The sequence below is a fragment of the Oxyura jamaicensis genome, chromosome 4 (genome assembly GCF_011077185.1).
Source record: "Oxyura jamaicensis isolate SHBP4307 breed ruddy duck chromosome 4, BPBGC_Ojam_1.0, whole genome shotgun sequence".
In the NCBI taxonomy this organism is placed as follows: Eukaryota; Metazoa; Chordata; class Aves; order Anseriformes; family Anatidae; genus Oxyura; species Oxyura jamaicensis.
In genome coordinates this window covers 47,048,147-47,294,140 of record NC_048896.1, presented here as the reverse complement: position 1 = coordinate 47,294,140, position 245,994 = coordinate 47,048,147, and the positions used below count along the sequence as shown (strand labels likewise).

The window sequence follows — 245,994 nt, the reverse complement described above, 5'->3', positions numbered from 1 at the left end:
GTAAAATAAAAGACAAAAATCTCTAGAAAGTCAGCACAAAGAGGGCATAATTAAAAAGCAACTATAGTTTGTCAAAGCCTGGTTGCTTTAGACCCAAGCTCTACCTGATCCAAGAATCTTTTTGCCAACACTGAAGCAAAATATGCCACAGACACCAGAGTGTATCTGGAGCATCCACATGGCTTGGGATCTCCTCAGAGCTCCTCATCTGGAGGCAGGTGTGCCAGATACAGAGGCCTGGGCTCTCAGCCCACCTCCAAGCTGACCACTGACCTCACCACGTCCCTCCCAGGCCAGCAGCCCTTAGATGTGTTCATTTACAACCAGCTGGTCACTCTGCCCACCAGCTGATGCTGCTTTGGCTCCTTGGGATGGACAGAGCTTAGAGAAGGACCTACCTGGTGCCTCGTGCCGTGCGGTTGGAGGTGGCGGTCCTCCACGGTCATTTTCCCATGCTGTTGTACCATCTTGTCTGGTTCACTCCCAGAGTAAGCACATCTGGATTGCTTACTTCTCACAGACTGTAGGGGTGGCTCAAAGTGGATAATCCTGGAGTCCCTTGGTGGCCCCATGTAACAGCCCCATGGCTTCTGCATCGCTCTGGCCCATTTGGTTCAGGATGCAGGCAGTGGCCTGGGGGCCTGCACCTAACAATGTCATCATGCCCCACAAGAGGCACTGCCAGCTCCAAGCAGTGACAGCCCCCAGTGCTCAGCAGCAAATAAAGCCTGCTCAGGGATAAGCTTCCCATTAATTGTTTCTTTGAAGTCCTATCTGGGGAGACTGCCATGAAATCCAGCAAGAGAATAAGACGATTGCTCTCATGCCACCTTGCGTTTGACTCACTAGAGAGACAGGAGCACAGCGGTGTGGAGAAGATAATTCCTCTTTTGTGAGTATGTGCCTGGCTTCCGTTTGTTTAAGTGTCTAGTTCTTGGCCGTTGTATTCAATCTGATTTTTATTAGGGTCTTAAAATTGTACGGCACGGAGAAGTTTGTACCTCAATGGGAGCTTTCATAATGCAGTAAAACACCATCATCAACAGCAGAAGTGCAGGTTGCTCCCTGGCATTTACATATAGCGCTCTTCTCTTGCCTCATTAATTTTGTAAGCATTTGGGGTTGCTAGAAATCAGCATAATTTATACTAAAGCAGTAAAGCGAGCAAGCCGAAACACAAACATACCAGAGCCACTCTCGCTGCTGCATTGCGCGTTGCCGCAGACAGAAAATGGGCTGCTTGAGGCAGAGCGAGGGAGGCCTCCAAGGCTCTGTGGTTTTGGTGACAAACATCCCGCTGGACACGTGCTGAGGTGTCACAGGAAGGGATGTGGCTGCAAAACAGGGACAGAGAGGTGACACAAGGCAGGGGTGGGCACCAGCACCACTACACACAGCACGGGACACACTCTGTCCTCTCTGCAGAAGAGCTGCTGCTCCAGCCATTGAACGGCGGAGTGCAACACCCTCTCTCTAGATCAGTTTCCTTTGCCTGTATCCTTTTCTTTTCCCAGTGGGTCAAATCTGAGGAAGGAAAATGGCCAGTCTGTTCTGCTCTGAGGGCTGTATTCCTATGGGATGCTGCTCCTTAAAGAACACAGCTGCATGGCTGTGAGGCAGACGATCCCACCCACCAGGACCGGTGTTTGTTCTCTATGGGTGGCCAGATTATATTCTCTAAAACACACAAAAACCCCTAACCTCACAGATAAATTATCAGCAGGCATGTAGCCCTTCCACACACTCCCCTTCTTAGCTCTGCATAAACATCAAAATTTCATTTTTCTCTCTCATTGCCGTATGCATTTTTAACCAGCTGTGTATCATGCCTGCCACAGAAAATGCTTGGGGAAAAAAAAAAAAAAAAAGGCAAAAGCAAAGGAGTGTGCAAAGAGACTTCACTTTTACTGCAGGACACATTATGAGGTGTGATGCACAGGCCCAGTCCCTTTGGTTCTCTAAAGAGGACCACTTGGAGCACATCACAGCTCCTTCCCTGCCTGTGTTTCTTTGCCTTCTCCAGAGTAAGATGGTGTGGTTTGCCTGTTTGTGGAGTGAGACCGCAGGTGGAGCAGGGGCTGAGTGCCAGGGCCGTGGGTTACAGCTGGCTGCTAAATGGATGCAACAGCTTGCCCCGAAAACATGGAGCCCAGATTTTGACCCTTGCTGTTTGGAAGAGGAAAATCTGTCTGCAGGGAGAGCAGTGGGTGCTGCTCACAAATGCACACTGCTCCAACCCTGCTCTGGTTCTGGGTTCATACAGGCCATTCAATGCTTGGAGGTGCAGGCAGGTAGCCAGGCACTGTCCATTACATAGAAAATAGAAATCCATTACATAGAAATAGAAGCACATTTCCAGTCTTTGCAGATTTGTTTTCATGTTTCCTTTGACCAAAGAAGTCACTAAGAACACTATGTGTTCATGAAGTCCACCCAGCCCACTACCCTGCCCCTGTGAAGGACAGTAATGAAGGAAAAGACCTTCAGGAAATAAGAAATAGGACCCTAGTGAGCAACCCTGCCTGGTCAGCTTCCTCACCTGCTGGTTGCTGTTCAGACGGCTGTGTTTTCTTCCAATGGTCAGCTAATGCAATAGGTTTTTTGAGCAGGAAAACTCGATTTTAGAAAGAAATCTGGATGAATCAGTTAGGATTTATGAATGGATTTAATGAATTCTTGATAGCTACCGCTCAGCTGACAGCATCTTCAGCTCTGCTGGCTGAAGGTTGCAAGTGGACGCTATACCACTGGTCAGACCTGCTCAGTAGAGACGAGAGGACCTCCAGAAAACTGATGGACATTGCAAGTCAGTTGTCTCTGTGTTGCTCTCTGCGAATCCTTATCTTTCCCATTTCTAAAGGCAGGAAGGAATAACAATGCCATAATTTCCTTGGAAGGGCATCAGAAAGCTTAATGAAACAACGTTTGTCAAGCACGTTAAAGTCCTCAGGTGCTCCAAGTGGTTTTTGTCTTATTACTCCATTCCAGCACTTGTCCTTCACAAAAAGACAGAAGCAAAGGGCAGTGACTAGAAATGGTTATTTCCACAGCCCTCGGTGTTCAGTCTGTGTGGGCTGCAGCACAAGGGCACCCCCAAGCCTGCTTGTTCTGGTCTGTCCCGAGGTAGTTAATGTTTGCCAGGTGTTGAAATGCACAGACACATTTCACCCTGAGGTTATTTAGAGCTGAAATCCACGGAGGCAAATGAGAGCAGTGTACTAGGAAACATATTTGAGTTCTTCCTGAGATCTTGTGATTCTGTCCCTTGACGTTTTTGCACAGTTTCAAGCCAATGATTAACTTTCCATTAGCAAAATAAGGGCCATAAACCACCGAGAGAACTTGCTAGGCGTGCTCTTGAAATAACGTTTCAGGCTGAGCTGGCTCCAGAACTGATGCATAGAGGGAGAGCAGGGGTTATAAAGCATGCTACTGCTTCGGTTAAAAGCCAGACAAAACTTCAGCTCAAGGGAGCACAGGGACTGCTTTTTCCCCTGGGGTGGCTGATAAGCCAGGTTAGGTAGCATCCCTTGAAAGCTGAGCAAGGAGGAGGAACCTCGGGTGGAAGAGGAGGGAATTTAGCAGAACAACCCCCAGAGCCCAATGAGAAAACCTGCCAAAAATAAAACGAACAAACAAACAAAAAAAAGCACAAACAGGAAGATAAGAGCTGCTGAGGGTCCCGAGACAGTGGTGGCTGTGGTTGACCACCATGGAGGGGAACAGCATGAGTCAGAGGCACGTGGGGAGCATCCTCTGCTGAGGCTGACCAGGGTGGCCCTGGCAGCCCCTGCAATGGAGCAGCATGGAGAGATGACCCAGGCAGTGTCTCCACCACACACCGTGGCTTGGTGACTGACTGATCTCAGCTTTCATTAGCGGCTAAGAATACGGGGGCCACCAGTCCATCTGTATGGCAAAGCCCAGTGTTTTTCCACTTGGGTTCAGTCACGTAGATGCCCAGCTTCTGAGCCACGGCCCTGTATACAATGGGTAGCACTTAAATAAAATTGTTCACATGAGCAAATGCCAGTAGGTGAGGATAAGGATGGCAGAATCGGGTTCTTAACGATCTTGAGAGATGCTGTAAGCAGCCTAAAGAGAAGCCTAATTCAGATGCCTCGGTATGCAGCCTTTTTTATTACACCCACAAACCACCCACAACCTCCAAATTGCTATTCTTTAGAAACACCCTGCAGCACTTTCTGGTTTCCAATATACAGCAGTGCTGTAGGCTTAGCTGCTGGATTTGTGCATGCACATGCAAAAATAACTAATGGCGAGCTTGATCAGACAGCAGGATTTTTTCTCAAATGATACATTTTGATATTAAAGTAAATGTATTCTGTTATCCTGCTAGCATGGAATAATGAAACCAGAGCTTTTCCTTCCCAGCTTTTTTTTTTTTTTTTTTTTCCTCTCTTCTGAGCCTTGCAAAGCAGCAACGCTCCTTGGCTCGTAGGCTGCAGCAGCCCACAGAAGCTTTGAGAATAGTGTCAGAAACCCACAAACCCGCACCGTTAATTGGGGACCGGATTGCTGGTGACGCTCTGGAGCGCCGGGCTGTCATTTCAAAGCAGCAAGGTGCTCTGCAGATGCCAACGCCTGACATTTAGCAGTGGAGGGCGGACGGGCCTGTACTGCTGAGAAATGTTCGTTTTGCAGCTTTTTTTCTGCGAGATCAAATCCCTCCTCCTGCGGGGCCCTGCCAGCAAACCCTGGCCCCACGCGCCTCCGAGGGGGTGAGCGGCCATCGTGAGAAACGGTGACCATGACATGGCCGAGGTTTCATTTCAAGACGTGCATGCTGCTTCTCAAATCTGCTGCTCGACACTGCTGCACTCACTGTCCAATCGCTGTAATACTCGAGGGGAAAGACTAGAGGAAAACAAGAAGAAGCTGATATTTAGGCCACCCCGTGAATTTCTGTTTGGTTTCTTGGGCAACTGGGCTTTTTTAATTGTGGTTTCGGTTTAAGGCACAGGAGGGAAGAAGACTGAGGAGGAAAAAAAAAAGCCTGGATTTTCTTCCATTTCACACTATTGGGTGTGGCTGAAGAACAAAATCTTCCCAGAGAGCATAAATGCATCTATAAGGAAAAGAAAAGAAAAAGAGAAAAACCCTGCTCCCGGCTTTTAAACAGACTTTGAAAAGATGTCGGTGTTCCTCTGGCCTCCCTGCTCAGTTTAGACCTCCATCGGGCTCCCTGCAGCTTGGTGGTGCCCTCCCCAGCTCTTCCTGCAGGTGCCCCTCTCTCCATCCATTGCCCATGCAGCATGCTGCTCCGAACCCACATGGCGCCAGAAAACACATACTCTGAGCAACGTATAATGTCTATCAAAACCAGCAGTTTTCCTTACTGGAAGAAGAAGAATGGATGTTTCTGTGGAGCCATTTCTGCAATGTAATTTTAAGAAAACAAATACCTAATGGGGAAGTTAGGGGTCAGACAAAAAAAAAAAAAAAACATAAATCCTTTTATAAAGCACTGAAATCAGCAGCTCTTCCCTTATGCCACTGCCCTTGGTCTCAGGGAGAGGTTCCTCTCCCTCCATCCTTGTATCCTCTGTCTCAGCACTGCCTCCTGCAGCAGAGAAATGCCCCTTATTGTACCCTAAATAGCACCCCCTCCATTCCTGCAGTGCCCTGTGGTTGTAAAGCAGTCGCCCCACGGCTTATTTCCATCTTTGCTCTGTGTGTATTAGATTATTCTGTGGACAGAAGCGCAGTTTAGGGACTGGGAATTGCTTTATGCTGTCGTGTTAGAAAAGACTTCAGTTATAACCCCACATTTATTAGCACCTCCACCGAAGGAATCTGATAGTAAGAAACACAACTTGTACTCTGTCGCACAGAAATACCATCGCCTCATCAAAACGAGAGCACCAGAGGATCCTCAGCTCAAGCCACCTCTCAACTAACTCTGCCTCTACAGCTGCCCCCAAACTACGGCATCCTCATGTCCCAGCTCTCCTCCTCCAGCAGCCGCCTCTGCCAGCCCTGCAGCGGCAGCAGAACAGCCCAGCCACCCTCGTGCTGAGTTTTCCCAGCGCAACACACTCCTACGTTTGTAATTAGGTTCCTTGCCTCGCTAATGATTACATAAGCTGCCTCGGAGGCCAGAAACAAGAAGCTAATGCCTCTGCAAAGTGAGAATTGTTTCAGGCACGCAAAAAGGTGCTGTGCTCTCCTAGCAACCGGAGTTGTAAAATAATGTAATCACAGCCAAAATAATGTGATAAAAGATGATGCGATGCTTGTACCAGGTTGTTATGGCAACTGAAATAAGCTTAAATGCATGTATCTAGAATTTCAAGCAAATAACCTGATTGTATGCAAAGTTGCATTTCTAATTAATCCCATTCAGTTTACCTTCATCTCCATTCATGCTTACTCCAGGTCTGCTGTTAGGTCTTATTTTACTGGCCTTTGCCCTCTTCCTGCCTGAACCCAGTCCTTATTTTGTTTTCAACTTTCTGTTCTTTGACCCTGGAGATGTACAATTGTTATTTTGTCACCGAGAGCCTGGTAAGACAAGAGATTTGCATTTCAATGCATCGTCTGTAACCTGACCTTATTTCATTTTCTTTTCAAAACAACTTCCTCGCTTGGGGAAACGTTGCCATAAGGTGTCAGGGCTTCCTCAGCCCCCCCCCCACCACACACACACACACATTTCTCCCACACCAGCACTCATCTAGAGAAGAGCCCACCCCAGGGAGATGCAGGAGCCTGGTCCACAACTGTCTCTGGTCAAATCAGCTGCCTTGCTCTTGAATTCTGGATTCTCATCAGGAGACACACTTTAAAAACAAACAAACAAATAACAACGAAAAAACTCGTTTTCCACATCTCTTGATTCCTCCCCTTCTAGACTGAATAAAACTCTAATTTCCATAGAGTGCCATCCTGAAATCACCCCATCTCCTGTAACGGTCCCAGCTGAGTTATGTGGGTTAGAAAAACTGATTGTTTTCTGGATCCGGGTTCTGTTTTCCCGTTTCATTTCTGAACTGTTATTTTTGAATTGAATCAAAGAGATACACTATTTTAACCACTACCTCCATTAAAATTTCAAGGTGAACTTCCAGCAGTAGCTTTTTCAAGACATGAAGGCAAGGACTTCATTCATGCTGTGCTGCCTTCCCCATCACCCCAAAAGCTGTGTTTGACAGATATAACCTCATGAAGGAGGCTCAGCAGGCGCAGGCCAGTCCCAAAATCTGGTCAGGCACATCTGGGGCTGGCCATTTCCCTGCTGCTGGCTCCCAGAGCAAAGCAGCATGTGTGGCCAGGGACTGCTGCGGAGAGGGATGTAAAGCACCAGTAATGCAGCTCAGCTCCATATGGCCTTCCAAAAATCACCCTGTCATCCCTCCCCAGCGCTAAACTCAGCTTTTACTACTACTTTTTTTGCATGATAATGAAAATAAGACTGGTAACATACAGTCTTTGAAGGCATGAGTAGCTCTTCTGATGCACTAAAAATGCTTCTGTGAAAGAGTTAGTGCCATAAGGGTTTTTTAAATAGTATGCCCTATCACCAAATCCCAGTAGCAGCATGTGTAATGTTCCTAGCATTTACCTTCCATCTACCAGCACAATTTGGGGAACAGAAAAACTGGCTTAATTTCACTCTGATACTGTACTAAGACCCCGAGAAACACCTGGCTGCATGATGTTGCATACATATGGTTCACACCACTCACATCATCCTTTGGTACTCACTGTCTCACCAATTAACTCCAGGCCGTGACACCTCTCCTCCATCTCAGCATTACCCCAGGGGCGATCCCGCTAGACTCAACGGGAGCACCCAACAGATTACTTTCACATTTAAATACATAAAATATAACACAGGGTAGGCATTGCACAGGTATGTTTTTAAACCAAAGATCAGAAGCTCTAATTCCCTGAACACATGCTCATGCTTGAAGGACAGCTATGGTATGTGCAGTAGGTGACATTTCCTTTATTTACATCTTCTCTGAGTGCCTCTAAACAGGACATATGCTTGACAAAGGGTTATGCCATTTTATTTTGCCTCAGTATGCTACCTCAAAATCAATTACCTTTGTGGATTACATAAAATAAGCAATTTCTTTGTAAAATTACAAGTCATCCCTAGGAGGCTAGCACCTCCTTTTACCCTTCGGTTTCTGTTTTTACAGAGACATCTTTAACTGATTTCCCTTCTGTCCCACTGATGTCCCTAGAAGTTAAATGCACTCCTGAGGAATCATGCGCTCAGACACAGCCATCACCCCAGGGTCGGCAGTTTCACTCTTACTGCACCCAACCTAAGGCACCCTGCCAATCCCCATCAGGACATTATTATATATCTATCCCATTCCCAGCCAGATAACACGGCAGACAGGTCTGGGTTACAGCCCCAACTACCACTCCTTGCATGTTGTCAATCAGGATGGGGTGGGGAAAGCCACAAAATACTGGGGAGCAGCTCCCTGCATCTCATCTCACTTTGATGGGGCCATCACAGGGAAGATGGGGGAGGCTTGCTGGCTGTGGTTGAGCTCTTCTAGTGGTGGCTCTTCAAACAGTACAGCAGAATAGGCTTGAGGAATGAGCACTCGGCAGCCATGAGAGTTGAGCTCATGAAAGGTCATGGTAGAACCTGACATCTGTATGGGCTGGGCAAGAAGGTGAAAGGGGATCTGTGGCTTCCATTGTGAAGGGGTCTGAAGTTGGCTCCCAGAAAAAGAAAAACCAAATTCCACATGTTAGGAGAAATAACTTTACAACATTTTTAATTTTTAATGTCACTACTTTCAGACAAAATGTCAAGTTCATATTTATCTGGAATTTAACTAAAAAGGGAAACTTGCATGTGAATTTGATTTTTGATTGGTATGTTCTGCAGCCAAGAAAACATCAAAACCAGCCTATAATTTGGTTTGCTCGTGTATAAACACTAAAGTGAAAAAGGAAAAAAAAAAAAAAAAAAAAAAAAAAGATCATTTATCTTTGCATCCCCAGGGCTCTCAAACTTTGTTTGAAAGCCCAAAGTCTCCAAGCACTTCCTAATAATCCTAGTGGTGATATGTAAATTGTTGGAGAAGTTTCATGCAAAAACATCTTGTGCTAGTTGGTTATCCCTTTGAGGCTCTTTGCGTGGCTTCATTGAAGCAACTTATACCAGCAGTATCAGAGTGGGTCATTTATAAAGTGCTCATAAATGATGCATTTGGAAAGCGTTTCTTTTTCTAGTTGATAAAAGTTAATTGTATGCAAAATTGCATACAGCAACTCATCCCATATCTTCCTTGCAAGGTAGTAATCACCATCCAGGTAGGAAGACCAATTATTTGGATATTTCCAAGCTAGTCTTAAAAGCATTTTAAGCACTTTCTTTAAGAAATTAGCAAAGTACTATTTGTCCAGTTGCTATAAAAATTAATAAAAGATGCAAATCGAGTCGTTGGCATGCAGGAAATTGGAAGCTATCAAAGATTGTTTCTAGAGTCCCTCTGCAGCAGCAAGGAAATTATTATCTCTGTTCTCAGCCCCAGCTTTCCCCCTAAAGTGCTAATGCTAATTATACCTGCTTCGCAGAGGTTTTGTAACAAACAGCCTGTGTGTGAAAACTACTTCGATGCAAGCAAGTGCCAAGTTTCAGTAATAAACATATGGTGAATGACATTTTGTCTGGATTTATACACAGTAAGAGCTTATTTAAATCAGATTTGGAAACCAATAGTGAATCAGAGGAACACTGGGTTGTTTCTCAATCAATAAATAAATACTTCCTTGTATCCCTTGCTCCAAATACCAGAAGCCGTGGCTCTGCTATAGGCATTAGGCAGATGGTGTGCCCGATTTTTTTTGCACATATCTTCAGTTATTTGCTGTGTAACATTTTTTTTCAAAATCAATCTTTTTTTTTTTTCTTTTTTCTTTCTTTCTTTTTTTTTTTTTTTTTCCCAAAGGGCCTTCATCCTATTCTTTTCCCCCCATTCAATTAGAAGTGCTTGAAGGGAAGAAGCTACTGTAATCTATGGCCACCATATTTGTAGCCTATATCCAGGCTGTATGCACTTGAAGTGCAGCTATCACTTAAGCCTCTAAATGCTAATTCTGGCTATATTATGAGCATTTCACTAAAGACTTCGAGGACTCAGATCTGGTGAAGGCAGAGCGGGAAACGGGACAGAACAAAATAGCTGTCCTCTCTGACACAAGAAGCCACCACTAGCTCAGCAGAGGTGGAAGTCTGCTTTGGTAACTTTTCCAGCAGGCAGGCTACTCTGGCCAGAAACGTCCTGAAATAAAATAATAACTGGTATCTGCTGAGTTACATTAGTGCACTTAAAGACTCTTTGTCTTAAAAGGCAGTTACTGACTTGGACAATCTACAAAGCTGAATTATTTACAACATCTATTCCTCAGAGCAGCAGGAGTAGGAAGTGAGGAGGCTGAATCCTGACACAGACGTAACTCTGTGATGGCTGTGTGCAAAATCATAAGTGCACGGAGATTTTCACCAGCACAAAGAGCTCAACCCCAAAATGCTTTGTTTTAATTACAAACTTCTGAGGAGACAGGCCAGCTTTCTATCATTCTTTGCTCTGGAACCGATTTTTAATTTCCACCTTGCTTGGGACAGGTTGAATTCACGGCTGAGGTCTTAGCCCTGCTGAATGGAGTAGCAAATGCCTGATTGCCTCCAACCGGGCCAGGATGCTCCTGCCCTGCAAACGCCTTCCTGACTGCTTCACAGGCGCACTATGAACACTCAGCAGAAATTGCCTTTGTTCTTTTGTTAATATTTAATGCGAAATTTTAGTCTCTGAGGAGAACAACCTCTTGATTCTGAGGCAAATCTAAAACGATTATCGTATTAAGGCTCTCAATTATTTCTTCCCAAATAAGCATTTCCATATGGGCAGTTGTATGACAAGTGGGATAGAGCTGTTTCTGCCTCCTTCAGCTGCAGCTGTTGACAATTTTCATCACTCAGGATGGATTCCTGCACTTCAGCCCCAAATTAACGATCCAAGATTTGCACATCTTCTCCTACCCCACATCTTAAATTACCAACACCACAGTCCCACTGGAGAACTGGGAAGCCGAGGTTATAAAAATGTTTAATATTTCTAATAGCTTTAATTACCATGTATTTTTAAAAACCTGTGATTTCTCATGTCCCTGTGGGATAACTGTTCTAATTTGAGTGGTGACAATGTATGTGGGTATGGAATTAAATTTAAATCTTTCATGGTTGCTAACAGCTATATAGCTAAGCTCTTCTGGCACAGTAAAGCACCCATACCATCCCAACACCATGGTAATTGGACATGTTAAGATGTCCGTGCCGATGGTTATCCATATCCCAACAGGCATGGGTAAGAACCCGCTAAACCTCACAGCAGGCAAGGCCTGCAGGAGGTGAGGCCTGCATGGAGAACCACCAGGTCCAGCATCACCGACCACTGGGCCATCCAGAGCTGTTTTCATATCTGAAATGATTTTGAAGGTGCAGCCAACCAAAGTCACTCACCTGCGTGTGCTTTTCTGCAGGCTTCCCCTCACTGCAGGACAGGACCCATCCATCCTCGTGCTGCAGTGAATGCTGTTTAGGCAGTGCTCGTGGTGGTTATGCGCCAGCGCAGCAGCAACCAGGTCTTCACTGGCACCCTTACAGCCCCTCTGGTCCACAACATAGTGTGTTATCTGTACCCCTTGAAATACAAGGGAGAAGGAAGACTTCGTATTTCTTGGGTGCTTGCTTTTACTTATCCCTTATTGTACATACTTTTGGGGATCAGAAGTCATGTTGCTTAGAGTAGAGTTGTGCTGCTTCCCAGGCAGAGCCTCTTCCCAATCTGCCCATGCTACCAAGCTTTCACCACTCACACCCCACACAGAATAACCTTACACTTTGCCTTGGGGCCTCCCTTTCCATGGTTAGTTGTTCCCATCTCGATATTTAAAAGGGATCCTAGTGCCTGAATCTCACCAGTTCTTCTGTCCAGGCCATGGATACCACACTCACCCACATAATGCTCTGGGACCTTTTTATCTGGCCATGGGGCTGCTCTTGATTAGAAGATCAGAGGTAAGAGGCCGACCAAGACACACCATAGGCCTTTTTGATGTTTTTCTGTTGTATTTCCCTCTTCAAACCTATTATCTGTGGTTTGAGACATGCAGACACGAGAGGTGAGCTCAAAGTTACTCAGAATGGGGCATGTCCTGGAGGACACCTCTCCCCTATTAGATATAGAGGGGGAATCAAACAACCAGCAGCCTGTCTTGGATGCTGATACTGCATGGCTTCATAATGGCACATTGTATGTAAAACCATTCAACCACAGAGTTCAGATGACAGCCATGCTATTTGTCTGAAGCTCACAAGAAACCACTTCCAAGGCATAACTACTCATCCACTGTAACTCCCAGTCCTCCCAAGGCCAGGGAGGACATTACGTATTCCCCAATGGCTTGGATCAGCATTTTCCCACCTGTGTGCACAGTCATCCTGCTGTGCTCGTCAGACAGGTGTCGACTGCCTACCAGCTTTCTACAAAGGCCTTTCCCTGAGCTTCATGAGACCAAACCAAAAGGAGGTGGTGGCAAATTTGTTGCTTCTTAATGTGTCGAAATTTTAATGCCCAGTGATTTCAGACAGGACTTGAGAATGACAATTTTTTTGGTGGTAGGAGGAGTGTCCCTCATAAAAAGCCAGACCAGCAGAATGGCTTCACTCCTTATTTACTGCAGTCTAAAATCACTTGAAAGAACAAAGCCAAACAGTTTTCCTTCAGTAAACACAATGATTGCGCTGCCCATTCCTTTTTTTTTTTTTTTTTTTTGTCTGCTCTTAATATTTACAAATGCACCAAAGCCTACAGGGACTGTGGGCCCCAAAGCCATCATCCCCATAGCACAGATGAGGCTATCCCACCCAGGTGAACTAGAGCATGGACACTGCTGATAGTGACAGTCCTAATCCAAGGTCCCCAGGCTTCCAGAAACCGTTACCTTCCCAGGTGATCTTTCCCAATGGCTTGAGTTGCAACCTAATACTGAACACCTGCACTGGATTTTGCCTGTGCTGCAAAAGACATGGTGAACGTGCTCATTACAGCAACTCCTCATAGCCCTCTTCCTGGTGTGCACCGACCTCTTGGGCACACAGCAGAATAAGTTTCCTTTGCATCGAAGACTAACAAGGAAAAATAAAAGCTAAACAATAACAACAACAAGAGGAGCAAAGTAACATCATAAATTACAATGTAATATAAACATATCTATAAATTACAGGTATAATATCTTTTAAATTATCACTTTATAGCTGATCTATTACTGCATTAGAGACAGTATTTTATACCCAATAGGAATTGCACTGCTTTACAAATATTGACTTTTCTAATGCCCCATCAGAAAATTAAAATGCTGATCCAGATGACACAGCTGGTTAGAATAAGCATTGTATTCACAGATTTCCAAGAAGACCGTCAGGATGACTTGAAAAAATATTTGGTTTATTATTTATAAGAAATACTAGCTTTCCAATGCCAGCTAATTCACTTAAGATGCTGTACCAATGTGCTAGGTTCAGCTGAGCAAGGGATTTCCAGTTTTGCACTATTATAGTTTTGGCAGCTAATACTGCTTGCAGCAGGGTTTTCAGGGGTTTGTTCTTTTTTTATTATTATTTGTATTTATTTATTTATTTATTTTAATGCGAGTAGCTAAATCCCTGAGTTTCTTCACATGCCCCAGAATATAAATCTGCCTTTTTCAAGGCCAATTTGTTTCCTTTTAAATCATATCAATTCTCTCTTGAACATAAAAAAAAACAGGAATACTTAACTTTTTGGAAATACTCTGAGCTTGCTGCCCTGGGTGGTGTTTCCCAACTCAGCTCAGATGCTGAGGTGAGAGTACCTGGACAGCAGCAGAGCCTGCACTAGGAAAAGGCAGTCCCTATGCTGACGCCAAGGTTGGAAGAAGGGTTTTGGGGTAGAGAACAGTAGATGCCTCGCATACAGGATATTTTGGCAATGCTCAGCCTTGGTTGCCTTCATTTTGGTGTCTAATCAGGGCATTGCAAGTACACTCACAGCAGGAGGTGTGCACACAGCTGTCCTGCGCGGTGAGGCCTGCTGGACCCAAAGTGGGGAGGTGGAGAAGGAAGGCAGCAGGAGAAGAGAGTTGGGGCTTGTAGTGTGTGACCACATGGAAACCCTTCAAACAGGACACTGTAATGGCACAGCTGATGCAAGGGCAACCTGAGGTGTTGGGCAATGGAAAAAAGCAGGGTCCTGGTCAGTGGGAAGGGATGTTGCCTTGTGCTGGACACCACACAAGGTGGAACCATAACCGCATTTTCAGCACCTGATGGAAGACAAGTAATTAGTAACAAAGTTAATGACCATAAATGCTAGTATTTTAAAGACTCTGAGATTTTCTGTGGAAAAGAGCAGGCCTTTGTGTGCGCAAAAGTCAGAGGAATGTAAGCTCTTAGCTCCTCCAGCTGAAAATCCAAGCACCTACTCCCATTCCTTTGGTTAACGCCTTTTCCTCTAAATGAAGCAAAGGCTGACTATGAAGTAAAGATCCAATACTTCCAGGTGGACACTGAACCAGGAAATATAGCTTCGTTTTCAAACACAGGCCAAACTTTTCTGCCTCTTCATGTTTTGCTCTTTGAACTTTGTGACTTCCTGCTCTGCCTGCCAACATCGGAGAGGTGCAGGCCTGCAGCCAGGCCTGGGCCTGCGGGCCATGATGGTGGCTGCAGAAGCCACGGTCTGGGGGACAAGCTGACACGGGAAGAGATCAAACAGGGAAATGCTGTTGTGGTGAACCACATGGATCAATGAAAGGCAGCAGGCCCCCTGCCCAAGCACACTCTTTGCAGCTGGTGTGGATTCAGAGGTGGAAATGTGCACCAGACCGCCCCAAAGGTGCCCCAGATCCTGAAGCTACTGCGTGTGGCCAAGCTTTTGTACACCTCCTCACTGAAGGAACAGGCCACTCCCACAGGAGCTATTGGGCAGAGGGAGAAAATAACCCATCAGCCACAAAAGCCTTGTGAGGGGCTGGCTCTGCTCCCTGCACATGGAGGAGCAGGCAGCATCCTGCAGACACCATGCCAGGAGCACTTCTCCCCTCATCCACCGGCCGCTGGTGCCGACTCTCCGTTTAGCACAAGCGCTGCAAGCAGTCTCTGGGGCTCCGTCTCAGAAGTTGGATTAAATTAATGTAAATTAAATTAATTAATCCTTAGCTATGTCTCTGGTTACTGCGCTAGGCCTTCGCCAGCCAAATGGAGGAGACAGAAGAGGCAAGTGTGGCGTGACGAGGGCCAGTGAGCTGAAAAATTCCACACAAAGTTCTGCAGAAATTAACTCCAGCTGGAAAAGGCATCCTGACAAAGCTCTGCTGTCTTGTTCATAAACCGTCGTCTTCACTGACGTGAGGCTTACCTGCTCAGCAACTGAAGGAAGTCAAGCCAAATGACCCTACAGAGACCAAGCACGTTGACTGGTGCACTGCCCAACTCCAAATCGCCCTTTCAGCCACATCCCCGAGGTCTTGGGATTAACCCCACCTCTCAACTCCATCTCTGCGTGTCCCCCAGGCTGTGCGACCACACCAAAGTGTTTGCCTAGGACACAGCCCTGCTGAAGAGGAGGATGAGAAAAGCTGCCACCAGCCATTTGCTGCTTCCTATTTGGGGCTGGTTCAGAGGGGGTCTTCTCTTATTTAAGCCCTGAATAACCTGGGGGTAGCCTTGGCCCCATCGAGTTCTTCCCACAAGCCCCTCTTCAGCTGATGCTTTGTTGCAAAGCCCATGTGAGAGAGGACCTCTCCCTGCATGGAGGCATCTCCCAGCCCCAGGAGGTGCCTACAGGTTTCCCCTACCGGTGCTAGTGCCTCTTCTGTGGGCACCTGAAGCACAGAGGGTCCTGGCAAGCTCCCCGCGGTGTTCCCAGTTAGCACACACTCTTGATCGGCTTCTAGCTCAGGGATGACTGTTCTGTCAGCATGGGCTTGTTCTTTTAAAAAACTGTTTCTTACAACACAGACTAGAGCATTATTTAACCCTGTCCAAAATTACATGAGCCTGCTGCTCTTGTAATTTCAGTGCACCCCCCACATCCTATATTAAGAAACCATCAAGACAAAGCAGATACCTTGAGCATGCTTTGCTGGTTTTGGCTTTGGGGTCACAGAAGAGTGGAGAGGACAACACAATGAAAGCAGCACATGCAGGTTACTTTGCAGAGACAGGATGAGGCTGCCGAGCAGCACTCCTTGTGCTTTCTTACAAGAGCCCTGCAAATGTCTTGCACCACTTGTCCCCATCAAAGCAAAATGGATGCCCCCACAAGAGGTCACTACCTCCTGTGTATCTTCTAGGAGGTGGGTGCCAGTGCAGCTTGCTCCCCTGAGGGCTCAGCTACCTTCTGGCTGGCCAACCACGTCTCGCCAAAATCAACCCAGCACATCGCCATGGGCACTAACTTCCCTTCTGTCTCATTTGGATTTTTATTATTATTATTATTTATTTTTTTAACCACAGGGAAGGTTCTCTTGCTGTAACAATCTGTGTGGACCCTGTAAACAGGCTTGAGGGCAGAAGGCATCGGGTGATAGTCTGTTTGACTACAGCTTGAAATAGTCACCAACAGCTGCAACAACACAATAATTAACACCTCCCTGTTTGAGGGATTAACAGTTCCCTATTCAACAAGGACAGACAACAAGTTTCTCAAGGTCCAAGGCCTCAAATCTGTTGTGTAAGGGCACCTGGGAAGGCGAGTCTGTTAGGGAGCGGGGTTCCCTGCAATGCTGAGCAGGGACCTGTTTCCATTCCTCCTCATCTCCTAGGTCCCCTCCCTCTGCCCAGCAGCGACAGGGCAGGGGGACCACCAGTGTCTGGGGTGTCTCACCCCGGTGCCTTTCTTTCAGGCCTGGCAGGGAGTTGCTCCACCGGTCTTTCTCCTGCTCACACTCCCTGATAGCCCTTAACCGCTGCACAACGCATCTGTCCTGGAGCTGATCACCTCAGTGAATGAAATTAAGACACTCAGAACACTGTAAAAAAGCACCATTTTCCCCTTACTTGGCTTGTTGCAAGTGCCAGAAATATCAGGTGCCTTTAAGCAGAAGGATTTGAAGCTGTGATCAGACAAAAGTGATCATTTGGGTGCTGAGGGGTGACTGAACACCCTCATAATGCTCTTTTTTGCCAGACTATGTGGCAGACCTGGAAGAGTGTCTAAAACCTTGTGTTTCTGTAGTGATATGGGGAAGATGCTAAAACTTATCCGAATTAATATGTAGCTATAAATATGGTAAAATATCCTAATTATCAGGGATGTAGATGAGAACCTTATGAGAAGCAGATGTAAAAAGGAAGATATTGCTGAAGGCCAACGGATGAGGGAAGGACGAACAACTTGTTGGCAGGAAACAAGGCAAAGATAAGCAAAAAAGGCCTAAATACTGTCCAACAGAAGGTCAAAGTCCAGAAAGGTAAAAAGTTTAACTTCCTCTTCCTTGTTGCCTTCATCCCAAAAGACCCCTGCCCACGACCACCAGCCTACATTGCGCAGGCGCAACCGGGATGAGCTAAGGGCGGGGAGTATGGAAATAAGTACTTGGAAGAGGTCCACCTTTTTGGGGAAAACGAAGAATATGTATTAGAGCTCATGTAATATGTAACAGTATTCATGTATAAAACTGTGAGAGACAACCGGGCAGATGCGCACTTCTTGAGGGAAGCTATACCCAGTGCGCCCGGTGCACCGAAATGAAGTATAACTACTTTACAACCCTATGGTTGTGGAGTCATTTCCGCGTATCAATACTACGCTCAGTGTTCTTTCTGGGATGTAATTATGAGATTAGAACAAATTCAAGTCAGATGTAGGTGTGCCACCTGCATAGTAAAGTTGACACCCTTCCGTAAAATAAAAGACAAAAATCTCTAGAAAGTCAGCACAAAGAGGGCATAATTAAAAAGCAACTATAGTTTGTCAAAGCCTGGTTGCTTTAGACCCAAGCTCTACCTGATCCAAGAATCTTTTTGCCAACACTGAAGCAAAATATGAAGAGCTGTCTTGGGCCTGGTGGATGCCTGAGTTGGACATTGCGGCGCCACAGACACCAGAGTGTATCAGGAGCATCCACATGGCTTGGGATCTCCTCAGAGCTCCTCGTCTGGAGGCAGGTGTGCCAGATACAGAGGCCACCTCCAAGCTGACCACTGACCTCACCACGTCCCTCCCAGGCCAGCAGCCCTTAGATGTGCTCATTTACAACCAGCTGGTCACTCTGCCCACCAGCTGATGCTGCTTTGGCTCCTTGGGATGGACAGAGCTTAGAGAAGGACCTACCTGGTGCCTCGTGCCATGCGGTTGGAGGTGGCGGTCCTCCACGGTCATTTTCCCATGCTGTTGTACCATCTTGTCTGGTTCACTCCCAGAGTAAGCACATCTGGATTGCTTACTTCTCACGGACTGCAGGGGTGGCTCAAAGTGGATAATCCTGGAGTCCCTTGGTGGCCCCATGTAACAGCCCCATGGCTTCTGCATCGCTCTGGCCCATTTGGTTCAGGATGCAGGCAGTGGCCTGGGGGCCTGCACCTAACAATGTCATCATGCCCCACAAGAGGCACTGCCAGCTCCAAGCAGTGACAGCCCCCAGTGCTCAGCAGCAAATAAAGCCTGCTCAGGGATAAGCTTCCCATTAATTGTTTCTTTGAAGTCCTATCTGGGGAGACTGCCATGAAATCCAGCAAGAGAATAAGACGATTGCTCTCATGCCACCTTGCGTTTGACTCACTAGAGAGACAGGAGCACAGCGGTGTGGAGAAGATAATTCCTCTTTTGTGAGTATGTGCCTGGCTTCCGTTTGTTTAAGTGTCTAGTTCTTGGCCGTTGTATTCAATCTGATTTTTATTAGGGTCTTAAAATTGTACGGCACGGAGAAGTTTGTACCTCAATGGGAGCTTTCATAATGCAGTAAAACACCATCATCAACAGCAGAAGTGCAGGTTGCTCCCTGGCATTTACATATAGCGCTCTTCTCTTGCCTCATTAATTTTGTAAGCATTTGGGGTTGCTAGAAATCAGCATAATTTATACTAAAGCAGTAAAGCGAGCAAGCCGAAACACAAACATACCAGAGCCACTCTCGCTGCTGCATTGCGCGTTGCCGCAGACAGAAAATGGGCTGCTTGAGGCAGAGCGAGGGAGGCCTCCAAGGCTCTGTGGTTTTGGTGACAAACATCCCACTGGACACGTGCTGAGGTGTCACAGGAAGGGATGTGGCTGCAAAACAGGGACAGAGAGGTGACACAAGGCAGGGGTGGGCACCAGCACCACTACACACAGCACGGGACACACTCTGTCCTCTCTGCAGAAGAGCTGCTGCTCCAGCCATTGAACGGCGGAGTGCAACACCCTCTCTCTAGATCAGTTTCCTTTGCCTGTATCCTTTTCTTTTCCCAGTGGGTCAAATCTGAGGAAGGAAAATGGCCAGTCTGTTCTGCTCTGAGGGCTGTATTCCTATGGGATGCTGCTCCTTAAAGAACACAGCTGCATGGCTGTGAGGCAGACGATCCCACCCACCAGGACCGGTGTTTGTTCTCTATGGGTGGCCAGATTATATTCTCTAAAACACACAAAAACCCCTAACCTCACAGATAAATTATCAGCAGGCATGTAGCCCTTCCACACACTCCCCTTCTTAGCTCTGCATAAACATCAAAATTTCATTTTTCTCTCTCATTGCCGTATGCATTTTTAACCAGCTGTGTATCATGCCTGCCACAGAAAATGCTTGGGGAAAAAAAAAAAAAAAAGGCAAAAGCAAAGGAGTGTGCAAAGAGACTTCACTTTTACTGCAGGACACATTATGAGGTGTGATGCACAGGCCCAGTCCCCTTGGTTCTCTAAAGAGGACCACTTGGAGCACATCACAGCTCCTTCCCTGCCTGTGTTTCATTGCCTTCTCCAGAGTAAGATGGTGTGGTTTGCCTGTTTGTGGAGGCAGGGGAAACACCTGTGCCTCTGTTTTGTGCATATTTTGCATTATTTTTCACTGGACCTTTAGAGCTTTCCACCTCTGCTGGACTGAGGCAGCCTGGAGGGAATAAAACCAGTCACAGATGACTACATGCTGCAGGGAGAACAAACCGACAGAATTGGTGGATGAGGTAAGAAACGGGGAAGCTCTGTTAATTACTTAACTGGCATAGGAACTGGGCTGGCAGCCCCTGACCCACAGGTGAGCCACTGCAGCTCACCAAGCCCTAAACCAGCTGGGCTTCTAGGGGTCACCACCTGCGACTTGAAACCTCCCTGGAAATGTGCCGGCAGCCTTTGGAAAAAGAGTGGGGCCCAGATTTACTACGACAATGGGGTTTCCTATTAATTTGCATATGTATAATTTTTAACCTCCCTCCATGGCTGCATGTCCAAACAGCCCTGGGTGGTAAAACCAGGGTGTCGCTTTCACACAGCTTTACAAAAGCACTGAGAAAATCAGAACATAGTGGGCAGGAAAACGCAAATGGGATTAAATACCAACCTAAATAATTCTGAGGGTGTAGGACTGAGAGCATTTCATTTTGCACATTTCACACAAAAAGCCCAACCACCTCCAAGCTCCACATGACACCTCCTCACCTCTGTTTTGAAATGGAAATGAGGGCGACACGAGGGGAGCACAGCAGTCCCAATGCCATCCTTGAGCCTCCCTCATACTGAATTACATGCAGTCATCTCCTTTTTGCCCCTTGGATGTCACTGGCTACAGATCAGCCCCGGTCACGCGTGTTTGGCCATGTGCCTTGGATCAACCCAGAGACAAGACCCAGTGCTGAATCCTCCCAGGGAGGATATCCCCAGTCTCCTTTTAGTCTTAAAAAAATGCCTGTTGCTGTCCTCTCTCTTGTATGCATGTTTCTTTTTTCATCTGACAAATTCATGGTCCCCCTTTTCTGTCCCTTTGCTTCTCCAGCGAGCAGCTGCACCAGTCCAGGACTGCCCTACAGGCTTAATTCCTCCCCTCTCTGGCTTTGCTTCTGGTTTTATTATTTATTAGCTGCAATGGCCTGTGGAAGGTTCATGGCATCGTATTTCTAACTCCCCCCCCACCCCCCCGCCATGCCTCATACCTCAAATATGAGCTATTTGTCCTTTTGCAGGAAATCTGACATTTATGAAGGTTTTGGCTGCTCTGAGAAGCTGGGAAGCTCTGAGAGGCAGATCAAGCAGAAGCTGTGACTTCTGCCATACTCCGTCCTCCTCCTCTTGTGGCAATGCCAAGGGGTCTCCTCGCGTTGTGCCCTCTCCCATTGCTTTCCACCTCCATCTCACCCCACAAACCATCTTGTATTGCTTGCAAAGACCTGCACATGCCTCCTGCTGAACTTCTTGTCCTAGCTTTTTGTCGGTCAGGGCCAGTTCCTGATGACCTGGCCCACACTGAGGACAGCCTGGCACTAAAATAAGCTTTAGTGGGGGACCCCAGAATACTTTACCCTGAGGAAAGGGGTCTTAGGAACTCTGCAGAATATTTTTTTGTCTATACAACCTGCAGAGCAGAGCCTGTCGCTCATGGTGACAATGCACCAGGCTCAGATCTTGTGCCGGGATCTGAGCTTGTCAAAGACGAGAAGTATTCTATAAATGTCTCTGGCGATTACATAAAGCTATGATTTCTGCCCCAGAAACACAGCTCCAGTGCTTGAGGGGTGGCTGGGCACACACAGACAGCACTCACACCTTGCAAGGTGGTTTCTCACCCTCGGGCACGTGACAGCAGGACGCCAGCTGGTACAGACAGACAGAAATGTGCAAGGCAGGCGCTGCTGCTTCAAACACGTCGTGGCATTTGGCATTGCAGCTCTTACTGAAAGGTGTACGCAGAGGTTGGGCAGACACGTTTCACTAACACTCCCGTGCCTGACTCTTGGTGGATTCAGATGCTCATTCTAGGGCTTTTTTTGCATGCAATTATACAGCTGATAACTGTACCAGGTGCAATCTTTCCTTACCTCCATGCAGTCCCGAACAGACAAGCATTTAAGCAGCGACGTTGCTTTAAGTGAGAGGAGGAACCCAGCAACATCAGTTACTCAGAACAGCGCAAATGCCCGTGTGTATCTGTAAGATAAATGCGGTGTAGCTCCTCATCACCTCAGCGTGCAGGGCCCCGCAGCTATCGCCTCCGTGTCCCGTTCTGGAGAGCACCTGCTGCGTTGTGGGAGATGGGAATTGAGAACCCATGGCTAACACCAGTTCAGCACGTTCACACGCCAGTGCCAACACTTTCCTTCCCGACAAGCCCCGAAAGAAGGCCTCCGATGGCTCAAAGGGCTCTACATGCACCTCAACAGTTAACGCGAAGGGGATTTTGGACATCACATGCCGAATTTAGAAAGCCCCTGGTTGCCATGGAAACAGGTTTCTCTTACACATAGCGATGGGAGCAGGGGCTGTGACGAACCCTGGGAGGAAGGAGACGACAGCGGAGCCCATGGCAAAGCTGCTGCAGCACAGTCAAGGTCCACGATCATGAACGGCTTGGCCTTTCTGGGTGTTTTTGCTGGATGTTCAAATGAGTTGCCTGGCCTTGGCAGCATCGTCGGCGTGAATATAGGTGGGCACAAGCCCCTCACCCTTTGCAGCCCTTAGGACTGTATTAAAATTGACATGAAAAGCCCATAGGACTGATAGCTCCAGCTGGACTTGGTTTTCCTTCATGTTGTTACCATCTAGGTCAGCTCTCCTTTGGCTTCTCCAAGCCCTCCCAGCCTTGGCCACTCATCTGCCCGTAGAAGGACCTGAGCGCTTCGCAAGGAAATACTTGCTTTCCAGCCTTCTCAGCAGCACCAATTGCGTGGAGGGAGCAGAGTTTTAGCACTACTGTTTTTTTTTTATTATTATTATTATTATTATTTATTTTTTTTAAACTCTTTAAGATGTGACTGAGCTTGACAAAATTGGGAAGCCCCAAGTGACCACGTTCCAACTGAAGCCAGATCCTGGCTGGGGATGGAGGAGGGCAGGACTTTGGGGCCTTCAAATATGAAGCCTGGCCACCTTAGCTCATCTACACATGCGCAGCACTTCCAGCATTAATGGGCAGGTCCCTGTAGATGGCCAGAGCCCATCACGCTGCCACAAATGGCCCTGCTCATCCCCAGGGATCACAAGGTCCTCCTGATGGCCTTGAAGGCTGAGGCACCAGCAGAAGACATCAAATTGGTTGGAAATAAGTAGGGATGAATTTAGAGTACATCTAAAAATATATATTATTCCCAGTGTCTTCTGCCTGTTGGTGTCACACTGTGCAACGCCACGTAGCTTTACAGAATGAAAAGACGGGTGACACATTTCATGCTGTGGCTTTTCCACTTGTTTTCTTTGCATTTGGGAGGCTCGTGTCCTGCTTGTGAGCCCACTGGAGAGAAGGGAAGGCAAAATTGCTCCCTGGAAAAGTGGCAAGGTCCCCAGGCAGGTGGTGTCCAGCAGCAGCATGAGCTTTTCATCTGTAATACTCACACCATCGCATCCCCGACAGTCGTGAAGGACGGAGCTGCTGGCAGAACAGCAGCCAGCGCACAACCAGGCAAGTCCACCCCATAACAGCCATCCCAAAGGGTTCTGCATGCAAGCCAATTACAAAACCCAAGGGTTTTATTCAAACAACATACAACTGCTCACATGAGCATAACTTAATTTAATTTTCAGTACTCAGCAGAATGTATTTTTCACTGCACCTCAGCTGTGGCATAGAGATAAATGATGTATTTAGTCTTCTGACAATTTTGCTAAAGCTTCATTCCCAGCTGATCTCTTTTCAAATGATCCATATTTCATGGATTTTTATCCTTAATTAATCTTGGTGATAAAAGAAACAAAAAATGAAATGGGGATTTGGAAAAATGTTTTCTGCTGTTAAAATCTTATTTTTTTTCCATTCCTCTTTTGTTAAGCATCCCCAACCTTAGCCTTTCGCTGCCCTTGCAGCTATGCAATACACAAGACCTCTCCAGTACATGTGATACTGCAGGAGACTGGAAATATTTCTGAGCCAGGAAACAATGACAGTTGTTCCATTAGATACAAAGGTTTTCCTCCGCAAGCTTTGCTAAAAAGGCATTATACAGTTAATAATATTACCTAAACCTCACTACCAGCTCTGAAATGGCCCAGATATCCTTTTGTCCTGCTGCTCCGTGCTCTATCGTTCTCTTCTTCCAATAACGCTTTGGCAAAAGAGTATTTTCACAGTAATAAACATGCTCTCATAAGCTTGATGTAAATCCCAGCCACTGCGCAGGCAGCTCTGCTGGGTTCCTGCAGGTCCAGGATTTTTGGAAATATCTGCAGCGCACTCCACACAGGCAAGCTCCTGGCCTGCCTGTTGGCTTGGGCTCCTCTGTAGCACATAGCCACGTACACAGGGTAATTTATAGCACATTGCTCCAGCTGCATTCAGTGGAATACAGGCAGGAAGCGCCTGCGTGGCCACTGCAGTGGAACAGCAAGAAAAATAATATTACAGAGACATGCGCTTTTCAGCCCCAAAGCTCTGTTTGCTGGGCTGTGGTCTGGTTCCCAAGAAATTTTTAGCTTAGGGAGGTCCAATCTAAAGAGCTAAAAAGATACCGTATTCTCTCTCTCTCTAAAACATCAGTGTTTTATATACATATGTGTGTATATATATATATATATCTCCAACCTTGCAGCTCCTTGTGCTGACGCTAAATTCACACTCCTGATTAAGCTGTGAGGAGCCTTAGCTGGGAGTAATTCCTACACTGTAGGTACAAAGGTTAAGTCGGGTTAACTGTGTTTAAAAACAACAATAAAAGCACAACCCATAGGAAGAAGGCAAAAAAAATAAATTCCATGGATAGTTTTGCCCAAATCTTTGTATTCCGGGACCAGCAGAGGCACAACAATGCCAAAGACCAACCCAGCAAGGAATCCCCAGCGGTGCACAGCACTTGCATGCTCTGTAAGTAGTGCGTGGGTATCTGTGTTGTAATGGATATCCATGCCTTAATAGAATAATGTGTCAGACCGAGTAGCACATGTTCTCGCTCGTCATGGAAGACCAGCACAGGCGGAGCTCTTTCACAAGGGCGAACCCCCTCAAGCCTTGGAGAAGCCACCCCTGACCCAGGCGGTTTAACAGAAAACGCATCACTTGGCAGCCACCAGCCCCGCCACGGCAGGCATGGGAGCCGGGAAGCTGCATGAGTCACAGCTGTGATTACACAAATCTTTCCCCCTTTGGGAAAGCTCTTGCCCAAAGCTCCTGGCAGGCGTTTTGCAGACCCATGTCCTTGCCCTTGCCCAGGCATGGGAAAGGATCCTCATCTCTGAAGCAGAAAAGTCTGCCCTGAGGGCAACTGGGACGTGTTCTCCAGTCTTGGAGGAGAAAAGGTATGTTTAGCACGCAGGATTGCTTCAGACTGTCCTCAGCTCCCATCCCTCACTGCCCATCTCCTCTAAATCTTGGTCCCTGCAGATGCCATTTGCTCTGACAGCTCTGCGGCATTTCAGCTGCCACCTCCCTGCGGCTGGGCTTTCTGGGGACGGGAATCCCCCTGCCCTCCCCAAAGCACCCGTGAGTCATGGAGGAGGTTATTTCTAGATGGAGCTTTCTGGACTTGAGGAATCGCTGCCATGCCAGCGCCCAGCTGCGCTTTCAAGAGGTGCATTGTTTGGCCAGCCTCACAAATCTATTTCCATATGAAAGCACCAGCATGAATCACTCCTCCCAAGGAAAAGCTGTGGAAGTGAAATGGGCAAGAAAAATGGTTTGCTGGGAGATAAGGAAGGGAAAACTAACAGTTACTTTTTCTTCTCTGTAACTAAATAGCCACGTGGACGCAGAAAAGACCACAAGAAGCCCCCCCTTTCTCCCTTCCTGACCCGATCCCTTTTGTGCTTCCCCCCACCAGCTCCTCGGGAAGGATCTGCACTACCACTTGCTAACGCCAACCTACTTCTGGGGCAATGTCAGCACTTCTCACTACGTATATGGAAACTTTTGTTACCAATATTATTTTCTCATCTCAGGAGGAAAAATAATAAAATACTTTCCTGCAACTCATCCTCTCCCTGCAAATATCAGTGTTTTCCAACCACCACGTATTCCAAAGGAGCACAAATTGTTAATAGGAATAAAAAACTGGAGCTGATCAGCCACTAGTGTTGCTCCTAAAGTTTGGACCAGTCTTTGTGGAATTCACCAAGCTGTTTTTTTTGTTTGTTTTCCTCACCTCTGAGATCACGTGAAGGGTTCCTGCACACTAGCGTATTGCTACTGCAAGGCATCACCGTAACGTCCTTATGACAATTCCCACTGTCCCTAACTTACTTCTGATGCCCATGTGGCACTGTAGCAAATAGCCATCCCCTCGCACATTTTGGTCAGCAGTTCCCCTCAAAATTTTCTTTAAAGCTTTGCATACGATTACACTCAGACCAATGAGCCTGCAGTTGCTCCTTATTTATATACACTTCTGTACTTACATGCTCTCCAAGTATATTTTCAAAATACACCACCCACTCAGAGAAGTGTTAAAGAACGCTGCCATTTGACCAGTAAGCATATGTGGTATTTCTGTTGCAGCTTTAGGAGAGAAACTATTGCATTTTCCTGGAAAAAAGAGCATTAAACGCTGAATTTGCCCGTGCCTTGATTCTGGTAGTTCTTGTTTCCATATCCTAAATCTCACTGTTGGCTCTTCTTCCATGGTCCTTTAGCCAATACATTTACTTTAAATCTTTCCCTTACCCTTATTGCATCATTTCCCTTCTTCCTTATACCTTGCTCTTCCTATTTAAGGGTCTGGAAAAGTTCTGTGCTGCTTTTTGACCACGATCAGCAAAGAAGCTTAGCTGGACTCATGCTGATTTTCACTGTATTCTTAGACTTTTCTGGCAACCCACAGCTTGCTTGGCTGCCAGGTCATTTTTCCAAACACAAAACAGTGCCACCTCTTACAGATCCTGTGACTACAATTTGAAGACTTTTGTCTGCTGTTTAATCTGAGATTAACAGCGTCCAAATATTGCTAACCAATGCCTACCCATCAGTTCTTGTGCTAGGAATTAGCTTTCCAGAGAGAAAGAACTTCTGGTGGTACTTTCTAACATCACGACAGGCGTGATGTGATGGATTTGGCTATGGCTTGTAAAGTTGCCATTCTATTTTCTTTTCCCTTCTGATTCTGCTTGTTCCTTCTCTTCTGTCTCCCCAGCAGTGAGATGGTCCCTGCTCTCACCATCCAGCCCTTATCCAGTGTCCTCTGCCTTTGCCATGGCCCTGTCTCTGGCTCCATGGTCCGAGGTTACAGGGCTTCCTCGGACTTCTGCCTAAATGTCAGCTCTGCAGCCGTATTTCAGCTCAGCTGGAGTGTCAGCCTGATATTCCCTTCAGAATGCACTTTCTTCTCATTTCAGAAAAATGCAGTCCAAGTGCAAAGCTTATTAAATACGCACAGAAAGCAATAAACCACCAACTGGCAGATGAACAAATTACCTTCTCCTCAGGCAACCTCCTCGGAAGGTTACTTCTCCGTCCCCAGGGAGGCACAAGATCTCTCATTTATCTCATATCCTGATAATACTCACAAATCTGCACTGTAATAATGACTGTATACAAATCACGTGCTTCAGGGCTTCATCCATTTGCCTGCTGAATCCAAGAAGGGACTGCTTACCTCAATAAAGCATTGGCCAGACTTCACCTTCTGAAGCCCTGAGGACCAGCAGTAGGTGGGACACAACGCATGACAGAACTGTACTGAGATGGTGAAGTGGATCCCTTTGCACTGATACCTATCTGGACGATCTGTGATCTAATTTATTATCAGATTTGTCAATAAATACTATTCCTGGTCTTCCACTGTTCTCTCAGACCAGTGAGGCCTTCATTTTCTCTTACCTTCTCCAGTCTGTATCTCAGTACATCCCTGCTCTGCTCCTGCAGCATACCTCTGCTTTCCCCGGTCTCTGATACACAGCTCTCCTCTTTCTGACTTCCAAAGCTGGAAATGTCTTTTCCTGTCTTAAATTACTGGCACTGACATACGTTATCAGCATTTAATAGTATACAATGGAAACCAGGCAGGCAATTTAACTTTACCATGAAGGTGATTAAGGGACTGGAGCCTCTGACTTGTGAGGAGAGATGGAACTATTCAGTCTAGAGCAAAGGAGGCTCAGCGTGGACTCAATGTGTATGAATACCTGATGCCAGGAGTGAAGAAGGGGGAGCCGGGCTCTGCTCAGTGGGACCCCATGACAGGACAAGAGGCAATGGGCACAAACTCAAGTACAGGGTATTAGATGCAAGACAAAGCTTTTTGTTGTTGTTTTGTTTCCCTGAGAGGTTGTGGAGTTTCCCTTCTCAGAGATGCCCAGAACCCAATCAGACACAGCCCCGAGCAGCCCGCTCCAGCACTGCGTGAGTGGTTGGGTTGGTCTGGACCCCCTCATCTCTTCTGACCTAGAACTGTGAAATTATTCTGAGTCGCAATGTTCAGCTGCTCACACAAAGCAGAAATAGACTATTAAATACCCAGATGCTGAGAAAAACAGGTGTGCTTGATTGCACAATGGATGTCTGCATTGACCATGTCTGAAATGACCACCTCTTGCTCAAGTTTTTCTGCCGTAAAAATGGCCCAGCTGGGAACACAGACCCAAACCTCCAGCAAACAGGCACACAAGACTCCATCCAAACGGGAGGGGGAGGCCTCGGTGAGCCCCGGCACAGCTAGTGACGGCCTGTGACAAAGGAGTAGACGTTGTCACCTCTGCCACCGTGCTTGTAGACTTGTCACTGGCGGCAAAGCCAGCCCTTTAGCACGTTCTTTGCCAAGTTGTGTTACCAAAAACAAGCTTTTGACAAAGATGACAGAGCCGAGCCAGCCCCTCCTCCCTTTGCAGGCTTGTGTCAGAGCAGAGTACTGCCCGGAGCACGCAGTTATCCTTCAGCTTGATAAAACATGATGTCCCGTATAAAACTGAAACTGCCCCCAAGTTATTTAAAAAAAAATAAAAATAAATCAAAGCCTCATAAACCATATATTTGAAAATTCTTAGCGGGCTTCATACTGCAAAGTCAGCTCAGCAAGACTAATAAAACCCAATCTCTAGCTCCATCAATCCTTCTCCTTTGTGTCCCCCATGGGGACGAGTGCAGTCCTCTGTATTTTCACACATATGTGACCAGACACATATGAACACATGCAAACTGGCACATTTTTTCTAAACCTTTCAAGGTCTCATCCTTTTGCACTTTTTTTTTTTTTTTTTTAAGAAATTAAACACCATCCCAAAAGCAACTGAGAAAGCGATCTGCAAACTGTTTTCAAAACAGCTGCTTTGGTACTTTTTAAAAAATTATTATTATTATTATTATTTAAAAAAAAACAACAAACAACAACCAAACAAAAACAGAAAACAAAACAACAACAAAAAACACATTTGAAATAGCTGATTCTCACATCCCTCTCTTTGTGGAAAAGTGGGAAGGTTCATGGATCTGACTAATCTGAGCAACAGTACCTTGAAAAAGATGGGAAACAGATTTCAAAGAAGTAGAAGTATAAATTCAGTTTGAACCTAAAAAGCGTCCCTGAAGTTTTACTGTGAACTCCACTGTCTCACCAAAAACAAATCTGAAGCTATGGAAGACAGAGATCAAGCCTATACTATCAAGCAGCATCTTTCTGACCTCGATTTAGCTGGCCAGGTTCTGAGGAGAATTATGCCTGAACTGCTCTGGAGGTTGCAGACAGATCTCTGTCGCCAATAAAAAAGGGAGTAAAAGAAAACACTGAAAGAGTTTGTGTCTGTGTGTGACAGCTGGCAGTTATGATACAAGCTTAAGCAGGGTTAACTCTAGCACAATCTGGGGGAAACCCTGGACAATAATCAAGATTGTCTCCTTCAAAGGACATATACTAAAAGCTTACACACGTGATAGCTGTTGAAAAGGAAAATTATCATCATGCAGAAAATATAATACATGTATCCAATATACCATACCCCACCGTGGAAACCTAGAAGTTAAAACAATAATAATCCAGTAAATCCTGATGTAGGCACCAATGATGCAAAGAAACCTGTAAGGGGAGATGTGTGGCATTTCACTGAGTAAGACCATCCAAAATTCAGCCTTCAGTGGCACCACGGTTTTTCTTCAAATTCATCTATGGCTCTTTCTGTAGCAGGAAAAAGCACAGCTGGAAGAAATGGAATGCCCTGGAAAGAGATGACCTTTGAAAAATGGTTTTATCCTTTTAGAACATTTAATTATAGAATAGAATACCCCTCAGAGCTCACCCAGAACCTGCCCCACGTTAGGACAGTGGGACCCGGTCCTGCAGAGCTGGGCCATCTTACCTGGACCCATGGGAAACTGCTATTTGATATGCTCAGGACATTTTCTATTCTTCCAAGACAGAAAAAGTTAAATAAATTTATGTATATCCTTACTGACCACACAGAATTTGTACATTTCCTGATGCAGGATGCAAATGTACCTTGCTTACTCTTAAGCTCTTGAGAACTGCAGCAGGCATTTGCAAACCCATGTGCTGATTTTTAGCTTTGATAGTTTGGGTTAAGCTTACTGATTGAGGGTCTAAGCAACGCCACCACTGCTGATGGAAAAGCTCCTTTCTTCCTGTTAAATCGAGTCAGGCAACTGCCAGGGCCCGAGTTAAACAAATGCAGACATTTTGCACTGACAAACAACTTGGCTCTAGGTTGTACAAACTAGCTGCTGAGTGCTAGCTCAGACATCTCTACAGAAAAACTCACACGAGGTAACCTACAGTTGTTCAGCTGGCACGTCCCTAGGACTGATTTGACAAAATAACCACTCAGAGTTTTACCATTACTTTTTCCAGAGACCATTTTCATTCATCAGATGAGCAGTTCCACTGATCAGATGAATAGTTAGACCCTGCATGTCTCCCCTTTGTGTTTTATTTCTATATAAGCCTAAATAAAACTTTAAATCTAAAATTAATCCAACTTTATAGCCATGGATATTATGAATTCACTGTATTTTTGCCACCATTCCTATCTTGCCAAAAATAACAAGACAGAGCTAAAGTGGGAAGAACAGGTAAGAAAACAGGCACCAGGCCAACATTTAATAATGCTACCTGAAAGAAAGACTAAAGCAATACCCACGTTGTCACACCGTTTGGCATTTTCCATCACTTCTTCACAGGATGATGGACTGTGGAAGGATGCTGAGCACAGTCAGGGAGAAAATGAGAAAAAATCCACAGCGCTTTGACAATTCATCTCTGACTAAAAGACAGCATTTGAAATCTGATACTGAAAAGCATCGATTATTTTTTTTTCTTTTCCTAAAGGAACATTGCAAATCATACTAATTCACCTTTTCAAATACAGGAAGAGAGCTGGCTAGGAACATTTGTGAGGTCTGTCCATACCATTTCCTTGTTTCCACAGAGGGTGGGATGCTAGTCACATACCGTAATTACATCTTCATAATTCACAAGTCACTATGTAAAAAGAGGAAGCTGTATTTGAACTGGAATTTTCTCTCTGCCGTGAGAGCCTAAGACGAGCCTTTCTGCTACCAATTCCAAGCTGTTTCTGTAAGTTTAGATTTCCAGGTATGAATAATCTAATATTTATTTCTAATAAAAAAGTCTGCAACAACACTGGCGGGATAGAAAAGCAAATTACAATCACAGGGCACTGTAGATGAGAGAGCAAAGCACACAGAAAGCACGCAATTTCTTGTGCACTCTATTAGTGGGATACACTCTACTCATTTCAGAGAAAAAAAACACCTTTTTAACTAGAACATTTGGGGAAAAAATCAGACATACAGGGAATTTGCAGAAGCAGCATTCAGTAGCTTAGTACAGCTAGGTAATAAATGCATTTTTCTTAGTAAAGAACTGACCTTGAACTGTGAAACGTGTCCTTCTTCTTTTACACAGATGGTCTCCAGTTGTTCAAAAGCAAAAGAGAGCAACAAACGCACGTACGTGTGCGCACACTGCTGTGATTTAGTCAGCAAGAAAGGGAAGAGCACTTACGTTCATGCACATTTTTATTGAGTAGTAATATAAAATGCTTCTTTCATTGTTACAAGTGCATGCTTTTGATTGCCAACATTTCGAAGTCAAATTACAAAGGCAAGGCTGTAGGCTGTAGTGAATTACTTGGGCACTTATACAATTGTTAAAAAATATCAATGGACTGTTTTGTTTCTTTTTCTTTTTTAGAATGAACCAGTCGAAACCCGTAACTGATATACAAAGGGAAAAAAGTGAAAAAATTACACATTTTGTGGCACATGACAGAACATAACAAAATGACTAAACCATTATGACATTAACAGTTATCATGCATTTAGAATTTCACATGTAACTACAAACTTATTTAAATTTCACAAGGTTTGCTAAACATGCTACCCATCTATATGTGCACTGACAAGCTTATGTTAAAAACTTTAAGAATACTCTCCCCTTAGATTTTTCAAAGCTTTTTTTTTTCGATTACAAAATTTCAAAGGCATTAAGCATTTTTTTTTTTAGAGAATATAAAGTACGCCAGTATACATACATTTCCAGTATAAGTCAGACCACTAAGCGCATTACAGTCCCATACAGGCCTATACAGCCATTTTTTTCTTAAAAAACATGCATAGGCAGATTTTTACAGAATATAGATGCTTTTCACTGCACTTAATATGGTGTCTTGTTCACTATACTTAAAAATGCACCACTCATAAATATTTAAATTCAGCAAGCCACAACCAAGACTTGATTGACCAAAAAAAAAAAAAAAAAAAGAAAACCCCCCAAACCAAACCCCCCCTAAATATAAACAGCAAAAAAAGATAAATGTTATCATTATTCCAGTTTGTTTTTTTTTTTTAACAAAGAAAAGGATAATCGCTGCCAAATTAGTAAGATAAGTGTTATATTTAAAGAAGGGCATTGAAGCACACTAAAGAAACCTGAGGTAAGCATAATCTGTACAAAATTAAACTGTCTCTCTCTCACTCTCTCTCTCTTTCTCTCTCTCTTTTTTGGCATTTTAAACAAATTTCCAACATTCTTTTTTTTTATTATTTTTTTCTTTTTTTTCTATATTTTTAAGACTGCCTAATTTATTTCATAGCCATTGTCTGACAAGAGTAGCAAAACATTATCAATAAATAGTCCTTATTTAGTTTGTACATTTTGTTAAAAATGTTTTGATGTTGTCCATGTTTAGTGCTGCAACTGTAAACGTACAATAGTTAGTAAGAAATTAAACAAAGTTTTCATGTCCAGTAACATAACAAAAGGCCTTTCAGTAACATATCTAGAAGTTCCCAATGCAGTAGGAAAACATGTTCATTCCCCTAACTTTGCAATATATACCAGCATTAGCTTTCATTTTTCTACAAGCATTTTAAAGGCATATCCAAAGGAGGTGTCTATCCCCCACCCCCCTCCCACCAAATTAAAGTTTACGATCTCTTCGTAGATGATTTTGTAAACTGAATCCAACACCTGGCCCCCAGAGCAAGTAAGCTATTATCAGAGGCAAGAACATCCAACTGCTGATGTGCAGCAACCCCATCGCGCCCTGCAGCTCAACCCCCCGCCCAGGAAGTGGTCACTGAATATTGCTGCTATTACTGCCGTTGCTGTCAGTGCCATTAGTCTCTGTGGAGATTGCCTTGTTGATGGAGTTAAGGTTGGCATCAGATGGCACATCTCTGCGTGGAGGCATTCGCTCATTAATTCGATCTAAGCCTTTGGCCTCTTCGAAGCTAGTGATCTTATGCTGGGGTGAAAATCCTTTGATAGCTAAATAAAGGATTATTAAAAAGTACAATTAGCAACGTAGAACTCTTGGCAGTTTTCCCCCAACTTAGCAACGTCCTTCTTTGCGAAGGAGGCAATGAGAAGATCTGACAACACGACGGACTCCTTACCGTATGCAGAAAGAGCTGGGGGCGAGCCACCAACATCTCTTGCAACCCAACTGTGTTTTTCAAACAAGATCACCTTCCACTACTTTGCTGACCTCTGGGGCTCAGCTTAAAATACTAAGAGGCTGCTGTGAAGCTACGGTCTGTAAGTCGGGACAATGCTTAGGGCAAGCAGAGACCCAGTGAGGTGGCTTTGGTTGTCACGGCCTACAGCCTGAACACCGTTAGGCCTCTCCGTAACATCCGTACTCAGGGAAAACTCCCCTTTGATTTTCAAAGCCCACACAAAATCTGGAAGCACTGGCCAGTTACAAACAGTGATGATGAGACGTGGCCAGTCTTCACGTTAAAGCTGTAGGGCGTTTGGGCTGACCCTGTAACAGCTTGTCCTAGGGTCTCAGTGCAGGCGAGCCACTTGCTGGTCGGTCACTCCCCGACCTCCCTGGACTCTAAAAAGCAGTTTGAGTTGAACAGCAGTAATGCCGTGCAACGCAGATGAGGGCTATCATTATTTTGGCATATTGGCACAACTGAACTTTGAGAATATATTCACAAAGGACCAAAGTTCCAACTGGATCTGAGGACTTTTGAACGGCCTTTTAGCAGCAGCTCTGATGAGGCCGCATTGACCTCAGAAGGCAGCCGCAGGCTCAGGAATGTATTCACAGACTGTGATTTATTTATTTATTTATTTGTTTATTTTCTTTGATTGATGAGTTTAAGATATTTAGATTTAAAGCAAAAGAGAAAAAAGCACTGTAGGCAAACAGCAGCTCACAGCTCCATAGTAAATTTGTAATAGCCTTCTGTGTGCTTTTCTCTTATCTACACCAAATCCGTGTGCTGTACTTCCAGAATGCTGGTTGCACTTTTGTTATGCTTCTATCTTAACATGCCATATAGCAGAAATGGTGTGTTAGTACCAGGAAACTGCAAACTCCCTGGGCAGAAAAGTGGTAGGGGAGTTTCAAAGATCAAATTCAATATTCTTTCCCACCTTTTACCTTCTCCCCTCTCTTCCCTAAAGCACCCCTCATCTCCTTCCAATATGAAGTCCCAATTCTGTACAAGCTTGTACTTCTGCTAACAAAAAAAAAAAAAAAAAAAAAAAAAAGGCAAACAAAACAAAAACCCCCAGACCTCCAAACATCCCTGGTACCAATCTACCACTCCTTGCATTTTGTGGGGAGTGAGAAAAGCATTTTCATGCTGATATTTTTGCCAACCATTCCTGTGAAAATGGATAGATCCTGTTTGCCTCAGGATTTAGTTCCACAACCAGTTTCACAAATGTTATATTGGAACTTTGAAGTGCATGGTTTTAACATGTATCATACTTTAACTTAGAAAAAACAACAACGACATAATGGTGATTAGTCAAGTGAGCAGGGATGGAGCAGTGAAAACAGAACAGACCCTATGGTAAGTATTTTCAAGTACTTTTTCTTTATCATCTACCACAAAAATGAAGATGTCTAACAAGCATCCAGGCCAATCCCTTAAAGCAACAGTTTAATGGATGGCTGTGTTGAAGCTGAAACAGTTGCTGTGTTCTGGAGCTTGCACGTAGCACAGCCCAGTTGGAATTACAGGTATGGAGCACCTGGTGTCATCAGGCCCTGAATCAAACTGCAGAGGGACAATTAGAGAAGGACAAAACATTTTCTCCATCGTTAGCTTCGTCTGTGTAGACTAGTCATTATGACTATGGTTACGTGCCTAACTAGCGAGGATGGCAAATCAAGAATTAACTTGAAGAGTGCGCATTCCTGGAACAGGATCACATTCAACCAATTGTATTTCAAGCAGACACATTATTATCATCTGTAATACTGAAGAAGGTGCTCTGCTGTAGTTGCTGGTCAGACAACGAGTATTAGCAGTTTACATTGAGAGTATACTAAACACAACACATAGTCACAGAAAATCACAGAAAACAGCCAAACTGTCAACGAGAATGCACACTGCAGATTAGAGATTGCCGATAGGAATAGATAATTCCAACATAAATAGCAGCTTACTCACTGCTATTTAGAAAGCAGTTGTATTTTCTCTTACTTATTTGTTCTAGAATCTTATTCACTGCTTTACAAAAATCAAAAACAAATTCAGCTGGCCAAAAGGGCACATCTCACCAACGGACAGCAATCATCAGATTTTATTTTATTTTTTAAATTAACGAAAAAAATACCCGCAGAAAATTTGAGAGGGGCAAGAACAAAATACAACTGAAGAATTTTGTTTTAAAGGGGAATTATGAAAATTCTTCTTCCAAAACTTTATAATGCGGAATGAATATTGTACATCTGTATTGCAATATGTAATTACTTAGGTCTTAGCTGTGTAGTTAAAAATTGCTTAGGGGTTAAATTAGAGGTCTGTCAATAAAGCACCATAGCTTTTGATACTAAATACTCAGAAACCTTCTGAGGCAGCCATTCTCTTTATGTTTGTAGCTAAAATGGTGCTAGTGTTAATGGTTGCTCTAATGTAAATATCCAGTGTGTAAACTGCCACTACCAGAGGAAACAGACGTCTTACAGACAAATGTGTCATGTTGTTTTACTTAAAGAGAAACAAACATGCTGAACTTTAACAAAAGACCAATAAAAAATTTTCACTACTGACCTAAAAGTAAAAGAAAAAACAAACTAAGAAATAATAATAATAATAATAATAATAAAAAAAACACAACAAAAAAATATTTAAAAAAAGCTGTGTGTTTTCCTTGACCAGAGATTGCTGAGAATGATTAGAGGCAGAGCCAGCCTTTAGCGTACAGCTTTGGAGCTATGTGTCACAGAGTATTTATGAGCTGCTGCCGAGTTATGTCCCTTGAGATCCAAGTCCCCTGATCTCCTACTGTGGCATTACTCAGTGCTTGGTTCAACATACAGGGAGAATTCCAACATGATTGTAACTTTCAGAAAGAAAAACAGACAACAACAACAACAAAAAATACATTTTCCCCTTTAAAGCAATTACATTTTGGTTAATACCGAGCCACAATTGTTAGCCCAACACCCACACAATCTGTACAAGCTACAGCAAAATGAATACACCCAGCAGAGCCCTTATCTGTTGTAGCACCAACAGAAAGGGGACTGGCCAATTTACCTTCATCAGCCTCAATAGCCTCAACAGTAGCTGAAGAGAAGAAAGGGGTAGCAAAACGAATGAGAAAAATGAGCAGAGGATTTCAACTCTAAGAACAAGTCAGTGAATAGCAAAGGAGCTAACACACTAATGTTACTGTAAGTGCTGGATTTTGGCAAAACAGACATACACAGAAATGCTACACAAAAACAATAAATTGCAGATTGAATTAAGCTACAGTTTGTTTTGAAGCAGAAAGATCCACGAAGTTCATAAAGGCATATTTGAATAGTTTTCTTTTGACTCAAAAAAAAACCACCTTACAAAATGAAAATGTCTTCCATATCGTATATCTGACCTGCACTGTTTATTGTATAATTCTCACAGTTTTAAATAAGAGTGGTTTGATTTGCTCTGTCAAAAGAAAAAAAAAATGGCATAAAGCCATCACACAAAATGTATACCACTTACAAAGTCAGCTTGAAAAGTATTCACTGCTGGTACAGGGCAAAAGAACCACATCTGCAACTTCTAAGAAAGTTTTTTCTCTCTCCTGACTAAAAGAAACCTCCCCACAACATGGGAAAGAGTTTGCACAGAGAGCTTTTTTCTTTGCTTGCAATCTCACTCAGTCTGCTCCATCTGTAAGCATCCTTTATGGCAACCTAATCTTTGGAAAGAAAATTCTTTTAATGTTTTCAATTGATGGACATGGATACCATATTGAAAACCCTTGGGCCCCCAGAATTACAAAGCTTGGTCAGAGAGAGAAAATTTTGTAATCAGGAGATTGCTGCAGTGTTATGAATACACCGTATGTTACCACTGTTTTGAAAACTTCATTGTTCTTAAAAAAAAAAAAAAAAAAAAAAAACAAACTTCATTTGAATTCTAACCATCAGTTCTGGTTTCAATTTGTTTCTACAGTAGTCTGAGATTTAGAAGCTGAAGCAGATCAGCAAATGTGATCTAATACAGCACTGCTATTGTTAAATATTTAAAGAAATGTTGATTTTCAAGAACTTTGCTGGTGTAGAGAATAGCTCATTAAGCAGTTTATTTTTTTTTATTTTTTTTTGAATTTCTCTTATCTTATTTTTCTCCACAGAGAAGCTTTTTTGTCCTCCAATGGATTGAGATCAATATTAAAAGATACATACCATTATCTTGCTGCATGGGGAAATTAGAGAATGCTAATCCACATGCAGCAAGGTAATCTTATGCCTCTCAAGCTATAGAGCGAGAGAGATGGCAAAAATCAAGGAACTAAACCAATACAAGCATAAAAGTAAAGGAAACATGACAACTACGATGAGAAATTAAAATGAATAACCAGATCCAAACCAGCACTGACACATTAGGGAAAAAAAATAGACAGCTAAGATGTATTACTTCCACAGAACATACTACTCATATTTTCTGTTGAAACACACAACAATGTGCGCTTAACAGAAACTATGTATACTTCAGCTCTAGTGAATGAGGTACTACGTGTTAACCAATGCAGGAGCTTGTGTATAGTAATGTTTTACTAAACTAGAATACTGCAGTATGAGGAGATTTTACTTTTAGTCATGGTAAACAAGAAGTGTAGGCAATTTTCTCCAATTCATTTCAGTTCCTAATATTTTGCTAGGGCAACAATAGCAGTTTTCCTGGAAAAAAAATTTCTGACAAACATAAAGCAACTATACAGGGAAAAGCCTAGATAACAAGCGTGACGCTGTGGAATCATATTGCAGCATTTTCAAAGCAGAACGTTACTATGTCTGTAACACACAAGTTGTCAAAAAAAGAAAAAAGGGAAGGAAAAAAAGGGGAAATGAAAGTTTACCACAGAATACCTGAGTCTTCTAGGTAAGAAAAGAGACAGTAAAGGGGAAAAAAATACAGAGAAAGAATGCTCCAGAAAGGAAACAAGAAAATCAGAGGCTGAGACTGTGTTAAGATTATAAAATATTTCTATTTCTAACATCTACTGCCAATAGAACCTCAGTAAGTGAGAGACATTCTTGTGTGCCCGGTATATACTGTACAGTAATACACACAGAAAAAAGGAGAGCTTATGGTAGTAAATTAAATACTTTGCAGCTCCTTATCCCACAAGGAATATTTCATCAAAGGCAGACTTACAGATTTCCTGTAACAAAAAGCACTTGGTATAAAACTGAACTGACAATCTGTATTGTGGTTGTGTACAAGGCAAACACAGTGTTTGTAAGAGCCTCCCTTCACTTTGGCTTAAATCAGAATGTGAAATTGTTCTCATGCTGTCACCTAGAATTGCTAGAAGATAAAATCTACTTCTAGAACTATTTTCATTGGTGATTCTCTGTGAGGAAGAACAAATCAGATAAAATAAGTTTGAGTGTCATTATCTAAGCTGAATCTTCTGTACTCAGTGTATCAAAAGCTGCTCCTGAGAAAAATAAAAGACGACTCTATAAACTGTGTAAAGAGTGCACTTCACAGGTGATGCTGATCTACCATTCTGAACAGTTGATTCTCAGGGACTTTTTTCTCTCTCCTTTGAAAATCAGTGGTACGTAATAAGTCTTGAGAAATGGCCTTACATGAACTGCTCCAAATGCTCCAGTACAGCAAGCCATCTGTTTTATTCTGTCCTTTAGTTATTTATTTCTGAGAAGAGTGTGGTTATTTTCCTTGGGTTCTCCAGTTAAAAATCAATTGTTTCTTTTACACATAATGACACAGAGAGGCAAACATGCTTACCGCTTTGCAGTGTTTGTTTTCCTCCAGAGAGCACACCACTGGGCAGCATTCCTGTTGGAGTCAGACCTTTCAGCGTCAGCACACTTTCACTCTCTTCTCTGCAGAAGAGAAAATATAGCAAAATCATTGTTTTTTGTCTTTATTTATTCCCCCCCTCCCAAAAAAAAAAATATACAGAAAGTGTTCTAGCTACACCATATGCTACACCTGTCCTGCAACAATTTGTTTATCTCCTATCTCCTTACCGGGAAAGAGAGAATCTGCTGTTGGTGCAGTTCCAGCATTGATGCAGTTTCTCCTCACAACATCTGGGATTTCTCCTTTATATATATAAGTATTTCACCTTTGCAGCACACAATACACAGACTCCCCCTATAGCAACAGTATAACCTGCATCTATCAAGCAGCGTATGCAAATACCCACATTGGAATACAGTGCTGAAACCACAGACTTGAAAGGAGGAAGACCAAAGGAGCAGTTACTGCCAATAGTATATTTAAATCTGTCTCAGGAGTTGATTCTTGGATCACACAATAAGTTGTTGTTTTGTTTTTGTCTACACTAGCACTAGGATGCATTATTTATTATTGATCATCAGCCACTTAAAAAAAAAAAAAAAAAAGGAGCTAGAAACTCATTAAAATTAATGAACACTTTCAACCTTGCTAGTACTCTTATAGTTTTGCATGCTGAAAATGATACAGGATTTAAGAAAAATTTTTTAGGAAATCTAAATATGTTTTACAGGTCCCCAAATACATATAGCTTTCAATATATGCCAGGAGGAATACAACAGCTCTATCCAGACAAAGTTACATACAGCCTTCTGCAAGTACTACAATGCTGATGACATACTTTCTCAGCAGCAAAATTGACCCCAATTCTCTAAGAGAAGAATATTTTGAAATGTTTTACTTTGAAATATATAATGACATTAAACTGGAGGAAGCAAACACAAAGGCAGAATTTAGGTCCGCATTCACTCGAGGATAATGTGGTTTTGTCTATCAAAACTGTCTCTCAAACAATTCTAGCACATACAATTTTCTTTAGACCTCTACATGGCCTGAATTAATCATGTATTTCAAACGACTCTTGTTTATCTATGACATATACTCTTCAAGTTCCATTTTTAGTTTGAAAATGTTTCTTCTTGTACATACTTTTCCTAGTGTAAAAGTCAAAATTAGACTGTGACTGTCTTCAAGCTGCCCAGGCAATTAGTACTAAAGCAATAGCTCGGTATTGCCTGAACTAACAGGGTATTGTAATGCCACTACAGAGTATGACACATTAAAAGATTTGCTTGCTCTTGATTATTTGCCTCTACAAGGAAATGTCTAATCTGCATTTTCTATCCAGTCAATTTATTCTCTTTTTTGAATTAAACTGCATTATCACTTTTAGATTCACCTTCAAAGGAAATGTTTATCCATTGTATTTTTTATTATCTTTAAAATACACGTCCCTGGCAAATCTCTGATTTGATCTCAACAAACTTTAAAGACTTTTAGCTAGCCTTCAGTGTTCTTAATTTTGTATTTCACCCCCTTTATTTATTATTCTTTTTAAATAAAAATGAACTGATTTTATTTACCTCCCTCCTGTCTAGATACATCCAAAGAAAAGCTAGACTGGAAAATACAAAGTTAAAGAGAGGCAATGACAGAGAATCACAAGGTCTTCCACTGAGCTTAAGTCTTACGGCTTTCTTCTTATGGCTTTTCCTTGCAAAACTCATTTACAACCTTTGAAACTGAATATAGTGCTTTTTTGATACCTAATTTTGAGATGGAAATGGCTGAAATGATCTCAGATATGAGCTTTACATTCAGGTTACATTTAAAACACATCTCAAGGGAGGGGCCACTCTGGCTCAGAGAAGAGAGTCCTTTGAATGTGGTCAGATCAGGTGAAGATTATTTGGAAAAGCTTTTCAACAATTAGTGAAACAGGTTTCACAGAACAGCAATGACAAACAGGAACGTCAAAGATTTCTGGAATATGTTGTTTTAGATGGCAGTGTTACCTCAGTCTTTGTAGCGTTATACACCGTTATCAAACACTCGTGTGTTCAATGTGGACTGTGCTGGCAAGACTGAAAAAAGAATCCAGGCTATTCTGTAGGAATAGTACTGGAGGACTATGTAATCTTATCTGTGTCTAGCATGAACTTGAGGAGAATCAACCTTTACCAGGCAAGAGAATAGGTACACCCAGTGGTGGCTGGGATGAAATGGCACTCATCTACCTGGAAGACTGGTCAGCAAAATTGCTCATTTGATGTACCTGTTTATCTGCCTATTACACCTGACCACAGTGAGGGTGTGCTATATTTGCTGGTTAAAGTTAAAGGAGAAGAAATATACTCTTTGTCTTCACTCCATCCTGCAAAGTTTTAAGGCCCATCAGTATCAAAAAAAAAAAAAAAAAATGTATCCAAGACTCAGCAGCTTCAGTGAGTGAACCACTGGCTTCTCTACCAGACACAGTCCATTCTGGCCTTCTGGAGATGTCAGGATGCATGTAGTAGTGGTAAGAAAAAAAAAAAAAAAGCCTCATAAAACACTGAGATAAATCAGGCTGATTTTCAGGAAAAGACAAAGCCTGATTTCCATTAGAACCTCAAAACATTACACTGATTTTTATTAAATAATTTAAGAGAGCTCCAGGCTTCAAACGGTGCCAAAACTCTGAGCTATGAGGCTCGTGCATGTCGCTTAAAACAGGGCACAAACAAGAATTACGCTGTATTCTTACTCCATGCTTGAAATGATTCCTGCCCCATGGTTCCTTCTGAAAGTCTTTGACATGTAGGTTATGAGAATCATTGGCAAATTAACAAAAACAACAACAACAACAAAAAACCATCAGCTGACCATCAAATTCCAGACCTTTCTGTTTCTGCATATTTACGTCCAGGTTTCTGTTAAATTCATCCTATATTTCAAAATGCAATCCAAAACAAAATACAGTGGGGATCCAAAAGCTACAGTTCAAGGGCATGGGGAAAGCCAGGTTTCCCAAACTTTGCTCAACTATCACCAGAGAAAAATAATTGTGCTGTTTTATGAAGGTGGTGACAATGTCAGCTCCACGCTCTCTGCCAGATTTAATACAGAGGAGCACGTGGAAACATTTGATGGCTCCCCCATCTTGTTTAGGGAAAAGGCATTATGGCAACTTTAAAAAAAATATTTATTTCTATTTTTTATGGGTACCACTGAACTGATAGTTCACATGTAACAGTTTTGGAACCCCAGGTATAAGGTTCTCCATCTCAGTATGCAATTTAAAGCTGTGCTGCTGTGCTCCGCAATGCACAGGTGAACTGCTGTGTCCATAAGAAGCCCCAGTGAAAACCTGCCCAAGGTGCATGCTGCAGGAGAGTCTTAAAACAAGAAAATTTTTAAGTTTCATCTGAAATCAAGAACGTATTATTGAAGTAGCTGTTTTTATTCCCTTCTCTTATATCAATCATAACTATCATACCAATACATTAAAAAAATTAACCCCCCGAAAAACCCAAACCTCAGTTTTATACCAACTGTAGAAGCCATAAACTGACTACAGCAGAGCAACATACAATTTCCTGGAAAAATTCCCTCTGCTGAAAGGGAGGAAGAACTGTATTTTCTATATTTAGACCTCAGCACAGTACAGCATGTTTTCTATTCTACTCAGAGACATCAAATGGAAAGTTCTAAACATTGGCTAGCAATTAGTTACTCATGTTCATGTGTTTGCGGGAGTGCAGCTGAAGGTAATGAGTTGCTGTTGTTTGCGCTAACTTCCCGGATTTTTAGTTAAATGGCCCTAATGCTTTCATATTTAATCATCTTTACTCGTGGCTGTAGCAGTAACTATAGGTGACAGTGGTTCAGTTGGCTTCCTTGTTAATGAGATGTTATGTGGAAGATGCTCTTTCTCTTCATTTAACTCTTGCCTCACAGTTAGAAGCTAAAAGAGTTAACTTGCACACCTGGACAGAAAAGGACTTTAGAAAAGGGTAATTGCGATTTTCTTTGTTGATGTCTTTTGTCTGCCTGTTGGTTTCAAGTTCAGCAAAAACCCTGAGGAAGATTTTTCAGAGCCATAATAAACAGCAGCACTGTCTAAATAAAACAGTCTTTAAAAGGTTCCAGCAAAGCTCAGTTGGGTGGTAGATTAAAATATTAAGTTTGCTGTTTGATGAACAGTAGAGAGCTCTAAGTAATCATTAAAAGCTGTCCTTTAACAGAAAATAAATCAACAACAAAAAAACCTTACCTTAGCACTGAGAAAACTCTAGCCATTTTTCCTATTGCTCTTATCTTGTTCCTTATAACCTCCTTTCGAGCAGCAGCTGTTGCTCCTATGGAAAATACATTAAAAATAGTTACAGAGACTTGTAAATAATACATCACTGTTCTGAACTCTAAGTAAAAGAAACATCATTTTTATACTTCAGTTTGCCAAACTAAGCCGTATCTGCTCTCCGAGCCAAAAATATTTTTAATTACTTACAGCTCAAGACTAATCACTTCTGAACAATCTAGTTATTAGCATCTTTAGAGTTGTGATCCTTTTCCTGCTACACGTTAAACCAGCATGTTTTTCATCAATATATTCTAATTTTCCATTTAAAAAACATTTCAGAGATCAAACTCTTTTGAAAACAAGTTACTTTGAAAATTGTCAAAATGTCAAAAGATATTCAACATGAACAGTGTTCAAACCATAAAGTTTAAAAAAAAGTGGGATTTTAAAAACTATTTCTTAAACTTGCAATTTTAAGTGAAAAATAATCATGTTTCACTTAATTTTCTACAAAAGGGATTGGGGTACATTTAAGACCACGGGTATCCTAATATGTCTTTCACATCCCTAGCTGAAAAGCTTTTAAAAAGTTATGAAACCTAAAAGACAAGAGTCCTGAAAACCAGAATGATAATGTAAGGATAGTGTTGGCTGGTAGTAATTGACAGATTTCTTTAGATAAAACTTTCTTTTCATCATGCTATAGTCTGCTCAAACTTACAATTACTCTCAAATTTATGAACTCACAAAATACATTGCCTTAAAAACATCATACAGTGTAACAGTGACTGTAGTTCAGCTGATTTTGCATGTGTAATTGCTACCAAGAATATTATGTATCTATAAAAAAAAAAACACCTTAATGGGGAATAACCTATAATTGTAGAACTAAGTTGTCAGAACTAGCCATTTCTTTTAACAAGGAAAAGTAAAACACTCTACAAGAAAATGCCACAAGTATACTAAGTAAACAGCTTTACTTAATTATCAAAATCATAACCACGTACATCCAAAAGTTCTCCCCAAAGCATTATGAACAAAAGGTGACCTTGGCTCATACGGATGCTGACAACTCCGACCTCAGAGGTTCAAGAGTGCAACTAGAAAAATTCCACACCAAGATACTGCTTCCTTCTTTGCTGTGCCAGAATTCAAGGGCAAAATGAAAATTCCTATCTTCAGTTCCTAGGAAAGCCCTCCATTTTATTAAGCAGAATCCATTGTAGAAGCTAAAATAGCAGAAAGAGCCCAAAATCAGGGAGCCAGAGCAGCAGCAGAGATGTGCCTCAGAGGAGCAAGGTGCTGCTGAATGCCAGTGATGGATGGAGTAGGTGAAAAGCAGCAGAAAACATGGGGCCTTCCATGCAGGCCTTCTTTCACTATATTTAAAACACGAAGTGACCTCAGACAGAAGGGGTCGGAAGGAAACAGTGGCTCCAGCCATTTGGCAGAGCGCAGGAGAGGTCCGATAGTGCAATGCAGGAGATTTGTTGGGTACTTCTCAGGGCCAACTGTGAGATAATTCTCATCGTTGTGGTTTTCTCCACACTTCTCTGCTGATGGCAGCCCCATGGTTCCACTATCAAGTGCTGTTACTTCCCCTACTGCAAAGCTCTCAATTACAATTACAGTCGTAACAGCTTGAGACAACTCCTGGAAACACAAGGATTGCCTAATGCTATTTACCAGCTGACTACATGGTCTGGCTGATACTCTGGCATTTTAGAAGAGGTGAAAAGGATGTACCTTTTTTTTTGTATTATTTTTTTTTCTGTGCTTGGATTTCGAAACAAATAACAATCCTTGGCAAAACTTTCAAAACTGAAAATAACTCATAAACTCTAGAGCTGTTCAAAAGAAGGCTAAATAACCTGAGGAACAAATATCACAGGTAACAACACAATATCTTGGGATGAATCACACTGCAACTCTTAATATCATGGTGGAGAGCAAGTTCAACCCCTTAACAGGGCAAGGGATGTTTTATAAAATGGGAGCTTGATAGATGCACAGAGAATTGTGCAGAGCTCTTTGTACAGTTGCACGTCCCCAACCAGCCTGCGTACAAATGGGAACACATGAACTACCTTGCATGCACCCGCAGCCACCACACGCTGCATGCTGAAATGCTGGTAACTCTATGCTTACACACTGGTATATCTTCATCCATGTGTCAAGGAGCACAAACTAGCTGTCTTATAATCATGCATGCTACTTTTGCCTTTCCATCTCTTGGGGCGGCTATTAAATGTGTTATTTCCAGACATTTCTAACTGTCGTTCTAACCTGCCTGAATTAAGAGTCCGTTTCTTGAAGTTCAAAATGAAGGAAACTATGCTTAGAACAATGTCTTTTAAATAGAAGGCTAGTTTGGGGCATAAATGTATCATTCTCGATCATAAAGAGTGGGAGAAAGGGCTGTAATTCAGCCGTAACTGAATTATAGCTAAACGTATTAGTAAGAGCTTAATGAAAAATTTAATTTCAACAGCAACAGGTTCATCAGGAAATAGGGGGCATCCATTCCTACCTCCATTTCTAGAATCTCAGGAGGCCACTGAAACCACAAGGTACGTAAGACAAGGTTTTCATCCTTTTTTTTTTTCCCCACAAAAGCAGTAAAACACAATTTGTACTTTCTTTCGGGTCTTGCTACTCCTCTATTACAAGCCCACACTGTTCTAGTTGATCTTTTAAGTACTTTTGACCTTTTTCCAACCAGCGTTTAATTTCCAGAACAGTTGAGAACTGGAAACCAGGAATATAATTTATTACTGAAGTAAAATACAATGCTCTACCCACAAATGAAAAATACGAAATAAAACCACCCTCAATCATAGAACAGAACAGGCTCAGAACGTCTATTTTATTTCTCATCAATACATATACTTTACCAAAAGATACACTAAACAATTTCTGTCTCTACTGAATTCCCTAATTTATAATAGATCTGTGAAAATGATTTTTTTTTTTTTACTGTTCACGGCACAATTATTGGTAATGATTTTATTTATCCTTATTTTTTAAAAAAACTTTATTTGCTAAATAATGCACCTACTATTGCCACGTGACATTGCCCTGCTAGTTTTAACTCAATGCTGCTAACCTGACAATATCCGGGTTCCCTGATTATGTATACATAAAACTTAGACTCATGTTTCAAGTGCTCCATTTTCATATTCTGAAATTCTCCATTATGGAAAATCTTTATGAATTACTTCAGCTACACTTAAACATACACCTATACGAAAGTTAATAGGTCATAACTTGAGAGCTGACTATGGGTAAAATGGTTAATTTTCATGTCGGCAAACATTGTCTATAATCCCCATATATACTTTTAAAAACAAACTATTCTTTCAATACCTTAAACCCTATTTCCATGAAGAGAACTAAAATAAACAAACCAAAAAAGCGTTATGAACACAACCAAGGTTAACATTGGACAAATATGGGGGGATGTAGAATAAAAGCTTTGAACCTTACTTCAGAAATTTAACAAGTTCTATTGGAGCTCAGATTTGTAGCATCTAAGCAAGTATTTTGCAAGCTGGATATGTAGGACTTAGGTAAAATGTAATTTAGACCTTCAGATTAAGAAGTAGAACAATGAAAAAAGACGGTAAACTCTGAAAATATTCTGAGAGGTAGGATTGAATAGATAGATAATACTGATTAAAAAACAACAAAAAATAAATCTCTCCATGATATCCTAATATATTATGTATGATCTAATTAAGCATTAGGAAAATGATATGAAAGCAAATTAATTAAACTTAAGCCTTCCAATTTAATACCTTTCTTCTGTGCATAAATGGGATCTTCTTATGAATTCCAAAGGGGGGGAAAGAAAAAGATCAGTGATGTTTGCAGAATGAAAACAAAAAATAATAAAGAACATTTGACAACATCAATGGAAACGCAATGTTTAAGTAAAGTCTGAAAAACAGAAAAGAAACAAATTAGGCAGGGAACATCCAAAAGGAAAGAAACAGATTGAGAACTATGGGGAAAAGAAAAAAAAATAAAAAACAACCGTTTTCAGGTTAAAGACTTGTTAGTAGATTTGTAGGAAACTAACATGCAGGCAGATCAGCAGGTAAGCTTAGCCTTGGTGCTACGATCTCCTGAATGCATATTTATGCATTATTGCAGCTGCTTTGATAAGGCTCAATCACTTCTCAAAAACAGCAGATATTAAAAGATGTCCATCCCTCATCCCACACCCCATTTGGGGGTGTGCCTGCCTGATAACACCTCTTTTTCTTAGAGTGATCAAGCCGATTCTTCCAGTTTATTTACATCTGATATCCGAAAGAATAGCTTACTATCACAGACGTGTGCTGCCTCTACCAAAATCAGTGTTATCTAGGGTACCCATGCATTTGTCAGAATCATCCAGCAGCTTCCAGTCAGCAAATCCAAGCGGCTACAAGGTACTGCATTTTAAAATCAGCTATTTTTGAGAGCAAGATGAGAGCAACCCTCAGAGCCCTGGCACAATTCCACCATATGAAATGTTTTGGGGATGTGGGTGTCTAGTGCATACTACTAGGCTGGTTCAAATGCAGAGCGCACCGATGTGCTGTATTGGATCTTGTGAAAAAGATTTTGGGTATGGAACAACTAGACCCAACCAGGAAAAAATAAAAATGCCATTCAAATGCCCCTCTGCTACTAATTCATAGAGGGGAGGTATGCATTGCTGCCCAACGTTGCTGCTTTGCAGGAAGAACAAGAGTAGAACAGTGAAAAATAACCTCCCTGTCTTTCCTAGTTAAAAATTAACTTACTCCAAAGCTAAGTCTGTCCTGTCTGCCTAGCTAGCATCATGAACGCTCTGATCAAGGCATTGTGTAAGTGACCGTGACCTAAAGACAAAGGCTTGACTTTTACTTGATCGGTCTCCGTGTTAGTTGCTGCAGAGCTTTCCTGGGTGTAGTTTATTGCACTGAAGACCTGTGGCAAATCTCACATGCTGCTGTTGATATTGGAACCAGGTTATGACCAACAGCACGCGTTTGACATGGTGATTCAGTTTAGTCTCAGACTACAGCACTTTGCTGCCGAAGCTGTGTTCCAACTGAGGAATAAATGCTGCACCTAGCGTTATGCCAGCAGCTTTTTCCACAAGAAGGCTGTGAGCTACGATGTTGAAGGCGATAGAGAAATTAACGCAGGTAATTTAGAAGTGCCTTTATGCCAAATCATGATAGCGATGCATACAAAGCAAGGAGAGCATTTGTGTCAAGTTGTCTATTACATTATTGCACACTTTTAATTAGCAGCTTCGTTTTTCAATCAAATGCATGAGGCCAGAAATGTTACTAATTAAAATAAACCAGGATTCTGACTACATGCTGGCTGGATACAAGTATTTGTAGCTCCTGTTGCTAAGCAATACGTTTGATGCACAAACCACTAGCTAATGTTCACCTAAGACATTTTTTACTGGATCCGATTATGTTGCAACCACCCTAGTGAACAGGAAAGAAAAGGTACAGCAAGAGGAAGCTATCAGAGATGAGAAAATTTAACGTACCATAACCTCTCATTTTTAAAGCAAGTGAAACCAAAAGGCCCATGCAGGCCACCAGGGAGATATGGTCTAAAGGGCACTGCAAACACTATTTAGGTTCTCTTCTACTAAGCATACACTGAAACCACCTCTAACAAATTGATCACTTCCCCACGATATATCTCCTTAAGCAAAAAAATAAAAATAAAAAATGGGGAAAAAGAAAGGAATACATGCTGTTGGGCATCCTGCTCATGGCTAGATGCAACATGCATGACTTGGAACAAAAAGATATATATAAAAAAAAGGCTCACAAACACCATGCAGTGAGGTCAGGCAGTACTGATGGGGCTTTGTATTGAAAGGGAAAGTGGGTGAGAGGGGAGGACAGAGGGCAAGGAAGTGTAAGAGAAGATAACAAATGAATGATCAGTGCAAACCATAGCGATGGATCATTCTCACTACATGTGGGAACCCAGGTCAGGGCATGTTCAAACTGCAAGGAGAGAAAGGAAATCAGCAGCGAGCCCTGAAAGCTACAGATGATGCAAAAATACTCATTGATTTTAACTCATTCCATCAAACAAAATGCGTCTGCTGTTGCAAGTGTCAGGCATTTCCTTCTATGGGAAATACTGCTAAAGAAAAATGTCAGTGGTGAGCAGGACTGTGCTGCTGCAGTCCTCCGAGGAAGCTGGACAGAAATTGTGAAAGAATAGTGGAAATGGTGAACCACTACAAGACTGTCAACACACCGCCCTTACAGGAAGGGTTTTAAACCAATAACCATTCCAGTTTGCTTCACCAAGAACACAAATAAAACACCTTGTACTTTCTCCCCCTATGCCCTATGCAATGCTCTAAGAATAAATAAATAAAGAAATAAATAAAAAAAATTTTAAAAAAGAGGAAACAACTACCTCTGAGAGAAAGATAATTTTCCTTTGTTGTACAGACAATAAATCAGAACGCACCGGGAAGTCACTACAGATATCAGCCTCTATTTAAATTTAAATCAACTCTCAGATTTACTTTTATGCCTGAATCCTTCAGTCTCTCCCATGTGTATATTCCCCACAGGCCCAGTGCTCCCAGTGGGCTGGAGGAACAAGAGTACCCGCTCTGCAAGCTGCGGCACCGCTGCCACAGATTTCACTTTAGAGCTCTGAGGGGATTATCTGGGGAAACAGACTCGAGTGTACACCAACTGTGGTTTTAGCTGCACATCCTAAAGACGAAGACACTGCTAATACCTTTCTTAAAATTATATTTTTCACAGAGAAAGCATTCATACCAAAAAATTGTGAAGTAGATTTAGACAACGGTATTAGCTTTACAGTACCAGGAACGGTTTAATTATTCCTCATCTAGAAATTTTAACACTGCTGGATATAATTATGCAGTATACACACATGCAAGCCAAGGGGATTTCAGCCTGCACTCCTGCTTAGGCACCTGTAATGCTGCAAACTCCACGCCTGGAAGCGTGCCATGGCAAAACTCCCTGGGAGACAGCTGGTTCACACTCCTCACAACACACAGCAAGGAAAATACGCAGGAAACACAGAGCCCTCCTGCAGCTGGGGAGAGCTCCTCTCATCGTCACCGCAGAATTATCCGCCACGAGAGCATCTGTCCTGAAAGACCCCTAATGCCTCTTCGTTTGTGGCCATGGGTTTGAAAACCTGCTGCTGAGCTGTAACCTAGGCATAGGAACGATGAGGCAGTAAAATTTCAGAAAAGGACTACCACCACTGGCCTACCTATGCTCTGTTTAGTGTCAATGGAAGTTTATAGTACAACTTAGAGAAAATATTAGGCCAATGCTGAACTGATTTAAAAATCCTTCCCATAAAACCTTTGCTTTGGCAACGAATTCAGTGAAATTTCAGGCCGTGCTTAAGTGCTTTCTTGAGCCAAGGATTTTAAGCACATGGTTTTCCTGCTACTGTATTTAATTTGACACAGTTTTTACTCATTGTATGCCTCTGTGCTGTTTCACACACTGCTTTAATTACACAGTAGCTACTTATTTAAATTTCATGAGAAAAAATTCAGGCACAATGTTCAAACAGGTGTTTTCTTCTTTGCACTGATTACTGGTTTCAGTAAATCCAGTCTTTGTCCCAGGTCCTGCAAGATAATTGTTCACGTCCACACTGTGGCGGCTACAGAACTGGGGAATCCAATTGGCTTTTCAGAGTAAATGCAAAGTGCTGTAATCCATATCCTTCTTTCCCATCATAAAGGAAATATGTCAAAATCCATGATTTAACTTCCTCTTCTAAAGATTAAGAATAAAGGCTCTGAGAGAGAACTTTAATTATTAATTATAATTTCATTAAATATTTGTCTTACTTGATAGCTCTTCATTCTCCCCATTCTGTCATTCTACCTACAGTCATCATGAGAATATTTCTAGTGGATGCTTGGTAGTCCTATTTTTCCGTATTAAAACCTAAATAAATTCCTGTTCTCTATATTTTTATTTTTTAGATATTGAAAGCATCCATAGTAAGAACAGCAGCAATGCATGTTTTTTTTTTTTTTTTTTTTTTTTTTTTTTTTTTTTTTTTTTCCAGTTTTGCTCAATTGAAAAGGAATATGCTGGAGAGCTGCAATTTTCTGTTAAGCTGTGCAAGAGTAAGTAATGGCTAATGAAATAAATTTACTTCCAAGAAATTCCAAATTGCAAGATATAAAGTGTCCTTTACCATCAAACCAACAGGAACATGGCAACTTATCATCATATAAATTCCAGCCCAAGTGATAACATTCCTTTCTTCGTAGCAGAAATGTCAGGTCAGAATATTCTCTGCATCTGTACAGGTTGATTAATCTGTACAGGTTGATTTATTGATTAAATTGATTCTTAAAGCCTTTTAAATACACAAGTGCATTAAAAGATGTGACGAACAAAATATTTCAAGTACAATTTCTCCAAAGTTACAGCATCTACATTTTGGAATGAGCTCTGCAAGAAGCTGATTTTATTGTAAGAAGTTAATTTCATTGATATAATTATACTTTCTATAGGAATTGCTGGTATATTATGCATAAAATCAACACCATATCCCTCATGACATCACAACCGAGATTTAATGGAGGGAAAATTTTTATTTTATTTTATTTTTTAAAATCAAAACCAAAGGAGTGAGACCAAGGAAAGATTTGTAGTTTTGGCTAGGGTTAGAACAGGGCAAGATTTCCATTAATTCTTTCCAACACATGCAGTAAGCAAATCCATTGGAGTCTAGCACAACAGTTGCTTTCAGCAGCACAGAACTTAAATGGGACCCAGAAAATTATCCCAGGGTTAGTAAATAAACCTTTTAAAGTAGTTTCAAGGCAAACAATCTCAACCAAGGGCAAGAGGCTCTTACCATCAAAACCATCTTCCTCTGTCCCTAATTCATCATCTGAGCAGATGTTCAGCACATTTACCAGCATCTCTGTCACTGAAATGGAAAACAAAATGCAAGATGTTGATGTCAGGCTTCCCTGGTCAGCCAGAGAGAGCAAACTCTAGCTGTAGTAACATTAATGAAAATTCAGTACACAAATGGCACTCGCTTTTGTAAACAAGGACCTTATTTTATGCATGCAGTAATATAAGCATGAACAGTCTGTATAATTTTACACAAAAATTGTTCCAAATATACCAATCACTGCAAGAAATAATTTTTTTTTTCTAAAAAAATGTTTACAATCTCTCTTTTTGCAACTGCCAACCAAGTACCTAACTTTTGTTTTCTCCCCCCCCTTGTCAATTTTTGATTTTCAGTCAAGTTAGAATTGACTGCTCTTCTCTTGCTGCTACAGTGCAGTAGGATTTGAATTCCCTGCATAGCAAATGGAGTATCAATCCAAATCAAAAAGGTGCATGCAGCAAGAAGGATGTCCAGAACCTTTCATTTCTACAGAGGTTTTAGACACTGTAGTTTTAGTTCAAAAAATAGTATATCTTTTGAGATACCTATAAAGGGACAGCATCCCTATAAATCTAGGACAAATAACACCAATACAAATGTCATTATTGGTAAATTCAGAGTATGTTCAGTTTGCTTACTTTGCAACTTAGGCATGCAAAGGTCAGCATCAGGCTACCCCTAATCCCAGCCCATTTGGAAATGGCAAGAGTGAGACATGAACCAGAGAGGACACAGTGAGAACAGCAGGGGAAAAAAATCACAACCAAATAAATGGAATTCAGGGATCAAAGGCCAAAGTTATGAGGTAAAATGTAAAATCATTAGCAAATTGATAAAAACTTCACTACATCTACATGTAGTAAGCACCATTAAAGCTGTTACCCGGCATGTCTAGACTTGCACTAGCTACACAGGCTCAAAGTTTAATTTTTTTAATCAAGTGTTTGTTAAAATTCTCTTCTGTGACTACTATGATGTTTGCAACATTAGAAGGGCAGGGCAAAGCCATATTTTTCCTAAATTAGTGAAAGATTTAACATTTTCCTTTGACAGTATTAGTGGAAAGACTTTCCACACTAACATCGACCAGTGTAACTAACTGCTTCCTACCTTGGTTGGCCTTTGAGGAATAAAAAAAATCTATAAAAGAAGAAATAAATAAAAAGCTGTGTAGAACATCGACTCTTACACCCACTGAGTTTTGTTTTGCAGAAAAAGGGAAAACACTACTTTTACTTCCTCTTTCCCTTCTATGGGCTTCAAAGTTTCCAGGCAATTGGTAAGAATGACCACTGAGAAGACGTGGAAAAAAAAATGAAAAAAAAAAAAGACCAAAAAGGAGTGTTCATAGCCTCGGGATCTCACTGAGTCTTGACTACCCATTCTGCAGCCTCAGCTGAGGAGGCCACCTATGGGAAACGATCTTACAGAACATCTCACAGAACTGCAGTGTGTCAGGAGAACAGGCTTGTCAAAAGTACAGGGCATGACTGAATTTATGGCCAAACGAAATGAAAGTGTTTTATCTGCCTCACAAGTCTGAAACATGCATCAGCATGGATTATGTAATGTCTCCATTAGTGGAAACAGCTGTCTCTTCTCTGTTAATCCCCGCTTTATTGTCTATCTGTTCTGTTCACAGAGGCCTCAGGCACGTCACCAGCAGCTTTCCTAGTACAAAAGAGTAGCTGCAAACAAAGCTGGTCATGACTGCAGGTAAGAGCCATAACTGGCTGTACTTCCAGTTGCTTATTAAGAGAGAACTGTTTTTCCAAGCAGCTTTTATGAGTTTATTATAGTTTTCTGGCAGTAATTGCTGTTGCAGCAACATACTATAATGGATGGATCAAAGCAAGTCTCATCTCAGCCCTCGAATAAAATGACTTGGGGTTTAAGCAGTTTGCACTATGCATTCATTTAATATGTTAGACTAAAGCTTTTTTCATGCCTTTTATGTGCTTGCCATTCATAGCATGAAGTTGTCTTCAGGCAAGATTAGGAGCATCATGTTTCAATAAAACATCAACTATGTTTTAGGGCGAGTCTTCTGAGGCACCATACACTCTGGGTGGAGACAGGGCTCAGAAGCAGATTTTCCTTCCGGACATCTCTCTGCTCTCAAGGAACAGTAAACCAGAACAGGTCTTAGCATCACCAGCTCTGTATTTACTGATGAAAAAGCAACCCAACATCATCTTATCGAGACAGGTCAGCGAGCTAAGGCTGTAACCATGATGTAGTGAAGTCTGATGTGCTGTCCTTCAAGCAGTGAACAACATCCAGGGGAATTCCCAAAAGCTTATAAAGTAACAAGCAGTAAGAATTTTATTCAGCGAATTCACCTCTGGCCTGCAATGCCATAACAATCTATTTCCACTGCAAAAACAATATCATAGCCTGGAAAAAGTGGAAATCAAAAACATGACAACTGTGATTAACCATTAGTAATTGCTTGTCCCTATGGCCTGTTTCTTTCAATTTGTCCTCAAAAGCAAATGATCTGTCTTCAAATTATTATTCTCAGTTCAAATAAACTAGGCCACATGCACAGTGACTTGCAAACCATTCTGCAGCTTCTATGAACACAGCAAATTTACATACCTTTCTCACCCACAAATGGCAAGGACCAGGTAAACACATCCATGAAATTTGGAAGCCAGTACGGATGTGGGGAGCAGTTGAACTGTCTGATATTCATAACGTTGTTTTCGTATTTCAATACTGCAGCTAAAATGGGGAAAAGGAACAAAAGAGATGTCAGCAACATGTACAACTCACTACCAGACCAGTAGCACTGGTAGTGTTCACAGCCTTCGGGCTGCAAGACTGGCTTTCAACCACTTGACCCAGCAGCAGCACTTGACCACTAGTTATGATAGGATACAGCCTAAAAGAAGTCACAAGTCATTTCCAAGCTGAAAGCAGTGTTGTCAGCTTTTCCTTGTACTCAGATGCATTGTTAAGTGAGTTAATAACTCTTTGAAGAGATGCAAACCCAGGCTCTAGCATCTGCCACCACAAGGGAATCAGGCAGACTTCCATTCCACAGTTATCTGAGCTCCTCACTACCACACTGGAGATAATAAATGAAAATGTTTATCATTCAGATTTTGAATGCTGCTCTTTCAGTGAACATTTTCCACATACTTCATTCATGGTTAATGTATAACACATGATACTTTCTTCTCATATTATTTAAGCTATAAACACATGAGACTATGTCCCCTACAGTACAAATGCATAATAATATGAATTTTAAATGCTACAAGACAAATCCTATCATTCTTGTCAACAACTGTCAACAGAAAAAGGAAAAAAAAGACTACACCTGCTAATGGGCAGAAATATACGTATTTATGGCATAGCTACATATAAGCTTCTTAAAGCACCTTGTCAAGTTCAGTGCTAACTATTGATAATGGACTCAGGTTCATACCTGAAACAGGACCTGACTGACTTTAAGTTGTTTATCCAATACTCAGAACAAAGTAAAACAAAGTGTCACAAAGGACATCAGTAAAAAAAACAGCTAATTGTTTCCAGAAGAGACCATGCGGTACCCAGGCCCAGTGCAGCTGAAAAGTCTGATGAAGGAGGAAAGGCATGAACAGTGCTTGGGTATTATTAAGACGGCCAAGAGTGCAAGCAGGAGAGAAAGGGGAAATATCAGTTTGGCTAGAAAGGGGCAAAGTAATAACAATGAAAAAGCAACAGATGACATAAAACGAAATCTACAATAAACCTAGATAACTGACCTTATCAAAGCTCATTTTCTGAAGCATAAAGTTTGCCCAACATTATGCTAATACCATGTTCCACAGCATTTGTAGACTTCTATGCACTTTGAAATTATTATTATTATTTTTAAATAGCTGTAATTATTAGGTTGCTGTTGATGACTAAAATTTCAGGTAATTTATTGAGACCACCTGGAAGAACACAGAATGGGGATGGGTGCAACAGGTGTTTGGATCACAGGTCTATTTGTTGGCTTTAAAAGACTATATTGAGGGAGAGCTTTCAATAAGATGGTGTTTCAATAAAAATCACCAAGTGCTGGATTTCTATTGTTTGCTTTATGGGCTATCTGCCCCCATTTGGGAAAGAGTAAAGCAGTAAATCTTATCCTTTCCTTCTCCACTCCCTCAGTTTTTATTTTTTTTATTTTTTTTTTTATTTTTTGTCTTCTCACAAAAATCTTGATAATCTTCTTGTAAAAACTTAATAGTGTGGTTGAAGACTCAACCTGGTAACATCTCTAACATAATTAGCGTATAATTTAATTTACGGATTGTGCTTTTTAGAAGTCAGTAGTTTCTAGAAGTATGCACATGCACAGAATAAATGCTCTGTATGGATGTGAACAGAGCCATTTATGAACAGAAGAGAAAATATTTCTTCGCTCATGGAGAGAAAGGTAATTTTGAGACGACCATCTAAAACCAAAGGGACTCGTAACTATCTCCCACACAAATAAAAGTTCCTAAATAATACAGGTACAGGACTGCAGACAAGATTTTTGATCAACATGGGACTAAGTCAATACATCTGAAGGTTACATCCATTGTAAAAGGTGCTAGTGCCTTACATTTTTATTACTGGAAAAAAAAAAAAAAGGCGGGGGGGGGTCAGTTTAAAAGACAGCTCAATGGACTTAAAATCAAGTTTGCTGGTCAACTCACTACTAGCATTTACATATAGCTGTGAACATAATTCCCATACATGTGCTGAACCTCACATAAATATTACCTCACTGTGTTCTGCTGTTAATGACCCGATCATGTCACAATTCTAGTTCTGTAGCTGTAGACAAACTGTCATCAAATACTGTTTATGCTGGAGAAAACATGTTGCATGTATTGGACAACACATACGTAACTTTATGTAAATAGGCTTCAATTTGCCTTTTGAGGCTCTGAATTAAGCCATTCTAATGAAAACTAGGAACCTGTGACCCTGGGAATGATCCTCCTCAGCTTTAGTCAAAGAAAAATGACTCAGAGAAGGAGAACGCATGATAATACCATCATAAATGAAACAGCAAGAATCAAAAGTATGTCAGAAATACACCACATCAAAGATACAGATTAGAAGATATATCATGCCTTGTTTTCCCCTTTCCACCTGCCTTTGCATTTGTGCCTCACCTAGGAGGAATGCAGTTCTGCAGCTAGTTATTCCGTAACAACCAGTACTGGCAATGAAGTTGTATGACTGCAATATGTCAAATAATATAGGAGACGCCATGTATCACACACAACATTGGCTGAAGGGGGTGAACAATCAATTTAATTATTCATCTCTTTCCATTGACTAAAGAGTGTTTCAATTGGACAATAAACTTTTTTTTGTTGTTGTTTTTTGTAATGCACTACATTGTCGGTTAGTACAAAAATTCAATAGCTTGCTAAAGGTCTTCCATTTTGTGGCTGATTTGCTAACATTTACATGAACTTTTGCCAAACACCCTTCATTTAAATAAACCACATTTGACTCTTGCCCATTCAATCTCTTTTGGCAGCCATTCTGCTTTTCAGTAAAAATGGTTTAATACTGGTATTAGCAAAAATGAGAGAACTAGTATCAATGCTCTTAATATTTCCATCATTTTTTGGCTGAAATTACCTAGGGCAGATCAAAAATCATTCTCCTTCCATTACAGTGACACAATTGCATAATAAAAATAAATAGCTTGTGGCTTTATAGTAAAAATGAATCAAAACCACACAAAAAGGACTGATTAATGGATGTGAAGATTCATTTCGGAATAAAATTTCAACTTCATCATCTTAGTGAGCTGAGGTAGAGTTTTTTTTTCCTTTCCACTATTTCTTCAATTTATCATCAAGTTTATTTCTAAATTATGTGGAAGTTGAATAATTCAATTCTGTAAGATTTTTTTAAAAATTATCTAGCCTCTAAAAAGGACCAATCTGTAAACAGAACAGTTGGCAAAAATCAGATTAAATGGTTTTAGGGCTTTTATTTGATTGGTTGGTTTGTTTTGATGGAAGATAATTTAAGATTACTGTCCAAAAAAATCTTCACACCATCTTATTAATTTATATACCTGAATATCTTACTAAAGCAAGTTCCAACAACAGTATTTCAGAAACTTTTCTCTCTGCAAATGACCTGTACAGGTCCTCCAATTACTTCAAGAGCCACTTGAAGGAAAATAACACTGTACAATAGAGCAGTGTAATAACAAAGAAGGAAGTCTTCTAAAATAACTCTATTCTTAAGAGAATAAAATAAGGTAGGTTAGTTACCAGTGTCACAAATGCTTTTATGAATTTGTAATATAAAATTTTTACTCTATATGTACAATGTAGACAAAATATTTTTTTTATTAAGTAACTAGTATGATGCCTTGTAGTCAGAAGAAGAAAATGTTAGCGTGGTCAAGAAAAAAATCCTTCTCTGGTATAGCAGCAGTTTCTCTAAGGTTTTCTGGCCCCTTGCTTTCTTCTGGTCATAGCTCTGTTCTTTCTTTGTTGGCTCAGAAAAGGTTTGGGCATTTCACCTCTTCTTCATTCTGAAGTCCACATGAATCCAATGCCTAAGTAGCTACAGGAGACCTCAACGGCCCTGAAGGAGGAGGAATTGTTTGAGGATTATATGACTATGGGCCACATGGTTGCTGGTTGAGAAGATAAAGTGAGATGGGTTTCTTTGATTATGAAACTGGTAACCGAGGAAAACCCAACTCTCTCAAACATTAATTTCCAAATTTAGTTGCTCGTTATCCAGTCCCTAAACTTCTCTTTGTAAAGCTGTACTCAGACAGATGCTAGCAGACTAAGCCACCAGTAACAGTTTTATAGTCTATAATCACAAACCAGAGCAAGAACCTTATTTTATTATTCCTAAACAGCCACACACATTTTAATGTAATTTTGGTACTTGCTCTTGTAAATGAGTTTTAGAAGCCAATGTTTTGTTAAGTGAAGATGTGCAGATATCCCAAATGACATTATACCTCTTTCCAATGCTTGTAAACTGAGATATCAGATGCTGAAATCACATTAGAATGAAATGAAACACTAATGCAGCAGACAAGGGGCATTCATACTGTTTAGCTTTAAGCATTTTACCTTGGTACCTATGGCTGGATATACAGGTGGTGAAAAACAGGCAGGTGAGAAGCCTCCTTTCTTCAGCTAGGAACAGAGGCAGCTCTTCTAACCTTCTCAGGGTCAGATATAAGCATCTGGTGCCACCTGAGATCCCCTGGGGGATCTCCTTGGCCTCCCTCTGTTAAAGATGAGCCTAGATCACTCATCTCGTGTCATACCTGTCAAATCTGAGTGGATGTCAGATCCTTCTGGCATCTCAAATGGCACTTTAAAAGCCTATATGTTGGGAGCTTTGCCTCAGGCAAAGTTAACAATGTTAAACTGTATGACCTGTAGTTCAGAGTTACTCAAATACATTACACAACCTGGTTCAAGTCCTCCTGCATAATTGTTCAGTAATTGAAAAAATGTCTGTCAGAAGAAAACAGTTGAGCACAGCAGAAATATTAGCCTAGGATGAACTATATGTTTTTAGGTAAACAACCTCAAAGTAATTTTTACAAGCAAGTTAACTAATTTTCCCATCATTTTCTCAGAACACCCATCCTGCATTTAGGAAATAAAAGCAGTGAAAGGTCTCAACTTCTTCACGTTTAATGAAGAATTGCAATTTCTGATTTAGTGCCAGGTTAACTCCAGCACTAGCTGCGTACTGGGGAGCCGCGCTCTCTCCTCCAGCAGAGTTGCCAAGTAACCACTGTGTTTTCTGCCGGAGACAGGTCGGGGAGAAGGGTTAGCGAAATGCTTAACGGAGTTTAAACATTGTCAAAGGCAAATAAAAAGAAAAAAAAAAGCCTTACAATGCCAAGGTAATGGTGTAAATAACACAATACATACACAATACCCTTACAAGTAGGGGTAATAGCAGTTGGAAAATCTTCCCTTACAGAAATCAGAAGGTTTTTATTTTACACGTACAATTGTGTCTTCAAAAGAAATAGTGCCACTGTGTTCAAGATTTTACCAATTGTCCACAAAAAAATCACTTGTAACAAACATTTCTGTTGGCAATGAGATTGCCAAGATAGCCCAGCAGGTTCCCTTTAAAAGGTTTTGTTTCCACGAGAAGGCCTCGTCACAAAAGCAGTGATAAAGCATTCAAGAAAACTGATAGGGCCAACAAAAGGTTGCACAGCTTTTCATTCTCCTGAAGTACTGTTATTTCTCAAAGATCATCCTTGCCTTCCAGGTACCTTGCTCTGCCTTTTTCCAAAACGAAAATAACTTTCCCATCAGATTCGTTTGCATCAGGTGTATTTCTTAACATATATCTACAGTGTACCACATGCTGATACTTTACACGCGCTTCACTGATATGTTACTTATTGGATTTGTTAACAAGCACACCGAGGTACAACTGTTCTTGATTATTGTAGTCTTCCAACCCCCCCTCTCCCCTGCATATTTCCTTTGTTTTTTTCCATCATCTGCATCCTTTCAGCAGCAGCACATGTACTTTGAAGAATGTTGGAAGAGACACCACGTTATTTTTTTCAATAGCTTTGGATTCTCTGGTGGTTATCTCGTCACTGTGAAACCTAATCTTTTTAAAATGTTCAAAAGATAATAGTCTGTGTCTTTAGACAGCTAGTTAAAATTGTTCACTCAGCCAAAAAGCATGCACATACATGCATGACACTGACATGACAGCCAGACACTGAAATATTAAGTACTGGCAATAATTTACAAATAAATTGCCTGACTCTCTAGCTCCTCTCTAAAATCGTTTTGTTGTTGTTGCGGCACAAAGAGCATTACAGAAAGCCCTAATTAAGGCAGTAAGAGACACTAAAAGTTGAAATGTGGGAATGAATGTTTAAAAACTGTACAAGGCCAATATATCACACAATGCAGTACGTTCTGGCAACCTCTTGCTCTGTTGCTATACAGAATTCCTCCTCATGATGGGCGCCCTAGAGGTAAATCTGTACTTATGCAGCTTTCTCAAAGTTTCTTGACCAGTACAGCCTTAATCTGAGGCTTCAAAGTCACCAATAACTATCACAAAATCAACTACCACAATCAGCAGGAAGATTTTGATCCCCTCCAACAACAGTAGTATTAGAAGATAATCAGTGTACCTGTATTTCTTGTAAAAAGTTTTAATAATTATCTTAAAGTATCGTTTCCTTTATGACTTCTAATAATATAATGCACAGAGGTTTGAGAAAGCAATGAGACAATGAACAGAAGCTCAGAAGTTGCCAAAAACATACGTATACATTCCTCACCTTTGCCAATGTTCTTCGTTATAATGAATATGGAAGGCATTAATAACAATAATGCAGAAGGATTGTGCTGGAAAGAGGAGATGCACTAGACTCCACGTATCTAGGTCGTTTCTGAGTCTTTAAATACTCTGAAAGCATCTGTCTCCAGTAACTACAATAGGAACCCCGACAGTAGCCTCCTAATTGAAAAACCTAACTTTGGCACCTGAAGTCATGTATGTGGGTGGGCTGGGGCTGCGGCAGGACCAGCAGCCACGTGACAGATGAATTACTCATGCAGCCTTCAAGACGCCATGGCCAGTAACCAAAAAGTAGAAATACAGAAAACTCCCTTCAGTGCCAGAATCCAAGCGGTCCCAGCCAAAAGACATTCCCATGGCCGATTGGTACTGCATGACAGCATTTGCAAAGGGTCCATAACAGCATTATTAACAGCAGATATGCTGAACGTGGTCTTCTTTGGGTACCTTATCTCAAGCTACTCCTGCTGAATCTCCTTTTGCTCTAGTAATGTTCCCTATCTACTACTCTCTGAGTGATTATCTGAATCCAGTGACTGCCCTCCAGGGAGGATTGAATAAACCCTTAAAGCTGGCGGCCAAGCTCAGTCCTTGAAGTGCTCTGAAGACATACAGAAAAGTGTATGTGCTTTAATAGGTAAAAGAACTATCAACCTAGGATAGAAAATGAAATAAAATTTCATTTTATTTTTTAAGCAACACCATATTTAAAAATGACCCTGGAACACATCATTCTTAGCAGTGGGAGATGGAGCCTCTCATGAATTTATGTAGGGTTATTTTACTAGCTAAAGTGACAACCAGAAGTGTACTAAGAATGTATTCTAGAAATGCCAGGCACTTACTAGTAGGACAGTAACTACCTTTCCAAAAACTGGCAGTAACTGAAAATCCAATGATTTGGTTTAAAAATCAATCAAGTTCTGCACCAATGCACAATGAGTCAGCTACAGCAATTGTTCTGTAACACCTCTGCACGGACAAGCCTTCCTTCACTTACTGAAATCAGTCTGCCTGTCAGGAGCTGTGTTCTTTGCTAGTTCATTTGCTGCAAATCAAGGAAGTCAACAAGTGGCCGTTCTTTGTTTTGGTTTGGTTTTAGCTGATTTAGGATGACAGTGTTTTTCTTTCTTCAATGGGGAAGCAAGCACCCAAATGCTATCCAGATGAAGATGCATGAGTAAGATGCAGCATGAAAAAACATGCATGATGTACTTTATAAGCCAAGAGACACTGCAATCAGTCTCATGAAATAACACATCTAAAATTTCTAATGAGAGAAAAGGAGGCAGGTAAACTGAACAGAAGCGCATTAGAAATCCAGTAAAGGTCAGCCTCTACATTTACAAAAACTGATACATTAAAGTGGCACATCAGCACTGCTCTCACTCTGCTGCAATCTCGCCTGAGCTTACTCAGACCAGATATGCCCAGCAGTGCATCCAAACTTCACTTGTGACCACAGATAGTCATTACCTCTCAGAAGCTGGCCTTGAGCCTCTTACCAGAAAAGACTTTCCACAACTTTTAAAGCCTGCCCACCACAGCAGAAAACCTGAGACAAGTGAAATGACTCTGCACTGAAGCAGAGATAACAGAAAGGCAGCTCTTTTTACCACCCAAACTTTGTGGTTTAACATTCAAGATTTTGAATATTATAAATCATTAGTTTACAATTAACATTTGCTGGCATGACAAAATCTCATGTTGTTCACCCATTGCCTTCAAGTGCATAGAACTGCCTTCACGTATTATGAAACAAGGGGCAAATGCTTTATGCCAGATTACTTCTACAAAACTGTCATCGGTCTATGCTCTACCCAAAGCAGCCAACTCAGAAAGTAAACACACTTTTCCACCAAGAACAATGATGCTGCCAAGAAAGTTAACACATTCCTTGTCTCATTCTGCTCTTCTTGTGTTGCTAACAAGTCCCTATACTATTTACTTTTACAAAAATAGCTACTGAAAGCTCTAGTTGGATGGTGGTTTTTTTTTTGTTTTGTTTTTGGTTTTTGTGTTTGTGTTTGTTTGTTTTTACAGAATGCTGTCATTAATTTTTCCGCAAGTTAACATACATTTTGAGAACTGAGCGTACAGAACCCGTTACCTAACAGTGAACTATCTGAACTGTTTTCTCCCCATGCACACAGTTCATGGAGTAACACCTTTTAGGTTAAAAGTTTTATAATACAAAATGATGCCTGAGGAAGCTTTCCTCTGTGAGGGGAGAAAAAAAAAAAAAAAAAAAAAAAAAGCCTATTCCCTTTGCAGGCAAGTATTCAAATTAAAAATGTCTCTGTTCAAGAAAGATTGATGTTTCTGCAATGAAACTGCTTTCAATAATACCACTGGGAAAAAAATATTTTCCTTTTCTCACAAACACAATAACGTTACCTTTACTAGGAACAGGAGAAAGGAGATATTATTGCTCATTTCAAGATATAGGAGGACAGATTTATTAGAAAGCTTTATTTTTAGAAACATGATTTTTTTTCCAGTTCGTTAGAGAAGATTTTGAGAGAAGCTGCAAGCACTTGTATTTAATGGAGTCTTTATAGGGTGACCAGTGACTGCTAATTCGTGCAACAACTTATTTTTGGCTAATGATATTTTATTTCCTACATAATAGTTTTCAAATGATTAATAAACAAAACACAGATATACCACTCCTTATCCACTGATGCTCTGTCAATGTTTGTTAGCTGGGTAGAGGGTTTGTGTGTACAAACCCCATTAATTTTAAGAGGAGAAGCAAAGGGATAAACAATTAATTATAAGGAGCACTGGTCTCCAAACACCTCAACCACAGCATTTCATAATATACTTCTCTTAGTTAATAGAGCTGTTTTTAGTTTTGTTTCCTGTATAACGTTTACTTAATAACTTGCTGTCAAAATACAGAAATATCCTAAGGCATATTAGAATCTACAGTATATTCAGAGGCGTACATCTGCCTGTAATAAATTTAATTAGATTTGCATTATGTAATAAATTGAATGGGCATGAACTAATAAATAGAGGAAAGAAATGGACATGAACTAATAAAGAGAGAAAGAAAAGGGAAAACAATGTAAAACATTTGAGTAAAGAGAAGTACAGTCTACTGTATATTAACAGAAATTAAATCTTACCTTTGTTATTGTATACATCTAGATAGTTTGGTGCTGAAAAAATTGTGATTAGTGAAGGGAAGCCTGTTGTTTGGCTTTTCCTGTACATACGATACCTAAAGGAAAGAGAAGGTATTAGTGTCCTGTGTTGAAAGTGCACTTGTCACTGACCAAAAGCAGTGCAAAAAAAAGCTAGTAAATTACTGCACTGGGTTTTACAAATGCCAAGACAGAAAGCATGCATATATGCTTTTTAAAATCACAAGAAGAGATTCTTCCTGCAGATTTATTCATTATTTCCACTTGGAGTGGCGAGGGAACCACACCATACTCAAAAGTACACCTCCGTCTGCAATTTAGCATGGCAGAGGTTGTTTTTTTGTTATGGATTTGCTCAGTGCCCATCTCCAGAGTCAGGTGGCCTGCACATGTGCACACCCTGGGATGCTCCCAGCACTTTGCCTTCCACAGGACTGCGAGTAAAGGCTAGCACCAGCATGTGCCTCGGAGGTGGATGTACTGAAGGGAAGGGCATGTCCTCCCATGACCTCCCAGCTGCTTGCATGTGCAACTGAAGGCAAGGCCAGGGTAGAAAGCATGAGAAAGGAAGGGGAAACAAAGGGTCAGATATTTTCGGTGCTATGTCTAATCTAACTTTGTCTATTAGCCACCTTATTAATGCTTGCATATTTTCATTACTTAACCTTGCTGCCTTTTGTAAAATAAAAGGCTTACTGGTCCAACAGAGCAACATACAATCGGTCAAGCATTAAACCTGCAAATAACTGGAGGCAAACCAACTAAGAAGTGCTTTTGTCTTACTTAGAGACAAGTAACACTAAATACTTCTCTTTAGTCCTCAGCGACAAGAAACTGAAGAGTCTGGCAACCATCCACAATAGTTGCACTGAAACCATTGTACAGTCTCAGTGCAATCCCTTCTGAAAATTTTTATTTTTCACCATTTATTGGAAAGCAATACAATAAAAATGTAATTTCATTACCCTTGGGTATTTCATGCCAGTTATTTTTGGCAGAGTAATAGATTGCTTTTAATTGCATTGAGGTTTTTAAGTATGTGATAATTCAAGCATTCAGAACAGCTTTTTATATGCGCAGTGAGTATCGACCTCATTCCTATAATCTTGTTACTTTATCTTTCATTACTCTTCTGATTCGGTAAAGTTTCTACCTCCAAATAAACACATTAATAATTTATTCAAAATATGCAAAACTATTTATTCAGGGACCAATCCTTCATTACAATCTCACAAGTATGGTAGATTTCCCCAAAGAGATAATTTTTTTGATTTTTTTTTTTTTTAAGTGGCAGAAAAAAATGCTGGCAATAGTTCCATGACCAAGCTATCAATAATACCCAGTAGCTGACCTGGATTGTTTTTGCACACAGTACCTTTAATAAGACTCCTTAAATTCATTACTGATTCTCCTGCACAAAAATAATTGGTGGCCATTTTGAGTTCCCTTAGATTATTTTCTTGCTAAAATGTAAAATCAGTAGGCCCAGAAGTTTCGTTCATGTACGTATTAAGAGAAAACAGTTCTGGCCATCAGAAACCAAATCTCTTCCTAGGCATTGCGGCAGTCTGTGTGTCAGAAGTCTCAGCCACACTTGCAAAATTTCTTTTGCTGAGCTGAATTAGTTTTCCCTCCAACACTTGGCAACCAGATCACTTTGGGTCACTGTATGCCACTTAAAATCGCTAAGGCTAAGTGGGATATATGAGGATTCATTAAATCCTGTAACTTGGTAGCAATCATGTAAAAGACTGCACATTCTAATGCCAGTGTATGCTTTTGTATCTTTAATGAAAAACAAGAGCTGTTGCAAATTAAAATTGTTTCCCAGTTCACTCTCACTCAGTTATTCTTTCTTTCCTTGCCATGTCTGACAACAACGAGCCATTATTCATTATTAGTGCCCCCTCTCCCTCTCCACATGCACTTACCCAGCATCCTGGGCTTCGTGAGCTCGAAGTATAGATAACAAGTTATTGTGCTGGAGGAATTCACATACAGCAGGGTAACTGTTGGAAGAAAATAGCACCTGTTACGGTATTATCAGAAGCACCACATTTAGCTCTAGCTTTCAAAAAATGTTTCATCCAAAATGCATCATTCATGAAATCAGCCCCTGCTCTGCTGGCAGATTTCTGTAGAGACAACACTAGAAGCAGTACTTTTTTTCCCCCACCCCATAATTGCATGGAGAGGAATACTGTAAAGTTGCAATTCATTACAGTAATCACCTTGTAGCTTGCGGGAAATTTCTTCCACTGTGCTTTACGATTCAATGGGCTCAGAAAAAGAAAATACAATGGTTGCTTGCAACAAACAACCTTGCACAGCACTAACTGCAGCATACACTGGCTGCTTACGGACACCAGATAATGTGGTATGTGAGAAGAGTAGGAGAAAGAAAGAAGAAAGGCAGAACTGCTTCCAAATTACAGATTTGTGATCTTCTGAACATCATCTCCCTGGTAAACAAGAATCATCTTTCCCCTTAGCAACTTCAAATGTAAATTGCATGACATCTGAAAACCCCCAAAGCATGCCCATCAAATACATCCTCACAAGGCCTGCTCTACTGCATGAATGTAAACAAAATCATTAGATGAAACTGGTACAAATTCCTGTCATGATAATTGTCACTGCACATGAACAGTGTTGCTTTCAAAGAAAAATTAGGAGCCTTTTGTCACCACCTCTGCACCATGAAACCCATTTGTACCATTAAAGACACTGACCATGAGTGAAGAGCACATGCAACAAGAACACAAAACAATCTGTATGCAGTTTTGACAGCACAAGTGTGAAATATCATTTAGATATTTATTTAAAATTATACCTAAATAAATGTTACAGAACTTGAAATTACTCCACATTGCTGCTTTCTAAAATAAGTTGTTTACTTCTGTAATGACTGTTTTCTTCTTGCTTTTAAATCACCGATGACTTTCCATGTTCAAGGACAACATGCATGATGGCCATCTATCACCTCAAGCCAGGAAGCAAAACATCTCCTATCAGTAGTAATTTAATGCAGAACTGTCCTGGCTTCCCCTGTCAAAAGCCAACTATAGCAAGAACAAAACAGGACTAAGAACATGCTTGTAAATGTGTAAAGTAGAAGTAGCAATGGAATAAAAAAATGCTTCACAGATCTGACAAATCCTTATCAGGCCTCTTAAAGGCATCTAGGATGGGAAAGACTTTATCCAGGTGACATCTAGAGGCTCTTCTCTTTTTTCCCCCCTTTAGGTCAATTCTATGCAATTTGTTTTGCTTTATGCAGATTTATTTGCCACCCTGGAAACCCAGCAATCATTAAGTTAAAATGCTGTATTCATCACGATCGTTCATCCTGGCAGGGAAGTGGGCACCCCACGAGGTAGCAGACAGCCTCATTCCAAATCCCAGCACCTGGTGACCCTACGTCTGAAAGGCACTTCTGAATTTAGCCTTCCTCATTGGCAAAGATCCAGCACAGTACTGGCCCCATGCTCACAGGAGCCTAACGAAGTCGCATTTAAAACATTAATCCTGGGGAGACGGCAAGTGTTACCACCTCCTGTCACTTGCTCCTGTTTGATTAATGCTCACAAAAGACAAAATTCCATAATAACCAGATAAGAGTTCTAGTGTGCTGTGTTGTCCTGCCCTCAGCAGTGCTTCTCAGCACCAGCAGACGAGCCATTTGTGGAATCAAGGCCAGAGATTCTTCCAGCTTGCCATTGTCAGGCAGCAGATTTATCCAGGGGACGTATTTTCCTGGAATGGAGGCCCAGGATATGGCACACAGATGTTACAATTCCCTCATCTCACTGCTGGACAAGCTTGAGAGCAAAAACCAAACCTGCTAAAAAAACTGATGACAAATGGTGTAAACTTCACAAAACAGCTCTGAAATTTCACCTGATGGTTGAAGAAAAAGCAGAACAGACCCTGCATTAACATCCATTCACCATGTTATTTTCCAGTATTGATTCAACATCTCCTGTAGTTCAAATAATAGAACAGGCGGAAAGGTTTAAAAGAGGAAATACAAGGTGTTGGGGAAGACACCAAGGCATCTCCGCGATCACTTCTGTGCTGGCGCTGCAGCACAATGGGCTCACGGCATGCCTGTAAGTAACACAAACCAACCTGCAGAGTCTCTGAATCTCTACGTGTAACTCACACACAGGTATTATGTTATGGGGCTGTACGTGGTATCAAAGAGACTGGTATGAGTACACTGTTTTGCAGTACCTTATGGGCAAGATGCAGTCATACAGTAGTAGCACGGTTAAGCAAAATATATAAGTAAAAACTGTTGTTAAATACACTGACCAAGTTTTTTAAAAAATATCTCAAGCAAACATTATAAAAAAGACCTGCTGTCCCAGCCATGATTTCATGGGGCACCTTCAGAGCCTACTTACAAGCATATAACAGTTCCATCCATTTCTCGCTACATGCATGAAAGAGATGAAAATTCATGAGAAGCAAACAACAACAACAAAACAAAAACAAACAAAAAACAATCTAATGCATCATCTTTCTTTGGTTTATCCAGTGGAAATGCTACTGTTCACTTCCAACCTTCCTGCACATTTTGAAGCTGAAATGTTCTCTGCAGCTAGAGCCTACAAACCCACTCAAAGGCTATTTTGCTGGTTCCAGATATGGCCCACCTCCAGTATATTCTCAGATACAGGTATGGTATATGGAACTGTCTAAAAAGATTGGAAGTTATAAAATAACTTAAATTCCCAGATTAGATAGGGTATAGTGTTGGCAACTGCAGTGATCTCAAATGCTGACAGGCTGCCATTCAAACCACTGGCAAATGTGATCTAATTTGCATACATTTCTCTTCATAATTAATTGTGACTAAATGTAGACTTATGGTACATTTTGTTTAGAAATTTTTACATTAACTTCTGAAAACTGGGGTCTAATGAAAAATCTGATAGACAGTTGATTATGTTCATTATCAGTGCAGCTGCTCAAAATGTCTAGACTATTATTTTTTTCCTATGGTATTCTTTTCATCCAGTGTTAAGTACTGCTTTTAAAGAAGATATAATGAAGTAGTAAAAAAAAATGCTTCTAAATAGGTTCTTCTTTCCATTTCAAAGTAGAAAAGTTGTTGTTTTTTTTTTTTTTTTTAAAAAAAAGAATCTTTAATTATCTTATTCTTTATACAACCATAGAAAATAGACTTCTTTTATCAGGATTTGGCTCTTTTTCAGATTCTATAGGGTCCACTACCTAGAAGGACAGAGAGGCCAAATAGTGCTCCATGCACACAGAGGAAAATTGGGCTGCCATCTTTTCCTGCGAGTGAAGCATGATTAATACTCCTGTTACCAAACCTCAGCCCCATGAGCAGCCTATCTGAATATTTTAGTTAAAAAAATGCAAAGCAAGTCTCAGACTTTATTTTTTTTTCTTTAGCTGCTTGCTGAAGTGAGGGCTGGGGAGAAGCAAAGTTTTCAGCTGTATGCAGCTGTTACATCTGCTTTATCAGTTTGACAAATACAGGACTTTAATTTTCAGCACTTTGTAAATATGAGTTTGCTCCTGCCTAAATGTGATTTCATGTTAGATAATATCCTTCAACACAAAATACAGAAAAACATTCTACAGTAATCTAGAGAAGCAAATCCAGAGATATAAAATAGGAAATCCTGAAGTTCTGGGCCATGGGAGGACAGGATCTCACAGCCTTCAGACAAACAGCAGCAAGCCCTGGAAACTGCCAAACAACCAAAGATTATGGCAAAAGTTAATAGAAACAAGCTTCTACAGAAGAGAATTTCCACGTGGATTCTTGATTTTTTTTTTTTTAATTAAAATTGCTAGAGTTTCAAATCTTTCTTATCAAAATGGTCCTCCTGTAAGCAAATTCCCACTTTTTTTCATGATTGCTACCCTTCCAGAAAGCCTCTCCTCCTTGCCCTGCTTTGCAGAGCCCAGGCTGTAATTCAGCTGAGCCAGAAATAAAACAGTTGGCCAAGAGAGAAAACAAACAAACAGACCCCCCCCCCCCCCACGCAACAGGCTTTTCCAGAACAACCTACTGCTCAGCCTGCGCTTCATGTGTCATGCTGAATCACAGAAGAGCAGTGACTCACAGAGAAAACAAAATACCCCAGTGCTAAACTAGAGATGTTATTCTCCATGGACCATGTGTGTTATTCCCTCCTTCTGCACCCCTTCTTCATTAAAATTTCTCATGCGTGTTTTACTAGTTCAGAGGTATCTTTTGCATGATCAATTTCTCTGTACAATTGTGAAACAGAAACAATACTTTGCTAACATGAACCAAAATGTTAGATACTGTCAAGCTGGTCTTCCAACAGCTGGAAAAACTCAATGGACTGCACAGCAACCACACTCAGCTACATGTATATCTCGATAATTTCTACTTGTGGGCTTTGTGTTGTATTTTGTCAAGGAACACCCAGCTCTTCTCACAGAAATCATGTGCATGAATACAAATGCATATATAAGAGTAGAAAAATAAATGTTTGCAATAATACAGCAAAAAAACTAAACTATTTTGAAAATTAATGACAGTAGACAGTGAGGTAGGTTGAGAACTGTCTGGCTGGCAGAGCTCAGAGGGTTGTGTTCAGTGGCGCAGTCTAGTTGGAAGCCTGTAGCTAGTGGTGTCCTCAGGGGTCACTACTGGGCCCAGCCCTGTTCAGCTTCTTCATCAGTCACCTGGCTGAAGGACAGAGCGCACCCTCAGCAAGGCCGCTGTTGACACAAAACCAGGAGGAGTGGCTGATCCACCACAAGGCTGTGCTGCCATTCAGAAAGACCTGGACAGGCTGGAGAGTTGGGCAGAGAGGAACCTCATGAAGCTCAGCAGTGGCAAATGCAGGGTCCTGCACCTAGGGATGAATCACGGCATGCACCAGGGCAGGTTGGGGGCTGGCCTGCTGGAAAGCAGCCCTGTGGAGAAGGAACTGTAAATCCTGGTAGACAACAGGTTAACCGTGAGTCAGCAATGGGCCCCTGTGGCCGAGAAGGCCAGTGGGATCTTGCACCTCTTCTTAGTCCTGGAGAGGCCACATCTGGAGTGTCGTGTCCAGTGCTAGGCTCCCCAGTACAACAGAGACCTGGAGCTCCTGGAGAGAGTCCAGCAGAGGGCTACAAAGATGGTTAGGGGAGTGGAGCATGTCTCTTATGAGGAAAGGCTGAGGGAGTTGAGCTTGTTTAGCCTGGAGAAGAGAAGGCTGAGAGGGGATCTTATCCCTCTGTATAAATATCTGAAGGGAGGGTGTCAACAGGACGAAGACAGACTCTTTTCAGTGGTGCCCAGCAACAGAACAAGAGGCAATTGGCGCAAACTGCAACACAGGAAGTTCCACTTGAATATGAGAGGGCACTTCTTCACTGTGAGGGTAACAGAGCACTGGAACAGGTTGCCCCAAGAGGTTGTGGAGTCTCCTTCTCTGGAGATATTCAGAACCCCCCTGGATGTGATCCTGTGCAATGTGCTCTAGGTGACCCTGCTTGACAGGGGGGTTGGACTAGATGATCTCCAGAGATCCCTTCCAATCTTAACCATTCTGTGATTCTGTATTATTATTTGAACAAAGTTTATTTTGCATCCAAAAATGTTCTTACGCTTTAAGACAACAGGCACAGGCACATTGGGAGCATGGTTCTCCTTCATTCTGCATCAACACCATATCCTGAAGGCACTAACTCTTCAGCAAGGCTTTCAAAGCTACAAAAATACCAACAGTACATAAGAATAACAGCTTCCATCTCAGCCTCTTTTAGATCTCCCCAAATTACAGTGAATGATCCTACGCTCCAAGAGCCCAGTGATCTCCACCTCCCACATGGCCTGATGGGTCAGCTCCTAGCATGCATAATTTAAAGGTTTCAGCCAAGCACAACTAGAGCCCTCAGCTAGATCTAGGATTAGAGGAAATGTGAAGATAGAGCTAGGCAACCTATCTGACATGGACAGGACAGAAAATGAGTCATACATTCGATAACAACGCTTTAAATATATTTTGAAATGTTTGTAACATAAAACAAACCAATGAGGGTATCTACACATTCTGGTTTTCTAGAAGGTAAGAGGAAAAAATGACAAAGATCTACCAAGACAGTTGGCTTTCTTCCCCCCACATTCGCCCCCTGATGACTTTTTGGAAGCTGTAGAAACAGACATAGGAGGACAACAGCAGAACGTTCTGGCAACCTTTCTGCTGTTCACTAACCTGCCTTTAACCCTGCCATGTGCACCTGCCTAAATGCAACTTGGACAGGTGACTAGTGTCATAGTAGTAACTTCAGAGTTTGATAATATATAATAACATATTCACAAATTGTTCTTTTGATTAAATGTTTAATCATGAAAGCTCTTTTTGATATATGAGACAGAATTAATTTTTTAAAGGAATGATAATGACAAAATTCCCCATCCTAATTAAGATAATCTTGTTTCTCCCTTTTATACTCATGACATCCAGCAGATTTTTACTACTGATCACCCAAATAACTGTGTGTGCAGTTTTAACAGTTACAAATAATTACAAAGTTGTACACCATTTACATTATTTTTTCTTTTAGTGTTACACAATAATAACTGAAAAGAGATAAATCTTTGCCAAGCACAAGAAACTTTAAAAGCCTCAAAGGAAAAGATGAGTAAGTAGTAAATCAAGTATTTCTTAGGAACACATTGCCTTGGAAATAGGCTTGATCTCCCACTGTGAACCAGTACCAAAAAAAAATTAATTTTGGTTCATATCCTTCACCATACCAATAATAAGGAGATGTAAACATTTCCTTAAAAAGAAGGCATTCAAATTTAGCCCAACGGCTTCATAAGATTAGATGCAGGTTTTCGTCAAAACTGATTGACCTTGCACTTCAGTCATCAAAGGCCAAAGTCAAAAACAAATGCTTTTGCTACTCCACAGTCCTAGGCAGCTGCTATCACAGGTCTTTCTGCCTGTTTTCTCTTGCCCTTCATTGTGCTGTCTGCACTGAGAAATGGACTAGGGAGCTGCACTGGATTAGAACACATAAATACATTTTTATTTTTTTTTCTGCAAAGTCATTCTTTTTAAGACTGGATGTGTTCCCAGATCTGATGGAGTACATGAGCAATCCTACTAATACAGCTGATTGCATAATATGAAGGCAGCATAAGACTTCTGGCCTTGGAGATGGCAGAAAGAAAAGGTGGGCAAAATAATCTGTTCAAAATGCTGCTACAGCTCAAAAACATTCATGTAACTATGCCTCACTCCCTAAGGTGAAAGGTGCTACCATCTTCAAAAGCTTTTTAGCACACATTTATCTAGCGCTTGCATACTCACAAACTTAAAATGTGTAAAGTAAGCCACTGAAATAATGTGCTGGCAGGGCTAGAATTATTATTCTAGCCCATAGCATCTGTAAGGCCACGTCATTTCACTTTTGCCCAAGGCTAGCAAATGAAGAACTTTCAGGAGTCTGCAATGCTGGCCACTCTCTGCTACCATTAAAGATCTCTGCCTTCATTTTTTATTGCTTTTTAAAAATATCACAATGTAGTCAACAGCCAAACACCTTTATATATCTCAGCATTCCCTAAGAACTAATATGAAGCTCACTAACAAGACCCATGAACCTAGAGTGCAATACCTGCAGAAAATTTCCAAGTGGTTGCTCTAGTTCTAAGTCCATCCGTTGGCTTGGGCTGGGCTTGTGCCACTCCTGTGCTCTTGTTAACAGTTATTAATTAACCAAGTCTCATACACATAATCGATCCCAGAAAGCGAGTGTTAAGCTTGTGCATGTGCTTACTCCTGATAGGAAGCCCTTTCCATAGGACAAGACAGTTAATTACCCTCAGTGGCGTAACCAAACTCCTGAAATTCTTTACCAGAGCTTTGACACAAAGGAAATTAAACAAGCTGGGCTCGGATCCAATTGCAATTTTCACGGTTAGGACTACATATGCTCATAGTAACTTTGTCTAAATGTGATGAAAGAACATTTTAATTCTTCATCCATCCCATAAATCTCCTGGGAACAATGACATTCATGATCCTAGTATGGTTTGGAAAGAAGAGTTTTCCCTCCTGCCTCACAATTGCCTAAACCCAATTACTGGCTGTCTCTCCTTAAGTTAGTATTATTTTTCTGAGGGGAAAAAAAGTCTAGCTGACTTCTTCAAGCTTTCCGTTCAGTGAAAGAAGCCATTCTCAATATAAGTAGCAGTATACCTTGTCACGTTCGATGCATTTCTCACAGAAATGCTCAAGTTACTGTAACCCTTCTCCATGAAATAAGTGCAATAGGTCATTGGCAAGATCAGTGCAACCAGCCAAGCACAAATACATATATGCTAAATAAATACAAAGCAAAACTACATACTCTGATAAACAAAGAGGAAACAGCTTTACTGACAATCGGTTGAAAAATCTGTTAAAAAAAAAAAAAAAAAAAACGAAAACAACACACTCAAGGAAAAAATACTTCCTTTGTTTGTAACATTTCCTGAATACAAAGTAATTTTCTATGGGTTAGGATGGAAGAAAAGTTTTGCTTTAATAATTAAAAACTAATTTACACAACTAGCACTCCATTAATTATTATTTACTCCTTCAAGAAATTGCATCAACTAACATGACCAAAACTGTAAAGGTCATATGAGCTTTTATTTCAGAAAAGGGAAATGAAATCTCATCACTGTTGTTCTTTGTTTACTTCAAGGTACAAAGAAATTAAATACATTTCCAAAAATCACTTTTTTTCCTCTAGCATTGTGTTACTGCTATTTCCCAGGATGCACAGATTTTGGCAATCTACAGTGTGAATTGTTGCTGGATACAAAAGACATTTATTAAGTGCTCCCTCTTAGCACCCTTGAAAATTAAGCTATTCTTTACTTCTCTAAATGACAGGTTAGGTCTGTAATTTCCAGAACTGAGATTTTACAGTGCTAGCCATACTAGCTTCAAGGACTGTTATACAAAAGGAAATTTCTTGAAGAAAACCTTGATCTGTTTGAAATTCAATAGACTGTGAGCGATCACCTAAAAAAGTAGTGAAAAGATTGTCAGATTAATATAAACTACATTCTTTATAATTTCTCATATATATTTAGCTCATACAAATGGCTCAACAGTTCACAAATGAGTTGTGGATGAATAGAGAAGACTGAATGTACTACTGAGCTGGAAAGCCCAATTAACACATTGCATGTACACAGTTGGAAAGCTGCATTACTGTTGAACGCATCTTTCTCATAGCATTTTGTTAATAACTCTAAAATCACTTTAAAAGTCACTTGGAATTTGCCATGATCATGAACATGTCTGATAAAATGACAACCATTTATTACGAAAACTTTATGTAAGTAAGAGATCTTTATCATCTAGAAATCATTTTTCTGGCTCATGTGTCAGTGAAATCTTTCTGACCTTCCTACAAAATGCCCACTGCTATCTTTTAACTTTCCATTATGGAAATGCCTAAGAACTTTTATTTATCAAAGAATAAACAAAGTTCATTCTATCAACAGACAGCCTTGAGGAAGGACTGCCTAATTAAGTCATTTCTTTATAAGCTGAGCTGCTGTTTAGGAAAACATGCTCCTTTTCTTAGGAGCTAACTAGAAAAGGCGAGCAAAACTAGATGCTGCACAATGTAATCATGGCTTTATTATTATTATTATTATTATTATTTTCTGCCATGAATTATCATTAGGTAAGCAATTAGTGAACTTAAAAACAATTAGGTACTTCTTTTTAGAGTAACACTTACTTTTATATAAACTCAGATTAAGTTGGCACCAAGCTAGGCATCTGGTAGTGAGTGTATTATGCAGTTATGCATTTCCCCTCACATGTTACCTCACAACTAGGCATCTTGCAAATATTTCATCTTTTCCTGAATATGAAACTGAATACAGACTAGATCTGATATCTTGCATGTTCAGGAGAAAAATGGATATATATTTTAGGGGAATTTTGAGAAACAACCCTGGAAAGCAACCCTAAAATCTGAAGAAGTACATAACGAGCATCTGAGCATAAGGCATGTCTGCAAGGCCTTTCACATTTCAAGAGGGGTTCATGAGAGGAAACTGCTATTACTCATTGTTTGTAGTGAACAGTGCCTGGGAGTCCTAGGCATGCGTCAAGCACAGTGTTCAGTGTTATTCAAAGGAAGAGGAATGATTTTAGCCCTCGGAGTCATAAGCCCATTTCTCCACAGATCAATTGTTCGCAACAGTTTGACACCTTCTTTCATAATGAGACCAAACACATTTATTGAGCACATTCCAGGCTTTATTGATCTGAGCGCTGTGGTATTACTTATCCACAAAAGGTGCGTGTGGACAGCACAGGCTGTGGTATGAACTGCTTTGTTCTCAGCCCATCCCATGCTGGAGCAATTACGGCTCAGAGAAAGGAGAAGGTAAACTAATTTCTATAGGTCAACCCATTAGTTACCTTTCTGCTAACGTTACCAACAAGGGGGCCAATTCTAGCAGCTCTGTCTCCTGGTTACTGGTGGAAGTCATTGATTTCTTTCTATGTGTTACTAAACAGCTAAGGGTCAGCTACGTTACAGCTGAGGTCTTCTGAGATCACTAAAAAAAGCTGGATTCCTCATTTCTGCTGACGTCTTTTGGAAAACTTAGACCTGCACATCGCTAGCATGGACTGAAGTAGAACTGCTCCCTCAGAAGGTTCAACAACCTCTTAACATTTTGACTGACCTCCCCCCCCCCCCTTTTTTTTTTAAAAAAAAATAAAGATTTCACTGAATACATTTCTCATTCTGCCACTAAACCTCCCCCTCTGTCAGTTCCATTCCACTCTTTTCCTTGCAAGCTTGCCTGAACTACCATAACAATGACAAAAAAACTCTCAAAATCCCTACAGTGTACACCTCAAAATCACCACTGCCATTCATAAGGTAACACACACTCTTCCTATGATGAAGAGAGAATGGAATCACAGAATCATCTAGGTTGGAAGAGACCTCCAAGATCACCGAGTCCAACCTCTGACCTAATGCTAACAAGTCCTCCACTAAACCATATCCCTAAGCTCTACATCTAAACGTCTTTTAAAGACCTCCAGGGATGGTGGCTCAACCACTTCCCTGGGCAGCCTATTCCAGTGACTAACAACCCTTTCAGTAAAGAAGCAGCACTTGAGTAGTTCTTCACCAGCAGCTCGAGCACACCTGCAGGGTTTCTACTGCCTGGTGTCCACAGGACTCTAGAAACCAAGAAACCTACCACTGGGAATGGAAAAAGGCAACAGCCAGCTTCCCATCAGACCAAACTGAGAAAAGGGAACTGGTTGATTGCTTTGGTTTCCCTGTGCGCTGACAAGGGCACATTCCCAAGCACCCAAAGAAAGGCACTGCTTCAATGAACAGTAGAGTCTCCTGACTCTTTACACTGATAGAAACACATAAAAACCATGCTTAAAGGATAGAATTTTATGGTAACTGCTAAGCAGAAAAGAAACAGAAAGCTTCCTTTAAACATTCAGAAACTGACACAAGATTTCTTTTAGATTTGCTTCTATACCCACTACTATTACTTTTTGGTAATATTCTCAGGTTTATTTTTAACACATATAAAAAGAAATCACTTAATTATAATTTTATGTCCTTGCATTTAAATCCATACATGTTTCTGCAAGAACATTACAGGCAACTTGTCTACATTTCAGCTCTTAGCAAGTCCAATTTAACCAGTACTGTTCAAATACTAAATTTCATGGGAAGAACTAGTCCCAAATTTAAGGAGAAATTCAATAGACCTGGAAAAAACATTTCTCCTGTGTGGAGAAATCAGTTTTTACCTACCCTGCAGAGCAATAAGTAGTGAGTCTTCCAACACTAGCATTTTTCATTCAAAATTAACTTCTCAGTTTCAAACTAGAAAGGTAGTTACCTACCCCTTTTTAAAAAAGTCAAGTTAATTCCCTACTTACAAGGAGAAAAATAAATGAAATACACGAGCTTTGGTGAATAAAATTAAGTCATTTAAGTTTTTACAGTTGTGTGAAGAAGGCAAGACACAAATAAAAGATGAATTTACCTGAAAGTAAGCCCAGCCTGCAGGGAAAAAAAAGGGCCAGACCTCTTCACAACCCAATTATCTAAGAAGCACTGTAAACTTCAAGCAAACATTTATACCAAACCAGAACAAGTTAACACAGAGAAATCCATTAAATCAAAGAAGTAATGTTCACCTGTAGAAGTACGAGCACCCCCTGACTGTGTTGTGAGTAAAGTGTTCCTGAGTCTTCTCATTTCCAAAGTCCTCTAATGGATCTGACCACAGGATGTCACACATAGGTCCGTATGCAGGTGGTTCCTTGAATCGATCTAACTAAGAAAAACAGGAGACAAAGAAATACTAACTTCTTTCAATAGAAACACTGAAGCAAAGTATTATTTTTTTCATTCCATAGCTTGCCAAATAATAACACCCAAAGCAAACTACTTTTCAGCTTTGGGTTACTCTCAGATTTAAAGCACTGGATTTTGAATAACAGTAAAATGTTCCTTGCTAACACTGACGAAGAGAAGCAGTAATAAATATAGATAAAAAATGAAGAGTACAAGGGATTCCCATTCGATGTGATTTTTTTTAATGTTCTTTGCGAATATGGAAAAGAAAAAAGATAGTAATTCTGTATTTTGTGATTTTTCAATTATCATTGCACTTGATTAATGTGACTGAGACAATTTAAGAAAAAATACAATAGTTATTTCAAAGCTAGTTCTCTTTTAATTTCAATACATTCATATATATATATATATGTATATAATTATGTATATAAACATTTTTGTATTACAGCATCTTGCCATGGTATTCCTGTTGCTCCCATAACACTAGCTCTAATTAAGCAGCTAAAAATTACTGTTTCTGCCTGGTATTAAAAGACCACTGGCATTAAAAATTTAAATGATATAGAATCACACTGCATATAAGAGTATAACAAAATATGAAAATATTAAAAAGCAGTATTCCTCTGTAAGCATCCTTTAATACAAAAACAGTCCTTGTTAAGATGGCTGTAAGGGTGAAGCCAGCAGTCCAAAACATTCTCTAGAAAGAAAAAGGATCTTTCTCTCCAGAAAGGTCAAGTGATATGTTAATTGTTTTTAAAAAAATAATAATTTTAAACCAGAAAGAAGTGGTCTTATCTGTTTGCAACACCAAGTTAAAAAGTCTTAACGAGACTGCCACAATTTTACCTTTGCATCCTCATTATGAAATATAGCATACCTACACTTCTAACTTCTTTCAACTCTCTAAGCAATTAATGCTTTTGTAACTGTAACTCATTTAATTTAAATAACAATTCATAAATATGCAAAAACAATTCCTACTGATTGCCAAAGACGAATAAACCTGCTGGGGAAAGGGGGGGGTGATGGGTTGAAGTGAAGATGTTAATGATCCTAATCTAGAATCTAAGCACTAAACAATTTTGCTCTGCTATTACACCGTTGCAAAGCCAGCTAATTTTCAGGCAGAGAATATTTTAGCTTAACGAGATAGTGAACCTTTAACTCAGAAACCAAACTTTGTATTCAGTAATTTTTGAAAGTGCTGTTAATATCTTAATCTAGTTGCATTTAAATCAGAATATGTAATTACTGGTTTAAGAATTACATTTTTAAACCATATTTATTTCTTAGTAGGCTAAAAATTAACCTTAGAATACAATTCATCTTTCAGAATCTGTAAGTTTCAGAAGTGTATGCCCACATTTACAAGTTTCAAACTGCGTGCAAGAAATACGAAATCTTTACTGCTAGAAACACTAAAAACGAATGGGTTAAATATCTCTTTTACCAAAACACATGAAAAGAATTAATCCTTGATAGCATGAACAACACTGGAGTGCATAAAGATACTGTTTGATACTGTCTAAGTGAGGCTCAGTAAATTGCAGTACTATTAAAACCAAGTGCAGTACTATTAAAACCATGGCAGAAAATTTTGACCATGAAGTTCTTGACTTTTTTTTTTAAAAATACTAATGTTTTGACTATAATTATTGCTATCATATCACAACTTTTATTATATTCTTTAGGTATTGCGAGATTTTTCTATAACTATATATTTTTATTTTTTTTAAACTTTTCTCCAAGAGTGCAGAATGCCTAACAAGGTGCAAAGAGTCATCAGGTGGTACGCTCACAATGTGCCAGTAGATTTTACTTACAAGAAATTAATGCTGTGTTCATTTGTTCCTAAATACTGATTTCCCTAATGCAATTTTTTTTTTAGAACACAAAGATGATAAATCCCGCGTTATACTGGATTCTGGTGATTTCTTCACCTCAATAAAGCACCACTAATTGCAGCAATTCCTTTTACATTCTATTTAAAAAGACCTTTAAAAGGCAATAATGTCAATGTGAATGTCAAAATGACATACAAGCATCTTACACAAATGAAAGTGAGAAAGGATTCCATTTCTAGTTATCGGTGATTAACCGTTCTCTCATTAGACCTGAGCACTACTCAGACTTACTTTTCTGATGTCATCTAAGGTGTTGATCTCTGGAGACAAGCCACCATGTACACACAGGAATTGTTGGTTCATCAGAGCAGCCAAGGGAAGGCAGTCAAAGGCATCCATGCAGGCGTCGTATACTCGTTCTGAATATTTGATTTTACCTTTTAAAGATTAAAATGGTATCAAAAAGTGCAACCAAAGCTTAAGAAGAAAACAGCAATAGAATTAATTAATCCTAATCTTGCTGTCACTGCTCTCTCTTGCACTGAGAACTACAGTGAAGCTTGCTTCATGCAAAAAAAACCTTTAAGGCTGTTATTCATTGGTGGAAAAATTCTTCATTTACTACCTGAGGTGAAACTAACAGAAGTTCTGCAAAGTTCATTCAATTTTTCTTAAAAACTGTAAATAACCAATTTAATATGCCATTGTTGTCTCCCATGAAACCTATACAGCAAGGCTTAAAAAGTCTGCTGAATGGTAATCAGCTACTGCATTTTCACTCCAAGCTCTCTACAAAGTAATCAGAACTTTAGCCCAGTCCTTTACAATTAATTATCTACTGAAAGACCATTATGAAATGAATGAGGTGGTACAATGAAGCTGAAATGTTAATTTACCAATGTGCATATTAAAGTCAGAAAACCATGAAGCCTTTGAGCCAATTAACATTTCCTTTATACCCGCTGCTAAAAAGGCAGCAGAGGAGTATGGCAACAGCTTCAGTTTACAGTGCCACAGAAAAAAGTTTCATTGTGCAAGCAAAGGTCTACACCTAATGAGCTTTTGTGTGTCACTGCATCCTTTCTTGCAATACAGAAAGGAATTCCTATAAAAACAGCATACCAAGAAGTGTAAGCCAACTTACAGGGCAAGAGTGAATTGCACTTCTGATCAGAAGTTAGCTCAGAGACTAATCCCCTCCTTTCTCCACCACTGAGACACCCTCCCCAACCCCTGCAGGACGACGGCCCGCTCGGGGAACAGGGATGACAATTGAAAATGGCTCAGAGTAAACATTAGGAGTACCTTAAAAATTACTGATAGTCAAAGCACGTATCAAATACAAAATAACAAAACAAAGCTGTTGAACAGGGATTAAAGACGAGACAGGTACACTTACATTCTTGCTTAAATGTGAAATACTCTGTTAAATGTCTACATTCATGATTCCCACGAAGTAAAAACAGTGTTTTGGGGTAAAGGATTTTCAAGGCCCACAAGTACAGCACACACTGCAAAGCAGAAACGAGAAAGAGAATCATAATTTATAATTCATTACGAAATTCAACCACTATGCTCCCCCCCAACACTAAAAAGAAGCAGCAGCAGAAAAAGTACTCTGCATGAAACATGTTTTCAACACTTAAACTTCATCATTCATGTATTTATTACGTGCAAACATCTCTCTGTCCTGAAACCCGGACTAGCAGAAGCTAGTCTCAGTGTTCTCTGATATCAAAGTCTCTGACTTTGGCTAAATAAATCCCTGCTCAGCCTTCAGTTGTTACAGCTATCGAGAATGCCATGCACCTCCAGAACAAAATGCGTACACTCCACCTGGAAGGCCAGGCAGAAATCTGCTGTGGAAACCATTTCACCGGAAGATCTGCATATCCTGCCTGAAGAAAGACTGTTGCCCTAGAACAATTTAACCCGCACTTCAGGAAATACCTTAGCTTCCAGTATTACAGAATTTCTACAGGAATACTTGTAAGAAACACTTGCTTGTTATTTATGCTGTTCTGCACAAATGGACGAGAAAGAAAAATCCACAAAACTCTTGCATTAAATGCAGTTACTACAAAGCTTCAGATAAAGCCTTTTGTCTTTCCAGACTTCCATTTGAGATGACACTTCTTGTAGACATGTTTTTAAAAGGTAGAAAAGAAGACTTGGAGGGGCAGTCTGTGCTGAGACCTCTCGAGAACATCTGAACAAAATAGTTGTTTTGAAACAAAATTGACATGGCGCCAACGTCAAAGCATTAAGAAACCCCTGACAGATGAATAAATTTGCAACCTTCACAGAATATTTATCCCTTGCATGGTGGCCCTGGCCAGGCACCTGGCTGACAAGCTGGCAGCTCCAGGGAAGCCAATGGAAATGAGGCATGTCCCATTTCATCCCGCGAGACTGCTGGATACACTCAGCCTTCCCACTGCTGCCAAGCTGACGAGCCCACAGTTCAGAAGAACGTGGCGAGGACCACGATGGCCTGGGGAAAAGTGAGCTACAAAACTGTCTGAGCGATTTCTCCTCCAGCCCTTCCTTTCGTAAATACCCACCAACTGCACGACTGTTGCACAAGAAACAAAAGGTGTCAAAATTCAACACTTTCATGTGCAACCATCCCCTAATTACCTCCCTTCATTCTGTTGGGGAGTTTAGTTACCTTAATAACCAACAGCCTGGAATCTGGAAATGTACTTCTGATAGTGGTTTCTGCCTAGGGGAAACCCAGCATTTTGTCAGTTCCATGCCTCTAAATATGAACAGTATGAATTCCCTTCTATGATTCAGAATGTCTTCATAAAAAGAAATAGAAGATTTATGTTAATCATATCTGAACATTTTGATCTCTGCTCTCATTTGCTTTACAGTCATCATCTTAAAGAAAACATAATGCCACTTTTCCATTTGTGCTAAAACTCACGCTATCTATAGATAATTACACAGCAGCAGGGGTTTTACAATGCTGCACTTTGTCTTGAATTTATTGTGCGTAAACATCTAGATGCTCTGTCTGGACTCCGTAATTTGTTTATTCAGAGGCTTTAGAGGTAGGTTAAAAAGTAGAGAAGATACAGGCAGCAACCTCCAGTACTTAAAAAAATATATAAATAAATAAAAAGCAATCCTCCCACTTGGGAAGGTAAGGAAGGGCTCCCAGGCTCACGTTGCATGTTGCCTCGTCCACCTACCCGGCGCTACTGCCACCCCAGGTTGCAAGATGAAATGTCCAAACGCTATGCGCATCATGTTGACCTAGTGGGAAATTACGCTGTTGGGCTGCAGGCTTTAACGGCCTCCAGTTGTACCAGGGGAGGTTTAGATTGGTATTAGGAGGAGTTTCTTCATGGAGAAGGCGGTCAAGCCTTGGAACGGGCTGCCCACAGAAGTGGTGGAGTCCCCATCCCTGGAGGTACTTAAGAGAGGTGTGGACATGGCTCTGAGGTCCATGTGTTTGCGATGGGACGCGGCAGGTCAGGCTGATGGTTGGACTTGATGAACTTGAAGGGCATTTCCAACCTAGATGAGTTTATGAATTACGTGCTGTGGCTCAAAACAACCATGAGGGGTGTGCTTAGGGAAGGCTGCATAGACAGCGAAGACTTGGCTTGGAGGATTTCACTTCAATAGACAAGAAAGCCTGGACTCTCCACGTTACCAGCAAAATTCTCCAAATCTGACAATGACTGCTCAGTTTCATCATTTTTCCAAGAACTCAATTCTTTTAACTTATAGTTTAATGCAAAAATTTGTTTCTAAGGCCTAATTTACATTCCTGGGGGGGAAATGTCAATCCTGAGTATGTTATTCCCTGGAGAAGAATGTTTAGGAGGGGAATGATTTGCCTGGCAGCTATGCAAAAATGGGAAAGAACTAACCCCCCCCAGACTGAGAGTAATTCCGATATAGCAGAAATATCTGCTTATCTAGCTGTGATAATAGCACCCCACAACATAGAAATCCTATGAGAGACATGGGATCACAATTAGAAAGTACTCGGGAATTAATCCTCACGACCCAGTAGCCCAAGGCCTCTTTAAAGTTCATTTTATGATTAAAGCCTGGCCAGATATGCAGAAAAAGCTCCAGAAGGTGGGAGGATGGAGTGAACAGCACGGGTAGTATGAAGGTGTATGCCAGGAGGGGGGATGAGAAGGAAAAGCAGAGAGCAAAACAAATGGTATACACAGAGTACTGGGTAGTAAGGCAGAGCGGGAGACAGAGGGACCAGGACAGAAAGGAGAGGAAGAGAGACAGAGGCATAGCAGACAAGGAAAGCTACCTGTGTTGCAGCCTAAATCCTAGCAGGGACAGGCTTTGAGAAGATGTTTTAAGTGTGGCCAGGTTGGCCACTTCAAATAGGAGTATCCAAAGTGGAAGGAGGAGGAGAGATTGCTGTTACAAATTCAGAATAGGGGAGTTGTGGCTTCTCAGAAAGCTAGTTCCCTGATAAATGAAAAAGTGTACCTCATGGGGATTACTCTACAATTATCGTTACGGGCAAAACAGACAGCATAGGAAGATTCATAAAATTTATTACCTATTGCTGACAGGCTGGAGCGGTGAGAAATGAAGAAACAAGCTGGGGGTCACCTTCCTCCATCCACTCTCTGAGTGGCACGGGGGGTGCCGGGAGTGGGGGCTGCTATCAGTCTGTGGCGCTTCGTTTCTACTGCTTCTTCACGGTCACTCTTCCCCCTGCTCTGCTGTGGGGTGCTGACCTTCCTGGGCCGGTCCTGTGTGGGTTTCTCCACAGGCAGCAAAAAAAACGGGCTCTTTGGGAGCTGCTCTGGTGTGGGGTCCCTCTCATGGAGTGCCGACCCTCCTGGGCTGCTCCCGAATGGGCTGCAGCGTGGAGATCTGCTCCACTGTGGTACACCATGGGCTGTGGGGGGGTCTGCCTTCCCCACCAGGGGCCTCTCTGTGAGCCATGGGGGTCTTCGGCTCAGGCACCTGGAGCACCTCTGCACTGCATTCCCCCTCCTCTGCACTGACCTTGGTGTCTGCAGGGAGGTTTCTCACTCCTCACTCTCCCAGCTGCTGTTGTGCAGCATTTTTTTTCCTTTTCTTAGGTGTGCTCTCATGGAGATTTAAACTGCGTTGCTCATGGCTTGGCTCTGGGCAGTGGTGGGCCCCTTTGGAGCCGGCTGAAACTGGCCCTTATCTAGCAAGGGGCAGCTGCTGGATTCTTCTCACAGGGGCTACCTCTGCAGCCCCCTCCACGACCAGAACCTTGCCATGTGAACCCAATACACTGGGGCAGCTAGGTCATTACTGGCCTGTAAAGTATCAAGGCTTAAATTAACTAATGAGACCCTGTGATGGGGGTAGAAGGGACTGGGATAACAGTGCCACTTTTTGGGGACACCACGCTGAGACTAGGGACAGAACAATCACTGGGCAATTATTGTATGCACCTGAGGCAGGGACTAACTTGTTGGGAAAGGATTTTATGATTAAATTGGGCATTCAAATAGTAAATTGTTAGACTGGAATAACAGTGTTATTAATGGGGTGCTCTCAGACCATGAGAGCAAAGATACATTTGCCTTTGAGTGGGAAGACCCTGAAATGGGGTGGAAGCAGCGATACAGACGGACAATTTTATCTCAGGGGTTTACAGGGCCACCCATTTATTTGGGCAAGTTCTAGAACAAATTTTGGAGTAGTTCCAACCTCCAGAGGAGGTGTCACTGTTACAATATGTGGATGATCTTTTATTGTTAGGACAGGAGAAAACAGTTGTGAAGGAAGCCACTAACAAACTATTCTACTTTCTGGGAAAACAGGGCTTGAAAGCATTGGAAAACAAAATAAAATTCATAGAAAGAGAAGTCAAACATTTAGGGCATCTTGTGTCTGAGAGAGAATGAAGAATAAATCCAGAGAGGATTCAGGGAATTGTTGAGCTACCCCTACCCAAACCAAAAAGAAGTAAAAGTTTTAAAAGAAAGAGGTTTTTAAGGAATTAGGAGCCACGAAGTCCAAAGGAAAACAGATACTCCCTGATGGGAGAGAAATGCTGAATAAAGTGCTAATGAAGCAAATATTTTACATGAAGAGGGTCATTGAGGAATTCAAGCAATGTGTGACGCTGTGCTATGGAAATATGTATGTGTAGGAATACATATACTCCGGCTGAACAAGTATGCAGGAGTTGTGTAGTATGTCAAAAGGTAAACAGGAAAATTATCTGCAGTCAGAACAAGGGGTTTAAGAACCAGGAATTCAATGCTTCCAAAATGTACAGGTAGATTTTACAGATCTCCTTAGAGTAGGTAGATTTAAATACTTGCTAGTCTTGGTAGATCATTTGTCAGGGTGGGTGGAAGCTTCCCCTTCAGTATCTGCTACTGCAAACATAGTCACTGAATTCTAGAACAAGTAACTCCCAGGTATGGAATTGTTGAAAATACTGACTCTGATCAAGGAAATCACTTTATGTCAGAAATATTGCAAGGGCTAATGTGGACTCTAGGAATTACTAGGAAATTTCACACTCCTTTGCATCCTTCATCTTCTGGAAGGGTGGAGAGGATCAGACAGTAAAGAAGTAATTGACTAAGTTCTGGAAACTCAGCTTCCCCAGACGAAGTGCTTACCTTTGGCACTTCCCCAAATTCAAACTGCACCAAGAAAAGATGTGGGAGTTTCACCATATGAAACATTATTTGGATTGCTGTACATGGACAAAGGGAATGAGCTACGCAGTTCAAAACAAAAGATGCTTTTCTTAAGAACTATATACTTAGCCACCTATAATTGCTCACACACTACCATTTTCACCCCTCAGTCTATTTTCACAAGTGTTAAAGGTGCATGGTGGCCCTCGGGGACCACTCCGGCAGCCCAAAGGGAGCTGTGTCCTCTCTCGTGCTCTTCCTCGAGGCTCTGTGCAGGAGATGCCACCTGTCACACAAGGGCTGGGGGATGGGAAAGAAGCACTCACACAACCCCTGAGAACTGGCAAGAGTTGTTTATTGCCAGGACATCTTGCAGGCAAGCCTGCAGGATGTCCGTGAGATTTGGGGGCTCCAAGCTAATGCTTGGGATGGGGCCTGAGCCTGAGCAATGAGTAGGGAGCTGGCCGGGCACTCCTGTGATGCAGTTTGTGCTTCCTGATGCCACAGAGTGAAGATGTGCCGGGGTAGTCCCAAGTCTGTTCTGGCTGTGGTGGATCCACTTCAGTTGCCTCCTCTGGTGGATCCAGCCCACCGTGCTGGGCAGGAGGATGAGCCAGTCTTTGCCTGGGACTGCCCAAATGGGACGCCTTCGATTTGGCATGTTTTCTGGCCAGGGTGCCGCACCAGGGGGTCGACCTGTTCCACCCTGAGGTCCCATGCCGCTGTCGGCTTGATGTTCACGCCTGCGGCGCCAGTGATATTGCTGGTATGTGTCTGTGGGCTGCGCACCAGATGTCCCTCAAGCACTGCTCCTGGTCAGCTCCTTCCTTCTTGGTGCTGCTCTGGATGGCATGGCTGTCCTCGCAAACCAGGCAGAGCCGCTTCTCGCCTTGCTGCCTCCAGTCTCCTAGTAGCTGAGCGAGTGGCGGGCCAGCAGCAGGGGCCCTGTTTTATAGGGCCCACGAGGCAGTGGTGGCCACTGTGACCTCAGCAAGCCTCTGTGATGGAGTGGCCCACGCGTGGCCAAAGGCGGCTGTGTTGGGAACAGCCTGGGAGATGTCCTCACGTGGGGGAAGGAGGAGGGTTGGGGGGGCTGAGGGACCCTTTTCTGGGGCTGGCTCCCCCGGGCCATTTCGCTTGCCTGAGAGGAAGGCAGCTCCTTGACCACAGGGACTGCCCTGCACCTCCAGTGTTCCACACGACATTCTCCAGCTCAGGCTCTTGCCTCTCATCAGTGTAACACAGAATCACAGAAACATTAAGGTTGGAAAACACCTCCAGGATCACCTGGTCCAACCACCCCCCCCTACCACCAATGTCACCATATATGTCACCAATAACCCATGTCCCCAGGCACCCCGTCCAACCTTTCCTTGACCATCCCCAAGGATGGTGACTCCACCACCTCCCTGGGCAACCTATTCTGGAGCCTGACTGCTCTTTCTTGTCTATATTATTAATATTATCTATAATATATTATATGTTATTAATATTATTAATTTAATAAATATTTTTAATATTTAATGTATTTTCTAAATATCTGTTTTCTAATATCCAACTGACATCATTGAGATTTACTACTTCAAAAATGATAATTGTGCTTTATGTAGATCCTTGAAAAAATAGTAAACATGGGGGAAAATAAATGAATGGTGAGTGAATTAGAAAACGCTATTGTAAATATCTCAGCTATAATTGAAGAACTAGAAAATAAGTTTGATAAGCTTGCAAAAATAGTACTCCAGAATCAAATAGTATTAGATTTATTAATATAACCTCTTAAGGAGGAGCGTGCACTGTAATTAATACTAGTTGCTGTATATATGAGATCAAATGGGACAAATTTGACTGATCTCAAAAATATTTGGGGAAAAAAAATACAGAAGGTCCTACACAGAGTAGCTCAAGATGACAATTCCTGGGGATTTAGAAACATTTGGGAGAAACTAACTTCATGCTTACCTGAACAGTACTGGCTCAAACAACTATTTGTTGGTATTGTAATAATAATGGCATCGTATACCTGTCATCCCCCGTGACATCCAAAGAAGAATATTGCACCTTAATGTTGGAAAACTCAAGAATGCGGTATGTGAAGAGGTACAAAAACAACAATGGGATTAAGAAAAGAAGAGGGGGGAATTGTGAGAAACAAAGTTGTGTTTTTGCAGTAGATAATTATTTTTCTTTATTCCAAGGCAGCTGTGTAGTCATCATAAGGAGAAATGCTAAGTAGATAAGTGGACAGTAGAAGGCCTCACTGCTCCAAAATAAGGGAGAAGCTTGAGAAAAAGAGGATGAGCAGTGTGAGAACAGTAAAACAAAGATCACCAGTTCTCAAAAGAAGAAATGAGAAATTAAAGGGCTGAAAAAAAAAGAAAAATTGTACATATATGGTATAGAGGAGTGTCGAGTAGCTTGTGAACCTGTAGTACTCAGCCAATGAGGAAACAGGGGAGGCGATCAGGCATCAGGTAATAGGGAATAAAAGGTTATGATTTGTTTACTAAAATGCGCTCCTGATTGACAGGACGCCTGCCATTGCAATCGCGAATAAAATAGCTTCACAGAAGATCCTGTCTGAAGAAAATTATTTGAGATTTTTCTCACATAAGCAAACTTGTTTAAAACAAACAAAAAAATGAACATTTACTGAAGTCAATTTGCTGTTGAAAATCTGAGTTTATAACCTCTGATTCTTTGGTAGTGTTGCTTCCCAGTAGCAAAACTTCAAAATCTCTTCATTTCTCCAAGTTCTGTTATTATTAATAATACACTACACGTCATCTTTGCTGTGGCTCTCCATAAAATGTACAGGAGTGACTTTGCAATCCAGATGTCCCTAAGGTCAGAACAAAGAGGTGATCTGCCCAGCTCCCACAGTAGTCAAGCTGTTTTCCTGCTGAGGCTCTGGCAGCCTCACCACCAGGAAAAAAAGGTCTATGCAATTAAGTGCTATGTAAGCCTAAGAAGCATATTTTCAAAATGGACTAGGGATTTAACTCCATTGTTGCATGCTGAATTGGAGCCTTCTCACAATTTTAAGTCTCAGCTCCTTCTGAAAAGGGAAAACAAGAGTCCCAGACCTCCTTCCACAAATCTCACATTAAGAGCTCAAAGCAAGTAACCTTGAAAAAGTTACCCTTTCCACTAGACTGCAACCACAGCAACACAGCCCTCTGCCTCCTGTGTGCTCTTTCACTGATGATGCCAAGAAGAAAAAGCTGTAGCTTATTGCTAGCTCCACAGCTTTGTACGTGTAACAAAAGATAAACTTCCTCCAAATGACCGATGCCATTGGGCACTCCCCCGGCACACGAAGTTCAATGTGAAGAAACACAAAGCAATTCATACTCAAAAAGATAATTTGAGCCATACGTTACTAAGGTCTCTACTGACGCTCTCTGAATAGTGTTTTAGCACAGCTCCTTCACTCTACCTAACACACATCTCATCTAAATATAAAAATTGCATTATTTTAACTGCACTGCAGTAACTGTATCATTGCAGTACCTAGCACAGATGCAGCTTTCTAAAATGGAATAGTAATCCCGAAGGAAACTGTGCCTTTTTACACACATCTGCACTCACACTACTAGTAGCACTCATTGTGGCATTATTTCAGAGACAAAGACAGGTTGCATCTGTAACCAAAACACATGCCACTGATGCAAATACTTTTCTGAACTACCTACATCAACCACACCTTCAGCGACAACTTACAGTTCTTGCCACAAGTCTTCTTTGCCAACGTGCTCTTATTTTGCCTGTTCTTTGTGTTTCAAAAAGAAGTGCTCACATATGTAGAGGTTGCATGTTTAAAAAATAAAAAGGCTACTGCTGTGGAAATCTACTTCTCATGGACTAACAGTGAAACCGTTCCTTGCGGTCGTGGTCTCAGCTGGTTCCAAAATGTTGCTGAAGAATTCAGTTCTGATCATTCAACCTTTGTTTAATTTATTGTTTTTAAACATCTGCTGAATATTCCCAAGCTGCTTTGGGAGCTTGTTTTGACACTTGCACAGTACTTTAGCACCTCTAGATTTTCATTACTGAAACACACTCTTCTTGCTGGTCTCCCTTATGGTTTTATTAAAAACGATCACATGCAAAACATCGCTACTTGCCTTGTACTCTTTTCTAGTGTTTAAAACACATTACACCCATTTCAGCCCTTGGAAGGATCTCAGTTTATATCAAAAAGGTGAGAAGATATATATATATATATTTAATGTTCCACTCATTCTCATTAGTACTTTCTAAACAAAAATCTAAGTGCTGGCTCCTAGCTCTCTTTATTGGACCTTGTGTCTTGGCCCCAGCTGTTTTCTATGGAAAAAAGTCCCAGAGAGACGTGGAAGGAGTGAAGGGAAAACAGTGCAAGTGACCTTCACACCGTCCTGTGCTCTCTCCCTGCATCCCAAATGTGTTCTTGGTATGCTGGTGGCTCACTCTGGAAGAGCTGATGCAGGCTGCTAGCTGGGCGGACAGTACTGACACAAGCAGGTGTTCTAATCTGGGAATCTGATATAGAGAAAAATAACTTGAATTTGCTGAATTACTGAATATTCAAGGTTCTGAGAATTATTGCCCAGCAAAAATAAGATCTTACAAGATGCAAACTCTTAATACACAGAAACATATCCGGTACTGCCACAAAAAAAAAAAAAAAAAAAAAAAAAGGGGCAAGAAAATTTAGGATAATGAAGTTCCTAGGACTTTATTTGCTCTGAAAGAAGTAAACAAAACAATTGACTTCAATGAACTCCTGACTGACCAAAAATATTTCAAGCTTTTTATTACAAAACATTCATATTCTAGAGTTATGGAGAAAAAGGTGCTTATTCCTCCAATAAAGCCCTCAAAAGTGCACGAAGACTTGAGAGATGGTAAACACATGACTTCACCAGCGTTCACTTCACCCACAGCTTACTAACATGAATTTATTATATGCAGCTCTTTTCTTGGGAGAGATCAGTCAAATTCTAAAAGCTCAGCGTTCGTTAGCATCTGAAGTGCCAGGTGCTTTTTTAAACTGAAGTAAGGTCGGATGGTCAAATTCCTGATCTTCAGACTTACTCCAAACACCTCACTTTGTTCTTGCCAGAAACACCACAAAAGCAGCTTCTGTTTTTGGAATGTCAGTCTTTGTATTTGGGAAGTGAACAAGTGATACAAGTGATACATATTTTGAACCTTAATTAAGCACATTTCCACTTTTGTTCATTTTGAACTTTTGTTTAATTCTACATATCTCAACTGTCTGCTCTGTCAAAAGTGATCAGAAGGGTATGCAATTAAAATTTAAGCCTGTGTGTTTTTATGTGGGATTGAGCAGGAAGAGAATTCTAACAGTTCCTTTACGTGATATTAATGCATTACATTTGGCATTTACTGTGATTGTCATTTTTCAAACGCTGATGAAAAGCAGTCTACATGCATACTCCTTTGCACTGCATTGCATTTATGTCTGACTTTCAAAAGAGTTTTCAGACTCAGGTATAGACCAGTTGTTCTTCCTTACAATCCATTCCTGCAGAAACACTTACAATCTAACTGTTCTTTGGATTTAAAAATAGCCCTCTGTTATGATCATTTGGATTTCTTTTATCCATGACCATAAACTTGTTTTAAAGGGAGAAGTGAGGGGTTTTTCACTCTGGAGTCAAAACCCTGGAACAGTGCACAAGCACAGCCTGGAAATGTTATCAGTTACAGAGCTGAGGAAACAAGTGCACCACATCAGATACTGCAAGTTGCAGAAGTCTGTTTTTCTAAGAGAAGAAACGCTCAGGCTCTGCCAAAAGGTCAAATGGAAAAGAGTGCAGCTAAGGGATAAAGATTTGGTCTGTGCCAAGAAAGCTTGTCTCATTGTATCTACAATTTTGCATTTATTTATTTATTTAGCTATTGTAGTTTCTTTACTAGTCTCTCATCCTGCAACACGGTGCTTAGAAGTAATTTTACAGGCATAAAACACCCTCTACAAGCAACGGAGCTAACACTGCCTGGTAAAAATGGAGCACACACGTGAAGGATCGAGCCCTTAGATCAAAAGCTCTGCAGGGCAAGGACTGTCATTTCTGCTGAGCACCTTATACAAATACTTTTCTCTTTTCCCCTTTGCATTATCAAATGCCTTCCACCTACCTTATGCAATTTCTTCTTCTGTTCTTAGTGATAATAGCTTACATTATATAGTACCTTTCATCCAGAAGAATCCCAAATGCTTTGCAGCCCACAGACGGGGATTATCTCGCCCACTGCCAGAACTCAGCTAGGTTTAGGCTCAATGGTGTCACTTTTACGCTAGATAGCACACGGCAATTGAAGGGATTTTTAAAAAGCTCATATTACTCGTGATTAGTACCTTGGACCACCTACTTAATTCTTTTGGAAAGACCCCAAAACTGTGATTGTGGCACGTCTACATTGGCAGAAAGAGGAGCCAATAGCTAGATGGAATAAAGATCACGGGGTGACTGGCATGGTGGAAATACGTACTGAGGCCAGGCTGGGTTGTTTTCCACCATGACTTCTAAACCAGCACAAAGTCCTGGCAAGAGCTGGTGCCTGCTAGACGTGCTCAGGACCCCTTCTCCACCAAAAGCATCCCCCCAGCCTGCCAAAGTGCATTCCTCTCCATTTTCCTCTCCTTGTCACTACTTATTCTGCTGAGTTCATGCCTGAATGCACAGCTGTAAATCCAAATACAGTTATGAAATAGAAACCTTCCTCTTCTTTCAAAGGCATTGCTTAATCAAGGTGACAGGTGGGGACAATCAGTTATGCACCAGAGAAGTAGTACTTCGAGAATCCTACATACAAAAAGGAATAATATAAGGGACAGTTCAGGTATTTCCTTTGCTCTAGAAGCCAGCACAGCTTCCAGTGAAAAAGCAGTGTTCCAGAATGGAAAATCTAAATGCAGAATATAACTTGCTAAATGTGCATGTGAAGATTGCAAAATAAATTATTTTAAGGGGCTTGTTCCCCACCCATAAGCTATTTTGCCATGTTATATGGCTTGCTCTTGTCTGTAACCAGTAATAACCCTAAAGCAGATTTTGGCAAACTGTCAGACAGGCACTTGAAAGCTGAAGCAAATCACTTGTTCAGTCTCTTCTAATAAGAAGTATAGAGAAATGGAGACAAAACTCTAATCTTCCAGATACAACTTGGTTCAGTCAAAGTCTTCAGGAGATAAAAATTAGGCTATCGCAACTGAAAAATGGTAAAGCAAGATTCAGTCACACAACAACGTAAGCCTGCAAAGGCATCTTCCACACTCCCACCCTTCTTCCAGCAGTCCAGTACGGCAATCCACGCAGTGATGATTTAGCCCGCAGCTCACCAAAGGCCAGAGAAGGGAGAAAGCAGACGCATGGTACAACAAAAAGCCTGATCGCAGCATTGACTTCAGAGTAAGATTAAAACCTGACTATATTAAACATTTATGGTATGTGGGCTAAAGAACCTTGCAATTTTGCACTTGAAACAGTGTATTTCTACTTGTAGAATGTATCACCTCCCAAAGATGCTGTTAACACTTAAAAGTTTTTAAAAAAATCAGCCAATAAAGCAGAAGTAGTTTTATAGAATCTTATTTATAAGAATCTTCTGTGCATAGTATAAATATAGAACTGGCAAGATAATGCACTGATCCATTTTACAAACACATTGCAAGTAACTCGGCTGTTTGGGACTACATGTTTTTAGATCAATATGACAGAAGTGTACTAAGATATCGTTTGTAAAACGAAACAGCAGTGTATGCTGCCATCTTAACTAGTCACTGCTACACAACCGTGTATGGTAGGACCTATGTTGTATCTAACGTAACTCCCTTGGCTTAGAGGGAGTTCAAGTCTGAACTCTTCAAAGGAAAGACACAAACTGTAGCTCAAAAGCTGCTGCAAGGATTTCTGATGGACCATTGAGTGGTCAATCGGATTTGATCCAGATCAGCTATGATCTGGATGAACAAATCTAGATTAGATTTATTTGGTAACTGTGCACCTCAATTGTCAGTTTGCAAAACCAAGCAACAAAACAAATAAAAAAAACATTTTTTTTATGAGCACTCTAACAATGCATTTGTGCCCGGTATTTGACTTTCTTCTAGTCAAAGGTATGTACGTAGGACAGGACAGTTTTCTTCATAGATTTTCCTTCACAAGCCAGCTAAAGATGCTACCATTTGACCTCCACATTCTACATCTTGATGCTGGTGTCTGCACCGGGTCTCAGCACTTTCAACAGGGCACATGTCCATCACTGCTCTGTGGATTCAGGTGCCAGAGATCACACACTGCTGCAACCCAGATTTAAACAGAACTCATTAATTCTCTCCAGCACAGCATGCTATGTTGCTGGCTTTTTTGTTATCTCTCTACCTCGTCCTTCCATTTCATAAAAACTTTGCATACAGGAGGCTCAGAACAACTACGTCAGTGAGTCAGATTGTGTGTCACTTTATTCCTCTACATCTCTTTTCTAATAGCTCATGTCTATTAATCCTATTTAACTTGTTTAAGCTGCAGAGCAGACTGCCTTCTGCGCTATATGTGGATGGTCGCTGTAAGTTCCTAGGACTGTTCTCCATCAGCTCTACTGCATAGATGTAGCAGGATTTGGCTGGATACCAAACAGCCTTTATGAAAACCCCAACAGTGACATTTGACACGGACCTCTTTTGCTCACAGTGGTATCCACAAAGAGTTCTATTCCTGAATTGGTTAAATTACTATGTCAAATACACACAATAGGCTGCAAACAGTTTCACTGCCAAAAAAAGAAATAAGAAACTTACTTCAATGCTGAAGTACCCTCTGTCCACATAGTCCCCCAGGAAGAGGTACCGCGTGTTGGCAGGAGAACCTCCCACTTCAAATAGTTTCATCAAGTCAAAGAATTGGCCATGGATGTCTCCACAAACTGGAAGAAAAAGAAAGGAAAGAGCTGTATTCAGTTTCACCATGCTGCAATCATCTTAGGCACCCACATTCTGAAGTCAGCCTCTCTTATAACAAACACGTTATGGAAATTTGTGCATCGTCCTTTAGATAAATGATCAGTGAGAGCTGGCAGATGTACAGCAGAAGCAGTTTTTCTATGACGTGCACCCACCTAAGTGTGCAAGATGCTACCAACTAATCGGAGGACAGCTATCAATCAAGCAAACCTGACCAGTATTTATTTCCACAGGTATCTATCCACACCTTCTGCTGCCCAGCAGAGCACACAATCCTGGCAATGCGAATAAGATGAGCCAAGGAAGGCCTGAAAAGAGAAAATGCTGAAGTAAATTTACTCTTCCTTTCACCATCATGTCTCTGTTTGTCTCAGCCCCAGACGAACAAGGCCAGGCTTTCTGGGAAAGACGAAACATGCCAGTCTTGTGTATGCTACTGCTTCATAACCGACAGATTTTGGACTTCAGGTTCCTTTAGAACTGGGAGGAACCATAGAAAAAAATGGCCTGCTTGCTCCTCTAAAGCATGTCTTAGACAAGACGACACATATTTTTCACGCTTTAACCTTTACCACTTTATGTAACCTTGCATAATTATGATTTGTTTCACTTCGTTACAATGAGGTCAACCTAACCTGCAGCACCTCTAAGAGCAGCTCCCAGGACGCCAGGCAGAGCACAAACGATGTGCAGCCAGGGCTAAGCAGAGATGCCTCTTTTTGTGCCTCAGACTCAACAGATTGGCTCTGCTATCTTGTGCAATTTCATACTCACTGGTGGGTGATTTCAAACATCTGCAGGAAGGAAGGCAAGGCCTCTGCAGTCCCCCATGGAAGCTTAACTAAAAATGCTGTGTCAAAACCTGGTTTGTTTTGTTTCCTCGACCCAAGGGAAGGGGAGAAAAAAAAAAAACAACAAAACTTGGCCCCAGTTTAGGGCCAAGCCCAGGCCTTTTCAAGCAACAAGCTGTAACAAAGAAAAATGTTAACAGCCTTAAGGCCTGAAACTGAAAGAGATAAGGGATGGAAGGAGAAGCACTGCAGCTTGGTCCCCCAGTAGACTGGATGCAAAGGAGTTTAGCCTAAGACCGTCTGTCAAACACCAGTCTTAGGTATGGCAATATCCAGACCAATTTTGGGCTGCTCCTGATTAAGTCTTTCCACCAATGCTGTTCTATTTCTAAAGTGAACAACATGTCATGGTTTAACAAAACTGGTTTGTTACCATTGGCTTCTGGGGATTTTCACAAGCTTCTGAAGCAAAGTGGTTTCCCTTTCTCCAGGCCTTTTTGGTAAGCACAAAAAAACCTGCATGAATCTCATTCCTCCCACTTTTAGACTGGGTCTCCCTTCAGTGAATCTACATATTCTGATTTGCCAACTGGGAGGGTGTGTTACAAAGAGACTGAATAAAGCAAGGGTCAGAGATGGACCTTATCTTGCAACAGCAATACAACTAGTTTACTGCTAACTATAAATTCAGAAGACTTGAGATGCTTTCTTTGATTTTTTTTTTTTTTTTTTTTGTATTCAAGCAGTACTCGTATTTGAGCTTTTATTTGGAAGTCAATACTGAGGTCTCGTACCACCACAGATGAATAAACCTCAAATTTATTTAATGCCATGGAGAAGCTGAAGTCACATCTCCACATGGATACAATAGAACAGTATAGACGTTACAGGACTACAGTTGTAACACCAAATACAACAGACTGGCAGTGCAGGGCAGTCTCCATGCTTTGCCTTTCACTGCAGTTCATTTTTGCATTATATTGTTAACTTCCATCACTTTTCTCTGAATGTCTACATCAACAATAGGACTGATGTAACATTGTCATACTATCCCAAACCTAACTAAATAAAATCAACAAAACAGAAAAAAAAACATAGATCTTGCAGTCGCTGTTTTCATGAATATTTATGTGAAATGGGTGACAATTCACAACTGCTGGCTGGCTGAGCAGTTTTCTGTGAGAGCAACAGGGTATTTTCAAAATGCTCTTATCACCACTGAATTACATTGCATAATCTTTTTTTCCAAGTCGATTTTTCCCCCATGAGTTTTAGATGACAGCCTTCAAGTTGAAGCCATCAACAGCTAGAATTTCTAGCTAAGAATAATAACTGCTATCATTTATGCAACATAAATACTATTTAAATCCTCAAGCAGTACAAAACCACTCGTATTTCTTTAAAAATAAAAAATAAAATAAAATGTGTACCCCAAAATGAAACATATTTTTATCATGTCTTCATTTGAACATGTTCATCCACAAAACCGAAGCACAGTGCCTGACTGTACTCCTCTGCATGGACACTGTGGGAAGATTACGAACACGTGTCGCGCATCGATGGCCAGGCAATCTGCTCTCCTAACTTCCAACAGAAAAGCTTTTAGTTATATAACTGTACAGTTCTCCCAATTATCGCCCGCCCCCATTTGCTCCAACCATAAAAAAAATGAAGTTGAACGAGACTGAAAGATTTTAGATGGATTCAACTTTTGCTCTTTCCCAAAACCACCAAGAAAGAAGCTGGTTATTTATTTATCGCTCTCTACGTGGACAGGTAAGTACACCGAGGCCATTACAGAGAAATCAGCAAGGTTAAAAAGCTTTCTCCAAGTAGCTACACGTCCACGAGCTTGTCACGAGTCAGAAAAGCAGAGAGCAAACCGGTGAAGAGGACAGAAATAAAAACCGCAGAGCCTTGCAACCCCACAGCTTGCAAAAATTCTGAATCGGACTGGAGAATCAATAGCTGATGGGAACTCCAGACGTTTTACACACAGCAGCCTATTCTTTCCAGGCTTGACAACAGATCCAGAAATACATCCAAGAAAAAAAAAAAAAAAAAAAAAGAGAAAGCTAAAAAGCCCTCGAGCTCAGTCTTGCCAAGCAATTGCAGTAGTTCCAAAATAGAAGCATAACATCAGTAGGTAAAAGCAGTGGGAGCAAGAGAAGATGCTCAAAATTAAGAGTTAACACAGATTTAATTTTCAGTGAGATCCCAGAATTCCTACTGAAAGACCACAGTGTTATTTACAGGCAACCCGAGCTTTGGAACAGCGTGAAGAACTTTAAGGATCTTACACTTTCCAGGTCTGAACGCACAGACCTGAAACGTCCTTTGACTATGAAGCCTGGGTACCCACGTTCTGATGGGTGGTCTTATTTGGAAATAAATTTAAGAGGGATTTCTTAAGAACTGTATGTAGTTTGAAATCAACTGCTTTAAAGCTGTAGTTCTGCCTTCTTTCTTTTCCAACTCTAAACCCATACAAATCTCCTATCTGGAAGATTTCCCAGGCAGCTGAATCGATACTTTATCTTTCCTTAGGTGGGGACAGAAGAGATCCAGCATTGTATTTCCATTCATAAAGGCAGAAACATCCATCAGCCACAGCTCTGCTGTGTCCCTTCAGGTCTCTGAGCTTCTGACCGCTCACACTCTTGCAGCACAGTCCAACTAACAGCCTGCAGCAGAGGTCCACATCCACACCACCTTCCCCCTTCATGTTACAGACAAAAATTTTGAAAGCCCAGTGATTGCTGGGGGTCTGTGTTTATTCTTGGACAAGCATTACCACTGGATCTCTGCTTCCTTTCAGTTTTGCTGAAAACTTCCCTTTGTATACTCTTTCGGTATTGGAACACTAGCTATCGAACAACCTATTCTGCAAAATAGGAACGTTTTTTCCATTAAATGATAACAAAATAAAACCACTCCACTCCAACAGCACAGTGAAGCAGGAAATTCAATTCTTAATGAAAATCTCCAGGATCAATGTACGTATGGATTTAAAGTATGAACACGGGGGACATAAAACACCGTTTGTGTGTGTGTGTGTGGAATTAACATGAAAAGCAGCTGTGTTTATACAAAAACAAATTCCTCAAAAGGAGGAATACTGTATATGGTATGTCTTCTATCAGGACGGCCCACGTTTTCCTGTATTACAGGATTCCTGAGAGTGCCATCGTGTCATGACACTAGACCGATTTTTATGTTCAGCAGTTTGTAACTAAATATTCTGAGTGCTTTTTTATTTTTTAACCCTCTCCCCAAAAGGGACTTTTTCATTTATCCAGTGCTTTCCAACCTTCTTTGTGCCCTTCCATTGCCAGCTGCATAACAGCAAGTTTTCGTTTCCTCCAATTTACCATTCTCAGCACCAAGCTTCCGTTCTGGCCCCAAGCTTGTTAACCATGAATTTGTGTATCTGGATAATCTGATAGTGTCTACCTACCTAAGCTCTCGCGGCACCAAGCCCACAAGTGCACTACAAGCTACGTGAAGAAAGCTAATTCTAAACAGTTTTAAGGTCATCTACTGTCTTCACTGAGGCAATAAAAAGGTTTAAGAAATACTGTTTATTCAGGGACTCATTAGAAATTTACCTTTGTTGAGGAAGTTTTCACAGATAAAATGGGCCCCTCCAAAGGATCCCGGGTTACAGGACTGTCCATGCTATTACTGGCACCGTCTCCTACTTGTTGGAACGAGTCCTTTAATACACTACACCTTCTTGCACTATATCACCAGAACCTATCCAATGAAACGGTGGGTAAAATACCATTTAATATAAAAATAGGGATTGGACACAAGGGAGAGAATGGATTCTCTTTTTTTCTTGTCAGAAATTGTCATCCTTATACAAATTAATTTATGTTTTGGTTGGCTTCACAGAGAGGATGTCCGTCTGAATTATGTCAAAGGAACAACAATAGCGAACAGAAACCAGTGAGTTAAAGCTGCACTAGCAGTGAAGGAAGACCAAAGCTCAGCAGTTGTATTGCCACACTATTTATAGAAGAAAGTGGCAGAGTAGCAATTTAGATTGCATTATTATTGGAACAAATAAAAAAGTCTGCAAATGCTCTTCAGATGTCTTAGTTCACAGAAATAATGCTCTTCACTACATACAATCTCAGTCCAGAGACAATTACGTGCAGTTTCCCACTGCAGTTGAAAATTAAGAACAGAATGTATATTCATAGTACATTGAACACGTTCAATTCAAAATTTTTCTGTATGTACGAGCTTGGATATACTGCACTTATTTTCACATTTATCATGTAATTATTTAATTGGTATGAATTATAGTCCAATAGTAAGACACTATTAGTATTTCAAATGAATTCACATTCCATGTACCACAAGATTATGTTGCCTCTTCAAATAACACCAGGGATTAGCAGCAGATACATAACACTCCATCATCAGTGTCAGAAGCAACATCTGCAAATTCATATTGTTATAACAATTAAGAATAATGAAACAAAGCTACCTTTTAAATTTGAAACTAGCACTGTGTAGGGAGTATTATGCATTGCTTGAAAACTTGTTATTTTCGTTCACTAAGCCAGGAATGTCTTTGCACAGAGCTCAAAGAGATTGTGCTTCAGCAAAGAAGCATGCAATTCTTTAAATCTAGAGGGAGAAAACCACCCTATTGAGTTACGCTGCAGAATGCAGACTGCAAAAGGGTTTTCTTCATACACTGCCCAAGGACTGTGCAGCTACTTATGGTTCCACTACTCAGTACATGCTTCCAAGAGCTTTCCATTTTCCAAGGACCTACAAAGCCTTACCGACAAAGGGACAAGCACACTGTAAACCTGCACATCTCTGAGGTGACTCTGGATGTTCTGAAAACCTACTGCATTCAGCCAGGGCTGCTGGATAACATGGTAAAGAGGCTGCACACCCCAGTGAGGAGTATACCCCCATCCACTACGCCAGGGAAGCGGTCTGTAGCAATAAAAAGTTACTGAAGGCTGAATGGAAAAGCCAAGTGAGAAAGGAGCAAGTACGAGCAAGAGTGGACACAAAATGAAAGCAAAAACAAATAGATGAAGAGAGAGAAGTGAAAGACTGAGCTTAGCCGACTTAAAAGGAAAAACACCTGCAAGAGCTATATGCATTAAGTTGTCAAAAACTGTGCTTCAAGGAAAAGTACTGCATTACTGCTGATGGGTTCAACTGCTAACCAGAAAGCTCTCATTCTTTCCAAGACTTAAGAACAAAGACTTCTATAGAAGTCACGTGTCCTTAATAATGCAATCTTTGAGCTTGAAAGAACTTCATTTCCAAATGTACCTACTTCAGAGAAACATTATATGTTGCCACAGCAGCATGAAATGTTTTAAATGCCACAGATTTGTTCCACGCAATTTTCTTATTGCTAAAGACTGAGAGATTTTCTTTACTTTTTGGAGAATGAGGAAAAGTACAAAATAAAGGAAATAACTCCAAAAATTGTGATCAGTAGCTGCTCATCGTAACACTTCTCCAGACAGGCCCAGTGGTTCCGTTGTATGTATTGCTTTACAGTCACCCACTTTTATTTCTCTTAATGTGTAAGTAATGAAGTCTGCAAGTTCTTTAATTTGAGTCAGAAGCATTTAGACAGCTCACTAGGTAACATATCATCCTAAGAAAACATCTACTAGACTTGACACAATGGTCTTTCATATGAATGTTTGTTATACTAAGTGTATTTAACAGCATAGCTCTGTATTTCCAAAGGAACCATGATTTCATTCATATCCCTATCTGCTTATCCTACATGGTTATAAGAGGCTTTCGTGCATCTTTTTCTTTCACTTCATGCAAACTGATGAGTTGATCCTGCTAGGCAGAATTGGCGTTAATAAAAAAACTGCAATTAAATATTTTTATAAAGAGGCCTGCCTTATCGAAGATAATGCCGGAAACCATTAGACCCTACAGTGCAGCAAAGGAAACCGCAAATGGACCATCGATGTCGCAGTTGACAACAATGTTTGGTGCCATCTTTCCTTCTTCATACCGAGCAAAAACCAAGTGTCTTGGGAAAAGCTGTTTTCTTTGCAACAGAGGAAGATGCTGTACCACATTCTGCTCTGTGAATAACTGAAATGCTAGTGCCTATAAAGATCAACCCACACTCACTCTTGGTAATAGGAGTTAGTTTTCTCCCACCATCCCCTGAAGGCTAGAACAAATTAATAACACTTGATTTGGGAAGGTAGAGAGAAAGAGAGTCGGGAAGGGAAAACATTGCATCAGAAGAGGCCTTCAGGACAGCAGCCGGTAACGTTCTCTAGGGAAGGAGAAAGCAAAAGCCCAAGACACGCTGCAAGCTCTTCAGATATTAAGGCTACAAAAATATCTTCAGCAAGAAGTTTTTAAAAATAGCTCTGCAAAACTACTTTCCCATTTGCATCATAAAATTACTTGCAATGTCCCAAAACAACGACAACAAAGGTACACAAACCTGGCAAGCAGAGAAGCTCCTTTCTATACACAGGAGATCACCAGAAACAGCAGCTCTCAATAAACAGCCTCCACCTTTAACTGCTGTAAAACCTACACCAGCAGAGAAGAATCCCCTCAGCCCCCACTGCTACCCCACCTGCATTTTTCAGGACAGCAAGCAGGTATCACAGCAGTGAGGTGGCAAACAGAGACTTTCAATTTCCAGACAAAGCAATGTAGCAGTAGGAATGGGATGTCGGTCTAGTGAATTCCCCCAGCCCACACCCAACTTCTGTAAAATCAGTGGGGAAAGGTCCTCTCATCACTCACACACCAGAAGATGCTGGATCAGGCTGCGGGGAGAGGAACAAAACGAGGTGGGAGCAAACAGCATTCACGCCCATGTGCATCAAAAACTCCTCCAAGGTCAGCACTTCCCCTGGGCATCTTCCACAGCAAATGGAAAAGCGAGCACGCTGTCATCGTCTCTTGTTAATGCATCCTCAGTATCAGCGAGCAATAACCTCAATACCCCCGAATAACCTCATCAGAAGGATTACTTGCGAGGAAAGTGCTTCACTGGTGTATGGGCTAGGATTCCCAGTTCATATCTTTAGACCAAGGTTACTTAGAGCAGTAGGGAAATTCTCTTATCACCAGTTTTACAGATGTGAAAAGCAAAGGCCTGAAGAAGCTTAATAATTTAGAAGGTCACAAGCTCCGTGAGTGGAAGAGCAGGGATAGCCAGAGAGGGAACAATGCATCCTCAGAGTGCTTCATCCAGTCTCACCAGAGCAATGGAGACCTTTCTATAGAGGAGGAAGGTCCTGCACAAGAAGCAGGCACAGACTGGCCTTGCACAGTGCTCCAAATGAAATGGAGGGGAAGGCAGAATAGGGGAAAGGGCTTTTGAAAAAGAAATGCTCTGATATGCTTGTTTGATCTTCTTAAAGCAAAATTTCAGAGCATTATTTCCCTAGCAGATTGCAATCTAATTACCTTCCAAGCACCCAAGTATTTACAAGATTTTAAAGGTAGCAGCATTAGCATGTCAAGCTTCAACAAATCAATGCCTGGCATCTAAAAACCTATCCACAAAAAAAAAAAAAGTGACGTTCACATTGGCTTGTAATAAGTATTTTCCATTTTTACCAGAGAATATCATGTTATCACAGTCTCTTCATTCTAAACCATAACAAATTTGCTTTATACTCCAACCCACCCCCAACCTGGTGTTTCATTAAGAATCAGAAGCAGTATTCTGTGACAAAAAGCACCCTTCTTCCTTCAGCACGACAGTTTGTCTTATCAATGGGAGGTGAACATTTGCTCGACATGAACCAATGCATTTGTTTATTACCTTTAGATCTGTAGCACCCTGCCTCCATTTCGCAGAAACAGCCGTTAAAGGAAAATAAAAACAGTCTCTCTCAAATTCCTGGGCTTTTAACAAGCAACTGGCAGTTATCAATATGATACTTGCACGCTGACTGGTAGGAGACAGCACGATTAATTTCTAAGGAACGCCGTGAAATTCAGCATTCGGTTTTAATGACCTGTACTGAGAGCCATGGGAGAAAAGAACAGGCAGTGAAGCCCTACGAGCTTTAACCTCAGCTTGTGCGCCCATGTCTTTAATGGGCTCCAACTATTATTTCATTCCAACAGTTCTCTACTACAGGTGTTCATAAGCTAAGAGGCTACCTCCAGGACAGTGACTGTATAGGGTTAAGGAAAGCAAGTATTTTCACATTTTTAACTCAAGCCACATAGGATGACCTTTTCAAATTACAGAACCCAAATAACCCAACTAAAATCTTATACAAAACTCAAGTAAAATTAACCATTTGTTAAAGATTATAGAGTACTTATGTTATCCAGGAAGTACTGATGTTGTACTATGCTGAGAAAATGTAATTCTCTGTGAAAAAAAGATTAAATTCTGAGAAAAGAGAAAGCTCTCCACAGTAATTTCTATCCTGGTAAAAGCTCATCTTACAATTATTGAAAAGAAGAATTGACCACAGTAATTTCTTCTTGCTGAAAACACATGCCTAAACATGATCTTGAGTAGGTGGTAAAATTCATATGCTGATTCTAATTCAACATGACTATGTTAAAAAGGTTGTTTGTTTCCAAAAAGCTAACACTGATTAAGGAAAGACATGTCACGCTTTATGGCAGACTGGTATCAGCATGGACAAAATTGTGCAAATGGATTTGAAACTGATGAACAGAATTATGTAATAGCTGGATTTTTCAGCTTTCCTGAAAGGATCTTTAAAAACAAATGATATAGTAAATATATATCATCTTAAATATAGCACTGAAAAATTAGCCCATAAAAAAACTTATTACTTAATGACAATTATGAAAATGAGCGCCTCCAAAAAAGCGAGGCTGATGAACAAATGAGCCACCTTAACTACAATTCTTCCTATAACCTTGCTATTAAGGATATAAAAGAGCTGACACAATCTCAGCAGCACTCCGTAGTATTTGGGGTGGCAACCAGGCAGATTTGGGCTAGGTCTTGTGCCTTGCTCCTCAAGCAAACTAGGCAGTCTCTCCCACTATATCAAACTGGCTGAGGAAGAAAAAATAAATATGTATATATGTATGTCAGAGGGAAGAAGTATTATTATTATTTTTTTTTTGCAAATAGCAGCCAACCACACCCTATACAGTAAGCTGTTCTGGGAGGGAGCAGAGTACTGCTATTCGTAAACAGAGGAAAGACAACGTCACCATCAACAATACTTTGCAAAGAGAATATCGGGTGAAAAATATTATTATACTGAGTTGGTCTTTGTGGCCTGTAGTCTTATCAATAATTTCAAATGTGAGATCTTTTCAGGTTTCTGATGTAGAGTTATCAGATGCATTTTTAATAATTACAGACCAAGCATTCCAAATAGAGGTAAATGCTCAAATATCTTAGCAATCAGTCAAACAGGATTTGGTTAGGATAAACACTGCATGCAAATCAAGTGTATGCAAATTAAGCATCTCTGTCCAAGGATCTCCATCATCTTACTCTTTGCACTTGCAGGATCAAGGCCTGCTTCAATTAGCCTCATGTGAACAGATCACATGTACGTAAACAGGCTATAACAACACATATGGCCTGAAAACGTCCCCAAACACAGCGCCACATAAGAAAAATCATCTCACAGACTTGGTATTTTAATAAAAAAATGTATGTACGGAGAGAAAACTCCTGAGTCAGCTTTTGTAATGTCGTATATTGCAACAACGTGATTTTCAGGCAGTTCAGAGTTTATTAATTCTGATAGGAGCTACGTGATTATTTCTTCCATAGCACTTCCCAGACTATCCAGTTACAACGAACAAAATCCCGGACACGTATAGTCTAAATATGAAACAGTATGAAACTATTTATTTATAGTCTAAATATGAAACACGACCTTATGATTTTTTCCCAATATCACGTATAACCATATGAATGAAGCCTTTACAGTACAGGAAGTATATGATAATACAATGCTTTTCTTCTTAAAGCAACATTCAGAAGCACATGCTTTTAGCAGAAAATACAAAAGAAAATGCAAGAGACCAGCAACCGATTCCTTCAGACACCAGCCCTTTTCTGACAGCAATTCCAACAGTAAATGTGAAAGAAGCAGAAACTAGCTGCACTATGCATCATAAGAAACAATTACCATCCTTTAATGCAAAAATATTCAAAGTTGCTGACAAAAATAATGCATAAACCCCCTCAAGTATAGATTTTTGCAAACTAAAACTGCACTGCAATCGTAGGTGCGTGTTCCTGATGGCAGTGGCCAGACCCGTATGGCCATACCAAAAGGCTGCCACAGCAATACAAAATAAAGCCTTTTATTGATGTCACATTACAGAGAAGTGCCTAGCACTGCATACTGCTGCTCTTCTGACTGCTGTAATACCCAAACCAGAAAGTATTTGGGCCAACTTAATGCTACAAAATGCCCATTTTCTTGCTGCTTTCTTAGCTTTGAGAGCAGACTTCAGGGATGTGAAGACAGCTTCACCCTGCACACACTGGCATTGATTTCCAACAGCTGCACAGGCCAAATTAGTTTCTGCTCCACTTGATCAATACAATCCTGTCATCTGTTACAGGGCTTTCTAAACTACATCAGAGTAGATACACAACTTACTTCCTAAATTTTCATTTTGTCAAGTCATATCGACCAAGGGAAAGCTTGCCAAGAGAAGGATTGCCATTAAAGTTGCTTGGCTGCTTCCAAAAGTTTGGGAATTACCTATTGCCCTGTCTTTTTCCAGATGTACCGGTCAGTATTAGTGCCATAAGTCACACTGTCCTCTCACCACTGTGACAGTATAAACAAGCTAAACCTTAGTTCAACTCTTCCCAGTGCAGGGACAAGTTCCAATCTCTTACACCTGTTGGTTTTAATAATGAAATTACAGATAAACTTTAAATATGTCAGCCAAGGAAGACTTTTTTTTTTGGACTTACTGAAAACATTTCTGAATGTGTCCCTTGTACTTGTTCTTCTTGGAGGATGGTGCATGTCCTGATACTCCAGCTCTTGTAAGATATTACGAGTGCAGTACTGCTACAAGACTGTTACTCCCAGTGCAATAAGACAAATCCGTATTTTAGCAGGAGATTCGCACTGTTCAGAACCTTGCTGGGTTAATATCTGCTGTATTTCCACAACACACTAGGATAACTAAAGCTAAGTGTGCTCTGTGATCATTATTTCAGACCACAACGCATATACTCCTTGAACATTTCATGTAACACTATTCTATCACAGCATACAAGAAAACAAGGTCTTAATGGGGCAATAAAAAGATGACCATTTTCCTGCTTCTACTCCATGCAAGTTAGGTACTGGTCATTTGTTAACCCAACATAATGCAGAGACTGAAGAAGTCGAGCCCTTCTTTCATTAGAATTTTCTTCTTTTTATTTTTATTTTTATTTATTATTATTATTTTATATATATATCAAACTCTGATCCTCTGTAGAGTGACTCATTTTTCAGAAAAAAACCTTGTCTGCTTCTGGCTAAGATAAAACATAATATTACCAGTTTAGTTCATTCCAAAAATGTTCTTTTCAACTACAACTACTACAATACTAACCCAAACCCTGCTTATAATTTGCTTCACTTTTGTCCTGCACACATACACAGACAAATAAAAAATGATTAAAAAAAAAATCAAGCTGTGCTAACCTGGTCAACTCCAAGCAAAACCACAAAAAAGTGCACCCTTCATTCAGGCTATGATATCACTCACTAGAACAGTGAATTATCATGGGGAGCTGGAAGTTCATTAGGAAACAAAAACTACCAGCAAAAAAAAAAAAAAAGCCAAATGAAGAGAGCCAACTTTCTCATGCATTCAGGAAAAATATACTTATACCTCATCCATACCATTTCTCGTGCAACAAAACTCCCATCACTAGCAAGGAAAGCAGTCGACAAACAAAGCTCCATCATCTTTTCAAGAAATAATGCTTTTGTTCACCCCCCCACCTACCTCACGTTTATAAGCCTTTCTTGGTATGAGCTCAATAGACTTTCACTACAAAAATTAGGTCCAACCAAATTTCCTTTGTTTACTCATTTATTCTTTAGTTCCTTTATCTGCCGTGTTTATTTTCTACAACGCATATGTACCTTAACTAACCTGCTCCCTTACTGGAAAAAAAAAAAAGCTGACCTGCTATCTTCTATATTGACAACACATTTTTAGGATGGAAATTGTCTGTGCTCATCTTTTACGTAGATTTCTAGCTACTGCAGTCCTAGATGTAATAAGCAAGCAAGAGATTTTATTCCCAAGAACATGCTGTCTTGATTTTATGCAATCTTTTGCCCACATTATACATTCCTCTATGAAGCACAGTTTCTGCTGCTGCTTCTCCGCTGTATTAGTTAGCACGACTGATTGGTCAAATTTGGCTCTCAGCAGTCCAGCAATTCAAGGGAAACCATTCTCTCGTGGATTTGTTACTGTCAAGTGAAAAATGTGTGCTAAGAAAAAAATGCACTATTTGCACTTCAGTGGCTTTTCAGACTACTCTCCCTGGATTGTGATAGCAAGGTTATTGGAAGCGACTGCAAAGCAGAAACCTTACAGGCACATAAAAATAATAAAATTCTAATGTATTCGTATGTTTGTTAAGGATTGTCTGCACTTAACTGAAACTTTAGATATTGCTCGGCAGTCTCGTTTTTAGCCTCTTATCCGGCCAGGTAATAAAAAAATAATACCTCCTGGATCATAAACCTGTATTTATTACACCCAAATGTTTTCACGGACTCCAAAGGTTTTACAACCTATACTTTCATTGAAATTTTAATGATTTTCCTGTATATACATTTTGAATTGAAATATTTGTTACCAAATTTTGTACACAAAAATTGTTAAAGACCTTAGACTGACAACATTTGATCTGCTGCTGCACATAGGTTGCTAGAAAGCTCAAGAGCATGTGGGTCAGGAGGAGAAAAAAAAAGCCACCAAAACAAAAACTTATATATTATATATATATATATATATAAAAGCAGGATGCATAGTCATGTTTAAAAACATGAGCCAGTACAGATAGGATCTTATCTTCAGAAAACATGCAGGTAAAGGTAATTGGGTCTCAGAAGATCATCACCCACTGAAGAATGTAACTGCGGGTGCGTCTTTCTGGTGTGTGAGAGAACACAGGAGTGTCTAATCACAGGAAGCTCAGCTGATAAATCTGCTATGAAAAAATACAATTCAAGAAGAACAGGCTTTCAATCCTTTTTTTTTTTCCCCTTCCTTTTTATGCAGTCTCAGACAATACATGATTTCTAAATACAATCCAAAAATTAACTCAAAAGAAAGCGTGTAGATCTAGGAAATACTTGAGTTTTTCCATCAAAGTAAAAAGCTATATAACAGAGAGCCAGTTAAGTATGAAAATATCAATATGGAAGATGAGTGCACATTCCTTGGTATAGCATTTTATCAAGACTACAAACGAATCTCCACAACCACTGCTAAGAAGAAGAGACAGTGCCACCTTTCATAAATGTTAGTACTTTGTTTAAGAATTATTTAAGTGTAAAACACTAAGATCTAAAAACATTTAAAAAGTCCTCTTGGTTCATGTCAAGCACATCTTCAGCTTCGATTAAACTCTTATTTAAAAGACACTGTGAAATGGACCAAACGACAAATCTAAAACTCTAGAGCTGTTTAGACAACTTCTCTAAGAGGACAGAGGATTAGAAACCTCCTGTGGACTACTTTGCTATAAACCATTCCATCAAGGACTGAGAAAGCAAACAGAGCTGGAAGGATCTCATGATCTGGACAGTCTAGAAGATCCTCCTCCAACATACAGAGAGCCTGAGTTGTCCCTCCCAAGCTGAACAAGGAATCACGGGATCGTAAGGGTTAGAAAAGACCTCCAATCTCATCTGGTCCAACCATCACCCTACTATCAATGTCACCCACTAAAAGGAGCAGCTTCTAGTCCTGAGATTCCTTTCAACCCCTGTTGTCCACTGATCCTTACAAGCCAACAGCAGCAATAAGGCAATGAAAGGCCAAAGCCTGAAACTTTGTCCAGAGGGCTTCTGCTGTCTAGCAAGTCTTCAGTACCAGACATTAAACAACTCTTGCAGAAGTCAAGAAAGCAGTTTTCACTTGTTCTCCTGTAGAAATGAAATTCTGCTGCAGCTATTCATTATATCTCAGCTAAAACCAAACTGTTTAAATTGCATGTTATTAGCAAGCCATCAGTAACACTGGTACACAGTACGGAACAAATGTGATTTGCATTGGATCAGTGATTGTTAATATTCACTGAACTTGTCTCAAGATTGTTTGCTGCCCGGCCCGCTGTAGATAGCTGCATACAAATAAAACTGTCTCAACTAAAGAACATATTTTTTGTCATTTAAAAAAAATTACTGTGCAGTTTATACACCAGAAACTAAATAGGGTTCAGCATTCCCTTCAAAGGAAAATCTTTATCCACTGACAAAAATATCTGACTCACACAGGTCTCGCTTAGACTACTGTCAGTTCAGAAAAAATCTCCAGAAATACTTGCCAAAGAGGGAAAAAAAAAAAAAAAAAAAACACACCAAAACAAACATTTACTGCTTATTTTCTGTTTTGCTTGGTTGGCTTGTTGCTTTTGGTAGTTACAGCTAATAAATATGATCAACTTACTTGCCTCTCTTTAAATCACAGTGTCCCTTAGGCATAAAAGACAAGGTTGTGAAACTTCAAGAGTCTAGCACCACTAAAGAAGCACTGCAAGATGCAGGCATGAACTGGACTAGCCCTGCCTTCTTTCTGTAGAGCACTCATAGTTACGATTTGTTCTCTCATTTCATACCTGAGTAGCCAAAATACTTCTTCAAACTGAGGTTCTGTCACTGCCAGAGGTTTTATTTGCCACCTACAAATCACACAATTTCTGGGCAGTTTCTTTTAGGTAAGAGGGTAAGGAGCCATCATTTAAGATAACTTTTTGAATGGGCTGTACAACAGCTGCACTTTTCTAGGCAGCCATTAAACATGGATGCACTAACGACCTGGGTTCATTAACTGCAAAGATATAAATCATTATTACAACAGGAAATAGACTGCAACATTTAAAATTCAATTAGTGACAACGCAAGTACATGGTAAAACTCGTCTTTTCTGCTGAATCAGGAATGCAACAGAAGAATCCACACCAGTCTGGTTTTCTACTTTAGTTTACCAGTTAATCAAGAAATATTTCTACATTGAAAATTGCAATAGTAGAAGAGTTTATTTGGTGCCTTAAAAGACCATTTCTGTTAGAGAATATAATATTTCACTCCCTGTATGCTCATTTTAAGTTTCTCATCATTCTTACATACTGTATTCTAACATTCATTACTGACTGACACAGTTTTTGAGTTGCTAGCCAGCATGAAGTCATTTTGTTAGCCATTGTAAGGAGCAGAGAGTGATTTCACACAAGACTGCATATTGCCTTTTTTTAAATGTTTTAATTTAGCAAAGCTCTAGAAACTGAAAATTCATATTTTGGATTCGCTGAAGGACATGTTCGTCAAAACAGAGAAACGGTGAAAGTACTGGGAGAAGGGATGCAGGAGGTCATGCTGCCTGTCCCCTAAACTTCTGGGATGAAGTCTTCAGTTCCTTGGAAACACACCCACTTGGGGTGAGAGATCAGAACTCACCAGGTTTACAGGGATTCTTCCTTTTTTTTTTTTTAAAAAAAAAAAAAAAAAAAAAAAAAAAAAACAGCCTAATTTGATGCTCCTCAGGTTGCCAAAATTATGCAAAGCACAAGCTTTTCAGAGTGCGACTGAATTCTAAATCAGTACAAGGAATATGGATTTTTCTACAAATAATCATTTTCTTATCATCAGTGCCTGTGTATGTCTCATACCACTACCTTTATCACCACAAAATCAGGTTGTTAGATTATTATTTTTTAAACAAAATACATCAAAAGAAAAGTAAAAATAATTTTAAAAAATCTCAGTTCATTGTTGCATCTGAGAACCTCACACAGAAGTTACTGTAAGAAACCTGCTTTGCAAATGTGAAGTCTTCTGAACTGTATATAAGATGATTTCGTTCAACACGAGTACAAATTATGAGCTGGCAGCGGTCAGAAAGGTCTCTTTCCAACTTACTGCCCTTAGAAAGGGTGACTTGTTTAAAGTATTGCCCGCTTCCAGAGTACTTTAAACATACTGGCCTGGCCAGAACAAAAAGAGAGTAATGAATAAGGGAGGTACATGAGACATATCTTCCTTATTAAATTATTGGGCAAAATGATCTTGCAATGTACAAGTGTTGCTTTGTCCACACAATCTGAGAACTAGGTATCTCCTAATTAGATAGTCTGGAATTATTAAAGGAAACTACACCACCAATTACGCACTTCATTTTCATATTGTGCCACTGTAGCTTGGCAAACTAAATAAGGTAGAGAAAAAGAACAAAGACTGGTCATTTTCTGCATCCAGGGGAAAAAAAAAAAATAAATAGAAAGCAAAATGATATTTTTCTCTCAAGACCATGTGTATCCTGAATAAAATATATATAAATATAACACAAGGAAGGAAAAAATGTTTTCTTCTGCTACTTCGATAATCATTACAGGACAAAAATGCTGCCTAAAAACAGCTGAGGGGAAAAATTCAGCGATTTCATCACACAGGTTAGCTATCTGATGCTGACTTTACTCTTCAGTAATAAAGATAGTGAGTGGTTTCAAGTGGCAGATGCAGACCTTGCCAGAAATTACAGCAAGAGCAATACTAAGAAAAATAAATATATATGGTCATGCAAAAGTATTGATACACTTCCAAAATGAAGTACAAGCACAATGTTAAAATTGATCTAAAGACAGGGCTTTACAATTGTTTTAATTCCCACTCTTATTATTTTGTTCTTTCCCTTGTGCCTTTTTTTTTTTTTTCCCTATTTTTCAACTCATCTGGACAACGATGAAAGTGCTACTGCAGGAGGGAAGGAAAAGAGTGCACCTTCAAGGCTCCTGTTTGCACTGAAACTTGGACTGCATCAAAATCTGGGTCAACCGGAATCGATTCGCATCATCTCAGGACAGGAACAGGTCCATACTTAAGTGGAAGGCCAAGAGTAAGTGAAGCACAGAAGTGAAAAAAATGGTTTTCTGAAAAAAAAAGCCTGAGACAACAACCATTATCTAATAATCCACTACTCTGCACTACCATTATTTTTTTAAAACGTTGTCAGCCAGGAAGAAATACTTTACTCTGAAAGGAACTGAGCAAACAAAATAAGTATATATTCAAGCTATATTCAATATCAAGTTTCATGCTTAGTTCAATGCATTTTTAGAGAAAATATGCAATCAACAGTCTAATGCTACCCGTAGGCATGAGTCATACACAGATCTTGCATCCCAGATAAAACCAGTTCTCCCTCATGGCTTTCCTCTTATTATTAGACAGAAGCTTATTTCAGCAGAAAACAATACCAAAGAAGGATTTCATTGTTTCCCTTGAAAACCATCAAGGAAACAAAGTGGAAATTAGCAGCTTCAAAATACAGAAATGCAGATGAGGCTGCAAAACATCATTAAAGTTTTATCATCTCTTCAGGCCTTTAAGCTCTGCTGGGGTCCTCTAATTTCCATAAGTTTACCTATCACAAATAGCTGCATCAGCTTAGAGTCTGGTTTGGTAGTCGTCAAACTTCCTAAGTAAGATTCAGTATGAAGGCCTCGTCACCACAAAGACATCACCCCCACTTCCACATCCATTTAGACTGCAGCCTCGTTCTGCAAAAGTAGCATCACAAGTGATAAATGAACCGTGGCACTGCACCACGTGGTGTGGTACCAGAGCATCCTGCTTCGTGCTGCCAGGCCAAGCAAGGAAAGGAGGCTCAGGTTGGTGGCATTCCTTCCCAGGAATCATCTGCACCCTCCTTAGTTTTTGTTTGAGAAAATAAAAGCACTTCTGGAGAAGTGCTTCTTTGGAAAGATTTTGTGCAGTTAGTTTCTCAGTGCACAGCACTCAGTGCAGAACAGCTGTGGCAGATTAGGCGGATAGCCTACAATAAAGTCAGGTAATATCTGCTGGCAGCACTTCAAATTCATTTTTAAGGACTGTAAAGGACAATGTCAATAGAGTGCAGGGGTAGGCACCATGCTATGCTGAGTAGCCGCAGTTACATTAGTCACTGCATTAAGCAGTTTTACAGCCTACAATACAATACACTCAACCCTCACCTCAGAAATTCATGCGATTTCTTTCTCTCTCCTTTTCAATTCTGCTTTATTTGATTTTCCATTCAAACCTAATTCTGTTTCTCTGCACCTTCAGGGGAAACAGTTTCTGTTTTATTAAGTGTACAAAGGGTGTGCCTGATGTTGATACTACAGGCATGGGAACACATTTGATAGTCAGATGCATTATTTGAAAAGGCTTTATAGGACTCCCAGTTGAAAAGAAACAATATAAACCAGAAATCACAAAATCCAAACAAAACCTGTTTTTAAACTGCCTAGACATGAACAGGAATTAAGGAAGACATCCAGAGTACACCCTCTTTTTACAACTAATTTTCAACAAGTATCATTATATCCTTATCCCTCACCTCACCTATTCATCTCAGGGGGTTACATTTGGCAGAGCGACAGCACAAGGAAACAAATCCGAGCTTATAGTCGCTTAAGTCAACTTTTGTTTAAAGAGCAGAAATCCACAGCTCAAAATAAAATCTACTGCGTGACATAATAAACTAACCTTAGAGCAGCGGTTTGTTTTGCTTGGTCTAGTAACTCTTACCCTTGGGATGACTAAAACTCCAGAAAGGAGACACCAAGTAACAGCACCAATAGATTTAAAATAAAGGAAATGAAAGACCCATAAGGTAAGGCTGCATTTTCAAACACGGCAAGTAGAGCCGTAACATCATCACCGGCCACATTGGATTAAGTACTAACCAACACGAGCTGTTAGAAGCTGGAGAGGGACCATGAGACTACAACTAAACGGAGAGTTCACAGGGAGCAACCTCGCCTGCCTTAGGTGTCCATCCAATCCCAGTATAGCACCAGCTTTATGGAAGTCTGGATACTGTTACTGAATGGTGTATCACCGTTTGCAGCTTATGTTCCTCTTACACAAAAGCTCTCCACATATTTTGCATGATGGAGAAGTCCATTAGCATCTCTATTAAAAGGTTTTGAAATCAAATCCTGGAGTTAACAACCATGAAACATCAACCACAAAACAAGTCTAAAAAGCTTTTGATTTTCCAATAAGGGTTGTTTGTTATTTTTTGTTTTTCTTTTTACTTCTTTTTTCTTTCTATTTTCCTTATCAGCAAATGAAACAATAACAAATGGTTCTGATAATTAAATGCCTCCATATGTTCTGGACATTTACAGAGAAGTAGAGTAACTGTATGGTATGTTGCAGCAGAGTTTTTTCTTTCAGAGTGTTTATGTCCTCTCTCAGGAAAGGAAACGATTAAAATCACCGGATGCTACAGATATTGACATCTCTGTATCATGCGGATCACGCCAAAACTTAAGCAGACATTCACACAATACAAATTATAATTTGCCTTCATTTCTCTTTAGAAACCTGTATTAAAAAAAAAAAAAAGGCAGCAGAAGCTATTCCTCCCTGATAGAAATTTCAGCAGTTCCTTGTTAAGCTGCATGACTTATCCCAAGTCTTTGTGGAACAAATGACTTCTGGATGGATTTGTAGAGAAGACTGGGTAGGTTCTGCCTGCCTTCCAAAACGCAAGCCAGAACATGCACTGCAAGGTCACAAAAGATGGTATGTGGCCTTGTGACTCCAAACAGATGACTAGACAGGCCACTATAAGCAAGCAGAAAAATACAAGCACCAAAGAAAATCTGTTTCCATAATGTTAGTGTAAAAAAGTCTCTGTGACCGTATGATGCTGATAATCACAGGAAGAAAAAATAACTTAAAAAATATTTTCAATAACTTTCAGAGAGCCTAAAAACATGCATGATATTAAATTCATGAAAAGGCAGAAATATCAGTGTCCCTCTTCTTACTTCCCTCCTCAATAATTTAAGGTAAGCAATCTCATAACAGAATCTGTCCCCTATTTTCCATCTTACTGAACTCAACTCACTGAATTAGCTACCAGAAGTGTAATTTACTCCTTGCGTAACGCTACATGACTTGCAAAAAGCTGTCTGCCTTGCCAGCTATGACAACTTTGCATCTTTTTGGTCATACCAGACATTTGGTGCTAAAATAAATAAGAGCGCAGTACAGTTTTGCAGAAATGAATCTACATCTCCTCCAAATTGGCTCCCTGCAATCCTGTCCTCCAACACGTAATAGCAAGGTTTATATCCTCAGCAGGAGGCTGTGTTAATAGCACTGCATTTCCCACACGAGAAGGGCAGCTCTAAGAACAAGTGCATTAGCAGATCCAAAACATGCGATTATTGGTTTGAATAAGATAAAGTGTTAAAAGATCTTAAGGGTGAAAAAGCAAAAATTGAGTTTCCCACTGATGCTGAGTGATCCCCAGGACAGACATCTTTAATCTCCACCTCCTTCCTCCCACCCAGATTGATAGCATCCCCTTCTGGCACAAGTATTGTTATTAGTCACATAAGCTTTTTATTATTATTTATTTATTCAAGTTTCTCCAGCCAAGAAATCACAGGCACATAGCCTTGTCAACAGGGAGAACAGATGGACATTCCCAACAGAGTGTCCTGTCCCCTCACCCCAGCCTCCTCTTCCAAACCTATTCGATATTCCTAAGTGATGGGACAGAGGTTTGGCTGCCAGCACAACTACCCATGTGCTCAATTTGCAGAGTGCCCACTGCAGTTATCTGGCCTGCTCAGCCATGTCACAGGTGCCAAATATTGGTGATTTGGGATGTTCAGGCTGCTTTCCTTGAAATTTCTGATGATGATGCACTAGTATGCCAAAGGATAGAAAAGTAAATAAAAATAACACAAGCAAGACCACACACACCCCAAGAGGACACAAAAAATGAACAAACAAGTATCCGTTGTCCAAAGCTAGTTACATTGAACAGTTAAGCATGTAACAAACACCAGCTCCTTCACAAAGCTTCAATTCCCTCACAGCATGTTACATGTAAGGCATTGGGCTATGGGTTCATTTCCTGGCCCTGTTGGAGATCTCTGCACGATCGCTATCAGACCACTTAAGCCCACAGCCACATTCACACTTAAAGAACTAGAGCAGTTCTCATGAAATCAAACTGAAATTTATCTCTGCTTGTTTAATGCAACTTGAGCACTAGTATCTCTGCCTCTGTTCCCTGCCTCAGATAAGGAAGATACCACTTCCCCAGTTCACACAGTAATATACCACCAAAATGTTTTGGATAAATGTACAACATTCAACTTCGTACACATTCTCTTGCACCTCCAATATTACATCGCCATAATTAAATGCATAGCAAAGACCAGAAAGGGATCATCTGCTGAATATCAGAGCAGCATATCTTTACAAAGGCCATCAGTACAGACTCCAGAGACTTAGAATCGTAGAACATCCCGAGTTGGAAGGGACCCATAAGGATCATTGAGTCCAACTCCTGGCTCCACACAGGTCTACCCCAAAATTCAGACCATGTGACTAAGAGCACAGTCCAAGAACTCTGACAGGCCTGGGGACCCTGTTCCAGTGCGCAACAACCCTCTTGGTGAAGAACCTCTTCCTGATAGCCAGCCTGAACCTCTCCTGTCACAGCTTGACACCATTCCCTTGGATCCTACCACTTGCCACTAGGCAAGAGAATAGACTGGTGCCTGCCCCTCCACTCCCCCTCGTGAGGGAGCTGTAGGCCGCCATGAGGTCTCTCCTCAGCCTCCTCTTTTCCAGGCTGAACAGGCCCAGTGACCTCAGCCGCCCCTCATACGTCTTCCCCTCTAGGCCCTTCATCATCTTCGTCGCCCTCCTCTGGAGGCTCTCCAACAGTTTCACATCCTTTTTGTGCTGTGGTGCCCAGACCTGCACACAGTACTCAAGGTGAGGCCGCACCAGCGCAGGGCAGAGCGGGACAATCCCTTCCCTCGACCGACTAGCGATGCCGTGCTGGATGCACCCCAGGGTGGGGTTGGCCCTCCTGGCTGCCAGGGCACACTGCTGGCTCGTGGTCAGCTTGCTATCAACCACAGCCCCCAGATCCCTCTCTGCGGGGCTGCTCTCCAGCATCTCGTCGCCCAGTCTGTACGTATAGCCAGGGCTGCCCCGTCCCAGGTGCAGGACCCGGCACTTGCTTTTGTTCAACTTCATGTGGTTGGTGATTGCCCAGCTCTCCAACCTGTCCAGATCTCTCTGCAAGGAGTCCAGAGTCCACAACTCCTCCAAATTTAGTGTCATCAGCAAATTTGCTCAAAACCCCTTCTAGTCCTACATCCTACATTGTTTATCAAAATGTTGAAGAGAATTGACCCTAAAATGGAGTCTTGGGGGGACCCCAGTGGTGACCAGCACCAGCCTGTTGCAGCCCCATTTATCATAACCCTATGAGCCCTGCCCGTCAACCAGTTATTCACCCATCATATGATGTTTTTGTCTAGCTGTATAACGTACATTTTGTCTGACTTAAAGAATTTCCTTATCATCTTAGATAAAGGAGTTGCGGTGCCCCTGCCTCTGAACTTATATCCTCCTTTGCATGAAGCTTAAACTTCCCCACCCCTTTTCAAAGTGATAATTTCAGCTTAAAGAACTTCTTTTAATCCAGAGAAGGAGTCACACAGAGCTCGAAACCTTCATTTTGGGGCTTATTCTCTGCAGCTGACCTCTTCTTTTGATATTAATTTCCCCCCCTTCTGTTTGAAGTGAAAGTATGGAACTTCATGATTTTTTTTTTAAATCCTTGTCTGCTTTAACACAAATAATAGTCCTAAATTGTAGGCACTGTATAAGAGTTAAAAGAACATTTCAAAAATGCAAAGTATTCAGCATCAGAGTTCAGCCATCTTTGCATGCATTATCAGAGACTAGGATATCATCTCCTTTCCTCCCCAGGCATCTTGTGCCATGGAGTGCAAAGGATGGACCATGCCCATTTCAAAGAGCAATGTTCTGTTTTTCTCCTACTGCAACCCATGGGTCCATGCTGAAGCTTTGCACTCTCACACCAGGATTCAAGCAGTGAAGTGGTCATTTTCCTCAGAGATTCTTCCCAGTGTATGTGGCAACAGACACAAGTGGGGCTTCAGGTGGATTCCTGACAAAAAACCTATCAGTTCTACACATCAACTTGACATATTTGCAAGGCTAACTCAAACTCTTAGAAGGAAGACAAGCAAAAACCAACCACAATCATTCAGGCCTTGATGAACTCAAGTACACTCCCTAACAACTTCACGTGCAGAAATGATTAACCAGCAACTTAGCAAAATCATAACCCAGGGTTTCAACTCAGGAGCACACAAAATGAGACTAAAATCTAATGAAGAGCCAGCTGTAAAATGCCTGGTCTGCATCAACAGGCAGGCTGCTCTGCTCTGCCAGTGGGAGAGGCCCGGGCAGACAGGAAGATTTCAGTAACAGCAGAGGCACTATGAAAAACTCACACCTTCATGATTACCTAGCAGTGACTTGTTCATCTGCTTGTGTCCTTTCTTTTGGGATGCCTTTGAATCACAACTCTTACAAGTATAAGCAAAGCCATGGTCACGTACCTTGTCTACATCAACATTTTAACAGTGTTAGTGGGAGCTCCCTCATTCATGCTACACATGTGAAATTAGAATGAGGTAATAAAGCCTAGAGTTCTCTCTACAGCTAAAGTTAGCCCAGATGCCGTAAGTTAACATCCCTGGTACTTCTACCAACGCTGTACTGCAGAGATTAAATATAGTGAGAGCCGTCTGGCGATCTTTACAGCCTCCATGCTGCAAAACCCGACAGAATTCCTTTTGGACTTCTGCCATATCATCTCCAACATCTTAAACTACAATACATAAGATTTCAAACCTCTAAGTATGCCAGCAATGTTTTGAAATGGAAACACTGATTAAGTAGATAGCTCTTTCATTCTTCCATTTTTCTTTTTAATTCTGTTCAGTGTCCAGTGAACCCCTGTAAATCAGTCAGATTCCCACCAGCAGCTACAACTATAAGTGTTTACAATAGACTCGTACTGCTAAACTTTGTAGATAATTCTCTTTGTTCTTTCTTTTCTGAAGCAATTTTTATTTCCTTTCAAGATTATTTGCTGATGTTCTTCAACAGGTTCTTTCCTCACTAAAGCTAATCTGAAGTCTTCTGAGTTTATTTTTCATAATCTGCATACTTTTTCATTTTTTATACTGAAATATGAAATCTTAACAAGAATCACCAACAGGCATTCTGCCTCATGTGCTACGAAATTTAAAACACACACACACACACACTACCATGTGGTTACTTCTCCCCTAAGATTGTTTTCTGAGGAAAAAAATTAAAAGATCTTCCAGCGATACCACATTGTGGGAAGAATTCATTTGAGCACTGAAAACAAATCAGTTGACAATCTACGCATGTTAGAATTCAGCTGCCTTCCTAAAGCATTCCAGTTTAAGCCATAAGCACATACATAGATATTTAATCTATTTTAATCTATTAATCTATTTTAAATATTTTTATATTTATTAATATAAATATTAAATTAATCTATTTTAACTATTTAATTTAAAAAACAAAAATCTTTAATCGGTCAAGACTTGTTAAATATACGTGAGCACTCAGTTATGATTCTTAGAGGCAATGCAATATAGGATTGAGATGGTCAAAGCCCGCAGAGCTCACAAACAGCTTTTATGTTCAAAAACCTGTTTAAAAAACAAAAACCAAAAACTAACCAAGTCCAGTTTTAAACTAATTCATTTTTTGTTCTTACTAATTCTAATGGAATCATTACAGAACATTTTTGCTGTGAAGATAAGGAACATTTCTTCCCACTCACAGCTCAGTTCTTATCTTTATTAATAGGTGACCATCAGTTCTTGTACCAACACTGCCTTTTAAATAAAGTAGGTCATGTTCCCTCCAGCATCTTCCCTTAACCTTTTTTTTTTTTTTTTCAGACTCACCTGTTCCATCAATCCTCCATCATTTGTCCTTGTGGCCTTTTAAACTATTCCTGCTTCTGTTTAACTTTACCTTGAATACAAACAAATCAGAACTCTGTGCTTCACTCCAGACAGGGTTTCACCAGAGCTTTGAACCACACACACACACAGATGAAAATCAGCTTAATACTTCTCTGTATTTATTGGAAATGTTTTTTCCAGATAGGACAGAATTCACCTTTTTCGCTATTACAGCCATTTTGCCATTAGCCACCAAATCCAGGACTTTCTCCCCCACAGACAAGCTGAGGAACAACCTGCTTACAGTAGATACTCTCAGCTTCACACTATGAAACCAAAGAATTTCATCCCTTTCCTACTACTGCAACCTTTCATACATTCCAGTTCTTCTCACATTTCTAATCCTTCTCTATTTGACAGTGCCTCCCACAATGTGTCCCCTGCAGATTTTATTAGCACATTCCCTCTTTCTTATGCCAAGATAATCAATGAAAATATTATACGTAAGTTGTCTCTTGATAAGCCTGTGAGCCTTCTGGAAAGAGGCATTTCTGCTTCAACAGTGCTCATACCACCTCATCTCCTCATTACAAGGCTGACAGAGTTTCAGTGATAATCACAAGCCTGATGACCAGATGACCTAAATGCCCAGCCTACACCCAAACACTCACACGGCCAGTCAGTCGTAGAGCAAACTGACTGCAATATTACAATCAGTAAACCTTTACCTTAAGTTCTGGTGTCTTGTGATACTCACCTGGCATTCATCTTTTATTCCTGGTACTAAATTCCAGCTTGGAAGGATGTGACCTAGCAGCTTGTCTTATTACCCTTCCCCTTCCTCAGAGCTACCTCCCCTCACCAGCACCTGCACATGCAGACTGGTGACTGCCCTCCATTGGGAGAAAATGGAGCAGGCAATTTGGCAAAACGCAATCCATCAGCCACTATACCCGCTCACTTTTTTTCCTTTTTTTATTTTATTTTTTTTTTAGCCTGGCCCCTTCTTTCTGACCAACTTCCTTACATCTCCCTGTCGTACGTTCAGAGGTCAGAGGTTGACCACATCATACTCTGCAGGAATGCTGTAGCCAGCTTTGTAATTTGTAATGGAGCAACCTGACAGACTCCTACTCACATTCCTTTCCCCCGACCCTCTAATCTGTGACCAACACTGCCCTCAGTACCCTGTCCTTGGCTGCAATGCCTACTGTGTCCAACAACAGAAGATAAATCAGATCATTCACATGTTCACTGAAAGTAGAAAATACAATAAGGTAGGCAGTGAAAAACAGCTGGGTTACCCTCTCCTCAGTACATACCTTAATAAGAACTGATCATCAGGATAAAACCCACAAGAGGTAGCAATACAACAGTTCTGAAACTCTAGCTAAGACACTTGTAATTCACACAGCTATTTACAAGCCTCAAATGTGATTAGCCTCCAGTACCTAACATCACCATGAAAAACCGTCAATGCACAGCCAGCTATAATCATACCACAGGGAGTATAAGATGGAATTTCAGATGCATAAATTGCTTTTGCAGGGCATTACAAGACACGTTTGCCTCCTTCCTTGTTCCTTTCAGGTGCCAAGGTCCTCCAGTCACACAGCACAACACAGCTGACCGTGCCCATGGCGATGTGCCTGTGCATGACTTGGCTTCATTTGGCTTTCTTCCATCCATGTCGCTTGGTCCTGCAGGTCAGGGCTCCAGGACTCTATTGGCACTGTCTGCAGAACCGAATATGTTTTCTAATCAAACACTGTGCCTTAAATTACAGCCTTAAATCCAGAAATGTGAATGCAGTCAGAAAGAACAACTACACAGCATGGCAAATTAAAACCATAAATAAAGGATTTCTAAAATGGCAGAGGATTCCATCACTTGTCATAAGAGGACTTTCAAGTTTCAGCATCTCCCATGCTTAGGAAGAAGTGCTGTGGATGAGGACAGAAAAAACTGGGACAAAGGCAATGTATTTGTAATATATGCATTCATATTTTTTGTATAAAATACAGAACAATTAGAACAATAACAGAGTAACTGCTTGCTGCTTCTCTCAGTTAAAAGCAAACCCAGGGCCTTCAAAACTAGGAACAGAGGGAAAATAACCTAAAGTAAGCATTTGGTATCTTTGTATAACTCCCAGGACAGTAGGTAGTTTCTCCATCCTCCCATTTCTCAACACAAGAGGCAGGGCATTTGCAAGATTTGAAAAGGACAGAGAAATGCACAGAGGAGAGCAAACAGAGAAACATCATACAGCTGTAAATTGTGAGCTATGTAACAACTGGCAGCCTTCTTCTAGTTACTGACCATCAGTTCCCTTTGTCTCCCAAAACACCACGCTGTCATCCCAGCTTGGCTCAACAAATCCCTCAAAGAGCTATGGTACTACAGACTAAGGGTATTTTTCCTGTGTTGGGGGGAAGGGGTATCAAGCAAACCCCAGGAAAACTTTAGCAGCTCGTATAATTCTGCTGAACCGAAACAGCTCCACTGAAGTACAACAGAGAAGTTCATCTTTCTTCTTATACGCCTGCTGCGAATTTTATCCACGATCTCGGAAAACACTAGCAAAACCTGCTTTACCTCAGTTGCACTGATAGAAACCACATGCAAAAATCACTGATTGTATCTTGAAAAACTGGCAAGCTCTGAAAGATGCACTGACAGCACCCTCTTAGCACGAGCACAAAGCTCCTCCCAAAGCCTCGCTATGCATCCATCATCAGGGAATGGTTTGTTGGATGGCCAAAGTTCAGCTGTCCAGATGGACAGCTAAAGCCACATCCTTCCAAACACCTCAAAGGAGGTCTCCTGCCTGCAGGCTGCTGCCACGTCTCAGGGCAGGCACCTTCAACAACTGCAGAGAACAGTCCCCCACCATCCCAGGTGTTTGTCTCCAGGTGTTACAGAGCATCCCAGGATGAAACATCCTGTCAGCACACAGTGCAGAGAAGAGGCTTTGCACAGCAAGCTGATTACAGCCCTCAAGAGCTGGTTGTTACTTTTGTCCTCATTCTCTTCTTGGTGCAACTTCAGACAGACTTTACTGCAGCACATCAGCTGGCGGGCACAAGACAGCCATCACATATGAAGGGGGCAAACATCTGCACAGCAGCCGAGTACTAGCATGGCAAGGGGGAGCACCATTTGCCGGGAGTGATCCGTTACCTATTTGACAAAAGCATCAGCTACGCAACGTGAGTCAGACACCTCTGTAGGCGACTCAAGAAAGGAATTAAGGGTTGGCTTGTTTTTTCTTGACATCGACACCCAGGCAAGGAATTGCAGAGACTTTCTGTTCACCTCCTCTCTGTGCTCCACCTCCCACGGCGAGAACAACCCCCGGCGCACACAATCAAGCGGTGGTGGCGAGCAGCATGGGCCATCCACCCACACCACTGAGCTCGCGCTCTGAAAGAATTTTAACCCTTCCCCAAACTAACTTGCACCGCAATAAAGAACTTACACGAGGCACCTGCTTCATACCATTTAGAACAAAGCCACTGCAACACTCCTGTCGAAAAAACACCCTCCTGTAGCTAACACAATGCTATTTGAAACACTGTTGTTCGGCCAGACTTGGAAACACATGGCTGGAGAGTGTGCAACTGTACATAACAGAGCTTTACCATTGGTGAATGCATGGATGAGGGATTATTCTGCGGGCATTTCAGTTACTGTTCTCAGTAAATTGCACGCCTGTCTCCAGAAACCCCTCATCTTTAACTATACCAGGTAAAGCAGCCTGCCCTGGCAACAAGCTACTGCTGATGTGAGCAATGTTGATGTCCCTGCAATCACAGCGACATGTCCAGGAACTAAAACTTACCCTTTAAAGCGTGTGTTAGCAACAGCTGATCAACCATTTTTATGCTCCTTAGACAGTTTTCAAAGACAGCATCTTTTACTGTCTCAATTTCGAGACCAGTCAAAACTTGGCGCACATATTCTAACCAAATAACACACTGCACAGTAGTGATTAGCATAAGAGAATGTAATATAAAATAATACTCTAAGAGCAGCAAGCCCACTTTTCCATTAAATTCAGAAATTCATACTGTCAATTTTAAATATATTCATTTTGTTGAGAGAGATCATGGTTAGATTCATTCCCCATTCCTCCCTCCATTAAAAAATAATTAAAAGAACACTCGGTCTATATCAAAAATCCCATTTAGACAATAAAAATCTGAATCTGAATTTAAGCAATTCCTCATCACCTTTTATTCACATATAGTTAATGTTGTATAATATTTTGTATAGAAATAAAACTGAACTTGCTCTATGCTTTTGTTTCTCACAACCTAGCTTGCAGCTGCTGGATTTCCCTACACAAATTAACTTATTTGGATGTAAGTAGAAACCACTATCTTCACTAATTGCCTCTAGTAAAAAAAAAAAAAAAAGTTTGTAGATGCATATTAGAACTGGGAGGCTTAATTCTACACTGTCAGTAGTTCCAATAGCTTCCTAGTACAGTATATACCTGGGGATAAAGATCTGGAACTATTTTTTCCTTCAGTTCAATTTTTAAGATTTCTATAATTCCCACATGTAGTTCTCTGTCCTCGTCTCCCCTCACGTATCTCCCTCTTCACTTCTTGGGCTGAATCAGTTGTATCAGCCTAACTTGCAAAAGCTGCCTCACGTATCTGTAGAGCCAAAATGGGCATAAGGTTGACAATCTCCACATCATGTAGGTGATACTACCCATACTGAACCTCCAGACTTAAAATCTGAGAGAACGGAAATATTTGTAAATCAGGAAAGTTGCAAAAGCCATGGAAAAATTGCTTAAAGTATTTTATGGAAAACATGAAATTAAACTGTCACATATGTGCTAAATATTTGCCTCTTCTCTGGCTCCATACTAATGCATGTTTATCCTTCTCTTTCATGCAACTATCTAAAAGCAGAGCATCCTCTTCTGTGTCAGGCACCATACATTCCTACCAACTCACAGCTAAATCTGAAGAAATTTGCTCACTTATTATGGCTCTAGAGATGTATTTAGCAGAATACAAAAGCAGCATGCCCAGCTGAGCCAAACAGCCCCTCAGTGCTCTGCCTGACCTCCTGGGCACTGACAGCCCAGCCATGGCTGCAGCCCAAAGCTGGTAGGACTCAGCTGAGGCACAGGTGCTGCTCTCAGAGGGGTGGAAGACACAACTTGGGGTCTTCCTGAGACTGGACCTACCAAGTGACACACAGACTTTGTTCTCTGCTTGTAGAACAAAACATCACCAACAACAGTTATTTAACGGAAATTAAAGCTTCAGAAAAAATTAAAGCTTGAACTCACTTTACTTCTTGAACCCCCTTTTCTTCTCTGTGGTGATTTTCAAAACACAAATTCTGTTGCCTCTCTGGAAATACTGAAAGAAACTGTGTATATCAGGCACGCGTGCTTCACCTTAACTCTTTTCCTGTTCCATTCCTCATCGCTCTCTCCCTTCTCTTTATTCTCTGATAAAAGATGTCAAGTCATACAAAATGATAAACCTCCTTACTCTCCTTTGGAAGGAGCAAAGGCACACCATTCAACACTACTTCCCCAATGCCCACACAATGATGAGTTCAAAGCAAAGGCCAATGTCACTTTAAAAATCACATCAGGAAAGGTTCAAGAGCCACACAGGATAAAAGAGAAGACTTTAAAGGCTTTCTGAAGAAAGGATTATACAGTGCCTTAAAATATTGTTTGGATCAAAAAAGAATATTTTCACTCTCAGCTGGTAATGAAAAACTGGAAAACACCAGTCATTTCCCTCTATCCAATGTACCTCTGAAAAAAACGTGCTGGGTAACAGCTCGTGAAGTTTGCTCCAAATGCAGGTTAGCTCAAATTCTTACCTTGACTCCTTAGCACCAGTTATTGCACATAAACAAGAGCAGGCAGGCAAACAAAAACAGAGGGGACAAGAACGAGTGGGGAAGAGATCTATTTGTAAAGCAGAAATTGCCTTTTTCTAGATGACTGCAGAGAGCTCGGCATAATGGTGCTGCAATCTGATTAGCATGGCTCACTACTACTTTTATTAAATAATAATTTACAGTAATGAACCCTCAGACGGTAGAGATTAAAATAATTCAATATTGCAGTAAGTTCAGGGGGTGCTAAATACATGGCCAAATTTGATTTCTCAGAGAGATTCAAGCATGTATGTTAACTGCTCGTCAGGACCCTTCCTCTCCAAATTAACCGCTCCATGTCACCTGCATGTAGACATCGCAGCAGGGACGCTGACCCCTATGGTTTTGTCTCTATGCCTGCTGCCTCACTCAAGTACTGACACACCCACACACCTAGCAAAAACCCATCCTGGCAGTGGATATGTAGCTGAAATGAGGCCAGGATGACAGCCCGAGCTGTCCTCTCCTTCACGCGCACCGCTGCTTCCTGCCTGGATGCGTGGCTGACAGGCCCACCTCAGGGGCTGGGCGACACGGGCCCGCTGCTCTGCGTGAGGAAGTCTTGTCAACAGGAGAAAGCAGTAGGCTAAGGGCACGTACGAGAAGCCCCCGTGGAAGACACCTGTGTTTCGGTATCGTAATTAGCCCCACAGCCACTTGCCTTAGGCCAAACAGAGCCATGAGAGGCAGGTGAACAGGACACCATCGGCAGAACTTGGCCCAGAGTCCTAGGGAACACTGACGTACAGCAGAGAGGTCTGTGAGCTCTCCCTGGACAAACACGTATCAGTACCTGCTCTCTCCTGGATGTTTCAGCCCAAGGGCAAGGGAGAAGTCTTTTATTCTAAACACGACAACAAAACCTTGTACTTCTTTTTGACAGTCTCACACTTACACGTATGTCAGCAAAAGGAAGTACCAAAGCAAAATATGCCCCAAGTAGGAAGCAGCATGTGCTTGTAAATTAATTATATTCTTTCAGCCATCAGCTGCTTAGGAAGGACTACTGCATAGATCAAAGCACTGTTACACACCAGAATTCTTGGTTGCTGCAAACAGAATTAAAGTGAAAGGAAAAACGCATCATACTTGTCTTAATTTTAAGACAGAAAACAGACATTAATCAGTTGAAAAACCAATATAAAGCACCACTTCAAGAAACCTCTCCAGCTAGCGATGCTGCAAGATGCATTCCTCCTCACTTCCATTCCTAGTTGAGTTTCCATCTGCTGCCTGATTTTCATCAAACCTACCTAATTGCTACAAAGACATTAAATTAACACTGGCCTGCCTTGAGAGCCTGCTCTCTGGGATGCGAACCCACCCCATCTCTCAGACAGGACATCATAAGCCTCCCAAAGGCAAACATGATGCAGATGCACTGAAGAAGATGAGAAAGGCTAATATATGAACAAGCCCACATTTCTAATGCAGAGGCCTTTCAAACTCTGCTTGTGCACCTGCTAAGGAGACATAAAATGTGATCAAAGGCCAAATAAAAACAAAAAAGGTGCTTCCATGGTGAGATGGGAAGCACCACTATTTTGATACAAGGTATAGTTACATTATCTGCAGGAAATTCTGCAATTTAAAGAGCATAACAGAAAGGGGGGGAATGTAGCTCCTCAAATAAACAAATGCATGACTGCAAAAAGGACTGGACTCTGCTTTCAGAGAAGGGGAGAAAGTGTAAAACACAAGATTTGCAGGGCTTACTATGTGGTCAAGAATGGAAGGATTCCTTCTACATCTATTTATGTGCGAGGTGGTCAGCAAAGCATGCGTTTATGGGCTCATCACAGGAAAGGGGGTGACAGCTCTTAAAAGTAATCTTTCCTCACTGTACAGTTTGGCCACTCAGTAGGTAAAAGCAGGGAAATAAATTCAAATATGATTATACGTTTAAAATCCAGTCTCTCCTACTGCTATTCAAGCATTTCTTTGTGTTCCCCAGGAAATACTCCATTAAATTTTATTCTGTCCCACTTTGGAGTGTGACTGTTTTTCATCTGTGAATTCTGGGTTGTTCCTGTTCTACTTATAAGGCAAGCTCAGGCAACAGATTGTCCTGCGTGGTCTGGCACCATTAGATTGCACTCTGCATTTCTGCATTTCACTCTCCTGGTGAGAACCATCTGCTCCACAGGTTTAAGACGCTGACCACCCAGGTGGAAGCAACTTCATTAAAGAAAAAAAAAAAAAAGGAAAAGAAAAGAAAAAAGTACTTCTGCACCATACTTCCCCTTACTTAGGATGTACATCTGTAACATACTCTATTTTTAAAAATACATTACATATACATTGGTGTATATGTAATGTATTTTAATATATAATTTATATATATATATATATAGTAACTTTCTAGTTACTGTAGCATGTATTTAATGAGTTCTTGGTTTTATTGCTTTGTTTCAATTTAGGGTATTTTTGAGCAGTGCAATAACCTTCTGCAGAACTTGATGGATTCTTTCAGATCAGCCCTACTGTCTTTTCATCAGGGCTGATATCTAGAAAACGTGTGAAGGTTCTATATTCATTTAAAATTTGGAAGGAATAGTCAAAAATGAAGCTTGGACAGGTAAATGGAATAGTTATATCAAAGACTAATAATAAAAAAGGAACTTTTTTTTTATTATTTGAAAAAGATAAACAGCATATACAATTATGCTCTGAGCTGAGAAGTGCCTCGTTAATCCAGTCAGCATGTAGGAACAGGGAGCTTTTCAAAACCTTTCAACATCTGCCTGATTCTGTCCCTTGGAAATCCTTTTCCATTTCAGTAGGATGAAACAAAGACCTAGGCAGAGTACTTTCTAAAAGCCTTTTGCTACAGACAACCTGCTGTATACATCATTATACACAAGTCCTCAGGGAAAAAATGCACAAGAAAATTAACTCAGTCTACAAATCCCAGTATTTGCTTGCATGCTGTTCCCTGAAAACTCAAAATCCATTCAATTTTGCCTTTTTCACACCTGGAATATCCTATTTTCCAGAATGTTACCATTATTTGCATTGCCCATTTGATACTGTGCTCCTCTGAACAACAACTAAGCAAAATGCACACCTCCTCAGTGTCCTCTTTCCATCACACATTCACGGGGTACTCCATTTGAGTCACCTACTAACAAAAGCTTTTTGATGAACATCAAGTTAACGTGCCTTTCCAAAGAACAAAACATACTCCAAGAGAATACAAAAGGCCATACCATGCAACTTTCAGGTTTTGTTTTTTCTGGTGGTGGTGGTTGGTTTTCTTGGTGTTCTGTTTTGTTTGTTTTAATAACATGTGCCTAAGTCTTTGGCACAAAGCTTAGAGCAATATATCTGGCCACGCTATACAGTACACACATTCTGCTGTTTCTTTCAAATTCATTTTCCATTAGAGCTTCTAAACCAGATCATTCTTTAGCACCTCCTCATCTCTGTTGGGAACAAACAGCAGTCCAAATGAACAGATCTCATTAGAAAAAATCGATACATATAGAGAGATGCATATGTAGCATAACAGGCATGATTACGAACAGTGCTTAAATAACATTTAGGGTTCATCTGCTCTGAGACGATTATACTGAACCTTGTAAAATATTATATGCAATCACTGACTATGCTTGATTCAAATGTTAAGGGTAATAGCAACCACAAAAAATAAATGTCCCTAGGAATTTTTACACGAAGGAATAAGCACATGGACTTGTGCTCTTCCCAGGTCGACTGAATAAATAATGTTTTTATCTTTAGAAGAGGCTTTCCTTCAAGAATTCCCAGTTAGCTCATTGATCAATACACTAAGTTTCCCAGTGACCGCTCTGTAGTAGGGCACTCCCGTGCCCACTCTTTTGCCCCTGTCCAGACGCCGCTGCATGAAGGTGCCCTGGCACTGTCCCAGCAGTGGTTGGACACTGCAGCCCCTGCAAGCTCTGGGGTTCGGGGCTTACAGCTTCATCCTGCTACTGCAGAGTTAACTCAGCCTGTCAGAAATAACTGTTTTTTTTTTCTTCTTCTGGAGAAAATCCAGTGAGTGAAACGTCATCTCAAGCAGGACACTCAGTAGAACTACAGCTCGCCCTGAATCGTGTCAAGCACCAATAATGTGAGTGGTCGCTTCCATAGTCAATATTGTTACAACCCAAGAAAACCCAAACCCAACAACAAAGTGGCTGCCTGTGAGCTGCCTGTGCTAAGAACAGCAAAGAGCTGCCAAGAGCAATCAGTCTGCCCAAGCAGTATATAATGAGCTAACAAATAAAATAAGGAATGGAAAAGGAACATTAGGTTCCAGAAAAAAATTGCTACTAACACAGGAATCAAAGTAGTATTAATTCATAGTTCTGTGACATTTATTGCTATATACTGTGTTAGCTATCTCATGTAAATAGAAGAAACAGAACTCAGTACAGTTTTCTCCTGCTGCTAGAAGCACCACAAGTGGAAGGCTGTGCAGTACCTTGGGACAGCAATTAACCTTCAGATTACCTGCTTCAACCTTGCCTGCAGCTCCGCTATGACAAAATTAGGAGGCACCTTCCTGCAAGATGAAGTACTTGGAATAAAATCTTAGTAAGTAAATAAAAGCACAGCGGAAAGCTCTGCAAACGCTACCAGTGACACAGAGAAAACGTGTGCTCTGCTCTGTCAGAACACACACGGGTACAGAGCCCTTAAGCTATTCCCAAAACCAGGGCCCACTATATTAAAACTCCCTTCAGCAAACACGCTGCCTGGTTATGAAATATTAACTACAGCAAGAATCATCACTCAGGATTAACAGCAGTCATCCATTAGAGAGAGAGCGCCAAGCTTTACATGTCCTTTGAGAACTGCTGCAAACAGTGCTTGCTGCAATTCTTATTTCAAAAGCAGCTCTCAGTAAATGAATTAGAAGTTGATTCTTTCTAAGCTGGGAGCAGAGAACACTCATGCCTGATTCCAGAGAAAAAAAGGCCTGATAATGTCTGATTCCGGTAGTACAAAGGCTATTTAATATCCCTTTAAATGAGGTATTATACTAGGTACTTAAGGAATGTCACATCCACTACTGCAGTATAACAGGGATATAACATCCCAAATGACTCCACAGCAGTATTTCAGTGCTAGCTGAATTATTACTACTACCATTACCAAATGCAGACAAAATGTATTTTATACTATGGGATATGAAGAAAATAAGAGACCTAAAACCTCTTTAAATACCATAGTTGTCATAGCTGCTCATCTTGTAAGAAAAGTCTGAGATGAGAACTATAATAAACGCAAACTCCTTCAAAAAGAAAATGTTTTTTTAATTATTGTATTTATTTATTTTTAATTTTTAAGCACAATTCCCCCTCCTCACCTCCTGCTTAGAGACATCTAAAGCATAACCCATTTTTCTTGAGGAAGATAGAAGCAGAGACACTTCTTTACATTAAGATTTTGCCTTTTTTTTTTTTTTTTTTTAAAGGCAACATTGCATCTTTCTCCAGAATTTCCTAAAATCTGTTAACAGACATACTAGATATTAACTAATTGCCTCACACAGGAAGCAAGTTATACAGCTTGTTTTCAAACTGTACCAGACAAACTTGTTGAACAAAAATACAATGTGCCAAGGCAACTCAATGAGATTGAGTGTAAATGAGACTACTGAAGTGATCAGGATTAAAGACAGAACTAGAATGGGTTTTTAAGATGCAAGTCTTTTCAACTCTGTTTATAATGGGACTTGGCGCACACACACCAAATTCAACAACAACAAAAACCACCAAACACCACACTCCAAACCAAAAAACAAGCAATTGCCTTTCGAAAGAAGGAAGAAGGCTGTTGAACCTCATACATGAACCTCAACAGCCGATGAAGAACTGCCATACTAGTCCTAGAAAGGTGCAGCTTGGTTTCACCAAGATAAAGAATTTCAAACAAAGTTGTACGTAATCCACAAAGCAGCCTTTGGCCACAGCATTTAAATGACAGCCAAAATAAAGTGAACAGTTGCACCGATCTCACATGTTTCTGCGGAAGGATGTGACTGAGAGGAAGCGGGCTTCAGATAGCAAAAAGAAACAATGAGAAGAGCCAAGACCAGATGCGCTGAGAAAACAGAAGTGAGCAGAAGGTCAGAGAGAGCTTTGCAAACTCACACAGGAGAAATGGGGAAAGATGACTGGAAAAGAATTTGCACGGGGCTTTTGACAAAGGCATTGTAATTTCAACAAGAAGAATTAGCATGACAAATTGTTACAGAAAAGCATTGCATGATGCAGTAAGAAGCAGACATTTCTGGGTGTTTTAGATTTTCTTGGTTGAAAGGGGCTGCTTTTAAATTTAAGAGAACACCTGAGAGAGCGTCCTAAATTCTCCCCAACATGAGATTATTATTTTTTCCGTGCTTTCAGCAAAAGGTTCTGGTGAAACAAAATGGGATAAAAAAATAAATTAGACTTGAGTAGTTCTTGGCCCCAGTATTCAAAGCAGCCTTCACCCAAGCATGCAATAGAAAAGATGAAATGCCAGGTGTCTGCCCCAAGAGTGACACAAGCATGAGATCAACCTACTTATACTCAGCAAAAGTGCCAAACACAGGGGAGGAGATAACATCAAGAAATCTCCACTTCAGGTCACCACAGCCTATGTGAAGAATATAGCTAAAAGCTTCCTGCCGGAACTAATTGCAGAGTTAACTACATGTTGGCATTCCTAACCTCACACACGGTTAGCCGGCTTCTTTAAGGGCATTGTAGAGACAATACAGCCAAGAGGAAGTAGATCATTTATCACCAGAGACAAAAAATCTCTATAAACAGACTTCATGACTGAAAACAAGAAAAAGTAGCAAATGGATGCTAAGCTATCAGAAATTACTTTCTCATTGATATTCCTTGGAGTACAACAAAATGAAACTCGCAAGGATAGAATTCAAAACCCCAGGAAGACTGCAGCAAAAGATCCATCTAGTATATAATTATCTGGTATTTAGAATACAAGTTACAAACAATTGTAAGCCAAGCCATAATTTGGAGCACTTGCACAAGTGACTCTGCTGCTTTTGAAGAAGAATGCAGGCTTATTTACTATCAGTACCTCAAATCTTTTTTTTTTTTAAATACAAAATATATATTCTGATGCTTCACTAGGATGAAGTGTAACGTGTGTGTGCTTATACACACAATTGCATGAAACCTAGGCCAAAATAAACTCTGTCTCTTGTGTGTTCATATACCCATACTGATTTCAGATTCTCTTTAAGCCTACAAGTGAACAGTTGACCTCCATTACATTGGTTCCACAGAGAATTATTTCAGCAAAACCAAATGCTGCAACCTTTTCATCTTCTGAGCAAATTTCATGAGTATAATTTCAGCATACTTACCAGATAGAAATCATTGTGAAGAAGCGTCATGCTATACAGAATTCCTTGATGACAAAAGCATCACAGCTCATTTGAAACAGGATGACTCAAATATTGAGTCTAGGATAATTCTACAACAGTCAGAAAAATATCAGCAGATTTTCCATAAAATAGCAATACTTCAGCAACACAGGACCATAGCAAATTACTTTTCAAGAAGTACTGAATCTCTCCTATAATTTAAATATCATACCATAAGAAAATGAGAAAAGCATTACACACTTTGGCTATGCATATTAAACAAGCCTGGATTATATATTTGACTTTCTTGCACATTTGAGGTACTGGTATTTATTCTTTCCTGAGCATTCAGGAAACACCTTATTTCAAAGAAACACAGTAGCTTTAGCTTCCCTAATAAGTAAAAGTAATTTCAGCCTGAGGTTTTGTGGCAGTCTCAGCTAATCATGCCCTTGGCCACCGTAGTCCCCCTTGCTCCCGCTCCTGATCCCAACCACCCTTGAGCAAAATGAACCATTTCAGCACAGCTCAAGGACAAAAAGTCAGTCACTATATTTAACTACATAATTTTTGCCAGGTTAGGTCTCAGCGTGCTTTGCACACTGAAACAGCTGCAGACAGGTTCAGAGGCGCGCCAGAGCCTGGGGAGCCCCGACAGCCAGCAGGTAGGTCAGGCTGCTGCCGCACAAATGAGCCAGAAAGCCAAGGTGGCAGCAACCTCAGCTCCAGGGGTCACCACCACACTGGAGGAAATGTCACTTACACGGGCTCAGCAGTTCCTCAGCAGATGAGGAAAAATGAAGGCCTCAAGATGCTCAGCTCTGCTAACCTGAAGAAGCAGCTTCTGAAGGACTTGATTCACCCTTCAACCAACAACAGGTATAATGGTGTTAGAATAACTCCAGGATTGCATCAGAGCAAGAAGGAGAGTTGTAGTTATGCAGCTGGCAAACTAGCAGTGGGGATTGCACCAGAACATGCTCTAAATTCCTTATGTAATGAGTGGAACTTACTATTACAGCCAATTTCACAAAACTGTCTCAGCATTTCAACTTTAAACCTAAAAAAGTAACAGTATTCACTGAAAAAAAAATATATGAAGAACAATCTCTTCATATATCTCAAAAAAAAAAGGAAGCAATTAAGCCTTGTACTTTTTCCAATATCATCAAGGACAGTGGAAAATTGCAGAGAAAATACGAAGATTGCCAGGAATTATACTATTTCTGTAGATGAAAAGATGGGGAAGAAGTGGGAGGAGAATGAGCTATCTTCCATACTGTGCTGCTAATTTTCCAATTGAATTGTCATAGCAATGCTTGTACTTCAGAGTTTACCACACAACTGCAGAAACATGAACTGCTACCCAATCTTGCAAAGGCAGCTCAGATTTTCAGTCCAGATCTAAACTATCTTTATACTAAATTTCATAAGATCAGCCATGCTGAAAATTCACAGAAACAAGGTGAGGTTACTCCTAACCCAAATATAACAAGCATGGCTGGATTGGCCAGGTTCTCCAACTCCCTGCTTTTTCCATCCAACAATTAAACAGGTAACACTTTATTTTTTTCGTCTTTTATCAAGATACTCAGCCATAACCTGTACTCTACTAGTCAGGCTTCAGATCACGTGTATAGTTTTTTTGTTTTGTTTTTTTGGTGATTTTTTTTTTTTGGACAATGGAGCTCTCTTACCTGCAAGAATCCTCTGATACTGCTGAATTTAGACTGTAAGATGCATTACACACACAGCTTCAAAAGCATACTTAGGAAGAAGAAAGGACAGATAACAGCATCCTCCAACAGATACACAAACGCAGGTTGACTGCATCTGCAGGATAAGAAAGTGCTGAAAAATATACAGCAGCATGATAATAAATATATATATATATGCTCCCTTCTGTTTGGGCCAAAAACTCCCCCAAACCACATTCTGTTCACATTGTGATCAGCAAGTGGAAGTACTGTAGGTAGCTGGTACCATGAAGACGCAGCCTAGGGAGCCATCTTCCACGTCCACAAGCCAGTGAGATCAATATACTAATTATACATAATTAAACCATCTTATAAAGCAACAATACTTAAGGAAAGGACAGGAAATGGCAGTTGTTTTCCTGCAGCTTAGTGTTAGTTTTCCTGCACGTTTAAACTAAAAGGGACTACCATCATTTGCCATGACTTCTATCAAAAGATTTAAAAGTCACTGAAAATATACAATGATACTAGAGAATTATGAATCTCCCAAAACTTCCTTCTCGCACCATCTTACCCATCCTTTTATCCTCATGAAGAGGAATAAAATTACCTGTACTGGAAAATGCCTAAGTAGACAGCTGTTTTCCCTTGCATAGTTTATTAGCCTGAAGACTAGGCTTTTCCTCTTTCATATGATTTGCACTGTGCTTTTCCCTCTCATTTCTTATTTATGCTTTTAAACCAAACATCTCCTTTATTTGTGACATGAAATGCGATGCCTCTTTTTTTTTTTTTTTTAATATACTAACCTATAAAAGTTTTCAATTGAAGCATCAAAGCACAACACCCAGTTTAACAAAAGGAATCTCTGGTACCCAAAGTTTCATGAGGAGGCTTCCCACCCCATTATTCAACTTCTGGTAGAAATTTCATATTGGAGAGTAACTGAACAATTTGGAGAGTCAGCTTTGGAATTCCTCTTGGTTACAATTTCTAAGTTGTTCTCCTCCACTTTCTCCTTTCTAATATTTACCTTTGCACCAGGCTTTCTGTGCCTGTTTCTAAATGACATAGATATCATGTGAGTAATCTCTTCTGGTTGAAAATGTAATTTATTTTAATTGGAACTGCAAACTTGTTTGAGGGGTGGCAGGAGGAAACTGTTCCTATTTCCTGCTATAGTTCTCTCAGCATCTAATTACACCCATAAAGAGGAACAATGGGGAGGCTGTGTATTATTCAGTTTAATGTGGTTAATTACATGATTCCCTGTATGCATGCAAATACACCAGAGCCTCACAAGTGATACAGCACCCACACAGCACATTCATCAGATACAATAATTGTGCTTTGAGATCACATATAGTATACCCTGTAAATATAAATATTTATTTACTGAAAGAAGGTTTCCAGTTCACCAGGAAGAAATGAAACAGGATGGACACTGAATCAAAAATTCTAACATTAGCATCTATATTTTCCACAAACTTCTCAATGTGAATTCATTTCTTGCAACTAGAAACGTGCCGTTCTTAAATACTTCTCCCCATACTGTTCCTGTAGACACACACTTTGGGTTATAGAGATATAAAAACAAGTTGTCTCCTAAACTGCTAACAGGAGTTGAACCTAACACTTCATTTCCAAAGGTTCAAAAAATTTAGGCCATGACCTTAAAACATAAAAAAAGGGATGAATCAGATTTTTTGCAAGTCAGGTTCCATGTCCAAGTACACATCAGGTCACAAAACTCAAATTTTAAATATTCTCTATTAGTGAGGCCAAGGTTTCAGTTAAAACAGCGACCCGTGAGGTGGATTCTCTTTGTTATTAAAAGAGAAATAGTGAATTTCCGTGGAAAACTGTGGAGAGGTGGATTCTCTTTGTTATTAAAATATCTTCAAAGTATTCTACAAGCAATGCTTTACAACTCTAAAGGCAGAGAGAGGAGGCAGCTACTCCAGGAAGGTACAGACAAGACAGCTACAGACAAAACAGCTACGGAAACTCACGACAGCCTTTCTGATTACCATGCTCTCCCCTAAACCCTTCTGTACGCTTAATGGTGAATAATCATCGGTCAGGCACTGCAAAGCGGCGGCTATTTACAACGGTTTAAGTGTCAGCACTGCCTGCCCCAGGAAATACATGTGGAAGAACTTGGTCTTTAGAAGAGAAAGACGAGCCAGTGTACAGAAAAAAAATTACTTGTCCATGGCTTGACTTTTTCACGGATAAAGTCACAAGGAGAAGAGGGAAAAGACAAAAAAAAAACAAGGGGTTGGGGGATGGTGGGGGGAAGAGAGGGAGTACCACATATTAGTCCTCCTTGTCCAAAGAGTCAAAGAAATATTTCATAAGCTTAGTGTGAAATGGTCTGAGCTCAGAATGAGTCACTGGGGTTTCTGGAGCAAAACAGACAATGTGGATAATTGATAAAACAGGGGATAGGCTCGATGCTTAAAGAATATGATTCCTTCCCTCACTATACAGTTGGAACAGTAGGATGTCTGTTCAGAAACATGGTGTCAGAAGAAGGAATGCATGCAAGTTGGAAGATGGGAGCTGAGAAATGAAGCAGCAGAATTTAGGCCTGACCTAACTTAGAAGCTGGCCCTGCTGGGAGCAAGGGACTGGACCAGATGACTTCCAAAGCACCTTCCAACCTAAATTATTCTGTGATTTTAAGGAAAGGGCTTGTGTAGCAAGAACATAACAAAAACGTTATCATCTTCATTACTGAATGAAATCCCATGCTGAAAATAAAGATTTAGTTTGGAGAATAAGTCACTGATGCCTGGGGAAAGCATGTGATGAAATGAGAACAAAAGAACCTGCAAATGTGACAGAAGATAGATGTCTTTTGGCAGACTAATGCTTTGATTTTGTTTAAACTAGCTTAAGTGAGTAATTTAGCTTCAACAGCACAGTGAAGAACTGCTACTGCTACAACGTTTTAACCTTTACCCATTCAATTAATATTAGACTTTAAAACCACTTCTCAAAGAAAAAAACGCTTTATATAAAAATCAGGAGAGATTATATATTCCTGATATTCTTACTGATTTTTAAAAATACAGCCCTTGAGGTGCTACAACACACTCAGAGGCAACAAGGTTTGATCACTTAATGTCAAAACTTAAAATTTCCGCTCCGGTGATTGAAACAAATTTCCTTCTGCAATAAAAATGTGCGCCAAGCAAAGGTGGCAGATTTTCATCATGTCATTGCCACCTCCATCCAATACAAATCCAGTTTGTCCCTGCCTGTGCCATTAAGATAACCAAAACTTCTCTGAAATGCGTAATTTGAAAAAGGAAATTGCACTTCAAAAATAAAAGGCTGACTTGCATTAAGTGTGTACGCTCGTATTCTAATGCACGCTTGTCGGAGTTTTCCGGCCTATAACTGCAGCAACAGCCGGAGACCTTTGTGTTCTGGATTTACCATGACTGTGGCTATTCTTGCTCTCATGCGTATGGAAGAATATAAGGCCTTGATGGAGGCTGCCAGATGTACCAAACGCACACCACCAGATCACATCTGCAATCAGTTACACTTGAAACAGCTCATATCTTTAGAAGATCTTGCATTTGACATAGTCCCTGTATTTTGCAGCCTCAAGCCTCTAAACTACAAAAAGCAGAGGCACTTCCCCATGCCTAGACTAGAGGCAGTGGTCACAAGTCATTTTGTATTGCTAAAGTCATCAGTTTACTGAGGATAGATCTGTTCCCTTAACAAGAACTCAGGAAGCAAGACAAAACAGTCTACACCATGCCTCATTGGTGACTTCTCCCCACATGTCCTTAGTGCTTCCTCTTCAATTTTACAAAAACAGTCTAGGTGCATTGCCACTGGATTGCCATGGAGGGACTACTGACTTACAAAGGATTTAATTTGTTTGATTCTGACCCTTTATATTAAGAGGCAATTTCGGCCCTAAGTAACTTCTATATGCATTTAGAAATTAAGCTGTTGTTTTTGTTGGTTTTTATCTTGTAATTAGCAATTCTATTTCCAGTAGTAGTTACCTTAATGAAAACAAAAACAAAGTTATTCTAAGAGTACCAGCAGACTACAAACCTATTTTTAATCTGCTGTAATCCATCATTAAAATAACAGGCATCACATACAAACCACCTTCAAATTCTTAACAATGATTGTATTAGCTATAATTAAAGAGCAGCCTACTCTCATTTCGACACTGGCTTATCATGCTAATCTCATTGCAGGTAAAATTTTGGTTAAATGGCTATCACCTGTCTTAGGCTCTAATAATTAATAGGAATATACATTTTCTCATTTGTTCAAAAGCTAAAGAAGGCAAGATTCTCAAAAATATTTTACCCTTTCAACCACAGTTGTTGAGTTTCTTTTGGGAAAAAATATACTCAAGTTTTAAGTATGTAGGCTAACCTCACAAAGAGCTCTCCAGTCATTTTTTCTTTATTTTTGTGTTATCTGCATTGAGGCTAGCCTTTCCTCTCTTAAGCCTGATAAAAAAAATAAAAATGAAATGAAGTGGAACAAAGAAGCAACATTAACTGTCATAATTTATTGTTCTAGACAACCCTGACTATTGCCTGTGACAGAAAGTAAGCAAAGCAGAAAGAAAATAGAAGTGTTTTTGCGCTGCTACTTTGCCAAAGGATGAAGTCACAGGATTGATTTCTGTGACCACCGGCAGTGCCTCCCACCCATGCCGCCACCCTGCAGTTCTCAGACTGCTGTACAGAGGGCACGGAACACAGGAGAACACGCATAAAAGATGAGCTGAAATGTGCTTGGCTTGGTTTTTAAGTTTCAACATTTAAAATGATACTTGAAAGTTTTCTTTACTAATACAGGTTAATAAAAAATAAATCTGACAGGTCACTCAATTCTACCTCCATTATTCAGACAATTATTTTTGATCTGCCTGAATAAACCCCTGCAGTGAATTCTCATGAGCAATTCATTCGGGTTTCAGAGTTCCGTGCCTTTTGACTGGAACAATCCTTTCGTGGTGTTTTCCACCTGTAAAAGTAGCATTTCATATGGAGGTAGATTTGGAGCAGGAGCAGAGGGGGAAAGTGTCTACTCAGTATTCAACACAGCAATTTTCAGACATAACCTCTGAAAGCAATGATGCTGATGTACCTAACAAGCCAGAAGGACTCTCTGTAGTGCCTTCCTTTAAGCTAAGCACCAGAAGAATGCCTTTGATATTTAGTCACAGGCTCTTAAGCGGAGCTTACTCCACTGCTGTTGTTCCCTTAGTTTGCCTCTTTTCAAGGTGACTGTGCAAGCTGGATTCAAAAAAACTCACAGAAAGCCCCAGCACTCAGAGCAAGTGATGCACGAGGTTCAACACAACTGCTAAGCTCCAGGTATTACTTACGCAATAAAGAAAGGCAGTAACCAAACATGTTTCAGGAGCAAACATGCTTCAGGACCAGGAACAAGATGCTCCACAAGAATATTTTCACAAAGAAAAAATTTCAACTAGATTTGGATGCCAAAAAATAATAAAAAAAAAAGCACCAAGGAACATTTTGAAACTCATTCACCCTTTAATAGTTTGATACCTTAACAAGGCAGATAATGACCCTTAGAGTCAGCAGAAGACTGTATGGCAGGACACACCACCAGTACACTACTGCCACAATCCTACCAGTGACACTTACCAAGATTCTCTGAAATCAACTGCAGATTGAAAACATACTCCTGTTCAGCACAATCTTCACAATTGGTGCATTTATTTAAAGAGCACGGCTTTTACAGAGTTTAAAGGCAATTTAGAAGTACTAGATTCTTTTAAACTAATTAAAATGTTTTGAACTATAACAGATTTTCCATTTAAAAGGCAAAATCTTCACAGATAATATTACATACACTTGGAAATTATTCTATAAATGTTTTATCTTGATAAATTGAAGAAAACCAAATAGAGAAAGTATGCATCTCAGCTCTGATAGCATTTTTTTAAATGATTAAAATGCTAATGAAAAAGCATCTAAAGGCAGGGAGAAGCAGAAAAAGAACCCAGCCCAGAATAACATCCTTCTATAAGCATCACTTCCAACTACTAATGCTCTCGGAGTCATGCTCTTCCTAAGTGAAAGCAGGTAATATTTATAGTATCTCTTAAGGAAGAGCCTGCCAGCGATCTCCTTTGCACTTGCCAGGCTTTGGTGAAAGGCTAGCTGCACAACCATCAAGCACAGATGAAAACAGGAGACAGCTTGTGTTAGCTCCAAAAATGCAACCGGACTCTAAGCAATAGGGGCCCGCATCTGCACAGCAGCTCCCAAATCAGATAAATGTAGTGGTTTATCTCATCAGGATATAGTCTCCAAGTGGCAACGATCAGCTAACACAAATGCTGTTTGTCTCTGTCTTGCTATTAGTCCACCCCCTCACACTCCTCCAGTTCCTTTTCTTCTCTCTCTTAACTGTTCCCAGCTTGATTTCTATGCTCTGGCTGCTCTACAGTTGCAGGTATGGTGTGAATAACACCTTTCCCTTCCCTTATGTATAAATCGTTATCCTCTATTTTTTCCTCACGTGCACGTACGCACACTCGCAGAAAGGGGGGAAGACACTCCCGTTTGTGCACGACTGTTAGATTTTGGGTTGGCTGGGGGCGAAGGACTAAAAGGCAAACGTATGCTGGAATTTCCCTCTACCCCCTTCTGTCTTACTCATTTCAGCAGCTCCACAATCCAAACTGGGGGAGGAGGAGGGAACGTGGGTGGCTGTGATTTCAGCAGCAATCCCACTGGATTCCCACACCTCCTTCCAATATAAACTACGACCTAAAATGGAGCTAAATTAACCTGAGGCCAGAATCACAAGGAAAGATAACTAGGCAAAGTGAAGGAAACACAAAAGGCAAGAACAAAGGATCTCTTTATCTCTAACAAGCACTACACAATGCAAACATCATGCTTGTTTTTGAAAAGAAACCCAAGGAGCAAAACTACAGAACTACCGAGTGCTAACCCCAGTTGTGCCACTGATTAAATGATCGTAAAACAAATACTAAATTTGATCTGCAAGTTCCAAAAAATATATATTTGAGAAACAAAATAAATACTGTGCTGTTCTGTGTCTTCTTGAAGTAGCCCTAGAAGAAACGCTAACATGCTATATTGAGCCATTGGCATTTACATGATGAAGAAGCATCCCCACACTAAAATAAAAGTTAAATGATTGGAATGAAGGCCTAAAAGGGCTAGGTATTTGCAAGCAGGTTTTTTTATATATATTTGTATTTGTATTTTCACTGGTGGTTATTTTTAAAATCAATACAACTTCTGTGCTGACTTGAAGCCCAACACAGGTTTGATCCTCCATTTCGCAGCGTCAAATTAAGCTTCATACCTGAAGGGAATCTACGACTCCACGACTTCACTTTGGATTATTTGCCAGTGATTTCTGCACCACAGCAAGTTAACTATAAACGGATTATTTATAAGAACAAGTGAGGTAGTTGTAAAGAATACTGTCTGTAGTATCCACTGCCTTGGCAATAATGATAGATTTAGGCAGCTGCTACTAGAAAACATCAGCTCTGCCAAAATGTCAGATGCTAATATCTGAGGCAGCTCAATTAAGCTACAAGACACAATCACTTTGTTCTACCAGGGATGCAGGCAGGCATATTTCAATCCATATCTGGAACTGACAGAAGCATTTAGCGAAGGAACAGATCAAAAAAACTGCAATACATACAGCCTTACATCTTCACCTTGTTTCAGAAGTCTCAGTTTTTAGGCCGCGAGTGATTCGACTTATTATGAGTTCTCAATAAAGCATGCAAAATAGCTGGAGCAGTGTCAGCTTTAATCAGCAAGCCAATTAAATCCTTTAATCAAGTTCACTTTAGCTGTTCAACAGTATGTTTATATCAAATTATTTTTTTAACAGAAGTTTAACGTGGACGTTCTCTATTCTAATAACATTTTCAACAGTGATATGTAAAGGTAAGTAACTGCTACAATAGTAAACTGCACTCATGCATACACTGAGAGTAAACCTAACCACCTTAAAAATTATAGCAAATACGTCTTCGTAACGTCTGGTTTATTTATTGAGTCAAAGAACTTCCTTACGCAGCCATGTAAAAGCAGTGTAGTATCATTTTTAAATAAGGATGCAAGTGTGCAATACAGTTAAAGCAGCTGAAGTTACTCACAAGTGAAAGGTACCACTACTTGGCTGAGGTACAGAAAACGACATTACATGCACCCTGCTCAGAATGCAGACCCCATCACATATTTACTTGTAGCATCACAAACAACATTAACGACAGCCTTTAAAGATAATTTTAATGAATGTGATATGGCAAAGATGGGAAAATAAAAATTGTCATGATTAACACTTACCCTCAGAAGCAGCAGGCATCCAGACTTCCGACTAGCATTAAAGCGTTTAGGCTTGGCGTCTGAAAACACCAGCTACTTGGGAGGAAGTTTTAGGATTTGACCATGCAAATGGTTTTCTTCGAGACAAGTAAATATTTTAGTTATAACAGTGTCCTGGAAATTCAGTAGTGTCCTCAACAGTAATCATGGTACGTTAGGTTTAGAGTATAAATTAAACTACTCAAGTGTGAAATAGAAAAGTTTTAACTAAAATTGCTTTTACTGAAATGTTAATTTCAGACAAACTTTGATGTTGTGCTAATATAGACAGACTCTACATTGCTTGTAGGCCGCTAATAAGCAATTTTGTTTATTTTACATGCTGGAATTCTGTCTCAAACTGCTTCAAAAGTAAAAAAACAGAAAGAATTGTTTTAGTTCAGCTCTTCAGTTGCATCAGATCATTTAAATGTGTGCTACAGTTTGAGGCAATTTTAAGCATTATTGCCTTTTTACTATAACATGGGCATAAATTCTTTTATTAGCTCATCTTAGGATTGATCACTTTAGCTAGAAGCTTTCTATGCTTACGAAGTTCTAATTGATGCAGTTTAAAGGAGAAATGTACGTGGAACATGAGGAAACATTCAGACCCTGGAGGCCTGACCATCCCACAGAATAATGCCCCCAGGGAATATCCGGAAGCCTCAAAGATCAGAAAGGTACATGCTGGCAGGAAAGGGCTTTCCTATATAGTTTTTATGAGCCTACAATCCAACTAATGATTCTGACGGTCGCCAGAGCTGCTGCGGTTGTTCCCACACAGGCTATTCTCAGATGCCTACAGCCTCCCCCCAGCCAATCAATTTCTCATGCAAATTGCCAAAATTCTGTGTCCTCAGTACAATACAAACATAGCAAGCAAAGCAAGTATTTAAGTTATATTTCTGTACCATTCTGACATTCAACCAAGCCAATGAAATTCTGCCCCCTCTCCCAAAGACAGTACAATGAAACTGCAAGTGGGTTATCCTTTAACACACTTACATACCTATTGGAAACGTGTATTTACTGAACTTAAATTATGCAATGCAAATAACAAGGAAGGCTCTGCAAGCAACAGTGTTTTCTGTGTGTCTACAACGTCTATAAACACGTATACTCCAAAAACTAGCACTTGTAGAGGCAAACAAGGAACAGACCATTTCTAGAAAGCTTTGCACACAGAATAGCACACAGTAAGGGCATTCTCAACAAAGGATGTGAAAGTTTAGGTTAAACAAATATATGCTCTGGTTCTATTTTCCTGTTCTTCTAAATGAGAGACTGATAGATGCTAGCTCCATGCCATGCCTGCACGTGGCCTGGCTACTGTCATCATGCCAGAAACTGCTGTCATTGCTACTGCTGGTGATGGTACCCAGGCAAACAGAATTGAGAATATCTATACACAGGCAGCTAGCTGCCTGTGTAATGTGGGTGTATTACATATAAGTACCATATGCAAAAATGCACGGGTTTATAAAGATGCGTATGACTCAGATTTCTGTGTTCTTAGTTCACTAGAGGAAACTTTTCTTAGTAATGATGGGCAGAGACTAACCAAAAGGTGTGCACACTGAGTATACAATGAGGGATGCCACATGTTACAGGAAGAAACTGAGTACATGCTAATTTCTTTTAAAATAGATAAACAGGAAAAACAGACTTACCTTAAAAACCCCAACACAAATCTCTTACAAATGTATTCACTTGTACTATCATATGTACAAAAGATATCATGGTATTTCCTTTCAGTATCTGTAAAACTAGCAACGTCTTCAAGAAACATGACTCAAAAGGTAAAAGATGCACAATGAGATATATTAGACAATGAGATATATTAGACAAACCATTCAAGTTCTAGGTCTACTCTGGAGTTGGTGTAATTTAAGAATGTCATTTAAGAATGTTGGTGTCATAAATTCAAATAAATTTGAATCACAGAAATGTTAAGGTTGGAAGGTCATCAAGTGCAACACACTAGACTCAAAACTAGGCCAATTTCAAAATGAGATCCAGCTTTAAAGTTAGAATTGGCTGTTGCCATCAGTTACTTCACTGTTGAAATAAAATTCTGCAATATGACCGTACGCTTCTTCTTTGTTATTAATCTGGAGGGGATGGAATAACACTATTTAACCTTTTGTAGAGATTTTTGCAGATGTAGGAAAACAACAATGTATCATGTTTCAAAAGGTTTTATTGCTCTGAAAAGGGCCTATGAATTGAGGCCCACTAATGACAATAAATCATACACCTACTAATTAAAGAGAACACTACAAATATGATGAGAAGAAAAAAACCCTCCATATGTAGGATGTGACAAAATTAAGGTTTCAAGTACAACCTCTCTTGCATATGCTACAAATTCCTTCATCATATTGTCACTTTCCACTTTTTTCAATGCAGTGGACAAAATAAACCATTGACAGTGAGCAATTTCCAAGTTGTGGTCTCTTCACTTGCATGAAGTATGCTTTAGTTACAAAACTTTTATAAAACCTGGTCTGAAGACAGCATGGTCAACTTGCTCACATCCTTTCAACACCACTCAGCATAACAGCATCTCATCACTTCAAAAAGACATGCATGACTTAATGTCTTTGCAACACAAACGATCCAAAGTATCCATTTAACAGCCTGGAAGCTAAGCAAGACAACATTCCCATCGAAGCCTCTACCTAAGTTTTTTTTTTTTTTTTTTTTTTTTTTTTTTTTTTTTTTTTTTTTTTTTCCTGACTGAACACATTCAAAACTCCCCAAAATTACCATTTTACAGGTAACGCCGTGGAGGTCTACACATATACCTGTGCACTGAAGTCAAAGAGGAAAGTGCTCAGCATGCAGGTGAGAGCGTTCAGTACTTAATAACAGCAGATTTTAGATCTGAACGTGAGGCCCCATACAAGCGATTAGTTAATTAGTTAGTCATTATGGAAAGGGTTGCTCAGAAACACTCTATATAGTAATGAAAGCATATAATAAGGCCATATAAAACTATTCAGGCAATCCTAAATCTGGCATTCTCAAGCGTTCTTCGGTGTCACTCCAGTAATATTGCCATCAGGGAGGTTCAGAATTATACCTCCTTAGCCTTTTGAAAGAACCAATTAAAAAGTAGCTAATTTCACCACAAGCCATTATATTTCTAAGTACATAATATAGGATGGGTAATTCTAAGGCTGCGTTACAGACATCTTTCATGTGAACACTGAACAGCTGTAGGCTAGTGACCACATCGAACCCACAAGCTTAAGAAAAAAAACCACATGCCTCCAAGAGAAGACGGTGTAGATGAAGTCAGAAACAATGCAAAGCCATGGAAGGTGGCAGCATCCCTGTTCCCTTGCTGGCTGCCCATTCCCCTGGGGATGAAGGCTGGCAGGGATACTTACTTCCATGGTGCTGCAGGCAACCAGACAATCCTGGTAGCCCAGGGTGCCTGGCTCGCTTCTTCCCCAGGCTAGGGACCTAGAAGCCCCCATAACCCTGGTGGAGCCCACCACTGCTGCCATGAGCACATGAGACAGGTCTGTGCTGGTAACTGCTCCTACCACAGGCAACTGCCACTGCAGCCAGGCCCACACCACCATGTGCCCCCTCCACCTCCCAGCCCAGGTGCCTGGCCCAGCTACCCCAGTATCCCGCCAACCTCCTGCTTGGCCTGCACAGCCGCCTGCTGCCTCAGCACTCCAGGCTCCTCATTCCCCTCATCTCCCAAGCTTTCCACCTCCATCATGTTCTCACCCAAGACAAGCGACCAGTCTCAACCATCTCCCTGCTGTCTTCTGAGCACTCCTTGGGACCATTTCTAATCCCTGCTTTCAGCCTTCCCTTCTACACAGCTTTTATTATTTTGATGCAATTCTCTCCATCCTTCCAAACTCACCTTCAAAAGTCAAAACAAAGTTGCCTAAATGTTTTCCAGATGTAAAAAGAGATACCTGAAAGTATGGACTTGGAGTCTCTTCTTAGTTCAGGCTCTGGTCAGACTCATACCAGCAAACTGCAGGATACTTCACCTTGGTTATAAGCCAGAGCTGTAACATACATCCATGCATAGCTTGCGTTTAGCAAACTATAGGAATTTAAGCTTAAGTCTCAAATGAATTAATCAGGAGAATTTGGAAAGCCCTGACAAATTTGAAAATAAAATATATTAACTCAAAATGACAATCGTATTGGTACTTCCAGCTCACCACAGAATCAGAGTAAGTTTTACACAGATACAAAATAATGGATTATGCATTCCACACTAAGTCTCTTCTCAGAACCTCTGCCCCATCCCCTAATTATACAAATCTTCTTCTCCATCTAATCAGGGTCTTCTATGTACCCTCTATCTCATATTACTTCTTATAAGCAGAATTATGATATTTTTTCTGAGGAAAATTATCTCGCTCCTCAAAATGAACAAAAAGAGACATTCCAAGCTAAGGGATAGCTGCACAAGGCTTCAAGAAAAATAAACTTTTCATGTTTTTTAATAAGTATCCGATTGCACTAATCCACAATGCTCTTATTTCAAGAGTTTTCTCTCCCCCTTCCCTTTTGGATGATCATCATCTCATCAACCAGCTACAGGGATATGTTTCTAAACGATGAACGTATCTCCCACAAAGGATCTCATGTTAGTGATTAATGACTGACACTCTTCAACAAGGCTGCCTGCCACGTCTAAAATCTATACGTTTATTCTCTTCTCCACTGTATCAGTGACTTTATTTTTCTGTATGCTTGAAAAAAGACTTCCTCCATTCCGTAGTTATTTCTTGATTGCCTGTATACACCTTGCACTTCCACCACACCATCGGTCAACTTATGTTTTCATTATCCAGTCATCTGCTGTCGTACTACTCATACAAAGCAAATGGTCAGGCCTGCAATGTCTCACAAGCTTCGCCAACCTCCCTTAGTGTTTTTTTCTTCTTTTGATGATCACTTTCACAACTCCAGCTTTCATGTTTGTTCATACAGAACATTAGCACTTCTCAGCCACCCCACTAACAAGCATTAGGAGTCCAGCCTTCCTACGCTAGCTTAAAAGAGAATACCTATCAGCTACCCTGAAGAATGCTGCAGTACCACAATCATCGCATAAGAATAATTTCAAAAGCAAGAACAAAGCAAGACGCAGGCTAAACTGAAAAAAGAATCAAAGACTTAAATTATACCAGTGATATACAATCAGGTAACCTTCAGGAGATTAATCGCCAAAATACAATCCAAACAAGCCACACACCTTCAAAAGCATTTAAAAAACAATAAAATTAAAGTTTTTTTTTTGTTTAAGTATGGACTTAAGGAAATCAGTCAGGACACAGCAGACCTATCCCACAGTCTCTGTCTCTCAGTAGATTAAATATTCCACAGAACAGCAGGCAGAATTTCTGCACGTCTGCCATGCAGTTACGGACAATGGTACTGCCTCTCCACAACTTCTTCCATTTAACATCCTGAACAGCCTGTATTCTCTCTTCAAAGAAAATGTCTGTTGAACACTATTCTCAGTCTACTCAGGGGATCCTTTTATTCATCCTATTCCCTTTATTCATCCTCGAGCTGCAATATGATTGACATCTTTTCCATCAGAATTGTAAGGCAGCGTGACAAGCTAATTATTACATAAGAGATGATATACATTACCTCTCCAGGTCAGCCCAGAATCCCTTATTTGAATGTCATTTTAAAAATTACAGGCTTTAATAACTTCTGCATCATTCTAGTCCAGACACTATGCTCTTTGGTGAGAAGAAAAGTTTTCCTGAAAATTAAGGCTTTCTATTTCTATGTATTTTTTTTTGTGAATGCTACCAGTACAAGACAATAAATACTGGTAATCCTTCTAGGTTAGAAAGAATAGGAGAAAATATTTCTTTGATTTTTTGTTTGTTTGCTTGGGGAGGTGAGGGGGCCTCCCCAGGAACAAAAGAAGTGACAAAACACTTGCCTTTTTAAACCAAGTTTATGGTTTGGTTTCATAGTTTAAGCTGACTAAAATTAGTTATCTTTTGCCCCACGACTTTCTATGCCACAGATAGATCTCATGCAAAAAATGTATTAATATCTGATAACAGCAACAAAACAGGGGAGGAGGCACATTAGAGCAAGTGAATGCATTCATATGTTCAGAATGTAGCCGAGGCAGGAGACAATTAGAGAAGGAAATTCAAAATATAAGGCACTTCCTGAGGATTAATGAGTGGGTGGTAGTATTTGATAGTCAAGGGCAGAATGGGTTCTGCAGCCAGCACAATTCATTAATTCCCCAGGCAACACAAACTGGGATTCTGTTAATTTTTTTCCTTTTTGCTGTACTCATTATTTTCCTCAACTTTTAATTAAAATTTCCATTTATTGTACCACCACCGTTCCTTCAGAGCTAAACTGTGTTATGTCTGAATAGCGCTACTACGGTAAAGGACATCTATAACATTTTTGGATTAATTCCTGGTACAAAAGGCCAGAAACCTTCTTCTAGTTTAAGAAAGTTCTTCTAATCATCTCATATAGGCTAAAAACATTGTCTGACTTAGAAACAGAGGGAGTTCAGAAGATATGATCATTTCCTCTCTTACAAGCTGCTTGATGGCCTCCATTATCTTAGTGGTAAAGAGACAAAGAAAGTATAAAGAATTGAAGAGCTTAAGTTATTTTCAAGCTTCCTTTCAGCTCCTTAGGAAGCTGCATTCACTAATGTATTATTTAACATGTCCCAAAACAACAACCATCACCTCCACCATCATAACTCCACACTAACCTGTGACCGGTGCATCGATGTCCAGCAAATTTTTTTCCTGACGAAGAATTGAAGCTCCCTCTGTTATTATTCTCAAAGCAACGCTTTCTTCCAGTCTCCCTTCTTTCATAAGGTGTGCCTTTAAGATATCCACACGGGGTTTTCCATCATTATCAAACACTTCCTTAGCTGTGAGCCGGTGACTTGGAGGAAATGGGACAGCTGCATGAAGAAAAAAAAAAAAAAGTGTCATCAGTTTTTACAGTAAAGCCTCTATTACTAATCATGACACATTTCAAAAAAAGTCATCTCTGCTGCTGAACAGTACTGGAATGAATTTCCTACTGCCTCTTATATCTTGTGGGTTAAAGTGTACAGAAGTGAAGATGTCACTGAAGCATACGTATTCTGCAGGCTGTTATCCACGCATATGAGAATAACTGTTTTGTGTTTATAACAAAATTGAAAGGAAGACTTATGCCACATTTACAGATAGATATGTGCAAACAAAACAAAAAAAGCATGGCAATTTCAGGGAAAGAAGGGAGTGGAGCTTCCAGTGCTCTGGTAGCACTGCAAAGCATCGACATGAATACACAGACCAGTGTGATATTTAATTTCTGTGCACAGACATGCACAGCTACACTCCAATTAAAATGCTGAACTCCAAGACAGTCCTCTCTCTAATGACTTGGGAGGTGGTAGAAGATGTCTTCTCCAGATCAGTTACACAAGATACATTCCACCACCACCGAAGCACACCTGCACGCAAAGCAGACCACTCCAGCAAAAGCTTCATCGGTCGGGAGTTTAAAATAAATTAATAAATCAGTGGGTTGCCCTAGCAACACGGCAGCAACTCGCGATCTGTACACTGCCATCACGTAACGGCTCGGGCTCAGAGCAAACTTCAGATGCTCATGCCTTCCCCCTCCCGAAGCCAGCTGGAGCAAGAAGGCTCCGAGGTGATGCTGTCAGCTGCCAAGATGAGGCTGGAGCATTATCCCAGCTTAACCCCCTTTCCCTCACGGTTCAGTCGGAGCAACATGAGGCACTGCCTGCTGCAGGGTAATTACACTGCTCCCTGCCACAGCTGCAGGACAGTCAGATTATAGGGGAGCTCCGAGAGGGGAGAGGCAGCTGCAGGGCTGACCTTGGCCCTACGTCCCCTGAGCAACCTGGGCCCTGCCAAGGGCCTTCGTCCCTTGCTGAGCCTCTTCCTGGGAGCTCTGCTACACTGTGAGAAATGAAACACAGCAGACCAGTATGTCTGTTGGTTTCAATTTTCTTTACATTTCACAATCCCTGTGCGTTGGAAGCAGCCCACGGATCACACACATCATTTAAAGCCTGACCCAAGAACTTCTACCAGAAGTAGCGGAGCAGATAATAAACAATTTCATTTTGTGCAGCTGTTTTCCACTGATACTTGAAACACATACGTCTTCAGAAAACACTTTCTTTTTTTTGGCTCGACTTTTTGCTGCCCTAACTGCAGTAGTGCATGCACTGAAATACGCTGGTGGGGACTAATGAATATGGGTCTATGAAATTCACTGAAACTGGAGAACAGAGTGGAAAGGGAACAAAATTGGGAAGAGGAAGAGCTGTCAAGCCCCAGACCCCACCTGGATTCATGTGTGCAGTGAACAACAAAGTTGAAACGCAGCCCTTGGTTTCAGAAGGGCCTTCCCCAGATCCAGTAGTTTTCTCACTCAATCTACAAGAACTCCTCAACTGCTTTAGATCAGTTCATGCTTCGACTGCTACTTCTATAATTAGAGTTAAACTGGTAAAGACCAAAACCTCATTTTGCTTTTTGCAACTACTATGGTTAAGTGTAGCCCATGACACTCACAAAATTCAGGAGGTTTTGTGCTTTGCGTCTCTTTCAGGTATATCCACCATAGGCCTCAGTTCCTCACAAGCAAGTCAACGATCTCTACAAGCTATGAACAATTCGTTATACAACACACACACACACAAAAAATTAAATCATTGTGAGATAAATGAAGGTGAGGGAGAACTCAGCAGTTCTCCACATCTTTATTGTCCTTCTGGAGAAGAACTTAAATAAAAGGCCAGCTAGTTATAATAATCCTTCATCCTTCCTGAATGGGGGAAGGAGAGGAGAAAGTTGTTGCTTATCTCCAGTCCACGTGGCTGGAAGAAGCGCTACCATTAGCTTGCATTCCTTGGCAAGGCAGCAGCCGCTTTTCTTCCCCAGAGGGATCGCGGTATAAAAACCTATGCGGCATATTGCTGCTTGGAGGTAACCGCCATATACAAAGGCATGCCACAAGGAGATTTTTACATTTATAAAGACAGAGAGCAAAACAAACAAACAAGCAAGCAAGCACACAAACAAAGCAAGCTCTAAGACGTTACCTACTGATTAACAGAAAAATATGGCCCACACTGCAGCACTGGAAGAGCTCTGCAGGCAGATTTCTAACAAACATGTACCAGTGGCTAATTAAAGAAAAAAAGATACTGTTCCAACAGCGGATGATTAATGATTAATTAGCACAAACATGAGCGACTGAATAGAGCACAAATTGCATCTTCCATTAGGAGAATATTAATTTTGTATATACACATACACAGCGCTTCCACAGAACAACGTAAGAAATGGTCATGTTCATGTGGAAATCAGTTAAACAGAGTTCATTACTGGAATCGCCAACAAATGCCAGGATCAATCACAATCCTCTTATAAATATAACAAACATTTAGTTTCCATTGCTTTATACAGCGTTACCATCCAAATACACAGGCATCTATCAGCTTCTCCACACCTGCTTGCTTTTTCTACCTTTCCTTAAACCTATGATATTAGTGCAAGCAACAAATAACTGTTTCTCTCCCAGTGGTTTTGTATTTGTCAGAAATAAACTGAGAGCCTAACCAGACAGCAACTGTGCACACAGCATGCACAATAGGGAAAAGTATGTAGCCAAGAAAAAAAAAAAAAAAAAAAAAAAAAAAAATCAGTTGCAACCTTTTTTCCCCTCTTTACAAAAAAAAAAATGACCTAAGTTTTGATCTCTTTGTGAAGCACAATATTCTGGTACTTGAATAATTCTCTGCTGGATATTCTGATTATCTAGAGGAGAGGAAAAATACTCCGGCAGCCTCTAAAAAAAAAACCCTGGGAGGGAAAATGCTGGAGGCAGAGGCTGGGGAGAGCAGAGCCAGGACTGGGTGGCTGGCAAAGGCTTTGCTGGGGGAGCCCTGGAGAAGAGCCCAAGGAGGAGATGGCTGCTTAGAGCTGCTGGCACTGCCCCGGTGGGTGCTTCTGTAACGAGAGGTGGGGTCTCTGCTGCACAAAGATGGGGATGCAACCTCAGATGAAGAAAAGGGAGAGGCCATAAAACATGCGTGAATATAGCAAATCCGTTTTGAAGAAGTTTGATGACAGATCCCACAAGAACACTAGACAAAGAAGTCATGCAGGCTATCCATACTCTGGAAAACTTAAGGCCTGGTCACTATCTCCATTTATAGTTGTTTGAAACCTTTTAAAGGTACACCATTTGTTTCCTGGTATTGGCATTAAACAAAAAAAACTGTTCGCCATATGAAATACTATCACCGGGGTGTGGTAATAAAACACAGACCACAGCAAAAAGCAATGAAACAGATTTTTAACCCTTTACCTCTCCATGTCAGTAGCATCCTCCCGAGACCTGGAAACACAAGAAAACTGTTGAGCCACTTGCTATTTTTTTGTGGTGGTGGTAGTTGTTTTTTTTTTTGTGCTTTCAGGTCTCTTGAACATGTTCCAGCAAATGGAGAAAAAGATCAACCTGCTATTTTCCTGTTCTTGCAGACTCCTGCAGAACCCATCTTACTGATAACGCAGCCACGGTAAAGGTCAGACACATTGTTACTGCTTCTCTCAAATATTAAGCAGCCTCTCCAGAACAAATAAATAAACCATAAAGAGCTGTGCTTAATTAGTGTTGAACATGTGCGCACACATAAATAAAATACAAGTATGCGGCAAAGAATGCATTATTTTGTTTATATATTATTCATTTCAAAATGAAGCTGTACACTATATTAATACTCTCAGAGGAAGCTGCCCGTAAGAAAAACTATCTTTCATCAATATCCAAGTTGCAGTTTATCTCTCCTCTGTAACAAACCTGTCCTGTAATTTCATACAACTAATGCCGTATGTCTATTTGTAACTATGTCTAGAGCATGACGGACTTCTATGGGAAATGAGTAAATGCTTTCTTCTTCATTTGTAGGGGAAACACACCAGTGCCTACCATCATCTCTATATTACAATGCATTGCCTTTGATGGCAATTTGCAATTCTGCACTTCAAGAAACATTGGCACAGCAGCAGAGGTGACAGTACGGGTTCATGAACAGGTCGATGCTTCCTCCACACGTGGAAGAAAAGCTCTCAAAAGGGTCACGGCAGCTTTCCCCATCCCACTCCCATCTACTTATTCATAATCTTTGGACCCAGATACATGCAATTTCCCCCTGCCACCTCAGAAACTCCAACAAAACCGTGTTTTCAAAAGACAGTAGCATTTTTAATAGCTACCTAAATACTTTTTGCAGGCTGACTTTGAAAGTCTACCCCCATTTCACATACACTGTGCACGATCATGCTGGCCAATGCATAAAGCAGCAGACAGACAAACTTTTTGACCTACTTTTAACATTTTGTGATCTGATTGTCTGTGTTCTTACACATTTACCTACGAATTTCTGGCTTACAAGGTTTCTATGAACCAAAAGGGAAAGAATGAAATAAATATTTTTTCCACGACTTACTTCAGGTGACAGAGAGGAGCTAGAGAATGAGTCACTGCCACGGATAGCTGCTGGGGGAACAGAGCGAAACCTCCCAGGCAGCAAAGAACTCACCAAAGCAGGGAGAGGGGGGAAAAAGCACTGCCAAAATCTTTTAATGCTGACACGTATAGAAAGTGCGTAGAATTGCCACATGACAAACATCCCTTTCCACAGATTTCCTCAGGCAGCATATAGATGGATGATGTTGTCGTCTCCACGTACAAGTTATCCAGTGACAGATTAGCCATTCAGTCCAACCAGATCACTGTGATCTTCTCTTAACCTGAACATTTTCCTAGCAGGTATTTTAAGGAGCAATAAACAGGAGAGTGAGTTATTTAGAAGACATCATTTCTTTAAATATGAAGTTTTGTACAATAGCACTCAACATATGCAAGTTCTTTTTTTTTTTTTGTCCATTTGAGTTGAGAGTAAAAATGTCATTAACTGGTAAAAATCCAAATATTTGTATGAGAGTGAAAAACTCAACTCAGAATAAAATTTTCTCAGTGCAAATACAAGTGGAACTCATTCTGCTATTTTTGAAGACCTCTCAGATTTCATCTTACAATAGCTAGTTTCATTAAGGCTAGGCACAGCTGATGCAAACCCTACCTTGAAGCTATTACTGACTCTGAAACATCACTGGAATTAGCAACACATCTCTAAAAGATCAAACTCTAATGTGCCGTTTTAAGACATTATGTACCTGAGGACTACTTCCTTATTTATTTTACTAAACACGTTCATCAGATTTTCACAAAAACAGTTTGACTAAACTAAGTAATTGCCAATATGGTGAAAACAGCAGAAACTGAAGTCTGGAAAATATATCTACAATATAAAATAAACTATGAGGATTACGAATTATCTACAGAAATTTAGCACCAATTTTCCCATGGCCAAGAAGTTCTTGCAGCATAGTTGGAAGTGCTCGGCACAGATGTAGTTGTTTAAAGATGTAATTAGATCAATCTCCCAGAGAACAAGGCATGCTACTTCACAGAAAGCTGCCTGTTACCAGGGGCGAGCTAGTCAATAACCTATCAAGAAACAGTCCATCAAAAAGAAGGTGCTGCTACATGAAGTCACCTCAGAGTAACAGCATCTGCAAACCAAATCAGGAAGCAGACAGCAGGGTCATTCCCCAGTCAAGCCCACATATACTGAACTTATGAGAAAAATAGAAAGAAGAGTTCCTTCGACAGATACATTAAACAGCTGTCTCATTTGGCAGCATGGAAAGCAGGGAAGAGGCAATAATACCTGCAGCCCAAAATTAACCACTACCAATAGAGTGGGCAGTCAGTGTGTTAAATATAGTCAAGTCATAGTCCTTTTAACATAACACATGTACAAAACCCACCACAGCAGGGCTGCTTTATTGTTGAAGAGGTTAACTAATTTTAGTCACTTATATCATCACCAAAAGGTACTATGGGTTGGCACGGAAGTTGCTGCACGAAACAGACAGAGATGAGTTGTGCTAGCAGCATTTCTCAGTATCTGTAGGCTCAGAAAAAATAAAATAAAATTAAAAAAGAAATAACTAGCCAAGACACTTCATCAAATATTACAGCTCTGAGGAGTTAGCTCACTATTTTTAATATCTTTTGACATTTCAATCCCAACTAGAGAACACAACAGCAACGATGGGAGTGCCCCCCACCAGCTTGCCTAGCTCTGGATGGAGGCTGTGCTGGAAAGGCGTTTGTAAAAGGAAGGCCTAAGTCCATCACGCAGCGTCCTCAACCTAGCGCCAAGTTGTTTCCAGATGCTAAGGCTCTTGAAGTGGCCACCTAATTAAAATGCTGAGTTGTGCACATTCTCTATCTGCGTTTCTGAATTCAATTATCAGTTTCACTTGGAATAATTGCACTTTTGCAGAAGATTGATCCCTGAACTAAATCGCTGGCAGTTCCTTTACCTCCACTACTTGGGCAACTTTTCACCCTGAGGTATTTTGTCACCTCAATGATGGGGCTACATTTTGGACAGGATAATCTTGTCTCAACTACCTCTGTTATTTGAATAAGCACAAATGGCCCCTTCTACAAGCATATTTGTGACACAGTGGACAGAAAGGACACCAGAAGTCCCCATTAGCTTGGAACCCACAGAACAGGGATGAAATTCTGTCATTTCTGTTGAATTATTTGGCTCAGCTAAGAGATTATTTTCAGCAACTTCAAATCTGAATTACTGTCAGTCTTTCCATTAAAGTTACCCATTCTCATAGCTATCAGGCAAGAGGATTAAATGTCACAGAGCTACCCCTTTCCACCATTTCCAGAATCGGTCTGGTCTTTTCATCAAATTATTGGCCTCTGCCAGACCTAACAATAAGCCAAGTACATAGCAACCCTTGTCTTCAATTCTTTAAAAGAATAAAGCCAAAATAACCAATGCCTTCATAAACTCCTCATAAAAATCTTACTTAAGAACAACTGTAAGTAGCTATTCCAATTTAAGCCACCACAAAGAAATAGTCATTAAAAACAAAACAGAACCACCCACCAGTACAGGACTGGGTATACTTTATATTCAATGTGGGAAACCTTTAAAGCCATAAAGACAAATTCAGATATAGGGGTTCTTTAAAGAGGTTAGAGCAGTGACACAGTATTCTTACTCAGAGCTCCAATCAAGAGTAACAAAACATACCAAGACCTGGATAAACACAGAAAACTGCTTTGGTTGTTTGATTTTAGTCTGATGAAGTGATTGACATGTATCCATCCCAACTGCTCTGAACACTCTTCATATCAGTAACAAATATAAATTTTCATTACTGCTAGTTGAAGAGAAGGAGTTTTTAGACTGGAATCATTACAAGCCAAATCTAACTCAAATCTTGCCTCCACAATAATTATCAATCAACAATAAAAAAGTTTCTCATTTTCTCAAGAAAAAAAATCAAAAAAGGCATAGAAAGACATCTACAGGCAACATACACGTCACACAGAACACCCTGGGAACCTAGGAAAAAGTACACATCGGAAAGGGGAAGGGAAAGAGGTACACTTTTTAAAAGCTGCCTTAAAGGAAAGTTTCCAAAGTCAAAGAACTGGGTTTGTTTAAAATATAAAATTGTAGGGTATGTGGTTATTTAGCAACAGCATTCCCAAAGTATCTTTTGGCCAACTGTTGGAATAAACAAACAGTCTTAGTGAGCACAAAACAACATGTGTTCCTGTAAAATATTATAAAAATACATCCTTTCCCTATGTTCAAGATCATACATGAATATTTTTGACATTTAATGTTCCCTCCTGTCCACAGTTTATGGATAAAAAACAACTACAAAGTAAAAGAGAGAGGAAAAATTAAGTTTTACAGGAAACCTTTCCAATTAGGACCAAAACATACAGCTAAAACTGGAAAATGTGATTGTAGCTTCCTGGCCTCATCAGCAAAGTTTGTTTTTCTACTTTGTGTGTTACACCCAAGTTTTTCCATAAGCCTCCAACTGCATACTGTTGAGCTTTGTTTTTATTAGCTTTTGGAACAGAGAACAATCATTATCCACAGTTTAAATTCCTTTATAGGAACAATTCATTTGGAGAAAACAAAGTCAGAGGAAAAAAAGTCTTGTAACAATGGAAAATACCAAAGATCTTCCAAGACTCAGATAAGGAATCAGGCGTACTCCTCCATCCCCCAAGATACTTGAGTGATGGATAACTTCTCTTCTACGCTAAGACTGAACTATTGTTCCCAAGTGGAAGCAATTAAGAAGCAATTGCATGTGGGTAATAACTAAAATTATTTAAATATATTGGAAAAAAAATATGTGAATAACCTACAGGTATCAACACAGATTATGGAACCGTTTTGCTCTGAATTTCTTGTTCAGCCCATTTCAGTCCATAGACACTAATAAATATCAGTCTCGTATCCGGCAACACATATAGAAGAAGCACTGCTGACAATTCCTCACCTAGAAACCGAAATCTTAGTTCAGTCCCTGTCACAGCTTTTGGGCACCATGAGGTACCATAACCAAGTCTGGTCAGAAATCAGCTTAGTTCAGGTGAAAGCCTGCTGTGCGCCATGCAAAGGGGAAGAAAAGCACACATCTTTTCCTTTCCGTAGTTGCTCAATCAGGACAAGACTCAATTACAGGGAAGTTTCAGCATGCAAACACAGACCACCATGCATTATCTCACATTAGTCCATAAAGTTGTTAAAAAGGGTCTTAGACAGAAAGATGAAGTTATAACACTTATGGTTAAATGTTTTATTACAGAAGTTGCTTTGGTTAAACATCATACTACAAAAGTCACTTCCTGGAACACAAAACAGTAGCTCACCTATCCCTGTAACATGAAAATCATGAACCTATTTACCAAGCAGAGGAAATAGAATTTCCTGCTATCCTTGCAAAGTAATCCCTAAAAAATGTACCTTTATGTTGTCACATTTCAAATTTATGATGTTTTGGCATCTAGCAATCAACATATTGCCTAAAGAGCCTGCAGCCAACAGAACAAAGACACTGGGATGGGAACAGATCTCAGTGTTTTACTGACTGCTTCTTCCAGGCTCTAAGCCACTAGTGCTGACCAATGCCACTCTCAAGTAGCACGTTTGAATTGTTCAAATTTTGATTTATCCACCCCCCCTCTTCTCAAAACCTTCAGGGGAAAAAAAAAAAAGAATAAAACGAAAAAAAGCAACACACCTTACCTAAGCCAGTAACTTTCAGGACATGAAGAACATTATAACATTAATGTCTGAACTACTCTATGTGAACTAAATAAAAAAATCACGTTGATCCATAAATGGCAATATGGTTTATTATTTTGCTGGTCACGAGAAATGCAGAAAGTAGATCTACAACAGCACTTTCCAAATCAGTCAGACAAGGCCAAAGCTGTATAAAGAGTAAAGGCTTACTCTTAGATAGATGCCTGGCCTAAGTGCACCAAGAGCCAAATTAACCTTAAGAAGTAGTTGGAAACTGCAGTTGATGGATTATTTATTTATTCGGTCCCCAATGGCTTTGCTTCAATAGCATTTTTTGCCTTTGTCTTTTTGACAGAGATTTTAAATCAGCATAAAAGTGTATCTATATGGACTCATACTGGCTGATGCTTTGAATACTCAAATACAGTTCAAATGACTGGCTTCTCCTGGAACTGAACTTTAATCAACTCAGCACATGCTCAACACAATTTGTTCCGTCTTGCCTGATAGCAGAGATACTGCTTGCTAGTTCAAACAAAACCCCCCACCTGAAAGTCTATTCAAGACCTACGAGAGCCTTCACTAAGGGAATTCAGCACAGCACTTTCAGAAAGGGTACAAGAAGAATGCAAAGGGTACACAAGTCCTCCACTGGCCCTGTAAACAATAGTGCCTTTCACTCCCGACGAAAAGAATTGAAACTATTCCAATATATTGTATGAACCAATTCCCAACAACTCCTTGTTGTTCCTTCAACGTACTTGAGAACTAATTTTCTTGTGATGTTACTGCAGTTCACATAGATCAGTGCTAAAGATTATGGACCACATTCATCACCGTGTTATGCCGCTGTAATTCCATTAAACAAATGGTCTTTCTAGTCCAGCCTGAGCAGATGATACTGCGAGCTTTGCAACAGGGTTCAGCCTGCTCTAGATGTCTAAATAAAACTTACCAAACCAAATTGAGTTACGCTGGCACTAATCTGAAGTAATGTGGCCATGAATCAGCCCTGGTATTTTTGTTCTGTTTTCATGGCTCAGCTCTACTGGCAGTTACACCACCACGTGTCAACACGGAAATTTTCCCCTGGAATCGTCTCCAAAGTAGCACCTCTCAGCATCCCTATTTATTTCCATCAGCTAACCTGGACTGCTGTAAAAAGCTGCTTTTAGTTTTTTTTTTTTTAAAAAAAAATCTTGGGAAAACACATGCAGGATGTAAATAAAAATGGGTGGATTTTTGTTTTGTTTTTTAAACTGTTGTTCAGCTGTGTTTTATCTGGGCATACATGGCAGAAACAGTTTCAAAGCCCTCGGTATAAGCCTCTAGTCCTGTATTTAAAAGGATATTTAAGCCAAATCCTCCTTTTTTTGTCCTAAAGATGCTTTTATATTTTTGTAAACCGTATCTCCCCTCAAATCTCAATCGCCATGTAACAAACGTGTTGGATAAAAATAAATCTGTCTAAACTTATCATTTTGCTGATACTCACTGAAACATCCTGTTCTTAAGCAGAGCGTTCGAGTTTTGAAAAAGCAGCTTTATTAGGCTATGAGAGAGGAGGAGACGTGTGCTTCACTCCCAGCTCTGTCATGTACAAGCAATTTAATCTTCACTTGCCGATGACTACATCCAGAGACCTCAGCACTGGGGTGCTTGCTTCTGCATCCCGCAGGCGTGCGTCAGGCACGTGGCTGCGTGAAGGATGCCCCGGGAGAGATCAGCACAGCAGAAGGGGACTCCCGATGTGCTCACCAAGTCAGCAAAGCTACAAGAGAGAGAGGGACCCGGGGAGAGAGGAACTGTGGTGCTGCAGCCTAGGCAGGCACAGTCCCCAGGCAGAGAAGAAGCTGAACTTACACCGTCTGCTCCAAAGCCTGTCCCATATTTAATGCTCAGGGGTTGCTGGAGAAAAAACAGGTTCATCTATTCTAGGGCCAGGAAGGTGGGCAGCGCTCCTCTCCTGCACTACTTGTCTCCAGTCCTTAGCTGGCTGGGGTCTTTCGGGCTCCCAGCCCCACCAAGCAGTATATTTTCAACCTTCTTCAGCTTGAAGAAACTGAAGAAATTGCCTTTTCCTCCAGGAAGGGATAAAGTGCTAGCACACCTTCCCTGGAAGTGAAAGTTTTACTCCTCTTTCAACTGATGAGCTTTAATTAACTTGGGATGCAGCTATGGCTACAGGATGAGCTGGGGGGAGGGAGAGGAGGAGAAGAAGGGGTGGACAACTGTGCAAGTTGATGGAGCAGCAGGGTAGGCTTGCAGTGTGCGCACATTTATAATAATTATTATTAATAATGAACGTTAGAAGAGATATAAAACGAATGTGTTTTTCACATAGGGAACAGCAAAAACAAAAGCAACAAATAGGACTCAACAGTTGTAGCAAAGCTCTCAAGTCAGGTTTTCTGTAATATTTCTGCTAATGCACGAAAGTAATCATCATTAGCCAGCAGAGAAGCCACAGATGATGTTGTCATGGAAATAACAACAACAGATCCATTCACCAATGGATGGCAAACAATAAAACTAGCCTACACATTTGCACTGGTTCCTAATCTCTCAAAATTATTCGTTTGCTGCGTTACCAAGATACGAGCTTACCTCTAAAGGTTTATGAGAATTTTTTTGAATAGATGACCTTAGCAAGAAACAGGACTTTTATCCAAAATTATATATAGCTGTTACTACTGATCTAAATAATAGAGCTGGTCTATTACACTATTACCAATATAAAGCAATGCAACAAGCCTTATTCAAAGCCTAGTACCGAGAAGTGACCCAGCACATACAATCATAAATGTGCAAGCTTTTTTTTTTTTTTCCCCCTGAGAGATAGTGCTGTGCTGTTCTACTTTGTTAGATACGTTACTTCATTTCTGCATATCATCTTGACTCACAAAAAACAACTTTGACTTAAGTGGAACATGGAGCTGTTAGTGCTTTTATTCAAATATCAAGGGGCTAGTTCCTACTACTAGTGAATGAAAGAAGCATCCTTCCACGACTGCAGTTATCTTTATCACTGAAAAACGGCTTTGCATTAAGTGTATAATAAAGACCACAGATGAAAGGCATATTTCACAGCTCGAACAAGGGGGAACAATAAGGCACAATGCAAGAGGATTCACTGGCTGTTGCTTTATGCAGATCTCCAGCCCCACGCAAGAGAGGCAGCAGCAGCAGCGGGAAGATCAGAGACACTCCGGGAGAAAGAAAAATTCACAGCCTGAACAAGTAGGGGGGAAAACAAGCAGGATAAAAGGTAGGAAAAATGTCTGCAACAATACTGCATTCTAACACCCTGATGCAAGCCAGACTAGACTAGGTGAACACATCACACATAACACAAAATCTTTGCCACAACTCTCAGCTGAGCCTCTACCGTGGATCCTGCAGATGTCTGATATTTACGCACAACACAAACACTTCATCTCTGTCAAAGCTTGCTGTAGTTTTCTCCTAGGTAAGAGAACGAAGGCTTTTGCAAAGGGTTTTTTTTTAGAGAAGAGGCAAGCCCCTTCCAGCTTTGAACGTGCACACGAATGACATTCAAAAAATGACACAATATCCACAATGCCATTAACTGGAAGACAGAGTTGAAAGACCTTAGAAAGGTATGTGAAGAATTACACAGCCAGTACCTCCAACCCATTTCTCTGGATATGGTATGACCAAAGTAACAGTTACTATAGCGGATGGAGTAACAAAAGGAGGCACCTTTAAAAATTACAGTGATATCCCGCAGTCAGTAACTCGCCCTACATTTTCAAGATCAGCAGGGTTCTATATAAAGATATACTTCCAGCTTTGCAATATTAAAACATTTGCAAAAATTACAGTGATTATGTCTCTTCGAATGACTTCTCTGCTTTTAACTTCTGTTATCCTGCACCATCTGCAATCTGTACCTGTCAGGCGGACACAGACTGCACCTGGACATGAAATATTTAGAATGCTCTACACAATTATTCTAAATCAAACATTATTAAATGCAAAATATAACAATCTATTGAAGAAATAAAATCTATACCACAGTGGTATCAAGACATACTGCCTATGCTCTTTTAACACACTCACATGTCTAGTAACAAAGGAAGGAATTATGATTACAGAAATAATGCATTCATACACCTGTATTTGTTTTCATTCATACAAAATCTATATAGATTACAGATTTTATCTATTTATCTATCTATACAGATGTACCAACACCTATAACAACTTCTAGTTCCTTTTCACACACACACAAAAATAGAAATTAAAATCACACCACACATAGCTACGAAATCAAGAGCACTTCTCTAGGTTTGCTGAAAGGTAACATCATCAACTGGTCACTTCTGAGACTGACACCCTAAGGAATTCTTAGAACCAATCGCAGAACGGTTTGGGCTGGAAGGAACCTCAAGGGTCATGCAGCTCAACCCCTCCTGCCATGGGCAGGGACACCTTCCACTAGACCAGGTTGCCCAAAGCCCCATCCAGCCTGGCCTTGAGCACCTCCAGGGCATCCACAGCTTCTCTGGGCAACCTGTGCCAGCTCCTCACCACCCTCAGAGTAATCAATTTCCTCCCAGCATCTAATCTATATTTCCCCTCTCTTAGTTTAAAACCTTTCCCCCTTGTCCTGTCATTGTCTGATTCAGCAAAGAGTTGCTCTCAATCCTTTTTATAAGCCCCCTTTAAGTACTGAAAATCTGCAGTGAGGTCACCCCGGAGCCTTCTTTTCTGTAGGCTGAACATCCCCAGCTCTCTCAGCCTTTCTTCGTAGGAGAGGTGCTCCATCCCTCTGATCATCTTTGTGGCCCTCCTCTGGACTCGCTTTAACAGCCCCACATCCTTCTTGTGCTGGGGGCCCCAGCCCTGGACACAGCACTCCGGGTGGGGCCTCACAAGGGCAGAGCAGAGAGGGACGGTCACCTCCCTCCCCTGCTGCCCACCCCTCTGTTGGTGCAGCCCAGGACACAGTTGGCCTTCTGGGCTGCAAGCACTCACTGCTGGCTCCTGTCGAGCTTTTTGTCCACCAGAACCCCCAGGTCCTTCTCTGCAGGGCTGCTCTCAGTGAGTTCCCCTCCCAGTCTGTCCTCATGTCTGGGATTGCCCTGACCCAGGTGCAGCACGTTGCACTTAGACTTGTGGAATCTCATTAGGTTAAAATGGGCCAAAATTAAACCATTTCTTTTTTTAAAGTTTTAAGGAAGCATACATCAAAGTCTCACCACTTCAGATGAGATACTCCATCTGAATTCAAAGGGCAATGGACACTATGGACACTCCACATGCCCCGAAAAGCTTCAAGGATCATAACTAGCAAACACAATGAACAGCTGTAAGGCTTCTAAACAGTACTAACTTAAAATCGATGTGAATTCAAGCACAAACTCCCAAATGCACATTACCACCAGAAATTCTTATTCCATTTGAACAAGTTTTCACTTTCAAGTGAAGATGTAAAAAAAGAAATGTACCCTGGAGCTGTGAGTACCCCAGGCAATTTGGATCCTTCATATCCTTCTAAAAGAGCGGGTACTACACCCAAAGTGCATACTGAAAGGAATTTCTCAGTACCAGCTACCTTCATTTTGACCCAAATCACTACAACAGCCTTGTCTCTGTTCAAAGAGCATCTTAAGGAAAGCCATTTTCTCCACAAGCAATATTACTTTGAGAGGAACACACAGAAGAGTCTCTCATGTTCCATGGGCAGCCAGTGGGTAGCTCCAGGTTTGAAGTACCCTCTTTTATCACCAGAAAACTCTAGGGCCCTAGGGAGAAGGTGAGTCTTTCGATGGCCTCCATTTCACAAAAAGTGCCTGTACAAACAAGGTAAACCAGTCATACACTGCAGGTAAGTGCTCAGCTGAGGGACAGATGCTTGTCTCCTCCTCACCCTCGGGAGTAATTTTAAATCAGCTATAAAGTCTTAGCCCTGTTATGAAGGTCCCAAAATACAATCAAAAAGGTACTGAATACCCCCATTTCCAATTTTAAAATAAAATTGATTTTTAAAATAAATTATCCAAGGCAAAACAAATTAGTATGGTGATAGCAGCTCCCAGCTCTTCCATTCTGCTAATTGGACTTCTGGAGTGCCACTGGAGAGCTGAAACAGTATTTAAATTTGCCTTCACACCTTTTTATAGTCTTTTCATATTTGTAACAGAAGAGACACTAAGCACAGTAGACTGTCTGGTTTTTATGACTAAACTGCAGCTTTTTCTAATGGCCTACACTATTTCCTTAGAAATGCAGCTGTTCTGAATGTCTAGTATGACCAGACAAAACCAACAGTTGTCATTATTAATGCATCATATGCACATTACCAAAAAGATAAAATAACCCAGTATAAAAAAAATGCTTACGGAGAAATAGATTTATAAATAGAGTTGATAGAGATCAATAACCACCTTCGGATTAGAAATAACTTTGTTCTTCCCTAGAGCACATTATGACTGGAGACGGCAGCATTTTTCTATACTTGGTAAAATCACACTCTTGTAGACTACATAGCAAAAGTTAGAATAACAACATCAAAAAAACTGTGCTCCAGACCAGAATGCTCCCAGTCCATTAATCTGGTTCCGGTGCTGACATGGAACTATTGCTATTACTATTTCACATTTATGAATGGTTTCCAGTAGCACATGTCTAAAAAAGACTGCAGAATCTCCCTCTATCTCATACACACACACCCAAAATCTTGACTACATTCTACCATAGGATAAAACTAATTTTCACAATGCTTATACTGTATAGCACAGGACTTACTTCACTGAACTAATTCCTGTCATCAAACACCTGCAAAATCTTAACAGAAGCTGCAAAGGCCTAGCTGACTGGCATCTAATTTTGTCTTGAAAACACATCACTGATGTATATTTCGGGAAACTGAAGTCTAATTTGTGTCTTTTTATTACAATGCAACAAACTACTGCTCAGTGGGCAGCCAGGAGGGAAATCCAGCCTCCTCTCCAAGCGTAACTCATTCTGTGTCTCCTGGCCTACCACCCACAGGTGGCCAGGTAGCCTTCTGGTGTCTGTGACACAAGTTTTTCTATTGGTTTTCTGCCTGTAGAAGTATATCTAAGAATTAATCCATCTTTCAATACTTAAGTACTACAGTTCAGCTCAATGTATATTTAAGCTCCAGAGAGTCTGGGTTTTTGCTCTTCTTTTTTATCACAGCTGATTTCCTTCTACCACAGCCAGCAGAAGCAGTAAGGAGGTCTCCATCGCAGGAAACAATGCACAACCCAGAATACTCCAGCTGAAAGTAGCACATTTAACCACTCATGCCTCCCACCGCCTGCACAGGGCCTCTGTTCATGTCCATCCCTGCTCGGAAAGGTGACCATGCTCTGGTACAAGCAGTAGCAAAAGCTTGTCCAGCAGCCTTCCCCCAGCGTAACAGCCCACGTGCCTTTTCCAACATGCTTGCCCCTGAGGTTTTCATGAATGATGCTAATGTTGCTATGTGACCTCTTGATTCGGTGCAGCAAGCAAAGAGAAGGCACTGCTAGAATTATTTTAGCCCTGCTTGAGCCTCATGATCTCTACATGACTTGCTTTGTTGGGCACAGGGTCCAGACAAGACCTGTGGAAACCCCTGGACAGAGAAGCTCCGCAGTGCACTGTCTCAAATTCCTAACCAGAGTTGGTAGGCTCAAGCTTCTTGAACCATTTGCTGAATAATTTTAAATGAATGCTTGAATTGACAAGGGTTTATGGCATGCTGCCATGGACTTCCCTCTGTCTTTAAGTGAAAACGCACAATTATCTCCTATATTACTTCTTAGTCAATGCCCCTGAAAAAAGAAATGCACAGTAGCAGCAATATAGCACAGACTGTGGAAGGAACATCTCTCACCTCACAACTGTCAAGTTATTTTAGATTTCATTTAAACTAAAAAATAGTAGGTTAATTACAGTCATTACTTGTTTAAAAGTTTTTCCCTTCCTTTATCCCCCTCAAACATTATTAATCTCGTAGACTGTTCTGTTCATAAACCATATCTGATCGTTTTTATCAGACATTTTGTTTTCCTGAATATCTTTAAAGAACAGTCTTTAAACCATCACCATTTTGTTAGACAACAGGGAGACAACTATTTTTTAACAAAGAGGATGGTGAAGGTCAGGGACAAAATTTGCTCTGTTGAGGATGGGGTAATATTTCTATCATTGCCTTCTGGAGGAAAGTACAGAACACCCTTTTAGAAATTTTAGAAGGGAAAAAAAAAAAAAAGGACAAGATACTTGTTTCTCTCTGGTGAAAAAGCAGCACCGGGGGCATGCAAGTGAGACACTCTCAGCAGTATCAAGACAATTGCAATGACTTAGACGACAGCTGGCTAGGAACTCATGTTACAGAACCAGCACCCTGATCAACCTTCTGGCAAACCAATATCTGTGAAGAAAGCAGCAGAAACAGTCCCAGCCATTTACACATTCCCTTCACACATCCTTTTCAAATTGCTTTCATAAATGAACAAAAAGAGATTTGCTATAAAAATCTAGAAATCACCAGATAACAAATCAACTATTAGCCACCTCATAGCCAGCGACAACTTGCATGAATTACTAATTCAACGTTCACACCACAGGAGAGTGAATAATGCAACAAATATGTTTTCGAAGCATGTTTAACTGGCTACTCCATCGGCTCTGGATCAAGCCTGTAAATGGCTTAGTTTGCCAGCACAGTTCACATTACAAGTAAGATTCACTGACCTTTAGGAGGGAGCAAAAACCAAAAGAGCAAACCAAAGCCTGGTTTAACTACAACTTTCTGAAGCACAAGTTGAGGCATTTTCAATTATCTTTTATCAAATACTCAGTGAAACAGAGGAGATTAAATTAAGTGCACTTCAACTGAATCATTTTCTACAGAATGAAGCAGTCTCAAATTGCTTGGCAACTTGATAAAGAGTAGAAAATCCTACCCTTCTGTCACTCAAGTGAAAGGCAAGTATTTATTATATATTACATTTGCATGACACAAAGGCTTTTCTAAGCCTAATATTATCTTAGCATTAAGAACATAAAGTTACGTTTACTAAGTAGGGTTTATGACACAAACAAAATCCTCTATGCTTAATTTCTTGAATGTCTGTTAACAAAGTCCAAGACCTCCTCTGGGAATTTCCCAAAGCAGCAGAGAATCCATTTCTTATTCAGATTCAGGTAAGTCAGCAAACTCAAATGTCTCACATTATCATTGTTGATCACGTCATTTCCATGTTACAAATTTAGATTTTTCTTTGTTTAAGAACTAGCCTGAACAATAATCTCAAAGATTGCTGGACTAACTGTACCATCATCCAAAAATAACAACATGGTTCTAAAAGACTCGTCATAAACTACCCTGTCCTTCCCGAAGTGCAAGTAAGGTTATAGATTCCATCCATACTCATATTAGTCCAGTATAACATGTCAGAAATAATATGATTATTCAGCCTCTAAGGTTTAACTTTTAGTAATATTAATTTTGACTCCTGCCTTGTTGCCATTTTCCACCTGATGCACCGTCACAATGCATGCTTTGGCAAATACCCCATCATCACCCAAAGCCATACTCAGGTACTACCTTTCATGGACTTACTCTTATACGAAGCCTAAAAACCCACAAAACAAGGGAATTTACAACAGGAGGGCAGTTAGCACACTTTTGAGAACTTCAAGTCAAACTCAGACCTGTTTCATGGCTGTACCCCGCAGGATGCTTTAAAGAATCACAGTACATGGATATCCATTCTTTTTTCATTATCTGAAGATCTTAAAATCCATGTCACTGTCCAAATCATTTAAAATATTTAAATATTAAAATAAATTCTTAATTGCAGATTGAAAAAGGATAAATTCTTCATTTAAAACTTTAATAGTCAAAGTTAACGTCTTCTGATTTAACTCCTTTTTGGAAAAAAAAAAAAAAAAAGCTATTTAACTCTCAGCTTTACAAAAATGCTATTTCTAAATTACTTGTGTCCTACACTTATGCTTCATATGTTGGTAGTATCACTGTTAGAATCCACCCTGCCTATAGCTGGGGGCAGATATGCAGGGATATTTGTTCCCAAATTCTCAACCAGCAGTCATTGCTTGAATCTGTGACCTCGTCTGACAGGACAAACAAAACGTTACTGAATTTACAGTTTTAGTATTTCCCTATTCCGCAGGCAGCCAAAATGATCTGACACATTCACGCACATCAACTTTAGCAGCAGATGTCAGCAAGTTAAGTTGTTTGTCAATTCCCCCCCCTGCTTAAGACCTTCCAAATGGAATCCCAGAATGCTTCCTGGCTGGAAGCTATATGTTGAGCTATGTTTTCAAGAAGAAGAAAAAATTGTTTGGACTAATCCAATAAGCTAGAAGAAAATGTTGTTCCTCACAACAAATGCAAGCAAGGGGATGGATTAAGGTGTTTTCTGAGGTTCACAGACTCCCAGAAAGTGGAAAGAAACATGGCATATCCATCTTTTCCATGTGAGGGCTGTGCATTATATAGTTTATAATGCACAAGTGTAGTCAAAACAGATTATATCTTCTCCTACAAAGGAATGGCTTGGGCAGAGATCCTGCAAAAAGAAACTGAACCAGTTTCTACAGCCGTCCCTCTTTCTTTAAGCTTCACCCTGAAATTTTTGTGATGCACATTGGACTGCGTTCAGTTGTGCTCTCATCTGTGGGATTCCCTATTAACCTAGTGAACATACTGAACTCATAAATCCAGCAATGCTCACACAGCAACTTACAAACCTAACTTGCTTGGGTTACAGGTAGACATCTCAGCACAAGCGCAAAAGGCTTGCTTTCCAGTGTACCAGGCCTATAAACTGGTAGTAACACTAATTTTCACATTTTCCAGAAATATATATATATATATATATATATATATATGGAAGCATGTTGAAGACATATTCATTGCAAAAATCTTGCCACAAGGGAAAAAATGACTATGAAAAAGCAAAATATACACTTATACATACATATGTTGATGGAGACAACTTTGAATCCTTCCCTCTGGGATTCAAAATGAATCAGGACATGCAATCACACTGCTATCTTCTCTTTTTGAAACACTAAGAAACAGTCTGCTGCCATCAAGGCCATTTAACTCTACCTGATTGAGAAATGATGTTTCAAACCATATTTGAAAAGCACTCTATCCCTCATCTTTCCGCATTCAGAAATTTAGATTAGAAAACCTTAATGGCAAACCACAAAGCACAGAATAAACTCATTTATGAGGCAAGGACAGAACAGGGGCCTACGTGTTTCTCTGAAAACAGGTGGATACGGTTGGTTCAAAATACAAGACAAAATAAGACTACATTCAGAAACGTGAAGTAACCTCTCCTGTAGGCAACACACTATTTCCAAACAGTTATTGTGCTGTAAGTACTGAACAGCTCTTTGAAGATAAATTTATACCTAACGCACATGCAAGTCCTTCTTTCAAACAGAAGGCTGCATTGCATTCCTTTGTAGGCTATTGATGTTTTTTCTTCACCTACTTCCTTTGCAGGAAGCCTTAGAGACCAAGGAAAGGTTTAATCTTTTCCAAAATTGAAAATACTCCCTCAACATCTGGCAGCTTGCATTATTACCTCAGCACTCCAAGGTTTGCCACACAAGTGAGGCAACATTCATGCTTGGAGACTTCGCCAAGAAGATTCCTAACAATTTTTTCCTCCCTAATATGAGGGTTTCCAATCAGCATATTTGTTCCTAAGAGGGAAAGAAGCATTTGTAACATTGTGCATCATTCTGCAGGGCTTTATGGCCGTCATGGTGTGGGTACTTTTTTTTTTCTTTTCCTTTCTTAATAACCAAACCAGGAATCAAACCAATCTCATCACATTTATTATAAATAAGCAGCAGCAGCATAATACCAGGGCAACCGCACTTTTTGTTAGATGAGGATTAACACCTACTCTTAAAAAGAGGAATGGAAACACAGATGCAGACCAACTGAGGCTAGATCCCTTCCAAATTATGGTTTACAAAGCCCAAAGTTCACTATGCACCATCTCACAGGGCCCTCCTGGTCTCACTGTTACACAGGGTTGGCAAAATGGAAAGCTCATTTTAGGATCCTCATGGAGAACTAGGGAAAAGATTGCATGCACGTGAAAGTGGGGAGGGAAGGCGAGATGGAGTGTGGGGGGGGGGGGCAACACAAATTGAAGACGCACACAAAGGGCTAGAGCTACCAAAGCAAAGTAACTTTTCTCCTTGCCCTAAACACAGAAAACGGCCTGAGTGACTTATTTCATACTCAATGTTGGGAAAAAAAAACAAAAACAAACAAACAAAAACTTTAAACGTGTTTTCCTCCTCCCACCCCAACTAAGCTTTTATTTCTACGATTGTTTCTGTTCCAGGGCTTTTGAGATCCACCCAAATACAAACAATATTCAGAACTATTTTATCTTCATCCAGAAGATGAAATCGACTATTTGCTATTAGAAGAAATAAAACAAACTGAAACTCTTTTAAATAAAAACCTATACTTTGGAATGGCTCTCTTTTCCCCTTCCCCTCCATCTCAGTAGGAGAAAAAAAAATCCTCTTAAACAACAAAACACAAATCAGATCTACGATGAGCCTTGAGAGGACAGAGGTTAGTGCCTTCTATACAAAGAAAAGAGCTCAGAGCCAAGGAAGTAAGTCACACATAAATACCCACCTAACACAATCTACCCTAAATAAAATGAAATATTACCCTTCCAACCTACTCTGTAAAAACGACTCAAAAAAAAAAAAAAAAATAGGCTTAACCACAGCCAGCAGTCCAACTAGCCCCATGGTCTTTGTTCTGGCAAGCCACCCCAGCACCAGGGGGCTAAGTGAAGCAACAGGGATTTGAGGTTCCCCTTGACTGTGCTCATCATGTGCTGACTTCTGTCACGTCTGTCTGCAGTCATCTCTTCCCAGGCTTGGGGATCCCGACTATGCGCTTCCCCTGTGCATGGGTGCTGTTTCACACATCTGATCCTGTTATTTTACTCAATTTTTCCACATCCATTCTGATGAAATAGCCCAGAACTGCTCTGAATATTTAAGATGTTGGCACAGCGCTGTGCAATGATGTCTCATCATTTGTTCTTCATCTTTCCCCTACTAACACCTGGTGTTCAGTTTGCCTTGTACTACCACTACGTGCTACTGAGCACAGAGCTCATGCTTTCCCAGAGCCACCTATGGGAAGGTGATCCCACAGTGACCATAAAGTGGTACGAGCCAGAGCCCACCCCAGCAGAGCTGTAACGTCTTGATGCTTCCCATTCCTACATGCACACTTGCACTTACATTTCTCTACATCAAGTACCATTTACAATTTTGTGGCTTAGTTAAGCAGCACTGTAAGGTAGTTGCACAATTCTTCAGAGCTGGCTCTTAAATACTCTGACCGAATTAGGACTTCATTACCTCACTGTTCACCTGCTCTTCCAGATCATTTATGTGGCCAATGATAAAGTAAGCAGAAATTATGTCTCATTTTTCCAATATATATTGCAAGATTTCCAGCTTTCCAAAGCACGGTTGATAGTGCCTGTTATAAAGTGTATTTATACTTGGAAGTTACCGTTTAATTTGACATTTAGGGCTGTGGAACACAGTGCTTTTCTGCAGGGGAAAAAAAAACCCACTGTCTTACTCATACTCTTCATTTTTGGCAGTCTCTCTCAGAAACACTTTGTCTCATCACAGAGATCATTATCCTGAGATGATGCAGCCTGCATGCAGGAATGAGCTATATGCCATTATGTCTCACAGTAACAGACCTGATTCCAGTTTCACACTGTTACAACACATTGCACTTCGTCCTTCTTTTATTGCTCTTGACTCCATTAAGAATGACAGTTTGATCTATTATCAGGGACTTGGCTCAAAGGGAATGCAAAATAAGGAACTCCAACTTCAGGCTAAGTACACTAAGCCATGCTCCCTGCAAAACTAGAATAAGATTGTTCAAATGTCATTTCAGCACAAGAAAAAGCTTTTTCCAAGCTTACAATAAATAGTTTAGCTTTTGCTAACAGATCTTCAGTCCCATTTCATGAAATTTCAAGATAGTAGCTTCAAGATAGTAGCTACTGAAATTTCACTGCAAGATGCAGTGGGCCCTTCTCCCCCAGTGACCTGGGAAATACATGGATTAATTTTGAAAACAGTTAACAAAACACAAGACTGGCAAAAAGGGTGAGATTTCTCACACTTGAGCAAGGTAGTTGGTAAGATCAGAGAGGAAAAGCAGTCAAACAGTTGCCTACACTCAAAAAGAAATCTAACTTAGCAGCACATATCTAATATGCAGACTATACAGGAATTAATATGTTAATAAAGGAGGAATCTCATACACTTGAAGTACCTGGTTGAGGCTTGGATTTATGTGCAAGACCTAGCAGATGAAGATGAAATCAACAGCTACAGAAGCCACCAATAAAACTTCTACTCAGCCACGTCTTGCTTTCATGCAATATATAGGTAAAACTAATACTGGATTTTACTCTGTGCCCATCAATTTCAGCAGCTGACAGTTGTGTTTTCATAAAGTAATGAAAAACAGGTACAAACAAAAAACTTGTGTTTCATCACAAACATAGTGGTGAATTTACAATCCATGTAGCAGTAAGAGGTCTTCCTGATGTACACAATCAAAAGTCATTTATTAAGTGCTGTAGCATCTGAGCCAGGAGAAATGGAGGTCTCCAGTCGTCTGAGTGAAAGCAAGTTTTGGGCCCATGATGCCTTACTAGGTATCTACATGTGTCTGGGATCACAAAGCACACAAAAGAAATCAAGAGTGATCATTCCCCTGTGCAGTGAAGTATCCTGGCTGTTCCTGATGCTGGTATGTTACACTAGTCTCTTCAACACAAGACGCTATCAAACGTTTCAGAAGAAAATACTAGAGGCCTACACTGGAGGGGGCTGGGGTCTAACCGTACCACTGCTCATCACCTCTTGTAGCTTGAAACTGGCTTAAACAGAGAAACACAAATTTTTCTTCATAACACCAGCTCTGTACTGAAGCCATATTGTATCATTCATCAGAACAGAGGCAACCAACCAGCAGAAACAAGTGTGAGCTAGAAACTAACTTTTTGTTGTTGCTTTTATTTTCTGAAAAATGTCTTCATTCTCTGATTTACTTAGTGCTTTCTCAGTTTTCTCTTTCTATTCTGATTTTAACAGGAATTACTGATTGTAGCAGAATGCAGGAGACATGGTGAAAGAGCTCAATTAGAAAATAAAACACTGCATTTGGGGAAGACTTATTTTCCTTTTGCAACTCTGCACTTGAAATGGTAGATAGTTTTTGGTCTGACTTCTCCACACAGTTAATCTTTACTTGCTTTTGTCTCCCTCTACCCCTACCTTATTACAGAAAGGGACAACCAGTGCCAAACCCGTGTGCCCTTTTTCCTTAGCCTTGTTCCTCATTCATTCACACTCTTACTCATGAGCATTTTAAAGGCTGCATAAAACATACGGCTGCCCAAACATTTATCTTACTGACTTTTCAACCCATTAAATCATGGCTCATGATGGTATCTTTTATAACCTCTTCATACATCACTCTTCAAATTTTTCAGTAGTAGCATATTATCTTAGGTAGTTTATTTTCAGAACTTCAGTATTAAGAGGACAGGAGAAGAAATCATTTTCTTAAATTCTAAATGTTAGATTCACTTCCTAGATTTCATAATTTGGCACAGATGAAGGAAAAGGAGAACAGAAGACTCGCAACAGATGCAATGTGGAGTTAGTTATGGAGATGAAGACGATATCCACGTCTGTGGGACATGCGTAAGATAACGCATAGTGAGACGTGAATTAGCCCTGTCGTGTGGAAGGCGTGTAACCACTTGTGCACCTGCCCTAATGTCCTGCTTAAGCAGGGTGTGCGCTTCAGCTCAGGGCACTGCTTTCTGTGCACAGGCCAAGTTTGCTTGCATTTCCTATAAACATACCACACAAGTATCCTGGAAAAGCAGAATCTGTCCATGTGGTCTTTGGAAGTATCCTCAGGCACATCCTGAACAAGAGTGGCTTTACGAACTGCAAGCATTTGTCACAAAGGGTATGAGTAGCACGGGGTATCCAGATTGCGGCCTGTCTGAGGCGCGGTGCCTGAACACTTCTCTGGGTGCTCTGGAAGCACACGGCCTCTGACAGGCAGCCATTAATGGGGTTAGCTTGCACAGGGATTGTGACAGACATCATGACAAGATTACACCACTTTAGCCCAGTAACAAGGGGAAGATGGCAAAGGGAACTGCAGTGGAGGACACAAGGAGGTCAAACGGAGGAGCAAAGACAAAAGCAGAAGAGGCAGCAGGCAGCCTGTGCTCCACAGCCTCCCATCAGCCCAAGTCAAGTGGCTGCAGAAAAGCCAGTGCAATAGTGAGAACTGGTAAATGCAACTAAATGATTTAACCTAAAGCAGAAAACTATACTACGGTCATTTTCCAAACTTACTACCTTTAACATTTACGTTAATCCTGCATTGTTTTCCATTTACATTGTCAGATTCTCACGAAAGGAAAAGTGCTGAAGCTGACAAACTTGTCCAGTCATTTCTGAGCATCTCAAAGGATGGAGATTGCATAGCCTCTCTGAGCAACCTGTGCCAGTGTTTGACAACCACCACAATCAAATTATTTCTTCAAACCACTTTAAAACAATTTTTTAGCGTTTCACTTTGTGCCCACTGCCTCTTGTCCTGTCAGTGGGCACCACTGACAAGAACCTGGCTCTGCTTTCTTTATTCCCCTGGTGGAGATGCATCAGTGTTTCATACCTTGTACAAAGATACCTGTTGATACTTAATAATGAGCATATGTCTGAATCACTACAGATTGTCCTACAGCACAGAGTGATCTGATATACTGCTGGCCTGTAGTAATTAATATCACTCTAATAGAATACTGTCATCACAGAGAGAGACAACAAAAGAACTGAAGTTTCCTCCTGAAAGTTAGCAGAATTGGTCAAGAAGTGACCAAAAGCACAACAATCTGAGTTACAAACAGGAGTTTAAGTTTGAATTTGCTACGCTCTGGCTAACCAGAATATCCATTTGCACTCTGACTCAACTGACTACCTCAGCTCATATTCTGACACACAGAAGGACAGATCTGCTGACATCGAGAATTGCTTGCCAAAGGAAATCTGTCAATAAGGAACATTTATAACTTTCTTAATCAAAAGCAGAGTAGCTACAAGAAGTCAACTGTGTAAAACAATATCCTTACTCAATGGCACACAAACAGGAGCTAATATTCAGAGGCAAATGGAAAGTGAATCACAAAGGACACAAGAAACTGAGACAAGGGCAGACTGAAAAAAAGATCTTGCAAAATTCAGTTGTGATCACACAACCGACGTTGTGATTGTACCGTGATGCCTATGCGAACAGCAGCTGAATGAGTATTCCCACTTAGGAATGCTTGGTCTGTAAGCTTTAATGTTTTCTACTGATTTTACATCACCTGCTTTGAGATAAAACTGTGTCCTACTATTACTAACAATACAGAATTAGCAACTGAAACCTATAGGAATAGGTGCTGGATTCTCTTCTGACTCATGCAGCATCAAAAGATCTCTTTAAATTTAATTGCAGAACTTCTACTTAACAGGAATAATGTATCTACTAAAAATATTTCTTTCTTCCATTTTCATGCTCTAGGCTGGGACTGAAGAGTTGGCAATTACAAGCTGAGAAACATCATATTTTTACCTTCAGACTGAGCAAGTTTGTTCTAGAGAGTCTCTGAAAGCACAACTCAGTCATGATTATTCAATGCTTTAAAAAGCATCTGTTGGTATATTGTTGCAAATAAAGTCTTCTAATGTTATTAAAAAACAATCTCACCTCTAAGCACCTAAGGTCTCTTTTGTCACAAAAGGTATTACTTACTGTCAGTAAGGGCTAAATGAAGTTGTAGATTCAATCTCATGGATGTCATTTCACTCAACACAGCTAAAACATCGAATAACATGCATGCACAAACTTAGCAATAAAACTAGAACTACTTTGGCCTCACTATTTATTAGGCCACAGGAAACAATCTTAAAAGGAACAGGAAAAGCAATACCTACACCCACTGCAAAAAAAGTACTAGTCTGTTAATGACTGGAATAAAACATTGAGAAAGGTTACCCACCACATCATATAGGGCAAGTACACAAAAGCAGCAGCACAGCCTGATTAGTACCAGAAGCTAATCAGGCATTTCTTTTAGGACACAACTTGATGTTACATCTCATTGAGAGTTAGCTAACATAGAAAAACCTGCAACCTAAAAAAAAACTTAAGCAGCAGTAGTGCTTGGTTTGTGCAATCCTCAGATGTGACTGTGTTACTATTTTTTCAATAACTTACAACAGGAAACATCAGCAAATTTTGATTAGAGCTTACTGTGCTCTTATTCCAAGAGAACCAAAAAAAAAAAAAAGAAGAACATAATATTAACAGCCAAACCAGATAGGGCACGCATGTTGATCACTGGTTGTCGATTTGTAGTGTCCTTTTTTATGCCTAGCATATGATGGAAAGGGAGAAATCAATCTGCAGATTTCCGTAGTCACGATAAACTGCCTTTGTTCTTCTAAGAAAATAAAGGAAGCAAACACCAAAACCGCCCACAAGTTTTTATTTAAGTATCCCTATGGAAGAATGGAGTGGGGACTGTGTTCTTAAAATATGTACACAAGCATGTTCTTGGAAATTTAAATTGGCTAATGACAGGTTTCAGGTCTGATACTACTACCTCTAGAATAAGGCCAGTCAGCATTTATCATTCTCTGTTTTAATGCATCTTTTGCAATCAATTAGAGCAAAAATACATCTTTCACTGAACCACATTCAGTACTGCCCTAATTTCTTTGCACACACAACAGATAGACTTTACCACTTGAATACCTAGGCCTTTACGTACTTGGCCCGTCTGATGTCCTTGCTCTTCAACAGTTACAATCACTGGCATTCCTATTCATATTTAATATTGCTCTCCATATGCCCTGGATGTCTGTAAATGGAAGAGGCAGCTGCAAGAAGCCATTAGAAACTTCATTCCTTTGAACACTGACATTGCTGTCACTGGAAAAAGGGGCAAGGAGGACGAATAAATTCCAAGCAGGTTGCTCGTTCACAGCCAAGACCCGCACATGCCATTCATTTGGGTATCATCCTAAATCACTGTGAGACTGAGGCATCAAGCATCCACCTCCCAACCCGAACACAGCAGCCATGGAAGGGGAGAATGTGCTGCTAGCACCATGGGACAGCAGCAATCACCTGAGTGTCAACTGAGTGGCAACTTCACATCCACTTTTAAAGTCTCCTGGAAGTACTGGCCACAAGGGTTATACAGCTTTTTATCTGCTTTACAGCAAACAAAGCAGCTGCCAAGATAAAGCCATTGTGTGCAGCCCAGCATGGTCACAAACATTCAACAGCAAGCTTACAAGGTAACACGAACAGCAATATACTTATTATCCACCTCTCTCCTCTAACTCTAAGGCTATTGTATTGGTCAAAATATGAAAAGAGTCTTGGGGTTTTGAAGAAGATGGATGAGGAGGAAGAGAAGCTGATAATCTCCGATTGTTTACATGATTCTGCTGTGCAGACAGACCCGTCTCCTACCTCCTGCACCCTGACGCCAGGCCATGACTTGGCATGGGGCTCTCTTCCCCTCCTTCTGCAACGCTTGCACATACAAGGCATTAGGATGACTTCATCAACTGCTGTTAAATGTTCTCACGCAAAACTACCTTTACATCACAAACAAATCACAAAATAACAAACATGCTGTTAACTCCAGCCATATTTTTTTCTCACTTTTCTTTTTCCTTGACAGATTTTTTTTTGGAATTGGGATAAAAGGCAGACAAAGAGACGATGAGACTTTAGCCCAAACCCTAATTATGACTGAATCTGCAACCAAGAAGTCTTCCTAGCTTTAAATCTCATTATCCACCATTAAGGGCAGGAATTTACAAAGGAGAAATTAAACACCAGGTTTTAAAAATTGCAGTTGCACATAGGTTTCAGTATGCTTTTGTCACTGTAAATCTATTTAGTTTGTTGCTGTCCCCGTTATTTACTTGCAAAAGTGGGTTTCCAGTTTTGGTTTATGTCTATCAGTTACAAGTGTCATCTTTTTTCTCTGTTGGGAGACAAAATATAGGGCATTATGCATCCAATCTATACATTAGCATAAGCAGCATATCCATCTTTTCACAGCATGCAGGAGAAAGCAGCTGAAACACTCAGAAACGTTCATTTCCAAGTAAAATACAAAATAGAGGAAGACGTGTTTCATTGTAAGTTGTGGGTTTTGTTTGTTTTTAACTTAGAAAAGAGGGTGAGGGGAATGGTTTCTCATCCCACCCATCCATGGTTTCATCCTCAACACGATGGATCTCCTTTATTTTACTAAAGACCTCATAACAAGACCTCATAAAGACCAGTATGTCAAAACCAGGATCAAACAGCTCTGCCCGACCCAGTTATAAAATTATAGTTAGGTCATACTTATACTTACAGATATGACCTAATATATGGAATATCAAAGCAAGACCAACCTATTTATTCATGCTTTCCTAGATGAACCTAACAGTTCTGTCCAGAGGACTGCGTCCCTTGTCACGTACGCTTTTCTTGGCTCTGTCATGAACCTGCTCTGTGACTCCAAGCAAATGTTGCTGCTTTCCTGTATTCTTTGCTTGCCCACATTGCATTTTGACCTAAAAAATCTGAACACAGATCATAAAACCACCTCAATGACCATCTCAGACACAACTGCACTAAACACTTCTCAAACCCGCTGGAATTCTCCATTAACATGACAAATGCTGAGATGCTGTCCTAAAGCAAAATGTGCTCCCAGAACAGAGATTTGCATTGCCAGACCACCTGAGCACCTGGAGAAGAGGTGGAGGTGACTAGCTGAGATGGAGTCACAGGGCAAGACGAATCCAGCCCCACGTCTCTATACATACCCCTTAAAACAGTCTCCTTTTCAGCTAAGGACTCTACTTGCTACCACCACACACTTAAAAGATTTAAGTCAGTGGAGAAGAAAAATCCCCCAATCACAGCCCATCCTCTGGTTACAGAATGTGACAGAAGTAGATGTAAACCTCTAGATCTAAAAGCTGAGCTGTTGGCCCATCTGGTTTGAATCCTTACATGACAAGTAATGATGAATGAGAAGGTTTTTATCATATATCTACATTTCTTTCTGTGAATTTCTTTTGAAGAAGATGGCAGACACACTACCCACATGCATAATTCCCAATGCAGGAGAGAGTCAGCCTCCATGAACACAGCTGACACCATCTCGGCTCTGAGACTATCTGATTCAAGTCTACCTACCTCCTGAACCACACTCAAAACATATTTTACCTTTTCTCTTTCAGGAATTCTTTCCTCCCTCTACTATAGGCACGTTATCTAGTAACTGAGCAACGCTCTCTTCTTGAAACAGATTTTTTAAGTGACTTGACAGACTGAACTGTGAAGAAGGAAAAATTAATGCCTTCATTTCCAGCCTATATACTCAAGATGTAGCTTTCCACATGTCTATTACTAGACAGCAAAAATAAGTATAAAGCCCTGACAGCATGACAAATATCAGTTAGAGGTAATGGGTACACTCTAAATGCAAACTTAATTAGAATGGAATTGAAAAGTTAAGAAGCCATAAAAAACATTAATAAAATATTGCCAAAAAGTACTGATAATGGATTAAAAGAAAAAAATCATTTTTTCCTCCCTTCTTCCCTCAAGCCTTTCTGTGTTGCTTGTACAGACATATTTTACTCAGTTGTCCATTTGTTAAACTGCTTAAATGCAGTAAGGCTCTGCCCCTGGGATAAAAATCTAGGGTAGTGCCTTCTTCCACAACCAAATCAATTTGTAAAGGGCAGAAGTGATTTCCTACCCCATCTTGCAAGTTTTCACTTGGGCATCCGCCAGCTGCAGGACTCTAAATAACCCCCAACTAAGAGGATGGAGAGGCCATCCTTAGAAGCAATATGGGCAAGCCAACACAGTTAAGCTTCAAATCACCTCCTTAATATGACCTGAAAACATAACCCCACAGCTACAATCCCATTTTCATGTTACACTTGCTGTAATTCAAGCAAGGACTGCACTGTCTACAGACAAAAGCCTTGAAAACATAAAGCAAAACTAGCCTTGCATATGAAGTAACATTAAATTGAGAGATGAGTGCCTGGGCAAGCAGCATTTTTTCCTCCACATTTCAATTTTACTTTTAAATTTATGTTTATAGTTTTTCTTTTAAAGGAAATAGCAGATACTCGGTAATCAAGGAGAGCTTTTAAAGGTGCTGCCAAGACAACAGTCTACGTCTCCAGTTTTCCTCAGAGCTGAAGGGAGAAATATTGGATATTTCTACTGGGTAAAATTAGAGTCACAATTCTCCGCCCAGCCCCCAACAGGGACTCCTCCATTTAATGAACCCTTCTTTCCCTTTTTGTGTTAAACTACTAAAATCTAGACAAAGTTATGAAGTATCACTGCAGGTAACAAGAAGATGTTATTTATTAGCAGAAATAAGCAAAATACTTCACCTGTAGATCACCACCCATTTCATTCAAACCTTATACAGTTCAAAGATCAATTATTCACTTGCTTTAGAAAAATGCAGAGTTTTAGACTTGCAACACATTTGCTTGGTCTCAAGATCTATCATAAAAGTGTTCCTTTGTGCAAATGCTTTATTTTATCTCTTGCTTGCTGTTAAACTTTATTGCAAAAAGAAAAAAAAAGGACAAATCCCCCTGTTATCACAGAATACCGTATTGAGGACTTTTGATATATTTTCTTTATACTTATATTCTTACAAATTATGTATGTGAGGAGCAGATGATGAGCGGCAATTTGGCAGCACTTCACCATCTGCTATTTGCAGATCTAGTCAAATTCAGAGAGTTAATTAAAGATTAAAGACAGGGACCGATACTGTTGAAGCAAAGAGCCATCTTCTTTACTGTTATGACTGTAAATAAATAATTTTGGTAGCTGGTTCCGACTCACTCCAATACAGTTGTAAATCTGCAGCATCACAAGGGCAACGCAACTTGCATTCGTAATATACCTGTGTATCTTCTATTGAAATCAATAACAGGGCACTAAAAATCACATCGGCTTTTTTAGCACGCCACCATCACAGCAGGATACCATGGCTGCATGCAGGAGAAAAGAGGAACGCATCTACCACAGCAAGGAACAGAATTATAACTGAAAACCCCTTGTAGGAGGGGTTGGAGAAAATCCTAGCTGGAGAGGATTTTTAGTCAGTTTGCAACAATTTTCTATTCCATTACACAGGGATCTAAGCAAGTGACATCTAAGGGTGAATGAAGAACGAGGTGCTTCTGACAGCTCTCTTGCATCACTATCTTGATGGCAGGCTGCCTCCTTGCCTTCCAGCCTACATCTCCTACATCCCTTCTCCAGAGCCAGCCCATTTTGAGCATCTCCATCCCTCCTCCAGGCCCCCAACCCCTCTCCTCCACAGCCTTGCTTCAGTTGTCTCCCCCACTCACTGCACCTACTCTACCAGGGCTGGGAAGGAAGAATGAAAGAGCACCAACTGGAAGGGGTGCGGGTCCTTGCAAGATGCTGATTCAGGTGCACAAAGCGATGGTTTCTGCTCTATGTCGATGAGCAGAAACCAAGTTTGCTCCTTTCAGATGGTCTGAGAGCATCACTCTGCTTCCTCAGTGCGCCAAGGCCGAGACCTGCACGGTGCTGCTGCCATTGGCTCGCTTTGGGCAATCAGAGCAACCCCAGTGGAGCTAGGGGCTCCTCAGTCACCAGAGACCCATCAATAAAAACATCACAGCCCCACTGCTACGGGCCAGGTGGGCACAGAAGTTATTCAGAGATGGGGAGCTGCAGGGAGAAAGCAGGAGAGGTCTACAAGCAAGGTCTATGAGCTGAAAAATGGAAAACTTCTCCCCCTCTCCCCATCAAACAGAAGCTGCTGATGGGTAGAGAAGTAATTACTGAACAGTAATTACACCAGGAACAGATTACTTCTGTCGATTGCCAACTTTTTTTTTTTTTTTTTTTTTAATTAAATTCCATCAAAAGCCCGTCCCAAGAAAACATCAGTCTTCCTGCATTCTCCTGCTCTTTTTCCTAGCAATAAAAAAATTTGAGAACTCGCTGTGAGAGCATTATGGCAGCAAACAAGCTCTGGTTCACTAGCACTTCATTGAAGCTTAGCTCCTACAGGACTGTTACACAGGAAACTGGTCAAACAAAGCATTTCTGGAGCTTATTTTGTTGAGGCTAAGAGAAGTTGAACCAATCAAAAACGTACGTCAAAATATTTCTTTCTAAATGTCAAGGTTAGGTTTCCCTCAACTTTTGAAATGTCATCTCCCTGCAAGAGATAAACCACTGCACAAAATCAAAATTAATTCCAGAAATATTTTAGTGTTTCTAAAACTGCATTTTTGGCCGCAAGCATCAACTGAAAGCTCTGCCCAGTTCCAGCCCCTATTAGCTCAGAGTGCTGAGCTCAGAGTTTCAGGGGGTGAAGATGAAAAGGAAGGAAGGAATTCTGACACATTTCGTTAAGGTTTAGACCAAACCCAAGATTTTCAGTGGTCCCATGGTGGGGAGGAACCACACAGCCAGAATGACTCACTCATGGTGAAAACCTCTATGCGAGGAAGCTGCAAAAGTCTCTCAGATTTCTTTAAATGATTCCTTAGCTGAAGGGTATTACCTGCCAAAAGTAGACACATGGGCATGTTGTGAACCTACAGCTCCTAACTGCAAAACAGAACCCAATTTACACATGCAATACAGTTTTTGGCCCTGTATATTTTACATTTGCTTGCTACACAAGAGAAGTTCCCAAGAAGTATTCACTGGGAACATATTCTTCAAAGAACTGAACTGCCAAGCAAACCTTCTACTATGCTAACTATGAATGACTTATTCACCCCCTGAGAAAAGTATCTAGATTAATTAGATTTGCCACCACTTACGGGGTAGAATTGCTGCCAATGTAAATTCTGCGTTGAAATCACAGAGTCGCAGTGTGAGGACTTAGATGAAGAAAAAAAACTAGGTTATTTTCTAGTTCATGTACCTAAACCGATTCTTCGGAAACGATGTAGGCAGATACGATTGCCTCATGCCATTCCACTGCAGGGAACTCCTCAGCCCTGCAGGCATGCCACAGCCCCCACCACGTGCCACCCACAGCAGCAACAGGAGACCCTTGCGAGGTTTGAGCAGGATGCTATTTCCAACGGAGCGGTCAGAAGCAGTTTTTATAGTCCCAACCCTACACGAGCATCCACAACAATTCTGCCAACAGCACAGTTGTGTGTCCCCGAGTCCTTCCGCAGTTTTGGGATCAGAGGTTCAGGTGTTGCCACACAAGGGGTTCCTATCTACTCACTACCTGTATAACTTGGGCTATTACCTCATTTTACAAACATTTGCTTTGCTACTAGATTTCTCCCTCTCACCTGTCGGAGTTCACACCAAGTTCAAGAGATTTCTGTAAGCAATGCTTACAGATACCAACACGACAGAGGAATTTTGAATAACTAAGATTGTGTGAATTGTGTGAGGCTTTTTGAGTAAAATGAGGTTAAAAATATAAAAAATCATGTCTAATATAAAAGTAACCACATCTCATCCACAATGACAGCAATTATATAGGGTCGAGGCAAATCTTTGCTAGGCTAGGTCCTCAGAAGGCCAGTTACTTTGAAATTTGTGATGACTGTTTTCTCGTGACCACAGCAATTCTTAAAATTTGAAAGATTTGTTTGCTTTCAAACTGTGTCCCTCCCCCTACTTCCGCCCGCCCCCCCCGCCCCCCCAAAAAAAAGGGGAGGGAAAAAACAGCTTGAAAAAAAAAAAAGTGTGTATTTGTGTATTCCCACAGTACCAAATGCAAGCACTCAAGGTCTCCAGTACTACATTCTGAACACCGAAATCTGCAACACAGCAGGTTTTTGATGTGCAAAAATCCAGCTGATAGTTCCCCTCAAGCTGCTTACTGCACTTAGAGACTTGGTGCATCACATCCAAGAATGTTTTCAGGCTGTTTCCACTGCAGTATTTATTTCAGACTGCTTCTGTACATGATTTTCTGAAGTGAATATTAATGGTATATTGCAGAAATATCGAGGTTAAAAAAGGAAGTGCTGATTGCATCACCCAGAGCATTCTCCTAACAGGGCAGGATTTTGTTCCTATTTGTAAATTTAGGACATTTTGCAGTTTGACTTGACAAATATTAAGCAATAACATTTTGAACTGCTCTTGTCACTGATATCTGTTTGCTAGTGGAGGTCTTTTGCTTTTTTCCTGCAAGACTCCACTATATTTTTTCATTTCATTAGTCCAAGTTTTATGTTTTTATTTCTTCAGCTTCGTATTTTCAAAACACATCCCGGTCCTATATGCTCACTGTCAGCTTGCCCCTTGCAAACAACATACGTTGTCTTTGTCTCTAAATACATTTAAAGCAGAGGGAAGAACAGCACAAGTTATTTACCATGCACAACCCTGGGATGTGTGAGGCAGGTTCGAGATGGAGTAATTAGGAGGGCTCTGGTGAGAGATGGCTGCGAGCAGCAGGTACAGCTCTGGCCACCTGCGTTCAGGAAAATCTCATATCCTGACAGGTGCAGAGCAGGGCTAGGGAGATGATCACAGCAGCCCTGGGTCTGTTTGATGAGAAGCTGCAAGAGTTTGCATTCTTCTGCTACGCAAAATGGAAGGGGGGGAAAGGGAGAAAGATGACTGCCTGCTTTAAATAATTTGGATCCAACAGGGGGAAGGATGAGCTAGGGATAAATTGGTGGGCAACGCTGACCAGAGAAGTGGGTATAAGTCTGACCAATGATAAACTTTACAGACGTGAACCAAGAAAAGCTCTTATTTAGTCTTTGAACACAGCAGATGGGGAAACAGATCTCAACAGTGTTAAAGTGGAGTGCGAGCAATTCTTGGAAATCATTTGCAAGAATACCGGAGGGTGACAGGTGAGAGGATTCAGTGCTCCAGGAGAGGTCTTCCCCATGCCAACATATCCTTAACCTCCTCCTTTTGAGATTTATCGTATACCCCCTCCAGGTTCTTGGTGTGTTGCCATCACTACTGGGCACGTTCCTCCGCTCTGTCAGCTGTGCCACGCAGATGCTGGTTGCCTTTTCAATCAAGCCACATGGTTCACATCCACGACTTCCCAGAGGAAGCCATTTCAAGCGCACAACGCTGCATTGTCCTACGGAGAGCAGAAACAATGCTGCATTTTCTTGAGCAGCAACTTCTAGTTCATCATCAACCAAGAGTTTGCATATTCACAAACACAGGGAAGAGCCCTGATGATGAACGGCAAGGCAGGGAGAGGAGAGCAGCTCCTGGCTTTGAGGCAGGGCTTTCTTCAGAGATCAGATTTTCATTTGTGGGTCAGATTTCTGCCATACTGCCTGGTCAAGTTGGATCTTACCCAGTGACCACTATAATAAAATATTTTAATATAGTTTTATATGTATTTATATATGACTTAAAATTTTATTATGTGTATTACATACACAATAGACATTGCATGTATAAATAAAACAAACATTCCCACTCAAAAGTCACTCCAGATAAATATTTAGGAAAATACTATTGCAAAATATGGTTCCACTGAAATACATATAAAATTCCTAATATTAGGTATAAAAACATGAATAATTGTATGACGTTGCTTTAAATAACATCATGCCCTGTGTACCTTTTCACTTCTTGTGCAACGCATCATGTAAGTGAATCCATTTTATCAAGTAAGGCTCTTGCTTTTTGAGCCAGCAGTAACTCATCTGCTAAATATTTTTTCTAATTATTGCCATTTTTGTTCCATTGATAACATATTACCCTCTGAGAACCTCTTGCAACTGCTTCTATTATAAAATCCTGCTATATATTAGGCACCCTTCACAAAGTTCATTTGGCTTAGCAGAAGGAGAATCGTTACTTTCATTTTATCCAGTTGATTATTTCTGAGATTTAACACGGATGCAGTAAGGGTCTATCGTCTTAAGACCAGCATTTTTCTACAGATGTTTATCTATAAAACTAGACCGCTTCCACCTTTAAGACTGCATTTTGGGAATTCAACCTTGTCCACCAAGACCAGACTTATTACATGCACACACAAGGAAAACATCACCTTGGCTAATCCCCACATATAGAAGTATTCCTCGGGCCTCTATGAAATATAATGCATATAGACACGTTTCAAATGTCATTAAGACTTCAAATACGTGATACATAAGAATTTCTAAATTATTAGTCAACTCCTTCAGTTAATGTGCCAAACAATTTGATTAACTTACACGCAGGACAGCACATTTCTGACAAGCAGTTCAGCAACTAAAATTATCACAACATTCACCCAACCTGATTTCTCTAAAATAAACTAACAGTGAAGGACCTAATTACTAGTTAAAAACTTATATATTTGCTTAGAAATGCACAATTAACTGAGAGGCTTGGCATCTCCCAGCTCAATTACTGAAAGAAATGCGGTAATTTAACAAGTATTGAAAAAAATAAGAAAACTTAGCTATGAAAGAAGATGGCCATTTTAACAGATGTGTGCTTAAAATCTTAAAACAAAATCCATCCAATGCTTTACTGTCACTCTCGAAAGGACAGACAACTCTGAACTGGACAGAAAAACATATAGTCATGATTCTGAGAGAACAGTTGGTTTAGAGTTTTTTATTAGTAGTAGTCTTTTAAAGTGAAGGAAAATTTTCCTTCCCATAATTCAGGACAACTTGCTCTACGTTCTTGGGGGAGGAAGAAAAAGATAAAAGTAAAGTTACTGTTAAGATATTGGTAGACCTGGTTTGGTTTATTCCAACCAAAGCCACCAAGTGATGTGCTATGACTTGGCAGGACTATCAGTTGATCAGACCACATGTGAACGTGGTGTATTAAATAGCTTGGAGCATGCTGAACACCTTTGGTTCAGGGAACAGCTGTATCAAGTATTTCAAGATTGACCTTTTGTCCATGACAATTTCCCAAACACAACCTAAGTTCCTCTCAGAACGTGCAGGCATCTCAAGGCTTATTTATTTTGGTAGACTTTTTTTATTTATTTATTTTCTTAGCTATTGCAGTATCATCATCATAGATAACAGAAATAATTCTAAGTAAAACTAAGTATTGAAATGGCAGCATCTATTTGAAACTGCATTACAGACTGATTTGAGAATTCACTCTCAGCTAAAATTTTGATGGAGCTTTTAAGAAGACTTGAGATCAGTCTGTTAATAAGATAGCAATACAGAAAACAATCAAAATTGAGAATTTTGATATTTACACAATTCACATCTTCCCATAGTGCCTTTTTGTTCTTCCTTTCCAGTAGGAAAACTGCATGCAGACTTTTATTATTTTTTTCCAGGTTTTGTGCCCTGTGTTGAAAGGTTAACATTTTACCAGTTTAAGAAAGGAAAACAAATGATACTGCTGCAGAACAAACCAAACAGATTTCCCATATATCCTAATATTTTAAACAATCTAGTGAACTAAAACAAATGGCAGAACAAAACAATGGCCTGCGTGCAGCAGAAAATGGTGAGCAGGACGTAATTTCAGAGCCTATACGCCAATCAAGACTCTTTGGTAGGAAAAGCCTTTTCAAAAATATATATAATAATTAATCCCCACACAATAAAGTCATCCAGTTGAGTTTTTAAATGGCGGGTGGAGCAGAAACCTGCCTTGTTAATGTTTCCCAGCCAAGAAGGCACTGTGCTACATCTTCCCAGGACTCCAAAGGTCGAGCTATGCAGCAGTCTGAAACTAACAGATGGTACCACACTACTTTTTTCCAACGCAACAGGAACAAGCAAATCCAAGCGAGGAAAGCAAATACTTAAATAGTGCTAACAATTATGTGAGTAAAGAACTAACACAGACCAAAACACCTACACACACTCATGTCCTGGTACATGCACAGCATGTTACTGCAAATCTGACATTAAGAAACCAGAGCGAAAAAAAAAAAAAAAAAAATCAGTTGACTTGAGTTATGGAACATATTAGAACAAATGCCAAAATAAGTCTCAGCATTAGAATTCAGAAAGTGAGACCAAGCAAATCTAAAAGTTGGATTCTGTGAAAATTATTCTATTAAAAACACACTCACTACCAAGAGATAACCAAGAGATTTTTTCCTCTTAGCAGCCATTACTACTGAAATCCACACACAAACAGCTGTGCCAAGGACGAGCTCAGTGCTGGGTGTCCTGATGGCCACACAGGATCTGAACGCAGGTGGCCCAGTGCATCTTCCTTTGCAAGCAAGAGGCCCAGATGTTTTGACATGGAGTGGGGAGACTGCCAATTTGTTCTGCATGGCATGTTTCTCAGACTTTGCTAATGCCAAAACCCACAGTATATCCAAACACAAGGTTCAACATAGACAATCATTAGAAATCAATGTGTAGGTCAAGAGGAACTATTGATATAGAGATCACATCATCCCAAAAATGCTCAGCATGGGGCTTTTTTTTGGAAGATGACTATTGAAAAGCAAAGTTGAGACACTTCTTCATTAATTTCATTAAAGTAAACGGAAAACACCAAATGAACCGCAAAAACCAGTTCTTGGAGCCACTGCCAAGTTTAATGGGGTTGAGAAGAGTGCTGTTATCAAAATTAGGTTAAATTGGAAAGTTTAGCAGTAATTACATAAAGTTATACTGCCTAAGTTAAAAAAGTGAATAATCTGAAAGTTTTAACATCTAGAATAGTTAATCACTCCACTTCATTTCATCCCCAGTAACATGGCTTACACAGACAAGAATGCAATTAGCACTTCAATGAAGATTTTATTTCATAAAGAAGAAATTGCATAACCAAGACCCAAACTCCAGAGCCACTCCCATTTATCCCTTTGGATTTCCAAGTAATAAAGCATCTTAATGCTCTTCCTTCCCTTCTACCCTAACACAGCTACAGGCAAAAGCAGAGCATTAAAGGAAAATTGACAAATTCTGCCTCTGTTAGTACACGCAGGTATAGAAGAGTTCTCCAAGTACAGCTAAGCCAGTCCCCTCGCATGCTCCAGGAGATCAGGCACCCCAGCAGCCACTGAATTCAAGGCACAGCTTTAAACCCATCTAGTTCAGGAGCTTCCTCTCCCTGTTACCAGCACTCCGATGTACACACAAGGAGTTCTTGGACATACATGCTCCAACTCCATCACTCCTAAGGCAGGAAAACACAAATATAAAGCATCCCTGTACTAGGAAAGCAAGAGAAAAAGCAAAACAAAGCCAGATCCATGAAATACGGACAAGCCTCCCTATAGCCTCCCAGCTACTACGGTCTCTGCATCCATCAGACAAACCATAATTAGTACCACATTGCACTATGACAGACTATAGTGACTGTACTCATCTTTTAGCATCTCTTCTTTAACGTTCCTGATCAATCTAAAGGTTTTGTTATCCTATCAGTCCCTTTTAAGCATTTATGATTTTTTTTCCTGATGCTTAAAGTGATGATAATCAGCAAGCACAAGGCATACCTAAATATATTCTGCTACATCTACTGCAAAAATTTAAGTAGACAAAACAGCTTCAAGGAAACAGAGAGCTGCAGGAGAAACTGCAGGAGACTCTCTTAAATAGAGACTAAAAATATTATCAATGGACTCGGCAAATTCCAAGTAGACAGCACAAAAGCCACACTCAGTTTATACCTGTAGATTTTCAAAGGCAGTAGTGTGAAAGACATCCCTTCAGGTCTTGACCACTATCAAGAAACTGAAAAGGTGGGAGACTCAAGAAGGCCTACAAGCAATTTTTACTTTCACTTGCATGGCTTATCAAACAAAATTGAGGATTTAACCCTGTCTTACAAGGAAGCAATGTTTACAGGTTGGGTGCCAGTATGCGCATTTCCACGGTGCGCCACAGAAAAGCCTGATCTATATAAAGGCACCTGCCTTAGGACTCTGGTTCTGAAGATTTTCAAAGAACTCTATATGTATTGTCAAGCCAAAAAAACACCTTTTTCCAGAATGTTTTATCTATTTTAATATAACCAACATGCAAGCCTGCTCCCCACCCTTCTCTCAAAGGGAAAATCTGAAGCAAAACTGCTCATATACATCCTTAGTGGTAGCTTAACCTTTCTCCAGAGGCTAGTGGTAAAGTGTCTACCTTACCCTCCTCTCCTTAACGTGTCTAGGGAGCACTGTACGCGAGTATTCATGTATTCACAAGCACACTGCTAAGCACCTTTTTCTTTTAAATACGCTTTAGTCTTTTATTTAATGTAATCTGCTCAATGGTTTCAAGTCTTTGAAAACACTCTGGCTTGTTTGCATTACCTTTCTAAAACAGGTCATGACTGCTGTTACTGTCTTAAAATGCAACTCCCCTCGCGCATTGTCCAGGCATCTTTCCACCTCTCCAGGTGGCTTTCAGAGGTTAACAATTACAATTCTGTCTAATTCCAATTCTGGACTCAGCATTTCCAAGTTGAAATCTAACTTTCTAGATTTGCTGTTCTCCACCACTGTATCTGGGAAGACAAAGCAAGAGACAAGAGAAGGACTGATGCCAGCTAATGAGGAAATTATGCAGGCTCTCTTCTTTCTTGTAAGACTTTAAAAAAAGTCTAGAAGGTGATTTTTGAACACAAAAGATATATGTGCTTGCAAAGGACTGCTCGGTAGGTGAGATCAGGAAGGAGCACTTAGTGGAGATTTGATTCAGCAGCCCCGTTGTGTTCAATTACTGCCATATTTGTCCACCGAGCCCAGTCTCAGAATGACTGTGCTCTGGGTACATACTGCAAGTCAGAGCGCTCGACTGAGTGCTTACTGCACATACAGCGACAGGACTGCACTGACAGTTTAATATCGCTAGCATGAGTACGACATGAAACAAAATGCATTTCCTACACTGAGAATCATCTCTCTCAAAACCTAGTTACAAAGCTTAATCACAACAACACACTTAAATGGGATACCCCCTTCAAGCTGCAAGTAGATGCACCTTGCCAACAGGTAGCTTTGCTTCCTTCCTCTCAAGCACCCAACTCTTTAGGCAGCTTTAGCCCATGCAAAGCGGATCATGCCTGCAGCTGGGTGCCCCATGGCCCCGGGTTCCCTCCCACATGCACAGAGCACCTTGTCCTGGTGTGCTGTTATGGCAGGCATCACTGGGTGGCACTGTTAGACAATCTTCGCTTCCCTCGCAGGGGAAGCACTATGCTCTCTCCCCCCACAACCACAGATTTTTAGCTGCTGGGAGTTCAGCTGCGCAGCTTTTCGAGGATGCTGTTGCAAGCAGCAGCAGCGTTGCTCTCCGACGGCCTCTTTCACACTGCAGCACACACCAAAATAGCACCTCTTCCTCAGAAGACATGAAACCATGCACTTGCCAAAAATTCCAGATTTTTTTTTTTTTTTCCAAATCCTCAAATACAAAATAGTCTTACTGGAATTCCAACATCACTCCATGATTTTTTTCTGTCAATACAGCAGCTGCCCAGACCATCCTGAAAATCTGCTATCTGAAGGACCACGTGCCTTATTATGCACTCCCAACCTTGCCCTGTCTGCACTCAAAAGTCCATTTTGCCTAACTAAATAGAGAGAAAATACCCATTATGTATTGTTGTGCTCATTAAGACATGTCAACTGCTAATCACTGAACTCGGCCAGATACCGTACAAAGCAAAACTCATTATAGAATAAAAACAAACTACTTAAATACAGATACGTTAGTAGCAATTACTTAGAATCATATTCTTTACTAATTAGTACATACTCAGCAATATGCTCAAAACTCCTAGTAATACACTTATTGTAGAAGACCACTCCTGATGGACCAAATGCGTGGGCTAATAATTACCCCAAGTTTCACGTAGATTCTTCACCTTCCAGCAAGAACAGTAAAGTTATGTAATATTTCAGCATAAATGTAGAAAATTAGAAGCCAGTGCTAAGATAATGACTACAGAACTTCAAATACAACTATTATTTGATTAAAAGCAGATTTGACTCATGGCAAAAAAAAAAATCTAACTCTACAAAGATGTGCGAGGGTCAGAAGTCAGCTGCTGCATTTCATTATTGCAAACAGTATAATACATTTAAGAATAATGTTCAAAAGCTTATGTAGTGTCTTTAACTATTTGTATCCACCACATTATACACTTTGGTAAGCATAATCAACAGCTCTGCTGGAAAAGCATCCCTTCCTTTTCAAAGAAAGAAGATGGAGAGGAGGTTGAAAAATGGTGTCGAAATGTAACTCTTCTACCTATTACAGGTTTTCAGTGCTGTGCTATGCACAAAGAATTTGGAGTAGTCACAAACACTCAATTTGGAGCCATACAGACCTCATGACACAACACCTCTGTGGAGATAGAAATTAGAGTTGCAAATAATGTGGATGCAGCAGGCTGGGTCACCCAAGGATTCCCCCCCACCTCCCACAAAAAGACACATTAGATATCACGCATGGCATCCGACTTCCACAGAAGGAAATGGCAGCTCCTGAGTGACTGAAGGAGATACTCTATTAGGACTTTGTTCTCAGCCTCTTGAACTTCACAGGCTCAATTACTTTCTATTCCTGAATTTTGCTCTTGGGGTTGAGACAAGCCAGAGCTGCTTGGAAGAGAAGTCTAAATGCAACCACCGACTGCCTGTCTTGAACTGATCTTGGCAGAGCATCTCCCCTCACACCTACCACCATGCCACAGGCTCCTGGCAGGAGGAGAGTTGAAGGCCATGGGGTATGGGCCCACTGGGAATTATCATGAACAAATTGACTTTGGAGAAGCCGGGTTGTATGGAAAGGACAATTCCAAGAAGGAAATCCAAAGCCCACTGACGGAGGCTTTCCAAAATCATCGCAGTACGCACGCTTTAAGAAGGCTGGTAAAATCTTCAGTTTGTTATGCAGCTAACATCTTTCTGATGCTGCAAATCAACCTCCACCACAGCCTCATCTACACTGCATTGGACACTTGAGCATCTCAGCGTTCAGGAGGCCAAATGCGCTTACCGGAGTCATGGCAACCTGAGGAGCCAGAGGACTGCCAGCCTTAACTTAACCCGAACCATTCTCTGTTCATTTCCATGCTGTCACAGCCTGGAAGCTAACCAGAAAAGCCAACCAAAACAAAGGAAGCAGGACTACCAAACAAGCATATCATCTGAGTTGCTGCCTGCAACGTACTGCTCAGCCACAAAGCACGATCCTGAAGTCCCGGCACCATGCAGAAGCTTGTTTTTTCTTCGCTCTGTCAGTTTTGGTGTAAGAGTTCATATTTTACTTTCATTTAAAAAAAGAAAAAAAAAAAATCTCATAAATGGTTAAGTGAGCTGAGAATTCTCTCTTTTATCGTGTTCTCCCCATCATCACACAGTCCCCTAACGTCACACACACACAAAAGGAGCAGAGCAGAGGTGGAGGGGGGAGCAGCAAACCCAAAAAAACCCACACCATTCTGGGAAATTTAAGTCCTCTTATTAGCCATCTCCAAACTTGGGATCTGCCCTCTGAACAGAAACGAATGCCATATCAGGACTGAACTGTGAGGAGTCCCAGCCCAGCAGCTTGCACTTGGACACCAACATGAGCTGCTTTACCCTCCCTGCACAACACCCTCACTAACGTCAAGTCACTGCAGTGAAAAGCAGCCTTTATAGGGTGTTGAAAGTATTTTTCATTTTCTAATTGACAAGCACATTTCTCTTCTGCCTTACACTCATGTTGTTTTCAAGTTGGTCAAACATACAAGATCTTGAATCAATCAAATTGCCATTGAGCGCTACAGGGCCCCTAGCAGGATCTGCTCACGAAGCAAAGATTTCAGATCTATTATCATACATCTATTGAGGTCTGGTTTTGAAATAGACACACAGAGAGAGGGACCACAAAGACAGATGGAGGGATACACCGATGGAGATCTTTGTTTTACCGTAAAGGAATAGTAACAGGTTCCCTCACAAGGCACAGCTAGGGAGCGCTGGCACCAGTGCCAACAAAAGCTGTGCTTTGGGCAGTTTCATCGGTCTGATCCCTCTTGGCTTCTTTACCTCTTCTCACAGAAATAGGATAAAAGCCTACACTAAAAAATTCTAAGAGGCTACGCTGTACGCAGACATTATTTCCTTTATTTTAAGGCTCATGAAAACATCAGTTCTTCACAGAGAAAATTACTGAACTGCACAGTATGACTAATGGCCCCGGCTGAAGAAAGGATCCAGCTTGCACTCAGCCCCAAGCACGCACTCAAGGCCCAGTGATACGAAGAGGAACTAATTGTTTTCCTTCCTCGGGATTACTGTCAGAGAGAGTGCAGGGCATGCGATACATTTCCAATTCCACTTGACTGACTTAAATGGCCAACACACAAGCGACAATAATGAAACTCCTACTGATGTGGTGCCTCTCCCTCCCGCCGCAGTCCTGAAAACAAGTAAATTAGGAGCCCACAGTGATAGGCCTCTGCTAACATTTGATGGGAATTAATATGTTCTTTGAAGCAATTAGCAAGCTAAGAGAGGACAATTAATCAGGACTGGCAGTACGAGAGCCTGAGTACATACGTCACCTTATGCAACTAAATAAATTGGCTTATTTCAAAGAGTTTATAAAGGAGCAAAGCACCATTTTTTATTGACATTTAAATACATACATATATACACACATATATTTAAAGGATATGTAAGTCACTCTGAAGTGTTACCATCCATGGACTGTGATTTCCTTCCTTGCACAGCCTCTGAGCTGTCAGCCAGCCTCCTTGGGCACAAGCTCACATGGAGTAGGTCTTAACAGCACACCTTACCCCTTTCCTCTCCCCCCGTCTGCTACCGAGTCCAGCTGAAGGTACCACACCACCATTAAATGGGGTGAGGAGCCAGCAGCCTCTCCTAGGGCAGGATGTATTTTTTGGCTAAAAAATTGGCTTTTTCGCCCCCCTCACCTTGGTTTTATAAAAGCAATGACAGGAGCAGGAAGAGTCCTTAGGCTACTGCAGGGAACACCTCTTCCCCTCCACGGTCTGTTGTCTGTTTTGGAGACTTGCACAAGAATTAAAATGCAAGAAATGGTAATTTTAAAGAAGACAAACACTAATATCGTCAGTATTTTGAAGTTTGGAAACACCCCCAATATTTTTTTTGCCTACCTAAGCCTAACACATCATGCCTCAGTACATAATCAAATCAGAGAGGGAAGCAGAGTCATACCTGCAACTTTAAGTAACCTCCAAAATACCCCCATTTGATTATATACACCATCTACTCTTATAGACCTGCCAGAAAAAATAAACACCCTAATATCTATCACATCAGTTTTTTTTCCCTTTAAAATGTCTATTCCCAACTCTGTTCTTCTTGCACAAACATGCCTGAAATGCACATATCACTGTGGGCATATTATTTTTAAGTGATAGTTTTCTCTGCATTTTAGCTACAGCTTTGTCCATCACTTGACTCACCACAACTGAAATCTCTAGAGCAAGCAGCACTACCTTAAACTTGAGCTTGCTGGACCACTGGGGGACAAGGAGGGGGAAGATGGGTTGGAGTTCAAGACCTCTGACACTCAAGCAAGTGAAGAAGTGGGGATACAGCTGCTCAGGTTTCATCAGCTCATCAGCTGCTGCTCCAGTCCTGCCACACTGCAAATCAAATTCATCCTGGGGAGCCCAAGTGCTGCTTTTGCTACGTGGTCACTGCCCCTCTACTTAGCTCAGTGCGCCCAGGGCTTCAGCAAAGGCAAACCTCAAATGCAGAAAGCTGGATCCCATTCCATTTTGGGTTTGAGATTTTTTTTTTTTTAAATAATAATAATAAAAAAACATACCTCTATGCACTCTAAATCTGTATCCGCAAGATGGGACAAGGTTATCCTCCCTCCTCCAGTACTTGGACTTTCCCAGACAACAAGGGCCATGAATAGGAGAAAGTGTTTATTTCCCTTTTTGCCCCATAAAAAGCATTTCCCTTCCTTGTATATAAAAAATATGCACCTCAAATAAGCTACCTAAGTGCCTCATGTACATCCCCTCCTCTGATGATGCTGTCTTGCCATTGGATGTGAAGGGCAGGGGCAGCCTGGGAGCAGCGAGCGTCCAGGAGGACAAGGCAACACCACCACCCATATCCCCCTCAGCCCTACCTGCCACTGAATGCACATCTATTGCCAGCAAGAAGCGTCTCATGTTCCATCCCATTCATGTGCCATCGCTTGGAAGACAAGGAAATTAAAATCTATTCTCCCCTCTACTCTCTTCAAAAAAAGCTTTTAAGTTCCACTTGAAAAGAAATACAAAGGAGTCTTCAGGAAGAAAGAAGGAGTAGGTGGACAGTTTAAAAATTCAAGACCAAGCCTGCAACGGGAGTTTTGAGACATTATTTCTTCAGGAAGCAAGATGCAGGTAAGATGTTCCACCTTTGCACGTATTCTCTTTATTTTGCAAGCGCTCTCATCTCTTCTGCAGGGAAGGGTTTCTCCCTCCTCGCCATGCCAGCAGGAGGCTGATTTGCCGAGCGGGTGATGTCACCTCCAGGAATCCCCCCCAAGCCCTGCCAGCTGAGTCTTCCCAGTAACTGAGACGCTGGCTATAAATAGGCACCTGGGGAAAACATGGGCGGTTACGGAATTCTGAGGAAAACAATAAAACGAGGAAGGCTTTAAAAATATATATTTTCAGTGAACCCCTCTAAAAAGAGGAAAAAAAAAATGCAGATAAGGAGAGAGACTGCTTTACATCAATTTGCTCAGATGAAACCTGCCAACGTAGTGTTTCGTCATCTTTGCACGTCAGATGTTTTCTTATCAAAAGGAGATAACCACCAGGTGAACGCCTCTGCCATGTGGTAACTCTACAAAGCTCAGTATCCAGATTTGCTACCATCCCTAAAGTTATCTGAAGGGGAAAAGAAGATGAGCAGATACAAGGTCAGATTCATATAAACGTGCTTCTATCATACAAATCTGCTATCGAAAACAAATCTCTGGGAAACACAGATATTGCATGCCACGTAACATTATCCCATGCTTCACAACACAGATTTCTAACTATGATGGCCTTGTTTTGGAGGGCCCTGTACTGATTTCCTACCATTGCATACATTTCACACTCTAGCTTTGCGTGCCTTAAAGAACATTTTGAAAGCTCCATGGAACTGCAAGCAGCGAAAGGTTTTAGCAATTCAGAGAACTTAGGACACATGCTACAGAGAATTCTTTGGCCTACATAGAATCAGAGGTTAAAAAAATCCTCCCATGTAACTCCTTTGGTGAGTACACGTTGTCATTAAGCACGCGATGTTCACAGTGAGACTGACAGCAAGTGCTGCTGTCAGAGGAGATCAAGCAAACCTCGACCAGGAGCACCTAGGGCTTGGATGTGCAAGGATGCACCAGCTGAAGACACAAGGCATGTCTGAAGTACATACCATATTTAAGTAGGTATAATGAAGTATATACCATATTTGAGTAGTCTATTTACACCTTGCAAGAGTAGCAGGTACTGCCAGTATGTAAAATCCTATTGGACATGAACAAATGCCCTTCACTTAACATGGAGAGCATTCGGTGTGCTCTGGGAGGGACTTGCAGAAGCTTTGGTGCGCAGAACCCAACACTAAGCTTTGCCTGTGCTGCTAAGAGCGCACTGCTTGCACTTCAGTGCAACAGTCTTATTTCAGACGCATATAAAATATTTACAGAGCCCGAATTTACAACACTGAACATTATTACTCCAGGTTTTTCAGGGAAGTCAAGTCCCATCTCCAACACCATCTGATATTACGCATGCCAAATCCCTTGGTGAAATACCTGCTGTGCCTCACACAGCGAAAGCAGAGCGCGGTGTGGGGAAATAAAGAACAGACTATCATAAACCAATTGTCTGAGCGCAGAGAAGGAAGAATAACAAGCCAAATGAATTAATGAGTTAGCTTAAGAGCACAGTGTCAGGATAGTAAAAATATCCTCTTTAGTGCTGTATTGAATAGAGGAAACAGCTGTCTAAATATTTGAGTTTTTCTGAAAAATATTTAGATACTATCATGAACAGCAAAGCTAATACTTTCACACACTGAAGGGCTGACCAGAACCAAAGGGAACCCTAATGGTGACGTTAACAAATTAACAAAGCTATTTCCACTTGATGAAAACTGCCTGATAAACTTGTGTAGGTATTTTGTCAGGGAAGGAAATGAAATTAAAATGCAGTAGGCTAATGCAAGTTGCTAAATGAAGTAGTCAGGTCTGCTGAAACCGGCCTTACTGCTGACAAACTGCACTGAAACAGCTCATTAGAGGCCTCCTGTCACTTTATCATTTAAGCTTCATCTCGATGACTGTCACAAAACAGATCTAGGGACTATCTGGAAAAACCTTTCCACTATTAATTTTATGCCTAGCAGTGAGATAGGCTTCAACATAATCTTTAAATCAGTTGAAGAGGCAGCTGCACGAAGCACTGAATCATATCCACAGTGGAGATACAGAAGCCCCACTGAAGAGAAAATAAAGGCATTGAGCCTACTTTTTATTTTGTGCCAAAGAGTCATACAGACAAGCCACGATCAACGACAAGTAATAAAACATGCACTGGAAGGCCTTTGTGCACAGGGTCTAATTGAGTTTGATCAAGGTTAGGCAAATTTTGGTTAAAAAGATGTGCTACAGGAGTAAGAGAAAAGCAAAGAGACGCAGAGAGAACCAACCCAGATACCACGATGCAAATAAATCAGCAGCCTGAATACCACTACAAGTAATTGTTCAAAACATTATTTTCCAAACAAGATGCACCCTTCTCCTCAAGTAGCACCTGAATGAGGAATTAACGATAGCAGCCTAGAACCCGTGCTAATTTATAACAACCACCTCCTATTAATCATTTGGAATGCGTGTCCCTTATGCACGAGACTTTTTAACTTGGTTTCCTTGAGACCGACGCAAACGATCAACGACCTCAACACTGAAAGCCAGTGTTTTGATTTTGTACGCGTGGCCATTACCAAGTGCTATAGAAAGACACCAATTTTGTATTTTGAAAGTTAGTCCCTTATGTGACAAATTTGTATGAATACAAGAGTTTCAAAATGCTAGCTTCTGCAAGTTACACGATCAGTTAAAAAGCCAATTTGTTGTCTGAATGAGTTTAAGTATCATCATTTCACTTTTATGCACTTTCCTCCATCCCCAAGGATATAAAATCACTTCACACAAGACTCAGATTAATCTTCCCTCCTTAACTTACTTTCTCTTTTTGAAAAAGCACCTAAGTTGAAAGCAACTTCACTGAAATCAAAAGCCAATCTCTAGTTAAACTTGTTTGGTTTTCCTTTTTTTTTGTTTAAAAAAAAAAAAAAAAAAGAGCTCTACAGCTTCTATAGAACAGCTCATCTCATTTTCCCTGAAATTGTCTTATCCTCCCTTTTGTGTGCAAGAGATGAGACATTCATTTCAAAAATAGCAACTATATTTAAAAAGCAAAAGTCATTAGGATCTATAATCAGGAATTTTATTTCCTGTGATGTTCAAACATAACTCATGCTTTAATCTACTGCTCTGTTGTTAAAGGCCGGGGAGGGGGGAAGAGGGTGGGGAGGGAAGAAAGAAAAACCATCTCTTACTCATCAGTGCAAGCAGCTCCTAGTACAAGTCACAGCAAAAAGGGAGTAAACAGTTTATCTGTGTCCAGTATTCCACGCAGCTGGATAGATGTGGATAGGAAAAGAAAAAGCACTGCGATTCCAGGTACCGCCTAATTCTCCAAAGACACTAGTTAGCATAGGCTGGCTGAAAGAAGCAATCCTGCCAAACACAGATCAAAGGAAAGACGGCTTTTCTCTGTACGGCAGCTGCAAGGCTGTGGAACATACCCAAGACTCAGGTAGGTCAACCCTACGGAGACACACAAGCCAATTCTGAATGTGCTAGGTCAGGCACAAGAAGTAATTTAGCCACTGTAGCGCCAAGTCTCATGTAGGCAAATTTACCTACCCAAGGAGCTAACTCTGCATTGGCTCGGATGGATACACTACAGCCTGCTCTACTGTTTTACTTCCTTTAGGTTGGTGAACTAAACGCTTCTTATGAATCCAAGACTTGTTTTAAAGCCGCAAGCTAATCCTCATATAGTCATTTTCCTAACTTTGAAATGCACCTTTAGATAAAACTGAAAAACATCCAAGAAATAATCACTCAGTACTATTTAGAGAACATGAAAACTATCCAATTAAAGCATTCACACACACACAGAATCCAGAAGTACATGCTGTACTCTTCAGAAATAAAAAAGGAAGCAATAAAACTACCACTTGCTACAGAACTTCAATTCATTGCCTAGTTGGACACAGCTTTACCAAAGCTAAAGGGACAACAGAAATCCCAATAACCTTAAATCCCAACACTGAAGAATCTGTATTATAAGAAATAAAGAAAAAGGTAGGAAAGAAGAATATTTTTTTTCTGATAAATTCAATACTAGATTGACAACAATGAATATGGAGCTGTTTGAGTGTGCATCACATTAGCTTATCAAACACAGTTCATAAGGACTGGAAAAAATAGTGAGAATAATAATCTTTGTATACAAGCATATAATAAATGTTAATAACATCTTAAAAGCAGTATTACTAATGCTAATGCTAGGTAGATGAAAGATGCTGCCCTGAAAGGAGTTACTGCACGAACATTTAAAAAAAAAAAAAAAAACTGAAAGAGCTAAATTTAAGGTTTCAGATTCAGTCAGTTGCAAACAGTCTTGAGTTATACAAAGAGAAAACCGCAGCTGATCTTTTTAACACAGAATGACAGAAACCCAGAACTCCAGAATACCCTCTGGCAGTCGTCTAAGCCTGCTCCTCCCAACTTGCAAGGTGTGCTTCACTGCCACAGCACCGCAGGAGACAAGTGAAGCACAAAGACCCCTCCTCACTCTAGGAAGCACACATTATAACAAGACAAGATTTTTTAATACAAAAAGCTGGGTATGGACTAGACAGGCTGAGAAGCCCTGACTATACCAGCCCCTGCCCCCAGGGCAGACTCTGGCATCTTTAGGGCACCTCCGTAACTCTCAGCAGAGCCCTCAGTTCTGCTGCACCCAGGTAGCACCCAGGTAGCTGCACCCAGGGCAGCTACCACTAACAGAACCAGATATCCCTGGCTACATCAGTGCAGCTCTGAGGCTGAGAGCACAGGCTCTTGATGGGGTTAACTCACCCCTCTGCTGTTATGAGTCCAGCTGAGATCTCCTTTCCTCTGCTGTACCGAGGCGTGGGGTGATGCTACCTATTTAGGTCAGCTTTAATTTGTACATCTTTGCAGCGGTGTCAATGCATCCGTCCGTGAGTCTCTGGAGAACGTCCTTCAGTCCTAAAAACATTTTCAGTGCTGGAAAATTTCAGTTCTGCATAATCTAAATCACCTCCACTGCAAATTAAAACAATTTGTTTTCGTCTCAGCCTCAACAGAAATGAGGAATAGAGTTGATCTCTATCTTCCTTACACCTTCTTTTCACATCACTGAAGATTTAGGCAATCCCCAGGCTTTCAGTTTTCTAGGTTAAAGAAACTCAGAGCTTTCAAATTTTCCCCAAAGGCTGAGTTTTTCGAGTCGCACATCCTATCCTCATTGCTGCCACTGAAGCCCTGCCCCCTCTGTCTACCACATACTTCTTTATGAAGTCTAAAACGGAGAGCAAACACACGGCACTAAGCACAATAGAATAGTTATCTCCTCAGCTATTTATCTGACGTGTTTATCAGCTACAAAGCTCTAATGAAATCTCAGTGTTATACATACCACCCCTAACAAACTCAGTCTTTGATCCACTGCAATTCCTAGGTCCTTCCTGGCCAGGATGCTGCCTAGCCCATTTATATTTATGCATTTGATTTCTCCTAAGTGTAACACTTTACAGTTGTCTTTATTAAATTGCATCTCATCGATTTCAGACCATTTTTCCAATTCATCATCTTAAATTCTAAATCTGTCCTCTTAACTGTTCAGAATCCCTTCCAGCTTTGTCTTCCAAAAATGCTCAAATTATCCCCATTGACAGTAACAAATGGACGATAATGACAATATTGACTAGTAAACAACCTGCGCCAGCCTCCTTCAGGAATTAAGTTAATAGTCTGACAGCAAACTACTGAGCTTAGCTCAACCTTTCAGACTCATTTCTCGGCGGACAGTGCATTGCCTGCCATCATGCAGGCAATGGAAAGAAATAATTTCTTCAGCGGCTGCGTTACCAAGCTGGTCTCATCCCGTCACTGTGAGCACTTCTTTCCCTCGCCGAGTTTGTTGATACACTCGTGAATGCCAGCATTACTTCAGTGGTCAGAGTTTGAACAGGGCATATTTTTAAATGCGTGTGCCTATTTACTGTCCTAAAAACATCCTTGCGGCCACAAGTCGGTAATTAAGCAGAAACCAAGGAGATATCTGGAGAAGTCCCTATTTAGGAATGGAACTGACTACATGAGCTGCAGACTCCTTGCCAAGTTTTCAGATGTAAGGCAACTCTCCTGAAACCATGCGCTCCCCCAGATGGGACAGAGGGGAGGGGGGAGAAAAACCTCCCCAAATGCACAGAAGACACAGGTAATAAAATTCTGCTAAAGGATCCATGCACTTGAAATAAAGCCAGAACACATCTGCGTAGATTTGTGGGCTATTCTCTTGACTGTGGAGCTATTCCATATTTGTGAAGTTACTCAAAAAACATCTTACTGTTTAAGACCAAAAATAGCAACTGATCTTCAGCCTGAACACCATGCACGCTTCGTAAACAGAGATGAAAATAATTTTATTTAATTAAAGACCTACACCTTCAACTGGAATTACTGAACCTTAGAGGGGAAAAAAAACCCTATATAAACAAACTGCAGTTTAATCTACCAAAATTCTGTAGTGTCAGCAGGCTACTGTAACATTATACAGATCACTTCAGTAGGACAAGTGCCAGCCTTTTCAGAAGCTAAGCATATCTTCCTGTTGCTCTATTCTGCACATGAACGCTCAGCTCTTTTTTTTCAATGCCTACTATTGGTACTATTTCTTACCTCTACAATGCCCTGGATTTGCTTCTGGGCTCAAAACAAGAACAAGGTGAGCTCAGGCCCTTCCCTCTGTATCCCCCTCCCTGCGATTCCCTGCAGAGGACACATTTGGGCTCCTCTCCTTCACCCAGGGGAGCCCACGGGGGAGCCCAGCCGGGTGGCACTGCTGGCCACGCACCCTAGGGAAGCTGCAGGCACCCAGGCACCCTGCCAATGCCACCCATGAGCTTCTTTGTGTTGGAAAATAGAACAAAACTGAGCCCGGGCAAGGGAAAAGATGCTAGGTGTCACGTCTTGTCCCGAGACAGAGCCATGGTGTAACTAGAAGGCAGATGCAGGCCTAGGAAGCAGCCTTGATCTTTGGAAGAGTCACACCAGTATTTTTAACAACAATTTGTACAATATACCTACTTTATAATTTAAACAAAATTTTTTGCAATTTTCCCCCTCTTCCATTCAAGAGTGACCAAGGGAGACAAAATAGTAATAGAGCTGTTACGTTCTGAGGCGAGCAATACATTTATAAAATAAACCCTACTCCTTAGGACAGCAATCAAAACCTTGGTTTTATTCATAGAGGAAGAGAAATGTACATTTCCCCTGCACAGTTCACATATTGTTTCTTCTATAAATTAAACACCAAAACATACAAGGGCTACCTACTAAATAACTTAAGGTCATTCAGGCTTCATTTCCAGTAAGTGAACTAAAGCAATATTTGATATATTCGCAACACAATGCATCATAATGAAAGTAAGCTTCTGAGCAAATGCACTCCGGATTTCTTCAAAACGCAGAACTACTAAACACGGTCATGTAAGTTGGCAAAATTTATTTCAAAAGGATGTTTTTAGGTCACGTGAATCTTGCCACTGCCAAATTAAGTTAAACTCAGAATAATGATAAAACAGGAAACACATGAATACTGTCTTCCTTTTCAATGGTTTCTATTTCTTATCGCTAAACTTCTGCTTAACGAGGTTTGAAAGTCCACTTGCAAAAAAGAAAGCTAACAACAGCATGCTTCTAGTTGAAATATTTTTTCTACTCCTGGTTTTCAAAAGCTTCATTTTAATTCTTTACAAGTAGTCATCTCGCCAATCACAACAATCACAAGAGCACTGCTTCTTCTTGTCAACCACTAGTTAGAATTGCATGAATTATTCAGATTTTATTAAGCACAGCAAAGACAAGATCCGGTATTTATGCAGACTGAACAACAAGAGAGGCATCCTGAAAGAAATGCAAACCCCACCTTTAGGATGAAGCCAAGCTTCTCATTCATTACGTGCTTCATGCAAAGGTTCTCTCAGAATGTCACTAGGAGAGCCTGGTCTTTGCACACAATTATGAAATGCACACGTTAAAATGCACCAAGCAGAAGGATTTCACCAATCTGAGACGTGGCACCACATTTGTACCCCGACTCTCCCTCCTCTCCTCTTGCTCCCATGCCATGAGGGCCAACACACAGACAAGGCAGGGGGCTGCATAGCAAGAGCCACATTCTCCTCCTTCCAGCTCTGTGACCTTGTGAAATATCTCTATGCCTAGAATAAAGGAAGCAAGGAGCTCTACCGAGGCCCCATCCAGAGGCAGGTGAGAAGAGCCTCGATCCAGCCTGCTGACCGCACGAGCACCCATCTCAGCACCGCAGCGCGCCCCACTCAGTGCCTGGCAGCAGCTGGGTGGTTTTGCTGTTATCACACACCCAAGGTGAAGGAATAGGGCAGGCATTTCATCCGTACTTCTTTCTGTAAGTGTCAAGAAAAACCTGACCACCACCAACCCGACAAGTTACCACAGAAAACCTAGCAGACTTTAAAACACCGCCTGAAAGGTATTCATACTGCACTAGTAGACATCACAAGTTCTATCATTATTACTTTGTACTTCAAAGGAAAGTCAGTGACTAAAGAACAGAATATGAGAGGTTCTCACACCAGCGTAAATCTAGTAGAAAACAGTACTTTTGGCCAGCTGCCTTGTGAATAGCCAAGTATCTTCATTTTTGTTTCGTCAGCTTAGGTATTTCATACATTTCTGTGCATCGTTTCAAACATACAAGCTATGTACAGGCTCTATATTAAAACTAATTCTCATGAGGTACAAATTAGGGCTAATGTAATTTTTGTTCAGCCTGAGTCATTTGGAACCCTGAGAAGAGTATTTGATGCAAAAAAAGCTCAGCCTGGAAGGACAGGTCTGTGTTCCTGAAAAGCAAAACTAAGAGAACTTTCTGTACAAACCTTTACATGCATTTCAGAACTCTATTGGCTGAGGATGTTTTGCTCAAAACTTTAAGGGGGAAATTGCAATGTGCTAAAGTGGTTAGTTTCTGCCTCTACCCATTTTACTAACTGCAACCAGGGACAGACTCTTCAATACTGAAGCTTTTGCCACCTGTAACGTACACAAATAAAACAAGCAAACATCTCGACTATTATCGTGCAACTGTCAGACTTCCTATTTTGGTTACTGCAGAAGGAAGTAAGCCCCCAGCAGCATCTCTTCCTCTCATATCAGGTCAACAGCACCTAAGACATCCTCAGCTAGCAGGTGCCTGGTATCAAGTCTTTCAGAAATGCTGGGCAGCCACCTGTTATCCCTGCAGAAGGACAGGTTCCTGCAGGTTTAAAACATCCTTCTGTTTTATGATAACTTGTTAGAAGTATGTCACAAATCAAGCAAAGCAAGGAAGTGGCTAGCAATGTTCCTGGTGTTTTATAGGAGAAAGATTAAGCAAGAGCATGACAGATTTAAAATCAAAATAAAAAGAACTGTAACTCTTCTATAATCAGCAAGACTTCACAAGCTGAACAAGACCTGGCAACACTACCAGAAACACATCATTAAGTTGCTGAACAAGCACTTTATACTTGGCTTTAGGCAAGACCCTGAGAAAACAAGCCATCTTCTAGCTTTTGCAAGAATATGTCGAGGGCTGTATCCTCCTCACAGCCAAGACCCCACATCTCTTAATTACTCTCTCAACAGACCACAGAGCAGCAAACGAGACATCAGCAGGAGAAGAACTTCTGGTCCAGCCCTGCTCCTATGAAACGCCAATGTAACATACTTCAGCCTTTTGCAGATGTTTGCAAAAGCACTGCGCTTAAATTCTTCTGAGGGGATGCTAAAACTCTTACAATCCCTGCTAGCTTCTGTAAGCCATCAGATCATACGCTTCTGGAAAAATAACTAAGCCTTTAGGAACAAAAATAAGGAAGAGAAGTCATGGCATCGCGGAGTTTAAGAGCCCAAATATAGTTAATTAGCCTGACTCGAGACCACCCATGCAGGATTTTGTGATTTATTTGAGAACTTGCCATCAGAGAAGTAAACCCCGGCTGGCCTCTTAAACTCATTTAAAATCAAATACTTCATTTTCATAGAACCTAGTCGAGATCATTTACCAGCAGCCATTTAGAGGAATTGTTTAGGTTAACAGAGATAAGACAAACAGTATTTACCAGTCCTTAAGTGAATTTCCTCAGCCCACTGTAAACTGTTTTGCTTACCCGATACATTAAAGACAGGCTGCCTGCTGATACAGGGGGCAACACAGCAAACTCCCGTGCACATCGTATGGAAGGGGCTCCAGAGCCACACCAGGAACCAGCGTTATTGAGTAACAAAAGAAAAAAAATACAAGGTTGCAGCTGCCGTTTTGATAAGCTGACTCGGTAACAAGCCTATGGGCTGGGAAGACGCAACAGCAAGCTTGTCATCTTTCAGTGAGGAGGCTTGCTTGCAAGAAGCCCACATGGACTGCTGGGGCTGCTCTGCGCCATCGTACCTAGCAGGCACTGCTCTGCCCTGCTGCATGGCCAGGCTGCTGCTTCTTCCACTGCTACCTGTTGGAGAGCTCTCATCAGCTCTTAGTCAAATTAAGAGCACAGCGGTCTCTGCACAGCTGAAGCAAATACTTCATTAGACGAGTGAAGAAAGGTCTGTTTCCATGCATGGCCAATCCGGGATGCTAACACTCAGGAATACTGCTCCTGCATGAAATACTGCAAAACCTCCATAGGAGTGATTTACACAAATACCCACAAATAACCCCTTCAGCTTACTTTCAGATGACTGTAAGTTCACACAAAATGCTGGTTAATGCACAAAATGATTGCAATTTAACAGCTCTTAAACAACCCTCAGAGAGAGAATCCCACCCTACAACTACACAATCAGCCCTTTCCACTTTAGCATACCCATGTCCCCAGAAGGACAAAACTAGTGACAGCCCACCTCAGCTACAACATCCATAACAACCCTATTTTGCAGTGATCAAAATGCAAGCAGCCTCCTATGCAGTATTTGATCTGACTTTTTGTACGTGTTAGGACTCGGTGTTTTTCCAAAAGCCTCCTGGCACCAAAGCTCAGTGAATGCCAACCTGTCAACACACTTTGTTTTCATTGTGTTTCAGATCATGTCACAAATCAACACTGTTCAGTTAAGAATGAAAAAAAAAGCGAGAGACAAAGTGGAAGGAAAGATAAAATAGGACAGGGTTTCTTCTCTGGACAGTGCCACTCCTCTAAGCCAGCATCTCCAACCCACAGAATGATTTTTTCTGCAAACAGACCCAATGAATCTTGGTAGCCCTTTTCAGAAGTCACATACTTTACAAATAGCAATTTCAACTTCTGCTTGAAAAGCAAAACTCCTTTTTTTAAATTGTTGTCACCACCTCCCAAGGAAAAGATTAAAAAAAAGTTATTTATTAGTTGTCCTCCTTAATGCTGTAAATTGATTGCACTTACAAATCATAAGATTAGAGGAGCAGAGAGCAATATATGCTCTATGCACAGCTCTTCTATGAATTTGTTGTAGATTTTCTTAAGGGAGTAAAATCACCACAAGCGAGTCAGATTCTACAGAATAATCACTTTGCCTTAGGAAAAATCTATGTTTAAAAAAAGACCTTTCCCAAATTTTAAGAGCCTTTTCAGACAGCATCCGTTGTAATTAGTCACTGCTATATAAAAACAAAGTACCTATGAAAGACTGCAAACTATACTGGGATCTAACCAGTTTTCAAGGGCTGTGATACTCCATGTTTGGCTGAATGCCTAAGAACACATTCAAGGTCTGAGGAAATAAGTGATGCACACAGCCTTAAGATACAGCAAAGCCTTCGGGGAGTTAAGTGACTGCTCACCTGAGCTACTGCCTGAAGGAAACACTCTGCCGTTCAAACCTACTTCCCAGTGCCAGAGAGACTGGATTTGGACCAAGTTAAAGACATCAAAAACAAAAGCTGCTATGAAAAAAAAGTAACAGAGTCTAAATATACATTGTAAATCTTCAAATATTGTGCTGTGAGCAGCTCAACTGCTTTCCATCCTAAAATGTCAAGTAAAGTTAAAAAAAAGTAGAAAGATTCCTTTTTTTTCCTTTTAATTGGAATAAAAATTAAGTGTGACCATTCTGGAAAAGAGATTTGCTACTGAAAACACAAGGACACCTGAATGTATTTAAAGTCCAGGCTTCGCTGTAATAATTCAGACTCTCATTTAAAGATCAATCCTTGCTTCTGTTCTGGAATCCCGGCTGGGGAGAGCAGGACTGTGTTCCTAGAGGATAAAATATGTGCTTCGACTTAGGCAAGAGGCAAAGCAGGCATGTGCCAGACCAAACTGTTCTGTCACACAGGTAGCACCAGACACCACTATTTTGAGCAGTGTTGACACAACAGATTGGGGCATTGGGCTCCAACTCAGGAGAGGCCAAAACACTGTTGGTTTCCTGCAAGACCATGGGAAAGCCACTGAGCACATGTGGACCTGGAGATATAAGAATTTTTTCTGTGTTTCAGAGAAGGTAAAGAAAAACAAAACCAAAAAAAACAGCTTGCATATTAACAAGAGTACCAGCATAGCAAAATACAATTTATGTTGTCATTTCCTTTGATGTGACAATGTCACACAACAAACTCCAGTAACTAACATCATGTTTTCAGAACTTGCTGTGGATCCCAGCACACGTTACTCCCACCGAGGCCACCTGATCCATTTCTCCTTTCAGAAACTTGTATTGAGAACAGAAGGAGGATGCCAACATGTAATACAGTAGCTAGAAACAGAAAAATATAACTTTCCCCCTTCTCGCTGGGCTTAAAATGAAAACAAAAAAATAAATTGGTAGAGAACAAAACATTGTATTGTCTATTCGTTCCCCCCTCCACCTTTCTGAAGGTTCTCTCTCCATGCAGCACTTCTGTTAATCTCATGGTCCCCCCAATAAAACCCTAAAATGCCTGAAAACCTGAATAATACTCCATAAACAGATACAAAGAAAGATGCTCACAAGGAGTTATTTAAATATGTATTTGGACTTACAATATTTTAAATTAGGTCAAAATAACCAATGGCTATACAGGTAAGGTGAACCCTAATTACCTATTCCATGAGCAAATAACTTAACCACACAGGGATCAAGCAAATGAAAGACCAATAACAAAAAGGTCTGAGTAAGGTTAAACATCAGATATGTTTATAACACCTGGCTTTTTTTTTTTTTTAAACCCTTACAACAATTTCTGGTAGATTTATTGTAAGAAAAATAAAAGTCCGTATTGGATTGTATTCTGCACAAGAGGAAATTAAAAGTGATTTATGAGAAATCTTCCTGACTGTTTTACAAGGCATAGGAAGGAACAAAACCAAAAGAGAAGCTAAAGGAATATGACTGACCTCACTGAGATTTCCTCCTGGGAGAACTAGTGGGCTTGCTTCCACTATTCTTTAAGAAAACCTTGAGGTAGCTTATGTACATCACCATCAAAAGATGTTTTGGAGAAGGGACTAGACTGCTAAATAAAAAAACTGAAAACTGGCAAATTTCTCAGACAGAGGTCAAAAACCGTTAGGGAAGACTGACTCCACTGTCAGGCAGTGAAGACCAGGTGACTAAAGCAGACATAAAAAGAGAATCTCTGATGGAAGACAGAAGTTAGATCACTGTATATCCAGGCATGACTTGTTTCTATTTACACTTATCTTCTCTTCACTGTTTCTTCTTCTTGCATCATCCTTCTTGCCATAAAACCTGAGCTGAATTAAACAACAATCAGCATCTGCAAACTGATATCTAAACTCTTGGCCTTTCCACAGAGGGAGTGGCAAGCAAAAAGTGTGCTTCATTTGGGTAGGAGTTACACCAAAGCACCTAGATTTTATAAAGAAAATTGCTAGATTACATGAGAGAAGGGGAAGTCAAAGATAAACATGTCTTACACAGATAACACAGAGCTAGGACCACCCTTAATTCCAATGGAAAAAGAGGGACTTGGCTCCACAATTTCAGACTAAAAAAGAAAAAAAAAAAGGCAAAATCCATATCTTCTTGCTGTGGGTATTCCTCTTGTGCCAGAGGACTAAAACCACTTCCAAAAGCCTCATTTCAGAGCTCTACAATCCAGCAGTGTCTAAAAGATCCCCCAGCAAGGAGCAATCCAAGAGCAAAGTTTTGCCTATCGCTGGGTGGGCACATTCTTTCACACTGCCTCCTCCGGGGCAGAAAACAGATGCCTGGCAATCCAGTTACAGGAGAACATCATCTATTACTGCCACCAAATCCTCTCCAGTTTCATGCCCTGGACTCACTCCAAGATATGCCCAGTTTAAAATATGAGATTCAATTAAATGAGTTTGTAGGCAGGTTTTAGAAGGTTTTTCAGTGAACTTTGCCCTGCAGGCAAGAAAGATTACAGCTGTAATAGTTTTGGGCTACATTATTACTTCCCGTTGGACTGACTATCATGGTCTGAAACAAGAAGCTTAAGCTGCCTCTGTGAACAAAGGTTTTTCAGTCAGGTGTGACACCAACTGTTCACAGCTCAGACACAATGGAAAGGAGACATATCGGTCTGCCAAGCCCTGCACTGAAATTCCTCTGCATCCCGCACGGTAACACAGCCAGGCCCATAACCCATAGGTCGGCCCCAGCCACCTGAGGTGGCTGTCCAAGCACAGTCCTCACCAGCAAGGCAGGATTTATCCCCTGCTGCTCAATGCCCTTCATTGGATCCACAAAAAGGTTTGAGTCTCTTGACAGGGAACTCCCTGGTACAGAGCTTGGCAGCTTCAGGAGGTGCTTGAGGGGGTTTGAGGCCTGTAAGAAAGCTTCAGGCTTTGCACAGTTGCTCCTTCCTCCCACCTACTTCAGCAGGAAATCTTTTAAGTGTCTACATGGCAAACTTCAGCCAGGAGGCCAAGGAGTTTGTATTTGATTCATTTTGCCAAACACCTTAAAAAAAACAAAACAAAACAAAACAAAAATCTACTGTAAGAGACAAACCAGGAAGTAGACTCGAAAGGCAAAAATATTTAAGAATGCTACAGCGTGTGTATATGTAAGAAGTCTTACAGTAACCACAGTACTGTAAATATTTCAAGTACCCTGATTACAGAAGTTGACAACATGCATTCCAGTCATCAGTTTTCTTGTTCAAGAAGAAGGTTACAACATTAGACAGGCCATATTAACAGAGGCTTTATATCAGCAAGGTCACTACAGCAAGAAAACATCCTCTTTTTCATCAAGTCCAAATTTGCATACAAAGAAAAGAGATCCTGTACAGCTGTACACAATTTTGTTTGGTTGGTTTTAGATTGCTTTGTTGTTGTTGTTAAAAGGAATCAAAGGCATTCATTTGGGTTAACTCGGGAACAAAAATCACTCATTTTCAGTAGGATTTATCAGCCTGAGACTTGAGTCTTTTCTGAGGTGAAAAAGGCAAGTATTTTTCTAAAGTGTTAAGGTCAAAATCTAGCTAGTATACAGCACAAAGCATTAACGCAGTTGCCTCTGTGAGACCTCCCAGGCCACACAACTACCCCATCACTTCCCCATCTAAACTGGAAGTCAAAGGTGGGTTATCAGTAGGAAGCCTTTAACACTTACCTCTCCCTTACACACTGGTTTGGTTCTGGTTAAGAGCACCTGCTCCTCTCACTACACCACCAGTACATGAGAAGTGCATTCACGTGCACTGACCTAGGATGCTGTTCTACCAGAAACGCACCAGTAACATGACTGAATTTGCAGCTCAGTAGGAACAGGTTGGAAGTTTGCTATTTCCAGTTTTGAAGTAAAGGTCTGAATCACCTGCTAATATCAGTAACAGCTTTGTACTGTACTACAGTACTGCCAGGTACAAACACATAACCTATGTGGACCTGTTTTCTTTTTCAGATACCTTTCAGAAGAAACCAGCCACTCAACAGAGACTTCTACAATGCAATATAGATGCGCACACATGAATAAATAACCCTGCTCCCCAGTCCATTTATCATACTCAGCACTTCTCACTAGCGAAGGTCACATCAAATGAAAAGATTTCTCCTTTGAACTACTCACACGTAAAGTTGTCTCTAAATAGCACAGTCCCAAACTAGAGTGTTCCAGGGTGAGCCAGTACAGAAGTAACTTTCTTCTTTTTTAATCCAAAATATGCAGAGTCTCCTAGGCTTGCAGGAAATATTTACAATGTTATTAGCATTTGCAGATGGAAGGCATAAGGATAACCTTGTGACAAGGGCTGCTGAAGACAAGGAAAGGTAATTCAAACGCCACTTGTGTTTTTCCCTAGCTCTGAGCGGTATCCTCTCTGACCGCTGCTGAGCACTGCGCCAGCAATAAATTCAGCCTGCTCTTTCCCAGCCTCCTACAGCACTCAAAGTTTCAGAACTAATCCAGCCTGCTCTTCCCTGGATCCCCTGCCTACCGAAACTTCCAGAAGACTCATCCCTCAGTAAATGAGTCTGACAAATCTTGGCAGATGCTCAACAACAAATACGATTTTGCAGGTCCAGAAGGTGCAAAAAAAAAAAAAAAAAAAAAAAAAAGCATTTCTTTCAGCAAGGACTCCTGTAATGAAATGGTTGCCATATATTATTCCCATGTTTATAGACTACAGTTTAGAAATGCACCATGTTGATTTTTTATTTTAAATAAGAAAAGCTTTTTTTTTTTTAAAGACTGATGCTCAGGAGGCAAGGAGAACACCTTGAAATGAACAGTTTTCACCAAAATAATCCATGACACTAGATTAAAAAAAAAATCAGGCTAAGGTGATTCATTCTGTAGTTAAAACGCAGTTGTGAAAGGATTTTGTAGCACTGTCTGGCTAGACACGCCATCTGATCTCAGTGACTTTTCACGTTCACTCAGCTGCTGTGCGCATTAGAAGAATTATTACTGCCACCAACTATTTTCTTTGAACAAAGACAAAACCTTGCATCTTTGAAGACAGGTTTTTCTCTGCTAAACCTTGAGGGAGGCAGTTAAAATCCTAGCCCTGTATCAAGGCACAGGAAGAATCCACTGCCCTTTATTTTTGGGGAATCACTATGGAACCGGGGTTTGTCTCTGCAGAACAGTGTTATGTTAACACTTCAGGCAACAATTTTGGAAGCCCTGCAAAACTCTGGTGAATTTTTAATACTTGCTGATACAATTACTTATCTGAAGGAGTTGCTTTATAGTTTCAGATTAAAAAGGGCACAAGTTGAAGTCAGATTTTAATCTTGCCCGATATATATATATATCACCGCATCAGGATACAGATCAGTTCACTCGAGAAGTTTTTCATGACTATAACCCACAGAAACAATTTCCTCCAGTAAAATATTTGTGACTATGACAGGTACCCACTTTGATAACAAGCCTTCTCTTGGCACGGCCTCTACCTCAACAAAAGAAGAGGGCATAACTGTCAAAGCAATTTAGGAAGAAATGCCTTGCAGCATGGCTAGAAGAAAGACTACTGGAACATCCATTCATGCTTATGGTAAACGTGTATATACTATTAACAGCACCTGATGGTTGTCGGGCTTTTTGTTTTGCTTTTCATTTCCACCCATGCAAAGCACCTCCTGCAGTACCTGTGTTCAACCTATTACCTTTTTGATTTGTTCAACAAGTACCTTTACAGCAACTCTTAACATCCTGAATCCCTCTTTGGAGACCAGAAGATTCCCCATAGCAATGACTCTTCTGACATACACTTTTCTAATAACAAATTCCTAGGCCAAAGGCATATTGGCTGAACTAGCAAATCCTTTGCTGGTTCTTGTTCTGTATGTTGCAAAGACAGTTAACGTATTTAAACTTATTTCACATGTTGTCCCATGTCTTACTACACAGTATGATCTATATGAGCACTGAGGCAATTCTCACTTCAAATTACAATATCTGAATGCCTATCATTTTCTTCCAATACATCTATCTAGTCAACTGAACAACGCGAGGAAGCCATGTTTTCACTACAAAAAAAAAAAGGCCATTATCCAGATTAATTACTGCAAAGGTGATTCCACGTAGAGAACTTGCTCAGAACTTCTACAAGGGTAGTACCAGTAATTTCACTTATCGCAGGTTTGATTTTACGTTTATACATACGGTACTCAGGTGTTTCCTAACTAGCCCTGCATGGCAACATGTACTTTCACAGGGAAGTAAAAAAGCATGAGGAAGCAGCAAAGAGAACTTCAGATCTGAAAGACAAAGCCTTTTTCGTTATTACAATATTCAAAGCTTTTTAACTGATTGACAGCAATCTCAGTTTTAATCTTCATGGCATTATGAAATGATAAAATAAACCAGAGACTAGTAAAAGATAACTTCCATCCAGTAATTGAAAGAAAATGGACCTTTCTGGCCATCACGTCAGAAGCCTTGGTAATGACTATGAAAAAAATCACATAAAAGCTTTTTCGAACTTTTCTTCGAGTTGCCCAAAGCAAGCTACAGTGAGCATACTTCTTGTTTCCCCTTTTAAGTTACACAAAATGTTGGAGCTGTCAATGCTTAGAGAGTTCTGAAACTCAAAAGTGGTCTATGCAAGTGTTTTGCCAGCAATGCTACCATTTACATATGGATGTGTCAATTTCTGTAGAAACATGAAAATAAAATACGATTCCCCAATACATCGTATCTTGGTGTTATTTCAGATTTAGTATTTTATGGTGGATCCTCATAATCACACAAAGCATTCTTCCTGTAGAAGATCTTATTATCAGACACAGATGTTCATTTTTAAAGCAAGAAAGATTTCTCTATCTCATGTCTGGTCAAAAGGCCTGTGAACTGATAAACTGTGCTTCAATTATCCATTAAAAAGAGTTCAATGAAAGATGATCACAGAATCATTTAGGCTGGAAGGGGTCTCTGGAGGTCATCTGGTACAAGCCCCCTGCCCAAGCAAGGCCACCTGGAGGAGGCCACCCAGGACCACGTCCAGACAGCTTTTGAATATCACCAAGGATGGAGACTCTACATACAGCCTCTCCAGGCAACCTGTTTCTATGTTTGACAACCCTCTCAGTAACTCACAAAAGGTTTTCTTGGGTTCCCCCTGAGGCTTTTTTTTTTTTTTCCTCTCTCTAGGCCGGACAGCCCCAGCTCTCTCAGCAGACTACCCTCAGAAGAGAGATGCTCCAGTTGTCCTCAGTCATCCTTGTGGCCCATTGCTGGACTCTTTCCAGTAGCTCCACATCACTGGTGTACTGAGGAGCCCAGAACAGGACCCAGTACTCCAGGTGAGGCCTCACCCGTGCTAAGAAAAGAGAAGGATCACCTCCTTGACCTGCTGGCAACATGCCTCCTAATGCAGCCCAGGAGGCTGTTGGCAAATTCTCAAAGACTACCTTTAAAAAAATCCATCTATTTCAACTCCCACAAAGCCAGGGAAAAAAATAAGTCTAATACATATTCAGAAACCATAGCAACTGGATTATAACCAAAAAGATATCTGCAAAGTAACTTTCTGACTGGCAGTACTTCTACAGCTAGCCTAGGTTAAACAAACAATATTCTACAGTGAAGTACTGTCTGTGAAAATAGGATACAAGATGTGAAGCTAACATTTTGTACAAAAACACAGTTAAGACTTTGGTTAATAAGGGTGCTATCCCTCCTCTTGTGACATGGTGTGTGGTAAACAGGTACTGTTTACGTGTGAGATTGGTGCCACCTGGGATTCAGAGCTCTGGAGAAGCAGCGGTATCTTGTTAGAAAGTATGAGCACATGCTATTCTCTCGTGTGCAAGAACTTTACGTGTATAAATTCGCTTGCATTTACATTTAAATTTCACACAGGGACTGCCTGCTTTGACATTTCAAAAATCAAATGGTGAGTGAAATAACGTAGTCCTGCGTGTCCAGCTCTGGGCTCCCCACACCAAGCACTGCCATAGGTTGCCCAGACAGGTTCTGGAGTCTCCCTCCTTGGAGATACTGGATATGGTCCTGGGCAAGTAGGCCTATGTGCTTCAGCAGGGGCTTGGACATGATGACCCCCAGAGGTCCCTTCCAGCCTCAACTGTCCTGCGACTCTGGAGCTGTCAAAGCTCATGCCTTTTAGCTGCAAGTGAATGAGAAAAGAACTTTGATGTTAAGGATAAATTGTTAAAATTAAGGATATCTTGTTACCAAAAAACACCATACGCTCACACCTGCTAAGGTAGAAGACCACCCATAAGCTAAAGCTAGTCCCTCAACTGAATCGAATGCAGGCTGATCCCCATTTGTAACAAAGAACAATGTTTGTTTTTTTTTGTAGTTCACTATTCCTTCTCCTCCACCAAAAGTAACCTCATCTTGTACACTCAAAAGATACCATCTTAAAGTCACTTTCCCCTCTTTATTGCTGATAATGTGTGGACAAACAGCTTAAAATCTGTAACCAAATCTATAAACACTATCTCAGGAAACTTTTCTTCAGAGAAAAAAAAAAAAAAAAAGTTTCACCAAGTGCCTTTGCCAGTCCTCCCCTTGTTGGTTCAGCCCAGTTCCCTTGTGGTTTTACGGCAGAGCTTCCCGCCCTGCTGCACACAAACACCTCTAAAAATCCAAGATATTCACCTGAGCCAAAACAACTCATTAGGCAAAGCACTCCTAAAACAGCTCAGTGCTCTTGATTTCTAAGCAAGCTAGGAACCCCTGCATAATGCTTTGCTGCCCTCGCCCACTGCACTCTTCATTTCTGCTCCCCCATCTCCCCAACCGCATGTCCAACACACCTGATTAGGCTGCTGGCCTCCTTCCTAGGCAGGCAGCTGCTCACACCAGCCACCACCACCCTGCTTCCCCCTTTCCCTCCCCCCCTCCGCCCCCCATATCCTTATTTTTGTGCAGCTCAGAACTACAGGTCTCCCAACAAAGAAAATTACGTTTTACACACATCTGCTATATCCATCTTCAGTACTACCGCTGTGATTTTAATATTAGGACGTACTCTATTATGCCAGAAAAAACTGTTAAGCAAAGCAGACTACCTTTTATTTAAGGCAACCCAGATGCATTCACTACTAAAGAAAACTCATTTTCAAGTGAGCAGAACACAGGAGAGGAAAAAAAAAAAAAAAAAAAAAAAAAAACACTTCTATATAAGAATGTCTCCTATGTGTTTTTTCAGTGATAAACACATTCATACATGTATGGAAAATATTTTAGACAATTTCTGAAGACACAGCAACAAAAAACTATTGCTTGAGCTAAAGACCCACACAGACAACTCACTTTTTGCTTGCTAGATGACAGCACTGCAAATAGAAGCGTGCTTTGCTCAGTGTGAAAATAAGAGATAACGCTGTCCTGCCTAAGCCACATAAGGTCAGATATAACAACACAATCTACAGTGGACAGAAATCAGGCACTGAAAAGGAAGAGTAAAAGCAAAACTGTAAGTCACAGGATGACTACTTGATTCACAGTTTACTCAAGTTAATGAAAAGATTCCAACTCCTGCAGATTTCAGTGAGTTATGAAACAGGTCCTGCAAAGGGAAATGTTCCAAGTCACAAAGAGCAATGCGATATTCTGATACCTAATTGCCACCATTGCCTACGAAGAAATCCCTGGTGTAAAGTAGAGAACAAATACAATAATCTCGCTTTCTCATTTTAAAATGGCATGAAAGGAACAATAAAAAAAGTTATTGAAGAGAACTAGATTGTTCCCAGCTGTTATCATAAAATACTACAGCTGTTCGTGTCATTGTAGCTAATGACCAGTTGCACTTTTTCAAAGATTTTAACACAGTATGACCATTGTAATCTACATCAAACTGAAACTTGGCAAACATCACGGAAAAAAAAAAAGACCAAAAAAATATTTAAATTGCTGTGTTTGATGTTTTAGTTTTGTTTGTGGGTTTTTCAGTTGTTTTTCTGTGTGTGTGTTTGGGGGAATGGCTCCGAATTTTTGTCTGAATGGCTCTGCATTCAAATTGTCCATTATTTTAAACTCCTTAAAATATCACTGTAAATGAAAGGTATTTAATTATTAAAATTGTCTCTGCAGTAATAAAAGCAGAAATGAGCCAGAGATTTCCAAATTTGTTCCAAATTTGCTGAGTAGAACAATATCTCAAGTCCAAAGTGGATGATGAAACATCTTCTCTCCAAGGCCAGCAAGAGGGTGGGTTTCCCCATCAAGAAGCTTTTAATTGTTTTGTTAACTGTATATATGAACCAAATCAAATTTCCCATAAGGATTCAAACACACATGCAAAGAAAATGTGAAAATAGAAAAATAGAGAGATAGATGAAGAAAGAATTTTCAGAGACATCTCTCTACTGGAACATTACTCCTTGACAGATGGAGAAAAAGCTAGGGGAAAAGTATGTATGCCCACAAGAAAAAAATCTCTGCAGAACCTGGAATATACTATTTCAAGCAATTTCATGTAATTTCCAGAGAAAACACATTAGCATATGTTTCTCTCTAGCCATGTGCTTTCCCCTCCAAAATCACCCATATAGGATTATAGACCAGAAACACATCCCAAGCTCTTTTTCCCCTGTGCTGCTTTTTTTTTCCCTGTTACTAATAAAAACACTGATTTACTGAAGAAAACCAGCATTCACTTGGTTTCACCACCACATTTTCCATGTCAGAAACAATTCCAGAAGAACTCCAAACACTTCAGAAAGACTACCACACAACCCTACACGGCATATGTCCTTCTCCCTAGGAACTGATCTGGGATGTTATAACAAGTAACATACTACCACAGCAAAGAAACATAAAAAGCTCAAGAAGAAGAAAACCAAGGAGACAAGGAGCTGAGCCTCTTCTTCTTCCCTTGAGCTATTTATCTAGACCGCTAAATATTTATTTCAAAATGATGGGTAGTCCAAAACACGAACAGCTCAGGAACTTAGCTTTTATCTGGCCACACAATTACTTGGCTGTCACTATCAGTAAGAAAAAAAAAACATAACACGTGTATAACCTACCTTCAGGAGGACACTCACAAATGCTTAAATTAAAAATTAAGCCCTAGTCACACTAAATTAGGCCAGAAAACTGTAGTTGGGATTCTATTAATTAAGTCTATTGAACAATGCCCAGAGTGAGTGCTAAAGACTGTCTGCAACATCACATCTGCATAACCCATTATTAACACGTGTTATTTTCACCATTCCAATCACAAGGTCAAAATGTGCTTCCGTTCTTGTGGCAACACTGTGCAGGCTTGATATTTTTGTGTAATTGGCAAGAATCAGAGCCAACATTATAGCACAGTTTGCTCTGCAGGAGGTTAGTTATACTGATTTTATTGGTGAGAACTTCACCACCACAAAGAGCTAACTTGGCTTTAGGATTCTGAATAAATTCTCTGGTTAAATCTGTTGCCTTTTTTCCCCCCTACAGTCCATCAACTCCACACTGTGCAAGAGCTAGGACAACTCAAGGCCAACAACAATATGGTGCAACAGAACTCCTAAGCTGCATGTATCTAAAAGACTGCCTGGAGATAAAGACTATGGTGTAGAATACTAGCATTTTCATAGCAATACCTGCTTCATCCCATTGGAGAACTTCTTGATTTGGAAAACACCAAAATGCAAACTTCAATTATTTTATTAATCCATATATGCTTATCTGAAAAATGGAAAAACAGCTATCAGTACTGCTAAGGCTTAATGCAACTATATTTTAGAAGAGATTTTTCTTCTTTCTTTGCCACAAAGACTTTGCCGTAGAGATTAATCTCTATACAGACTAGGTACTATACCTTTAACGCTTTGACTTTAAGGTGGAGGCTTTGAAGTTCACTCACCCGTGATGAACTTCAGTTTTTTTCAAGGAAGCATTACCACCTTCATCATATCTTACCTCCCCTTGCTAATTAATTTCTGTGTCAGGCTGCAGAGACACCAAAGCATAAGTACTTACACTGCCTCTCATCCCAAATTAACTTAAACCACCAATGACCACACTAGCCCTCACATAACTTTCTGCAAGCTACATGAGTTAAAACCAGGAGTCATGCTGTGAGCTTTCAATGTTACTGCTAAGCAACCTGCAAGCAGCAGCTGAACTGCAACATACAGACATCCTTCTGGGACAAGTTGGGTAGAGCTTGAGTAGCACACTGATAGTGGAGCTAGTCACTGAAAAGAAAGCCACAGAGCCAGCAGCTGGCTGCAGAATTACAACAGAAGTCAGAGGAAGAGTCATAATACACTTCCCCTGTTCTCACACGCTTCCCCAGGCACCTACAGACGCATCAAAGGCAATACACTGTACCCAGTGAACCTCTTAACGTTAGGTAAAGTGCATCCCAACCACAAACAGGCAGCGCTTAAGCTGCTCAACATACGGTGCAATAGGAAGAAAAAATGAAGTTAAAAATAATATAAGAACAGAGTATGAACAGGAAAAGAAGGAGCACATGGAAACCTAAGAGGGAGAAAGTACTGAAAAAAAAATACTGAAAACAAAGGAAAACTGCAGTGGAAGTTCAGTATAGCACACCTTGATTTCTAAGTACAAAGTGGTTTAATTGTTAAGATTACTGTTAAGCAAAATGTTTTCCAACGCTTCATGAAAAACCCTATAAAAATCTACACCTTTAGCATGTGCAGCGTGGACACCCCACCCACAAACAACCAGGAATTAACTCCTAAATAAAAACATCACTTTCGACCTCTGGTGCCTTTCCACTCCACTCTTTCTCCTTTCCAGCTCCAAATACAAGCGCTATCAACTTGCAAATTGTGTTGGCATCATAATTAAAATCTTAAATACGACAGTCATGTTCTCCTCATACACCAGTGTTGCCATATCAACGTTAACATGCCTAACCTCACTAATAAAAATAGGCCTCATACTCAGCTTAAAACACATGGAAATGACTGTCAAAGAGATCCTACTCTGGGGGTGTTACTTCAGCAGTATTGGCTTTCTGGTGGGGGAGTAAAGTAGTTTGGATTTTTATCTTTAAAAATAAGATTCACCACCACGGCATCTATTGTCCCTGCTTCTCCATGTAGGCTCTTCCATCTCTTCCTCCATGCAAGGAATAAATAACCCGGAGGACATACCCGGGGTACACTGCTACATTTGCATCTAGAAGCCAAGCAGCAGATTATTCACCGAGCCCCGCTCCTACACAAACTAGGCCGCACGTACGCTAAAGTGTTTTTTAGAATCGGGATGATGCATTTCACTATTATCGACTGAGAAGCCATAAAATGATCTTTTATGGGGTAAAGTCAAGGTAAATGACTGATTAGCACAACAGGAAATGATTTAAGCATTCAGCAGAAGAAATGATATGTAATAGCAACTTGCATTTGACTCGTGAAACCACATATAAAAGAATATCAGAAGGCACCTTTTCATGAAGGTGATTTGAAGTGGCTTTTACTTCAGAAACTTGTGGCTTCTTTTATGGCATACTTGAGAAAATAAAAAAAGTGTAAAACAGTATCTTTGTGTCTTAAAATACTCTTAAGGGAGTGCTTTTCTCCATATTTTTTAAAGCTATAAAGGAGGAACTATCCCCCAACACCCTGCTGCTTCCACATCACTGGGAAGCCTTAAATGAACTAACATTCATACTTAATGAAATCTAAAATTGGGTTTTAGATTTACTTTAAAGTAGGAGCTGCCCAGCAAAACAGAAGGAGCTGAAGAAAGAGGATGAGTTTGGAATATACAAGCTACAATAAACAAATAAGCAACAAGCTGAGGTATTAACACTGCCCAAGATAAATTTCCTTAAGAAATACCAGGCGAGAAGAATCATGAGAGTTCTGGAAGACATGGAACTATAAAGAATAAAAAGAGTATCAGGTTGTATACTCAGAGATAAATATATTTTGTATTTTATCTTCCTGCCACAACCCGCACAGAAAAGCGAGCACAACCGTGCAGAATCTCTCATCTCTAAGTGGGATGCACGCAATGGGAGTAGATACCATTGAATTTGGAAATAGATAGCAGGGAGGAAACAACTGCCCTGTACAACATTCCCCTATGGAAAATTACCTCAACTGGCTCATATTTTCCACTTAAGTTAAACACTGATAACATCCAGCATGAACTCCTCTTTCAAGTTTCTCACCACCACCACCAGTGGTATCAAAAGCACCAGTCCTCTCGCTGGGCTCAGCCAGAAAGAGCACGTAACAGAAGACAGCTTTAGCCAACATGGAATTCAGAAACATAAAGGTTTTAAAACACACAGATAAGGTAGTTTGTTTCCCCCCTCGGCTCGTATCAGTCCAAAGCACGAGGAAAGTCTCTCACCTATGCAGTGCAACACGAATTGCGTAAGAAAGGTGTCTTCCAGTGCACGCATGGTTTTCCTTATGCAGTAAAAGACTTGTTTCAGTACAGTCTTATTTACAAAATTATCTTAATGAGTAAGAGGTACAGAGAGTTCACAAATCAAAATAAATCACCAGTTTAATTACACAAGCTCAACTGTTAAGCGCTGTACTTTGCTTTTATTTAGGTTTCTCATTACTATGTTCCCAATCCTTCACGACGAGTGCTGTACATTAGTCACACGTACACAGGTTCGCAAGGTGTCAAACACACACAGACTGCCATACCTAAGCAGCATCCGGCTGACAGAAACCATCAGTTTTACAAGCATTAACTGAGTTTGGACCGTGAGACACAAGAATATAGCAGTTACATGTAAGAAAATAAGCCGGCCTTGTTTTCATTTCTAAGTACCTGTAAGATAAGGACTAAGCGAGCACATCCACTCGTTTTCTGTCCTCAACTGCTTCTCCTACAGCTTGTTTCATGAACGTACTGGGAGGCCTTGCTTACAAAGGTAGCAAAGCCAAGGGGGGACCACCCTAAGAAGGGTGGCAAAAGGGGATGGGAAGCACACGGCTCAAGGTGGCTTCTCCACTCAGTAACATCCCTTAAACCCAGATGCAGGCTCCCTCTGAGTGCATTCTTAAGCATTACAAGGATAAATTAATTAAAACAAAAATAGAGTCAGTGTTCCTATGCCAATAGAAACCACTACAACACAACTCCATCCTTCACCTCACAAGGATCAGACAGATATTGAACTTTCAGCACCCTCAGAGGAGGGGCACAAAACAGTTTCATCTCCTGCCACTGGACAGCTGTAACTATTCAAGTAGCACCAGTCCTCAGCAGAGATTTCCTAATACTTAGGTTCACACCAGAATACATACCAAATGCACCAGCACTACTGACATTCAGGTGATTGCACGGAACTACCCAAAAAACACAGGACAGCCCAGCACTTGCAGGGTACATGCATGCCAGGAAAAAAATAAAATGTATTTGATTCACGGGAAGACAAAGGCAGGCTTCTACAGTACCCCTATAAAGACCAGCCTGGTTCACCAGCCTTTGGAGAGCTCATACAGGTCTCTCCTGGACTAATGGAAACCCTAAACTTCATGGCTAATTCCTATTATTGACGGCAATAAACACCAGTTTTATCTTTCATGAATCTGAAGTTAACACTGATGGCTAACATATCGATTGGGAACTGACATTCATATTATATTACAAACAACTGACAGCCTGAATGTTAGGAGATCGTTAACAACGACACAGTGGGAAATTCAGGGATAGCAGAGGCTGGTGTCTGGCGTTGTGGGGGGTGTCAGTTCTTGATATAACTGCGTGCACCTAAGCACACTATGCACAACAAGATTGCCAACACCAAGGATCACGAGCCATGGCAGCAGCCCATCTGAAGAGCTGAGATGGACAGATCCCATTAAAACTCCACTTTCCTTCAAAAGGGAAGGAAAAAAAAATCAAAATCAAAAGCACACAACCACCTGACCTGCACAGAAGAATCAATCACTGTACCTAGCTAACAGCACGATTTCCAGGAAATACTGCTTTGATTTCTTCATATGACTATTACGGCTCACTTTTGAAGTTTTGATTTAGGATTACTCTGCTTTAGAGCAGTATTTCTAGAAGGCAGTAACGCAACACTGAATATTTTGAGGAGGTCAAGTAATCTGATATGCAGCTTTTCCCTCCAGGTCAGTGGGGTTCATATCTTGCTAATGTCAGTAGTGACCAAAAGCTGTTGACATCAGACAGCTGTTCTGTGACCCACGAGGAATGAGCTAGTATTCTCAGTCCAGTTTTTCCTGGACAGGTATCCCCACCTTCACTAGCGCAACCGAGCCCACGCTCTGGCTCGCAGGTCTCAGGAGTTTAAAGCAGTATAGATAAGGAGTAGCTTTCTCAGTCCTGAAAGAGAACTAGAACTTGTAAACAGCTCTGTCCAGGTGAAGGCTGCATCATACCTCTAACAAAAAAGAAAGGAATTTCAGTCTGTAAATATGCCAAGTCAGCATTTGCTGCAACACTATATTGTCCTCAGCGTTGATCCTGCAAGCATTTGAATGTACAGGTCATCTTTGAATGGTCTGATAAGTGCAAGCAAGCATTGCTCCTCTACAGGATAAAATAAATAAACAAATAAATAAATCCACAGATGAAAGATGATTTGTCTAATTTTCATGACAATGTACATACTACATTAAGGAGAGCATAAAAATATTTTTTTTAAAAAAAAAAAGTACTACTCAAACTGTAACTGCATGCTGCAGGTTCACATACAGGAACCTCTTTCCCTTTAACTCCAATGAATACAATTTTGTCAGCTTTACCAAGAGTTAATTTGCTTCTGAAAACTTAACATGACACACAGACTTGAATTTCTTCTTTGCACCCCTCATTGCACAACCATCCCAGATCTGCAAATTTCACTCAATTTCACTGTCAGATGTAATCGTGCAGCAATGGCATAACAGAGGAGAGAGAGAAGACCAAAACCTTACAAGCATTAGGGACTCCTCAGCCATCTTCCCCTTCTCCCAGAAACACATTTTATTTTGGACTGCAAACAGTTTAAGCACAGTTCAGAAAATTCAATAAGCAATGCAAAATGAGGGTGAGATGCAGTTCTCGCCTACAGAAATATCCCACTCCTCGGTACGCTCGGTTGTTTCGGGCACTGAAAAAAACAAGGAGCCCACGAGAGCCCACCTGAGAGGCAGCAGGCAGCCACGAGCAACCTGCAGGCAGCTGCTGGAGCTGGAACCTCCCCGAGCGCACCCATCGTTGCGTAACGCTGCCTGGTCGGGGCTTTCACCGGCCAGCTCAGAACTGTTGTTAGAAGGAGACATCTCCTGTCATGCACCAGCAAATCGAAAGGGCTTAACGCACACACACACATAAATAAGTAAAAAAAAAAAAATGAACAAGGCAAACAACAACAACAACACAACCAACCGCACACATGCAGGTGGAGAAGAGCTTAAGCCAGAGCTGACATCCATATGCTACAAACATCTCCTTTCCAAATTAAGTTAAAATATCACATGAAATGAAACCTTAAAAAAATAAATAAAGTTGTTTTCACAGCTCTATCTCAGCACCATCAGAAAACCTGGTCTGCCTTGTATGGTATCAGTGCTCTCTGGCTATTTGCATGGGTGCTAACAAGGTGTTATTTCCTTTATTACTATTATTTCTTATTCATTTTAACATTGTAAGCCTATTCCAGTTGCTCACCTCAAGAAAGCACAAGTGACATCCCATGGAAAAGAAACAAGGCAACCTTTTCCTATCCCCATTATCACCACCAATTGTTTTCTTACTAGACTCCCTTACAGTCTATATGAAGGCAGCGTGGAGAGCCTGTGATACAGCAAAGAATAATCCTATTAAGAAATCAGTTTACCGAGTGCTACCCTCTTCAGGTACTATTTTAAGACCTTGAAAAGAACTCACTATTTAATAAAAAAATGAGCCAACTAAACAAATCTTCATGTGACACAGTGACACAAGACAACAGTTACCAGCGGAGATGAAGAGACACCCAAGCAGCATTTGGGTTTTGTTCAATACTTTCTCAGTTTAACAAAGTCAATTTCTAATTGCATTATAAAATTATTTATGCAATACTGCTGAGTTTTCTAAGAAAATGGTGCTTTGAGATATTACAAACATATTAGCATGTGTAAAAAAGAAATGCAAAAGCGTGGTTGCTGACAAAACCCATTAAGATGCAAACCACTGGGGGGTTTGTCAATATGGAGATAGCAGTTCCAATTCTGCAGCAATTCTTACTCATGCTGAACACCTACTTCAGTCAAAGGAAGTTCTGTCACACACGAGATCAGGACGTTTGGTCATGTGTCAGGAACAAGGCAGATTTTAAAACAAGTCCAAAAAAAAAAAAAAAAAAAGGGCAGCCACCCTGTAACGGCGATGAAGCCTTCCCTATAGGGCTTCGTGTGCCTGGAGAGGATCTGCATCAGCTAAACAGAGCTGCTTCAGGTCTCTGAAGCCTGCTTCTGGCGTGATATAACTGATTGTTATAAATATTCCGGGTATTAGAAGATAAATTTCCAAGCCACTTGAAAAAAAAAAAAAAAAAACGTGTCATGGTTGCAATTGCATTTCTTACGACATCTGCAAGTCCATTTGGAGGAAAAAGGGTAAGAAAAAAAAAAAAAAACAACACGGGGGGGGGGGGGGGGAAGGCAATAGGAAGCGTAAATATAAACCCCCAAATAATAACACGCTCAGTAATATTTACACGGAAGGTTTGGCTTTGGCTCGTGGAAATGGGGAAGCGCCGATGTGCCGGGGCCGCCTTCCCTCCCAGCCCCGCGGGCCGGGGGTGGCTGCGGGCTGCCGGGGGCTGCGGGCTGCCCGGCACGGCGCTGCGAGCACAGCCTCCGCACCGGGGGATACCCTCGCCGAGGAGCCCTCGGTGGCCGAACCGGGAGGAGGAGGAGGAGGAGGAGGAGGAAGGGGGATGCCCGGCGGAGCTCCCCCTCGCTCTGCAGCCAGCCCTGCGCAGCCTGGGCGAGGAGCGGGGGGGCCGCGCTGCAGCGGGGGGACCCCCCCGGCCCCAAACGCCGTGCTGAGCCCCCTCCCCCGACCCCAACCCGCGGGGTGAGCCCCCCCGCACGCCCCCGACCCCCGCGGCGAGCCTCCCAAGCGGCGGGGAGGGCGATACCCCGTGGCGGCACCCACCTTTCACCACCCTGTCCGTCGTCGACAGCTTGGGGTCGGTGGCCTTGTGCTCCGACATGTCGGCCGGGCGGCGGCCGCCGCTGCGGGCAGGGCTCCGGCTCCTCCGAGGTGGCCCGAAGTTGCCGCGTCCCGCTGGGTCGGCGCTGCCTTCCTCCCTCCTCCTCCTCCTCCGACCTCCGGCGGCGGATTATCCCCCGCTCCCCGCTGCTGGAGGCGGCCGGCTTCTCCCCCCGCGCAGAACCAGACAAGTGTCAGCAGGCACCAGCGGCACCAGGCAGAGCCCCGAGCCGGCGGCGGCGGCCAGGTTGCAAACGCAGCAGCCCTGCGCTTCCTTCCTCCGCGGCGCAGCGCCGGCTCCTCCTCCTCCTCCTCCTCCTCCTCCTCCTTAAGGTCAGGATCCGTCTCCCCTCCCTCTCCGCCCGCCCGCCCGCCCGCCCCGCAGGCTCTCCGCGCTCAGCCTCTCCGCTCCCCGCAGCCCCGCTCCTCCGCTCCCCCCGGCCCCGCCGCTCCGGCCCCGGCTCCGGCCCCGGCCCCGGCCCCGCTGCCGGCTCCGCGCCGCCCTCCCGGCCCCGCTCCCCCCCGCGCCGCCATTGGCCGCGCCCCGCTGCCAGTCACTGTCAGGTAGCGCCTCCCGCCCGCCCACCGCGGGGCCGCCCAGGTGCGCCCCGGCCGGGGCCGCCGCCGCCTCACGGCCCTGCCGCAGCGCCCCGCAGCGGGGGCTCCGAGGGCTCGGTGTGGGGAGACCCCGCCGCCCCTGGCCCCTGGGGGTGTCCCAAAGGCAGGCTTCGTGCCTCTGCCGGCAACCCCCGGCCCCGCGGTGGGTGCCGCGTAGGGCTTGTCGGTGCGTGTTTGGCGAGGAGGAGCTCGTCTGGGGGCTGAGCGGTTCCGGTTGGGGTTTTGCGCTGTGGGGTTTAATTAAAGAGGAAAAATGGGGCGCGCCTCTTCGGGGAGAGGGGTGTTTAGAGAGCTTTTGTTGAAAAACTCCTGTGTAGGTGAGCCAAGAAGCCAGAGACACCTTGCCCGGCTTCCCGTTTCCCTCCAGGGTGACGTTCGAGTTGCTTGGTTAGCAGATATTATTGCTTCAGAAAGCCACAAAGAAAATAACATGGCAGTTATGACACATATTCTCAGCTTTGATTTGCGTGGCATTTCTAGGGGGTGTTTGGTTGGCCATCCTCGTGGTATTTTCCCTGAACATGAGAAGGCATCGTACGTGACTGGCCTTCAGTACGACGGCGTGAGTCTTGTTCCAACAGCCGTGGGGAGCTCCTTGCGGTGCCACCATCCTCTGGTCTCATGAACGTGAGAAGAAGGCACCCATCTGCGATTCCTCTCACAGCGGTAACACAACAATAAGAAACAAATCCAGTGCTCAAGCAAGGTATTTCCTATACACCCAAATAAACCCCAGAGCCCACAACAGGTACGTATAAAGCTCCCCATATGCTAAGCATACTTTGTGAAGCACCAAGCGCACAGAAGAGCCTGGGCAGAAATGCCCCACACCTTCAGCCTGGCTGCTGGGAGGCACTGCTTAGCGGCACTTGGACGCAGAAGGAGAAGCAGCACGTCAGGAATGCAGTACGGCCAGTAAATTCAGGTATTGCGTACGCCTTGTGGGCCACAACTTCATGAGACGCAGAGGACCAGTTTGGATCCGTTCTTCTGTGACTGCAGGCTGTTTGCATGAGTCATTTGGATTCTTGATAGACTGCAATAACAGAGACTCTGGGTCTCCAGCTTACACTTGCTCCCCCATTAGTCACAGGACAAGACTTCAGCTCCGATTTTTTTTTCCACAAGTCATTATGACTATTGTTGCAGCTATATAAGGACATTTAGTGTCACAACTCCGGCACCTTCCTAGGAATTCTGAAGGCCATCTAGGACTTTCAGCATTTTTCCTTTGCTTCAAAGTTTTTAGTTATAATATGCCATCCAGGGCAGGTGAGGTTCTCTCATTTTATCTTGTGGAGGGAGGGTCTTGTTCATGCATTTGTTGCATTTAGTTTTCCTTTCCAAGGTAGAATCCCCATTGCAGGTATTTTCTTCATAACAAGTTTTCAGATAAGTTTACGTAAGACAAAGATGTGTACCACTGCCAAGGACCGCGCATCATACCTCTGCAATATATGGTAGAGTCAAGATTCAGATCACAGGTAAAAGACCTCATCACCACTTTGTCTTGGTCTGGTGCAGTCTTAACCTCATGACTTATTTCAGGAGCATTTGTAAATTCTTTATCCTTGCCATGAGGGAAGGAAAGAGAGAGAGAAAAATCACAGAACACCTTCTTTGTTCTCTTGTAATGGTAACAGAATTGAAAAATTCTGTATTTCGGATCCATGTTAGTAGTAAAGATTGTGTAACTTCCTTAGTACTTAAATGTTTCTTTCCTTCATCTTCTTCTCACAAAGACCTCCTTTACCATAGAGGGATTTCTTTTTCGTGGGATCTGTGTTCTATTGGATGCCTTTATTTCATTTAACAGGAGGAGAACATGGAGATACCTCTTTGAATGGAAACAACACGCTCCGTGGATTTCTGGTCAAATTCTAATACATTTGACTTCTCGCATCAGGAAACCTTAGTAGCATTGTTAGTCATTTCATCCCCTAGTAGAATGGAAGCCCAGCATTATAAACTGGAAGCTCTGATCTTCTGATCACAGGTTTTGGAGACGAGGTCTGTGAGAGCTGGGGGTTGGGCAGAGAAGGGGAAGAGGGATTTTTTTCAAGTCTGAAATAAGCAAGTCCCTACCTCTTCGCCTCCTATAAGCAATTCTTTTCCATTTTAGCAAAGATGTGACAATTCTTTTAAGCACACAGCAGCTCCAGAAAGCAGCAGCACCCACCTGAAGCGGAAGGAGGAATAAATGACCACGCAATGAGAAGGCAATCATTTTAGGTCAAGTGTTTCATGATGATGTACGGGCTAACAGACTCCAAACCTTGTCATGCGTCCCATGAAAAATCAGTGGTCGAGTCGCCTGGACTTTATTTCAGCAGCAAGCTGAAGATTATTCTCTAGAAATGTAACCATATGTTTGCACACTGACTCAACCAATTAAGATCCTGTTTAAAAGTATTGATTGTAAGAGATAGCATTTTAAATTTTAATCATTATTATTAGAGAAAAACTGTTCTAACTGCAGGGAGTCTGTCCTTCACACATTAGCTTTAGCCCCTGGAAGTTCTGGCTTCGCATATGATAAATGTAACTTGGGCAGTATCTTGGAAGTAAAGGGAACTGCGAGAGTATGCTTGAATATTATGATGGCTGCATGGAAAATAGGTGCAGCAAGGTTAGGCTGGATACCAGGGTTGCCTTAGCTGATTATTTTCCTGATTATTTTTTAAAATAAGAGAGATTTGTAATTGTTTCAGTTTACTTCCCTGCACTATAAAAAGTGATGGGATTCTTAACACCTGTGTATTGAAATCTATTGCATAGGCCATAATGCCTACAACACATTTGTCCACAAGATTAAAACTGTTACTAGCCTATGTTGATAGGGCATTTCTAGGAGATATGCAGAACCCAAGGCTGAACTTCACGGTGCTGACTACAAGCACCTAAAACTTCCAAAAGGCCATCGTTCATCTACATCTGACAAAAATAAATTTGACACCAAGTGCCTTGGAAGGCCAATATAACTTATTGGTGTCATTTGGTTCCGTTACGTCCAAGAGAGGAAATTCAGGCCAGCGTAGAGAGCCTTTACAGCAATGTAGATCACTCCTGAAAGGGCCAAGGGGCACCATCCGATGGTGTTCTTGACAAATGGCTCCCCACACTTCTTCTAACTCAATACACAAGAGGGAGCTAGATAAAGGGCCTGTAGCAGGTAACAGTTCTTTGTTTCATCTGAACACGTTCTGCCCAGCTTGCAAAGAGATGGCAAGTTCAGATGGCAAAACACAGTCACGTAATCCATCACTTAATGCATCCTTTGGGTTCCCTGTGTGTGATCCTCGTGCATCCAGTGCAGGCACTTAACCTGTCGCATGGTCAGCCTCTCTGGAGCTTTGCATGTTTTCCCCTTGCATGCATCTCTTAGGCATTTGGCTCAGCTGTTTCTATAGGTTCTGGATTTGGTCCTGAAGCTATCAGCAGAATTTATACACGTTGTTAACGATACTGTGCCCGGCTTAGAAAGCAGAGAAAAATAGGCAATTTTATAGAGTCATAGAGGGGATGCTACCAAAATGAATCGTGCTGGAATAAAATATAAGCAGTGGCATCAGGAATGCTGGAGAGGGAAGGCAGGTTAGCTCCAAATTCCAAGATGATGAATCTGCATGGAAAACAGTAACAAATGGTGCTATGAGCAATTATACAGAGCGTAACTGACATTTAGAAAGAGTCAACAGATAGTAATAAAAAAGAACACAAGTGAAAGATAATAACTTTGAGCCCTGGAAACAGTCATACCCCCTGCAAAAACTAGCCTGCTTGCAGTCTGTTTCAATATAAAAGAAGCACAGCTATGGTCATCCAAGGCTGAGAATGAAAACCTGCACTTGGATTCAGCCTCTGGTGCAAAACAGATCCACAAGCCGTGCCTGTCATCCTAGGCAGCATGCAGACCCGAGACAAATCATGTCAAGGTCTTCCATCTGCCCCCTTTCCAACACTGCAGACACATCAGGTAATGCACGCTTCTTACCCTGCAGCTTCAGATTTCTTAAGAGGCCCATATCTTCACCAGGCTAACTACTGTATTAAGCTCAAAGGTGAAGACCAAGTTAGAACTAAGTCTGGGGCTAAATACTGAAGGCAGCATAACAATAAGTCGGGAGACCAGAGAAGCAAAGAGTCTACCAAGCTGAGGAGCATGGTCAGAAAGCCATAGAGCCAGAAGTTTGAAAATCTCTGTTCTAAGATGTCAGGGCTGGAACAAGGTGAGGTCTAGGAGCCTAACACAAAGGAGACAGGAACCGGGGATCAAGACCAAGCAAACAGGAATGAAAAGCAGGAGAGACAGAAGCAAAACTACAGCCAAGTGGCACTGCAGACTGCCAAGAGCAAGTGGTGGAGTTGCCTGACACATCTGCTGTTAGAGGAAATTAGCCAAGCCTTAGCTCCTGCACAGCTGGGCCACAGTCCTGGTCGCCCTACTGCATCCAGCTGCAGGGACCGTAGCCCAGGCAGAGCCCAACAGTGTGGACAAATGTGCACCAGCTTAAAGCTGGACCTGCAGGAGTAGCTCGTCCCTATGAATTTACTGGTGCAAGCAGCAGATTCAACTCGGTGTATGTATCCAGTGCAAATCCACTGCCCTGATTCGCCTAAATGTCTTTAAAATTATAGCTTTAATTAAACGCCGCAAGTTTGTGCGTTGGAAAGGGCTTAGTGTAGAAGCAATAGATGTATTTGATGGCAGGCAGCAGTGTCAAGGTTCCCAAAAGTGGAAAGACATCCCCTCGTCTCCCCCTGCTGGCCTGCGCATCCAGGAGCGGAGTGCCTGGGAACAGCCGCCTCCTCTGCCTCGCCTGTGCCAGCACTTGGAGAAGCTGCAGGAGGGGACCCTTGGGAGCAGCCTCCAACATCAAACCGTTCTCAAGATGCTGGCAAAGGCTTAAAGCCACAGTCCTGCTATCAAGAATTAGTCATTTGCTCCCAGGGAGTTCATCCTGCAGGCTCCGGTTCTTAATTAGGCGCTGCTCTTAATGGGAGGCTACAGAATACAGAATTTCACATTGGGCCTTAAGATGTTATCCCCGTGAATATTAAAATCTCCCAGAAAAAAATGAAATATATATATATATAAATTAAGAAAGGAATGGAAGAAAAGCTCATTCATTTTTTAAAATGTACTTGCAGCAGCAAACATCACGACAGACAGATGCCTGCATAGAGAGAAAGGAACAGCATTTGAAGGAAACGGGAACAGCAAAGAAATGAGACACACGATCAGTTCATGTTATAGCCATCCCCTATCTGGTTAATTTAACTATGGCGTGGAATTAAAAACTAGCAGCCATAGGAGCAGCTGACGAGATTCTGAAGCAAAATGGGATGCTCAGCCTGTTTAATACCCAGGATGCCTTTCTGCCTCCTTTTTCAGGAGCAATGCTGTTGTCAGAGACAAAAGGACAAGGAGGAATGCATGTAGTTGTTTTTGCAGGAGTAGAGCCTTATTTGTTTTCATAAAGGTGCCATGGTTTATTATTTATTTTTGCTGTCTTCTGCTGCCAGAAAGAGTACAGGCTAAATCCCTGCTCCTGTAAAGGTAACATGCGTGGAACACTTCCTGGAGTAAATGATTTATTCAAGTGCCATCAGTGCCAACCGAGGGCTTGGTGGTAGCAAGCAGACCATAACTGGTGCTAGGGGTGAGATCACTAATAAGTTAATACCCAAGAAATAAACACTGAAAAATTCAATTTAATTGCCAAAAACTCCCAGAATATAAAGCGGCTTGTGATGTATTATTTAAAGCAGCGTGGTGAATATGAAAAGGAACAACAGACCAGAACGTGTTTTCTGCACTGGCCTCCTGTGCTATGCCTTTTCCTAGGAAGTTTGCAATGGAAAGAAAGAACAGAACAACCTGATCTCTGAACGTGTGTCCATAAAATTCCCAAATATTTACAAACCGAAACACTGAAACCTGGAGATTACCGTACAGTTTAAGGAGCTCTAATGAATACAGTTGTTGTCTTGAATTAAATGTAGCTGACTTATTCAGACTGGTTTAGTGGCAGCATTACAAAATATAGAAATCTTCAATTAATTTTTAGTCAGACTGGTCATAATTTATACACTGAGAATCCAGACTCCCACTTACCCCAAGGCTTTAAATTGCTGTAAGATGCAAAGCTGCTTTATAATGGTTATAAGTTACACTTGCACTCACTTAAAATCCATTTTATATTCCCGGGGTGATGAAGAGCAGCCCTAATGTAAGGCAGAACCAGGTTTCTAATTGACTACCAACATTCTCAACCAACACTGCACGTTCAGGGCTGCGGGCTTAACCAACTGCTGCACGGGGACTCCCTCACTGCTCTGGGGCCCTGCTGCTCCCCCACGGCTTTCCTGCAGGGCAGCCTGCAGGATCAGGTGTTAATATCCTTAAACAACAGCAGAAAAGTCAACAGCCAAACACCCCCCTTCTCCCGCGTGCACCTGCGTCATTTAAAAACATCAACCTTGGGCACGTCACAGAACATCCTTTCAATCATACTTTAATCAAAATTGCTTTTCAGCTTCTCAAGTTTTATGTAAGAATCACATGAGCTGCTTTAATCTTTCCTCCTCCTCCCTCGCTCCTCAAAAGAAAGTTTCAGTGCTCTGTGCTTACTCAAAGAATGGCATTCAGCACAGCAACAGACACATAAATCTTCTGAATTGCTAAAAAAGTGTTACCGAGAGGCTGGTATAGCTCTAGATGATGACAATCAAGTGCACAGGACTGGGGAAGGCAGTTGAAAAGCACTCAGATAATATATTTTCCTTTTAAAATATCCTTATTGGTACAGGGCACATCCATTCTATAAATAGATGTGCCCTACAGGATAGGGCAATTTCATCATCTTGACTTTAATGGTTTGTGAAAATAATTTAAACCATAAGCCAGGAACAGACATTAACATTATTCAAAACTATGAAGATGCTTACTGAGTGTAAGTAAATATTCTTCAGTTATTCTCGCCATCTTAACATTGCCAATAAACCTAATGCTTGTGTTAGTTGCTTTGTATGACACTGCGTTCTGCCTAAGAAGGAAATATTTCTCTAACTCTCCTGGAGTTCACAGCTATCCCAAGAGTAATGACTTCTTGCTGGTTGTCATCCAAAGGATGTTGTCAGCCCCTCAGTAGTTCATTTCGGGTGAAAATAACCCTTGTGCTGTGGCCAGGCCAAGATCATATACCAAATAAGTCCCATTAAAATCTTCAGATAAGGCCTAAGTGATATTTAAGTACTCCAGCACCGGCCTTCTGCTCAGTAGCGAATTCATCGCATATCTGCAAAGATGGGTTTGCTCTGAGTTAAAAACTAGCAAGGGCTTAGCCTGGCCTCAGTGTGGGGACCGGTGAGGCCAGCTCCAAAATCCCAGCGAGTAGCCAAGGAGACGCAGGCTCTGCCCGATTCTCGTAAGTTTTCCACTTAAGCATGTCAGCAGGATCACAGCCATCCCGCCGGAAGATCTGGATGTTGCTGCAGCACGGCAGTCCCTGGAGATTCAAAGGCCAGGAGCAGTGCTGATGCTGCGGCTGGTGCTGAACAGGGAGCACTAGCACCCCATGCTTGGGTCCTGTTCTCCCTCGCTAGGGAGCAGGGTGTAGAGGGAGCAGCCATGTCCCGTCCACACATACACCCATTGCAGGCCACAGGTTTACATTAAAGAGCAAGGGGCAGGAGATGAGTCAGAAAAAAGTGATTGCTGCGATGCAGGTAAACAATTAAATGTGGTCTACCGATACACTGAGATCCTACCAGACAGCAGATGGCCTGAGGAGTGGGTCATGACCTCCATCACTTCACTAAAATGCTTGACTTTTGCCCCATCTTGTCCAGACTTTGCTTGAGCTGACACCTTCTATTCTCGCTCCGATTTCTTCTAGGTGTTGGGTCAGCTGGAAAAAAGGTCTTGTTCCTTCTGGAAAGAAGCAAGACAAATGGATGTTTCCAGCACCATATAATTAGAGTGCAAAGCATGGCCACAGATAAAATATAGATGCATGTAAAATATGGGAACCAGACCTTCTGCCTTGCTAATGCAATTATTCATACGCATGGCAACACAAATATGCTGTGGAAGGGAATCTGTGTCAGTGATAATGTTTGCTCAGATATTCGCTTGCATATTCATGGACTCGGAGAATATGCAGTGGGAAATGATGGGTCCACCTCCTTCCATTTCTGTGTCCTCAGAATCTCCCTCCTTTGTTTTCCTTTCTTCTTTTTCTTTCCTTTTATTGTTTTTCTTCTTATTATTGTTATTAATTATTATTATTTCCCATCCCCCCATTTCAGAAGTACCTGGAAGAGTATTTCAGACAAGCTTTCTAACAGCATGATTCCTCTTAATAATGCAGATTGCACCGTGCACATACAATCCTTTGCTCCTGGGAGAATCTTTGTCATGGCCAATTAGGGCTGCTGGGCCTTTTCTGTCTTCCCTTTCCTCTCATTTTCTCCTTCTCTTTTTCTTTCTCTCTCCTCTCTCTCTCTCTTTTCATTCTTTCCCTCCCTTCCCTTCTTTTGTCTTTCCCCTCATCTTCTTAGCTCTGTTACAGCCCCTGGCAGGCAGAGATAGGGAAGGATGAAGAGGGCCCTACTGTGACATTTTCCAGAGATTCTTTCCCAGGAAGGAGCCATTTCACAGCATTCCCAGAATATACTCTCATAGTGTCCAGAAACACTTTCCAAAGTATTCTGGAGACTCTTAATCTTAAACTCCATTACTGCAAGTGATCTCCAATTTCTCCCCATCTCCCGTGTACTTTGAATGATTTCAGGCTTTCTTTGGCCAATGTTTTTGAAGTATCTACCAAAATACATTTGCAGGTAAAATATGGCTATGTAGCTCACAAAAAAAAAAAAAGGGGGGGGGGGGGGGGAAGATAAAAAAAAAAATTTTTTTTCCGTTAAAAAAAAAAAAAAAAAAAAAAAAAGGAAGAAATTGCTAATACTGCTCTAAATACATAGTCACTGCCAACAGTAACACACATAGCAGCCAGCTTCCATCTGCATTGAGATTTCCCAGACAAGCTGTACGGTATCGCTCCAGAAACTGCTAAGCCTTGGCAATAATCAAAAGATTGGTGGGGAGACACTGCAGAGGCGTTGGATAAAGTTAATCGGGCAGGCCAGTGGAACAGATACGAGCACAGAAGTGAGGGAGAAGCAGCTGTGGACCCACCAGGGACAGACAGCAGCCTCTGAAGCTCTGCGTATTTTGCTGGTCGTCAGAGAGAGCCTATTCATCTATATGATGTTAATATTTTCATATTATATAAGAATATATCATTCATACATAATGCTCATGCTATGTGAAGATCATATGGGAAAGCTCTTATGAATAAATGCTCAAAAAATTAAATTTGCTTTCTCCTAAGAGTATGCTGAATGCCCAAGTGAAGGAGGAAAAAGAGGCTTATAATTTCTTGTATTCAGCAGCATACAGATGCTTTCAAGACTTTTGTTTACTTTATATTAGACTAAGAGTATATATTTATTATAATTCAGGGAACCTCCTCTCATTCCTGCTACTTCTTGGTAGGATTTATCCTTAGTGCTAAAAGCTACCATTTGGCACCTTCCATAATTGCTTGTGCAGAAGGACGGGAACACTTACACCCTTCTTTCTACCTTACTCACCAACCACAGAGCATCGTTTCCTTTCCTTGCACAGATATACGCAAGTAATCGGCAGCAAGAGAGCTTCACATTTCACATTCAGAGATGCAGTGCCTGGAAGCCAAACACAGCAAAATTCAAGCTGGGGGACAAGACACACGTCTTTAACAGTGTGGGTAATTAACCATTGGAATTGCTTGCCCTGGAATGTGCTTAGACACTTGGAGCTCTCCCATCAAGGCTGGGTGTCTACAAAAAGATGCCGACCGCTTCGACTGCAAGATGCTGAGCTTGGTGCAGGAACCTCTGGCCTTGCTATGCAGAAGGTTAGACTAAACAGTCCCTAGGGCTTTAGTGGCTAGGAGACAAATACAGAAACACAGTCAAATGTAAAACAGTTTGCACAAATGCTGGTAATATATGCTATTTATGAATTCACTTTGCTGAGTATTTCAAGCACTTGAACTTCAAATGAGCTCTCTGTGGGTATCTGCACAACTCATACCAGAATATACAACATGCACACCAGGAAGTGTACAACTGGGAGACAGCACAGCTTCAGGTAAAAATTCCCATAAAATGTAAAGCCTGCATCTGCACACTTTTGTTCTTGTATTCTTTTTCTTACTCAGTTCTCTTTAATAGCCTGAAAGTGAAGAACTGCTCTCCAGCAGTAGCAGTATACCGATGGGCTGCAGCTGGAGAACTGAAGGGCAGAAGTTCACCCCAAAGTCAGCCCTTGTAGCCCTGCATTGGCCAAGACCAAGATGCTTAGACTCCCAAGGCACTGCAATTTGGATTTCCTCTGATACACCTGTATGTCTTCATCATTTAATTTGTATAAGCCACAGTCAAGCTCAGCGTAATTACAGTTCTGTCTGGCAGCTTTAGCCCCCTGCAAAGCAAAATCCTGGTAGGAGAGAGTAAACAGAAAAACTCCACCCAGCCCTCACCAGCAATTAACAGAAAGGAGCTTCAGCTTCATTGCTGGAGCTTTCCCTAGGAGCACTGGTCACCCAGACCAGGCGGCACAAAGGCAAAGCCTCACAGCCCACGCCTTGATGGTTTGCATAAACATTTGGCTTCTAGCCAGAGAGCCAGAACCCATGGCAGCTTCTCCTTCCTAGGAATGGTGTATTTGAATGCTGGATGTCCCGTGTCCTCCTGCCACCTCCAATTAACTCCAGAAGTTCTTTATGGCATTTTATGCCAGCGAATTCTTCAACCCAGCCTGTTGACTAGGTGGCTCTTTTTACCAAATACCACACACCGAGTACCTGTAGGAAAGCAAAATAGGACATGCATGAAAACGCCAGACTGTTTTTCTTCGCAGCTCAGCGACAAAGTCCCTAATGTGACTGTTTCACACCCCTGACACAGTGTGACATCTTTCTAGTGCTACTAGTCCAGGTTACTGCTCACAGTCTGTCATGGTTTTTCTTAACTTTAGCCAGTCATCCAGATGCCAGATAAATTCAATTCAGCTATTCAATTGCCAGATAAATTTCATCAACTGGACTAGGTATATGGAATATTTTAGCCAGAACTGTTCACTGAAATTTACCTTGTTTAGGGTTGGAAAAAAAAAAAAAAAAAAAAAGTAAAGAAAAAAAAAAAAAGATGACACTCAGCCCGTTCAGCCTGTGCATGAAAACCACTAAAGGCAGCGGTTTTGCCTCACTCCTCAATTAGTCCATTTATTTCAGTGAAGCTCCACAAGCCTCCATAATAGCTAAATATGTCTCCTAGGATCCTTTTACTGCCCAGCTCAGTCACCGTGCAATCCAGAGCCCTCTGAACCCGCACCAAAGCGAGGTGAGGTGGTGATCTCGGAGAAACCAGGCCTCTCAGATGAGACGTCAAGCTGGCGTCCCTGCAACTGCATTTCCAGACAATAGGACTAAACCGAACCAGCTGGAGACAGCCCAGTCCTGTAGCCACAAATGAGTTGGTTGTCATTTCGAATTGCAAACTCTCCTTCAATGTTTCTGCATTTTTCAGCTCAAGAATTGTGAAGGAAAGCCTGGAGCTCTGCGATTTTTCAAAATGTGATAGGTGCCAGCAGCCTATTTATCCACCACACGGTTGTGTAAGAGTGGATCAACAAGTCCCGCTGCTTTTCCCTTCCCATGCCACGGCAGACATGAATTAAATCCTAGTCTGTGATGTTTGCTGTGTGTTGATGGCTTTTTACCTGAAAGCCCTGACATGTCAGAGATCAGAGGACCATGGGTCACTAGCTAGCTATCAGCGTGGCGAGTTTTTCCTGGTCTGTGGTTAGGTATCAAATAGGTGGAACAAGCTAGAGATCCCAAGTAGTCTTTCCTGAAAGCTGAACTCCTCAGGCCTGAAAACTGCTTAGCAGGATTCCGTCAGAATTCATCCCTCCCCACCCCCCCAAAAAAATCATCAGAATTTCAAGAAAATTTGGTGTATGTGTAACCAAACCTACAGAAGAAGAAAAAACATACTTTCTTTGTTTTTACTGATGTCTTCTGTTCTTCCTCTTTTCTCCCCTTTTCCTCTACCAACCTGAGTTTTAAATCCAGCGGATCAAAGCAGTGCCTATGGCAGCCATACACGTGGAAGAAAGCCCTTACTCTAGGTGGTTCAGGCCCACGTGCTAATGCTGAGGTACTGTGTGGATGTCCTGCTCGGTGTAATTACATCTTAAGTAGCAAATTAGACTCGCTGTTCATGCTCTCTGAAAGAGGGATGAACAACTGCAATGGCTTTCAAGATAAGATTTTTATACTGATGCTCTTTCTGCCGCTGCACCAAAATTCTTGTGGTGAAGTCAGTGAATCACAGTAATATGTAAGTGTTGACAGCTATTTATGTTAGGTCCTTTCGAATTTGTAAACAGAATATGACAGAACTAAAGCAAATGCCAAGAGGTTATTTTACACTCTGCTGAACTACACAAAGTGATATAAAGGCATTTCAGAAAAGTTTTACAGAGCTGGGGGAAAACACTGCACTGTGGGACAAAAATTCAGATTGCGTTGGAGAGAAACAAACAAAAAAAAAAAAACCAGAGTTCCCACAGGGAGAGCTCATCCTCATAACATTGCGATAGTTCACGTTGGCTTCCGAGCTGCACGAAGCAGATAATTAACAAAGCAAGCATGCGCACTATGAGCCTACCTACAGTAAGGATGTGATGCCCAGGCATGGGCTCCCTTTTTATATCAGATACATGCACCACAGTGGCAAGCGTCCTTAAGGGCCTAGCACATACGCAGGCACTCAGAAGAGAAAAGAAAGAAAGAAAGAAAGAAAGAAAGAAAGAAAGAAAGAAAGAAAGAAAGAAAGAAAGAAAGAAAGA

At 41.1% G+C, this 245,994-nt stretch overlaps 1 protein-coding gene and 1 long non-coding RNA gene across 8 annotated transcripts; both read right to left on the bottom strand.

Moving 5' to 3' along the window:
- Positions 1-32,106: 32,106 nt before the first annotated feature.
- PPP3CA (protein phosphatase 3 catalytic subunit alpha) lies at positions 32,107-232,757 on the bottom strand. Of its 7 annotated transcripts, none has more exons than XM_035324052.1 (15): positions 232,353-232,757; positions 153,372-153,572; positions 97,233-97,357; positions 83,188-83,299; positions 82,080-82,225; positions 79,779-79,918; positions 67,494-67,571; positions 65,545-65,639; positions 55,682-55,807; positions 53,033-53,107; positions 47,929-47,955; positions 44,102-44,186; positions 39,832-39,929; positions 37,120-37,149; positions 32,107-33,877 (listed from the first exon to the last, which is right to left on the bottom strand). In XM_035324052.1, the coding sequence occupies exons 1-15, from the start codon at positions 232,408-232,410 to the stop codon at positions 33,684-33,686; spliced, it is 1,590 nt and encodes a 529-aa protein (XP_035179943.1). In that variant the 5' UTR covers positions 232,411-232,757; the 3' UTR covers positions 32,107-33,683. The 7 variants fall into 7 exon arrangements, with proteins under 7 accessions (XP_035179943.1, XP_035179937.1, XP_035179939.1 ...); XM_035324046.1 differs by lacking the exon at positions 232,353-232,757 and adding an exon at positions 230,352-230,439; XM_035324048.1 differs by lacking the exon at positions 232,353-232,757 and adding an exon at positions 230,352-230,439 and having other exon boundaries at positions 47,929-47,952.
- Positions 232,758-234,764: 2,007 nt separating this feature from the next.
- On the bottom strand, positions 234,765-243,375 carry LOC118165788. Its single transcript, XR_004750240.1, has 2 exons — positions 242,688-243,375; positions 234,765-236,649 (listed from the first exon to the last, which is right to left on the bottom strand). It is a non-coding gene; the product is annotated as an uncharacterized LOC118165788 (long non-coding RNA).
- Positions 243,376-245,994: the final 2,619 nt, after the last annotated feature.

Excerpts from the sequence above, each read along its gene's own strand:
- PPP3CA (XM_035324046.1), bottom strand. The coding sequence starts at position 230,424 with ATGGGTGCGCTCGGGGAGGTTCCAGCTCCAGCAGCTGCCTGCAGGTTG. Across the intron at positions 55,808-65,544 it reads AGATGTATACAATAACAAAG|CTGCAGTATTGAAATACGAA; the intron begins GTAAGATTTAAT and ends TCCCCATTTTAG. Across the intron at positions 37,150-39,831 it reads AAAACAAACACTGCAAAGCG|CTACTGTTGAGGCTATTGAG; the intron begins GTAAGCATGTTT and ends TCTTCTCTTCAG.